Source organism: Columba livia, chromosome 21 (assembly GCF_036013475.1).
Source record: "Columba livia isolate bColLiv1 breed racing homer chromosome 21, bColLiv1.pat.W.v2, whole genome shotgun sequence".
Taxonomy (NCBI): domain Eukaryota; kingdom Metazoa; phylum Chordata; class Aves; order Columbiformes; family Columbidae; genus Columba; species Columba livia.
This window is the reverse complement of record NC_088622.1, coordinates 6,980,302-7,267,457: the sequence shown is the minus strand read 5'-3', so window position 1 is coordinate 7,267,457 and position 287,156 is coordinate 6,980,302. Positions and strand designations below refer to the sequence as shown.

Here is a 287,156-nt window from a genome sequence, read left to right as displayed (position 1 = left end):
ATTTGAGTTTATTGTACTTTTTTTCGATAAAATTATCTCATAATTGCAACATCCTTGTAAGACTGATTGGCGGAAGACACACTCAGAGAGGAGTTACGAATGGTTCACTGTCAAACTAGGGTGTTGTATCAAGTGTGATTCTGCAGGAGTCTGTGTGAGTCAGCACTATTCAATATTTCCACTTAACACCTTGTATTGAACAGATTTTGCTTACATTTGCAGATAAAACCAGACTGTGAAGGATGAGTTGTACAGGGAGACACTTTGGAGTGAGAGTGGTCTTTCTTGTCAGCCTGGAGATGCAGTCCTTTGGTTTTAATGAGTATGGTTGAACACGGGCAGGTGTGTGCCATTTAACTTCAGCAGGAGTACGAGGCTCCATATAACCACATGGGAACAAGTGGCCATGGAGCAGTTTTTAAAAATCTAGGGATTATGATGGATTAGAAATTTGATGTGAGGCATGAAATAAAAGAAGAAAAATAACAGGCAAATAACATAGCTGAGGGCTTTATAGGAAATAGCATTTCCTTGGCCAGAAGAAGGAGGACAGTTCAGGGACAGGAGGGCAGGCACGCCAGGCCGTCCAGTGCTGAAGCCATGTACCTAGGCAAGGCCAGATCCCCACCGCTGTGCAGGACAGGCTCATCACACAGAGATTATGGTGACGGACTAACTCTGTGCAAGGCCTTTCCAGATATTAAGACCAGCTGTTGGTGTAAGGAATCTTTCCAGGGGGGGTGTTGCAGAAGAAGGAGGGACGGCAACATGGTGCACCAATGTTTGAGGCAAGACACTTTCATTGCCTGCTAATGCTGAGGTAAATGTCTCCTTCTAGGCCAGGGGAGGCTGGTCATTAGAAATCACAGACACAGGTGGCTAGTTTTGAGTGTTGTATTAGGCATCTGGACACACACAAAAGACTGCTTTCGGACTTGGCATTTCCCTGCAATTATCTTAGAGTGGAAACCATCTCGTCTGGACTTCCCATGGCCCAGGCTACCCTGCCAGACACTGCTCTTATGAACATCAAGAGATGGGCGCCCCATGGTGGACATGGCCAGGCCTGAGGCGCAGTGCTGTGAGGAGAGCTGGGCGGGATGGGCTGTGTTAGTCAGGACGAGGAGGCTGAGGGGCATGAAGCTGTGGGAACAGCTTGAAGGCCGTTACACACAGGGCAGAGGCAAATGATTTTCAGTGTTGACAGACAACATAAAAGGACCAACAGCCACAAGGTGTGTTTGTCCTCGTTTTGTTAAAAACAAAACCAGTTCTCTATTAGTGAATGTTCCTTTCAGCTAAGTTCTTCTAAGTAACTGCACTTTTCTGAATTTGTCTGCATGTTTTTCAGACACTGTTTACTCCAGAGCTGGTAACAGTAGCAATGGTATGCAGAAAAGCCCCATGTTTAGACCTATTGTTATGGCAGCAAAGGTTACTGATAAATTTTGCATATCCCATAAGTTAGAGAGGCGTATTTGCAAGGAGAGGCAGACAGAACAGGTGACTAAAACTGACCTAAGTATTCCATCCCATCCACATCATACACCCTTTAAAAGTGGGAGATCATGAGGGTCTCACTGTCTTCAACCATGGCCAGCATCTAAGGAGGATCCTGCCTCTTGTGCCTGCGATCCTAGGCCTAGTTCCTGACCTCGCATACCTGAATCCAGTTCCAGTTTACTGCAGAATCCAGCCCAGGACTCCTGGATACCTGCCCTGCAGCCGCTGGAGCAATTGCGCTGCCCCAGGAAATTCAAGATTGGTTTTGTATATTTTGTATTACTTTATCTATTTATTAGTAGCATTAGTAAAGCATTTTTAACTTTTCCAACTTGCAAGGCTCTCTCCCTTTTCCTCATATTCCCTTTCCTTAGTGGGGAGAGTGGGGGTTAACAGAGAGCATCTGCCACGGTTTATTGTCACTCTGGAGTAAAAAGTGGCAGTGCTTTAAAAGCCTCAAGCTGGACATGGGGAGAAAAATGTTTCCTAAAGAGGATGGTGCAGCCTTGGTACAAGTCACCAGAGTCGTGGAGGATGTCTGTCCTTAGCGAGATTAATTTGGCTAGACAAAGCCATGGCTATCCTGATCTAGTATTGTGAATAGTCTTACTGTGAGGAGGAGGCTCCAGTGATCCTGTCACATGAGCCCTTTTGGGATTGTGTGATTTTGATCTTTGAGGTCACTGTATTTCCAGGGATCTGTCACAGAGCCACAGAATCACTGAGTTTGGAAGGCACCTTTGGAAATTGTCTGGTTCAACCTCCCCAATCGGGGCAGGGTCAACTAATGCAAGTTGGCCAGGACTGTGTCTGCTCAGGTTTTAAATATATACAAGGATACATTCAAAGAACCTCTCTGGGTAACCTGTGACAATATTTGACGAACTTCACAGTAAAAAATACTCTAATTGACACTTTCTGTATTTAAGTCTGTGCCTATTGCCTCTTTTCCTATCACTGGTACCACTGAGAAGAGTCTGACTCCATCTTCTGAACTCCTTCCCATCAGATATTTATGTACATTGGTGAGACATCCCCTGAATCTTCTGTGACTGAATTCAGATTCATAGCTGTACAAAACTGATACAGCTCAATAGATTTCATGGGAATCGACTCAATGAATATTCAGAGAATGTACCCAAATAGCTTAGAACAAAACCAAGATCCAGAATGAATCTTCAGACTCTGATTCACAGCAAAGAAAAGCAGCTTGTATCCTAGGGACCACTTTTTGACTGGGCCACAAAACTATAACTAACTTTGACACAGCAGCAGATGGTATTTCCCATAAGCCTGTAGTGACAGGAGTGAGATTTCTGCATTCCCATCTCTGTGACCTTTGCTGTACCCCATACCTTTAGTACATGCCGTCACTTCCAGGAGGAACACAGTGCTTGCAAGCTGCAGCTTTTGCTGGAGCTGTCTGTGCAAAATCCCAGACCTGCAGTGCTGCCCGGATTAACAGGGGCCACACTCCAAATCCAGCTCTCTGCATAGTGATTTGTGTCACCTTCCATCATGTAGCTGGGAAGCTGCCGTCACTCTGCTAATTCCCAGAAAAATCTGGGCTCACAAATTGTATGATGTAAATATAATCCCCAGAGAGGCTCATATTATCATCCCCTCCCACAAGTCCTCATCCTGTGAGTTGAAATTCCCCATAGCTCCCAGCCTGTGTGACCCTCTAAAGTGGAATAGCATTCTCTCAATTGTTTCAGACTTTGAACATTTATTTTCTGGTTTGGTGTGGGGTTTTTTATTTGTTTGGGGTTTTTTTTTGTTTTTGCTTTTTCCCAAAAGATGGAGCTGTGAGTCACAGCCACCATGATATGTTCCAGGTCCAGGTTCTGTAAAGCTCTTGATCAATGAAAGCTGAGCTGAAATTTTGATTTAATCTTTTGTGGGGTTACACAAGGCACATTGTCCCAGAGCAGAGGAGAACACCATTCAGGAGGAGTATTAATCCTAATTTTGATGTCAAGATAAATGTGGGGGACAGGTATCGTGTCGGTTCTTGACTATCTACCATGATATGCCCCAGATGATCAGAAGAGTGGTCTTTCCTTGGTGCAATGAAGGTGAACTGTGTAAGGAGCCATTGAAAGAGGAAGGCTGTTTTTGCAGCTGGGGATCTGAGGCCTGACTCCAGTGGGTGGGGACTTAGAGATATCCAGCTATCAGATCTTCAATGTAAAACTAAGTCTTTTTGCTCTAATCTCAGAATGCAAACTGATTCCTGTGGTTAAAAGTTAAGCTGGGGGGAAGGTTAGCCAGAGAGCCAAGAAACCATACCTTCAGTGGAAATAAATAAATAAGGGGAGGGAGGTGTTATAATTAGATTAGAGAGATAGGTAATCTAAGACAGGGCATCTTGGGAAGTGTTGGGTAGTCTGTAAATCCTGCAGTACCCAACCAAGAGGGAAGAGGGGAGGGAACTGCGGCCAGGATTCAGAGGGGATATAAGGAGCAGCTTTTCACCTTGTTTTGTGTGCCTACCTTTGGGTAGAACACCCAGTTTTGCAAAATCTCTAATAGAATATGCTTTGCTAAGAGATCCTGCCTGAGCCTATTATACTGGCAAGGTAATTGTTTCCTACAAACCATAGACCACTGGGGCTTTCATATCCTGACGAGCATCAGTTCAGAGCAAAGCTGGGCTAAGGTGGGTCACTGCACACATCGAAAAATGCATCAGGTATACCAGCATCACTGATACCTCCAAATCTTTGTCAAGTATTCTCACAAGTTCAGCGAATATAATCCCACAAATCCCTGTGCCAAACCTCACCAGCCTCTCTGCCAGACACAAAAGACACATGGCTAACTCAATTTTTCAGTTGGGAGAAATGAGAAATGTTGTATTAAAAAACTAGTGGGTAAAATGTTAAGGTAATGTAGGGTTCCACTACAAAAACAAGTAACAGTAGGCAAGGGAAGATATGTAAATGTCCATATATGTGTTTAAGCCACTTCTATGCAAAGCAGTTAGCCCACAGGTCTCCTCTAAACCACAACAGGCCACTCCCTGAGTTACCAGTCTTTGCTTGCAAAGTATAGCATCATACAAATCTTCCAAGGCTTTTCAGTTGGGATCAGTTTTACTGTCTATTCAAGTTGCCTGGGAAAAAGGAAATATCTCTGGAAATCTCCAGGCTCCTTGTGTCTGACACCAACATTTCTTCATTGATCCCTTGAGACATGCACCTTTGCTTCATCTCAAAGAAGCTTTTCTTCATGGCCTCCAGCCAGATTAACAGTTAAGAGTGTATGTTTTATACCCTTTTCATCCTCCCCTGACCTTGAGGTTTATGGCTGAAGTTTATGGAGTTGGGAATTTCTTTGACACAGACTCATGTTCTGACAAAGATTTCTAGACCTTACCTTTTCACACTAGTAAAGTCTCCTCAGCAGAGATGGAGTGATGCTGACTTGGATACCTCTGAAGATGTTGGTTGTGCAAGGATTTCTCCCTCTTTCCACAAGGATCATTTTCCTGAGGCAAAAAGATGAGCCTGAAATGGGAACCCAAATTCTCTAACTTCTTTTAAGGTCTAAGTGTCTCTTTTTCTCAGTGAATTTTCAGTTTTCGTATCGGGTGAAAAGCTCCTAAACCCACTAAGCAGTGCTTTCTATGTTGTTTTGGTTTCTATCACAGGTAGGGAGAGCACCATATTCTGCTGGTTCCCTGGCCAGAACACCAGATGAGGGAAGACCACAATAGAACAACTTCTTGCACACCTAAAGCATACAATGGGGCTGGATATGGGAGTGTGGGACACAACAGAGGGTCCATAGCCCACAGCATGTGTAGCCCAGCATGCCATAGTAAGGACTAAGTTCCACTTACTTGCCCATTTGTGCATAAAGACAGGAGGGATTGTGGCAGTTGCCCATCACCCCCAGATGAGATAGACCCTTCAATAGAACAGTTGTTGGCTCTTTAGCACCTTTTGTGCCCCACTGTGCCTGTGCCCACCTAGGATGGTGCTGGCAGTCACCTTCTCCCCCAACCTGGGAGGGCAGGAGGGGTGGGACCCTCAGTCGATTGACAGGATCCTTAACAAAGGAGGTGCCCAGAGAAGCTGAGGAGCTTCTGGACCATATTGTAATGCCCACAGCCAGATCTGACCAGGCTGTAAAAGGGGGTCCCCGAAGACCCTCTTGGAGTGGTCTTCTCAGAGCAGTGGGTCTCTGAACTGGAGCTCTCCCCTTAGACTGTGACACCGTCTAAGGAGACTTCCCGGAACTGAGAGCACCTCACCTCCTCCTGTGCTGAGTGGTTATTTACTGGATATATCCTTGAGTGAGCCCTCACCTAACCCAGGTGAGTGTGAGCCCTCGCCTAACCCAGGCAAGTGATTGTTTCTTCTGGGTACCCTTGAGTGAGAGGCCTCTGGCTTTGTTTCTTGTGAGTGAATGTGTGCACGTTGTCGATCCTCATTATTCTTATGTTGTGGTACCCCAATAATCTCCTCAACCGGTATACAAACCTGTATTTTATGTTTTCGGAGTGCTAAATGATTGTATAGACTCTGTTTCTAGCCAGTTTATTGACTACACTTTTCCAGCTAGAATAAAGTCTGTTTTGGAACTTATTGTCCACCTAAAATTGACTTTTGGGGTGCCTCCATGACAGGGATCAAGCCTGGAGATAACACCTCTTTTCTCATGTACCTGCAGCCTAAGCAGTAATTCCCGTAATGTGTTTACAAGGATGTCCGAAATTGTGATAGTGAGACCAGGAGAGAAATCAGAAGTGGAAATTTCTGGGAATTCCAGCCATTATGTGCTGCTGTATTATCTCTCTAGTGCGTGATGTAAGCAGCAGCAAACAGCTTATATCATATTCATTAAAAACAAACAAACAAAACCCACAAAACCCAAACACCTTAATAGGCAATTTACATTAATCTATTTGCATGAATTTACAAGTTTTTATATGAATTTACCTCCACATACAAAATATTTTTAAAAATATATTTACTACAGTGTCTTCCAGTGTAGGAAGAAACTTCATTTGTTCTCAGCTTTCAAACAAAATATAAGGGCCATTGCTTCCCAGTTGTTCAAATAAAATAAGCATTAGCAAAATACATCCTAACCAACAACAAAAAAAGAAAACTATATCTTTAAGCAATGACTGAAATCTCTTCCTGTTTTAGTAGATGTGACTTTGTTTCCGCAGTACCTGCTCATTTCAAATATTGCCAAAAAATCAGCACAGGTGGCACATGAATTCCTATTGTTACACATAGATAAGAAAGACTTTACTGTAAAACCTTCCATGGGATTTTTTTTGCATGTGAAATCCACAAAAATTGAACCTTGCCAGACATACAGTCAAAGAACTTTTCACAATAAAACAACCCCCCCCTAACTTGTTTGGGGTTCCACAGAGAGCACACACAGTTCTTCCGTTCTCCTACTCCTACTCTGCTTCACTTCTCTCTCACAGCACCTCCAACCTGACCATGAGGTGCTGTGGGCAGCGACCCACGCGGGCCAGCAGAATCCGGAGATGTGTTGTGTGAAAGGTGAACCGGCTTGTGGATACCTTCCTACGTGCTAAATTGAGTTATGGATCTTTAGAAAGACATGAGTCAAAACAGTAAAAAGAATTCTCTATGAAAAATAACTGACAGATGAAGGTGTACCTACTATGATTGTGGATGCAGTTCCAAAAGCAAGATGCCCTGAACTGGGTAATTAACCCACAACACTGCTGTATTTACAGTGACTAACAGCCACTTTGCCAGAAATCTGAACTGTAGGAATTACTTTGCCACTACTTCAAGTACAGGGAGTGATAAGAAATGTGTTCTGTTATTCAGGAATCCTGTATTTTGCCTGTTCATTTTTCAATTAAGAAATTTTAGGGAAATGTCTGCCTTTGCCAGAAATGTCAAAATTTATTCAATATCCAAAATGAATAATAGAAACAAAGCCTAGTAAATTGCTTCCAATACAATAAAAATAAATTGTTTATTATTAAACTCTTTTGTTTAGAATTCATCTAATAAATCCGACAATACTGCCATAAAGCCCAGTGCAGTTCCATCCTGGTTAATGCCGGACTGGCATTTCACATAAGCACATGAATTGCAAAGAGAAAAGAATGGGGAAGCAGACACCTGACAAAGCATAAACCTGTCTATTAGGGAAGAAACTGTTTTCCTGCAGTGTCAAGAGAAAACTCTCCTTTCTGCAGCAGCTTCGTGTTCCAGCCTGCACTGTTGACCTTGATTCCCAGTGTAAGACATGAGCATAGTGAGATCTCCATCAACACTGACTGAAATATGGAGCTCGATCTTCAGCCAAGAACAACTGGAAGGCCTCCAACCACTCACCCCAGATGTATCTGACATTTTTTTAAGTAAAGAGGCTGAACCCGACTTGCAGAAAGGAAAACACATGGGCAGTGTTTGTTCTAATTCCAGGAAGGTTTGTGAGATTGTGTCCTGAGAATTGCCAAAGTGCTGTGTACTAAAATGGGTATCAACCAGTAATTTTTCATATTGCTGTGAGATTACTAGAGTTGTTCAGATGTATTCCATGAGCCTCCACAGAAATAAATACGTAGTTTGAATCAACTCTCCAAAGCCAAAAAACAGATTAGTGGAAGAGCTGAGAAGAGAATCAAAGTCCTTATCTACCTGTACCACATCCACATTTGTCACAAAAGTTCAAGTTTCAATGTTTTAGAACTGCTCCTACTGTTTCTTTCAATTCTAAGTTGAGTTCATCTGACCTGACTACTGAGATGACATAAACTTCTGTGGATGATAAGCATCCCACTCTGAGCAGAGGAGAGTTCCCTCAGCTAGATCATGGTGACTGAGGCTTTGTCAATCCAAATCTGGAATAGTAGACCTCAAAGAGTAGAAATACTTCACCTGTCCAAGGGCTGCATAAACATTTGGGAAGAAATATTTTCCTAAAAGCCACCCTGAACCTTCCAAGGTAAATTTTGTGGCTATTGCCCCTTGTGGTACTATCTGATAACACTCAGTTTTCATCTGTCCTTTTCATAATTGTCCTCCAAGTAGCCATAACTGCTAGTAAATCAGTCCTTCAGCACTCTCTTCATCTGACTTACCCAGCTCAGATCCCACCATCTCTCCTTATCATTCCTGTGATCCAGGCATGGTAATTCTGGCCACCCTCCAGTGAATTCTCCAGCTTTTCAGCATCTCATGGTCTTCCTGAGCAGCTAGGAAGAAGCCAGGGAAGATACCTGGTAGAACAATGAATTAGAAAGGTCTTGGTCAGCTGCTGAGAAGTGATGGCCCTATTCACCTGAGAGACTTGACCCAAGTGCCCTTCAACTCTGAGCAGGAGGCTGAATCCATGGCCTACCTTGTGGCCTTGTTCTCTTTTCACACAAGAACCCAGCTGCTCTGCACTGGACATAATTAATGCTTACAGCCTTGCTTACAGGAATGAGTTTGCTATTTCTTTGAAAGAAAATATATAGGAGGTCTATGGTCCCTTTCAGAAACCATCTGATGTTCTTCAGTGAAGGCAAAGCAGCAGTGCTTGTGTTAAGCTGGCTGGACATTTTTACACAGCAGAAAGCTGGTCTGGATGAATAGAGAGCTGCAGCTGGAACTTAGGAATAAAAGGAGAATACATAATCTTTGGAAGAAGGGGCAGGCTACTCAAGATGAATTCTGTGAGGTTATGCAGAGAGAAAATTAGAAGGGCCAAAGCCCAACTAGAGCTGAGCCTAGCTACTGCTGTAAAAGGCAACACAAAATGTTTCTATAAGTTGATCAGCAACTAAAGGAGAGCTAAGGATCCTGTGGTGGATGTGGGGGAACACATAGCAACAGAAGATGAGGGAAAGACTGAGGTACTAAATGCCTTCTTTTGCCTCAGTCTTTAATAGTCAGACCAGTTGTGCTCCAGGTACCCAGCCCCCTGAGCCAGAAGACAGGGATGGGGAGCAGAATGAAGCCCCAATAATCCAAGAGGAAATGGTCGGTGACCTGCTACACCCTCAAGTCTATGGGGCCAGATGGGATACACCCAAGGGTGCTGAGGGAGCTGGCAGAGGTGATCACTAAGCCACTTCCCATTATCTACCAGCAATCCTGGCTAACTGGGGAGCTCCCAGATAACTGGAAGTTGGCTAATATGACACCCATCTACAAGAAGGACTGTAAGGAGGATCTGGGGAATTACAGACCTTTCAGTCTGACCTCAGTGCCAGGGAAGGTCATGGAGCAGATCATGCTGAGTGCCATCACATGGCACATACAAGACAGCCAAGTGATCATGCCCAGTCAGTATGGGTTTATGAACGGCAGGTCCTGCTTGAGCAACCTGATCTTCTATGACAAGGTGACACACCTAGTAGATGAGGGAAAGGATATGAATGTTGTGTACTTAGACTTCAGTAAAGCCTTTGACACTATCCCACAGCACTCTCCTGGAGAAGCTGCAGTTCATGGCATGGATGGGTCTTTGCTCTATAAAAAACTGGCTGGATGTCTGGGCCCAAAGAGTTTTGGTGAATGGATCCAAATCCATTTGTTGGCTGGTCACTAGTGGTGTCCCACAGGGCTCAGTATTGGGGCCAGTTCTGTGATGATCTGTGATTCAATGATGTGGATGAGGGCGTTGAGTGCACCTTCAGTAAGTTTGCAGATGACACTGAATTGGGTGGGAGTGTTGATCTGCTGGAGGGTAGGAAGGTAGAAGGATCTGAACCGGCTTGATCATTGGGCCAAGGTGAATTGTATGAGTTTTAACAAGGCCAAGTTCTGGGTTCTGCACTTGGGTCATAACAACCCCATGAACGCTACAGACTCAGGGAAGAGAGGCTGGAAAGCTGCCCAGAGGAAAAAGGATTTGGGGGTGTCGATTAACAGCCAGCTGAATATGAGCCAGGATGTACCCGGGTGGCCAAAAAGGCCACCAGAACCCTGGTGTGCATCAAGAATAGTGTTGTCAGCAGGACTAGAGAAGTGATCATTCCACTGTCCCCAGCACCGGTGAGGTCCCACTTTGAATATTGTGTTCAGTTTTAGGTCCCTCATCATTGAGGTACTATAGAGAGTACAGAGGAGACGACAAAGCTGCTGAGGGACTGGAGCACAAGACTTATGAAGAGCAGTTGAGAGAAGTGGGGCTGTTTAGCCTTGAGAACAGGAGCCTGAAGGGAGACCTTATCTCTGTCTACAACTACCTGAAAGGAGGTTGTAGCGTGGAGGGTGTTTGTCTCTTCTCCCAGGCAGCAAGTGATAGGACAAGAGGAAATGGCCTCAGGGTGCACCAGGCAAGGTTCAGATTGCATATTAGGAAAAAATTATTCCTGGAAAGGGTTGTGAAGCACTCTAACAGGCTGCCCAAGAACTGGTTGAGTAACCATCCCTGGAGGTGTTTAAAAGGTGCACAGGTGAGGTTCTTAGGGACATGGTTTAGTGACAGAGTTAGGTTATAGTTGGACTCAATCTTGAGTCTTTTCCAACTGGAATGGTTCTGTGATTTCTAGACATTTCAACGCTTTACAAGAGCCATACTGCTTCCACTAATATTCCTTTATTGATTGGAATGGGGCCTATTCTGATTCATTTGTTAGGATTTGTATTTTTTTAAAGCTGAATTGTCGATTGTGCACTGGCTTTTAATTTACTTATTAGTTTCCTGGGATCCTGAGTTGTGTAATTTGTTTGGAAAAGGTCTTTGTAAAAATAGATCTTACTGGGCACAACAGATTCCCTGATGTAACACTTCCGTGCTTATAGGCAAAGATTTCAAAATAATCAGTGAAGGCTAAACTGGAGCATTATGAAGTTATGAGTGTTTCCTCCTAGTAAGTGAAACGGGAAGCAATTTTTCAGGGAGAAGATGCAGACAACTGTGGATAGCAGAAAGGCAGGTCTTCTCTGTATGCATGAATTCTCTGTAGATATCAACCCTGCGTTGCTAGGTGGTGTAAGATCACCCTACTATTCTCTGGTGGGGCAACTTCACATCCCAGAGTCTTCAACTGCTGTGACAAAAGCAACGCTTTGTCTCTCTAGATGATCACAGAATCCCAGAATGTCATGGGTTGAAGGGCCCTGGAAAGCTCATCCAGTGCAATCCCCCCATGGAGCAGGAACACCCAGATGAGGTTACACAGGAAGGTGTCCAGGCGGGTTGGAATGTCTGCACAGAAGGAGACTCCACAACCCCCCTGGGCAGCCTGGGCCAGGCTCTGCCACCCTCACTGTGAAGAAGTTTCTTCTCATATTTAAGTGGAACCTCCTGTGTTCCACTTTGTACCCATTGCCCCTTTTCTTACCATTGCATGTCACCCAGAAGAGCCTGGCTTTATCCTCCTGACACTCACCGTTTACATATTTATAAACATTACTGAGGTCACCCCTCAGTCTCCTCCAAGATAAAGAGCCCCAGCTCCCTCAGCCTTTCCTCACACGGGAGATGCTCCACACTGCTTCTCTAACATCTGCTTTCACTGCTGTCTCTTTCTTCCGTATCTTTTCTTAGCTTTGTGTACAAATATTTGTCTGTCCTTATCCTTTCTACTTCCTTTAACAATCCCTTTTCCTCTATTGGTGCAAAACTCAGTGATACAATTTTAATTAGATGAAAAAAAAGCTGCTGCCAGTATGTTAATTTTAAGCATTGCTTTGACTGTTCAGAGTGGGTTCCAGAGGACATTCTTGCAGATGGTACATAGCGTAAAACCAACACATCAGCACGTAATGACTCTAGTTACATTAAAAAAAATTGTCTCATGTGTCTTGACATTGTGTGGAGAGGTAATTGGTGATTGTACCTATGACTATCTTGAGCATTTGATTTATGAACCAGGGAGCTCTGGGTGGTTTCCAGGATATGTAGTGTGAACTGGCTTACTGCCATACTGATCACGTTCCAGGCCATTGGAGTGACAGCTTGAATCCAAGCTGCATGTCGTCAGGAGCATGCTGTGATGCCCTAGCTACTGCTGAAGCCTGTGAATCTCCGCCACACGTGTTCAATCTCTTTCAACTTCAGTGGTGTCATGTGCACTTCATGAACATGCTCATGATCTGCTTAGCTTTGAACTCACATAGCAGATAAACTCTTGATTGCTGCCAGGAGCACCACAGCTTCAACTTCAAAGGATCACGCTCAAGAAATCCCCAAACATCTTTCAAGGACCTCACTCTTTATCTTAGAAGCAAGGGTGTCAGGACAGTAGCATGTTACCTGTGCTTCCTCCCTTCAAGCGTATGCAAGAAAGAGATGAGGATAATAGTTCTGTTACTGAAACCACTGATTCCTGAAAGAATTAAATTACTCTCCATATATTCATCAGCCAATGTGGGCTACAAAACTCTAGGAAGCCTGACATCCTGGGTGACATCCGAGAGACTATACACACACTTCTTTGTGGGTATCTCCTCCTTCTGGATGCATTGCCATAGAAAAAAGTGACCGTTACCCCAGTGAAGTTTGGCCCCTCTTGACTCATACAGATCAGTCAGGAGACCGCTAAGCATAGATACAGGAGTTTCTGTGGCATGAGACGACACTGGGATAGGGCCAGACTGTGGGCTGACATCTTCCAGATTCAATGAGGGAAAGGGAAACTGAAGGCTCTTTTTATTCCCTTAGCCCTTTATTTTCCTATGTTTGTACCTCTCCAAAGCCCCTTGATTCCTTCTTTTCCCCACCTCCCCTAAATATTCCATAATAAGTCTTGCACAATCCTCAAATGCTCTTCCCGTATGTCTTATAATGTGCCCCATGCCCCCAGCTAGTAATCCTCCTCAATCTGCAAGATGATCCAGAGACAGTGTGCCATTTTTTGTCCTGATTTGTCCCAACTTTCCTGGCATGCATCAGAGATCATATATACACATGGACAGTGTTAAATTATGTGACAAAAGGCTTTTCTGCACATTCACCAGGAAAGGGAACAGAAGTGCAATGGCAGGTGGGGGAACCAGAATAACACCCCTGAGAGAGTTTGTCTCTTACAATAAGGACAATGTCAGCAGACCTGCAGGGATGATGAGACTGAACCCAAAACAACTGCACTCGAACATGCTGGCATAGCAGAATCTGCATTGCACACTACCGCAGTGAAGAGTTTACCAGATATTGTAAGGAGGTGTCGCAGCTTAGGGACTCTTTCTTATGCATCTCATTTTTCATTCTGGAATTGGCCTACTGTTGTCAGCAAGAGATCGTTTCACCTACAGTTTAGGTGAATGCAGAGTGTAATGTATTTCAATTGCCTTTTTGGAAGCACACTGCTCCTAACTTTCAGGTTTCCTGTTTAAGTAACTGGTTTTGTTATATCTTCATCAATATATTCAATAATTATCTAAATGAAATTGGAAATTATGACTGGACATTTTTATTCCAAACAGCATCTCAGAATCACTTTACATTCAGCTCCTCCTTTTGCTCATTTCATCTTCCTGCTGCCTTCTCTCTTCTCATGTTTTTCCACAACATTTTATTAGCAGGATGCAATTGCATCAGGCCATCTAATCCATGGTGCTCAGGTGGAACAGAAATTAAAAGAAATGTGCTTGACCATTTCTAGCAGAAATATCAGTCCTTAGAGGAATAAATTGTGAGCTAAATGAAAGTAGACAGAGCAGCTTCCAGAAAGAATTGGCATTAAACCATGAGTCTGATAATTGGGTTCTGAAAAAGGAATGGCTACCAAGGGAGGCTTGGCATCTGCCTGAGAGCAATTATTACCAGACCACAAATGGGTAGGATGAAGGCATACCCCTCCCTGTTCCTCTCCTGCTTTACTGGTGTGGCACTATGCAATGCAGAACCTGTGATAAGGACAGCATGGGAATGAGGGAGAAGTGCAGAAATCAGGAGAGATGGACCACTCCAAGGACCACCAAGCTGAGAACTGAAGGAAAGGGGAGGATGTGAGATATCTCTGTGAGGGGCTGCATGACACTGGTCAGTCCAGACTTGCAACCTCCATCCAATTTCCTTCCGAAAGCCTAGAAAAACTGTTTGATGAGAGCAACAAGAAGGAAGACTGTCCTGATATGTAAGTCTTTCTCTCATATTGATCTTTGTGTTTTGATTTGGAATGAATGACCAGAGGTCTCCGTGGCCAAATGCTCTGCAGATAGGTGGCTTTAGGTATGCAGTGGGCTTCCAGTGGGATGAGAAAACGGGAGCTTGCAGGCTGTCAGGATGCAGGTCTGTGAGTTTCCCGAGTGACACTGGTCAATAATTAAACTCTTAATAGCAGGTTGAGCACACCAATTCAGTGTTGGCTGGTGACTGCATCATATTCTTAAACTATTGTTGCATTTTTGCAATTCCTGTTTATATGACTGACAAAGGGCTTTGAATTTTCCTGTCCAACTAGGAAAGTGAAATTTTGGGGGGGTCAGGGGGCATGAAAGGTCCTTTATATATATATATTTTAATCCTTTTTCAGTGTGGCTAATGCTAGAGACTGCAATATTACTGTGTTTCAGCCTGGCAATGCCAGCACCGTACAATAATTCTACCTTTACCATTAAAATTATGTCTGCTTGTTAGCTATGAGGGGATCGACTTGGTGTGCCAGAGTCCAGCAAGTTAAGAAAATAAAGTGCTTTCCAGGACAATGTGTGGATATTGAGCTTGGGGGACATGGTCCACTTTAGGCTTTGAGAAGAAAGGGATGGAAGGTGATTACTCTGTGTGCTGGAGTAACCAGAAGACACACTATCTTGAGAAGTGAGCACTGGGAATAAATGAGACAGCTGCAAAAGAGAATGGGAGAAAACTCATTCCTGTGTGCAGAGATGGCAGTTGTGAACAGAAGCTGAAGCAACTACACTGAGTCTGAAAAGAAGTGAGAAATCTGACAGAAAGCTGAGGGAAATGAGCAAACAGCTGTAAAGTTGAGTAAGTTGTTTAGTCCCATATCGGACATGTTGTGTGGTCACTGGGTGAGAAACCAAACCGCGTGAGCTAGGGACTTTCTGGTCTCTTTCTCTACAGATGATCCTTCAGGTTCTGTCTGGTAGAGATCTATTCGCCTGGCTACAGGGGTCCAACACTGACCAGGACAGGAAAAAATGTCATTCTTTGTGAACAGGGAACTGATCTGAGACAATTGCATTCAGGCTCCTTGGACTCATTGCTGTAATGAAATAAAGCCCACTTTGTTTCAAAGGAAAACCGTGCTATTGGCACCTCAGTGCAGAAATTAAGTTGCAGAGAGATGCTGATGGAGAGTCACCCAGGCAGAGAACAAGAGTTTTAGAACCTCTCCTGGCTTTAGCTGTAAGATACATAATTTGTACATGGGCCTCAGGACATGACACAGCATTTCAGCATAATCAGGCAGACAGACACATCATCTTACTCCCATTGAAACAGAAAAGCTCTGCAAAAATGCTGTTCAGTAAATAACTAGGCCACATTTCTCTGGTTCAGAAGAAGTATAAGTATGAAGAAATGAAACACATAGGGATAAACTGCAGTTTTCAAAATGTAGGTTGCAGCTTGAAGCTTGATATCATCCTCACTTGAGCTAATATTCCTGGTGGTGGAGTTCTAAAAGAGAAGAAGTTGTCTTAACTGATGTTGTCTTAGCATGAGATCACAGCAAACATCACCACGTTCTGCTTTGGGCTTACTAATCAGTGAAATTCAGGTCTTTGGGGCAATGTTGATGTAGCAAGTTGAGAACTTGACCTTACCTGGTAGGCATCTTATGAAAGTGTTGGCTTCTAACTGAAGAGTTGCTTGTGACAGCGAGGACTGGGTCCATCTCAACCAGCTGGAGGCTGGAGATTCATGGAGTGTAATTCATAAACTTATTATAGATATGTGCTTTAAGATGAGATGAATCAACTCTATTGCCTAGAATTATTAAATCTCACTGAGTAGAAAGGAGTTTAAATGGGCTAGCTCAGATGTAGCTGTTTGTATTTTGCCATATTGAGCTCATTCTTTGTGGTCCAGAGCCTTTAAACTTGGAGACTAAATACAGTTTTCAGGGACACTGCTACAACATTACATGGTTTCACCAGTTCTCCTTAGAGCAGAGTTTGGTCTCCTGAACCAATGAAAAAGTTTTGTTCTTGTCTCTTTTTGATGCTGTGAGTGGTAATGAAGCATATTCTACTTGTTTGGCAATCTGATGAGTAATTATAAAAACATTTCTAAGCACACTGATTTATAGACTGCTGTAGACATATCTAGTCACCTTTTAAAACACACATTTCTGTGAAGCAGGGGCAGATGGGTAGATTTTTACGTTTGCTCTACCTGTTGTTGGACCCAGTCTCTGACACAGATCAAGTGACATTGGGATATTTTTAAATTCAGCAACAAGCATTCACAAAATCCTAAAAATCACTCAGAATGCTAACTTAGATTCTCTATTAAATTGAAAGTTTATGAAGAACTGTTAAAGCTGGCATAGAACACCTGCTAACATGAGTCAGGTCACATCAGGTCACAGAAGCTGGTTCTCCTCTTAGGATACTGTTTGCCATGAAGTGATGGAAAGAAATTGGATATTTGTGTTTGTAGCATTGACTCAGCACTGTGACTCTGCTCTCTGTGGATGACTGGGGTCCTCCAAGACTCCATCTTCTCATGCCTGCCACATACAACCTCTCCCAAATCCTCTGTACAGATGTCCCAAGGTCTCCTTTCTCCTCTTCATACCAGGTAAAGGTGCTCTCCCGCCCACATGAAGGGGCAGTGTAGGAAGCTCTTGGTCGCCTTCCCAGTGTGACCCAAGGTTTGATGAGATGAGCTTTACTGCAGGTGTGTGTTCATCCTATGAACAGCGAAGAGCTGTACTGTGGTGTTACAGGAATGAACAAGAGCACCAAAACATGTCACTGTACAGATTTGAGGGTGACTCATTAGAAAAGGAAAGACTCATTATTGTCTGCATTACTAATAGAAAAGTAAAACATCTTAACCTCTCCATCAGACAGGAGACAGTATGGTGTTTCATCTTGACCTGTGAGTGACTTGGGATATAATTCCTAATTTTTCTTGAAAGCTTTTAAAAGTAACTGATGGGTAAACAGTCACCTCTTCTGTTCCAAAGGAAGAACGGACTCTACCTGGCACTCAGTTGCCCTGTCTTGCACTCTCACTCAAAAAGGCCAGGGTTACACGGCTCAAATATCTTCCAGTCAGACATAGCCTGGAGAGCACTGTTGTGTCAGGTGTGCCATGACAGTGTAGGCACATCTACTGATCAGCCATAGTGCAACGTACCTGCCTGCACACATACCTCTGGTCATGGTGACACATGACAGCAGTAAAAATTTGCATAGAATTTATTGCTGTTGCTATAGCCCAAATTAAATATTTGAACATATGAGGTTGTACAAGGTACAGAATGTAATCAGCTACAATGTCCAGAAGAAACCAACACAGCAGCAACCGTGATTGCCTGTAAGACAAGGTTTACATTGTTTCATATGTTTACCAGGGAACTGAAATTACCTGAAAAAAAAGACGGGGAACCACTATTTCTAGGCCTTCAGAGAAGGTCTCTCTACCCAAAACAGAAGCTGAAGAACACACAGAGTGAAAACAGTGAAAGACAACAAGAGAGAAGAGAGGCAGGGAGATGTATCTTCTCATCCTCTTTGAGACTTGCCCACTTTCTAGACTCTGCGTGGACAAGCAGCAGCAGGAGGTCACTCTGCAAGAGGATCCAACCTCATACCAGTTATGGTATGGGAGGACACGCACTTTGAAGGATCTATGTGCTAGTATGCCTGCCCTTTTGCACTTCCTTCATGATTCCCTTGCTGTACAGCCATTGCCATACTCTGCAGATAGGCTATTCATTTTAAAGTAAGAGTTGTCTTGCCCTAACCCTCTGCTTGCTTTGATTTTAGGCTCTATTTGGGGCTGCAGTCACAATACTCTCTTAAACTTGAAGGAGCGTTGCAAGAGCCAAGACTACTCAGTCAGTAGCACTTGCCCTGTCTTGCACTCGTGCCTGACACTGCCCCCACCACAATGAAATGACTATTAATGACATATCGTCTGTCCTGCCTGCCTTGGCATTGAGTGGGCACAAGAAGGGAGAAGAAAATGCACCAGTGGCGTTATGGATCACTTGCAGGTCTACCTGTCCTAAAGGCAGTGCTCCCAGGCTAATGCACTTTCCCTTGGCATCCTCCCTCACACCTGCATAAACACAGTGGGCACATATCCATACAGATACCCTGACCAAAACACACATAAAGATTCCCATGCATTCCTGTACTTAAAAGCCACCGTCACACACTTGCCTATATACTAAGACAGTCACAAACTGTCCAGCTGGAATATACCAGTATATGTTCATATGGCCCTGCTCGAGGAGTAAGCTTTGGTTTGTCTACTTAAGTGCTACAATATTCTTTGTGTGACCACTGCTTTTGCAGAAATCCATGGAACCAAGACATAACCACATTGCTGTTTGCACTTTTTACAGTTTTCTTGTTGTGATGCAGGAAAGAAATTGACCTTCACTTCCCAGGTATGGTAGGGCCTGATATCAGGTTGATGCCATTTTCTAGCACATAATACTTTTGGCAAATCCAGGTGAGGAATCTTGTTCATGGTAGGTTGGCTCCTGAAGAAACTCTCAGCCCTTTGATGATAACTGTCAATAACGAGAATGGTTATCAAACATAAAATGTAAATGTGGCAACTTAAGTGCTGGGGCTTTTTTATGGCATCCAAACACCATGCATCCAGCACATTCCCACCTCTTCTTTCCACAGGTATATCCAGTTGCTAGCTGGCCTTTCGCACACTGCCAGGGATCGCAAACCATTGAAGTAATTTTAGGAGAGGGATATGATATATTTTTTGGGCAAAAGAGTCATCTGCCACCATCTTTCCCTTTTAAATAAAGTCACAAAGACAGGAGAGTCTGGTAAGACACAGATTTGGAGCCACCTCCCAGAAGTGGAGAGAAGAGCAGAGAGGATATTTAGCTATAGAATATAGGTTTGCGAAGTACACGCACCACATTGTATGTGTTCAGCCCCGGTGCATCAAAGCCAGGAGACAAACCCTTGCGATCGAATGGGTAAAAGTTAAAGAGCTGACCATTTTGGGTCTCCAATGAGATGGAAGCAGAGCCCAGGTGAAGAACACATGGGAACTCCTTGTCAAAAACAACTTGGAAAACACGATCTTCCAGGTGGTTGAGCTTGATTGTCCGGTACTTTTCAGGAATCAGCTCTTCCACATGAGGCCCAAACTGCTGCATGACCAGCACACCACCAGGTCCAACTTTAATCTCATAAAAGGTCAGGTTGGAATAGGTATAGTAGCCAACATAAGGGCCTGGACTTGGAGCAGGAACCAAGCTTTTCTCTGCCTCTCTGAATGCTGTCTCCATGGCAGGAATGAGATACTCATATGTCTGAGTCACAATATCTCCACCCTGGGGCCTGGGCCCTGCCATCAGTACAATGAAGCTCAGGCGGAGCTTGGGGATAAGGGAAAAGGTAGCTGAATAACCGTCAAGGTCTCCGTCCTTCCTAATGACATCATATCCTGATTGCTCATTAATCTCCCAGGGTGTACCAGTCTTGTTAGCAAAGTATTCAGTGGAGCACTTAAACAGAGGGGTCAGCATCGTCTTCACTGTGTCAGGCTCTAGGAGACGACGGTGGTAGGTGCCTAAGAAGACCATTGCCAGCTTGGCAAGGTCGGCAGCTGTGGAGTACATCTGGCCGGAAGGCCTGTACCAGCCAAGGTCATAGAGAGGAGCCGGCTGCTGGCTGCCGTAGAAACCCACGGCCATCTGGGAGCGGATCGGTGGTGTGATGTCAAAGCCCGTGTCCTCCATGCCCAAGCGGTCTAGAATGTTCTCTGAGATCCAGCGCTGGTATTGCCCCTCAGCTGCGTGGTCGGCTAGCACGTGTGCCATCAGTGAGAAGGCCAAATTGCTGTAGTGGCATCTGAAAAGAAAGAGAAATACATCTGGATCACTCAGTGGTGCAGTGTGGGTGTGACTATGCAATAACAATGGTTAGGTCTCTCTTTTCTGGAATAAATTTGTCCTTTTATTAGATGACATGCTAAAGAGAGAGGAGAGATGAAGGAGGGACAGAAAATCTGTGTGTTGTTGCTTTGATTTGTTGTTAAGTCAAGAAGGATATATTTCTTGCAGGAACATAGGCAGAGCTATTTAACCACTATGTACAGAAAGAGAGCTGGAGATGGAAAACTAAAAAAACACCAAACTTTATGCAAAATCCTATATATTTGTATATCCTGACTTACTGTTTATAATTGTGCAACAAATAATATATCCATATACAAAGCAGCATCCAGCAATGTTTAGTCATTAAAGACACCTGAGTGCTTGAGTCTTTAATATCCATAAAGTGATCCAAGTTTTTACACTCGAGTGAAGTTTAACGACACAAATACCTGAATGGGCAACTTTTTTCAAAAACTTCAACCATTACCAGCTCATCCAGCTGGATAAAAGCATGATGAGTATATATATTTCTACCGCAACAATAAATACATTCTGGATCTAAAATTTTATACCTGAAAAGGAGTTGAAGTTCAACATACCCAGAAAAATATGTTAAAATTTTTATATCAATGAATGGGAAATTTCTTTAAGAAGAATGTTGTGAAGCATATCCAGAAACAGGGAGACAGAGTTAAAACTATCAACATGTCAAACAATAAGGGATTGAGATACTATCTTGTATGTCTGTATGTATCTTAATGATTAGCTTAACATAAATACCAAAGAAGGTGATGGTATTCAAGTCTTAAAATCCTTTAAGGAACATCTATGATAACCTACATGACATTGGATTGAACTAATACAAGGTTGCCATGATCAAACCATGGAGTTTTCTAAAAGTTTTTAAGCTTGCAGACTTCAAGTCATGGTGAATCCTCAGCAAACATAGGCAAATTATTTCAGAATGTAATTCTATTCCCTAAAAATTTTACAGACTTAGAAATTTTTTCCCAGTTAGTCTGAATCCTTTCTCTCACCAGCTATCCACAGCATTCAGTTCATAATTTTGAGTGTAATAGACATTTAACAGGCTATATAAATGGTAATGAACATTAACAGAACTTATAGACAATTTAGAGACAATGTCTACAGACACAGCATGATTTTAAACTAAATTTATGTGGTTTAAAGTGATAAAATTAACATACCTTTCCACTTCTGAAAGTCTCATTGGACCTAACTCTAGCAGTTTAATTTGCCTCATCTAGGCTTCTCACTCAGGTTCTGTACACATTATAAAATCACAGCATCACAGAATTATAGAATGTCCCAAGTTTGAAGGACCAACAAGGATCGTGGGTTCCAGCTCCTGTCCCTGCACAGGACACCCCGCAGGTCACAGCGTGTCTAAGGACATTGTCCAGTCTCTCCTTGAACACTGTCAGGTTGGGGCCATGACACCTCCTTGGGGAGCCTGTTCAGTGTCCAGCACCTCTGGGGAAGAACCCCAGGGTGTGGCACCTCGTCTGGTACATCTGCCCCGCTCACATGAGCGTGTCCGGGTCTGTGCCGAGCTGCCAGACACGGTGTGGGGGTGAAACTGGGCAGGTGCTGGCAGTGTCCTGATCGCCCCATGAGCTGGGACTGGGGTTGCTCCCAGACCAGATGCACCCAGTGTCCCCAGAGCGGTGGGTGACACGCTGAGCGTGGTCCTGGAGCTTCATCCTAGGGTGCTCTTGGAGTGTCTGCAGGAGTGAGGACGGACGAAGCATCTGCTGCCACCAGAGCTGTGCTCCTGATCTGTCACCTCACCTCTGGTGTTGGCTTCACCCAGGGGTGACACTGCAAGTGAGCTCTGAACCCTGCCCATGGGTTCACAGAACCCCAGAATGTCCCGAGTTTGAAGGACCCCCAGGATCATGGGTTCCATCTCCTGTCCCTGCACAGGACACCCCACAGGTCACCCCGTGTGTCTGAGGACATTGTCCAGTCTCTTCTGGAACACTGTCAGGTTGGGCCATGACACCTCCCTGGGGAGCCTGTTCAGTGTCCAGCACCTCTGGGTGAAGAACCTTTTCCTCATGTCCCACTGACCCTCCCTGGCACATCTCCTGCCGTTCCCTGGGCTCTGTCACTGTCACAGAGCAGAGCTCAGCCTGCCCCTCCTGCTCCTGCTGAGGAACCTGCAGCCCATGAGCTCTGTCCTCAGTCTGCTCTGCTCCAGCTGAACAAACCCAGGGACTTCAGCCGCTGCTCACACGGATTCCCCTCCAAACCCTGCACCAACTTTGCGTCCCTCCTCTGGACACTCTCCAGTAGCTTTATCTCCTTTTATCCCGTGTCCCCAGCCCTGCACACAGTGAATGCTGCAGGTGAGGCCAGAGCAGAGCGGGACAATCCCCTCCCTGCCCGGCTGGCCGTGCTGTGCTGGATGCACCAGGACACGGGTCCCTCTTGGCTCCAGGGACACTGGTGGCTCATGTTCAACTGGCCATCGACCAGAACCCCAGATCCCTCTCCATGGAGCTGCTCTCCATTAAAAAAACAAACAAAAAACAACAAAAAAAATCTACCCCCCAAAAAAACCCTCCAAAACAAACAAACAAAAAACTGCAACAACAACAAAACCACAAACAAACAACAAAACAAAATAAAAAACAACCAAACATACAAAACCAAAAAAAAACACAAAACCAAACCCTGGCACCTCCAACAGCCACTCTTTCTAGACTAAGACAGGATTGTGAGTAGATGGCTGAAGTTTTCTTTAGGAATGACTGTCTTTTACCCATTGGCCATGGAGACTGCAGATGGGGCTAGGATCAGTGAAGAACACAAACTCAGACCAAAAGGTTGTAAGTGAATATATCTGACCTAGTTCCTGGATCAGCAACCAAGACATCATCTTTCAGGAGAGCTAGAGCATCTTGTGTATTGCCCTTCCACAGCAGGCTGGTAGATCGCAGCCTCCTGGGCAGACCTGTTGCACGGAAAAGAGAAGTCAACAATTTGAAACAAATCATAGAATCATTTTGGTTGGAAAAGACCCTCAAGATCATTGAGTTCAACCGTTAAACTCACACTGTCACTAAACCATGTCCCTAAGAACATTATCTATAAATCCTTTAAACACCTCCAGAGATGGCGATTCAACCACTTCCCTGGGCAACCTGTTCTAATGTCTGACAACCCTTTCTGTGAAGAAATTGTTCCTAATATCCAATTTAAACCTCCCCTGGTGCAACTTGAGGCCATTTCCTCTTGTCCTAATACTTATTGTTTGGGAGAAGAAACCAACAGCAAAACAGTGAAGAATGAGCAAAAGGCAAGACTCAATGGCAAGATGGGAACAACAATGATGCACAGATGTGCTTTATACACGTCGCAGATGTGCTGCAAGGTTCTATTCACACTGGCCTGTAGGGTACAGTAGTCAAGCCATGGACCACTGAATCTGGGTGATGTATGTCCTAGCCCAGCACCAACTCTGGGTTGCCACATTTCAGTAAAAATACCTTGGTAAATGATTTTTAAAACCCCTGCATCCTCAAGTGTATTTTGGAAGAAAAAGGAATATCAAATGTTGGGAAAATCCCTGTCTGTATTTCCATGTGACTGTATTCCCTTGACTACAAAGGTGTGCAACTGTTACTCTAAAAAGGTTTTTGTTCTTTGCGTCTCACTACAGAGAGCTTGAACCTACCTGAACTATTCCAGACTTGGCCTAAAGTATTTTTAGCTTTTTTTTATTTTTTTTTTTCCAGCTTTAGCAAAATTTATTCTGAATGTGGAAATACTGAAGATCTTTTAGCTTTTTAAATCCACAACATTGAACATCGATTTCCTAAAAGCTTTTAGATGGGACTTTTAAAAATACCACAGTTTCCGTGCACAGAATCTATGGCTCACTAAGTCCAGAACTTGGATTACATCTGGTACGAAATCCTCATTGCAGTTTACAGCTGACTTTGATTTAGAGTTTAGGAGAAAATCAGGAAGGGTATCTGACAGAAAAATGACTTGCAATCATCTGCTCAGTGAGCATGTGCTTAACCATGGCAAAGCTGAATAAGTCTCTATTCTTTCATAGTAGCAACACGTTTTCTCAATTGGCCTGACCTGGGGATTTGAACTGGAACAAGAGCACTTTTTCTGCTTCTGGGCTGTAGTTATTTGTGCAGCTTAATGACCAGATAAGAGACGCACTGAGTATTTTCCAGTAGACAATGGGCTCCTTCATTTCCTACTTGCCACAATGACAGTAAAGAAATATTGCACCCCTGGGAGAGCTCACCAGCACCATGTCCGCAGTGCAGTGTATCTCTTGAGGTTCACTAGAAGTGATAAACCAGAGAATGTGTGAGCGCAACAGAAAATTCATAGTTGTTGATTTATACTTCGTGGGCTGCTAATTGACGTGACAAGCATGCTGTTAATAATTTACAATAGCATTTCTTATTGTGATTCATATACTTTTGAAAATCACAGTCTTAACAAGCTGGAACTTCCCTCTAGCAATGTACCCATCAAGTGTTGAGAAGAAAAATCTTTGGAGTTATTTTTGCAATATGTGATGTAGAAAAGCCCAGATAACAAGGATATATTATAGATCAGTTTGCACTGGAAGAATTGAAATGAAAACCACTTTACGATACATCACACAGTGGCTTTGATCTCAAAGCTGAGCAGAACCTATTCCTCTTCGGGTTTTGACAGACAGGAAATGTAACATGTGACCTCAACATTGATTTTATTTTAAGCTGGGATTTTGCAACTGTGCGTGTTCTTCTACTAAATTGTCAAGGTCCAAGGCGGCTGGTGTGCCCTGCTGGTGTGGTCTGGGAAATTTGGGCCACATTCTAAAAACAAACAAACAAAAAGACATAGGAACTTAAAAGGAACTAAAGGAGGGGCACAAATCTAGCATAGTGATGAAAGCAATGCAATGGCCACACAATACAAGCAATTATATTATGACACATTAGACTCTTGATATATGCTTCCTGCAAGTGTTTCTAGGGCAAACCTCACACCTCAGAAGGTGACAGGGCACTGCAGAAGGGCTGGGAGCTGCAGCCCCAGCACACGCTGCTCCTGCAAGGAGCATCCAGACCAGCTCCAGGTGCTCCTGAGAGTCAAGGGGACTAAGCACATTTGGTGCCCCTATGGACATCATCGGGCTGGCTGGAGCAAGGCCTGTGTCTGCAGGGAGGGGGGCTGGGCAGGGTTTGCACACGTCTTCCTTTCCATTTCCTTCCACCACTCTGGGTCATTTGTCTGTTTCTCGATTTCAGTTACATCGTTCCTCTTTGGGCAACTCTTATTTTGATACGGGGTTGCCTCAGGTGGTGCTGTACCTTGTCCTGAGGTACTGCAATTTGCCTACATGCTGTTTTGATCTTAGGTCCAAGTTTTAGAGCATTTATTCCAACCTGGAATAGTGCAGGTGCTCCAGTTTAATCAAAATGCCATGTAAGATATCAGCACAGTCTCTTTGGTCATTAAATTCTGGAATCTCTGAGTCAAGTATTACCAGCTTTATTTCTGAGAAAGGTTAAAGTTCTCCTGAGTCCTGTGAGCTCCTTTTAACTTAATGTAAGAGTTACCCAATTATGAAGGTAGCAGCAGATTAATAGTCTTCTGCCAGCAAGTACAAAGCTATTAATAGCTCAGGAATCCCAGATCAGGAACCACACTGACAGCTAATTTTATCTCAGTGATCAAGGTCTATCTGTTCAAAGCAAAGAGGTTTGGTGCCACTTTGACCCTCAACCCTACATCTCAGAAAAATGAGAGCATCCTAGGCTGGAAGACAAAAAACTGCTATGGAACCGGAGCCTGATTTCAGGTCATGCAACTGTATTGACAGAAATATATATTCACCTTGCACTGGAAAAACAATTGCCCTGCCCACAGTGCAGCTTTGCCCCCTTTCCTAGCAGGTGGCCTGGACAAGAGTTTCCTTTTAGCACTCAGTGAAGCTGCTGACAGCTTTGATCAAAGGGTCCTGCCTGTCCTCTGGAAAGTGCAAAGGTGTAGAGCCCATACTGGAAAAAGTCCTCAAGAGCAACATTTTTTAACCCTGACACATGACTGTGCTCCTTGTTTTCTCTTTCAACTGGCATAGTGATGGAGAGAGGGCAAGGTAGTAGTGTTGTCTCACCTGAGAGCTGGCTGGCCATTCTACGCAAGGTAACAGGTGATGGCTTAAGTGGCATTGAGCCTTTTTCCAAAAAAATGAGCCCATCTGCTGTGTATCTCTGTTCTGATTCCTTGAGCCTTCCCAGAGGGTTCTTTATAACAAAGTTCTGGGCATAACGTTCCAACGGGTCATCAAGAGATGTGACTTTTCCTTCCTCCCACATCTTATACAACATAATGGTGGGAAAGATCTTGGAGACACTAGCAATTCTGTAAAGGGACAAACGTTTAGAGAGATTAAGCATTAAGAAATCCATGAATCAAAAAGATCAATGGTCAGTACATGAGATCACCCAGCTGATCCAATGCCTGTAGCTTTATGTGCAACACTTTTGCTGATTCAGAAGTGAATCGCTAAAATGCAGGTAAGAAGCCCGAATTAATATCCTTAAGTCTGGCCTTTATGGACTGCAACACGACCTTCAGTAGTAGCTCCCTAATAGTGCAGTGGGCTACAGAACTTCTGTTTACTTAGTACGCATGACAATTTTTAAAAAATATTGCTTAGTAAATGCCATAACAAGTTGCAAGTAATTTATTGGAATTTTAAGGTTAAAATGCCACGAAGGTTTATGTTTCATATTCAGTGTTCATATTTGGGTGGCTTCAGAACAGAACCAAACTTACAAAAGGTCTTCTGGAACAGGACTCTGATTCTACTCTGTTTGTTTTCAGAAATGGAGTCATCATTAAGAGAGACGGCCAGGGACATTCATATGGTGCTGCTGGAGGTGAAGTTCTTGGACTAGTGCATGAGTGAAGGCATTTGCCAGGAACGTTTTCATTAATCAGGAACGAAAGTCAGAGGTTCAAAGACAACCAAACGTCATCGTAGTTCCAGCCATAAATTACACTGACTGGTGAAAAAGTTTCTTGGGGGCAGTCTCTGTGGTGCAATGGGCCAGCACATCCGGCTGTTAACAGGCAAGGTTGGTGGATCGAGCCCATCTAGGGACATGTTCCCCTTTCCCTTCCAATGGTGGGGGGGTTGGAACTAGATGACCATTAAGTCCCCCCCAACCCAAACAACTCTATGATTCTGTGATTCTGGAAGAAATAGCATGAGGTCATCTACACAGAGATTTAGTCACAATACAGAGGGGGAAAAAAGAGGTAATCACAGCTGCTAAAGCTTTCCAAAATTGTTTATGCTGAGGACAACACTTGACAGTCAGAGTGCAGTCCACATGTTTCAATATAGCACAACTGTAAGTCACTGAAAGGAGACTTATGTGTATCTTTAAAGGAAGTAAATACTTCCTTTGTATTTGTTCTTGTTTTTTTAACAAAAAAAAATCTTCGTCTAAAAAATAATGGCCAATATGGCTTTGACTTCACTGGGAGAATAAATAAGCATACAAGTCTACTTTATGTTCAGTAGATACCCTTCCCAAACTGCATTTTTTGCTACACTGAACTATTTTTTTCCAATCCTGTGACACTGTTTGCTCTCTGTTCACAAAATCTGTGCTAGCTCTCAGTCTTAGATTTGTGCCCTAGGCCTCCTCAAAGCATGGATACATTCCTATGTCAGGAGTAATATGTTTTCAGGTTCTCCAGGATGGTCGCCACTATTCTAATTTAAAATACTGTCAGATCGAGTTAAAAATTAAAAAAAAAAAAAAATATCCAAAGTTAGCAACTGAGTAAAGCACAAGTATATGTTAACTTAGGGACTAGCTGAAACACTGCCTAAGAAGTTTCGGTGAAACCCAGAAGAGGTTTCTGCAGTGGACCTGGACTGGTGGAATATGCAGTTTGTGACGTTGGCTCTATTTCCAGATATCAGACCTCTGTATGTGTATCTGCTCTGTTTCTAGGTCTCATGGCTGTGATACATCTGTCTCACCTGTAAATAGTGTACTCATTGGGCACCACTGAAGATGGGTCCGAACCATTCTTCTTCCCAAAGTTGCCTGTCCAAAGCACAGTGTCATTGTAGATGACAATGGCAGACATGGCAGGGAGACCAGAATTATGAATCTTTTGGCGCAGCATCATATCTACCTGGAGAATGAGAGGAAATTATGAATTTCCAAATAAAGAAGAGTCTTACAATGCATCTATTCTGCAACAGGCAGTAGAAGACCCAGACCACCAGCCCTCTTCACTTCCAAGCACTTGAAAGTGATTTTTTCAAATGTGTTTTGGCAAAACAAAATATTTTAACTGTACTCTTCCTTTGAATAGATTATGCTGAATTATCCAGTATCTTTCATTCAGTCTACATGTCCCCTGTGTAGAAGAATGTGGTGCTCATCCTTGTAATACTTTTGGTGCTTATATGGTTTAAAACAAATGCTAAAACTTAATAACTGTACATGTCTTCCTTTTTAAATTGTACTGTGCACATCTGTTATTTGCACTAGTCTTCTAGGTTCAAAGATGTATGAGAAAATGATCCAGACTTTTCAAATATCCCACGACACTTTTCACGCCATGGAACATGTTAGAGCTTGGGCTCCTGTTTAAACTGCAATCCAAGAAACAGCACTGACCAATTAGATGGCTGTGATTACTCTGTGATCCCTGTTGTGCCAGGGTTGTGTTGATCTAATCAGCCAGCTGTTCTCCACCCACCTCCTGCAAGCAGAATGCATTGATCCTGCTCTTTTATGACTTTTTCAAAGCTATTTTATCATCAAGCGTAAGTTATCTTTTGTATAGGAAGGTTGAGACATAAGAAATGGCCTTCCAGGGCAAGAATTTGAGACAAGGCCAAGCCAAGTCATGTTCTCAGGACCTCTTCATTGGATTGACTAGTGAGGTGCACTGACTGCCAGCAGTGAAAACATCCAAATTGTGCCAAGTCCTTCTGTAATGATTCTTTACCCTCCCCTCCCCATGCACCAGTGGCCCATCTATTATGGTTAGGTACATCAGCACCTCCAGAGAACAGAATGATCTCATGTCAGCAAGCATGGTCCACCTCAGAGTTTTGTCAGAGAGACTCTGGCATGCAGACCCGCCCGGACCTGCAGGTAGTTAACAGAAATACATGTTGCTCCTCTAGACTCAAGTGTCATTAAATCCAATAGTTCACCTTTGGATTTGGTCACTAACAAGACTCTTCTGAGGAAAATGTAGGTCTTTCTGATAAACAAAAGTATTCACCCTTAGAAGATAATTATTTCCTTAAGCCTCATGCATGAGTGAACGTCACTTTCCTGTTTCAGGCTGCTAGGAAAAGTCTGCCCTGTGTGCAGCGGCATCTGGTACTGCCCAGAGTACGAGTTCAGGGTCCCTGGCCTGGCGGAGGTTAGTAATTCGCCTTAGGTAGTGCAAGATCTTTAGTACGGGTTCAAGTGTCCACAGACTTTGGGAGAACCTAAGGGTGCCTGAAGATACACTTCTGAGGTGCTGGTGCATAAGCCCCCTTCAGATACCTATCTCTTCCTATGCATCTAGTGATCAGGTTCTCCATGCCTTATTCCATCTGCAAAACAGGAATAGTTTCACCAGCCTACTTCAAAGAGGTGCTTGGATACTTCAGTCCTGAGGAGCGCAAAGAAGGGAGGTTAGATGAGTCTCTGATGGACACTCAATGTTCTGCACATTCCTCAACCTCTCTGACTTGACTTAGTTGAATAATAAAATATCTCTCTACAGTAACCCCAGAGACAGCAGCAGAGACTTCATGAAATGGATGTGAAGTGATAGCAATTGAAATTCAGTGTAGATGAAGTGATATGCGTGCAGGAAAGCAACCCTAACTTCACTACACATACACACAGGTGGGCAGTGATCTGGTCATTAGCACTTAGGAACAAGACCTTGGGACTATGACGGATGCTCCTATGTAAACATTTGTGCAGTGTCCTATGGCAGAAAAAAAGGTAAAACAAATATGAGGGCTTACTAGAGAAGTAACATAAAAAAACCCAGAAAACACCATTTTATCACTGTGTAAATGGCTGATCCACTTGCACCTTAAAAATTATATACAGTACTGATTTCCTGCATCTCCATAAGAGCATGCCAGAGCTGGAAAAGATTCACAGAAGGGTAAAAGGAATGATCAGACTCGTGGGACAACTTCTATTATGAATAATTAAGCTACCCATGAGAAAGAGACAAATAAAAGGCCATATTAAGCGACAGGGGTCTACAAAATCAGAAGTGTCCTGTTACAGCATGGTCGTCTTTATGGTCCATATGGTCAGGGCATGCTGCAGTATTTCCTCATTGCAAACAGGCCCTCCCAGAATTTCAGACAGTGCTAACATTTCAGACACAGTATATCATACTCAAGAAAAGCAGAGCTCTCTCTCATTCAAATGCAAGACCTCTTCTTCTCCTCCTTCCCCTTCTCCTGCCTCTTCTCCTTCCCCTCCCTCTCCATTTCCTTCCTTGAAGTTATCTACAAGTAGCTTTCTAATTTTTAAATAGTGGCATGGGCAAAGCCAGCAAAGCAATAAAATAGGGAATTGGCAGTCACGGATGAATAGGAACGAGTTACACGAGTCACCTGCTTTCCAGGACATGAAGGTTGCCTAATAGTAGACAAGATGCCAAGAGCCATCATTTTGTGCTGATGTGTGCTCACCAAACCTTCTGATGGACAAGTAATAATGTTTCTTCATCAAAGCTTATGCTTTAGATAACTGCTTATTTATCTGTTGTGTATGTTCAGTGAAGAAGTTTTATATACCCATTTCTAGATTCACATGTTCTCCACCTCCCCAGTTCCCCACCTCTTTCCCCAGAGGTGCTGTGGGGCAAAATACACATTGTCCCCTTTACACCTTCAGAAAAGCAGTCATGAGCTCTGTCTCCCTCTGTTCCCTTCTCCTCACAGACCTTCTCCAACGCATCCTTCAGAATAGGGATTGGGTGGTCCAGCGGTACGGGTTCAGGATAGCGGGGGCACATCTGCACAGCTTCTGATCTCACTTCTTCCACAGACAGGCCTGGAAAACATTTCAAAGATGGTGCACATGACTTGAATAGACACACTAGAAAGCTTTAATGTTACCCAGCAGTCAGCACTAGCTTTCTTGCTTGTGTTGTCCAAAGCCGAAGGACACTTCTGCAGACACTAAGAGACAATCTTGAATTGTTTCTGTCTCATGTAAAATGGAACTTGAAGAGTTCACTGTGCTCTGTTATTGTTTAGTCCAACATGGTGTAGCACACGGGTTGGACAGGAGCTGCAATAGGCTTCAACTGACTCTGCAACCCAGAAGAGTAAGCAACTGGGACTAATGAAGACTCCATCAGGCTCCTGACAGTGGGCTCAGACGACATGAAAGTGCCCTGCCCTTTGTCTAGGGCAAAGTCTGAGTGTGGGTTCAGGAGGACGGAGTTGTCCCATGCATATTGTAACCTCAGAAAATGTTTGTAGAAGTGAATTTTGAGTGCCACATGAAATCTAACTCCATAGCAACAGTTGACAGGCTCATATCTAGTGTATTAGCTGTCTTCTGAATTAGCTGTATCCTCCATATCCCAGAGACATATCAGAAATTTCTGTAGCAAGCTAAAATATTTAAACTTGTTGAAAGATGGGAACTCTCTTACATGGAAGCACTATTTTCCTGGTTGTTTCCAAGCTGTTCTATAATCACAGAATTATGGAATGATTTGGGTTGGAAGGGACCTTAAATATCATCCAGTTCCAAACTCCTGCCATGGGCAGGGACACCTTCCACTAGACCAGTTTGCTCGAAGCCCCATCCAACCTGGCCTTGAACACTTCCAGGGACAGGGCAAACATACACACAGCTCATCTCTTCATGGACAGAGGTTTTCTGCTCTCTAAGCTGTAAACAAAATGCCTATCTATCTTTTCACTTACCAACTGAGCATGAAGTACTGGAGATACAGACAAGAAGACAAATAGCACTATGAAAACTTTGAGGTGAATGGGGATATATACACAACCCAGGTAACCTCTGATACTCTGTGATACAAAGGTAGGGTCTGAAACCTTTTCAGACATTGGTCTATGAAGTACCTCTGGAACCTTCACCATGGATTTTATGCCACCTTAATGCTACTTAAAGCTCTGATCCAGTTATACTGTATTCTTGCATGTACAATGCTTTAAGTCTGTTGGCTTTTGTATGATCAACATACAGGAATTCTAGTGTGAATCAGGGTCTTGAGTTGGTTCAAAGTTCTAAGATTAGGTGAATGGGAAAGGAAGCAAACCCATAAACTAAAGCATATGGTAAGTTGAAAACAAAAATCTGTTCTAAATTGTAGTGACTTTTACAACAGGACGCTAAAGAAAAAGATAATGTAAAATGAAATGTATCCTTGGTATATCAATTAACGTAGGTTAGTGTCAGAAGTAATGGAGGTTCTCTGCACACCAGCAGAGTTACATGGTACTCCATCAACACAACGTTCACCTCCTCTGTGTCACTGCTCCAGCTAGGAGAAGGTAAATATTTGTGCAGTTTGGGGAAATCCTCTGAGGAAAATCATTCACGTGAGCAGAAAGGCATTTACTGGTATCACAAATCTCTGTGTCAAACCGTGGTCTAGTTTTAAGATGACTACTCACTGGGCTCCACCTTGGGGAGGCTGTACTGCCACAGAAAGCAGCCCGTCATTGCAACAGACAACAGGAAGAAGAACATGGCCAACACGTGAATCCACTTCACCTCCATAACAGTGAGCTTGAGAAGGCTGCGGCTGCTGGATGCCGGCTGCAAGCAGAAAAAGAGATGGTCTCAGACAGAGAAAAACTGCCTCTCATTCGCAGCAGCGGGGTGAAAGAGGCACACTGCATTGGAGAAGCTGCTGCAGGGACATGGACTGATTCCAGTACTGTTGCAGCATCAGAGCTGGGCACACCGGGCCACATTGAAGTAATTGGAACCAGATACTACTACTTCTCTTCCAATGGGGTTTGCAAGACGTTACTCTCCCCACTTATTGGCCTTGTTGGTTCTTGCGATGAAAACCATCCACTTCTTTTACCTTTTACTCTCCCTGCAGAGGAACCTCTCTAGCCCAAGCTGGATTTTCTGTTACAACTCTCATCTCATCCCTTCTCAACCATCATGACTTATTCCTGGATAGTTTTTCAATCCCTTTTTTCCAGAGTCCAGCATCTGTTCATAGCATCCACCAGTCAGATCATCTGATCAGATCCAGCTTTTACAGATGAATTATTAAATTTTCCACCATGTACTGCCCTTGCCCTTCAATTTTGTGCCTGCAGTTCCCATTTTATCATGTACCATCTGCAAGCCTGGCATTTACAGATGCCATGTTTTGGAAAACTGGGTAATATTTTGGGTTTGTGCAGCTCTCACAACACTGGAGACCATCCAGGTGGTGATACTACCATATAAATATTGAAGAAAAACAAGGAAGAGATGACAAATGATGAGGTGCCTAAGAACGAGCAGTACTCTCTCACTGACTGTAGGAGGTCAATAGGGTGCTTTTGAAAGTTTGGCAATTAATGTTAGAAAACATATGGCCTACCATTTGCATCCAATACGGTCCACATTCCAAAGCTGTTTCAGGTTGTCTGGACCCACTTGCAGAACAGACAAACTAAAATATTCCTTTTAGGTTTCCACATGGCCCTTTTTTTTCTTTTCATTTTTTTTGACATACAGGACAGTTAATGCAAAAGATTCTGCAAGTCAACTGGGCCTTGTCACTCACAACAAGGGCATCTGCAGACCTGCTTCCAGACTTGCCCGTGGACCTGTGGCTCTGTGAGGACCTGGCTGGGGAATCTAGGCCCTGCTGAAAATCTAGGTTGTGATTCCACTCTCTGTACAGTAACAGAAATACGTCACAATTACTTCTGAAGGATTTTAGTCTGTTCAGACATTCCCACATACATTTCTAAAGGCAAATTACTTCAGGGTCTTCCATAACATAATTAAGACTTCAAGGGTGTTTTAAGACCACACAGGTGCCTGCAAATCCCCTCAGAGCGGAGCCTGCCATAGCACACATGCAGTCTGTACTCCAGCTGTCAGACAGAGTTACACGATTTCCTGAATAAGGAAACTACATTTTGACACCAAATCCAGCTTGGGTTGGATATGCACAACCACATATAGTGCGCTGGTAAGCAGGAGTTCATACCAGTACAAGGAGAAGCCTGTGTATTGATAACTCTTTAATCACCCTCATGCTGGCAGGCTTCAGTCTGTGCAGGATGTCACCTGGAGCTGCAATGAGACACTGTTTTCCTGCAGCAAGGAGTGCGAGAGGGCCCGCTTTGCCCTGGAGTAGTCATGGGGTCACTTTCATGGATTTAGTCCCATCATAATAATATGAGTCCCCTACCATCCTGCAGGTCCTCTGTTTTTCTGCATCCTTCCTTGCTTCACTGAGAAACCCTGATCCTTGGGTCCCTAAGTGCTGGATGAAAGGAAAGGATTTTCTGGCATATGCCTCATCTCGTGAACTCCAGACTCCCTGGACCACTGAGGACCCAAAGATACCAACACTGAACTCTCACCCTTTAGACAAAACTCACTTTTACCTCCTATGGATGATGAGTGCCCTGAATGTCTGTTTTGTTCTCTGACCCATAATCTAGTGGCAATGCAATGAAACCATAGCAATGTTATGAAACTAGAGACACGGATCTCTCTTTTATTGGTGGGACACCAAACATGCAAAAGTGTGAGGGATACTCATCATCCTGTGGAGGTGCTCTATTCGCTAAGCTGCCTTTCAGGAAAAATTTCACTCTTTCGCTATACCCGGGAGGCTGTCAGACAGACAGATAACTGCAAACAGAACCCTCACACTTCCCACTGCAGGACCCGTCTGGTCTCAGCTCTCCTTCAGCTGAGTTCTCCATCTCACGTACATTGCTCGATGACCGTCACTACTAACAGCACAAAAACAGCAAGCTACCAAGCTCTTAGACACATGCAAAGGAATACAAACACATGCAGGAACAAGTGCACACAGCTGCCCATGGGTAGGTGAACTCTATGCTACATTTTTCCCCCCTGAGCTTTGAAAAATTAGGATGAGGTGGGGAAAGAAATGGGTATTTCACATACACCACCTAGATAAACTGTCCTGCCCCACCATGGCCATCTAGGCAAACCAGCACAGGCCCTGCGAGCTGCTCAGAGACACAGCTCAACACCAGTTATTGAGACCCAGAAAGAGCCCCAGTCCCCTGCACATACCATCACCAGGAGTCTCAGTCCCAGAGGCTGTTGTCAGGCATCCCAACATGTGCGTGCTGTAACAGAATCACGGCGTCTGATCTCAGCCCCAGCAAGGGGGGAGCACAGTGCCTTGCCATGCTCCAAAATGCAGCTGCTTACTGTTGGCAGGTGCTGCTCAGTCACTCTGCATGAAGTGGATGTTTTTAGCACCCGGACAGTCCTGCTCTGGGTTTCCCTGTCCATTTGACCTATTCAGAGCCTCCAGAAATTGCTGCTGACCTCCCCTGCGCAAGGAGATTAAGTGACAGGGACAGAGTGGCATTTGCTCTCAGGAAAGTGCCTGAGAGATTGAATGTTAATTCTTCCTAATGCTCCTCTGCCATGTGTGTGAATCACAGCTGAAACCATGAGGGCTTCGCAATCTATTTATAGCAGCTTCATCTTCTCCTGACATCTGAACAGGAGGTGATTAACCCATGAGATGGACAGCCCCTGTGTGCCTCCAGCCGACACCCCTGGAGGGGTTTGGGAGGGGGCAGGCTGGGCTGTTTGCGGGAAGGGGCAGTGGAGGAGCTTAAGCCAGGAGCTCAGGCACTCTCTGGGCTTAATCCTGAACAGCCTCCTGGAGTTCCCCTGCAGCGAACAACAAGAGAGTAATTCCCAGCTAGCAGGCTCACTAGACAGAGATGGAGCTGTTATTTTCTCTCCCCTTGGCTGCTGGGGACTCTGAAGGATAGTGGAAGGTTGTGATTTGCATGAGGTGAGCCTTACCCGCAGCTGTAACCCATCCATGGCTGCTCAGGAGCCTCTTCTCATCCCCTGTGCTGCTGGTCTCCCCACTCCCCCCAAAAAAAAGGCTTATAAGAACCTGTGATGAAGAGAAAGAAAAAATTAGTGCAGGAAAAACAAATAATCAGAGCACACAGAGGGAAGCCCAGAGTAACAAATCCCAGCCAAGATAAGCAGAGCAGCAGGGAGGGCCTGGTTTTGGTTAGGGAGATAAACCACAGTAACCACATAAGTTCCCAGTAACCCCTTCCCTCTCTCTACCTTTGTTTCGGCAACACGTTGTGTTTACTGCAAGGGCTGGACCCGAGCTTGGGGACTCATTAGGGCCCATGGTCATCCTCACCCCACCTCCCAGCACAAGGAACCGGAGCTTCGAGAACCTCAGGGCTGACGCATTTCTATTGTGCTTGCTCTGCAGGGTCCTTCCAGCCCGATCCCTGGCTTCTCAGCCTTGCTCTCTCTATACAGCCAACACCACCCTTCTTAGTTTCGGGAATCACAGATATAGTCAAGAAACTGTACAACAGATTGGGAAGTGCCAAGGTAATGGCATGGTTGCCACCTCTCCCATAAAGCCTCCCTCCTGTCTTGCTACCTGGCAGTGGCAGTTCAACAAAACCTCCCTCCCCTCCAGTATCAGCTCTTACCAGCCTTGCTGCTACCTTTCGGCTTCCAGTGCCGATGAATTTGGGGCTGTCCTGGAGCTGCAGATGTTAAGAGCATCTGAAGCACTAATCCCAACAGTCAGCCTCTCTGAGCATAGATTAATCAGCCATGCCTCACCCCTCCTCAAGCAATACAGCATCTGTGCAGGGATGCAGCCGAAAGGGAATATTGCTGGTGATTTCACAGCCCAAACAATACAGCAGGGTGGAAAATGGGGTGGAAGGAAGGAATCCTTAACACACTGTGAGCTGGGAATATTAGTAATGAACTGTCATTATCATGTAAAGTACATTATAAATACTTTCCAAAGAGGAGGGCATGGTCATGCCCCCAGTTATGCACTAAATCCATGCAAGAAACAACCACAGGTGTCCTGCTGCACTGTTACCTTTGTCAGATGTTCACAGGTAAGGGTATTCTCTTCAATGCCGTCTCTTTATTTTGGTATCTACAGTAGTGGGTCAGACTCTGACAGTGCTCAAAATACTGAAGTGGAGCCTATGCACAACGTGCCTGTGCCCCAGAGTTGTGCCCAAATTTTGCTGAACACGGCTGCAGGTGACCTACTTACTAATGGGAGCAGATCAAGCTCCTCACAGTTTTGTTGATCCTCATTTCTGGGAACTCCTGTTTCTTCCGTCCCTGCTACCAGGCTCACCAGGCTTTCTCTACAGTCTGTGCGGTGATCCTCCCTCAAATCCGAAGAGTGGTAGGTAGCTCATGCTCTTTACATGTCACATATTGTCATCCCATTCCTTCTTCATTTTCACTCAATTTCTGCAGAGTTCATCAAAAAAAATAGATTTTTCAGTCTCCAACTTAGTGTGATTTGCAGCAATTCACTCAGTATCCTGTATTTCTTGACCTTCCCTCCGAAAGCTGTTGTCTCTGTGCTTCCCCTCCAAAAAGGACCTGTGTACCTATAACTATGATGGAGTCCCAGTCTTTTCTGGCCCAGCAGTGTTTCATAAGTTTCACTTTCATGTTTTTCAGTCCCTCCTTGCAAAGAAATCACCCTCCACTGGCTCAGAGAAGGGTCCCATCTCAGAGAAACCTCAAAAATGTGGCAGAAGTGAGGGTAAGAAGAGCTCATGTCCACTCTGTCCTGAGCAGGTTTCCAGGGCAGTTGCTCCCTCCTGGGCTGCTCTCACAGCATCTCTGTGACCCAAAGGGACACAACAAGGAAGGCGAAGAGCAACTGTCCTCCCTGCTGCCTAATCAAACATATAATGCACAGAAGTGGCTGCACACAAAAGATTTCATATTTTGTAACACTAGTTACAGCAAAGCAACACAGCCCCAGGCTGGGCAGGTCAATCCATGAAATAGCTTTGACCTGGCAGCATCCAGCAGGATAGGGAATGACCAAAACAGACACCTGTCTGAGGGTTTTTTAGGCTTCTCTACCCCCTCAGCTGCAGATCGATGCAAAGACCTGTGTGTCCCACGCCACCCCAGCAGACAGCCTGGCTCCATCCCTCTCCACTTCCAGCTCGTTAGGAGCCAGCCATGCAACACCACAATCACGCTGCACAGGGCAGGCTGTTCCTGGAGCAGTGAGACAGAGCACCCGGCAGCTCTCCTCAGATAGATTAGTTGGCCAGCCCTGCCCTGAAATGGGCTTTGGAACCAACCGGGCTAATGAAAGGACGTTGGAAAACAGCAACATGCGATATCAGCTCCACACAGAACCCCTTCCCACCTGCAGCATCCTGCTGGGCACCCATGCATTTCAGTCTTCCAGAATCTCATTCTTCTCCTCCTTGAGTTCCTCTCCTGTCTCCATTTCCCTGTCTGAACTGGGGGGTTACAGCTTGCCATACTCCACAGGCTATACACAGAAAGGGTTTGGCAGTGGGGGGTTGCAGACATGGGAAGAGGTTCGAGGCTGCCTTGTGCTGGTTCCACCCAGCTCCATAATGGACCCACCACAGGCCACGGCTGGAGATGCCCCTGTAAAAACCTGTTTAAGAAAGGGCAGAAAATGCCAGATGGAAGGAGGAGGAGGGAATGAAGTGAGATACAAGTGAAGAACAGCAAGGTCAGAGGAGGAGATGCTCCATGATGGTGCAGATATTCCCTGCAGCCCATGGGGAACTCACACCAGAGCAGATATTCCCTGCAACCTGTGCAAGGGACCACGCTGGCACAGATGTTCACGCAGCGACCCATGGGGGAACCACTCCAGGGCAGACGGATGTTCCTGCAGAAAACGCAGCTCACAAAGGACTCAGACAGGAGGAGATTTTCCAAAATGACTGCAGCCCGTGGAGATCCCGTGCTGGAGCACAGCAAAGGTGAAGACAAGGGAGCGGCACAGACAAACCGCTTTGTACCCACCTTGACCCTGTCTCCAGCCCCCTCTGCACCACTTTTTGAAAGGAGGTTGGGTAGGGGGGTCTGGAGTGAAGGAGTGAAATTGAGCCTGGGACAGGAAGGGAGGAAAGGTGTTGGTCTAATGCTCATCTTTTTGTTTCCTGCTACCCAAATTTGTAATTACATTGTATTTTCATGGGCACTAAATAAAGATATTCTATTTTTCCCCAAATTGTCTATGTTTTGCCTGCAACAGTAATTGGTGACTTCGCTGACTTTATCTCAACCCATGAGCTTTATTGCTCCTGTTTGTTTTTTTGTTTATTTCGTTTTGGTTTGGTTTTTTGTTTGTTTGTTTCTCTGTTTGTTTTTGGTTTTGTTTTTTTTTCTATTTTCTCCTGCTTTTCTGCTGAGGGGGGAGAATGAGTGGGCAGCTCAGCGGGGGTTTTGCTGTTAGCCAGGGCTCACTCATCACGTGTGTGAAGAAAAGCTCTCCTGTATGACCTTTTCCTAGTGCTGTTCTGCAAGATCTCCTCTTTGAAGTGTATTCCTGTCATTTTCCTACCACAGGCAGGAAAAAAAGATGCACTTAGAGGTCTTCAGGAAGGTCTCAGCTGCTTCCCAGGCCACTGCTTCTGAGCAAACCCCTGTACAGAGAATTTGTCAAGGTTTGGTTTTGCTGGGTAGCAGGAACTGCTGTGAATTATTGTGCTCTGGCTCCTGCACTGGGAGAAAACAAACAAACAAACAAACACCTTTGAGCTACAAAGTAAACAGGACTGGTGACTAAGCAGAGAATAATCATGTCTCTGTCAAGTATGGCAGTGAAATGCACACAGAAGTTGGGGCTTGAACAGACCCTATCCCACTGTGGGAATACCTTTTTCCTGCTCTATGTATCTGATAATTCAAAATCCACAGAAACTGTCTGGGTGAAATTTTACCCCAAATACTTGCACAATCTCAAATTAAACAGCCTGAGTGGATGAATGGCCCAGGTGTATGAATAGCTTAAAGGAAAAGAAGGAATTAGAAAATGAATGGAGGCAGGCTCTCAAACGAATGGTCCAGGCACTTTCTGCTGGGGAGGGCAGTGGGCATGTTTCAGGGATGTGGGTCCAGCTGCACTATCATCTCACTATTGGGCTGTCAGTCTTCTAGCAGGGACAAAGGGGAAGCTGCAGCAGGAAAAGCAATTGGCAGCTCTAATTGCCCCTCTCTCCATGCCAGCCTCTGAACCAGCATGGGGGTGAAGGGGGATTTTCCCCCTTCCACTGTCCCCCATTGCAAAGCTCAGCCAGGGACTTTGTTGTCCCCCTGGGTGTCCTTTGTGTCCTACTGGGCACCATTGTCAGCCTTTGTGTCCCATTACCAGCTGGTGCACTTTCTTGAAAGTTTTGCATAGTTGAAGTGAGATTTGAAAGTCAAAAGATGGAGCAGAGTGCCAGATGGGATCTGGCTGCACGCTCCTGTATCCAGGCATGCTAGCGGCAGTGCAGACCTGGATGATGATGGAGGGGGTGGCCAGCATTGACGTTTGTTGGCGTTACCCAAGTCAGGAATTCGCAAAGCAAGAGTCAGAAGTCTCAGAAGAAATATTCAGTATTGGAGACAGCTGGGACACGTCACAATCCTTGGACCCAGGGGTTTGTGAATTTACTGAAAAACTGTTCATCAACAGATTTATGATAAAATCAAACAAAAGCCTTTAGAAATGGGGAATGCTGCTCCATGCTACGGTATGGGACATACTGCTCTATGTTACAGGAGGATTTCTGTGCCCTGAGAGCATGAATGTTCTGGACCAGCCTCACCTTGAGCTTCCACCTACCTGCCCTGCCAATTGGCCCAAAGGGCTGCATTTAAGCTCAAGATGTGAGCCTTTAGTCCTTGCCTGAAGTATGTTGTAAGGCATAGCTCAGTGCAGTTGTGCCCATTCTCATGCTTGGCCATGGACTCCACTGGCCCTGACCCCGACCCCGATGTGTGGACTGACCTGATGTGTGGTCAGTATTGAGACCAGTGTTATTTAACTTCTTTGTTGGCAACATGTACAGTGGGATGGAGTACACCCTCAGAAAAATTTGCCAACAACAGCAAGCTGTGTGGTGTGGTGGAGACGCTGGAGGGAGTGGACACCCATCCAGAGGGACCTTGACAGGCTTGAGAAGTGAGCCTGTGAAGTTCAACAAGGCCGAGTGCAAGGTCCTGCACATGTGTCAGGGTAGTCCCAAGCACAAGTACAGTCTCGGCAGAGCACGGATTGACAGTAGCCTTACAGAGAAGGATTTGGGGGTGTTGGCTGATGAGAAGCTCAACATGACCCATCAATGTGCACTTGCAGCCCAGAAAGCCAATTGTATCCTGGGGTGCACCCAAAGCAGCGTGACCAGCAGGTCAAGGGAGGCAATTCTACCCCTCTACTCCACTCTGGTGAGACCTCACCCGCAGTGCTGCATCCAGCTCTGGGGCCCCAAACATAAGAAAAATATGAAACTGTTGGAGTAAGTCCAGAGGAGGCCATGAAGATGATCAGAGTGTTGGAGAAACTCTCATGTGAAGACAGACAGTTGGGGGTGTTCAGCCTGGTGAAGGCTCTGGGGAGACCTTATAGCCACCTTCAAGTACCTAAAGGGTTAGGGGACCTACAAGAAAGCCGAAGAGAGACTTTTTACAAGGGCATGTAGTAGATAGAACAAGGGGTGATGGCTTTAATCTGAAAGAGAGTAGATTCACGTTAGATATAAGGAAGAAATTCTTCACTATGGGTGGTAAGGCACTGGAACAGGCTTCCCAGAGAAGTTTTGGATGCCCCATCTCTGGAGTGTTTAAGACCAGGTTGGACAGGGCTTTGAGCAACCTGGTCTAGTGGAAGGTATCCCTGCCCAGGACAGGAGGATTGGAACTAGTTGATTTTTAAGGTCCCTTTCAACCCAAATCTTTCTATGATTCTATGAAATTGGGCCTGTCCCATCAACACCAACCCCCTTATGATCTTGACTGAACTTGGCCACAACATCTGGTGCTGCTCTGCTCACCTTGCTCAGATATGGTGGAGCTGGGTCCTGGCTGGTGAGGTCCCTGCCTCTTTGGCTGTGTTACTGCCTTTGGCTCCTGAATCCCCATCCATTAGGAAGCATACAATCTTCTTGCTCACTGACAACAATAAACTCCTTTCAATGCATTTGATTCATTTAGTGCATTTAAAGAAAATGCCTTATTTTTCTTTCTCAACTTGCCAACATGCCAATGCAAAAGTATCCTGCTCCTGGAACTGTACACAGACAGCAAATGTGCGTGTCCTAGATGTCACAACCTTATTGAACCTCTGTAGGTCGTTAACAAACGTGAGGTAGTCCAATCTTTCTGTGACTGAAAATCTACAGACTGCCTACTGTGTATTATGAGAGTTGTGATGGTTACCTCAATCTACAGGTCCTGGTGTCATGTGGTTAGTATCCACCATTTCAATGAAAACCTCTATTTCTAACCCTCTTGGTTACAACATGAAAATGCCATTCTAGTGGCTGTTTCTACAAAAGAAATGAAAAGCCAGAAACTGTCAGCCAAAATGCCATGCATTTCTTTTATGTTTTAGATCTGCTGATGATGAAATCAGTTTTTTAAACACTGGGAATTTCCCTCCACTTCCTGGAGCATAACTATGGCGGCCTGGTGCATCCTGTAGTCTTCTCTAAAGCGTCACTGAGCTACACTGCGTTTAGACTTTACAACTCCAGGGGTATTAAAAAGTTCAGCACTCCAAGCAGGGATCTTCAGCATGTCTGCTTCAGGGAGAATGTCATGCAACCAGAGGGACCACTGCTAGCATGGGATCTGCGGTGCAAAGCGTCTTCGCCCTGTTAACAGGACCCTGTGTGGGAGTGTGATGCCCAGAGGTGTTCAGTCTGTGCAGCAGTGCCTGGGCATCCCTCCCCGCTCTGCCACGGAGCAGCACAGCCCTGGTGTTTTGTGTTTCCTCTCTTCTTCCTGTGTCACGAAGCAAATGAAGACTTTCTCATCTCAGAAAGGGAATGTTGAATGCGAATTCCCATCAGTGCTCTCACAATACAAACAAACAGAAAGGAAGAAAAACAGTAAAACTGAAAGCATGCTGGTTGCCTTATTTCATCCAGCTGCCTTGGGACTCAGAGAAACTGCTTGTCCCTGAGAACTAGGCCCAATGACATGCCACCGTGCAAGAATCTTCACTATATACTGCAGATTTAGTTCAGTGGAGATGAACAGGAGGACCGTGGTATTTCTCTTGCTTCCGTTTTGCAGCCTGGTGAGACACCCTGTGCTGCGGAGGGATGCTGGGCTGCTGCACGGTGTGCAGCTCCTCCGTCCATTCAGCAGCCACATCCAGCTGGATTCGCTGCTGTCCCAGCTCCTTTCTGCTGCTGGGAAGACACAATGAAGAGACCAAAACACAGCACAAGTAGAAGAATCACGCTGTGAGGTAAGAATTCCTTCACACCCCGTGCCCCAGCTCTCACGTGTGCTCTCTCATGGCTTAAAGACACCTCTGTATGTTCTTGGCTCAGCAGGATGCTGGGCTTGACTTGGGCCACAGGCGGGGGTCTGAGCTCAGGGCAAAGAGCCCTGACCTGTGACAGGCCAGCAGAGCCCCTAAAGCTCTGAAAAAAACCCTCTTGTGCTGGGTCTGAAAGGGGCTTCCCTCAGTTCATGGAGCAACAGTGAAGCTGCCACCACCCCACATCTGTGCAGATCACAGCTGGATCCAGCTTTGGCTCCCTTTCTTCTTCCATATGTGTCTCAGAAGTCTGCAGGGAAGCTGGATTTGTACTGAGTCGTTTCAAAGCTCTCTCATTAACTGCTTGCCAGCAGCCAGTTCTCTGATAATGGGTATCGCCTGTGGAAATTGCAGCCCCATAGCAACAAGGAGTTTAATGGCTATTATTCCTAAATGAAGGACACAGCTTTAGTAATCCATCTCTTGCCTCTAGCAAAGTCTCTTAGAAATGATGATTTCCCTTTGCAGGTAAGACAGAAAAACACACACAATCGCCAGTATGTTAAAAAGACCTGGCCTGGAAGTGCAATTTTTAACATTTTTAAATACTGCCTTTTGAAAATCGAAAGGTTCTAGTCTTCCTTACAAGAAGGAAACCTGATTTCAAGGGTAGGACTCATTTCACCTGATTTCGAACAGAGGTTTTTGGGACCATGTTCCAGTTCTTGTCCACTTTTGAGTGGAAGAACTTTTTCTGTATGTCCCATTGTATGGCAACATGTGCCCATTGCTGCTGTACTTTCTCTGTACACCTGAATCTGGCTCTGTCCTTTCTTCAGGACCCTCTGTCCTTTCTTCCACTCCACTTCAGGCAGTGGAAGATGCTATTAAGTCCCCTCGGCCTCCTTTCCTTCTGTCAGACCAAACCCAGCTCTCAGCTCATGTGTCCTGTGGTCCAGCTCAAACCACCCCAGTGACCCTCCTCTGGACTCATTACGGTTCATCGGCAACTCTCTCATAGCAGGGTGTCTCAAAAGTGGACATGGTGCTCCAGATGCGCTCTCATGAGTGTCGAGTAAATGGGAAGATCACTTCCTTTGATGAGCCAGCTGTGCTTGTGTTAGAACAGCCCAGGATTAAGTTAGCCTTCAAATGACAGAAAGACACATTCAAAGCAAGGGCAGAGAAAGCTGGAAAGATCATATACAGCTATTCTGTACCATCCTTATCCAGGCAGGCAGTGGGGGGCAGGCAGTGTGCGTGACAGTGACAAAGATGCTTCGAGGCCTCCTGAGGGTTCTGGGCCTCATCAGGCACTCAGGCTATTTTTCTGTCTACAGTAAGTCCAAGCTGGCAACTTCCCCCTTCACAAGACAGGCACACAGACCATCCTCCCCTCCTGCAGGGATCTCTGGTGCAACTCTGCTCAACCTTGTCACCATGATCTCCATGCCACCCGTTCTCACAGATAAATTCCCTTCCCCATTGATTTCTACCCATGCAGCGCATCAGTAAACCCTGACACAGCCAGGAGTTTTTTTATCTTCCTCAGACATGGTTAGACTGAGCTTGGTGAGACAAATACCCTGACTGGCTCCAGCCAGGATGAGTTAAACTATAGGTCATCCCAGCTGTGGCCTCACCCTGCACATGCCCAGGACCACCCCATTAGTCTCCTTCACTGCCTCTCATGTGCCGCCTTCCCCCACTCTATCACCAGTGAGAAATCAGAACAATTTGGAGCTACAGAGAGGGCTGTTGAAATGGGAATATCAGCTTGCTCGGGTAAAGAGAAAAGGCTTAGAAAGGCTACGGGGTGGGAAAGAGTTGGAAGCCTGATCCAAAGGTGTGCATGGATAAGCAGCAACCCTGAAGAGGGCTGAGAGAAGAGGGCAGAGAAGATACTGGCCTGATGCAGTACCCAGGCTGCACTCTCTAACCAACCTTTTTCATCACCAGGGAAATCACAACACCCCAGGTTTATCCTTTCTCGCAAGTACAACCCCACCTGGTGAAAGCACTGTCATCCTGAAGGCTGAGACTGACACAGCAGGGACTTGCACCTGTGAGTCTTATGTGTCTGTGACACCCTGTGCGGGACTGGGTGCGTGTGTGGCTGTGGGAGCAGCTGACAGTGGAAGCAGCATCGTGCAACACTTGTCCTGGAGCTCTGGCAGACAGGACAGGGTGCACAGCAACGGGACCTGTCCCCTGTGGCCACCTGCTCTCACCGAGACTGATGGCACTGAAAGTTCTAAGAAAGACACAGCTTGGATACTTAGAAATAAGAAGTTTCTAAGAGTTGTTTCTCTCTGCAGGTGGCTTTTGGAGCTCTCAAGATTGCATCACCTGCCTTTTTCCTGTCCCAACTGGGCTGCAAGAGCTTTCCAAATTTTTTAATGAAAGCAGCATTCCTCCCACAGTCATTATTGGACTCCAAAAGCTGGGAAACACTGAATATTATGAGAGTCATAATAACCTTTTAATATCCTTGAATATCCTCTGTAGAGTGGACACAAGGCCTGAGCTCTGTGTTTCCCTGAAGAGCCACCTAACCCAGACAGGCAATTCCTGATAGGTACCAGCATGAATCCAGGGAGGAGTTTCATAGCAGCTGTGCATCCCTTCTCAGCAGAGGGGTATTCTGTGACATTTGGAGGTTGGTTAAGCTGGTATTCGAATGCCTTGAAGACTGACTTTCAAGCCAATTACATACCAGCACACAATTAACCACTACAGCCAATTTCCGTGGTCGTGCAAACCAAGTCACTGCAAGAGTTTATTCAAGACTTAAAATCACCGCTCGAAAAGCTGCAGATCCAGTGGCAGCTAATGCAGGGTAGCTCCTCCTTCCCCAGCCCAAAGCAGGGTGGAGGGACTTGGGCAAGCGCTGCGGAAGGATGCGCAGGGCTCCCCAAAGCCTGGCTGGGCTCTCTGTGCTGGACAGTGGCCTCCCCGGGCCTGGGCACAGCTGGTGGTGGCCGTGCTTGTGCAGACCCAGCATCCGGCAGGCACCCCGTCCTCTGACAAGCAGCACACCCTCTGCACAGAGCCTGACCAGGGGCAGAGCAGTGCTGCCAACAGCACCAGCTTGCCTGCTTGCACTGTTAATGCTCAGAAGAAGGTGTGGGCACCCCATCCCCAAAGAGGTGGCACTGGGATGCCTCACCTGCAGCCTGACCCTGGTTGCTGTGGGCTGAACCAGCAGCGACTCGCTCTGCCGTGTCTCTGGGTACTTTAAATAGGTCAGCAGCAGGTGACTGGATTAAATTACCCTTCATTTTTCAGTAAGGGAGCTGCAGACAGGGTCCTTCCCTGTGGCTAGCAGCAGGGTTTTTCACTGACAATGTAATGGTTTTAATCCAGCAGTTTTTATTAACTCCTCACATGCCATGTGCCCATGCCAGTTCAGCCTTGCCCTGAAGCACCAGCAACCAGGTCAGGAGGGTTTTGTCACTGCTTGTAAAGGTGCATGAGGACACGTCCCAGACATCATTTTGGGCCACAGCAATACAAAACCGTCACTGGGCAGCCAGTATAAAGCCTTTCTCAGTGCTCCCCTGGCCCACTGCAGAGACCAGCAGCTCATGTGGAGGTCTATAACACTGAAATACCAGTTTAGGCTAGAAATCAAAATCTCCCCATTTCTGGAGGTGAACAGAGGACAACACTGGTCTTCATGTGTCACTTCCAGTAGACTTTCATTGTAGCAGAGAGCCAGTGGAGTCAACAGCAATGGGCATGATGACCATCAGGGTATGGACACTGTGGGGTCAACAGGACATCAGGAAGACAGGGGTAGGGATTGACTGGTGGACAAGATTAGGTGTGATGGTGGGTGAACATGAGGACAGGGATGCCTTACCACGGAAAAAGAGCAGGATGAGATCTGAGAATGTGTCTAGAGCTACAGAAGGCTTGTTGTAGTCAAGTGCTCAATCAGCTGCATGGAGCAGAAAGACAGTTAATCATGATACTGTGAATCAAAGAGCACTGACATGTCTTTGTCCCCTAAGTTCTGATGTTAAATCTGCCTTCTTATTTTCCCAGTCTCCATCAGGCCTCTAGGAGAAGCAGGGTTGACATATCACCTGAGATAGCCCTGCACAGTGCTGTTGGAAACCATCTCCATTTGGCTGTGGTCACTTCTGCTCGTATAGGAGCTAATGCTCCAGTGGGAGCCTTTTTCCTTTTCTTTCCCAAGAGACCAGCTGACGATGACGGCTGAGAAGAATGGGGTCAACAAGGAAGATTCCATGTAGTTTCTTCCAGATATCCGCACCCAGTTGTTTTCACATGCCCTCATCGCCCAAAGCTGCTTTAGCAGGCAGCAGAGATCAAATCAGCAAACCCAAGGGAGCCCACGGCACTATTACCATGTTTTAAGGCAGACATTTACAGCAGACATATGAATTGTGCATTATGACTGGCCATGGGATGGTCTCAAACTTAAAAATCTGTCTTAGCTGGTCCCAAGAAAAATTAAAGAGGGGCCTGTGGTTCTGTATGTCCCACAGTGCCTACAGGAGGGTGGGAACTCTCCCTGAGGACAGCAGTAGTGACACCTTGACATCAGCTCTGGTTTTCACCTTTGGATTTGCCAGTCAAAAGCAATGTAAGTGAAATTCCCAAGCAGGGGCTCCAGTGTCTCATACCACGCACTGTTGAGCACTGTTGAGGCTGAAATTCATGCAGCTCTCATGCATTTCTCCATTTTAGCAGTGGACCGGTCTGCAAAAGTCTGAACATTGAATGCTAGGCCTTGACAAGTGCAGTCCATAAATGCTGAAAAACACATTCCCCCTCTGTAGTGAACATGTAGGACTTCCAGCAGTCAGCAACACAAGGGACCATGGTTTATCAGGTGTGGCAAAGAGGCAGGAGACAGTCTCATGTTGGCAGACCTGCCAAGGAGAGTTTGGCATCCAAAAAATTGCGTTCACCGTGTCAGAAGCCGTGCCAGGTGAGGTATGTGGAGACCCGAAGCGGGTATCCTTGGACATGCACGGCCACAGGAGGCTGAGGTGACTGAAAGGCGGCCAAAAAACACTGTCGGTGAAGACAAAGCCAAAGTAGTTGGCACATAATTGTGACTCTGGGGGAGAAGTGGTCTGTTCTGAACAGGTCAGAATAGGCCCATTTCGCCTGAAAACATTCAGAATGACAATGTCTGGGGCAGCAACTGGCAATTAGAAGGGTTAACTAACAATTTTGTCACCCTCCAGCACACAGTGCTGAATTATTGCTTTAACTGGGTTGAGGACCCTCTTTACTTCAGAGAGGTGTGGGAGCACCTTCAACCATGATAGTTTATTTGAGACTGGAAGATATAAAACTGGGGTTTCCCAGGAGTATCTTGGTCTTTGAGTGTGCACAGAGGCATGACCCTGTGCCCAGGGGATTTGCTCTGGACCCCACCTTGCACTCCCCGGGTACCACCACGGCCTGTTTTCACCGCAGGAGTTAGCTTCTGACTGCTCTGAGACACAACCCTCTGGCCTTGCTCAATTCCCTGGTCTCAGAAGAAGCATCTGCATTTCACTCTTTGTGGCTGAGAACAAAAAAGGTCCATAATGACTGTGCAGGGCTGGTGTAGCACAGCAGAGCTTGGACTGGAAACAGGAGCGGGCTGCCAGGGGCAGAGGAGGGACAGTGCTGGCAGCTCAGGTGTCCCCAGGGCCAGACCAGGCCATAAGAACAACTGTGCTGGGACAGTCCACCAGTTATTTCTGAAACTGGGGCACTCTCAGATCCCAGTAGTCAGGCCAGGGGACAGTGACAAAAAGGCTGTATCAGGGACAGTTCAGACAGTCTAGTCCTGCCACTTAAAAAGGGAGGTTTCCTCTCCTCTTGTTCCTCTTCTTGCCTCCCCGGTTCTTTCCTGACCCCAGTCCCTGCCCCCTCCATTGCAGTAGCTCAGTCTTTCTGTGAGGAGGTTCAACTCACAAACCTACTCTTGGATTGCCCAGGACCACTGAGGTGTCTGCTGAGCACCTCTGGAGGAGTGGAAGGTAAAGCAAGACCTCCCCCTTGTGCTGAGCTGTCACATCACCGCATCTTTTAAAACTGCATCCTTGGACAAATGTTGCTAATTTGAAATTATTAAAGGAATAGCCTTACAGAATCCAGAGAAGACAATTTCTTTTGCTTCAAGAGGTAGGACAAGCTTACTCGGGTCCTGTGACAGTACGGCAGAGACACTGTGCCCGTTCTCCCAAGCTATGGGTGGGTTTTCTGTGTTTTCTCATGGGCTGAGGGTATAACACAGTCCTTCAAGCTGTAAGGGACCTTAGGAAGTCATTTAGTCCAACCTACTACTAAATACAGGCTCAGCTCTGAGGTGACACTAGGTTACTTATGTTTTTTTCTTATAATGTCTTGGTAACCCCCCAAACCTTCTGTTTTTTTGACAACTGATTTTGTATCTATATAACACTTTTGAAGTTTCCTTATAAGATTAAATGCTGAAAGATATAACCAATGACTACTGTTTCCCATTGTCTTGGGTTTTAGGGCTATGACTTAAAATCTTACTAGCTTGCCCGGGTGATAACCTGTATGTGCAATTTAAACAATATAAATAGTGGCATCTCCTGGCTCTCAGCTGGGAAAAGACTGGACACCATTGTTTCATGTGCAGCCCACTGAACACTAGTGAAACTGAGGCACAGCGGAGGGCACCCTGCTTCCACCTTGGCGTGGATGCAGTTCATCAGCCCTGTGACACAGGGCTGTTTTTGACCAGTGCAGGAGGCTTTCCTCCTCCCTATTGCCAGGGGATGTGCATTGCACATGCACTTATTAAAAATGGGGAAAGCCTTTGTGCAGCAGCTCGGCTCCAGGATGGTCGAGCAGCACGACTGAGACCTTGAGATATCTCCCACAGAAACCTGTGTGTGGAATTACTACCACTTATGAAACAGTCTTTGAGCTAGCCCCTAGCCTTCAGAGTATCGTTCTTTATTAGTGAGATTATCCTGATTTATGACAAGTATGGTTCTTTCCATTTTGTTTATTGTTTACCTTGCCGTTAGGCATTTACTCTGCCCATGGCATATGGGAAGGAAACAAGCCATGAACTTAGGAAAGCTGGAGATGGGAAGGTTGTCAATGAAGGCGAGCTTGGAAAACATTTAGAGTTTAAGTAGTAAAAAGCTGCCATTCCTGTCAGCAGAGCTAGACCCTAGTCACTGTATGCCATACGGACTAGATTCACATCCATGGAAGTCCCTTCCTGCTCTGTGCTCCCCTTCCACAGCCATGGGGGTGTTTCCAGTACCAACCAGCTCCACACAACGCATTTTGCATGTTAACCTTGTGCTGCTGCTCTGGAACTCGTGCCTCACACTGGCATCCCATGCAGCTCTGACGGATGACCAGGACAGCAGTCTGGCTGCAGCTGTAGGCCGTGGCTGGGTGGATGTTTCTGCTCCACTGTGCACGCCATCCCAAAGACCGAGGAGACAGGTCTTTGTTCCACCCCATGAGCAGCCGCTTCTGCCCTGGGGGAAGGGCAGGTGATGCAGACTCTGTTGCGCAGGGGACATGGGTGGCACTTTCTGCAAGAGCAAACACACTTGACAAGGCAATTTAAGCCTTAGTGAGACTCCTAATAACTTCTTCTGCTTCACCTGTGTAACAGGGAAATAGTTAACTTAAAACTGACCACATTAAACTGTTTATCATTTGTATATGATTAAAATACTAACCACCAAGCAAACTGGATACAGAGGAAACAGGAGCCCAGTCATGGGCTCTATAAGTATAGCAAAGTGGCTTTAGCTCTTCTTCAGCCATACTGGCTGGTTCTTCACAGGTTTTCTGACAGCCCTGTACAAAGCTTAGAGCTGGAACTTACTACAGAGCCTGGCCTGGGATCATTGAATCATAGAATGGCTTGAGTTGGGAGGGAAATTTAAAGATCATCTAGTCCAATGTCCCTGCTGTGAACAGGAACATGTTTCACTAGATCCGGTTGTTCAAAGCCCTGTCCAGCCTGAAAACCTCCATGTTTTGGGCCAACTGCTCTAGTGTCTCATATGTCATTTCCAGATTCTGGTTTTACTCTCTTGGCAGGATCAATACAGTTAACTGAGATCTGTGTCTCAGATCAGAGAGATCTTCAGTCAGCAGGTTACAAAATGAACAAAGCAGAATAATCTCAGAAGGTGAACTGAGTTCCCTTAGATTAAGGATGGGGGATGAAGGGGGAGGGAGGGGAAGAATACCATCCAAGAAGCCACCAGAGGAAAAAAGTTAAAGGATCTAAAAGAAGGCTACGTAATTCTGAACAAAACCAGTACACAGGAAGGTGAGGTGAAAGAATGGCACCCTTTAAAATTAATTTGAAAATAGCTGATACATTAAGAACCCTCTGTCATATACCTGGACATATACCCAGTGGCGTTGGATATGAACTCTGCTTCCACTATGCTCCTCCTAGGCACATGTAGGGCATATGTAGATATTCAAGGCCAGGGCAAGAGCAGCAAGGCTTGTGGTTCTTGATTTAGACACTCACATGCATTTCCAAAGACAGTGCAGATTTGCAAGTCATTTGGTCCCAGCCATGTGTGCACCACCAGGAGAACCTGGCTGACACCTGGCTGATCCCTCCATATTCTGTGAAGTGGTGAGAAACAATGTCACAGAGGACTGTGATGCATGCTGGTGCTGCCCAATGCAGACATACACATAGACATGTCCATTGAAGCACAAAACCTCTGCAGAATCTGGGTTTATATCATTCGTTATTCCAGTCCTACTAAGATTTTGGTGTGATTAGGATTTTTGGGTCCGCTGGGATGTTTGAAAATGATTGTCTACTAACTTGTGGGAGAGGAACACTATTGTGCTAAAACTTTGAGACCTGAGAATTTTACCTCCAAAACAGACATTGCCATATGCTGAAAGTACAATTTCCCTGTGGAAATATTCCAATTCATAAATTCATAGGATAATTTGGGTTGGAAGGGACCTCAGAAGGTCTCTATTCCAACCTCCTGCTCAAACCAGGGTCAACTATGAGATCAGGTGGGGATTCTCGGCTCTCTTTCCAGACAGGACAGGTCTCAAAAACCTCCAAGGACAGAAACTGCCAAACCTCTCTGGAGAGCCCCTTTCAATGCTCGAGTGTACACACAAAAACAGATGCACATTATTCCTTTATCTGTGGACCTTTTAAATGTATGCCAATCTATTTAATAAGAAAATAGCACTAAAAATGTGCTTACTATTTCATAGACAACAATAAATACCAGTTTCTGCCCTGTGCTACTTCCAGTCCCTTCTGCTATCCTAACAGACAAAAATCTACAGGTGAGCATCACAAGAGGTGAGGACAGGAAGGTGAAAGAGATCAGGAGATGTTGAGATGGTTGCTCAGTTTTCAAAGCTGGCATTGATGCTGACAAGCAGATCTTCCTCAGATCTGTCCTCAGATCTGTCCTCAGATGAGTAGCTTTACACACTGTAGTACTTTGGTCTCCCGGAACAACTAATACAAAGATGTTTCAACAAATCAGAAAGCAGAAAGAAACAACAACAACAACAACAAACAAAACAAAAAAAAACAAACACAAAAGACAAATAAAAATCAAACAAAACCCCTACAACAAACAAACAAAACCCACCACAATAAACGGCTCTACTCCAGTACAAGAAAGGGAGAGAACTCAGTTCCAGTCTTTGGATGTCACATGCAGGGACCATTGGTCTCAGGAAATGAGGATGAAGCCCATTGTGACAAGTAAACGCTTCATTCTGAGAGAATATTTAAAAATAAGTGATCTGGAGAGAAATGCAAAGAATAAACAACTATTAACATTTTTTTATGTGGGTGTGAGGAATGATGTTGACAAATTGAACAATTTAATCCTCAAATACAGAGTCTAAAATACAGGAGAACCGTGAATGTGAGGGTACATACACAGACACTTCTGAACTGGTCTTGGAGAAGTCAAAATATAGAATGTTTCTGTTCACACAGTAGCAAAATCATTGGAAGAAGAAGGAGTTACAATGATCAGCAAATTCAGCTGCACATATCCCTCTCCTGACTTGTCCTCTGCCCTGTGCACCGGCTGTTCTTGTGCTGCCAGTGGACAAAGTGAGGATATGCTATTAATTCTGGAGTGAGGAAAGGGCAGCAGAAATGTAGCCCAGCCTGTCTGTGTAAACACAGTCTATCAGCTCCTGTCCTAGGGTTGTATATCCTTGCTATAATGTACTGCTACATTTATATTGTTGCTCGCTTTTAAACTACTACTTAGTCATATACAGTCACTAGGGCAGAGAGACATCGGGTAACTTGCCAAGAGACTGATTGTAAGTGCTGATTTTCATATAAATTCACATGAATTTGCATACATCTCCCTCTCAGTTTGTATTAATCCCATGTGATACATTTAAGAACAAGTCAAATATTATCTATTCTGAATGAGTGAAAATTTTCTACTTCTCTTACGCTTTCTCTTTTGCTGATACTGATTTTTCAGCTACTAGTTGGTTTACTTTCTTCCTTTTCCACCTCCCTTCCACTCCTACATACCGTAGTGATCAATTCTTTCTTTACACTGTATGAATATTTTTGTCAAAACTTATTCTCAGTTGTTCATAAAGCAGGTATTATCCCAAACCATCGCATTGACTACCAAATTTACACAGCACTGATTGTTCACAGAGTAGTTTCAATATGCTGTTTCATTTTTCATTTCATGTCCCATATTAAACAGGTCTCAAGTACATGTCTAACATTTGCTTGGTGAGAAGTTTCAGGTAAGAAGAATTCCACACAAGCAAATACTGAAGAAAAACATTCCTAATAGGGATTTACTGGGCAGATGAGAAATCTGTATGCAAGATCATAGGCTGAGAATGTCCCTTCTGCATGGACCAGTGTTAGTCCGGGAAAAACAGCTGTTTTGGGAAACAGCTTTGAGGTCACTGTGGGACATGATCGAGCAAGAGCTAGTGCTATGGTGACATCATTTCTTAATGTCCTACCTGAAATTTTCTTGTCTGTGTGGCCCTTGTTTTATTGTTTGTTGTCACTAAGAAGTGTTTGGCTTCATTCTCGTTGTAACTGCCCTTCAAGTATTTGTGGCTGTGATTACCAGCCCCTCAGCATCCTCTTTGTCTGACAACACAAACCAGCTCCCTCTACCTGTCCTTGGGTCCATGACACCCGACATCTCAGCCACCCTCTGCCAGACCAAAAGGGGGGTGGTCAGTAGGTCAGAGAGGTTCTCCCGCCCCTCTACTCTGCCCTGGGGAGACCACACCTGGAATATTGTGTCCAGTTGTGGCCCCTCAGTTCCAGCAGGACAGGGAACTGCTGGAGAGAGTCCAGCGCAGCCACCAAGATGCTGAAGGGAGTGGAGCATCTCCCGTGTGAGGAAAGGCTGAGGGAGCTGGGGCTCTGGAGCTGGACAAGAGGAGACTGAGGGGGGACTCATTCCTGGGGATCAATATGGAAAGGGGGAGTGTCAGGAGGATGGAGCCAGGCTCTTCTCGGTGATAACCAATGATAGGACAAAGGGTAATGGGTACAAACTGGAACACGAACACAGGAGGTTCCACTTAAAGATGAGAAGAAACTTGTTGGTGGTGAGGGTGGCAGAGCCTGGCCCAGGCTGCCCATGGGGGTTGTGGAGTCTCCTTCTCTGCAGACATTCCAACCCGCCTGGACACCTTCCTGTGTAACCTCATCTGGGTGTTCCTGCTCCATGGGGGGATTGCACTGGATGAGCTTTCCAGGTCCCTTCCAATCCCTGACATTCTGGGATTCTGTGGTTCTGTGACCTCCCGTGTTCTTTTTTTCATATGCTTCTTGTTCTGGGTGGAAGGAGGGGGCTTGGGAGATGACAGACACAGAGTATTCCAGATACCACAAAAGCAGCACTGACTGAAGTGCTGGTCACCGTCCTACTCCAGCCCAGCCTGTGGTTTCGCTCATTTGCCATGAGAGTGCACTGTTGACTCATTTTCAGTTGGTCCTCTCGGTCCTGCTCAGCAGGGCAGGTCGATCTCTGTCCAGCCCGCACTGGTGTCCGGGTTATCCGGCCCTGGCACAGACCTTGGCTCTCCCAGCTGCTGAGATGCATGGCGTTCCTTTTGGCCCAGACCTGAAGTTTGTGGAGGTGCCTCTGAACTGAAGTTCTGCCATTCACGTGCCAGCTACTTTATCATATTTAGTTTTGTCTACAAACTTGGTGAGGGCGCATCTGAATTATCTCCCAGAAAGTATATGAAGATATTGAACTATATCAGTCTGCTGCTTGACACCGGGATACTTTGTTACTCAAAGTCAATCATACTTCAGTCTGACTGTACGCACTGATTACTGCTCTTTGATATGGATGGTCCTTTACTGCAGCCTTTAACTCAATATTTCTTTCATTGTATTAGCTCAATGGTGTCCAGTCTTTCCTGAAACCAGTCTTCTATTCCATCACCTCCATGCTACTGCCAGTGCCTCCCACTCCACTTCCTCCATTTACCACCTCAGGTAACTCCTCACCTGTGGGGACACACCTCTTGTCCTGAGTCTGAATCTTCCCACCCTGGGATCACTGCCTCATTGTCTGTGTCTCCGGGATCACTGCCTGTTCCTGTTATTTATCACTGTTTGTCATGGCAGGAGGTGGCTTGATAAGCATCCCCCACAGCCTTCCCTCCTATGAGCCCCCAGGTACAGCCAGGTTTGGTGAGACGTGTGCTGCCCAGCCACGTTCCGGGGTGCGTAGCTGAGGTTTGGGAAGCCTGAGAACATTCCCATGTGGGTCTGTTTTCCCTGGCCAGGCATTATCCCAGTTACTTGCCATCTCAGCACAGGGTAGCATTTCTTACACGGTGCCTATACGCTGATTCACATGGTTCGGGGAAAACGCAGGAGCCTTTGCAGAGCTATCTGTGCATGGCCTATTTAGCTAATCATGGTAAAAATTGAGAGGTAAAAATCTACTTCAGTAGCCAGGAAGGTATTATTTATAGTCAATGGGACAGAGGAAAAGAGACGGTGATATTCTCAGACTTTCTTCTTTTTATAAGATTGTTGTCATGTTAAGAGATAATCTTCCCCTGCTTTTAAGGGGAATATATTTTCACAGGTGAAAATATGTTTATTTCTACATATACTCGCTATTAACTATGAAGCACATATCTAATTAAATACCTAAGTTGCATAATTGAACGCTTAAGAAAGAACTAAAGATTACTGCAGGCTTGGCAAATAAATAAATACCAACAGAAACAGATGTGGCCCCCTAAGACAAGATTTACTCTGATGCAGGGGACTTTGCCCAGGGAGTTCCGCAAATAGAGTCCTTTGGGGAGCTCAGACTCTACAAACAAGTTATTCCGTTGCCACAGAGGGAAGATGGATTTGGGATGATCCTGAAGGATGAAAAGCTGGAAGAGGACATGTTTAGCCAACCTCCATGAAGGACACTGAGCAAGTGTATTTTGTCTGTGATTAAAGAATGAGGAAGATATTATTGAATTTAAAATTCATTGCTCTCACCCTCTCTCTTATGGGGTATGATCCAAACAAGGGGAACAATGAGCTTTTACTGACAATGCTAGCAAAGCATATGTTACAGACAGGACATGATGTTCAGGAAGGCCAGCATCAGCCATCTGTGTGATGAAGAAATATCTTTGACTTTAGTTAAACCAATGAAAATGAGAAAGAAAAGCAGATAAATTTCTGTTAGCAGGTAAATACACCTATACTTAACTATGTAAGCTGTAACTAAACCCAATATTTAGCAGATGTTTACAGTTAGTTTTCCAAGCTATCTACCTTTTAACTAGCAGTTTCCTCAGCTAACAGTTTTTAAAGCTCTAAGAAGATAAAGTGTAAATGTGATCTCTAGCTAAGAATAAAACATTATTCATAGCCCTATTCACCCCTCAAAATCTGTTTCTTCTTGTTTGGAATCAGACTTTTCTCATTTAGGTCAGTTCACAGCCTTTTTACCTGCTTCACCTTCAGAATTGCTCAGGTTATTAGCAATACGGTGTCTTCCCTCGTGCATCTCACAGCACGTAACATACCAAGAAGGGTCAAACTCTCTTGAAAGTGTGCAGGGAACGTGTTTGACTGTCATTGCTGGTTATGGCATGTGAGACAGAGAACCCAGCATGTCCTCTTTAAAGGAAAATTGTGTTTGTTTGCCTACTTTAAACGCATCAGCAAACTGTCTTTGAAGGGTGTAATTTACTTAGTCTTTCAAAGGCCTTTGTGAAAGTTCCTCACTAAAGTCACAGAGAACCAAATGAAACTCAGTAGTATGACAAACTCCAGCCAGACAGGGGCTACAACCAGGGACTGGGACTCACATAGGAACCCACAACACAAGAACCTGCTCTTCAAATTCAATGTGTTCTTCCAGATGCCACCATCCATAGTATCCATATTGCCTTTGCCCACAGAAGAATCATATGAGCTGCCTTCAGGTAAGCACAGGCTGATTAAAAGGACATGCCTGACAACAGTAAATGAGAAAATTGATGCTTGCACAAAGGCCGATGGCTCAGGTGACTTGCCAGCAGACAGCCTGTGCTCTGGCAGCCGTGTACCACAATGTATGTGCCACTGCTCCTCCTGTTATTCCAACAAAGAGACCAGATCACAAGAGGCCCAAAACAAGGGAGCCCAGGCAACAGAATGCAATCTTGCTTAAGACTTGCAGAGGGTGAGGCAAGGAAAATGCTAAAGCAGAAGATCACATCACAATAAACACTGACTGCTCGGTCAAGACTGCTGTCCAGAAAACCCTTTTCCTCACCAGTTAAGAGCATCCAGGAAGGTATTGCAAGGACACAATAGCTGACACCCTTTGTCCACACAAGTGATCTTGTTGAGGCCACCTGGACAAACATGCACTCTGGTTTGTAAGTATGTGCGTGAGAATGCAGGTGGGCAGAATCAGCTTCCTTGGAAAGTCAAGTTAAATAAAATTCTTTTCCACTGCCTTACAATCTCTCATTGAGATTTGGTGCACTCAAAACATACAGTCAGTGCTGAGCTCCTTCCCAGGCTCTGCATTATCATGTAGGACAGAGCCTTTCTTTGGCATTCCTGTGAAAGTATGATGCTCCTTGGGGCTAATATGCATGGTTGAATTGAGATATTTTCTCCCCAAAGGGCTCTGTCCCTCTTCCCTGAACCACAGGTTGCTTGTTCCAGCTTGCATGAAAATCTCAAGAAAGGTTTATTTCTGCAGATGTTTTCTGTGAAAAGCCAAGAGGTGAACAGGCCCAGTGCCTCCCAAGGGATTAGAAAAAGGCCAGGCTGTCTATTCTGAGGACACCTGACAGCACAGGGTGAAGCACTAGGTCTGTGGGGAAAAAATAAAGCCTCTTGTTTCTGAACTCTCATTTGCCTTTCTCTGCCTGCAGACAGCAAGAATCTGATGGGAAAGATGAGAGTCAAGGACTTGGAGAGTGGGAGAGACAGAGGGCTTGGGCAGGGTTGGAGACACTGCCAAAAATCTGTTTCTCCAGGCAGCAGGAAGGGAGCAGTTTAGGCCTGAATAAGACATATTTTTCCATGATAAGTTGGCAGATTGTCAGGGGGCCAAATACCATAAGTCACAGACCCGGTGGTATTTAACTGCATTTTCCCAAGTGCCTGCAGTGCTCGCTTCCTCAGAGAGCCTGGCCTGCTCACCCCAAGTCAACGAACTCTACGGGTTTACAAGTGCCCTTACTACAAGCTGCACACACAGTGTCCATCGCTGGACAAGACCTGTTCTTGGGATTCCATGATTACTAACTGTGAGGAGTTCACATGACCACTCCATCTGCATCTTCGAGCAGAATGAATTTTGGACCCTTTCCTTTCCTTTCCTTTCCTTTCCTTTCCTTTCCTTTCCTTTCCTTTCCTTTCCTTTCCTTTCCTTTCCTTTCCTTTCCTTTCCTTTCCTTTCCTTTCCTTTCCTTTCCTTTCCTTTCCTCTTCCCTTCCCTTCCCTTCCCTTCCCTTCCCTTCCCTTCCCTTCCCTTCCCTTCCCTTCCCTTCCCTTCCCTTCCCTTCCCTTCCCTTCCCTTCCCTTCCCTTCCCTTCCCTTCCCTTCCCTTCCCTTCCCTTCCCTTCCCTTCCTTCCCTTCCCTTCCCTTCCCTTCCCTTCCCTTCCCTTCCCTTCCCTTCCCTTCCCTTCCCTTCCCTTCCCCTTCCCTTCCCTCCCCTTCCCTCCCCTTCCCTCCCCTTCCTTCCCTTCCCTTCCCTTCCCTTCCCTTCCCTTCCCTTCCCTTCCCTTCCCTTCCCTTCCCTTCCCTTCCCTTCCCTTCCCTTCCCTTCCCTTCCCTTCCCTTCCCTTCCCTTCCCTTCCCTTCCCTTCCCTTCCCTTCCCTTCCCTTCCCTTCCCTTCCCTCCCTCTCTCCCTCCCCATGGTAGCACTGGTTTACAGTGCAAGCCCAGAAGCCAGAACAAGGTACAGAGTGCCCTGTGAAAGAGAAGGAAGCTGCTGTCCAAAGCCCTAAACACACCCCTCATAGGGGACAGTGGTAATTAAAACAGCTGAGCCCCGTTATCCTTTCAGACCTTCCACCGCTAGTTGTGCAGAGAATGCAGAGCACTGAGGAACTGGAGGAGACAGTCAGAGACAATCATTTCAGTCCTGGCTGCGCCCCTGTGCAGTGAACGTCCCCTTGAATATCACCCCTCATGCTTCCGCACAAAGATACACCTTTTCTTATTGCTGGGTGATGTTGTCTTTGGCATACAGTGGTGGTTGACCATAGCTGGTCACTGGCTACTACCCCAGTTTACTGGGGAGCTAAGACTGATGTTTATCTTCATGCTGAGCTTCACCACTGATACAGGGAAGCACCAGCTGTACCCTGTCACATGGAGATCGGTGCTTTTGTCTTGGCCTGAGGGATCTGGGAGATGCATTTACAGGGCAGGTCAGAATACTCTGTTAAAGGCCACCTCAGCCTTTCCCACTGACATAGATGCTCTTTACTGTGAAATACTTAACTCTTGCCCAACACTGCAGACGAGATGATCCTGCAAGAGCCAGAGGAAGACAAATTAAAAAACAAGGTTGTAAATTAGTTTGTCTGAAGTTCCCATCACAAAATTCTTATCCTTCAATTCAGCAACAGTGAAGAAAAATAAAAACAACAAAATGAAACCAAAGAACAAGCAAAAAAAAAAACCCCAACCAAACCAAACCAAACCGAACCGAACCAAAACAAACCAAATAAAAACAAAGCAACCAACCAACCAAACCCACAAAACAAAACAAAATAACAAACAATTCCCTCCACAGTAAAAACTGACATGGTGAGCTGCTGCAGCAGGGAGAACAAATCCCTTTAGGGTGCAATGAGAATGGTCAACAGATCAAAATTCAGTGATCACCCAAGATGAGGAAACTCGTAACAATGACCTGCAATTCAGAACAGGGGTGCACTTTACCACCTTGCCATCTCTACTGCAAGAGCGGGCTTAGAAGCAGAGAACAGAAAAATCATTCCTGCCTACAGGAATAAAGAGCTCCGTGCTGAGAAAGGAGCTGCATTCATTCACACCATGGCTTACCCCAAACGCTCCACTTGGACCGGCTGATTGCTCAGGTACAGCCTCTCTGCTTCTTAGTCAGCCCAGGGAAGCTGTTTGGAAACATTTGAATGTATTCGCAATTACTTTTCAAGTAAGTCATTGAAGACCCTAGTTCAGCTCAAAACCTGTGTGAATTTTCACATCACCACCAATGACATCGGCGTGGCTGCACTGATGTACGTCCTCAGGGTCTCCACCATTTGGAACTCCTGACCACTTTCTGGTTCACTGTAGGGCTACACTGTCTTTCCCCAGGAACAGCTTTAGTCTGAGATACCCTTCCTCCTGTATAGACCCTTTTTAACCTTCGTTTAATCTCAAATACTCTTCCAGGCCTGACTCTGCTTCTTACACAAAGTCCATCTCACCCCAGTTGTATACCTGTCCTGTATGAACACTACAGAGCATATTCACCACAGAGCTTAGGAGTGCCTTACAGCTTAATAAAATCTGTCTCAGTCAAGGGAAGAAGATTTAGACAGGACTCAGCTCGAACAGGAGAGAAAACTCTTCTTCCAAAGCACCTAACAAACTCATCAAGCCATTTCCCATAGGAAACCAGTTCCAAATGCATGTTTGTGGGCTAAGACGAGGGTAGGCCAATTTGTTGGAAAAATTGCACACTGTGGATAGTAGGATGATGTAATTCTGGGTTTACTTCTTGTGACAGGCAAACTAAAGACCCAGGTTGCCTTAGATCATATAAAATTATTTGTTAAGGAAATAAAACTTCATCCTGGCTTACTGAGTCCTGAACAGCATGGAAAAGGGGAAGGATTTGGTGTCTGATGTCTCAGAGCTGTGAGGAGCTAACATATTTATAAGCACACTCTCTAAAAGGTGCTCAGTAAGGATGTGTAAGGTACCTCACAAATAATTCAACGTGTATACACAGCCTGGTTCTGCCCAACATGTCCCTTTCACCCAAAAAGCACTGAAGACATTCAGGATGGAGGCGGTGGGGGAAGCGGTGGTCTCAGAGGGAACATGACAGAGCTGAGAACCAGAAATTTTGCCAGCACTGGACTTCAGCCCATGTCCTTTGGTAGTCTGAAAACAGACAATCAAAATCAGTGCTTACTGAAGCACCAGTGCTTTCTGTGAGTGGAGAGGCAGCTGGACCCTCAGAGTACTCCATGATCCTTCCCATGGCACAGTATAAAGATTCTGAGACCAGTACTTCTCATAAATGATTTGCTGTTCTTTGGTGAAGCTCAGGACAGTACTGTATTTGCAACAGGTAATTTCTTTGGTTTTTCTTCTACAAGAAGTAAACAGAATAGATTCTGTCCTGGGGAGACCACACCTGGAATATTGTGTCCAGCTGTGGCCCCTCAGTTCCAGAAGGACAGGGAACTGCTGGAGAGAGTCCAGCGCAGCCACCAAGATGCTGAAGGGAGTGGAGCATCTCCCGTGTGAGGAAAGGCTGAGGGAGCTGGGGCTCTGGAGCTGGACAAGAGGAGACTGAGGGGGGACTCATTCCTGGGGATCAAGATGGAAAGGGGGAGTGTCAGGAGGATGGAGCCAGGCTCTTCTGGTGACAACCAGTGACAGGACAAGGGGCAATGGGTGCAAACTGGAACACAGGAGGTTCCACTGAAAGATGAGAAGAAACTTGTTCCTGGTGAGGGTGGCAGAGCCTGGCCCAGGCTGCCCAGGGAGGTTGTGGAGTCTCCTTCTCTGCAGACATTCCAACCCACCTGGACACCTTCCTGTGTAACCTCATCTGGGTGTTCCTGCTCCATGGGGGATTGCACTGGATGAGCTTTCCAGGTCCCTCCAACACCTGACACTCTGGGATTCTGGGATTCACTTTGTTCACTGATGAGTGGGGCTGGGACTCCAAATAAATAGTTAACAGTGCAATAAAGTGAACAAAAATGCAAGAAACCTGTGGAGAGTGAGTTTCAGGAAAATAATTCCTTTCAGTTGGTTCATTCAACTAATGCTTGATTTGATGAACTTGCCATTAACTTCTTAGTGTAAATCTGTGGCTGGTTGTGTTAACTCCTTGACTGGGACACACAATTCACCATGTGAGTTTAAGTCTCAGATCTGCCTCCGAAGTCGTGTGCAAGAAATAAAGTCAAACTTCACAGTACCTTGTTTCCAACCTTACTGTCCCTCTCATAATCAAACTGGAACTTAAAGTCAATGCTAGAGGCATTGACAATCAGGCACTTATCTCAATAAATTTCCTTTTTTGATTCCTGCTCCTGCTCTACCAGTGAAATCTTCTAAGCCTGCATTTCTCCAAAGTGCTTGCATGCATAGCCCCTGCTACACACTCTTCCTCTAGAGCTATACCTGCAGGCCTGGGGTCCTTTCAGCCCAAAATGACTGAATAAGTCTTTTTACTGGATGGATGTACCTTACAGCCTCGGCTGTCAGTGCTCCTGCTCGCAGTCACTGGCACGAGCCTCCGCACAATGTGACATTTTAGCAGCTGAGTCACTAACAATGGCAGGGTCAGAAATGGTCACTGTAATTAAGGTCTTTATTTTCCAACACGTTTCACTGTCAGGCATGCTCCTGAACTTTTGAACTTCTCTGTGATTGGGCTGGGATTCCTGAGGACGCCTTTATTCTACATTTTTATCTGCTGTCATTTCCACTTGTCCCCATCATCTTGGTGCTGCTAATGGATACCCAAACCCATAGCTCGCAGCTTTGGGTGGTGAGATGAAAGCTCCGACCCGGATATCACACACAGATTCCTGGAGCTGACTCTGATTGGATTGTTGTGCCTGTGACTTCATATTACTGAGGTTACCCTCATGATACATCATCAGTCTATCACACTGTACTTCATCCATCAGTTTGAATGCCCCATCACACATGTGGTATCCCTGTACACACCGGATGTTTCTAAACACTTTTTTTCACTGCCGGTGACAAGGATGTTGCACTTCTGACTGAGTGCTGGCACAGCTTGCCAAGAGAGCTTGCGAACTCTCCATCCTTGGTGACAGCCAAAAGTTACCTGCACATGGTCCTGGGCACCAGCTCTAGGTGATCCTGCTTTAGCAGGGAGGGTGCGTGTGGACCAAATGACCTCCAGAGGTCCCTTCCAGCCTCAAACAGCCTGTGATTCTATGATTTTTATGGTGGGTTCACTGAAGATTTGCCAGCCCAGCCCAGTGTACATATGTACTAGTTGAGACTCACACCGGTAAGCCTGAATTGCCCAGTGCAACAGCACAAGCTGCAGAAGTCGTCACCACAGGGTGCCTTTGATTTGATAGTTGTCATGGGTTCAAAAAGCAGCTAGATGGATTAATAAAAGCAAAAATATAATCAATATTTTTTTAAATATCCATAAGCTACAGATACTGAGAGAATACACTGAAGAAGTTTGAAAAATAGATTTGTGCTGTTCTTGCATCCACCCTAAGTTACCCACTACTGGTCTTGGTGGGAGTTGTGTGGCCAGCTGGAGTGTTCCTGAAGGTCAGTGTGGCTGGAAGCCAGACTGAAAGTTATCTATATATATAGTTCATATTAAAATTAAACTCCTAAGGAAAGGCTAGAAATAAGAGATTACCTTCCAAGTCAAGGCTCAAGTTCCAGCAGAGCTAGATGAAACCTGCAGGTTCTGTTGAGATTACCCAGCACTCCACTCCTTGCCAAGGGTCTCTTTTGGACACTTGTTTTTTGACCTGGTCTTATGCTTGGAGCACTGTTCAAGCAGGATGCTTTCAGTTCATATCATCCATGTTCTGGATCTTCTACTACCCACTCCCACTCTTTAAGCTCAGGTGCACAGAGCTGCATGCAACAAATAGACAAAAAACAGGAACTGAAGCCCTTATTGGAAAATAACCTCTGCTGATTCAAGGCTTAAAACAATGGTCAAGCCGTGCATTCCCTTCATCTCAGATCCAAAACGAGATGAAATCAAACAAATTTACATGATGGTTTAGAATAGAAAGAAATACAGCCAGGCAGTGGCCCAGAGGACATATCATCTGAATAGACAGTCAGACTGAGGCCCCATCCAAGTCTGCATGGCATCCTGGGGTTCGCCTATTTTGTTTCACGTAGAGTCCAGTGCAGATGACCTTTGGTCCAGCACTGAGGTGAAATCCAAAGGCCCATGTCCCAGAAATGGCTTCAGCTATCCCTGATCCATACCAGGAGAGGTGGTGGCCTTCCCCCTGTGTGGGAGTTGCTTGTGGAGGTTGCCACAGGTCGTGCATTCCTGCAGTTTTCCCTGTGCTTGCCTCCCTGTTCTCAGTCCACTGCATACTCCTGTTGCCCTCTATCCCTGCTCATTTCACAGCTTTGGCTGTGCCTGGAGACAGGCCAGGCTCAGGGCTCCATGGGACCACCTGAGTGAAAAGCAGTCTCAGCTGTGATGGTGGAGGTTGGAGGTGCCACTGGATCTACTGCTGGGCAGGGGCCATCAGCCTGGTTTTCAGAGCGAGGAGGTGCTTGTGCAGTCTGGGGGCCTGAGTCAGCAGTGGGAGGAAGGGGAGCAATGATGGGAGGTCATGAGTGGGGTGGGGTGAGGGACTGGGGTGTGCTGTGTGGGAATCGAGATGTGTCACTGTTCTCCAGCCACCCCTTACTTGGGGACCTCCCCTATCTCCACCCCTGTAAAGCACACCCTGCCATCCAAACTAATCCTCATAAGGCTCACAGATCCTTCCTCTGCCTGAATAAGCTTCCTTTAGGATTGTGATGAGATTACTCTGCGGCTGCCACAAGGCTATCAGTTAATTTCGTATTGGGTTTGTGGAGCCTGTCTTGTCTGTCTAGCTGGTACCTTCTCTCTAAGTGCTGGTTTCCTGCACCATTAGCCACTAGCAGAATATGTGGTTAGCTTAGTCTTCAAAGGTTCATAAATTAGGACTCAAGCCAAGAAAAATGCTTTCTCAAATGGTCTTTGAGACATTTTGTCACGAAACCCTGGCTGGAAGGATTACATTTACTTTCTGGAAATATTCTCACCTGACATGGAAGTGAAGCTGTCGCAAATTCCTGCTGTGATGTGTCAGAACAAAGAAGACTTCAGAGACTTTGCACATCTTCCCCAGCTCTGTGCCCAGAGCTTATTGGAATAGCATGACCTGATGTGTCATAGTCATAGAATCAAACTATCACAGAATCACAGAATTGCAGACTGGTTGAGGTTGGTAGGGACTTCTGGAGGGCATCTTGCTCATCCCTCTGTTCAAGTAGGGTCACCTAGGGCTGGTTGCCCAGTACCATGTCCAGACGACTTTTGAATATCTGCAAAGAGGGAGACTCCACAACCTCTCTGGACAACGTGAAGTAACCCCCTCATAGAAAAAGTGTTTCCTGATGTTCAGACAGAGATTCCTTGTTTCAGTTTTTGCCCATTTCCGCTTGTTCTGGCACTGCGCAGCACTGAGAAGAGCCTGTCTATGTCCTCTTTTCACCCTCCCTTTAAGTTTTTATATACACTGATAAAATCCCCTCTGAGAACCTTCTCTTCTCCAGGCTGAGCAGTCCCACCTCCCTCAGCCTTTCTTCACATGAGAGATGCTCTACTCCCTTTATTACTGTTGTGGCCCTTTATTGGATTCTCTCCATTATGTCCACATCTCTGTCGGGTCTGTCAGTGAGTAGAGAGGCTGAGCTGATGTGTGTTTCTGTCCTTTTGCTGCATGCAATGCAACCTGTGAGTCATGCATCTTGCTGTGTGCAATGAATCCCGCAGGGCTCTTCAGATGAAACAGGAGCATTCCCAGCTGCTCCATCATTAGTGGAGGCTGACTGCAGCCTTGCAGAGTTAAGCAGCTCCTCTCTGCCTCTCATGCACACCAGTAATCCCCTCCTGCTTCCCGACCAGAAACGTACGGTATGAAGAGGGGAGATGATTTCTGCAGCTCTCTGATGCTTGTACACTGTGGTGTGCAGAGCAGCAGCTGCCGTGCAGCAGCCTCTCCTCCCATCCATCCTCCCTGCTTGCTCCAGGCCTCTGGCTGGACTGAAACAGCTGGATTGCACACAGCCAGTGTCAGCAAAACCGTGTTTGGACCTGGCACCTTCATGTCATTTTGACAGAGACCGGGCATCGGTGAGATGAGTCCTGCTCTTCCCTTTCATCAAGACATCCACGGGTCAGGGCTGTTCCTCACCACTCAGGTTTTTCAAAGGCTCTACATCAAAGCCAACCCTTGGTTTCCTCTGCTTCTTTTATATACCCCACAATGGCCTTGTTAAATCACAGAAGCCTTTTCAGCTTGCTCTTTCTTTCCTTCCTTCCTTCCTTCCTTCCTTCCTTCCTTCTTTCCTTCCTTCCTTCCTTCCTTCTTTCCTTCCTTCCTTCCTTCCTTCCTTCCTTCCTTCCTTCCTTCCTTCCTTCCTTCCTTCTCTTTCTCTTTCTCTTTCTCTTTCTCTTTCTCTTTCTCTTTCTCTTTCTCTTTCTCTTTCTCTTTCTCTTTCTCTTTCTTTTTTTAATAATATTTTCATTTTGGGAGAAATAGATATGGGAAAGTAGTTGCTGGGGGAAGGAAATTTCTTCCATAAAATTTCTTTAGTGTCTTGCTTATTAAAGCAATGGAAATGAAGCACCAATAAAATACCAAGCAGGATAAAATGCTTTCCTTTCTTTTTGTTTTAATGCAGCTTTGGAGTGTGCCTTTGATTTCTTTGAATTTCTCTCTGTCCTGCTACTAGCCTGCAACTTCCATCTTCAGATCTGTAGCTGGGGAACTGGCCAGAATTTCTCCAGTCACCCATGGAATATCCCTTTCATTTTTTGTACCTCAAACTCCCAGCTGACAGGCTCAGAGAAAACCGCTAAAACCAAGAATTTCCATATCTGTGCCAGGTTCTCTTGAGCCCAGAGGGACATGATGCAGTTCCAAGAAGGCCAAACTATCCTACAGCTCACACTTTTAGTGCAAAATGTATGAGTAATTTAGCCCAAACCAGTCACATCAGGTTGTGTTAAGTCATCTGGGTGCCTGTCAATAAACCCTGTCAGCTCCCACCTGCCCACAGCAACCCAGCCCAGGACACCTTCTGCAGGCCACCACTGCTTCCAGACAGCTCTCTTCTGGATTTGCCCTCCTTTTCAATTGACATACCTCCTTTAAGTTTTCTTCCTCCTGACATGAAACTAGAAGGTTTTTCCAGACTGCTACTACCAGTGCACCTTATGCCACCTTATACCACCTTAAGTTTCCAGTCTAAACTTAGATGGCCTGCAAATTCATCCCTGTCTTTCATGAACCACCACTGTCTAATTGCTTAAAATACCTCTTACCCAGAGCAATATGAGTTCCCAAAAATATTAACAGATAGTGGTCCTATCTCCTCCAGATCATAATTTTGTTCTGGGTGAAGTATGTCTTCTAGTCTGTTCTTCTAAGGGTCAGTCCTTCTCCTGTGATAGCCCTCCTTGGGGATGTATGTTGGGTGGGACATGCGGCAGGTGTGCTGATGCGGCAGGTGTGCTGGTGCACCAGGTAGGTGTCCTCACAACACACACCAGTGCAGATCGAAAAGCCAGGTGTGGACACGCACCAGTGCTAACTCTTCCCTCTGTGCCCCAAATGTCCCCAGCATGGACAGGACTGTGTTAGCAAGAGCACAGCTGGGGGGATGGGGGTTGTGCGCTATTCCTCTCTGCTCAGGACTCTTGGGGCTCCATCTGGAAAACTGTGGGTGGTTTAGAAGCACTCTGGTACAAGGGAGATGCCTTCAGAGTCGAGTGGAAGGTCATTAAAATACCCAGGGATATTGACTGCATGGTGTATGAGAGAACTGGTTCTGTTCGGCCTGGCTGTAGAAGGATCTATAGCAAAGTCATGGTCAAAAATCTCTGGCCCTGGGTATTTTCCAAACTTGACTGGAAAAGGCCATGAGCAATCTGATTTGATGTTGAAATTAACCCTGGGGAGGGATCAGAAGGATAGGCTAGGGATGCCCAGGGGGCTTTTCCACCTTTCTGGGACTCCATGAAAGTAACAGCCAAGGTGCAGGGCAGACTGCACTCACTAGCCCATGCAGATGCGATCTTCACAGCAATTCTTCATAGCTGTTGCCACTATGGTCATCACCCAGAGCATGCGTGACTGGAGCTGCAACGCTATATTGCTTGAGGGCTTTCCAGTTCATTACCTGCACACTTCCCTGAACTGGTAGGAAATCCTTCCTATTACACACTGTAAGGGTTACACCTGTCTGTTTTGGCCAGTTCTCATACCTGTTCAGCCAAATGAAAGTGCCCCATGGTCACCCTCTAGAAGCATGATTCCCATATTTCCTACAAGATCTGTTGTTTGTATTCCTCTTATGAATAGGACCCACTTGATCCTGCCAAGGTTGCCAATGCTATGCCAGCAAGAACTGCCATATCACGCAGAGACCACTCCTATTTCTGCTTACACACCTTATCTCTGCCAGAGGCTCTTATTACCTGATAGAGGAGGCCATGTGGGGAAGAGCATCCATTTCTTCTTCTAGCTCCTATAGGCAAGCCTTTATAGAAATGTTGTCCTAGAGAAGGAGCAGATGGAGTGAAGAGCAAAAATTGGAAGGTGAAACAACAAGAATTTACTGTATTTCTATGCCACCTTAGCATTAGACAACTATCTGTCAGATCAGTTTTTGGGCCTGCACCCATGAAGACAGCTGCTGGGAGTTTATGGATGTGGAGTTATCAGGGCGGATGAGGTGAAGAGGATCCTCAGCAGAGTCTGTGTGAAGGGTCTGAGTTTAAAATCAGGAGTATCTCCAAAGCAGTGAGGCAGTGCTGGATGTAGAGTGATGAGAGCAGAACAGTGTCCAGAAGCTTGCAGGGGGTGGGGAGGGGGCTACTGACTTTCTGATCATCCTCCCAACACAAACTGCCTCCAGCATACTGGTGTTCTCATCTCAGGTACACAGCCTCTGAGTCTCCAAGTCCAGCCCCAGAGACTGGCCCAAATCCAGAATGGCTCTGTTTGCTCAAACATACCCTTGAGCAATCGCTCAAATCTTGTCTTGGACTGGGATCAAGTACTGTGACAGTACATCCTAACCTTACATCTTATCACAGGTTAAACCGGTTCAGGCAGGAAAGATTTCTTAGGATTAACAATATGCTTCCCTTCCCCATTCAACCGCTAGAAGTCATAGAAGCTGACTTCTCCTGATAATCTTTTGGTATCAGAGAAGATTAATGTTCTCAGATGTATACAAAGTATTTAAAAAGTAATAAGCCGCTAGAGAAGGGTTCAGCAGTAATTCCCCAGCCCACCCAGACCTTCCCTTCTCCAGGTGAGAAGCAAAGCACTGCTTCCTCAGTCCTACCTTTGGCTGTTGTGGTCCAGCCTTTCTTGCAATTTCAAGGTTGTCTTACCCTATGGGTGCAGCTCTCAGCATCCATTCAATAGTCAGCAAGGCATTTTCTTAGGCTTAGGCTGAGCCCTGCAAGTGCTGAGTGCTGAGGTCCAGCTCCAGGTTGCCACACACAGCATGGAGCAAGGACAGGCAGTGCCCCATCCAGAGCCTCAGAGACTGTGAGGTGCAGGGGATGGGGTTCACAGCAGCCACGTGAGTGTAGAGGTGCCACTGACATCCAGCAGTAAGCACAAACACGTGCCTGAAAGTCTTGCCTGCTTTTATGGTATCTCTCTGAAACTAGAGCTCACAGACATCAGACTCTTCTGCAGCTGGGGCTGTGGCTCAATAAGGTCTATCTGGAGGTGGGTACAGCATCAGTGTCATATAGAAAAGCCTGGTGGGTAGAACACGCTCCTCTGAAAAACCACCAACAAGACTGCTTGTGATCCCCAAATTGAGAGCTACCCTGGAGAGTGCTCCAGCTACGGAGAGGGTGCTTTGATGGGTGGTAGGGATGTGGCCAACCGCTCTGCTGTGACAGCAGCCACAGCATTACCAGGAATGCAAATGCCACAGGTACAAAAGTAGAAGCAGCAAGATGTGGCCAGACTGTATAACCTCGCCTTTAGGGATTTCATCCAGATACTAGGAGAAACTGAGGTTCCTTTGCTGCCCACCAGTTGTCAGGTGTCAAATAAACAATGAGCAGAGTTAGAGTCACAGGAACCAGAAGTCAACTAATCATGGGTCTGGCCAGCAGAACTCCCTTGTAACTGTTTTGCTGGCAGGTCAGAAAATTTGCAGTCCCACTATGCAGGATGAGCTACCACTGATACAGGAACACACTCCTGGGTAAAAGCCAGCATGGTTTGAAACCTTTCAGAAACGGAAAGAAGAGGCAATAGCAGTGGGCTGGCAGAAGGATGGGGGGGGAGGGGGCGCTGCCTGTGAGTGAAGCTCATGCATAATTCCCTTCTCCAAAGGTGGAAAACAGGCTTGAGCCTGGTCTCTCCCCTGCTGGTTAAGCAGAATCAGCCTCAGAGCAGAGATGCTCTCCTGCCCTGAGACATCGTCCTGGTGAGAACACTATCAAAAGCATGAGATTTTTTGCAGGTCTCAAATAGCATTTTCTGTCAAAAAGCTCTCCTTGATTATTTCCTTGCTAACTGAAAACCCTTGCAGAGGCCCAGACATCACAGGAGGAGAGGCAGAATGGTTGTGAGGACAGCGCAGGGCAGCCCCACCTCCTAGACCCTTAGCTTAAATTGTTCCTCTCCCAGCACCAGTCCTCTTTGCTAGCCAAAGCTACCACTGCGGCTCCGCGTGGGACAGAGCCTGTGTTCTCTATGGTGGCCATACCAAACACTTGCAAATTACCAAACATTCTCTGTGTTCCACCCCCATTCCCTCACCACATGCAGTTCCTTCTGCTGCCTCAGGCAGTGTGGACAACACTTGCAGTGTAGGCAGCACAGCGGTATTTTATGCTATTGTTCTTGTCTTAGTGACTCAGTTTCCCAATTTCTTGCATGCTGAAAAACAAATAGGATAAGATCCTTCTGCTTTAGAAGATGAAAAGAAGTGGTTGCTTCACACACAGGACTCAAAGTCCCCAAACAAACCAATATCAAAAATGGTTTTTCGTGTTGGTACTGTGTTTTAAACCAGGGAACATAAATTGTTATAGATTCTGTGCAGTTTGCATCCTTTCTGTGGAGGCCTCCCATCTAACCGAGTATCAAATTAAGAGTAAAAAGGAGATAAGATGAGATCTTTCCAAGCATGCTGGAGGAGAGACAACATTTCTAACAGCTCAAACACTTCCTCTGTCCAGAATATCACTGCCTTCCAGTTCGACTGTGTAAATCTCTGCACCTCACTCACTCTGTGACCGGCTTTTGAAACAGACCGCTGGAAATCTCCAGTTGCCTCATTAGGCAAATCAAAACTACCCATAGGTAGGAGTGCTGGAGAGACATCTGACATGCTGGGATAGAGCAGAAGAAACCACGGTGCTGTCATTAATAGCTATTGTGAAAGGCTGGGGAATAACTGGAAATAAGTTTATTCATGGTTGTCACTATATCTGCCTGACTAGACATCTCAACTGCTGTTAAACTTCATTTCTACCCTTATGGAGTCCTGTGGTGCTTCACTCTTGTGGGTGTAAGGAGCCGTGAACAGAACCTGTGTACGAAAATGCCGTTCCCAAAACCTGGCAGGAATGAGGGAACTGGGACAGTACAGACAACAGATCATCCAGTGGTGGAACAGAACGCAGGAGCAGAGGGAAAGACTGCCTAAGGTAAAGCCTCTTGGGAGAAATCTCTGGGGAGGAAGGCAAACCAGGAGGCTGAGCCACGAAACTTAATGACTTAATGGGGAAAAAAAAAAGGAATAATTAGACATGAAATAAGGAAAGCTCGAAGTTTTTGTAAGGAAAGCTACCCACAAGCAGCATAGGGTCAGAAATTCAGAGAAGTCCTGTTATGTAGGGTCAATATTTCACATATTCTCCTAATCACATCTGCCTGGCTCTTTCAGCAGGACCCCAGGCCAGAGCACTGAGAACTCAGCATTTCTCATTACAGAGGACACAGGCTGTTGCCCAGGTTTGGCTTTGCAGCTCGTTAGCCTGTAGGGAGAGAGGGAAGCGGAGGACAGACAGCAGTCAGGGAGGTGTGAGCCCCTCTCTTGGAGACGATATGATGTGCACACCCATGTGGGGAGGAATTACCTTGGCCCAATAAGTGCAAGGTGTTTTCACACTTAATGCGTTTCCCCAAGGTCTCCAGCAAAGGTGTCAAGGTGAATATCAAGCAGACCTGAGGAGCCCCAGGAACTGGGCTAAGGAGGCAGTTGCCATGGTAACAGAGTGGCTTATGGCAGATGATATTGAATGATATGTCACATTCATAAACTCACTGTGCTGAGGCCGCGTCTCGGAGGAGCCATTAAAGCAAAGCTCGGGTGCAGCTCGGGTGAGCAGGGCTGGGGCGCCCTGTGCCCGGTGTGTGCACAGACACCTGGTGCATAGGCACCTGTTTCCTGCTGTGGGCACAGTGTGTTTGGGGCATCCCTGCAGCCAGGAGGGACACACAGGGCTGGGCTGTTGCTGTCACTGGGTCTGGTTCCCTCTGGATGCACGTGACAGCTGGTGAGATAGAAAGAGCATGGCCTGATGTTTTGTGCTTTGGCAGGGGCGTGCAGTTCTCACATATGAACACAAGTGATGCCCTGAGCTGCAACCAGAGCTCTGTTATCAAATCACTCTGTGCCTGGGGCAGGTCACAGCAGCAGCAGCTCGCCTTTCCCGTTTGATGCATTCAAACCGGTACAAAAACTGTGATGAAGTCACCAAAGTGTAGTGATCTGACCTTAGGGAGAAGTGACTTCTTTCAGGTTGGGGCAGAGCCCTTATGCTCATTTTGTGAATGGTGCCCAAATGTCAGGGATCCACATGATGGAGGACATGAACGTCTAATAATTCCCATGGACTTTGTCCCTTCACCATGGGAGACTTTGTATGATGCGAGGTCCCATTGAAGGACCCTGCAGATGGTAAGGATCTAATCCATTGGACCTGGCCCCAGATGTCATGGACAAGTCTACATCCCAGGCCAGGCTCTGGCCATTGTGCTGGTTTGAAGATGATAGAAGTGTTGCACAGGGGGAGCTCATATAGGAATTATGAAGTCCTCTGTTCTTTTGGCTCTCATGATCCTTCTTCAAATACAGAGTAGGTTCAGGATTGGCCTTCGTTTCCAAAAGGGAATGCCTCCAGTCCCGTAGGACCTCACCTGCTTGCAGGATTCAACACTGTCCAGACTCAATCATTTCCCTCCCATACATTCAGTGGAAGCAAGTTTGAGCAAGATATATTATTTTTAAAATCTGTTTATTAATGACAAATCAAAGGCATTGCAATTTCCACCCTCTCTGTGTATCCAAGGCAAAAATAATGGAATTATTTTGCTCAGCACTATTTTCAGACCAGATTTGTTAAGTCCGTTAGCAGAGGGTTTCACTCTTGTTCATTCACTAGCTTAGTAGAGCCCCTGTTTACAGGGGTGGTGGAGCAAATCCCTCACCTGTCTGAAGGGACTTGACCCACACAGCTTTAGCACTGCAGACTACTCATGGTTTTGAATAGAGCTACCTCTCAAATTGAAGTTGTTCCCCTTAGAGCATTGTGACAATGTGAGAAGGGGTTCTTGTCTTCTATGTCACTTTATCTATACAGTGTTGTATGTCAGCATTGTGTGTAAATAAATGGAAAGATTGAGAGCAACGTTCTCCCTCACCCTGGCAGCAGATAGCCTTTGGTGGGATACAAGTCCAGAGCCTGAGGCAGAAGATGGATATGAACCCAAGCATCCCACAGTGTGCACCATTGCTGCCTGAGCAGGGCTTTGGATGGCTTCTCTTTCCTGGTTTTGAGGGATGGAGCCTATGTCCGAGTAGAAAGAACCAGCTGAGGGAGGAGGGAAGTTTGTTGCTGACTGTGATGGTGCTTATTCCTGGGCAGAGGTGGCAACAGAGCTCCGGAAGAGAAGAGAAAATTGCCTGAAATTTGGCATTCTCCATTGTTATTCCACGTGATATGGGGAGAGTCTTGGAAGTTCAAAAGGCAACAGATGGATCCAAACCACAATATTATATTTTAAATACATGTCATCTCAAGATTAACCTTTAGGATAAGCCTTACTAAAGATAGCTTGGCAGTGGCATTTTTTTCTGTTAGCGGAGGGTGACACCTTAGTGTACTTATTATGTTTACATTTCTCTTCTCCTGGAGGGGTCAGGTGTTGAGTACCCTGAAGCCCACACCCCAGTATTGTTCACAGCACTTGCTGGACACAGTCAGTGATCTGGGGTCACTCTGTACTTCAGCAGCAGTACAGCCCTTAACAAGTGAGTAGCCACATGCCAGAGACAGAGATCGTATGGCGCATATTCAAATTCCGGCTTCCCTAGGTCGAAGCTGGGATGTTGGTGCTTCTGGGCATGGTTCTGGACTAAGCAGATGTGTCTTGCTGTCACCCTACAGCACAAGACTGAGCCAAGACCATCCTATGTCTTTCCTTATCCAATAAATGTCAAATGTAAAGTCCCTAAGCAGTCAGAGAAGAACCCCAAGGCATAGTTTTTCCATCAGGTACCACACAGGAGACTCCCTACCTGCTTGTTCCACACACCTGTGGGTTTTATGCTCCTTTTCCAGTTTGAAAAATAGACACAGTGAGTCAGTGTGATAGGGGGATATACGTCTGTTCTCTCTTCCCTGAATAACTGCATCTATACCTACAGATCTCAGCTGGGATGTAGGACACAGCCCTTTGTTTCTTGGGCAAATGTTATGATCACAGGATACGACATAGCCATGTTTTATAAGAAGACGGAGGTCTATGTCTAAATGTAGGAATAAGTTTCTTGCTCCAAATCCCGATTTCACAAGTTGCCAAAGTGCTGCTCTTGGATTGACACATGAGCTCATGTGGAGAAACTCCACACAACCTGTGTCATTGATGTCTCCATTGTAGAATCATGGACATTCCTGTGCTCAGCTTCATCATTATCATGAACTTTAGTCTCTGATCCTGTTTTTTCATGTTCACTCTAGTGTATGCAGATGTCTCAGATTCAGCATTACAAATTCCATTCCTGTTACTCCTAATTTTTGGTAGTGCCACACAACATGAAGCTATAGTCCATCTTTAATTTAGGCAGAAGAACACTGTCTCAATGAGGGGAGAGTATGGAGTAAGAAGGAAACTGACCACTAATAACAGGGGAGAAGACACTCCTGCATTGATAGATGGTTCTAGTACTAGCAAATATAAATAATTATAGATTGGACTTGGGAAAATCTGTGAATTGGGCTCAACCCAATGAACTCAAGAGAAGCTTTATGTTTCCCCGTGCCCACAAAACAGCATCGAGAAAGCACACAAAGGAACTTCTTTTTGTTTTCCAGTCTGATCCCAAATCACTGTTTTGAAAGACATAATCTCTTTCAATAAGTGTCTGTACTGGGTATTTGTGACAAAGTTTTGGTAGCAAGGGGGAATGCAGGGATGGCCACTTTGGTGGACACAACAACAGCCCCACCATAGGCTAAAACTGAACCAATGAGATAAGTGTGTGGTGTCTCTGTGAAAACATATTTAACAAAGAGCAGAAAACATTGGGTGTAGAGGGCAGGGGAACAAAAAGTGTGAGGAACAACTGAAGGAACATCAGGATCAGAGGAGGAGGCGCCCCATGGCAGAACAGCAGCTCGCTGTGGAGGACCTGCCCTGGAGCACAGGAACGTCCCTGTCAGGACCTGCAACCTGTGGAGACCCACACTGCAGCAGAGGAAACAGTGAGGAGAAAGGAGAGCTGCATGTTTGACTGCAACCCCGTCCCTTGCTGCCTGCTTTGACAGTGAAGGGGTTGGGTGTAACCTTGGGTGGTAACCACAGGGGCAGGACAGGTGCTGGGAGTGAAGTTAACCCTTGGAAAGCAGGGAGGAAAGTTGTTTTCCATGTATGAATTAATATATTTCTTTTTCTTCCCAATACCTGAATCAGTAATGAAATATTGTTATTTACCACTAAATTAATCTCCCTGAGTCTGTTTTGCCCGCAATGATGTTTGGTAAGTGATCTCCTACCTCCTGTCTTTGCCTCTGCTCACAAGTTTTCTCGTTCCTGATCTTCCAAACCTGCTGAAGGAGGAGTGAGCAGCTGGTAGGGGTCTGGCCGATAGCTGGGACCAACCCCTTGGTGTCCACTCTTTGTCAGCAGATGTGTGAGTCTGCCTACATCAAAAACTTTTTGCCAGACTCCCTTTTCCAAATGTTATATACCACTTTCTGCCAGCATCTGCTTATCACTGCATTATTTCCAGTTCAAGTTGTGTTTCACACACAGCAGGTCTCAGCTGTAATGCCAGACTTGGCTTTAGATCTCTGGTCCTAGAGCTGAGCCACACATATGTCCAGCAGGAACTTCTACACGTTCTTCATTAGAAAATTAGACTTTAAAATGTCAGATAGGTTTAAATCTAACGTTATTTAGATTTTAGTGATACGTCATGCTGTAAATTTTTTACCACCCAGCTATTCATTCAAAATCGGTTCTCCGAGAACTGTATTACATACACACAATTGGCTTTACTAACAAAAAAGTTATTTCTTAGACAATATAGTGTTTATTAGCCTGTTTTTCCCAAATATACAACAAAACATACACACATACAAAGTTACTTCTTATATCATTATTTTCCAGTGAAGCAGTACCCATTTCATATCTGTGTCATTACTAGAATTTCGGTTTCTTATATTCTTGAAAAACTTCCTAACTCTATTGATTGCACCTGTAGATTTTTCTCTGCTGATCTTAATTGCCTTTATCAATTTTCTGTTCTCTTAAATGTCTCCTTTTCAGAGATTGTTGGGTGTTCTCGCTCTCTTATTTACAGCTTTTCATTTCTGAACAGTTCAGCCCTTCAGCTGGGAGGTCGGGAGTCGAGCAGCGGGAGCTACTGTTGCTGAAAAGAAAAGATGGGCCCTGAGGAAAGAGGAATGTGGGACAGACAGATGGGGCAAGACGAAGGGGGGTTGTTTGACTAGGATACCTTGAGGGTCTGGGAAGAGAAGAAATGGATGGGTGCCTAAGAGATGAGATTGCTCTTGGCAGCATCACAGCCTACAAACTGAAGAACTGCGACAAGCAGTTTAGAAATGTGGGCGATTGGTGGTCTCCCGTTGGTCTGCAGCTGTGCTCCGGAGATATTCTGGCCATGCAGGAATCTCAGCAGTTTATGGTGCAAGTGACATGTTGCCACTTCACTGATCAAGGCAACGCTGTCCAGCCGCGGGGCAGGAGGCAAGACACGGGGGAGACGCGGAGGGAGCGGAACAAGCTGCTCGGTCCTGGGTACGCACATGGAGTGATAAAACCAGTGCTGAACACAGAGAGAGACAACAGGAAGAAAGAAAACGTAAAAACGAGAAATATCCGAAGATTAAAGAACATAAAGCGAAGGACAAGTGTCGTGATGTGGTATAACAGGGTCTAGGAGAAAGCACAGGCCCAGCAATAGTCTCTTTTCCAGTCCTTGAAACTAATTCAAATAAAGAATAATTAATATTTCCAGCTGATGGAAGAATGAGGTAAGGGACTGCTGTACAAACCCCTTGTCCCCACTTCCTGGAGCACATCTCCTCCTTTCTCTGCCCAACAGAGCAATCTTCTTGGGAGCCCAGTGAAGAACATGAAAAGCCACAGCCCAATGCCACAGGAGCCACCAGCATAACATTATGCAAAATGTAGAAGACATCCTTGCAGTCCCTAGAGCTCCAATCCACCATGTTTCCCTAGTGGAAGTTATGTTTTATGCTCTATGACCACTGGCTGTCTTCTCCACTAACGTGCTGCATTCTCCTCCTGGTCCTGCTCCTCTCATCTACATAGCTCCCCTTCTTTGGCTGACCTGGCTGAGCTCTTTGGTGATGTTGCAACCATAATTTAATATAAAGACAATATGGCCCTTACCGTTTTCCAACCACTGACTGCTGCCATATGTCCCTCTGCAAATTTCCTTACGCAAGATTACGGGAGGAAGACGAGCATCTGTGCCTGACAGAGTGGTGGTGTCTGATGTAACAAAGCAGTCTGTTGTAGACAGGCACCCCTGTTATACAGTAAACTGAGCCTGAAACTGGAATGTGCAACCAAAAGCTGTAGGTTAGAAGTTGTTTTAGCTGAATACACTGGCCACTGTGCTGGGTCCTGCACAGCTCTACACACAGCAAGTTATGTAAATAGTACCTTAAGCTACTTTTTTTCATGTTTGCAGACTGTTTGTACATAGCTGTAAGTATGAAAGTATTTGAATGCAAAGGGAGAAGTATCATTTCATGTATGTAGGGTCTGGGTGCTTCACATATTACTCCAGTCTCCCTTCTCAAGTAGAGGAGGCACCATAAATTACAGAAGCCAATAAATGTACAGGATATTAAGCCTTCCAGATGAGAAAACTACACACAGAAACCACACCACGTCCGCTGACAGATGGGTGTGCAGTGGGTTTGGTCTGCCTAAGCCCTGTGCATTTTGAGAAGTATGGCTAGGAAGGGACATCGGCTAACGAAGGCTGCAGCTGCAGAGCGGGAGGGGAAGAAGAACAGGGTCAGTCACCCAGCCTACAGGAAGAATAATACAAAAAGTAATTACACTTTGCAAGCAGAACCCCCTTTTTTTTTAGGTTGGAGGATTGGGGGCTTTGTGGTGCTTCTTGGGGTTTTTTTGTCTGTTTGTTTGATTTTTGTTTGGTTGGTAGGTTTTGTTTTGTTTTCCAGAAAAGACCACAGCCTTGAAATAAATTGAAATAATTAAAACTGAAACTACGGAGCTGTTAGAGGAGTTAACTAACCAGGGCCAAAATGTATTTCTGCACAGGTTTTAAAGGAGCTCCTGAGGCTGTTTTTCCAGTGTCTTCAGCAGACTTTGCATCAGTCCTTATATCCATACTAACAGCAATTACCAAGGTGATTAGAAAGTTGCCCATTGATGTCAGGAACACTAGTCCCAGGGAAACAGTCTAATTAAGAATCAAATAATACAGCATTTAGATAAACGCGGTGTAGCATGATTGTGCCAAAACGTCACAACTTCAGAAGGGAAAAGTATGCCTTGTTAACCTGAAAACATTAACAAAATCAGAGAGCAAGGTGACCTAGCTGCGTGTAATTTACTTGGATTTTTGAAACACTTTTTATAAGGTTCCTCACAAAAGGCTGTTAAGGCGAATAAATAGGTATAGTATAAAGGAAAATGACTCATGGGATTAATAACTGATTTTATTGAAAGATACAATACAAAGAAATGTAATAGAAGTTTTTACACTAGAGTAGCAGAGGTAAGAAAAGGGGTTTCTCAGGCAGCCAGTGGGGTTTTTTTAATAGGATTTAATTAAATATTAAAACTATGTTAATTATGTTGTCAATGTAAAACATACATTTAAAATATAGTAAATACCAGACCTTCATCTGCCTCTTGTGAGAGGGCTCTGAACTGTCGATAATTTTCAGATTGATTTTCTTGGTCCTCTTCCAGAAATACCCAAAGAAAATGCTCTTAAAAACAAGCAAACAAACAAACAGACACCCAGATTTTATGTGAAAAAAATAAAATAACAAGGAGAAACTTTTTTTCCATTCTGACTTCCAGATCCAACAACCTGCTGGACTATCTCTGATTGGGAAAAGCCATGGCAGTCACTATTTCTTGATGTCTCCTTCTGTCTTCAAGAGCACATGCCCGCCATACTGCCCGTGGTCTCTTGTGGTTCAGGCCAGTACCAATGCTATAATATCACCTCCCTCCTTCTCACAGTTCCTGGAGGACTTCATGTCCAACCCCTCAGGAGGAAAGATGACTTGGAGAAGAAGTGCTCCTTGGAGTCTGACATCTCACACACTGGAACAGAAGCTTATGAAGAAGTTAGTCACTGCCAGAGCATCCAAGGTTGAAGTGCGAGCTAAGGTCAGACAACGATGAGGTGCTGATGATTTATATTGATTCTGAGGGTTTCACATGGGTATTGTGATGCATACATGGCCACCAGAGCCTGCAAAAATCTTCACGGCAGAGATTCAAGTGTAACCACTTTGGTCTTACTGCCCTCTCTTAGCAAACCACCAGCACTGAGTGTGTGACAGGAAGACCATGTGGTCCAGTTCTGGACCCAAAACCAGTCTGTGTGCACGTATACAAGGCATTGCTCCGTATACTCACCAGAGCACTAAGGAATTGTCCCAATAGGTTGGAGGAACAACTGCTGGAGGCAGGAAAGTGTCATTGGTGGTTCCACTGGTGCAATAGTGACCCAGACCCTCAGGGAGGCAGTGACATTTGAGATATTTTTACAAACTATCTATGGAAGGTTCACTGAGGTTGTGTAGCACCTGTATGCAGGTAGAAACAGTTAGTGATGGTTTTGGGGAACGATAAGAGAGTTAATACACAGGCAGGGCTTGAGAAGGCAGCATGGTGAGCTCTCTGAGGACTGTTGTTCCAGCTCCTGTAAGAACGGAGGTGCAGTTACAAGAGCCAGAGGAAAATGTCATCTGCTGTCTACACCTGCCCTTGGCCTCACTCTTGTCTCATGGCCTCTGCCCTTCCTCATGCACATCTTGCCAACTGAGCTCAGACATACCTAGTCCTCCTGCTTCATCTTCCTCTCCAAACTGCCAGCCTACTCATCATCGAGGCCTTTCTAGCCCACTGAAAATTAAAAAAAAATCTGGTCTGTATTATACTACATAAGGTTCCCATGAGAAAAGTAGTTGTCTTCTACCTCATGTACCTCTCCTCACAGTATCTGCTCCTCAAGCATACAGACAATTCTGGTGGAAGTAGTCCTCTTATTCTGTTGCCAGATGCTGTTGCCAGCTGGAGAGACCTGGCTGGCTGTCCGCTGCTAAAATGGTGAGGAAAGCAAAAATGGGATATATCTTCGGCAAGCTGAAGGTATCACATACCACAGGTTGGGCACTGGGGTAGTTGTTATGTACTTTGTGGCACAAGAGTTACCCAAAATGTCTAGGTATATTTGAGTAGCCGCTGATGTATATGTGTACCAGGAATCTGGTGGAAAAGATCCCACTGGGCAAGATTTATTTACATAAAATGGCCCAGGGTGACTAACCTGGGACAGTGTCAGGGACAGCAAGGGTTTCAAATCTTCCGAGTGGCCTCCATGAACCGTGCAGCTTGTTTTCCAGTCTTTTCAAATTTCAAGCAAAAGACAGCTCAGATTTTTTTAATTGAGTACCACTAATCTTGTGTTCAGTATGGCAAAGGTTCCTATGGGGAAACAGAGCACAATTACAAAGTTCACGTCATAAGAGGATGACTTAGCAACTTGACCACATTTCATGTAGCTCCATGATTTCATGCTTTAGAAAAGCTGAAAGACACACACACAAAATATCCTCAGTATTGCTATTTCATGCAGTTCACTTGAGTTCACTATGCAGAATATTGGGAAAAGAGGAAAGGAGACATTTGTAACTGCACTCTAGAGACTTGTGAAGAAAAGCAGGATTCACTGAGGAGCTTGTACACAAGTGTTTCCTTTTACCTTCACTAGAGATGGGGAGATGTTTAAGTACAGCAACTTTTATGGCAGATGATGAAAAACAAATGAAAGGTATAGCGAAACTTACTGAATTCTTGGAAAACAAAACAAAACAAACAAAAACCCAACCACCAACCAACAAAAATGTATATGAGAAATGCTTCAGTAAAAATGTTAAATGGCATAAATATGGAGGCCCCTGTCTTCTTCTTGAAGGTTATCAGCACTGGAATAACCATTACCCAGGTGTCACAGTTATTTCCTGAGATTGGAATAATGCAACACGGTCAATCTATTGCAGGTGATTTCATATAATAATATAAAAATTTAAGGTTGGAAAGACTCTCTGGAGATCTCTTTATCATCCCCATACTCAAGCAGGTCTGTCTTTAAAGACCCATCATACTGCTCAGGGACTTGTTCAGTCAAGTTTTGAACACCCCAGTGATGGAGGTCCCGTGGCCTCACTGAGCCACTGTGCTGCTGCCTGGCCAGAGCTGGCTTCCCATTTGGTCCTGGTAGGTGGATACAACAAGGGTTTGAGAAAACAGAAGCTGGTGTGACTGCACGAAGTGCCTCCTGTTCCTGCTCCTTTGCAATGGAGATTCTACTTTTCATGTCTGAAATGCCTTGGCAGCCTGGCACAGAGCTAGACTCGTACTAGATACATCACAACGTTAGGTTATAAAGAGGACAGACTAGGAACTTACTTAGATGCCCTCAGAAGAAGTAATGCAATTGCAGAACCAAAGATATTCCAAACTGAGCTTAAATTGAGAGGAAACCCGAAGAACAGAGTGATATGGAAGTGAATAATGAACGAATGAGTGTCTTACTTCATCACTGCATTAGCCACTGCTTTTCTCACATACAGTAAATGTTCTGCTCTCATGGGACGGACAAAAGAGACATACATGCTGTGTCTCACGATGCTTGGACAGCCGGTAACTGCACAGCATTATGGGGCTACGTCCTGTGAAAAGATGAAATGTCTCAGTACTTTCTGCACGGGGTGATGGATGCCTGCCATCTTGTTTTTAATCAAAAAACATGAAGGAGGGATTTTGCTAGATCACCATTGACAGTGAAGGAAGCCAGAGTTGACATATCAGACTGATTAAAAGGTTATTTTTCTCAGGGCACGGCTAATGATGCAGAGCTAGAGTAGTTTGACTATTATAATTATACTCACTATCGTTGTTGTTTGTTTGTAGGATGATAACGCCTCGGGGTCCCACCGGAGCCTGCAACCACGTTGTGCTGGATGCTGCACGGACACATATCAGAAGCAGTTTGGGAGGCAGTAATATAAACAGATGAGACAGAAAGTGGGAGGAGAAACAGAAGCACAGAGATAAGAAGAGCTTCCTGTAGATCATTCAGGGTATCAGCTGTGAGTTGAAGCCATCCAGCTCTCTGCTGCCCTGCCCACCCGGCTGGGGGAGTGAAGAACATCGCAGCTTTGAAAAAATGCTGTCTCTCCTTATTCTTTGGCCACAGCTCTGACATTTTAGGACTTAGAACTTTTTCCCTAGTTTTGACTAGAAAAGGTGAACATTTTTTATATCCATTCTACATCAAAATATCATTTTCTTTGCCGCATTTCTTGTTCTTTGGCACTATTCACAGTGACTTTAGCCTACACTGGGAGTAAAAATATAGCATACCATGAAACTGCAAAGATCGCAGAAGACTTCAGTCTTTTGTAGAAAGCTGGGGAAAACCATCCCCTGTTACAAGCAACAACAGTCAGAAAAGACAAAAAAAATCTCTAATATTGTATTATTTATAAAGCCAGACAATTGCAGTTTGGGACATGCAAGCTGCCTTTCAGAGAGGATGGATGATTCCCAGAAAGGTAAATGGGCAGGACGAGACCTCATCATTTCAGATGATGACCAGCTGTATGGACCAAGAAGATATTGGACTACCAGCATAAAAGACAATGCCAAGGAACTAACCCAATATCTGTTAAAAGTGACAGAGACCTGACACTCAGTGACAATGTGAGAAAGACCAAACCCTCAAGCAAACTTTGAATTGCACACGCATCACTGTAACAGACAGTTATGGCACTTGAAAAGGTGAAACGGAGGCATCGAAGTCCCATGAGAAACCTCAGGGACGCTGGAAGTCAGCGCAGATGGAACGAGGTGGTGCTTTGTGTCAGGAAGAAGCAGAGGGCAGAGAAGTTAAATGTTGTGGCAGGGGCAAAAGAATGTTTTTGGTGCAAACCCTTTCCATGAGAGATGGCTGCGGGAAGCCTCACCAGCCTCCTCTGTGCCCATAGCTCCATTGCGATCAGTCTCTGTACAGTTATGAAATGCATAAACATTAATGAGAATTATGGGAGACTTTAATGTCTCAAAAATTGATTGAAAGATAATTACTGCTTATATTGACTCAGATATTTTAGGTGATGAATGTATTTGCAAAAGTAAGTATAAGACCATTTTAGACCTAACTCCTGTATGGGTTTAAATGTAATAAAATTTGAATAAAGTGCGATCGTGAGCTGACTTTTCTCACTTTACATTTCAAAATGGACAAAAGTAGGTCTAGAATGAAAGTTTGGAAGCTTAGAAAGGCAAACTTTGAAATCTAAGAAAATGAATTATTGAGCCTGACTAAGCAGCTCTGGGATCTGTGTGCAGAGAAGGCATAGGTACTTAAAATTCAAAATTCAAAAGGGAGAGAAAGCAGTAAGGTGGCACATGTTTGAGAGGTTATAAACTGCAAAAAGAAAGTAAGAATGACTGAAAACCTACCTCACATAGGAAATTAAAATTAATAACAGTAAATGGTACCTAAGCCAGAGAAACCAAGGGGAACAAAGAGGAAATTAGGACAGTTGCATGCTTGAGGCAAAAATAGATCAAAAGTTACTTATGGCTAAATCTGAAAATCTTATTTTCTGAAGTTAGCAGCAGCAACAATATGATAACAAGGGCATTAACTTGCAGTGTAAAGAGGGTAGGGCACTAGGCATAACATCATCTGAGGAAAAACCACTATCTAGCCTGATTCAAGTGAAAAATGAAAAGCTGTTCTTGCTAGACCACTAACAGCATTGGTGGGTGGGATGACAAATCAAGAGGGATGATGTAAAACAATTATGCAAATAGGGGATAGTCCCCAGAACGGGGGCGGTAACAAATATAATACTTCTGTCCAGAAGAGAGTGAAGAATGATTCAGACAAGCGTAGGCCTGTTACTTTGACATCAAAATTTTGGAACAAGAATACATAGATCCAGGGAAGTAAGAGGAAATGTATATATTACAAAATCATTTACTAAAGCTAAGTAATTTCAGGAGAATTTAGCAGCATTTCTTAATAGGACCAGCGCTCCCTTGTACAAGACACATTACATGAACTAAATTGATCTCACTTTCCATGAGCTTCTAATAATATTAGCCATGGATTTGGGCTCTGGAGCTGCAAGTGAATAAAGGGAGTCTGCAGCTGTTTCCACTGAGGAGGTAATTACCAGAAAATGAGAGGTTACCCATGGTGGTGCTCAGAGAGAGCTCCGAAACCACCGCTGCAACAGAAGCGGAGACTCATGGAGAAACATAGGCTGGAAAGGACCTCCAGAGATCCAACCTCCTGCTCAGAGCAGAGCCAGTTTCAAAGGTCGGTTCAGTAAAGCCATGGTGGATGAAGACTAAAAGTAGGTATGAGCTTTGTGATTTGCAGGTGACACAAAACTGGGAAGTACTACCAAGCCTGAGAGAAGAGTTGGATAATGTTACTGTTTTAAATGGTTCAGATGAGGAGACATTTGATAACACAAAAGAGAGTCATGTCTACTCTGACTACTAGTTTTTTCCACTATGAATACAGCCCTGACACTCATTTGAGACATATTGCACAGTTCTGTGGTCTTAATACATTTAGCCCTAAATGTTCAAGTGACAGAAGAACTTTATTTCCTATGTAAATATCAAGGAGGAACAGGAAGTAATTTGGGATCTGTAATGACGGCCACAGGTGAATCAAGAGCACATTTGGTCTGGAAATTAGTAGAAACTTTCAATTTCAAAAGTAAAATGTGACGTGTATCAAGTCAGTATTCACCTAAAGACCCATGGCAAATTCATCACATCCCACACAAACAGAGGACAAGCTGTAACACTGTCAAACACGTTGGGGTCTGGAGTCATAGAGAAGTGCCTGACACTACCAGGACCTGCGGCTGGTCTGGCAGACAAGACTAGAATAATAACATCCCATTATTTGAGTACATGTGCCACAGTCTTCATTACTGCAGCCAAAACATCTTTTTAATTTCCTTGTTAGGGAACTTTTAGCATTAAATCTGAAATCACTGTGTATTGTGGAGTATAGATGGTTTGGTTGCCTCATCGATCTGTATCCTTGTGCTGGTTTGACTGAAAGTGAGTTAATTTTCTACATGCAGTTAGAAACCTTTATTTTTCATAGCTAATACTGTCATCGTTCAGATTTAGTTTGAGAACAAGAAGATAACACCCTGGGACAAATTAGTGTTTTTCTTCAAGTAGCTTTCCAGTGTCTTTGGGTTGGAACAAAGAGAATGTAAGAACTTGCTGTTATCTCATCTGCTGACGGGAGCCAAGGTCTTTCTGAGCTCTGGCTGCAGGCGTGAGTCAGCTGGGTAGTGGGGCATCCATGGGGCAGACCTTGACTGACACCCAGGCTGGCCAATGAGAATATTCCGTCATTATCATCATGCTTCATATTTAAGGAGAATCTGATTTTTCTGTCTTGGAAGACAGAGGCAAGTTCCAGTTCTGCTCTGTTTTGGTGGAATTCTGTTTGGGAGTTCTTTTAGTTTGGCCTTTTGCCATCCTGTCCCATCTGCATTGGAAGAAACATATCAGATGTGGAGCTGTCCAGAAAAACAGGATTTCTATCTTTTCTCAACAAAACTGTGCTTCTGAGACAACAAATTTCAGAGAGAATGGCAACAGTAAAGGTGATGTTGATGTCTGCTTCCCTGGCTCTGTGCACCATCATGAGCCCGGGCAGGACTGCACCACATCTTCACTGTAGATTTAGTGTAAGTATCAAGCCTCAAATCTTTAAAAAAACAACCAAACAAAATATACATAGGGCACAGCAACAACATTTTTTTCTAAAAAAATTTCATTTCATTAACAAATCTGTGAGCAGGGCTGATCTACTATGAAAGAATCCTGCTTATCTTTTGCTGTGCTGGTACTTGCTGTTGGGTAGGAACCCACGGGAGGTGAAGGAGACTCACAGCCAAGCCACAATAATCTCTGGGCACTGTCTGGAAAACATTCTCTGCTGAATTTCCTTTCCTCATCTTTTTCCCAGGCAATCACCCACACCAGCTTTCGAGTGAGGACTGAGTAATGTTCCACTGTTTAATCCCCACAACCAGTACATTCAGTATTTCTTTCATTGCACAACTAAAAGCAAATTTGTTTCTGCAGTTTGCACATGATAACAATATAACTGGAAGAACGGAGAGGAACAGATGGATGGCAAAATGAAAATAATCCAGCAAATGCAGCAAGAGCAGAGGCATGTCTTCTCAGCAAAACCATTCACAGCCACGAGCTCGCTTCTAACTAATAGAAATGTCTCTACCAAAGAGGCCTGTCCCAGTAGCTCATATCTGCTCAGTCCCAAATGCAGCGGTGTGAAATGGCAGCACTGTACCGTCACTGCAAATGGCATCGTGGAAAGCAATAAGAGAATAGTAACTAGTGGGTATCTTAGAGAACAGTTAACTCTGAGGATTTTTTCCACACTACGTACCCCAAAAAGATCATGGAGATGATACTCATATAACTAAATGCATAGTCTTTTTTGGTTTGGTTGTTTGAAAGAGGCAAACAGGCTTTAACAGGCTCATTAACACAGCTAAGGGCAGGAAAGAAGAAACAGCTGCTAATGTTGGAACAGACAACATATCGCATCTTGACCTTCTTCCCACCCTGGAAAAATCGCCACCCCGTCATGCCATGGTGTGAATCAGCACCTTCCTCTGGAGCTCTCCGGTTGAGATTCAGCAGTACTTGCAGAGCAGCAGCCAGTCCACACTGGACTAATTAATTTTTTCTGCCTGAGTAATTACAGTCCAGAGGTGACCATGAAAGCCAAGCAAATCAATTTGTGTTTTACTGGGATCTTCATCAGTCACGGAGCACTAGCCAAGAAGAAAAAAATGACCAGAGGCAGAGCTGGCCCCTGAACAACAAACAACAACGGTTGCTTCAAAACCGCTAAACTTCTGTGCTGGAGATAGAAAACATAGTTCATGTTTTGTTTTGTTTTGGTTTGGTTTTGTTTGGTTTGGTTTTTGTTTTGCTTTTTCTTTCCCCTGGCCAAAACAGTCACCTTCTTGACAATCTAAGCTTCTCCTCCACTGGCACTCACATCCCATGTAACTGACTCATGTTCTAGATAAAGACCCTTCAACACTCATTTTATAAATACGAACACAATTGTTTGGCCAATGTCTTGGCAAGTGTTGGGAGTGACCTTCCTGCTTTCCGAACAGAGGCAATCTGCCTCTCTGCTGAACCGGTGCTTGCTGACAACAGCTCAACCTGTTTTCCAGGAAAAACCTTTCCAAATGTGCCAGCAGACAACTGTCCCCATGTACCACCTGTTGATACAGTCATGAACTGTCTCTCTCAGCTTTAACAGAGAGCATCCCAGAGAAACATTTTCCCCTGAAATCCAAAGGCTTCTTCCTCCCCGATGTGATTTTTCCATGTAGTTCATGCAGTCCTAGATGTAGAAGTAATTGTTTTTCACTAGTTGTATCACAGAAAAGATCAAGTTTTTCCTACATGGCGAAGAACTGGGACACGTGGATCCCCAGAAGTGGGTGTGAGGATTTGTGGACAGGAGCTGTCTCACTTGGAAGGATGCAGGTGGGATGGATCTCACTGTAGAAGTGCCGTGGCATTGTGCCCAGCTAGAAGTTATTCTTCTGCCCAAGTCAAACAAGGTGGAGCAGTTCAATGGGGTACATGTGTCCCAGATCCACTAATAAGCATGCATTTAATCTGAGTTTTGGTGGCTAACTGTGGTAAGGGCAATTCTGATAGCACCATGTTTGAGCTTTCCTGAAGTCTGTCTCAGCACTTGTCACCTTCAGCTTCGGTAGGAAGAGTCACTGTAGAAGTTAGATGATCCAGTTCTTCTCCAAGACATGCAGCACCCGAAAACACAGAAGCAACAGAGAATAGAATCTTTTAGATTGGAACATAGAATCGTTTAGGTTGGAAAAGACCTTTAAGATCATAGGGTCTAACCATAAACCTAACACTGCTAAGTTCACCACTAAACCATGTCCTTAAGTGCCACATCTACACGTCTTTTAAATACCTTCAGAGACGGTGACTCAACCACTTCCCTGGGCAGCCTGTTCCCATGCCTGACGACCCTTTCATTGAAGATTTTCCTAATATCCAATCCAAACCTTTCCTGGTACAACTTGAGATCATTTTCTCTTGTCCTATCTCTTGTTAATTGGGAAAAGAGACCGACACCCACCTTGCTACAACCTCCTTTCAGGTAGTTGTAGAATGATATGGTCTCCCCCGAGCCTCTTTTTCTCCAGACTAAACGACCCCTCTTCCGTCAGCTGCTCCTCACAGGGCTTGTTTTCTAGACACTTCACCAGCTTCATTGCTCTTATTTGGATGCACTCAAAGACCTATATACCACCATTTATAACCTGGAATTCCTGGACACCAGCAGCTACAGACCGTCCACTGGACATTGTTGCAAAATTATTAATATTAGGGGGAGCCATGAAGACACCTGAGGAGCACAGAGTCTTTGACCAGTCACACGTGTGCCCATGGTTCAGTCTACAACCTGTGCCAGAAGCAGATGCACGGGAAGGACTGTGAGCAGGTGCAGGGAGCCACTCTGCTCTGCAGAAGATGTGGATTTACTTGGCTGCAGAGATGTTCTTTATCTTTCCAGGCAAGACTGTGAGCTGACAGAAAATGAGATGTAGCCCACACAACATTCCTGTTGCTGTGATGTTAGTGCCCCTGAATTATTGTTACTGTCACTGAATGAGGGTTTGTTTGCACATATATGACCTGGAACTTCTTGTAGAAGTTTAGAAATTCACACTGCATATTCATACACAGACAAGAAGAACTCTCACAGTAGGGAGAATGAGTTGGACTACTACAGGGAAGCTGTTGACTTCACAAAGATGTGGATGACATTGCAGACAGCTGAATAGAGATCACTATTTCTAGCTCAGTGACGAAGGCATATCTACCCTGGGTCTGGAGTGTACTGCTAGTATGTTAAAGAAGATCTTATTGGAAAAATGAGTCACGGGTTGCAGAGATAAAAAGGTTAGAGAAACAACCTGATCCAAGTATCTGAGTCGGATTGCATCTTGGTAGTTAGAAAGAGGAGTGGAAAAGAGAAGATGTGATGTAATAGTAACTAGAGCACAAATGTGACATTATTGAGTCTTCAGAGACAAAGAGATGCCCAACAGAATGGGAGTCAAACTGTTGGAAGTGAGTGGCAGGATGAGAAGATGCTTGGTCACGCCAGGTCTTACTATGCCTATCTATGAGCAATCAAGAGAAGTTTTCTATGATCAAATAAAAGTCTTTGTCTGTCATAGGAGCAGTGTGACTCCTCATCTGCAGTGCAAGGAAAGAAGCTGCCACAGAGTTGAACTGCTGATGTCTGAATGTGAATCACTTAATGAGAAATTTTTTTCTACTGGCTTTTCTCATATTGCAGAACACCAGTGAGAACTCAGGCTCCATCATCCTTGTAATTGTCTTCAAGTAGCTGGAACTACTATTAGATCCTCCTTTGAGTCCCTCTTGACCTGGTCAACCCAACTCTCTTCATGTTGCAACCTGTATCTGACCATCTTTGTCACCTGCTGGCCTCTCGTCTTTCTCCGTATGCCTCTTGAATTAGGAGATGGTGTCCCTGAAACTGGCCACAATATGTCACGTTTGTCCTCACCAGCACCAACCAGAGAGAAAACTGCTTTCCTCCTAATGTTGCCCAGGACAGGATTTTTCATATCTGCAATAAAAGAAAAGTCTTGGCAGACATTCAACCACACACCCACAATTTCTTCCAGCAGGACCTGTGACTTTTCAACAAGACTGAAAGCATCCCATCCTGTCAGATAAGGGCTCTGGACTGATTCAGGCTGACTCTGGGATGTTATGGTGCATGGATAGACCTGAACAAGCAGAGAAGGCTGGTTAAGTGCATCTCACTAAACCCTTCTCTTTAAAATATACATATGCGCCTATGAATGCATGCATGTCTGCACACGTGCACATGAGCATGTGTGCATGTGTCTGTGATGATGTGTGGATAAGTCTCGCTCCCAGACGGCTGCTACAGGGACAGGTGGTTGTCTCTGTAAGTTAGTTCAAGGCTTTGGGACTCTTCAGAAGGATGTGTTAGACATATATTCTGTTTGAACAGGAAGATGAGTGGCTTTGGAGCTGTGGGGCGCACAGCACAAGGAGATTGCAGCCAAGAGCTTCCCAGGATCCCCCTGTCATGTACACAATCCTGCTGCCAGCCATTTCAGTCAGGACTCATAAAAAGTCAGTGGTAGGGGTCTGAAAGCCAGGATGACCCAGGAGGAGAACAGGATGGAGTGAGAAGAGCACCACTGACCTCCACATTCCCTCATCCAGCAGGTGCTGCACAGTGGGGCAGTGCTCCTTTGACAGATACCATTGGTTGGAAACACATCCTGGACAAGAAATGATTCATGGAGAAAATTCTGTTCTCTGTTGAGAAGCCTATTGAGGTTTGTTTCTACCCCTGAGGTCCCATAATCATGCTAAGGAAAGGTTGTGTGATGATCAAGGTGGCCATCAGTAGTTCTCTGCTGACCTGATGTTCCAAGTCCATGGCCCATCATCCATAGAAGCCACTAACTATAAAAAGCTGTTCTTATTAACTACAGTGAAGCCAGTGTTTGGTTGCTGGTTCTTCACCGGTGGTGGTGGTGGTGGGTTTTTCCCCCGTGCTCAGAAGCTGGTTAGGTTTCCCTTGGCCACCCAAAATGATCACCCCTTTCTAGAATGGACTTTTCTTGCCAACACGTCTATTTTTAGACTTAATTGCCTTTCAAATTCCTCCAGATGAGCAAGCTTTGAAGAAATGTTACATTTGGAAAGGCCCGCGTCCCAAGTTCAGCAAGAACTTGTGGAGAGGAATGAAATTGTTGGGATTTTTTTGCTTCGCTCTTTCTCCATGTTTCCTTCCCATCATTTCCCCCTGCGGTCAAGGGAAAGACCTTGTTTTTTTGACTCTACCAGCCTCTGCAAAGCGGAGACTGAAGGGACCCTGAGGCGTTATTACCGCAATGAATGGCGCACCACGAGCTTTTTGTCCTTTGGTGTAAGCAGCTCGCAGCATGGCAAACCCACTCCGTCAGGTCACAGAGGTTAACAAAAACACAACAAATAATTTATCAACATGGTGATTTGAAAGCCAGTGTTGGTGAGAACTACCAAATTTGCATCCCAGAGTAATTATCTTTCACTATAACATAAAATCCTCCCAAAATTCTCCCGCCCCTCACGCAACAGCGTCAAGAAGATGATTTCTCTTGACGTGCTGAACTTTTGAACCCGATGAAAAAATCTCTTTTTTAGTTATACAAGAGAGTCATCGAAAGTTCATTGCCCTTTCTCACATTTGCACCACCAAAGGGACATAAGGAAAAACATCAAGTGTAATATCCGTCAATGTTAGTGAGGCATTCAGAATACATCACCGATGCATAAATAACCCAAATGAAACTCCAGTGGCAGGAGGAGGTTCTGGAAGAACGGAGATACACAACAATATTTAATTATAAATTGCATCAAAATGATTGTCTTTACTCATCAAAGGACTTCTTACAATCATTCTTTTGGTTCAGATGTGAGCCTGAAATCCTGGGTGCCCCCATCCAAAAGCTCTGGATTTTTCTTGGTTCACTGGCTACTTTTTCCTGCCAAAGCTCATAAAAATCCAGACACCAATTTACTTAACACGAGGGGTGTGAAATCCCCACTTAGGGAAGGTGAAGTTAATTGGAAAAGAAAAAAATCATAAATCCAGGCCACTGAGCAGTTTGAATTGACGAGCTCTCCCGTGACCTTGATTCGTTGTGTTTTTATTTTCCTGAAATGTTTTTCCCAACACAAGTTGGATGGAAAAATCTCTCAGCTGGACTCACCAAGCATTGGCTTCTCCTGTCCTCTAAGCAGAGCAGCAGATTGTACACTTTGCGTAAAGCAAACGCGGATAAAAAAACCCTTCTGGTAGGACTGGCAGAAGAATGGAGGCATTGCTGACATCCATCACAGGATGTCCATCAACCCAGGGCTGCCAGGCTTATGCAATTAAAATAATCTGTAGCACCTTCATTTATATAAGCAGAAATTTGGTCACGGATGATGCAAACATGTGCTATGAGAAGGTCAGGCTACACAGTCACAAAAGGGTCTGCTGGTTGGAGATACGGAGATACGGCCCATAGCGACACAGACACCTCAGCCTGGTGGAGACCCAGTTACTAGAAGAAAAGACAGTGGAGCTGAAGAAAGCGCAGGGGAATGTAGACCATGGGCTGGTCTTGCACGAAGGAGAAGATGATCTAGAGAGATTCAGGTCAAAAATGGACAGTGGGAAATGATAATTTGAGGAAAAATAACGGTTTCGTAGTCTGCAGTTCCTAGAAAGTCTCTTGGATTACTTTCTAATATACGCCCATTAATTAATGAGAGCTAGGAACTGTTGCATGAAACTAAAAGAAAGCCAAAGTTACTGCATCCCCACCTCTTTGTACCACTGCTTTGAATGTTTGGTGAGGGATCCCTTCTCTATTTACTCACTGCATCGTATTACCAACCAGTAGCTTCTACTCTTGCTGGTGAAGATGAACTTTTCCTCTTTGTACATCAACTTCGTTCACGTTACCTTTGCACAAATACAGGTGGAGAGGAAAGAGACTGTCACGGCTGGTGAAAGCGCCTGTTGGCACTATCGTGCGCCTTGTTGCCAGACCCAACTCTCAGTGTTGTCAAATTCTAACCAATGGCAAGGGAATAGAAAAGACGACATGACTGTGTATTCCACTCGTGGCGAGTCAACAAGAATTTCTATGGCATTCAATGGGACAGAGTCTGTAAAGGAACAGGGCACAGCCACCAGCACTGCAGGATTATCTGTGTGCTGGTCTGAGGATGTGATCGGAAATGATGTTGGGTCATTGAGAGATTCTCCCATTGTGTCAGTAACGGTAGATCAGGCAGCTATTACAATAATCTGCTGTGGGAGAAGGGCAAATAGCATGTTCATGACATTAGCCTGTGATACTCAGCTGACATTCAGGGTATCATAATAATTATAGCAAATGAAAAAGAGGGAATTATAAGAGGATGCAAATACTGGAAAAAGAAAACTTAGGCTCAGCATGGAAAACTGTACATTGAGAATGATTTGATAGATATTCAACAAGTAAGGTAACCAAATGGAGATGCTGTGCTTAAAGAGTCTGAGATAGGGATATATGGCACATGACACAGGAGAGGGCAAGGACAGAGATCACCAAGTAAATTTGATATTGGTGTGTGATATAAGGAGCAAGGGTGACAAAGGTACCTTAAATCATTATGCCTGATGGAAAGCGGCAAAAAAAAATGAGCAGGACATTTCCAAGAGAGGAAAACCAGCTCCTTTCTGAGTGATAGAGAATGACACCTTTTTGTGGCATTTTGAAAAACTGCAGAGATAAAGGCAGGGAAGAAATAAAGTTAGAGCAGTATCTCCTCCAGTTACTAAGCCAGCAGGAAAGGAGAAAATGTATACAAATAATTATTTCCTATCTTCAGGTATTTTAGACATTTTTTTATTGATAACCAAGTGAAAATGCAAATTTTCTTTCCATGTACCAGTGAAACAAACGAAAGAAGTTTACATATTTCGAGTGAAATATATTAATTACTGATTAACCTTCTCTTCCTCCCCCACCACACCCTCCCCCGCTGCCCAATAAATATTGGAAAAAGAGATTTCAACCGGTACAAAAGGTGTTTTCAATCCTAGTTCATCCTCCCATTTTCACTTCACTAGGCTGTGCTGTCCGTTTGTATTTATTGTCATGCTACAGCTCACCAAGACTTGCTGGTTGTCACCAGGGTTCTGAGCATGTTTTCTCTGTGATAATCCATCGCAATTTCCTACAAACATACCTGGATTTATTCTGTGTATATTAACATTGCTTTTTTTTCTAATCACAGTTTTATCCTTCGTCTTCCTCCAATAGGTGCTCACAACTGGTGGCTGTTGTGTGTACATTTACTGAGTGCTAATTGCCTGTGGAACTGAACAATTACATACAGACACACACATATACGTGTATTTGTTGCTAACAGCAGATTCGCATAGAAGGGAGAGTTCAGGAAGAATGGAAACAATCCTACCTTTGGTTCAGAATAATATCTGTAAACATTTACATTTGTGAAACAAAGAGAAGAAATGACACTTGGAGATTTCGTGGTGTCAAAGATGAAGCAAAAAGTGTCACTTACAGTTTCATTAAATTGCTCAGGGATTGTGTGTGGTTTGCTTTATTTAATGAAAACAACAGAACACAACAAAAATAATTATGTTTTGATTGAGCACACTGCCCTCTTTCCTTGGTTTTGTAAATTAACAATTGATTATTCAGCTTCCACTGTAAAACTACTGACATTTCATTTATTTACCGCTCTGCAATTCATTCAGAGCATTCACAGCTCCATAACTTGTCATTAATAATGTACTAACTAGCATAAATGTGACACTTTCATATATGTGGCCTGAGCTGATTAATTGAGACCCACAACATTTTGTGATCTATGTTATTTCATCTTGGCAGTTTATATATATTAGATTGACCTGAAATACAATTCTAATTGATTTCTATCAACAACTCCAAATAACTTCAGTTTGATTCTTTACTGTGCTTGTAATCAGCCTGGATCTTCCCTTACGTTGTGCTGCGTTTAGTACTTTGACGAATTTCTAAATCAACATCACGACAAAACACATTATTTATGTATTAAATGTTAAATAAAATGTGGCATCAAGAAAAAAGAGAGCAAAATTCAAAACCACAGTGCTGAAAGTCTTATTAAAACAGATATACATCAACAATGACAAAAATAAGTTTGATACCTCAGAAAATAATTAATTATCCAATACTCAGAACTGCAAAACATCTTGGGTATGAATTAAAAAAACATCCAAATTTAGTGCTAATTGTCAGTGAAACTTTGGTAGGAAGAGGGTTGATATGACACAATAATTATTCATTTGAGTCTCTCTACAGAAAGATAGGTATCTTCTGAAGTCCTATGGCAGAAGAAGTGGAAGTCTCAGAGGTTTAGGAAAAGCTCCGTTCTCAGGAGGGTGGTGAGGCACAGGCCACCAGGACACTGTGGAGTGTCCACCATTTGGGGTTTCCAAGCCTCGTCTAGACAAAGCCACGGTTGTCCCGATCTAGTGTGGGGACAACTCTGCTGTGAGTGGGAGGCTGGACCAGACACACCAGAGGTTCCTTCCACCAGCCCCACTGAGATCTCTAAATAAACAGGTGACTTGGAAGGTGAGGGGAGCAAAGATCCACCTCACTTGCTGGATGGCTTTCCACTGGAGGTTTCTTCTGTTTATCTGTCACCCCAGGTAGCCCAAGAACTTGTGCATGGAGACACATTTTTGGGCACAGTCTCATCACTGCTGCATGCACAGAAAGTGTGACTTCCAGGGTCCTTTTAGTTTTCCTCCAGAAACACACTCAGGCAACCTTGGGCTGCATCCTTGGTGGAAGACAGCTCCTTTGAGTCCAGCTCAGTCCTTTGTACCCATTCCTGTTCATGTGTTTCTCGTGATATTGTGATGACTTGTGACATACAGAATCTGCATCACAAATGTGGCTGGGAAGACCTGAAGAGCCAAAGGAGGAACAATGCAGACAACGGATAGAATGCATTTGGAAAAGTGCCTCGCAATGGGCTTGTATCTAATAATCACAGGAAATTAACCATTATGCAACAGTCTGATGACCAGGAAAAAAAAACAAGGCATGAAAGCACAATACCTGGGACACAACCAGTCTCAAAAGATCAGATTTTATACATTTATGACACTAGCACATTCCAAAACAGCAGAAATATGTTTGGTTCTTTTTATTTCAGGTTCTGGCCAGCACCAGATAAGGGAAAAACCTGTCAGAGTTGCACAGACAAACAGGAAATTGGATGGAAGGAGACATCAACGCTTCTGCGAATGAGCAAAGCTACAAAGACCTCGACTGCACTGTGCCAGGGGAAAAGCAAACCCACAGCTACACAAAGGTAAATTAAAATTTCATGCAGGCTTTAAGGCAACATAAAACACACACATACCAGAAAGGATATTCATCGGCCAAACAACGCAGGAACCATTGCTTTCAGTAGTAAATTAAAGGAATCCTGACATGAAATCAGAGAGAAATAATCCATACAAAACCACAGGAGTGAAGCGGGTAAGCAAATATAAAATATTCAGACAGTATGATAGATCTGCTAGCAAGAGAGAAATCCTCTCTGGTATCCCAGTACTGCAGGCATTCCCGCAGGTTCAGGGCCAGCAGTTTCAATGCGTGCTGAGCTTCAGACCCAGCCAGCCTCCTTCACTCTTTCTTTTCCACAGAGAAGACACGACCCTGAACGAGGCCGTGAAGACCTCGTTCTGAAACAAGCTGACACTGCAGACAACATCAGCCCCATCAGTCGTGGCGCGGGTGCAAGGAGGTCCTAGGAAGCCCACCGGGTACCACGTCTGTGATCTTTGCAGGGGCCCATGCCTCAGACTGTCACAACTATTAAGGCATGCTGAGGGTTCGTTTTTAGCATGGCAGGTGAAAGCAGACAGATCACCAGATCCTGATATCTGGGAAAGAGAAGCTTAGTTGTGAGTATGAGGAAACCATTCTGAAGTTGAAGGCTGCCCTTCAAGGTGGATTTGATTATGAAAGGCAGAACTGACTCCACAAGTGGGTCCTTTGCCATCATGCTTTGTACTTGGTGGAGAAGCCAAGGTCAAGCCTTTCACCTGACACAGGAGGGAATTTAAAGCTGTGCATCCTCTCACTCTGCGCTACCTGGTCTGGAGCATTTAGTGCATGGAGAGGTGGTGCTGCCCTGCTGCCCCAGAGCTGTGCAAAGGGAGGTGAGGCGAGTAGATGGGTTTTGAGCTGCACTGCAGCTCCTGTGCAAATAATGGAGATATCTGCATCTCCTAGGGCAGAAGTGTAGGTGCTTAAATGATTATGCGCCATTTCAGAGATCATATTGAGCCATTCGGAGCCTGATCTCACAAGTGGGTCCCAAGCAGATGGTATCTGCAGGGACAGCTGAGATGTGGAGATAGATCTCCTTGTAATGTCACTCTTTAGGTCTCTGTCACTTTTGGAAATTGCAACTCCACACACCCGTGACAGATTCTGATTACACAGCAGTTTCCCATCAGTGTTTTTCCACTGAAGCCCACTGAGTTGTGTGCGACCGGCACCAGTGTGATGGGAGCGGGATCTCAACCGCTCAGCAGTCTCTGTGTCTCCATGGAGTGTGGCAGAGAAGCTCTCAAGGAGGTTTTGGGCTGCTGTTTGCTTACCCGCTAGCATTCAAAGCAGCAAGCAGACCAGTTACTTGGGGAATGGGTGATGGAGGACAGAAATAGCATTGTGCTGTAGACTTCCCTTCCTGGGTCAGAGGGGAAAAGCTTATAGACTGGGAAGATGAAGTTTCCACATGAGACTTATCCATCTGAGACTCCTTCTTAATGGTTTGCTATGAAAGCAAGCAAGCAGGCTGGAAGCAGCCCAGTCAAGACCAGTTTCACATCTCGACAGCAGCACTATTCTTCTCCCCAGCACCCCCCTATAGTGCCAGAAATTTTGCCTGTTGCTATATGGAAGACGCATTGCTCCTCATTATTATCAGCTTAGAGTACAAATGTTCCACCTTCCAGCACATTCTGCAAAATGGCACCTCTGTCATCCTGGTCAAGTGGTTATGGGCTCAGGAGCTTCTCTCAATGGTTTGCAGGTGCTTTGTGCCTGCAGTGCAGATGGAACAACCAGGTAACCAGGGCCTCGCAGCGCTGGGCGTTACAAAGATGCTTCGGGAGGGTGGGTGACCTGATGCAGAAAGCAGTGCTGGGAGGAGAAATGGGGTCCTGAGGGGGGCTCTTGTTACAGTAACTGGTCATGGGAGAGCCAGGAGCAGACAGTCGGCCCAGAGTACAAACCTGGCACCAATAGTGCTGAAAATTTGGCTTACTTGGGAAGAATTTTGGGTGTGCCCAAAATTTTTGGGAGCTGATGTGGGCCCCATAATTTATTCATCAGGTTTCCAACAAAGCACGGGTCTTGCTCCAGATGGAGACAATGCTCTTTCTTGGTAAACTGGGGCCAGTGGGGCGGGAGGTGAGATTTCCAGACAGTCAATGCCTTCGCTGCCTCGCTGAGACCCTCCTCTCTGCCTGTTTGCACGTGGGCGGAGAGGCAGTGTCCAGGTGGGTGAGCACACACTTCCATATGGGTCAGAACTACTTGATCTCTCTCAGGGATCCCATTTTTTATGGTTTTCCTTCTCCTGGGGCTTGTGTCCCTTGCTGCTCATCAGTCCTGGGTTCTTGGGAAGAGTTGTCACTGCAGGAAACAAGGGGGTCTGCCCAAGCGCCTTCAGGGGCTTTCCAGGACCTCAAGAAAAAGGGACAACGTTATGCCCTATTTGCCTACTTCCAGATTTGTAGTGCCAGAAGGAATGATGCTGATTATCAGTCAAAGAAAAGCCCTGCTAGGTTCATTGGTTTCAATCTGACGCCTCCCACTGGAACTTCTCATTGACATTTCAGAACTCAGGTGCAGGGGATGGATTCGGCAGGTTCCGGCCTCGATCCAGAGATTCAGATGTACATCCAGCTCCTGCTTTCTAAACGTGGCTGTGCACACGTGTCATGTGAATGCAGAAATATTCACCTCAGTTACAAACAGGTAAAGCTGAGCTTCTCCTGACACATTGATGCATATACTTCTTTTTCCTTTGGAAAGGAAGTAGGAGGGTGACAGAACCAGACACCATAGATCTGTGATTATGAACTAAATTATTAATGTTCTTATTATGAGTCAAACTCTTTATTGCAGCTGAATGTTAGATTATGACAGCTAATGGGTCTATACAGTCTATTTGCTATATTATTTGTATCAATCATCTAAACTACACCTAGTTCTTTCAGTGTGCCTGACTTTAGGGTTGAAAGATTGCTGCAGAAAAGAATTTGTGAATAATAATTAAAATAAAAGCATTGAGTTAATTTCCATAGAACTTGATATTTTCACTGATTTGCAATGATCATTTACATATATGATTTTCCTTTTTTTACATGCAGGGTTGTCAAGGGAGCAGAATTCTCATGAAAACAGCAATGATTTACTTCCAGCATGGGCTTCAAGCTGGGAGGTGGTTGTTTAGACACCAAATTGCCTTGAGTGTCCTCCTCCTGCTTGCAATTGTTTGTCAATGCATTGAGCAACTGAAACGTTGTAGGACTAAGACATGCCCTCTTGCTCCACTAATAGTGAAGACCAAGCAAAACCACCACTGAAGTCATAATATTGAAGTTCTAATACTCAAACATGTACAGATATAAATTTGTAGCATCTTTTTAACTAAAGAACAAGTTCATGACAAACAAAATGTTCTCCTGGATAATTTACAAGTGGAGCAAATGGCTACATTTGTCAATTAATTATTCAGACTAAATGGTTTAAGCAGGGTAACAGTGATATCTGTTTATCTTGAATTCATTTCCCAGGCCTGGGTAATGTTTTCCTCTGTCTAAGACATCAATATCCCTTGTGTTCATCTACCATAATATTTATACCCAAACAGGATCACTGGGAAGGGCAGAAGTTGGACAAAGCACCTAGAAAAGAAAGCCACAAGCAAATGCTTCAAACTTTACAATTCACATTTATTTTGAAAAAATGTTTTGTTAAAAATACTCCTACAAAGGCATTGGAGCAGCGGGTTTCTGTTTCCTTTATAAATACATCTGATTTATTTCTTTATTTTTCTCAGTAACATTGAAAGACATCTGACAAAGCCAGGGGGAGCCCTGGTCTGAATGGAAGACACATCCCTGTGTAACAAGGACCTGCACACTATCTCCCCATTCACAATTAAAAAAATACAAATACTGTCATGAAAAGTGTTACATTGTCCACAGGGCCATGGCCAACATACTGGACGACCATGAGTAGGAAACCAGAATTGAGGACGCCCCTGGAGCCCAGCTAACGTCTCCTTGGAGTAGTGTTAGGATGACAAGATGTAGCATTGACTAGACGTACTTGTCTTTGGGCAGCTGGAGGATACACATCATTTCTCCATCCTAATACCATCAGCCCCTTCCAAAGCCATGACTGGGAGGTCAAAGCCCAGCAAAACCTCCCCACCTTACAAACCTTCCCTATGACCCATGACTCTTTCAGTGAATTTCTGACAGCTTCACACCTTGTCATGTTGGAGGAGACGTATGAGCAAACCACAGAAATGCAACACCCTGACAGCGAAATGGATTTTTTGCCACAGTTCTCAACCACCTTCTTCCCCGCTGCATCGCTGCCACCTCCCCATCTCACCTCTCAGACTCCAGCGCAAGGTTTTCTCCCCTCCAGAACCTTCTTGCTTTCTCTCTTGCTTTAGTCTCTGGGCTTTAGTCTCTGAGCTAGGAAAAGGTCTACCCTGCAAGGACTCTTCCAAATGTTCAGCTATGTTGGCTCTTCAGTTCCTCAGAAGTCCATTGATATATGGCTGCAGAGGGCAGTTTGACTATCTGTGCCCAGTTCCTCCTGAATGGAGGTCTTTTTGCTCCTAGTTTCAGCTCATCTGTGTCCTGAACCCCACCAGCTCTGAGACCAAAGCTTGGCTAAGTGAGTGGGCATCATGGTTTTACTTGAGACAGCGCTTTGAAACAGCAGGCTTATTTCTCCAGCAGGAACCGCTGCTGCTTGGCTCTGGCTTCAACCACTTGAACACTGCCAAACATCTTAAAACGGGGCCTCAAAGCACACCCTGGGTAGATTGACTTCACAGCCCATCCAAAAGAGACAGCATGGCAAGGAGTGACACAAGGATGGCAAAGCCTTTCCAAAGCAGACCTGGGAATAGAAAGTGTGTCCTCAGACTGATGGGTTCATAATTTACCTGTGGGTAAGAGGCAAGGTTGGACCCTTTTCCCTGAACTATTCCATGGGAACACTGACCAAGGATCCTGATAAACCTCCCCCAGTTTCATACAATTTTCTACTTCTTTATCCAAGAAGATCTGAGATGTGAGGTGCCTGATGTTTCAAGCAAGGAAAGGGAGGAAGACAGACAGGCAGAGGGAGGATTTTTTCATGGGAAGAAATGTAGCTAAAACCAGACAATCTGCAGAAACATGCTGAGCCAGCTCCAAGGAAGAGAATCCTTGGTGATGGCCCAAACCTCAACAAATCATCCAGCCCTCATATACTGGAGGCAATGAAACAACACAGAGAACAGACGGCAGATGATGGAGGGCAAGCAACAAAAAGAAAAGGGTGCAAGGGTCAAAGTCTGAAAAGTGGATAGAGAAGTCACTGGAGGGCATCCAACAGAAGCCCCCTGTGCTTGGATCCACAATGGAAGGACCAGATGCAAACCCCAGTCCCTGGTTTCTCCCCCATCAGCTCCAGCAGGATGGCACAGGGTGTGCTGTAATTTGTGGTTTTGGCTCAGGAAGGCCGTTATGAAGAGGACAGAAGCCATACCAGGACCTCAGCAGGAGCGTCTGGATGACCTAGGAGAAGGGCCACAGCCTGGCACCCTGGGCACGTGTGCACCAGTGACTGCTCTCCTTGCAGGAGGGGCTCATGTCAGGGCACCCACAAACTGCAGCTGTCTGAGAGCCCAAGTTCATGTTTAGTTTTTCCAACTTCCTCACCCACCAGGGAGTCCTTCCTTCCACCCCTGGATTTTCCCTGCCGAGATCTTCTCACTGTTTCATGGGGCAGGAGTGACCAGACTCGTACGCTCTGCACACAGCTCATTCTGGGAAGGGCGAGCTGGGATGCCTCCCTTCCTTCCTCTGTTGAACACATGGGAGAAAGCTCTGGAGCTTGGAGGCAAGATGCTCAGTGCTTCTGCTGACCTGAGGGACCTAACTACAACCTGACTGCGTGACCCTGAGCAAGTTCTCACTCCACAATACCACAGTATTCTGGGAACTCCTGTAATTTGAACTCAGCTGTTTAAACAAGAATTGCACCCTGAGTTCTTTGTGGCTGTCAGTCTGTATCTGTCTGTACCTCAATCTGGTGGGAAGCCTTGGCTCACCCCTAGGACATGTGTTTTACAGACTGTGAAGTGCTCAGGTACGTTGGGAACAGACACAGCGGTCACTAGAAGCTGGGCTGGCCAGCATGAAAGCCATAGCCCTACAGCTTGGTTTCCCCACACCAGGGCTTGGCTGTCCCACAATAAAAGCTGTGGTTCTCACCTGACCCCAGTGCTCCTGGGATCATTAACAAAGACCTATCAGAGACCATATAAAATCATCAGCTAGAAACACCCTGGTTGTCTCCCTTCCAGTCCCCACTGGAGATCAGAGCCCAGAGGGGGCCAAGCAAGAAGTACAACTGCACCAAACACTGTGTCCCTGCCCTGGTCTTCTACAGCTTACAAGGGTCTGCAGGGCTATACAACCAGGGACCGCTCTGCTCCAGAAAGGCCCTTCTCCCACGTCCCGGCCTGCTCTTCAGAGGGAAATAAATCACTGCCTGGGTCAGATAGCTTTTCACTTAGGCTATGAAGGCAGTCTAAGCAGCAGAAGGATTTTTTCACCTGGATTCAAGTTGTCTCCAGGTCAAAACCCCAAACTCGGCTTCAGAGCTGGGCCAGCACTCACAACCGAACCTTGCATTTAATACCTGTATCTTGTCCTGGAGCCTCAACGCTCAGTGTCTGCTCTGGGTGCCTCTGGGATTTCACCGCACGCACCCAGCCCTAAGTAACTCCTTTGCACCAACACCTCTTTGCCCATTTTAGAAGCTTTTTCCAGGCTCCTTTTGTGCATTTTAATCCTTGAGGCAGCTCTCATGGGTCCATTTGGATTCGTGGTCAGATACCCAAGCAACCAGCAGTGACTGCTCACGCAGGCTGAGGAACCTCCTCACGCAGAGTGGCAACAGTCAGAAACCAAACCGTCACAAAGGAAAGAAGGGAAGGGACCTCTCCTTGCCCCAGCAGCCCCCTCTGTGCATCGGGTTGTCTGAAATACAAAAGGTTTGAGGCAAGTATGCTTCCATAGGCAGCTTCCACACCCAGAGCATGGTGGATCATCAAGATAGCCTCAGTTTTTGTGCCATTGCTGCTGTTTGAGGCGCTGCTGACACAGCGCGGTGCTGAGCCCCAGGAACGCTACACGGGAAACTGGGAGGAGGATGCAAGTGCTTTGCTGACATGGGGAGCCCTCTGGCTCCACACAGAAATCCTTCACCAGAAAGAGTGAAGAGTGGAAAATCAATGATGCCGGATCTTTGGGCTTTTAAGAGATTTAAAATGTGCCAGTCACAAGAATGTGATGGTATAAAAAGAGGTGTTGTAGGAATGCTGTTATACACCCCATGCCCCCAGATGTCCATGACCCAGAAAAACTGGAAGAGGTATTTTTGTGTTGAGGAGATTATTCTTTCAAAAATTTGTCCAGTCATCTTTTGAATCCATCAAGTGCGTGGTATCAATGTCCTCCCAGCAATTAGTTCTGTCCTTCAATGATTGTGCTTTGTGCCAAAGAATATTCTGATTCATCTGTCTTAGTGCTTTTATTGTGAAAAATAGTGACTACTGCTTATTCACCTTGCTTTCCTGATTCGATGGCATGAAATGTTATATCATCATGGTTTAACTCTGCCAGACCAAGAATCAAAACGTTTATCTTTTTTACCTCCCAAAGACTTCTGGCTGTTCCTGAGGCCCGTATCTGTATACTCCTTAGTTTCTGTGTATCCTTTTTGAGTTGAGAACAAAGTATTGCTGGTATTTGAGAAGCCGCACATCAGAGGTTTGCTGGCTCTCAACAACATTCTCCTGTGAAAGCCACTGAGTGCCCATATTTATTACCAATCAGACACTTCACATTTGTTGTCCACCAGTAAAGGCCAAACAAGGGTGTGGATTTGCCACATCATCTGTCTCAGGCTGGTGCCCACAACGCTCAGCTGGGGTCTGGTGCTTCTGTCAACCTCCATCTCCCAGACTCGCGAACCAGCTCAGTCCCCACAAACCGGAGTCAGTGGGGTGGAAGTGGGAAGAAAGGCAGCTCAGGGGAAAAGGGACTGTCCGCTTAAACCTGAGGTTAGAACAATGTGCTTCCCCCTAGACTCCTTGAACTCCTTCCATTAGTTTTTGCTAACACAGCTACTGGCTATTAAAGACTTGACAAAGTTTAATCCTTTCCTCCTAAACTTAGTAGGAATCATCAAAGGATACAGAACGGCACCTGTGCAGGAGCTGACGACCGACCTTAGAGGTAGAAGAACAGTTGAGGCAACCGAAAAATTCCTGAAATTTACTGGAATGAAAGAAGTGGAAAAGAATCAACCAAACATCTCTTGTTCTTTTTTCATGAAGGCAAAATGTATTTCCTGAAAAAAAAGAGGCACGCGAGGTCAAGTCTTGTGCCGTGTTTGCAGGAATGGCAATAAGTGGCACTATGAGTATCCATCGGACTGTGGCTGCAGCGAGCGCGTCAGTGATCGATGGTGCTACAGAAGCGGGGCTGCTGCTGCACTCCTGCGAGCACAACAGAATCACAAAAAAAGGGGAAGAGAAACTGCCGAATCAATTGTAAGACAGCTGAGAATGTAGATTAAGAGAAAGATCTGCGGGGAGAGAGGACTTCTTGCTTACAGATCCAAATTTCTGCAAGTAACATTTGTAGGTGGAGTTGGCAGGAACAACAGAGGGAGAGTAATAAGGTAAATTCCAGGGAATATTGGCACAGTGCAGGGAGCATTCCAGGAGAACTATGGGATATTGCAACACATATGGAAGCAAACACAGACCAAAGTTGTGTGTGGTCTTTGGGAAGGGATCAATAGTTATAAGAAGCAAAGTCATCCTGGAGAAGACTAAAGACAAGGCCAAAATGTGACTGAACATAAAAAACCCACATATATTCTGCATAGTAGGACTCAAGCAGCTCTCAGCAATGACGAGATGAAACAAAACATACGGAAGATAATTTTTTGGTGGGAATTGGTTGTAAGACAGCCAGTGGCAGAACTGTGTGAGTTGTGAACATGGTGGAACCCACGCTATGAGCAGACAGGACCAGCGCTCAGGCCACAGAGCTGCAGGACAGAGTGTGGCTGTGTTGACTGCAAGCAGTTACAGCTCAGATCATGCAACAATGAGGACACGTCCTTTGGCTTAACCGATTGATATAAAGGAGTATTGGTCCTAGAGATGAAACGCCAGCTCACACAGAGATTGCAGTGTAAAAGGAGGAGAACACAGCAAAGAAGATGCCTTTATGGCATTGGATAATATTCAGCAGAATATAAAAATGAAGTTGGTACTATATTAGCGGTTCATATACCTTTTAAGGGGGAAAAACTGAATCCTATATGTGAAGAAGTTTTTGAAGATGGAAAAGACCTACATTAAATGAACCTCAAGACAGGTATACAGAAAGGAAGATGAAATACATTAAAAAATACTCTGCTAAAACAAACCAGACAAGAGTGATACTTCCAGACACTTTGGATTTAAACACCCGAGGCAGCCACAGTTTTATTACACTATCAGAGGATACAACTGTTAATGATGCAGTGGAGTTCAAGCCCTGACTCCAGGTTTTATACAAATCAGCCTGGAAAATGTAACAAGAAGTTTTCTCAACTGCTCAAACCCACCAAGAGGTTTTTCCCTACAGTCAGGTTTTTCCCATCGGCAGACTGCGTGACGATGACTGCGGGAGAACCTTTCCTCTAACACCAATTCAAAAAACAACTTCGAGGGGTGTGGGAAAAGCATTATTAGCACTGCCAGCACCTAATACTGATAAAACATCCTCCTTAGCTCATGATGCGCCAGACCAGGAGGCACCTGTGCACTGGATGGTGCTTGAGCAGCCAGTGGAGGGAGCAGAACCTGCTCAACAGACCCTTCCAGCAGATCTCCCAAGCCAGGGCTGCATGAAGATGGAGCACTGCTCCCTCCCCAGCCCCGCACCGGTACTATTTTATACACTTCCCTACACACGGTTCTCTTCTTGCTAACAGAGGTGTGTACTGGGTCAGTGATGCTAAGAAGATGACTCTGCTGTATAATGACTGGTAGGAGTTGTGGGATAAAACTCTACATTTTAATTATAATAGTAAATTAATACTGCATAACCTGTGAACCCTGTGACAGTCACCTTCACCTGGACCACATGGAAGCTCCAAGCGTGGATTACTGCCAATGAAAACTACTGCTTGGCACTGAGGATGCTGTGGAGGGGAGAAATCAGACTGCTGCTGAAACCCACGAATCTCCATTATGTTGATGGAAGGCAGTTCTGAGATTTTACTGGGGAGGGAGGAAGATAATTTGGGGAGGGGAGTGCAGGTCACAGTGCCCTGTTTCTGTGTCCCCACAGGTGCAAGAGCAAGTGATTCCTCAATGGCAAGTGATTCCTCAAGGGCAAGTGATTCCTCAATGGCAAGTGATTCCTCAAGGGCAAGTGATTCCTCAAGGACAAGTGATTCCTCCAGCCAGTGCTGTACCTCACAAGTTGTTTTCTTCCTTTTTTCTGGCACACCCCTGTGCTATTAAATCCAGATAAAGAGCTGGTGGCAATAGCTGAAAATGCCCCACTAAACCACTAAATATATCAGCATGGAGACTCTTTTAACTTTTTATTATCCACATATACTTTGCTTTCTCCACTCTGACCCATGATTGTCTGCACGATTTGAACTTCCCACTGTTTTCAGCCCAGCGTCGCGCTCAGCGCCGCTGCCCGCACCGGACGCGCTGACCCTCAGCAGATGGCAGCAGGGAACAGGAGAGGGCAGTCTGGAAGAGGCTTGGAAGATGGAGGGGAAATGCCAAAATTGCAACAAGCTGCCTGAAAATCTCATCGTCACGGTTTGTGTTAAGTATTCACACATGCACACATGCACATGCACAACAGTATTTCACAGTGTCAATGTTAGCAAGTGCCCTCTCCCCTTGTTACGTGTTCTCTCCATGAAGTTGATTTTTGCCATTAGACTCGTATGTCACAGCAGTACATTTGATATTCACAAAATAAATAAGTTAAAGTCACTTTAAGAACGTGACTCTGCCCTCCACTGGAGCAGCTCCAGAGGCATCTACAGCCCAAGTACTGTACAGGAACTCGGTTCCTCGTGCTCCCAGGAGAGCTTGAGGGATGCAGAAAATTGCAGTCATTTCTATTTAAGATAATTTCTATTTAAGGTCCGGTTCTCCGTTAGTCCTACATGGTCAAATACAGGCAGATGTCACAGTGACGCCTGGTACAAACAGATGGGAACGTGTTACTCTTAGTACCAACACCGTGTGATTTTTGGTCAGAAGAGAGACAAGGATGTGCTTTTTGTGTCCTGCAGACAGCAGCCACGGCTCTGGCGAGCGGTGGCACTGAGCTGGGGATGGTCCTGTCCTTCACAGTGCGCTGGGTCTGATAGGTAGATGTGTATAATGGTAGTTAGTCAGGAGATTCAGTGCAGTAAGACAAAATGTCTCCAAATGAAGAAGACCTGAAGTGCCCTTCCAAGCCCTGTCTAATAACGACTGGCCATTGCTCCTCCTTAGTGTCTGCTGGAATGCGAGGGATGGCAGAGAACAGTCAAGAATTGTCTGGGAAGGACAACTGAAGGGCATCACGTGCTCCTTCCACATGGCCGCCCCACAGGAATTTGCTGGTGAGTTTTCTAGACAGACAGTTCTCCCTGCAAAGCTCCCTGTGCATAAAGTGGCTGGTTGGCTGTGGCGAGACAACGTGGCACAGCACCATGGACTGCCACCAAACAGCTTCAGACGTCTTTGGGAAAGACCGGCAACTGTTCCTTGTTAAAATACAGCAGCTACAACGTGAGACGGAGACGCGCCGTGTGAGCAGCTCTCGCTGCTGCTCCGCGCCCCTGCAGGACGGGGTGCAGAGAAACTGCTTGTTTCTCCGTGTCCTCTGCAAGCACTTCGTGTGGTTTAGTTGACACCACCAATTTTTGCATGCTGCTCTTTTAAACTTGAGTCCATTTCCTGACCAGGAGCAGTGATTTAAATGTAAGGATATTAAAAGCATCCCTTGGCTATAGACACACAGGCTAAAACAGGCCGGATACAGGACAGGGAGCTGGTTATGTCCAGACACCACCTGCATACAACATGCCTATGGTCCTCTCACCCCTCTCTGTACACCACCTGAAAGAGACATGGAGCAATGGCACTGCTGTCAGAGCGGGCGGGCTGTGGACACTGAGCGCAGAATACGTCCCTGTGCACCCAGCACACACCTGCTGCTGATGTTCATGTGACTAGAGATGAGCTTTTGGATGCAAGAACACAAAATGCTACATACAAATGCAAATATAATCCTTCACTAGAGATTTCAGGTGAATCGGGGCTGGAGGGAACACTCCTCCAGGTGAGGCCCCCGCTGCTGGAGCTGTGCACCAAATATTGGGACACTGCAAGAGCTGAGCAGAGCAGTATCTCACTTGCTGCCACTCAGAAGTGCTTCATTGTTGGATCTGGTCTGGAAGCAGAAAACACTACATCTTTTATAAATGGCTCCATATTTACAAGCAGTCTAGGGAGATGATGTCTGGCCACAGAGGTCTAGACAGCTTGGGAGTTTCGTCCACAGCAGACACGCTTCCTTTTGGATTCAGCTCCTGGAAAAAACAGCAAAGCAGCTCCCACTGAACACGCCTTTAACACCTCATGCTGCTGAAAACCAGTGGAGAACTGTAGGAATGACATGGCAGTGGCAGACAAGGGGCTGTAAACACGAGTTACTCTGGCCATGGCTACGAGATGTGTGGAAATGCGCCACACATGGCCAGAGAGGGGTGGTCGTAGGCATGTTTGAACGGATATGAGGTGGAACTGAACAGGGAGAATAAGTCCAATTCTCACTTGTAGCCCCCCTGCACTTGGCTGTTGGCATTTACACATACCAAAGACCTGGTCAGTAACTGAAGTATTTATTTCCATTATTTGTAAATCCACTGATTGACCATTTGGCTCCAACCACAGAATTTTGCCTCTGGAACCTGAGCTACCAGATCAGAGCTTTTTGCCTTTGCTGTTGCAGGGTCTCCTCGCGGTGACCGAGACTGAAGCCATTTCAGAGCCCCCGGCACATCACCTAATGAAGGAAGTGGGTGCCCAAAGGCCCCAGAGCACATCTGCACAGTTTGGTGACCGTGGCGAACCATCCTCACCCTGGCAGCCCACCCGATCAGACTCCAAACACCACGAGCTCCTCTTGGAGGCCCGGGCTCAACCTGCCTCCCTGTGGTACGTGCACCAACCTGACACCTCCCTAAGCAGCCAGATGTTCCCAAAACGCTCCGACATCCAGCTGTGGAGTCATTGCTCCCTCCCACAACTCATCACCCTCCTGTCTTTCCCTCCTCAACACAAACCAACCCCCCCTCCCCAAACCCTCCGTGATGCCGCTTGCCCCTGCACCAGCGGCCCTGAATTGAGCGGGTGGTCATTTCATCTTGGCAAGCAACTGCAAACCCAACGGTCAGAAACATCTGCCAGGCCACAACAAACCGCAAAACAACAAACAAGCAAACGGGAGGAAATGTGCATATAAAAACATTTTTCTCCTGGCATATTGTCAATAAGCTGCAATTTTCCTTCCGCAGGGAAGGGTTTTAAGTTCTTGGATGATATGATGCTTGGAGATGTAATTTCTTTTTCATTAAAAAAAAAAAACCCAACCAACCAAAAATTTCCAACCCCAAACTCACAAACTGGTCTTAACAAAACAAGATAAAAGGACAAATCTCCCAACAATGACAACCAAAAAATAAAGGTACACGTCAGCATTTGTAATCAAAAACTACTACATACTGTACTTGGGAAGTCTTCCGGGAAAAGATCATTGGCATCTAGTGAGGACATCACTAAAAGTCTTGTGCATATGATATGTATGAGACAATGATGCCATTGGAGGGTAGATGGACGGACCCTTAGGAAACTGTCTCTCACAAAACTGTTCCATGACAAGAGAAAATAAGAGATGTAAAAAGGATTGGTTTTCCCCATCCCCACCCCCCAAAGCATTACAGATTCCTTCTCATTTGTTGGAAACAGCCTCTTCTAGTCTCAGTTTATTTGTATTTGTTTTTGTTTTTGTTTTGTTTTGTTTTTTTAAAAAAAGTCTTCATCTTTTGAAGAAGTCCATTGATTTCTGAGATGCACTTGGTTCCACAGCACCAAAGAGCTTCAGCTCTCTCTCCCCTTCGATTTGCTAACAGGGGTTTTCCGGAGGGGCTGCTGGCTGCAGCACGTTCCCAGAGCCACCACCCCGTGGGACAAGGAGAAGTGCTTCTCCTGACCTTTCTTTGCATTCATCTTCTTGAAAAAGTCTCGTTGCTCCAGAGGTGACCGGGCCCGGCTGCAGCAGCCTTGTGCAAGAGGAAACAGATGAAGCTGCTCTTTTCTCTCCCTTTGGAGACTCCCATTGGTCTTGGAGCCTTTTTCAAGAATGTAATTGCTTTATTATTATTTAAAAATATTTCATAGAGTTTTTTGTTTGTTTGTTTGTTTCAAAATAGCTGTCTTTTTTTGTTCCCTTTTTCCATTGCTTAAATGCTAGAAGCTCTTGGCAACGTCTCGTTTTGGATGACAAGGCGTTTCTTCCTGTTGCCGTGATCCTCAGAGCAGCTGCCTGTCTCTGGTCCATGCAGAACACTCAGGAACTGGAGCTCAGACATACAGGGGCAGAGGGGAGCAGGGCCTCAAGGAAGAGGAGCAGGAGGACACGTAGCTATCAAACCTCCACAGACTGAATTTGGTTCATCTGTGCTCTCATCACCTGGATACTGTTCAGAATTTTCTTCTGGTGTCCTGCTAAAGTGACCCCAACTCGCAGAATGTCCCTTTGGGAGGAAAAGAAACAAACATCACATGAATATCAGGAGGCATTTTCTCACAGCAGAACAAGCCCGTGTACGACCGTGCCGCTGGAGCACAGTGTGTAGGGAGCTAAGTCTCCACAGATTTATTCCATAAATGCAACAAATGCATGTAAACCTCTAGTCTTCCTCTTTGCCTCTTCCTGGCTTATCCTCCCCGTCTTTTGCTACCTGCAATGTCCCCAGAGCGCTGGAAGCCTCAATCGAGAGTGTGAAACCAAATACCACAGGCTCTGCTCACTGCTCGCATGGGGATTTGCTTTAGGTTTTCCAGCTTTGTATCACTGGGGGTTTTTTTCTATACATGTTTGGATCCTCTTTCTCATTTCGTGACACAGTAACCCATTTTTTTCACCCCTGGAGACCCAGGAACAGTGTGTGCTACAACCTCAGCAGTGTGAATCTCAGTGTAGATGATGGCTGTTCTTGCTACTTCTACTTTGATCTGATGATGCCATGAAGCGATAAACTTTCGCTAGTTATCCTCTTTGCTAAATTACAGCAATCTATTTTTCACACTGCTTCTATTTTGTATAGATATTAGGCACCTGGGAAAAGTAAAGGTCATGCCAAGAGCATGACTGTGACTCTGCATTGTTCCTATCTCTGATCACTCCAGCTGAGTTTGCTACTCGGCTCCCTCTTGGTGGATAAATCTCAGTCATGAATTCTTCTGATCAGGGAAGGGGTGGAATTCATGAGGATTTTCAGTTGACTTCTTCCTTAAGTGTCAGGAGCAGACTTACAAGAGGAAGCACGGCAAAACCCTCTTCTGTTTTAGAGTGAAAGTCAATGGGCAAAGGGTAAAAAAGAGATCGAAGGAAAGGTGGGAAAAAACCCTCTAGCATGACTGGCACATGAGTCAGTAGATTTGCTTTAGAGCTTGTCCCTTTGTTCACACAAAAGGAGCATGAAGAAGGAAAGGTGGTCATTGGGTATGCCATAGGCAACTGACTGGAGACCACCCTGAACAGCTTCACACCAATGTCCTCTGAGATCAGTGAGCCCAAGCCACAGCTTTGCTGCTGCCCAGACTCGTGCTCAGCAAAGCAACTGGAAATGCGCTAACACACCACGCAGCTCTGGCACCAGGACTGGGTCCCTCACAGTGGTTGCTTTTCTTGCTGAAGGGCTTTCATTCCGTCCTCTGCCACAGCCAGCTGTGCTGAGCCAGGGAACTTCCCTCTGGATGAGTTTGGCACTTGGTCTTTTGCTTTTGTTCTGATTAGGAACAAAGCCTGACGTCTTCACTCACGTCTGTAAACCAGATTAAGTCTGTGGCTCTGCAGAGCCCTGCGCTTCCTAAGCTTTCTGCCCTGGACATAGATCCTTTGGCAGCCCAGGTGTCCCAGCCTGCAGACAAACCAGTGAGAAACCCTTCAAGTAGGTCAGTGCTGAAAACACGTGGATTCGGTGAACTGAAGCAGTATTAATAAACATTTACACTTTGCTGGCTATGAGAATTTGAAGAAAACTGTCTCATGGCAGTTCAGCTCCACTTACATGATTATCTGCTTCTGCAAAGACCGGCAAACATTAGAAGGTGGTGTACCAATCCAGGCTGGGGATGGAGGGATGGAGAGCAGCCTTGTGGAGAAGGACTTGGGGGTTCTGGGGATGAGCGACTGGAAACAACCCGGACATGTGCGCTCACAGCCCAGAAGCCAATGGTGCCCTGGGCTGCATCCCCAACCCCATGGGCAGCAGGTTTGGGGGGATCCTGCCCCTCTGCCCCGCTCTGGTGAGACCCCCCTGCAGTGCTGGTCCAGCTCTGGGTCCTCAGCACAGACACACATGGAGCTGCTGGAGAGGGGCCAGAGGAGCCACAGGAATGACCCGAGGCTGGAACAGCTCTGGTGGGGACAGGTGAGAGAGTTGGGGGGTTCGGATGGAGAAGAGAAGCTGCAGGGAGACCTCAGTGCAGCCTTTCCAGACTTGAAAGGGCCCATAAGAAAGATGGGGACAGACTTTTGAGCAGGGCCTGTTGTGACAGGACAAGGGGCGATGGTTTGAAAGTAAAGGAGGGAGATTCAGGCTGGACATGAGGAAGAAATTGTTGTCCCTGAGGGTGGTGAGAGCCTGGCCCAGGTTGGCCAGAGAGGTGGTGGATGAACCGTCCCTGGAGACATCCCAGGCCAGGCTGGACGGGGCTCTGAGCAACCTGAGCTGCTGAAGATGTCCCTGTCATGGCAGGGGGGGCACTGGGGAGCTGGGAAGGGCCCTTCAACACAAACTGTTCTGTGACTTCCCAAGGAAAAAGAGCTTGGAGAGTCGTTCTCTCTATTATTATGGTCAAGCAGGTGAGAAATGTGAAAGGGAGGTTTGTCAAAACCGGTGTGGACATGAGCTGAGGACACCCTTGTGATTGTGATGAAGGCACCTGGAGAGGAACACGGGGCATATTGTGTGGGACCTGGTAATGGACAGGGAGCAGTGGTATTTAGGGACACTGAGCATGTCTGTGGAAAAACAGACTGCAGTCTGGACTGTTTGCTGTTATATATGACACAACCCCGGCAGGGCTGGGCTGCGGTGCGGGTGTGATGTCCCAGATTGGTCAAAGTTCTTCTTCCCTGTCCTTCAGATTTTATGGACACTCCTCCTGTTGTATGGACACAGCCCATAGTGTGCCACAACCATCCCCAGGGCCTTGGGGTTGCACCACAGATACAGTCAGTCAGAATTACCATGTGATTTTCCTGGCAGCAAATAAAAGCAAAATGCCAGAAAAGGTCAGTTTGGCTGTTTGCGTGAACGGATTCTGATTCATTGGTAGATTTAAAGTCTGGAATTAAGCACCAAATCCTGGTTACCAGGCACAGAGATGTAGCACTTACAGATGGCTTCAATGCTTGGTGCTTTCTTAGGCAGGGTTTCTAAAGCTAACTGCAACCAACCACAAGCCTTTCACCGAGGCATCAAAGCCCAGCCAGTCCCAACGGATTCAGAAAGCCCCCCCGAATGGATTTCAGCTGCTTGCTTTCTCTGAAGAACTTGCTGAGGTTTTGTCACTGAGGGCTGTTTGGAGCGGGTGCAGGACAATTCAGAACAAACTTGGAACATCTGGACTTTCAGAGGCCTTTCTCAGACACAAATTTGTTTGCTTGTCTCCATCACCAACAAGCCAGACATCCAAGGGACTGCAGGGTCTAAAAGCACTCTTGAGTGGATGGAGAATTGCCTGATGCTGGCCTGAAATCTCCTTTTGTTCCATGCTGGGGTTCTGGAGACCTGTATGGGGGTTTTGGTTTTCACAGTGGGGACACGCAGCATGATAGGGTGGAAACGAATTTTGCAGCTATGGACCGACAGACAGATGCACAGTCTGGAGACAAGACAGAGCCTGCAGAACTGAGAGCTCTGCAGAAACTGAACGGACCAAAAATGAGTCCACTAAGCAACACATTCTGTAAAAGTAAAACTACATCACGTGAAAATGAAAACTAATTCAATAACAACCAACTGTTGTTAAACTACCGAGACTTCTCCTTGTGCTTTGGGACTAGAAGCCTGGGAACTTACTCTACAGTCATCTGAGACACTACGTCAAAGGTGGTGAAGCCAGCACTGGCAAAGCTCTCCTTGTACTGGCTCATCTTGATGGCATCCAGCCATTCATCCACAGTGTTGAAGCTGGTGTAATCCGGGATTGTGCGGTCAAGAAGGGGGAGGTTCATCCTGCAACACAGAAATGGGCAATGAGCAGAACAGACAGCAGCACACACACATATTTCTGTACCCCCCATCAGCTAGAGGGACCCAGACCAGCATCATTCACAGTGCCTGCACTACACCATATTAAGAAGTACTACCCAGAAAGTGCTCTGTTCAACTGAGGGAATGACTGTGTAGAGCATCAGAGAAGTCCTTCTGGGTCAGTCTGTACAGGAGAGGTAGGACACATCAAAGGCGATAGGATGCAGCTCTAAAATCCTGGGTGCACAAGGGGAGAAAGTACATCCTCATAATGTGCTTCCCACAAGTTGGTGTATCCCCATCCAGTCCAGGGAAACATCATAATGCCAACTACCAAACAACGACATCCATCCAGCCAGTCGTGTACATGAAACCAAGATGCTGCTCTACCTGTGCACAGGACACTGCCCAACTCAGTGAGCTGTCCGCACACACCAGACCTAACCTGTTCAAGGAGAGAGATCAGAGTGACCTTTACATCTTTTATTGGTCTTCATATAAAGGACCAAAGCAGGCCAAGCTGCCTCTAAAACAGCTATCCTAGAGAGATGCCCACCAGGACACAAAGGACAGCAGATCTGCAAATAGATACCAAAGGACAAGAGGAAGACAGAGATACATACCCAGAGGAGAGAGGTGCCATGGCTTTCAGGCTGTTAGGATTTCGGATCATTTTATCTAAGGTGTTGACAATTTGCCCAAATTTGGGTCTGTGGTTTCGATCCTTCTGCCAACAGTCAAGCATTAGTTGGTGAAGGGCATTTGGACAATCCATAGGTGGTGGCAGCCGATAGTCCTGCTCAATAGCATTTATTACCTGCAAGAGGAGAAAAAGAGAACAATACGGCGGCAATGAAACCTATTTAACTCATAATGTTCCTGTTCTTGGATCCTGAGAGTGGCTGGCATGGCCAGCCATTCCACAAAGATGCTTCTGTGCCTGCACTTACTGCTGCCCATCATCTCAGCCGCCTACTCTTGCAGCAAAACACGACCCCGTAGCTTCCAGCCGTCTGCATGCATGTTGTCCTCAAAGGTGATGCTCAGGCGACACGCAGCCTCGCTGACTGCTTGTGATGAGCTGTGCCCATCAGTCTCCTAATCTGGGAAAAGAGACCATCCCTGCTACCTTGACAGGGACGTGTGAGCCTGCAGCTCCAGGCTTGAGAAACGCGAGTCAGAGAGAAGGGTTCGTGTTTTCAGACAGGCACACAGCACAGCCCAGCAGCTCACGGGGAGGAGAACATCCCATCCAGTGACGGGTCTGCTCCTGAGTTACAGGTGGGGGAACCTCCCTCTGTGCTTTCCTTCCTCCAGTTGTGCTTTCTACTCCTGCCAACAACCCAGCCCTTCCAGGTGACAGTGTCATGCCAGGGGACAGGCCTGGGTGTGCTAAGCCAGCAGTAAGAGCTGGATCTGCCCACAGTCCTGCGTACATGCAAACTGAAGCTCACAGTGGGGAGGACCAATACCTTGGTCAGAAGAGCCAGGCACAGGAGAACTTGGCTACAGCTTGCCCAAGTCCCGCTGCAGATCTGTGGGCCAACGCAGGAAGGCTTTGGCTGCTGACTTTGGTCTCTCCTTACTGCATCACATGACGTGGGAAAATGCCTGATCTTGGAGTGTTCCGTGGAAACAGCACATGCACAGGGCTAGAGGATCTTCTTCCAGGGGAACACAGTCTCCCTGTCACTCTGCACCTGTAGCCCTCCATCCTTTCCTGGGCAATCAAGGGGGATGGAACTGCACAGCTTCCTACAGAGACATATGTTCCTCTGACAGAGGCACTGACAGGCTTCTCCTTACACATCCTCTGGTCATATTCACAGCACGGGCACTGAGGGGTGAGCAGAAGAAGCCTTGGACACTAGAAACAGGCTTGTGCATGGCAACAAAAAACATGGCTGCGGATAAAAACCAGAACTGCAGTAAGAGAAATCAGGGGCAGCATTTGGAAATGACCAGCTCTCCACAGAGACGATAAAAAAGGGGAGGGAGGTTGATAGAACCCTCCCTCAGTGGTCCAGAGGAAGGACTCAATGTCTCTGGCTGCTCTCACCGTGTCCTGCATACTTCCAAGGACAGAAATCTGCCTGCTGGGCCACCCCAGGGCTGTATCACCCTCCTGGGGAAGGACTAGCCATACCCATACAGCAGCATGGTGAAGATATTGTTGAGTAGGAAGGTTGCATAAACAAAATCCACATTACTGCAGTTGGGACCGGGAGAACAGCAGGGAAAGTTGGTGGAAAGGTGACACTGGGGTGTGGTGGTGGTAGGAGGCTGCTGCTCCAAGGGAGGGCGGGTGGCAGATCCATGACAAGCAATCCGGGGTGTACGGTGGGCATGTGGCAGGGTTTACGATGGACTGTGGGAGAGAACAGATTGGGAGGGTGCTCCAGACACTGGTGCGCACGGGCAAGGTGCTGGGCAGGCTGATCCCAGACAGACAGGGCTGGCACTGCTGCTGCAGGGTGTCTGAGTCCTCCCTCCCCTCTGCCCCCCGGCTGGACATGACGGAGCCCACTGCGCCTGGGAAGGTCTGAGCTGGGGCATCGCTGCTGTGCTTTGTGCAGCTCTTGGTGCCCCTTCAGGGACTCTCCCAAGAGGAAACCTGTCCCCTCTCCCAGCCCACTGGATGGCAGATCTATCTGAGACAGAAGGGAGGGGAAGCACGGGGCGAGCAGGGCTGGGGACGATCATCACAAGCATCAAGAGCTCGTCTACAGCATGGATGAAACCGCTTCCCGACAAGCTGCCCGCTCGCTGCCAGCAGACACGTCCCGCGAGGGGGCACAGGCTGCAGGATCCGTCTCCTCTCCCCGCAGCCTCCCCAGGCTCTCACACCCCAGGGTCAGGAGGCTAATCTGCAGCGAATATTAATACCGTGTTCTCAATCACAGGGAAGATCAGCTGTAATTAAGTAGTGACAGCTCCCGGGGTGCAATGTCCTGCGGCAGAAGAGGGGGAAGAAGAGGCTGGGGACAGGCACCACGCAGCAGACGGGGCTGTGCCGTCCCTGCCAGATGAACTGGTGCTGCGGCAGCACAGGGGTTGCGGCAGGAGAAACCACTGAGGGAAGAGGTCTGGGAGAGGAGGACACGGGTGGGGGAAAGCAGAAGGCTGTGTGCACAGCGCGATGCCAAGGCAGGGACGAGGGCAGTGACACCTGCCTGCAGGAAATGCTTGAAACTGCAGGTGATAATGAAGCCTTAACAGGAAGGAAATTGTCTTTTCCAAGAAGGACATGCCCCTAACCTCTTCCCTTTTGGCTCAAACAATCGATGCAAAGTCTTTTCTGGTATGCTAGGGGCTGTGGCAAGGCCATGAACAGCCAAGGATGCTAAGATATCATCTGTCTGCTCCAGGCGTTGAGGACTCACTTGAACAAATTCCCCACCAGGCACTAGGGAAGAAATTGTCCTACTCTGGAAAAACCTGGCATGGCATGAATGAAGTTATATTGACTTGATAAAGGTCTGATTTTCCATTGGGGCAGGAGGAGTTGCAGGACTCACTTGGCTCTCACTCCCTGTAAGGCAGGGTGTTTTGTGGGCCCCACAGGATGATGGAGATGAAGGTGGCAGTCTGAGCACTTCCAACAGGCTGCTCAGGACAGCTCTGAAACAAGCTGGAAGCCAGGCAGATGCTCAACATGCAGGTTTGCAAGACCCATGCTTGCAGAAGGGTGGGAGGACAGGCCTTCTGCACACAAAGGGTGTACCCAGGACCTTGGTGTTAGATCCAGAGGGTTCACAAGGCAAAGACTGCATGAAGAAGGAGCCCCACACCAGAGGAGTCTTCTGGACACACAGGTGCAGGTGTAGCACTCTGCATGGTGCTCATTGCCGCTGGACAGATGGGCTTTGGTCACCCAGGTATCAGGTGAAGAGCAGCAAGGAGAATGGCACTGCTGTGCTGAAAGGAGACTGCAGCCACAGGTCATCCTCAGATGGAGGAAATGGCTCACAGAAACTGCCCGGGTCTCAGGGAACAAGGACTGAAAGTAACAGTTCCACGTGAATTAGAGACACAAAGTATTATATTTAAAATTAAGCATGTTCTGAAATACCTTGTGGTTTTGGTTTTTAGCTGTAAGTTGCTTGGCTTTTTATACACCACAGTCCAAGTTTGCCATGGGAGATTTAATGACCATCTAGTGGAAGATGTCCTTGACCATGGCAGAGGGTTGGACTAGATGGGCTTTAAAGGGCCCTTCCAACCCAAACCATCGTGTGACTCTGTAACAGACCTTCACTAAACCTGTGGTCTCCTGCAGATGAAGAGCTGCCGGCTGCTCCAGGAGCTCTTGGGTCAGTGGCAGCATTTCATTTCCCACCCACCTGCTCCCTCTCCACGTGGACATCTGTCTACCACCCCCGAGGGTGCTCACATTAACCCTGTCCTACTGCAGCGGGTGTTGGACAGTCCCCAACCTCTGCCACAGCAACAAAACGCGATCAGAACAAAAGCCAAAGTTATCCCCATTACTTCTTCCAAAGAGGTTGACCTTGGACACATCTCCCATGACAGAGAAGGCTCTGGACATGCCACAGGTTGGGTCTGGCTGTAGTCATGCTTTGGCCTTGCAATGCTCCCAATTTCGGTGTTTCTGCTCTTTTTTTCTTAACAACTCACATCTTGATTGGTCATATCCCAGTAAGGTCGCTCGCCATACGACATCACCTCCCACATGACTATTCCGTAACTCCACACGTCGCTGGCTGATGTGAATTTTCGGTACTGAATTGCCTCAGGTGCCGTCCACCGTATCGGGATCTTCCCACCCTGCAGGAAAACATAAAGGGGACGGTAACTGAAAGAGCAAGGGGAACTGACCAAGATGAGTGTCCGAAACATCTGCCTCCAATGCGCTGATAAAATCCAGCAGGAAAGGACCGCAGGAATATCCCTGTCGTTAGATCAGGGTGGCTGTGGTTTGTCTAGTCAAGTGTGGGAAGCCCTCGAGGATGATGATTCCCCCAGTCTGGTGACCTTTCCCAGGGCTGCACAACCCTCCTGGGGAAGATTTTCCTGTTATTCATCTCGAACCTCCCAAGCCATGATTTTTTCTGTTGCCTCTTGTTATATCATTGGTACCACTGCAAAGAGTTTGGCTCTGTCTTCTTTGTAACTGCCCTTCAAGTACCACAGGTCACTTGTAGATGTTCCCTCATCTCCTCATCATATTAACCAAGCCCAGCTCCTCCCACCTGCCTACTGCCATCACAGTCTTCAGCATGACAAAATGCCCATTGTGCTGGTAGGATCTTCTGTAGAAAAATTAATGGCTATGAACACAGAAAAATCCAAACTAATCCCCTCTGAATCTCCCTCCACCCTTTTGCTGTCACCTAGCTACCTCCAGAGCAGAATACAAGGAATTAGAACACCAGTCTCTTCAGCTTTCTACATCTCTAGGCTCTTTGAAGGCGATGATTTATCATCCTCTTGAGCAGAATGCATCATGTGTCAGTCAGTCTGTTTGTTGATACATATGTGATCCAGCAGTTTTGGATCCTGTCCATTTCTGGAGGCAGGAGGAGTGAACATGCTCTTTAGTATGGCATGCTTGGTCACTGGGGGAAATGGGAGGGACTGAGTGGGCACTGGGGTCTCCATGATCCAGCAGCTCTGGAGACATCAGGACTGTCCACTCCCACGGGAGTGATGCACCATGGGGCCACAGGGACACGTGGTTCTGCTCCAGCCCTTGCAGCCTCCTGAATTTCCACTGGGGTCTTTGGACTTGAGCTGTTCACAACTCAAGGGACCTTCTGAAGAGAAAATCTTCCCCTGTGCTGGAAAATAAGCAAAATTGTCTAGGTTTTGTGGCTGTGAGAAGATTAAGGAACATTATCTTGTTTTCATTATTCTAGCATGTACAGGGTCTGAGTCCCATTAAGTCCTGGGACACCTTTAGTAAGATGTGGTAGTTATTTAGTGACAAAACAATGTTCATTAATCTTCTCACTGCCACAAACCTCAGAAGAAATAGTTTGTTTTCCACAAGAGATGGAGGACCAAGCATTCTATACCAAACATGATGTTATCTCCATCAGGCACACTCTTCACAGAGCTCCTGACAAGCAGTGGATTTTAAAAATGACTAAGAAAGAAGTCCTAAAGTAGAAATCACAGACTGGATATACTTGGGGTTTCCTTGTGGGAATAATAATTATTAGTTAATTATAATAAAAAACTCTCATGCATCTCGGGATGTTTGAGGGTGATGCATTTTGAAGGGAAAGATAACATTACTTCTGGCACTCTGCTATTGTGGGTGCACATATTCTGTGGTTATAGATAATATATGTCCTGCTACTGTACCTGCAGATCAAGAAGAATAAATGAGAGATGACAGAGAGGAAAGCTACAGGCACAAGAACAGGAAACAGCAGTAAACACCAGAAGCTTCCATGTATTTAGCTTAACAAAGGGAAAGTTAATTGGATGTAAGGATCACGTTGTCAAAACCAAATGTTGCCAGTGTTTCTAAAAGTCATGGGACGACTGTGTATGATCGAATGGTTGTTGTCTGACGATACACGAGTTCAGATGAGAATAGAAGTGCACATTTTATGTGTTTGTTGGGTATTCACCTACTGTTACAGTTCACTAAAAGCTATGCGAGACACCTAATTGTGGCCACTTCGAAAGATCTGGGAAGGATTATTTCACAGAATCACAGAAAGGACTGGGTTGGAAAAGACCTCAGAGATCATCCAGTCCAACCCTTGGTCCAACTCCAGTCCATTGACTAGATCATGGCACTAAGTGCCATGGCCAATCTCAGTTTAAACAACTCCAGGGCCGGTGAGTCCAGCACCTCCCTGGGCAGCCATTCCAATCCTGACCACTCTCCCTGCAAAGAATTGCTTTCTAATCTCCAGCCTCAATTTCCCCTGGCAGAGTTGAAGCCCCTGGCCCCTTGTCCTATTGCTGATGCCTGGGAGAAGAGCCCAATCCCCACCTGGCTAGAACTGCCCTTCAGGTAGTTCTGGAGAGTGCTGAGCTCAGCTCTAAGCCTCCTCTTCTCCAGACTAAACAAGCCCAGCTCCCTCAGCCTCTCCCCATAGGGCTTGTGTTCAAGTCCCTTCCCCAGTGTTGTTGCTCTTCTCTGCACCCGCTCCAGCACTTCAATCTCTTTCCTGACCTGAGGGGCCCAGAACTGAACACAACACTCCAGGTGTGGCCTCCCCAATGCAGAGCACAGGGGAAGGATCACTGCCCTTGTCCTGCTGACCACGCCAGTTTGGATACAGGACAGGACACCATTGGCCTTCTTGGCCACCTGGGCACACTGTGTCTCATGTTGAGCTTCCTGTCCATTAGTACCCCCAGGTCTCTTTCTGCCTGTTCTTCCAACAGATCACGCCCCAGCTCTGTCAATACTTGCTTCCAAGAAGTCCTGTTATAGACATTGCAGGTAGGCGCTGATCCTGTAGCGTCACTGCAGAGCAATGCTGTACACCTTCACAAGCAATGGTATTTATGAGAACTCCTGGCTGCAATCTCACTGAACAACAAAGTCTTCAAATTATCCTTTGGTCCCAGTGCACATTCTGTAGCCTGAGAGAGGCCACGAATCCCCAGTGGCACTTGTGTCACTGCTAACCACAGTGTTCCTGAGAGGCTGTTAGGTGATCATGAAGCCATTTCTGGGAAAGTTTCTCTAATTCGGGAATACTCTCTGGATGTTTCGGATCTAGTCCTGCAAGGCTTCTCCCAGCACAGTCCCCACACTTCAGTCCGTTGTTCCTGGGCCTGTGACATGACATGAAAAGGATCACAGCCTCCCGGACAACTGGGCAGCACAATCGAACAAAAACCCCAGACTTAATGCTTTGGCAACCAATCTGTCAGGACAGCATCTCAGAGGACACATGCTGGATGGGAATAATACATCATCCCAACTCCGGCTTTATCAGGGGCATGTTTGGAAGAGGCTCAGTTATACACAGGAGTAACTATAGGGCCCATCAACAGTCACTGGACAAGACCTTGCAAGAGAAAATCTTCTGTGGTTCATTTCATTTGTCTTTCCCATCTGGCACTTTATTTCCACTGCTGACACTTTGACAAAGTGCTCCTCAGGTCAACAGGGAATGTCCCCATCTCCACGAGTCCTTCCTTCACCGCCCTCCCTCCCCCGCTCCAGAGAGCAGCTTTACCAGTGCACTGGTGTAGGTGGGATCAGAGGTGTCATCCTCCAAAAAGCGGGAGAGGCCGAAGTCGGACACTTTGCAGACCAGGTTGCTGTTCACCAGGATGTTGCGGGCAGCCAGGTCGCGGTGCACGTAGTTCATGTCGGCCAGGTATTTCATGCCCGCCGCAATGCCCCGCAACATGCCCACCAGCTGGATCACGGTGAACTGCCCGTCATTTTGCTTAGAGGAAGAGAGAGAAAGAGGCCACATCAGAGGAGCAAATTCACGGCCCACCATGGCCAGGCAAACAGCCAGTGGCCTCTTTCTGTGCTGCTATCAAGACACCGCTCTGCAATGAGTATGTGTGTTCCCTCCAAAGCAAGAGGGTGGGCAGTGGGGAGCTCACAGGGGCTGGAAGTCGCCTTCGCACACCCTATGGGCATTGCTGTGGTGGCTGCTGTCATCCGAGGGTGGCAGATCTTCCACACCTTGCACAGGAGGGTTCAGAAGGGACAATCTATTCATATTAAGCAGATTATGTCCCTTCAACATAGTGAATTAACCACTTCAAACTCAGACCTATAAATATTTAGACAGAGCAGCTTGAGGTGAAGTCCTGCTGTGCTAAAGCTACTTCAGACTGTCCCTCCACATCCACAGAAGCAGTTTGTAAATGCATCTGTGGGCATGTGGACAGGTAGGTGCAGCCTTTTGCTAGTATGAGTGGACACACATAACAGATGAGAGCCTTGGTGCCACTTCCATGTCTGTTGCTGACACACAGACCTCTGGACGGCACAGCAGCCGCCCCAGTGGCCAGGGACGGTGGGCAGTGAAGGGCCCTGTCACACGGGGTCAGACCGGGAGCCTGCCCCTCCAGGTCCAACTCTGGGTCAACACGACCTCTGGGGCTGCAGAGGGGCCAGAGGAGCCACAGGAATGACCCGAGGCTGGAACAGCTCTGCTGGGGACAGGCTGAGAGAGCTGGGGTGTTCAGCTGGAGAAGAGAAGCTCTGGGGAGACCTTAGTGTGGCCTTTCTGTGTTTAAAAGGGGCCAATAAGAAAGATGGGGACGGACTTTTGAGCAGGGGCTGTTGCGATAGGACAAGGGGTGATGGTTTTAAATGAAAGAAGGGAGATTCAGGCTGGACATGAGGAAGAAATTTTTTTGCAATGAAGGTGGTGAGAGCCTGGCCCAGGTACCCAGAGAGGTGGTGGATGAACCATCCCTGGAGACATCCCAGGCCAGGCTGGACGGGGCTCTGAGCAACCTGAGCTGGTGAAGATGTCCCTGCTCATGGCAGGGGGGACACTGGGGTAGCTGGGAAGGTCCCTTCAACACAAACTGTTCTATGATTTTATGCTCCTGGGATCTCATACCCGCAAGAAGGAGTCCAGTGAGCCATTCTCCATGAACTCGGTGATGATCATGACTGGTGAACTCTTGGTCACCACCCCCTCCAGGTGGATGACGTTGGGGTGGTCGAACTGTCCCATGATGCTGGCTTCACTCAAGAAGTCCCGTCTCTGCTTCTCCGTGTAACCAGACTTCAGGGTCTTGATGGCCACAAAGATCTCTCTTTTGCCAGGAAGTTTGAGATGCCCACTGCACACCTCACCGAACTCCCCTGCGAACAGAGGGAAACAGGTAGGGCTTGTCAGCCTCCCAGACCTCTGCCTTTCTCCCCCAGGGACCCTGCTCCGATGGGCTCCAGCCGTGCCCACCCTGCACACCCCTGAGCCAACCACCCACCGTTTGCTCTGTGCTTCCTCCCTCAACCCACGCCAAGGACTCCCCTTCAGGTGGACTCATCACTGGTGAGGAGCACTGGACAATATACGCACATGGGAAGTCTCTGCCTCCAGCACTGGATGGACTTGCTCCTCTAGCACTGGACCACCTTGCTCCTGATAGCCCAGGCTGGGCCTAAGTGTAAGACCTTACTGACACTAGTCTTCCCAGTATATGTAAGGCTAAATCCTCATCAAAGCCTGAGACCACAAAGGAGACTGTGCTGCTGAGGACCAGCCAGACATTCACAGTTCACCTACCTGCCCCGATCACTTGCTCAATTTTGACACAAGAGATATCGATTTCTTTTGCAAATTCCCTGACAGCCTCATTGGGATCTTCATAGGTGAATGGATCAATATAAATCTTCATCCCTGGAGTCACTGCATAAAGGTGAGGGAGACAGTCAGACAGACAGATGCAAATGGAATGACCCATGGCTGGCATCAAGGAAAAGAGAAACCTATTTGTGTGAGCGTCTTTTTTAGCTCAGCAAGTTGCATAATCAAGGACATGAAGCATATACAGCAAAGCAGTTTGAGAAAGAACATGCAGAGCCACATTTGCACAGGACTGTTGAAGCTGGATTCTAATGAAATTGTTGGGCAGCGGAGGACTGCGCTGTTAGCTGGGACTGCAAACTGTGACCACAGAGAGCCACACATGCTCTGCAGCTCGATTCAGCTTTAGCACATCCAGAGGAAAAGCAAGGGAAGCATTAGCTCTCGGGAGGCGGTGCACAGGCATACCAGTGCCACGCGATGCCCATCGTGCTCTAATGCTGCGAGAGGACCATTTGCAGAGACTGCAGCTCTGCCCCATGCTTGCTGCTTCCACCTCGGCGCAGTGTCCGTCAGAGGCACGGGAAAGGGGAGGAGGAGACCCGGGCTCAGCACACACGACAGGCGGTGCCGAGGGTCTGCCTTGGGACGTACACTGAGGCACGTGCTGCTCCTGGTTCTCTGCATGGATATCTACAGCTCTAGGTGCTTGGTACTACTGACACAGCCACCAAAACAGATTCACTCCTCCATGGTGGGTGTCTGTGACCCCGCAGGGACAGTGCAAGTGGGACAGACACTCCAGGCCCATGTTCTCCTGACAGGTAACCCTGTTGGAGGCTGGGTTCTCTCTTACTAGCCTCAGCACGACCAGGACAAGCTGTAAGGGACACTGGGGAAATTGCAAAAACCAACTCTTCCTTCTAGGCAGAGCAGAAGACACAACAACATGTTTACGTGGAAGGCAATGGCCACGGGAATGGTGAGGCTGGACTGCTGGTGCCACCTTGCATGCTACCTACACCGTGGGACAGCTCTTAGCTGCAGTCCTGCAGTTCTCCCCTCTCTACACTCATTTTGCTGTCCGCTGGCTCACCCCAAACTTGGTGTTTGGAGAGCAGAGCTCACAGCTCACTAAATAAGGAGCCCAACACAGAACCAGGGGCATGAGTCCCAGCTCCACATGTAGGATGCTGGCGGGGTTGAGGGAAGTTGCTGCAATGTTTCCATAGTTTACAGGCTCCCCACACCTTGGCGATTGTCTAACCATAACCTCTCCATAGCAGTCACTGCTGGGAGCCAAGCAGGGACTGTGTCTTGGACTGGTGTTTTGAGTGACAATGTGGCTAAAGGCACCACAGGCCCATTATCAGCTCATCTCTATCCGGTGGCATCGAGCCTGTTCCGACAGTTGTGAGGCACAGCTATTAATGCCATCCCAGCCTGAAGCTGTCATGTTACGCACCAGACCCCGGGAGAAAGTGTGAATGTATGTTTACACATGCAGCATGGACTGACAAACAACTGAGAGCTGCATTTCCATAATCTTTCTCAAACAGTGTCATTTTTCCTGGGAAGTTACAGCAACGCAGCCAGCACGCCGCCACGCTGGCACCGAGCTGCAGTCCGTGCCTTTGGGGAGATGTTTCCCAGGCAAATAGAAGAAATAGTGTATCCTGTGCTGAAACTACTGGTGTTTTCCATCTGAACAAGGCCCAGGTCTGTACAGCAACAAGGTATAAAAAGGACAGAAATCCTAAAGCTGCAAGTATAACGTGAGGTAAATAACAACTGAGATTTGAACGAAGCAGGATTATAGTGACAGGGCTCTGGTAAGGGAGTAGAAAGGTGTTGCAGAGGGCACACAGCCAGGGACTAATGAGGGGAAGGAGGATGAACCGAGGCAAGAGAGGGTGGCAACAAGGTCTGGAGCAGGAATGCTGGATGTGAGGGAGTGCCCTTCAGAGATGTTGGAAGAGAGAGGCTGCAAGAGAGGGCATGTTACGCATTGCATTATATACCCATAGATATAGATACACCTGACACCTATTATGATTCTGGGAGCACTGGGATGGGCTCAAGCAAAGGCACCAGGAGGTACGTGGCTCCTGCAGAGGACAGTGCTCTGCAGGACGTGCCCGGGTTGGGAGAGGGGTCTCTCTGCTGCCCACGAGCTGGGCAAAGCTCGGGAGCTGCCGCGGGAGGACAAGGTGCGGTGGCAGGGCCTGCATGGCAGAAGAGGATGAGGCTGCAGGGGCACACGGAGGGGCGTGTGTTGGACGTAGCGGGGGTTTGCAGAACACGCAGGGGTGTTTACTGCACAGCTGGCACCCATCAGCACACAGGTCCGCGGACCACGGGCTACACGCAGCAGGGCAGGGGTGCGGGTCACAGGGACTGGTGGGGAATCTAAACTGCACAGCGGTCCTGCCTACACATGCACCCAGCTGGGTGGCCTGAGCCCCCCCCACATGCCGCAAGGAATGAGTGAACAGGAACACAAACCGAAGAGAGAGCGGACCCCCAGGCCTGGCGGGGGCCCGCGGTACGTACTGTGGCCACTGGTATAGTGCTGCAGCTTGTCGGTGTACTCAGAGTCAGCACGCTCAAATCCCCGTCTTCTGGAAAGAAAGAGAGTCCTGAGCACCAGCACGGGTCCAGTGGGGACAAGGGATGTGCTGCAGGGGCATCTCTTTCCCCTTTACCTTCTCCTGCCACCTCCACCCCAATCGCCCTGTCCTTGCACAGCCCCAGCCCCGGGTGGTGCGCTCAGACTGACCCACCTGTTGCACACAATAACGATGACGACGACAGCGATGAGGAACACCAGCCCTGCCGCGGAGGAGCCGATGATGAGCGGCAGCTTCTCCTGGACACTGGTCTGGTACTCGGCTGGCATGCAAGGAAGAGGGAAGGGGTTACCGGGGTACAGGATGGGTCTACACCAACAAGTTCATCAAGGTCAGAGCATGGCCCTGAGCACCACCCTACACTCGTGTGGCTGCTGCTGTGGGGCGGGTTTTGTCCTGGACAGCTCGTGCTGTCTCAGGCATCAGCTCATGTGGCTGTGACGGGGATGTGCCCCTGCAGGAAGGCTGGATGTAGCTATCCCTTTTGAGTGGGAAAGCTCAGTCCCACGGATGCATGCTGTGCCTTGCTCCTTGGCCTTGGGGGCACAAAACTGGCTTGGCCTGTTTTATTTAGCAGCACAAATTTAGAAAATAAAGACCCAAGTCTGCATTTGTCATCAACAGCTGTGCACATGAAAATCATAAATACTGTTTCTTCTAAATCCAACTGAATGGCCGTGTCCCCATGCCAGAAAAGCCTGGGAGAAACTGGCCTACATTATGTGACTCCCTGTATGGACCACCAAGTGCTCACACCTCTCTGCAGGTCTTGCCAGGTTCAATAAATGCCTGTGACTTGTCAATGCAGCCTTGAAGAGGCTAAAAGCAAAGGGACCAGCACCACTGCCAGTGCATCTCCATCCTGTTCAAGTCTCTCTAGACCCCGTGTCACCTTTATGCAGAGGCAGCTGAAGACTCACCTTCAGTCATGGTCTGGAAATACATCTTGCCGCTATACCGGCCATACCCGGCCACGGTGCGTGCGCGCACCTGGAAGACGTAGATGGTGCCAGCTTTGAGGTTTTGCACTGCCACAGTATTGGTGGGACTCTTCACTGTTGTTGAATTTAACTCACTCAGATCCTGCCAAGAAAACACAAATCTGTCATCAGAACAATGAGTTCAGAATCAGGTGCTGCATTTTGAGAAGAAGGAAGCACAGTTCACCAGGATAGTGGGGGTGCAGAGACCACCATGGGGACACCTGAACAAACAGGCCATTCCTCCACGCCTGCCGCCCCACAGGGGGACACAGAAGCAGGGATGGGAGCAGGGAAGCCCCTGGGCGCCCCACCACCTCTCAGGAAAGGCTCTGATGAAGGTGTCAGCTAGAAACTTCAGGTCGCTTCTCCAAGCCTTGAGCTCAGTGGGGATGGGAACTGCTTCTCTCTTGTGTGCCGGCTTTCTCTCAGCACTGTCCCTCTTCCTCAGCCTCTCCTCCTGTGCCTGGATTGGCCTCAGCACCCTCTCCATCTGCTCTTCCCCATCTGGAGGTGAAGTTGACCTGAACACAGGTGTTTGGACCCCAGAAGTACTGCCACCACCCCCCTGCCCAGAGCCTGCTTCTCCAGGGGCCATGGCCAGGTTTTCCAAGCTGGGAAATCAAAGAGCATATTTAAAAGATATTTAAAAGACACAATGAGACTACTTCCAAATTTTTGTCTTGCCCCTTGTGCGCAGCTTTTCCTAGCTGAGGACTTGAGCATTCATATCATAATGGTATAGATGGTATTGCACTTGTGTAGGTGATGGATACATCACTGCCTTTGGCAATTATGCCCTTAGCTGAGCATCCAGAAGCACCGGTGGACGGGCCAGGATCTCCTTGTGCCAGGCACAAGAGTACAGCCACTGTCCCCACCAGGAACAGGCAGAAACAGGTCAACAGCAGAGGATGAAAGACTGTACTGGATGTGGTGCTTCCTGTGATCAGGGCAGGCTGGCCAGGTGACTGCAGCCATGGGGTCCTGAGCATCAGTGCAAAGCAGCAATGCATGAAAACAGCACAACACTTCTGGAAAACAGAGAAATCTTAGGAAAGCCAAGCTGAGTAAGAGCCCCCATTTTTATGGAGGACACAGGCACCAATTTTTAAATCAAATTTCTGCAGCTACATTGACAGCGCTTATCCCTTCTGGTAACACTTCTGCTCTGGCAGGTCAGGCTGCCTCGGTAGGATCACTGGTTGGAACAGATCAGCAGCTGACGGCTCAGAATCCGAGCGGGCAATTTTACAAGTGAGTCCCTGAGATCTGCTGGCTTCAATCACTGCAAAGGGCTCGGAAAACCCAAGAGCTCCCACCCACACGCAGACTCCCCAGTGAGGTGAGAGAACCTCATGAGAAGCAGGCAGGGATGGCAGAAAGAAGTCAGCCACACCATTTGTGCCATCCCATCAAGTGGGGCTGAGGGTGTGATCAAGGGACTGGCCTTTTGTCTCAGCGTGCAACGCCACTGCGGGGCCATGGAGAGATTTCTTCTCGTGCTAACACCAGATGAGAGTGAAACTCTCAATGAGAAGCAAAGTTTCCAACTTCTGCAGTGGGCTCCTGGAGGACAGGGGGTATCAAAGAGGCAATCAGGTAGGAGGTCCCTTCTGCTAACGAACCAAGGTTTCCCACGCGGTGATGCGGGTTGTGCACGACGTTGCTCTCTGTGCTGCTTTGGCTGCGTATAGGAGCCCATGGAGAGTCTGCACCCAGCTCTGCAAACCCCGCCTGGAGGCGTCTGTGTCCTCAGCTGCTGGGGCGACGGATGAATCAGAGGTTGTCTTGCCCTCGAATAAATGATGGAGCTCGCCTTTGGGGGCAGTTGGTCTCCTTTCTTTTCCACTGTCCACATCGTTAGCTATCTGGTGACTTTGCCTTCATGTTCATGCACTTCTGAGAACAGCGCTGGTGCCTTCGCACAGAGGATCCTCTGCACAGCCAGAAGCTGCGGTTCCAACAACATTACAAAGAACAGCCATTCACTACAGGTCTCCATACGGCTGACCGTGTTGAACCAGTGTTCTCCTGTTCCTGGGAGAGTCTGTTGCGTTCTCAATTGGTCACCATGCTGCAGCAGAACTGCAAGTCCATCAGCATTTGCAAGGCTGATTATACTCTATATGACCTGGGTTTGTGCAGACTATTGGCCTCACAGCTGAAAAGCAGCTGAAACACAACATTAATGGAGATAATTACTTCTCGCATTAAGCTCTTGATTGCATAGTGCTCCGGTGTGGATGGATGGTAAGAGTGGTCTGGCACGAATGTGTTTCTCCAAGGGTGCAGTCAAACCCGGAGGCTTCAAAATGCCGATGGCACGTCATTCTGCAGGTAACGCAGAGTGCTCTGCCAAATCCCGGGAGACCCCACTATTGACAGCATCCAGAACAGTCTTCTCTTCAAAAATCACAGAATCACAGGATGTCAGGGGCTGGAAGGGACCTGGAAAGCTCATCCAGTGCAATCCCCCCATGGAGCAGGAACACCCAGATGAGGTTACACAGGAAGGTGTCCAGGCGGGTTGGAATGTCTGCAGAGAAGGAGACTCCACAACCCCCCTGGGCAGCCTGGGCCAGGCTCTGCCACCCTCACCGGGAACAAGTTTCTTCTCATCTTTCAGTGGAACCTCCTGTGTTCCAGTTTGCACCCATTGCCCCTTGTCCTGTCACTGGTTGTCACCAGAAGAGCCTGGCTCCATCCTCCTGACACTCCCCCTTTCCATCTTGATCCCCAGGAATGAGTCCCCCCTCAGTCTCCTCTTGTCCAGCTCCAGAGCCCCAGCTCCCTCAGCCTTTCCTCACACGGGAGATGCTCCACTCCCTTCAGCATCTTGGTGGCTGCGCTGGACTCTCTCCAGCAGTTCCCTGTCCTGCTGGAACTGAGGGGCCACAACTGGACACAATATTCCAGGTGTGGTCTCCCCAGGGCAGAGCAGAGGGGCAGGAGAACCTCTCTGACCTACTGACCATCCCCTTCTAACCCACCCCAGGTACCATGGGCAGTTTTATCCATCTGGACCTGGCGCTGAAGGTGCCTGGGTATCACTGAGGTGTTTGGGAATTAGACTAATGACAATGAAAATCTCAAGTATAGGTACACAGATAAGAAAGATCAAGAAAAGATGAGCACACAGAAAACAGATTGTCCTGTTTGTCTGATCAGCAGCACTCCCTTGGACCTTTCCCGGGCAGACTAAGAGAGAAACAGGACAGAAAATGTTCACAGTTTTAGTGTTTAAGGGCTTGGATGAATCCTGCCAGGCCCTTGGATGGCACTAACAACACAATTGTTTTAAAATCATTTGTTTGACTGTTTGAGGGAAGCTCACCTCTTCTCCTGGAGGACTTCAAATTGAATGCAATGGCAGGGTTACAGGACAGTTCATACCGGGGAAATTGATTGTTCAGAAAGGCACGCTCGTGCTGCTGCTCTCTAATCCCAGACCGCAAGGAAAGAGCATTTACAGCTCTCCACCCTCCCTTATCAGACTTATTCTTGGCACATTGCTCAGCCATCGCCTCTCCAGCCATTCACTTCAGACACCTCTTTCCCCACTCTGTGCTTCTCCAGCAGGTCCAGGGCAGCCCCGGTGGTTTCAGTCCAAGTCCCTTTGCTGTTTCTCCCAGCTTGTTTTCTTGCAGGGGTTTGTGCTTTGTTGTTGTTGTTGCTGTTTTTCCTGCTGATTTTGGTTAGAGTTTGGAAATCCTAATTCAAAATAACACACTTCATATTTCCTCATAGTTTTGATTTTCAGTCCTTATCTGGTTCTCCTTCCCCTGAGCCAAATTGAAGCTGAAACCAAAGTGTTATCAAAAAATACTCTCTTGAAACATGGAGAGTCCATGAAACGCTTGAAAGATTTGCAAAAATTGTTTCTGAGAAGTAAAATGTCAACCGACTTAATTTGGCAGACAGCTCCTCTGTGTGTGCACAGCGGCAATCTGCTCTGGTTCCCGAAGCAAACAGAGCCACACGTACACAGCCAGGCCAGGGCCGGGTGCCAAACCGTCACACACATCCGAATTTCAGCCCCCGCGGGATCCAGTCTGATGGAGGGACGCTCAGGTGCGGTAACGGGGTCCTGGGCCGCTCTGGGGTGGATGGTGGGGCTCGCACGGGGAGCATGGCTTGTGGGGAGACCTCAGGAGCGTCTCCCCCCGGACAGGTCAAGTGTGCTGTGGTACAAGTGCCCAGACACCTCTCACCAGAAAACTGAGACCCGAACAGAAGCAGCGTGGCCCCTGAGCAGGGCCTGGGACCACAGGAAAGCTATCACAGGCAAGGTTTCCTCTTAATCTTCTTGATATCACAGTTTTCCCCCTCCAAGGGTTTGGGCAGCACGAAGGGAAGGGGCGCTGCAGCTCTCGCTCCATCCTGGGGACAGGTGGGAAACACCAGGCAGACACTTTGGTCCCAGGCCTGGGGACGCTGGTGTCCAACACTTCAGGTGGAGATGAGGAACGTCCCCCGAGCCTGCCTGGAGCAGAGTGTCCAGCTGTCCTTGCAGGAGCCCTGCTGGCACCCGTTCGGGGATGCTGGCCTCCTAGAGAAGCTCCTGGCACCACGAAGGCCACAGCCAGCTCTGGTCCCACCTCCACCACCCACTGCCACCAGTCACCTCCCATCAGCCCCACACACCCCGTGGCCTTTCCCAGCATCAACTGGAGATGAGTGTCAGGAGGATGGAGCCAGGCTCTTCTGGTGACAACCAGTGACAGAACAAGGGGCAATGGGTGCAAACTGGAACACAGGAGGTTCCACTGAAAGATGAGAAGAAACTTGTTCGGGGTGAGGGTGGCAGAGCCTGGCCCAGGCTGCCCAGGGGGGTTGTGGAGTCTCCTTCTCTGCAGACATTCCAACCCGCCTGGACACCTTCCTGTGTAACCTCATCTGGGTGTTCCCGCTCCATGGGGGGATTGCACTGGATGAGCTTTCGAGGTCCCTTCCAACCCCTGACGTTCTGGGATTTGGTGATTCTGTCAGTCACAGCCACAGAGTCACAGTGTCACAGAATCAAAGGGCCCCTGTGCTTCCTAAAACATTTACACGGGTGACCAAACTGGGTACAAGGGACGGGCTGAATATCTTCAGACTACAAAGTGGCATACCCTAAGCCCAATCATTTTGCATAACAAGGAGAACTAATTACTCTGTGCAGTGCCTGACACTGCAGTGGGTCTCCAGTTCCCACACTCCAGTATGAACTTGGCAACGTTGGACAAAAACTACCACACCCTTTCTAAATGAAGACAACATTAACTTCTTTAATGAGACAAACATTGCCAGGTGCCTCTTGGAGGTGAAAGAAGAGTGGAGAGGAGCATAGAGAGCAGACACGTCATTCGGTATTTACGTAACAATCTGCACTGATTTGCTCTAACTACATGTGAAAGAAAATAATCATGTTGCCTCTGTACAGGCATTTTTAATGGCACCTAATAATAGCAATGCTATAAATAATCTGTGAAATGGAAACAAAAATATACCTTTGTTTCAGGTACTGCAAATAGTTCTTTTCTGTTAATTCTAGGACGCTTATTCCAATTTTTTTATTTAATTTATGTCTTTATATAGAAAAGAATCAATTCAAAATGAAGAGCCAAAGCACTTTTTACACAAGATGTATATGGTGCTATTCTTACATTTGAACTGTTTTCATGCTAATAAAACATCATTTTCTACTAGGGAAAAAGAATTCCACTAGAAACAGCTTAACTAGCTCCAGAGGTATTTTGTGAGCATTCAGGAGCACACGGGACAGTTTGCAATGAAACGTCCTGGAAGAAAATCACCTCTGCACCGCCTGGCAGTGAAGGGAGAGCACACCTGGGATGTGCCGCACGCCCGTCTAACCGCAGTCCTGGCGGGAGCTGGGGAGAGAGCGGCATCTCCAGAGCTGAGCGTTGTGGGAGTGATCCCAGGGATGAAGTGAATGGCTTTCATCGCAAAACTCAGCACTGCAGTGGCTCAGACCAACAGGAGATTCAGCTCTGCCACGCAGGCAGAGAACCATACAGAGTCATTGCACTGCTGGAAATGCAGAGGCCAAAGCATATGAAGAGCTTGGCTAGGGCTGACTACCCATAGATCAGGCCCTGAGTGTGCAACTGGGACTTCGGAGTGAAGCCTGACACACACACAGGAGTCTGGAGAGAGACAAAGCCCTGGTCATGGGCCAGGCCCTGACTCCAGCTCCTGGCTATTCCACTTCTTTTTTAAGCTGTTTCCAAATCCTCCCATGTTTGCTTGCTGTGGGACCCAGTGATCCAGAGATCTAGAGTTGCCCAGAGAGGTGGTGGATGAACCACCCCTGGAGACATCCCAGCCCAGGCTGGACGGGGCTCTGAGCAACCGGAGCTGCTGAAGATGTCCCTGCCCACTGTATTGGACTAGATGGCCGTTATAGGTCCCTTCCAGTCCAAACCATTCTACGATTCTATGATCCCTTTCTGAGAATGACACACATCTTGGTTGGGGAAGAGATAAGACATCTCTTTCTTCTTCAACCAAAGCACCAGCAAAAAAATATACCAAGAAGTTCAAATACCAGGACCGAGAGCACCTTGGCACCAGAACGTGGGCCTGTTTGTGTTGTCCTCTCTGCCAGGCTAGTGACCTACCTGAGAGCTTGAGACAAGCATCGCCTGAGTGCAGGGTGACCATGAGCCAGCACTGGCCCTTGTGGCCAGGAAGGCCAATGGTACCTGGGGTGGGTTAGAAGGGGGTGGTCAGTAGGTCAGAGAGGTTCTCCTGCCCCTCTGCTCTGCCCTGGGGAGACCACACCTGGAATATTGTGTCCAGTTGTGGCCCCTCAGTTCCAGCAGGACAGGGAACTGCTGGAGAGAGTCCAGCGCAGCCACCAAGATGCTGAAGGGAGTGGAGCATCTCCCGTGTGAGGAAAGGCTGAGGGAGCTGGGGCTCTGGAGCTGGACAAGAGGAGACTGAGGGGGGACTCATTCCTGGGGATCAAGATGGAAAGGGGGAGTGTCAGGAGGATGGAACCAGGCTCTTCTGGTGACAACCAGTGACAGGACAAGGGGCAATGGGTGCAAACTGGAACACAGGAGGTTCCACTTAAATTTGAGAAGAAACTTGTTGGGGGTGAGGGCGGCAGAGCCTGGCCCAGGCTGCCCAGGGGGGTTGTGGAGTCCTCTTCTGTGCAGACATTCCAACCCGCCTGGACACCTTCCTGTGTAACCTCATCTGGGTGTTCCTGCTCCATGGGGGGATTGCACTGGATGAGCTTTCCAGGTCCCTTCAACCCCTGACATTCTGGGATTCTGGGATTCTGTGAGTGTGGCTTGGGCCACTTGTCCCCATGACCAGGGACACGCTGTGTCCTGAGCTCTGATGATGCTCACCCTGCGTGACTGGCCACAAACAGCAGACCCCCCTTTGGACAAAAATTCCTTTTATTTACAGCCTCCCCCAGAAAACAGACTCAGTGGGGAAGAAAGAAAGAGGGGGAGATCAAGAGAAAGTAAGAGGAGAATGAACTTCATGAGATCTTCTGTCTCTACTTCAAGGGTCCCCAGGGAAAGGACCCCTCTTGCTTTCCAGATCTGTCTTGCTGCCTACTCATCCATCTTGCCACGTATTCTGGGATAATTTCCAAGGGTCAAATAAAAGGCCGTGATTTATGTAATATAGGTCAGGACCTATTTAACAGCTTACAAAGAAGCTCCCCCCTCCCCATTTTCCCTCTGGCTCTTGGTGACAAGAAAATAGGTCACAGGCAGGCAGTGGGGGGGATTAATAATTTCTTCCAGCAGCTGCTGGGAAAAATATTTTCAGTTCCATTTAATCATGAAGCTTTTTAATTAGTTAGTTTGCAATTTTTAATGTATAGTTTATAAGCTCTTGTGTAAGGGGACAGATTCCTGGAAGAAGCAATCTCCTGCTCCCACTTGCCCCAGGTAGCAGGGACGAAGCTCACCAGCCAGGCAGAGCCCGGCAGGCCCTGGGACCAACACTGACGTGTTTTTCAGGTCCCTCAGCAGCCACCAGCTCCAGCCCCATGTGTGGACACCCTGGCACAGCCGTAGCTTGCAGTCCCTCTGCTGCCTGGGCAGGGAGGAGGTGGAAGGGGTAGGTTCCTCAGGGATGGAAGAGCCAGAGCTGTGGGACCCCATCACCTCGGCCTCTGACTCTGCAGTGCCACACATACCGTCCCTGGGAGGCTGGGACAGCTTCTGCCTGGTACAACACTGGGGTAAAGGGGTTCAGGCTGCTCCACACAGACACTGAACTCACCTTTGGTGTAAATGCACTGGCAGACAGCAGTACACAAGATCCCAAAGACTGGACACTCGGCTAGTGTGGTCCAGCCTGGGAATGGATGTTTTGTGACATCCCTTGACCACCCCCATTCCCCACTAATGCTCCAGCAGGGGAAAGGCAACCTGGCTACCCAGTTCTCCCTGCAATGGGAGACCTGCCACAAGTGCTGGAGAGGTGAAGGGAGGAGAAGCTCATCTGGAAAGACCAACAGATTGTCCACACTTGCAGTGTCTGCGCAGGTCACTGGAACCACTGTTGAACTCCAAATGGCATGGCCAGCCACAGCAGGAGAAGCAACCTATTGATCAACCAACTGCTGCAGCTGGTGTTATGCCCTTATGTGAAGTTTTGCACCACCTCCTCTCCCAAAACCCCACACCTGAACCCTGCCAAGGTCCCGCAGTACCTTCTCATAATATTGCAGCTCGTAATCCAGGATGACTCCGTTGGGCTGGTCGGGCTGAGACCATGAGAGGGTAATGCTGTCCACGGTGCGGCTGACCTGGTGCATGATGGACACGGCTGAAGGCGCTGGAAGAGAGAGCAAGAGAGAGGCCTGGGTCAGACACGGCACAGGCAGGACCACGTCGGGCTGGACACAGGCAGGGGCATTGCTGCTGTCTGGAGCTGCTGAATTCACCTCCAGCAGCGGCGGGGCTGCCCGGGGCTCAGGACATCCCGGCTGTTGTTGTGTGTAGAGGGCAGTTAGGGGAGAACAAAATATTTCCAGCACTCCTTAACAGTTTGTAATTAGAAACCATGTAGGGCAGTGTGTCAGGCAGGAGAACAGGTCATTCCCAGGCAAAACAATCCCCAGGTTGGAGCAGACACAGCGTTGTTCCCCTGGAAAAAGCGCTACCAGCCCAGCAATATGCAATCCTGCCTGCTTGCTACAGGGAAGTCGAGGGTTTTGTGCTTTGAGATTTGCATAGAGAAGCTTTCTAAGGCACAGGCAGACGCGGGAAGCAAGCGGCTCCTCTCCGCCTCAGTGTGCTGGGTCTGCAAGTTGCACATGCCAATCAAGGGAGGTGCATCCAGCAGCCTGAGCAGGCAGCACAAACCTGACCTGACATGCTGACAATGGTGAGTCGCCCGCCTCGTCAGAGCGCCCTGGAAATCACACACCCACGGACGCCGCTTGTCCCACTGCACACAATGGGCCTTCCCGCAGCTCCCCAGACGTCCCGGGCAGCTGCCCACCCTCCGCGGCCCTGCGCTGCCCACGCAGCTTGACGCATGGCCAGGTGGGAACGGCGCAGCCTCGGCTGGTGCCACGCCGTGGGAAAATTGGCCTCCAGGACCTGTGCTAACAAGCCCATGGGGCAGGGACCACAGCGCGCAGCTGCCACCTCCCTGCGGAACTCGGACCAGCTCTGATCCTGCTTGCTGCGGACCGGGGCAGGGGAGCAAGCAGGCCGGACTGCTGGCTCAGGCGCCGATGGCAGGGACGCCATGCAGGGATGCATGCAGAGATGCACTGTGGGTACCGGCCCTCAGCCCCCGCCTCGCTGGAGGGGCTGACACGCGGATGCCCTCGCTGCCTCTGTGACTGCTGAGCCGAGCACGTGTCCTTATCCCACCGTGTGTCCAGCCTCCCACGGCACCACCAACACGGCCTCCATGGACGGCGCTGAGGCCACCCCAGAGCTCACCCAGCACCAGCCCATTCTCAGAGCACTCAGGACAGCATCAGCCCTGGCACCCAGCACACACTTCCTTGCTCCGGCAGCGCCAGGGCACAGGGGAAGCCTCAGGGCTGGGAGAGGACTGGAAAGCGGCAGCGAGAGACCTTCTCCATCACTTGCACGCCAGGCCTGGTTACAAATGGATGCAGTGAGGCTTGCACTCAGAAGGGCTTTTACTAGGTCCAACCCTTTCAATATTTCATGGAAGAACAACTCATTTGACAGCTCTGAGAAACAGCTTGGAGGAGTGGCACACAAAGCCAAGCACGTCTTGCCCATCTCCAGCCTGGTTTGCATTGGCAACACCAGCAGCTGTGCCAGCTGGGGACTGCAGGCACCCGGACCAGCGCGGCTGCAGCGTGTTCTTGCACTTCCCCGTCATGAATTACAGCTGAGCAATTTCTCTCAAAGTACACAACAAAAGCCATTTTTCTGATCCACCATCTCTGCCTCTTCACTTCTCTGCTGCTCTTCTGGACTCAGAGCATTGCAGCTCCCAGATGTTCAATGCCTGTGTGCCCGGGGGAGGAGGTGCTGGGTATGGGTAAAGCAAGACCTGCCACCACACTGCTGCACCATTTCCCTTCATCTCCCTGCGCTTTCCCATCCTTGAAGGAAGGTGCAATGTGGAGAAGCCTCGGCAAAGTGTTGGTGACCTCTGGTTTTGTCCAGAACTTACTAAAATCGAACGAGTGCGGAGAACTTCCAGCACTGGAAGTGTTCAAGGTCAGGTTGGACTGGGCTTTGAGCAACCTGATCTAGTGGAAAATGTCCTTGAGGCAGGGGGACTGGATTAGGTGACCTTTAAAGGCCCCTTCTGACCCAAACCATTCTGTGATTCTAACAGATCCCGAGACTGAAGCCTCACTTCTGACCAAACACCAGTCCCTCCATCCACTCCTGGTTAGGCCAAGCCCCATCACCCACCATTCTGAAACTCTCTGTATCATCTCAGACCTCCACTTGCTCTGTCACGTACAGCACTGTGTCCCTCGCACCTTCATGTCCCAGTCCCACCACTTCAGGGGCCACATTTACAAACTCCTGGGATTAGTTTCTCATCCTGGTGTTAAGACAAGACACAGGTAACATTTCTGGAGCCTGTCAGCTCTTGCCAAAGCTTGCTGTTTCCTTGTCAACACAGGTTTCATAGGACATCTGCAGTCTCCAAGACAAACACTTCTCTCTCTGTGGAGAAAGGCCTTGGAAGGAAGATGTGCCCAGGCTACAGGTGTCCCTGCAGCAGGGGCTGGACTGAGTATGTGGCACATCTGAGCTGCACAGGCGCTGGGAACTGAGCCCACGCTCATACAGGCTGTTCCAGGACAGGGGCCGCATACACCCAGACCAGCCCCACCACAAAACCAGGATGTGGAAATGTCCCATGACTTAGACACAGGTTCAATAGCTGGTGTTGCAGCCGGAGAAGCTCCTTAGTGCCAGGTCCCTCTGGGCAGGACTGAGGTGCCCGGGATGCTCTTCTACGACTTCCATGCACCGCACACCAGCCTGGGAGTACGTGGCTTTACAAGGCACCTCCTGCTTCTCCAGGCCATGCTGAGGAAGCTACAAAATATAACAGCTAGAGCACTGTGTTTGTGAATCATTTGTGACCAGCCAGGGCCCAGCCAGCCGTGTACTCGGTGAATCTGCTCTCATCTGGCTCAGAAGAAAGAATCAAATCATGAGGTGGGGCTCATTTAATGAGACTTAATGAGCAAAATACGCTGTATGTTGGGGAGGAGGCAGATGAGATGAATGACTAGAGCAACTTCAGCACTTTTTCTACACCTGGGGCAAAGGAGTGTCTCTGGATAGACAGGAACATCCACCACGGCTTCTCCTCACTAACAGCTCTTGTTATCACAGACATCAGGGAAATGCACAATAATAAAATCACAGAAAGCTTTATGTCAGACGTGAACCCTGGAGGTTTCTAGTCCAACTGGCTTGCACAGTAATTTCAAAGTCAGATGACTTTGCTCAGGATTGCATACAGTTGAGATCTGAATATGCTCAGGGATGGGGAGCGCACAGGCTCTCGCAGCACCAGTCCCCAGCTGCCGTGCTCTTGTGGGGAAGAAGCTTTTCCTCACATCCCATTGGAACCTCCCTCATTGCACCTTGTGGCCATCACCGAATCACACAATCCCAGGCTGGTTGGGCTGCAGGAGCTCTGCAGATCCCCAGCCCAGCCCTGCCGGCGCAGGGTCACAGAGCAGATCACACAGGTGGGTCCAGGGGGTTTGAATGTCTCAGAGCAGGAGACTCCACACCCGCTCTGGGCAGCCTGGGCCAGGCTCTGGCACCTCCCAGCAAACAAGTTTCTGCTCATGTCCAGATGGAGCCTCCTGTGTTTCAGTCTGTGCCCGTTGCCCCTCACCCTGGCGTTGGGCACCACTGAACAGAGTCTGGTCCATCCTCTGACACCCACCCTGAGATATTGATCCATTGATCAGATCCCTCTCAGCTTCTCTTCTCCAGCTCAACAGCCCCAGCTCTCTCAGTGTCTCCTCATCACAAAGATGCTCCAGAGCCCTAAACTAACATCACTAAACCTAAACTCAACATCAGTATTGTCCGCTCGCTGTGCACCCCTGGGAAGAGTCTGGCTCTGTCTTCTCTTTAAACTCCCTTTCGAAGTGGCAGACTGTAGTTAGCTGCCACTCGGCCTCTCCGGGCTGGCCAAACCCAGCTCTCAGCTCCCCCATATGTCTTGTGCTCCGTCCCCCGCCCATCCCAGTGACCCTCCTGCTGGACCTGCTCCCGTTTGTTGATGTCTCTGTAGTCCTGGGGAGCCCCAGCGTGGGCACAGGACCCCAGATGTGGCCTCATGAGTGCTGAGCAGATGGGACAGTCACTCTCCTCAATCTTTTGCTTGTGCTCTTGCTAACAGAGCACAGCTGCACAACACGGTCCTTCTCACACGTCTTCACCACAGGCAAGGACAAAGGTTTGTGCAGAGAGAGGCTCCCGACTGTGAATAAGGCACGGACTGGGACTGGGTGTCTCAGTTTGAAGGCAGATTAGTGGAGTCAGCCAGCCAGAGTGACTTTCTGACGTCCAGTCAGAAGGAAAAGCTTCCAGATCACGACACAAATGCTCAGGTAGCTGGTGTCTGGCAAACACCTCCTTCACAGTCAGCTGAAAGCTCCTGAAGACCCACGAGTTTCTGTCTCTTCACCACTTCCAAGGCTGGAAGGTCCTGGTTCTCTACCCTGCCCCTAAGTCCCTGTGGGAGACCTTGTGCAAATCCGCATTATCCCTCTGTACTGCCATTTTCTACCTGGAAAATAAGGTTAGCTGTCCTGGCTTGTTTCCACTCCCTGCCTGTCTTATCTAATTTTACTGAGCACTTTCAGAGGCTGAGACTGTGCTCCAGGGCTTCGTCCTCCGGCGGTATTTAATGCATGTAATATAACAGCTAAAAAGGAAGGAGGGAGATGAAAACATATGAAGTGAACATAAAGAGCATCCGATCTGGGATAGTGCTACGTGGTGATACCCTCATCGCCAGGTGTGCTCCAGCTCCGACAGAAGCACCAAGCGCTTTGTGACCAGCCTGAACCACGATGCAAAAAGAGCTTTTCTGCCACGGGACATGGTGAAGTGACAAACGCTATGGAAAAGGCTGAGAGAAGCGTACACTTCCTGAGACGTGATGAACTCAGCCGGGCAAAGACAACTGAAGTCTCAAAATATCTAAGCTGACTTCCCTGAGCTGTTGTTTCTGAACACACTATACACAGGTTCCCTCCATTGGCTTTCTGAGTGTTTCAAAGCAAAGATTTAACAAACTGCAAAAAGGATCAAAAAGCAAAGAAAGGTCTTTGTTGTTCAGGCTGCTTTGTGCCAAGCCCTGTCCAGAACCAGCCGGAGTACAGCGGGGCTGCTGCCACCAAAGACCCAGCGGCAGCTTTTAACCTGGCCCTGTGGGATCAGTCATCTCGTTCCACGAACCGTGACTCCTCTTTGTTCCCTTGTGACAAAAGAAACAGAGCTTTAGGGACCATTTCCAGGTTGGAAAAGGGTCACCTGGAACATTTCCAGGTTGGAACTGGTCACTGAATTGGTGACAATTGCCCAGTGGTGCAAATTCCCCAGTGCCAGACCCTCCCTCAGCTCTTGGCTCGCCTGGTTGTCCCTCACCCATGGAAGCTGTTTGAGTTACTACGCACAGGGAAAAGAGATGCTGGAAAAGGGATGCTGGAAAAGGGGTGCTGGAAAAGGGGTGCTGGAGAAGGGACCTGCCCTGTGACGCAGAAAGAAGATGAGATTTGGAGCATCCCAGCTCTCAGAGCCACTTTCACTTTGAGTTATCACCCCCATGAACGTGTCAGCAGAGGCAGATTGATCCTGATGCTGTCTCCAGGTGCGTGTGTACAGCAACGATGCAAAATGAAACAGAACTTCACTTCCGCAGTGGAGGGAACATTACTTTTCATGACTGAAATCCCTAAGCCCCACTTCACTTTGTGGCAAAATGAATCAGTCCTTGAAAGGCACTTTTCTCCATCCTCTTCATCTGCGATGGCCTCAGATTCTTCGGATTCCTCCTAGTGGAGCCCCATGGCTTTTCCAAATTGCTGAGAAATAAAGCAAGCCAAAACCACCACTGGAGTGTAAAACAAGCTTAATGAAACTCCAGCGATGTAAAGAGGCAGATGACCTGTCCCCTGCTGCAGAGCAGGGAGGGACGGAGACGCTTCCATGGTCACCAACCACGGCCCCGCGGCGCTGATCACAGGCAGGCCCCGGTCTGGCTCGGGGCTCCGGCAGTTCGCCTGGTGCTCCAGGAGCTGAGCAGACTCTGCTGGCTGGGGCAGCTCTGCAGGGTAAATCTCTGGAGGTGTCGACAGCTCTTCTTGTCCGGCTTTTCTGCTGCCCACACAGGGTGCAGGAAGCTGCCTGAGCTTAACTACTGGGAACACGTGGGAAGGATGGAGATCAAGATGTAGCCCATCCTCAGGTCTTGCCAGAAGAGCCACATACCCGTAACCTCCCCGAAGGACACACAGGTGTCCGCTGAATTTTGCCAGAGCCTGTAATGACAGCAAAACCAGCAGGGTCCTCACAATCCATTCTGTGATTCCATGATTCTGTAATCCATGCTGGCTCAGTGCCACACGGTACACAAGTCCAGGCAAGAAGGTCTCAAATCCCACCGCACAGCATGTTCAGAGAACTTCATGGAGAGGCTGGGATCTCATATGCTGCTTCACTGACTGTCTCCCAGGAAAACTCAAACATCTACCAGGGCAAAAATGTAGTCACAATGGGTTTTGGCAAGAGAAGGACCAAAGCCATGAGGCTTTTCAGCCCATTGAGTATTTAACCTTCCCAAAAGCAGTGCCACACAGAGGACAACACTTCTTGTGTAGCCCGAAGTTGGTCTTGCCAGTGTCAAGGTGGGTCTGGCAGGCACCCTGAGTTAATGAATCAGGTAAAAGAGTCACAGGTAAGGAAGCCCATCCTATACTCTTCCGTCTGTGCTTTGTACTGGGGCCATGTTGTGGATTGAGTCTACTAGCGAGACAGACATAACCTAGGCCAGACATAACCATGGTGCTCCGGCCTGTCCCAGGTCAGCGTTCCTGGCCTAGGTAATCCACTGAGGTGCCTTATTCAGGTCCAGCTCAAGGGCCTGTCCTGGGGAAAGGGATGAACTGAGAGGCTCAGGTGCCTGCACACCGAGCACAGAGCGGAGCCGCAGGGCTGGCGGGAGACGCCGACTGAGGCGCCTTCTCCCACTCCACCCTTCAGTTCCCAATAGCACCAAACCCAGGGGTGCTGGTGAGATGGGACCCCGGCAGTCTGGTCCAGCCTATCTGCCACACGATGATCCCAACACCGGATCAGGGACAGCTGGAGTTTTGTTAGACAAATCTTTGCATCTCCATGGATGGTGCTTCCCTAATTATTGATCTCCCTGTATTAATACCCTTTGGTCTTTTTTTTTTTAATTATCTCCAGAAATAAAATGACAGTTTTGGGTCATAAAGCACAACCTTTCTCTGCCATATTACTGTAAATGAGCCGCACCATGTCCTGCCTCCCACTCACTCTAGCTGAGTCACATTCAGCATTTTAAAAAGTAAATCTTCTAAAGAAAGACAAAACAAAAGGCAAGAAGAGACCAAAACTGATTATAAAACCGAAGTCACCCAGCTAAGGATCCCTAACAGGCACACAGGCCAGCAGAGCCGCCGCATCGTTCAGAACGGCACCTGGAGCCCGCGCTGGTGCTTCGGCTCTGCCTCCCGACCTGCGGCTGCTGCGGACGGACCATGAGCTGGGAAGAGTCTCTGTGCCAACCCCGGACCACGAGCGGGCAGAGCCTCTTTGACTTAGACAGCAAGAGCTTCCACTTGGGAGCTGTCACCTTTCTCCCAGCACGGCTTTCTCAATATCCTAAGATGACCTCCATCCCAGCCCTTTTCAGTACACAGAGACCAAGAATAAGGACATGAGGGTGTATGAGGACTCACTTAACGAGGGAACAAGCAAGCATCTTCCTCCCAAACATCGAGCAACATCACCTGTCACCCTGTGACACAGTCTCATCCCTCATGTGTGCTGGTTCATCCCATCCCAAGGGACCCATTGGGGCTACAAGCATCCTATTCCTATCAGGCTTTGATAGCAGAGGCGGTTTTCTGTGTCAGGTCCTGACTCTTGGGCCACCACAACTGCTGCCCCCGGTGTTCAGCAGGTGTGACCCGCAGCTCCAAACCAGGGCAGCTACTCCCGAGGACGAGGCAGCAGCTTCTCATAGCTCAGCATGTGCTTCCAGATAACTAAGAAACGACGATTTGTTCAAGAAAGGGATCCTATTTTAACCTATTTGTGACTGTGAGTCTCTCTTTACAGGTTTACATCCTTGCTGGAAATCATCTCCAGGTTTCCCTCTGTGATTCGCTGTGATGCGCGGGCTGACACCTCTGTGGAAGAGGGACCAAGAGCTCCGTGCCCACCAGCTTCCAGGGCTACAGAAGCAGCTTCTGCTAAGAGAAACCAAAACCCCAGGAGGCACAGATCCACCGCGGCAGAGGCAGCGACACTGTCGCTCATCCCTCCGCAACAGGCTTTGGATTCACAGTATCACAGTATGTTTGGTATTGGAAGGGACCTCAAAAGATCATCTAGTCCAATCCCCCTGCTGGAGCAGGAACACCCAGATGAGGTTACACAGGAAGGTGTCCAGGCGGGTTGGAATGTCTGCACAGAAGGAGACTCCACAACCCCCTGGGCAGCCTGGGCCAGGCTCTGCCACCCTCACTGAGAAGAAGTTTTTTCTCAAATTTAAGCGGAACCTCTTGTGTTCCAGCTTGATCCCATTACCCCTTGTCCTACCATTGTTTGCCACCGAGAAGAGCCTGGCTCCAATTCTTTAACTAAAGATTCGCTTGATCTCAGGTGCAGACAAAGGTATGTCGGTAACACTGCTAAGCCTCAGGCTTGCTATAGCCAGTATTTTACTTCCATACCAAATAGTTACTTCTTTGTTTGCCTGCTGAAACTGATAAAAAAGATGAAGAGAAAGAAGGAAAGAGAAGAAGGAAAGAGATCTGTTTTCCAGGAGAAATAGGCACTTTCTAATTGCAGCAAAACCAGAGAGAAGGTCACACCAACCGCAAAACTCAGGGCAGCGTGATGAGACAGCACAAGAACACGGTGATTTTGCAGAAAAATGGGAAAAGCTGCTGGAACATTCAGGTCTGAACATCTGCACGAGACTGGCGATGGGCAGGGAGTTAAATATAGCTGGGACGCTTGTGGCTGACCCTGTGCATATGTTATAGACACACATCCAGTTTTCTTTGAGGACTGCGAATTACGACGGGCCCACCGTGCCTCCTGGGAGGTTTTCCTCATGGTTCCTTGCTCTTTTCTAAAACGCACATATTATTTTCAGATTGAAATGTATGGCTGTCATCTTCCCGCTGCTGGAACCTATCTGGTTTTGCTAGCTAAATTAAGGAGGAATCTAGAAACAGAGTTTTATCTTCATGAAAGAACGGAGAGATCATGACAATATTTTCTTTTCATCTTATTTCCTGCTATCTAAGCAGACCGAATTTCTCGAGTGCTTCACAGATCTATCAGCCCACATATCAATCTGATGACTCTCTCCTGAACCGTTTTCGATTTTGTGTTAACCTCCTTTTCAAACATAAACCTCGAAACTGATCGCAGTAGCCAGAAACCGCCTCTCTCAACCTCAGCGACAGCATCCAGCCCCTCGCTCGGGTCTGACATTCCTGCGAGCGTGTCCAACACGGCACCGCTCTGACTCAGCCCGGCCCTCAGACGCTGGCGCAGAGCTGCCGTTCCCTCTCCATCGGGCGCTTCACTGTTATTTGTAGCTATGCCCGCAGCCCGGGGACGGGAGAACGGCGCTCCCTTTGCTCCCTGCTGACACGGGTCGCACTGAACGCCGGGGGACCCCGTCGGCTTCTGCAGTTCCTACAACCCCCGTGTCCTGCTGGGAGCGGGGCGAGAGATCCTGGATGCATCCAAAATGAGTGTAAATGGTGAAACTGCTCTGTAAAGCTTAAGGCAATTCATTACGATCAAACTGACAAAAAGCAGTAGGGGGGCATCACACAATCACCAACTGTACTGGGTGAATAAGAAATAAAAAGGCTTATTTTCGTCCTTGGTTTGGTGTCTCTGAGTTGTACCGTTTAGAGCTGTTCTTAGGAAGCTCATGTGTTTCCCTCCCTAACCTATGTCCATGACACCAGGTCTTCTCAATCCAGCTGAACAAGACCAGGAATCCTCAGGACATGTGCTGGGGAACCCTCCTCTTTGACTTAGACAGCAAGAGCTTCCATTTGGGAGCTGTCACCTTTCTCCCAGCACGGCTTTCTCAATATCCTAGGATGACCTCCATCCCAGCCCTTTTCAGTACACAGAGACCAAGAATAAGGACACGAGGGTGTATGAGGACTCACTTGAGGGAACAAGCAAGCATCTTCCTCCCAAACATTGAGCAACATCACCTGTCACCCTGTGACACAGTCTCATCCCTCATGTGTGCTGGTTCATCCCATCCCAAGGGACCCATCGGGGCTACAAACATCCTATTCCTATCAGGCTTTGATAGCAGAGGCGGTTTTCTGTGTCAGGTCCTGACTCTTGGGCCACCACAACTGCTGCCCCCGGTGTTCAGCAGGTGTGACCCGCAGTGACGTGGTGCTGTGAAACACGGCTGCCCACCAGTGTCCCCAGCGCTTTGGAGCCTCAGTGCTGCCGGGAGGTCCCACCATGCAGGCTGGGGAGCTGAACTGCTGCTGTAAAGGGAAGGACGCTGGACAAGGCCCTGCCAGAAAAGCCCCCGGGGAGCAGCGCAGGCCCCTGGGCTCCCCGGGCAGCACCCTGGCCACTCTGGGGGGTTGGCAGGACTGTGTGGCTCCAGCCTCCCAGGGGACACAGGGATCTTTCCGCAGCTTCTCTTTCATGATCTGTACACCCATTTGAAACGCTGCCAGTTGAAATGTGCCCCCCATTTCGCCGCTAGACCCCCACCTCCTTCACCTGCCGGGCCCACAGGGCTCAGCCCGCCAGCGGGTCAGCGCTGTTGAAATCCCGGTACAATCAAAGCGTCTCCATTCCTCCGCTGGCTTAGCTGGAAGAGTCAGGTTACAGGCAGCAAAACCCCTATCTCTGATCACTTTAATACCACTAACCCATGTCATGTCAGACAGAGTCAACATTTGCTCTGGAAAACACTCACGACAGAGAGAGAGCAAAGCCAACCCGGCCCGTGGCCTCTCCCAGCAACACTTTGAAATTACCCAGGGGAAAAAACGAGGTGAACAGCTGGGAGTTCTCCAGCATCTCCTCAGAGCCCTCCTGACAGATCTTGGTCCCTGGAGTGTCAGGTTACTGAACGGGGGAACTGCTTTTATTATAGGAGGGTCAGCAGGGAATTCTGGTATTTTCAATTACCCGCAAGCAGGAGCGGCTGCGATCCAGGGTCAGGATTAACCGCCTGACCCCCGGCTGAAGACAGAGTGGCAGGGAAATGCACCATGATGCTGCAAGGCACCAGCTAGTCCAGAGGCCACGGGACAGGGCAGTGAATGCGAAGATGTGGGGGAGAAAGTTGCTGACAGGGAATCTGGCTGCGGATACTTGAATTTCTGCAACTGCTCTGCAAATGTGGCAGAAGGAGAGGCCTGGAGAACCCTGGGGTAAGCAGGCAAGCTTCTCCCCCAGGGGTTCAGCCTCGCTGGGAGACTCACGTAGCTACAACACGCGGGAACTGGGTGGGCAACGGGATCCCCCGTGGGACCAGAGCAGGGACATCCCTCATACGGGGCTCCCAGGAGGGCCCCGAGCTCCTTCAGGTGCTGCACAACCTCGCTGCAGCCGGACAGAGGGGTGAGGCCGCAGCAGCGAGGACGGTGCTGTGATCAGCCATGGAGCAAGGGCTTCCCTGACCGGGTACACAGGGTGTGGAGACATCGAGGCTGTGATCCAGGCTCCAGCAGCACCCAAAAACAGTGTTTGAAATGACAGGAGCACAGAGTGGGTCCATGCAAGGCTGCAGGCAGGTGAAATACGTACCTGGGGCTCAGGTGGCCCCTGTTTCTCAAGCATGGGCAGAGTGGAGAGCCAGAACAACTCCCTCTGCACCTGGAGGTCCTGTGCAGCATCTCACCCAAGGGACGCCTAATGCAAATCAGCTCTCCTTGCCCCAGGGCACCCCAGTCCCACACGGTCCCCAGGAGGTCACGGTCACTGCGCATTGGTTCAGCTGTCCCCTGTCCAGGTCCCATCGCTGACCTCAAGACCTCAGCTCTTCATACTCTACCAGGGTTAATCCTCAGCATCCAAATGCACCTAGGCATGTAACTGAAAATTGATTTATTTCATTAAAATCTTCTCCATTTTTTGCTTCTCCATGTAAAACTAACTCTTCCCTGCCATTTAAGCATGACCATGTTTCACAACCCCGTCCACAGGCACTCCTGGATTTGCATTTGGGATGCCCTCCTCCAACACGAGCACTGAGAGCACCACAGGGAAGCTCTTCCCCACCTGCCCTCGGTGGCAACCCTGCTGAGCCCGCTCATGGCCTGGAGACCTCCACAGGTTTGTGACTCTCCTGCTAAAAGGGTTCACGATTGCCTGGACTGTTAAAATGTTCATCTCTTCCCCATGTTCTCCCTGTGATGGCGTGTTCAGCAGCCACATGCTTTTGAGATCAATTACCTCCAGCAGACGCTGAAGAAAGCAACGCAGCATCGGCAGCGCTCAGGCAATTTAATAAACTTTCAAAGTACCAAAAGCCGCAGGTCTGGGATGTCCACCGGACTCACTAGAGCTCTAGAAAACCGGTATTTCACAGTTTGTGATGTTCTTTTTTCCGAGGTTCCTGGTGGGGTGGCCCCATCAGGCTGGTACCCACAATGTGTGTGTGAGTCGAGTGTCTGGAAAATTCCCCAGCAGACGCAGCCCCCAGCCCCTTGAGTTTGTAACTACAAGTGCTATAAAATCTTAAACACAGCAGTGCAGTCCAAACCTAGTCCTGGCTCTGGCCCCATAAGAATCAACGAAGGCTTTGGTTGTAGATTACAGCCTTTAAAGCAGTTCCTAATGTCACTAGCCCAGCGCTTTGGCACGGGCAGATGAAGGCTTTTGGCTGTCTCGACGTTGTTTGTTTGAGTTTGCAGCCCTCACCCCTATGCTGCCCCCCTGCCCACGGCGCGGGGACAAACGCTGTGCTGAGCACGGAGAGGAGGTGCTGCCGAGGACCCGCATCGCCCGCAGCGCCGCGTGTGCCAAGGTCACCCCACCTCCTGGCCGCTCTCCATGTGGAAACCTCATCTGCTCCAGATCAAGGCGATGGCATCGGCCAAAGGCTGGCAGGGAGCAGGAACACCAGCAGCAGCCAGCCCTCTGTCCCTCCAATCTGCCCTGCTCGGATTGTCAATAAAACGGTACTTTCCTAGAAAGCATCAGTTAATTACACCCAAAACTGTTCTAAGGAACATACTGATTTTGAAATGTCAAACACAGACAACTTAGACCAGAGAAATGACGCCTGCTGCAGAGCATCCCCTTGCACCCGCCGGGTCTTGCTGATTTGAGACTGAACTTGTTCCCTTGATTTCTTTCATGGCTTCGCTCTGTGTGGGTGGAAATTTTGGAAAGACCAGGGTTTTTTGTTGGAAAGAGCCCCTCCCGCCCAGCCCCCCGACGCCACAGCACACGGGCAGTGATGAAGATGGAGCGGGCTGCGGTGAGACAGGCGCAGTGAGGATCCGCCTGCCTGAGCCGAGTCACACATAGACTTGTTTGACACACAGAGGGGACGACTCAATCATGGGGATTCTGGGATGGACCAAGGGACAACCGGCCAGTGGCTGCATTAACCCAACTCACTACAACCATCTATTATGGACCACATAAACACACCACTGATCAGCATCATCCCGCAGCGTCTGCTCAGCTGATCAAACACTGTGACCCCCAAACTGGCGTCTCGTGTGTCTGCAGCCTTGTCTGCTGCCTCCAGCATCTCCACCTGCCCCAGCGCTGGCACTCGTGCGCAAGCGAAGCAATTAGCACCGTGGGCTGTGTTTGCCAAGCGCAGCAGTGAAGATAAATCACCCTCCTGCACATGCCAGTGAAGGTGAGTTCCCAAGCCACCCGCCAGCCCCCGGCACACGCGGCGGCGACGGCAGCACGTTATGGGGAGAGGGGGAGGCACTGGGTCACCAGAAGGGACTTTCCAACCCATCCATCACGGATGGGCTTTTGTTTTCTGCCTGAAGTCAACTCCAGATGCTTCGGAGCAGGTTTCTGAAGCTCCAGGCAGGTGTGGGAAAAATGATCCTCAAACTCACCAAGTAATTTATGCAACAGGGAGGCCTGGGAGCGAGCAGGTGGAGGAGCTGGTGGTGGCAGAGAGCAGCATCTGCTCGGAAAGCTCCAGCAGTGCAGCCCGTACCCTGCTCTGCCAACACCCCCAACGCCCCACGCGGCAGCGGGGAGAGAAATCCTGGAGAGCCGGCAGCTGGCAAAGATCCCACCATCTGGGAGCCCTGGCTGCAGACGGGCTCCCGCGGGCACAGGACCGGGGACTCGGGCACGGAAGGTCCTTCCCGGGCACTGACCGCCGGCTGCTGCAAGTGGGGGATGCGGCAGCAACAGGGTGGGCCACCAAGCAAGAGGAGCAGGGCAGCAAATGTCAAGCAGCATCAGGTTCTGGTGGCAATGGCCCCGTGTAAGAGGCAGCCAGGATGAAGGTGGGAGCTGGAGATGAAGGAAAGAGAAGAGGGGAGAGAAGATGGGCTGCAGAGCCAGGATGGTTATGGGGGTCCATGTGGAGGGGAAGGTCTGGCTGCTAATACTGGGTAAAACAGGTAGCCATGGGGATATCAAGGTTGCAGGAGGTTTGGGAGCCTGGAAGCAGGGCAAGCTGTCACAGAAACACATCCAGTAAAGTCCCCGAAAGAAGAAACTTGGGATTTATGGGACCTCAGGAACAGATCTAGAGGAGCTCTGCAGACATGCTCCCATTCGCTCTGTCACACAAGCAAACGGGCTTCTGCTCCAGCTCCTCCACATAGGAGATGGTTCCGCAGCTCAGAACATCTCTGATTTTCCATCTAAACCAATCACCAGCCACTCTGCACCATCTGCTCTTGTCCTTCTGCTTTCGTAGCTCTTCTTCCTTTCTGGTGTCCTTCCAGCCCGGCACGTAGTGAGACTTTACTACAGCTCTGCCGTAGCCCATTCTTCACAAGGTTCCATACTGAACTGTCTGCTGCCAGGTCCTGCTCAGCTGCCTCCAGCTCTCAATTACTGACGTTTTTGCTGTTGGGCCCCAAATGGCCTCACTCTTTCCATTGTTGAATTTCACCCTGATTCTGTTATTCCACCTCTCAGCATCTTCCTGGAGGTATCACGGTCCTCTGCTGTCCCAGCAACGTTTGTGCCAGTTTTCTGCACAAGAAATACTCTACCAGATTTGAAACACCAACAAGTATGAGATCACGTTCCATGATCTCGGTCAGCCACCTCAGTGCCGCCTGATGCTTCCCCATTCGGGTGGTACCATGTCCCATTTAGACAGCTCCTGGACAGGCTTCCAGCTTTACTAAATTAGATCTTTTACTGGTGTCTAGACAAGCAGAGTGTACTGCATTTCCTTAGAAAATCAGTGATCTCATTGGAAAAAAGGCAAAAACAAGCTACACAGACTCGTGTAGAAGGACTTGATGGGTCCTCTGTCTCTTGATGTCTCAAGTCAAGACTGGTTGCCATTCTGAAAGATGTTGTAGCCAAAGACAGGACTGAACGTGAAATGCAGGTTGATCTAAAGCATCTCTTGGCTTGAACCTCTGAATCTCAGTATAACAAAGAGCAATGGCCACAAGTCATCGTTTGGGAGGTTCAGGTTGGATGCTGGGAGTTCCTTCACCAGGGGCTGGTGCAGCTTGGGACACGGCACTGAGAACGTGGGGAGGTGTCTGCCTTTGGGGGTCACCAGCAATTGTCTCACCCAAAGCCTCGGCTGCCCTGCTGGCACAGGTGAGAGGTCAGACGAGAGATCCAAGATGCTGGGATGCCACTATCCATCTCCTGCCTTTCATTTTTACACTGGAAGACAAGAAACAGACTCATTCACAGCTTTTAAGGGCAGGGAAGCTCATTCCACCTCTTCAAGGTGATTTCTGCCTACACTGTCCCAGGCTGCTGTTCCACAGACAGGGAAATCTCAACTGAACAATTCCTGACTGCAGCTGCTCAGGACCAGGCTGGGAGCAGCACCGGAGAACAGGAGATGCCACGACTCCTGCTCGTGTCCAAGGGCGCAGGACCTGCTGCGCACCGCTCTGAAGGAGGAAGCCAGACAGATCTTCCGATATAAAACAAAACCAAGAAGACAAAAGCAAGAGTCCAATGGGCGCCAGGCCATCCAGTTCTCCTCTCCCGCCCTTGCCTGCAGCACAGCTGATGTGACCAGCAAACAGCAACCTGGACAAACGAGAAGTGCCAGTCCCTACCAACCACGTATCTTCGCCTTGTCACCACCCCGGCTCTGCTGCTCTCTCCTCACCCTTCCATGCTCCCTGTTGCATTTGGCAGTAAAGCTCATGGACCGTTTCTGCAAGGGATATCTTTTTTTGGTTGAAGGTAAAGGAAAATCCTCCCTTACGGTGCTTGCGCTTCCTAGGATCTGTCTCACCCGTGCATCGTTACTCATGGCTGAACTCCCCAAGCTTTGCATGAGGACAGGACTGGGCTGAGCTGTCCTTGGGTTCACAGGCACCTCTGGGTCTTGGCAGGACAGCGCTGTCCAAAAGACATTGCCTGTCTGGGGTGCGAGCTCCCGGGCTCTGATAGCATCCTGAAGCACAAATTCAGACCCCAATGATGTCTGGCGTGAACTGGTGCACAGGTGTGAGCCGCACATCGCCCCAGCCAAACGACCCATGTCGCAACTTGCCGTCATATGACACTGAGAATAATAATGCAAATAATTGTAACAAGTTGTCTGGATCCATAGGGAGGGAGTAAACTCCAATAAACTCCACCGCTGCAGATGCTGCTCCTGACCGTTTATCAGGAAAGTGCATCATTTTTTCCTGTCGCACACTAGTTGGTATTCACACTGTATTAGGTCCTTATTACTCTTTTTGGCTCTGTTTGCACCCACGAGCCTCTGACATTAGAGTTAATCCTCCCTTCTTATCCCATGTAGCACCAGAGTCGCTCACAAAAGGGACACATCCCCAAAAATCTGGATGTTCTCTTTCCCCCATCACTGGGAGGTCTTGGTTTTGTCTCTGGATACTCAGGAGCCCAGGGCTTCTTCCTCCCTTCTCAGCTTGCAGGCTGTAGCCACAGTCTGCTATCAAGAGGTGTCTTTCCCACGGGCTGTTGAAGTCCCCCCTGCCCAAGCAGCCCCCACCCGGGGCACGGAGCCTGCCCGCGGTGCGGATGGAGCCGCAGATCCTCCCAGCACCGAGTGTCCACCCTCCCCGATCCTCCACAAAGAATGGCCACAACTCAGCAAGCAGGGGCTGCGTGCTGTCACCAGAAAGAGGGCTGATGTCTGGGAAGGCTCTCAATTAGCCAAGTGTCATTATCGCAAGCGCTGGGCCATGCCCAGCTCCTTGACCCCTGGCTTCCTCCTGTGCCTCCCCTCTTGGATGCTGGCACGGCTCTCAGCCACCCTCTTGGCACAGATATTTTGTCCTGGCATGGCTGAGAAAAGGCTCTTGGTGGCACCCGATATCTGCATGATGGGCTGGTTTTCTTGTTTTCTTTGGCCACATCATAGTCCCTTAAGACAGGATGGGCTGTGTCACATGGAAATCCCTGAATCTCCTTCCTGGGAGAGCTGCTGAGCTTTGGGAAGGGGTGCCGCTCAGCTGCAGGTGGGAGAAGCACAGCATGGAGCTGGGGTGCAAGGAGAAGCCTGTTGGGAAGAGCAGAGAGAAAACACAACCTGGCCTCAAAGGGAACAGGCTGCCCAGGGAGGTTGTGGAGTCTCCTTCTCTGCAGACATTCCAACCCGCCTGGACACCTTCCTGTGTAACCTCATCTGGGTGTTCCTGCTCCATGGGGGGATTGCACTGGATGAGCTTTCCAGGGCCCTTCAACCCCTGACATTCGGTGATTCTGTGATTCTGTGACAGGAGATAGTTCCTAGGAAGGCAGTGGGGACCACACAGAGTTTGCTGGAAGGGTTAAAATTGAGTTGGCTGAAGACCAGTCAAGGAGCAAAGAGGTGATGGGAAGGGAATGATTATTCCAAGCTCTTTTTATGCCTATTCTGCTCTTTTTAATTCTGTTCTGATGGTCCTGGTCTTCACTAATTTCCTGTGCTTTGAAAAGGGAAGAATTGTTTCTCCTGTTCTAACAAAACTTGCCTTTCTGGAGGTTAAACACCTTTGGTCTTTTTAGGACACTCTGCAAGAGAAAGGTCCAGGACACCCCTGTGAGCACAGGCTGGCGCTGCCTGTCTCAGCTGCTCCTCCAGGCTGCTCAAAGCCCCGTGCAGCCCGACTCGAACACTCCACGGATGGGGCATCCACACCTCCTCTGTGCAGCCTGTGCCAGTGCCTCACCACCCATAGTGAAGGATTTCTTCCTTGTATCTAATTCCCCTCTTTCAGTTTAAAGCCATCACCCCTTGTCTAACACTTGTAAGAAGTCCTCTCCAGCTTTCTTGTAGGTCCCATTTAGGTACTGGAGGCTGCCATAAGGTCTCCCCGGAGCCTTCCCTTCTCCAGGCTGAACACCCCAGCTCCCTTGGCCTGTCCTCATGGGAGAGCTGTTCCAGGCATAGCAACACGATTTGGTGGTTGTAGCTTCTGTCAAACTGCCTTGATTTTTCCCCTGCACTCAGGATTCCAGCACAGTGCACAGAGGCACTGGGCTCAGCACCATCTGCAACAGATGAGATTAGTGTTAAACAAGACTGGAATTCAATGGGGACGCACGCTGTGTCCAGCACAATGCAGCAGTGCCTTAAAATTAGTAAATATCTAGGAGATTATATAAAAACATTGCTGGCAAACCATTCACAAAGTGTTCAAAATAGCAGTGTTGGGAATGACAGCTCTGTGGAGCAATGATCAATGGCTTGATGGCTGAGCCCATGGGAATGATTATAAGGTTGTGCTTGGGTCTGGCAACCAAAATACAGGTCTTGGTTGTAGAACGGGTGACTGCATCCAGGGAAGCAGCGTCTGAAGGGACCAAGACAGAAGCCAACAGGGAGGAAAGAGCTGCCCACACAGACGACTGTGATTGCACTTTACACTTGATGTGCAAAGGGAACAGTGAGACCAGCAAGAAAAGCAGTTTATCTGCTACTGGGTACAATATCTAGCTCAAAACATGATGATGAGGAATATAGAGGTGTCCACAAAGAGCTATGGGAAGATCCAAATTGTGGAAAGCCACTTCATAGCAAGAAAGTGTGATTCAGCTTTGTCTAATTAGCTCTTACTTTCCCTTGAGAGATGCTACCTGCCACCTGTGTCCACATGAAGAGAAATGTCCCATCACCACAAGACAACAGCAAAATAAGTTATGTTGATGTAAAGGCAAACGTTAGTGAAATCCAGACCTCACTGGAGAGTGGTACAACAGTAATGACCACAAGTCATTCTCTGGAAGAACAAGAAGGCGAATGGTGAATGGTGTCTCACCTTCTTTGATCTCAAATTTCCCTTTCAGGACAATGGTCACCATGCTGTCACCCCCCAGTGCCGCTCTCCCAGCCACACTCAGTACCTGCCCTCTGCATGCTCTGCAGGGGTTGTTTTCTTACTCTCTCACAGCAGCTTTCTCCTAGGGTGCTGAAGAATTTACGATACCAGCAGGTTTAAAATGCTGCTGGTGAGGTAGCATCTCAGCCCCGAAAGCACCAGGCAGAGGTGGTGCCCCATCCCCAACAGTGGGGTGAACCTGGGCCATCTTGGAGTTTCCTTTGGAGCTGGGAGGTCCCTGAAGGCCAGCAGAGTGGGAGCTTTGCAGATGGCCATCGTCCAGCTACGGCGGGAGCACAACCCCGCCGGGTATTCGGTCCCCAGCGGCTGCTGAACCCCGACAAAAGGCAGAGGGAGGCTGCAATCGCCATCCCCACGCTCATCCCTCCCTCCGCTCGCTCCCTACAACACCCTCCGTTCTCCTGTCCCAGCTCTGCCTTTGTGTCTGCAGCTTCTGTTACCAACTTCTAATGATCTACATCAAGGCTGCCAGGCGGTGGGAGTGCAAGCAGAAGAATTCAGAGCCTCTAATTACAGAGGAATTAGCAAGCAGACAGTTACTGTTTAGTGCTAATGAACAGATACATTAAGAGAGACATCGCACAGGCTGAGGAGTGTGAGGCCTGATTATAAAGGAGCGTCAAAGAAGGAAAACACAAGGAGGAGGATCCAGGGGACTGAAAAGGATTCACCTGCAACTCAGCTCCCTGGTTTTGCTGAGGTGGAAGTAGCCTCAGGCAGTACATTAAGGTAGCAATCACACCATGTAACTGCAAAGTGCAAAATCTGAACATTAAATAACTCGCCTATAGCGTGGGATGATGCTGGGGGTGTGCAAAGCCCCTTCCCAACCCCAAGCAGCATCGCACCTACCCCGTCTCCATCAGCCATCTCTGTAAGGGAACCTGCAACAGGTCACCATCCCAGCTCCTCTGTCCTCGTCACGTGTGAACGTGTTCCTGTGTGCAGTCAAAGCCAGGTCCGACGCTATGCTAAATCTGCCTTCGGGGCTGTGATACTGCATTGAGAACACCGAGACCCCGCGGCTCCTGAGCCAACTCCAGATCAGAGGTCAGTCTGCCAGTTCATGTGCAACCAAGACATTTCTGTAGGTTACCTCTGTCCCAGAGCTCTGCATGTCCAACCAAGTGATGCCCACATCAAACACCTCCTGCCCCTGCAGCCAGCACACAGCAGTCTCCAGGCAATTCAGTGGAAATGCAATCATGCACGACCGCTGAATTCAGTCTTGAAGGTCCGGGGCAGCCTGGGGCATGTCCACACTCCCCACACAGTTGCTGCAGTGCTCAGAGGGACCACAGGCACTCGCTCCCACATGTGTTTGTACCTTACTGGCGTGCTTCCACCGTGCAATGGGATTAAGCAAAGCCCCGCTCTGTGCTGCAGCTCCAGGTGGGCTGGGAGAGCAGCAGCTCCGCGGGACGCGCTGCAGGAGCAGCCCTGCCAGCCACCCCGACAGCCCCAGCAGAACCGCCCTGCGCAGGGGGAGCGCAGCAACCCCCCGGCCAGCACAGGGCTGGAGACCCCCAATGACACCCTGCCAGCTCTGCTGCTTGGTCTTCACCCAGGTGACCCTGCAGCAGCACAGGACCTGGAGCAGCTTTATGGTCATCCCATACATCCATCTCCCAGCCACTCTTCTGTGCAGCTTTCCTCTCCTTTCATGCCTGTCCTGGCTTTCTCTGCAGTCAGAGCAGAGATTGCAGTTTGTGTCAAAATGCTGGAGCTAATCTTCCCTGCTCAGGAACGAGGAGCGGGAGCTGCAGAAGGCTGCCAGCAGCTGCTGTCTGCAGCACAGCAAGGCTGCACGCAGCCGGGGCTCCCAGCACTGGAGAGGGATGCTGGGACACCAGGGGACAGGGACATGAGCTGTTCTGCTGCGGGGACAGGGCGGGCAGCTCTGCCTTCAGGCAAAGTCCAGCTTTTCACAGAGATAAGGGATATTTTTCACACCCAAGGCCTTGGATTCATCTTGTAAGTGCCAGGCCCATGCATTTTGGTCATCAGCAGCATTACAGAGCAAGCAACACCGTAGAATCATAGAACAGTTGGGGTTGCAGTGCCCTTCCCAGCTCCCCCAGTGCCCCCCCCGCCATGACAGGGACATCTTCAGCAGCTCCGGTTGCTCAGAGCCCCGTCCAGCCTGGCCTGGGATGTCTCCAGGGATGGTTCATCCACCACCTCTCTGGGTACCTGGGCCAGGCTCTCACCACCCTCAGGGCCGACAGTTCATTTCTCATGTCCATGCCACATCTCACCCCAGCTCTTCTCCACTTCCAAGCCCTGCTCACCCCGCAGGATTTCACCCAGCACCTCTTGCACAGGAGATCCCTGCCCACACCTCCCCTTGCGGGACAGGTCTGCCGGGAGACGTGGCTCCGCATCTTACCGGCCTGGTTGGTGGTGATGTTCACTGATGCGAACTGCGGGGAGAAGGGGCTCTGGTCGGTGACGCCGTTGACCGCCTGGATCTCGAAGGTGTACTGCGTGTGGGCCAGCAGGTCGCTGATGTAGATGCGCGGCTCCGTCAGGCCCAGCTGGCGCGGGGCGAACTGCACGTTGTCCCCGCAGCGCGTGCAGGCCCCGCGGCCGGAGCCGCAGCTCTTGCAGATGATGTTGTACACCAGGTCCTCCCGGCCCCCCGAGTCCCGCGGCGGGGTCCACTCCAGCATCAGAGAGGTCTCGTTCACGCTGGAGATGACGGACTGGGGTGCAGACGGGATGGCTGGAAAGGGAACAGACAGAAGGTGTAAGAGCCGGAGCCCTGCTCACGGCTGCGGGAGCAGCTGCACCCGCTCCGCACCCCTGTCCCCGCACTGAACCGGGCGCTTCTGCTGGCGTCAGGGATGCGTGGCCAAGCTGGACAGCCAAAGGCAAGAGCGGGAACAAAACCTGTCCTCTTAACCCTGGCTGATCTGATTACGTGGCAACCCTTGGCAAAATCCCCCTGTTACTTTTTGTAGCGTTTGTGATTCCTGGCCTTTGCACTAATCTCCTGTGTGTCAGCTCGCAGGTCTTATCATCCAGTTACAGCCCCGGAGTGAAGTCATCCCACTGCCTACAACAGCACAAAACCCCCTGAATTTCTGTCCCCTTTGCACATGCAATGTTTGCAAGACACACGCCTGCAACGCTCCTGGACGAGCTGCTCTGAGCCCCCTGGACTCCCCCAAACCCCCCCGAGGCAGATGCCTTTGTTACACATCGCTCGGTGCTGTGACTGGTGCGTCTCCGTCCCCTCCACATGCAACCGCCCCTCCCCAGTTGCCCAGAACCCACATACTGGTGCACGGCATGTCGACAGGATCGGCGTCTGCCCGGTAATATCCGTTCCGGCACACGCAGTTAGTGGCCCCTTCCGAAGTCGTCCGGCTGTTAATGGGGCAGTGGACGCATCCTTCATCCCCTTGGCTGGCCTTGAACGTCCCTGACGGGCAGCCTGGAAGAGAACCAGGAGCAGCGGTGAGTGGGGAGGACGGGCCGGCAGGGCCACCCCGAGCCCCGCAGCGCGGCCAGAAAACACCCTCGGGGCTTCGCAGGGTCCAAAGCCAAACCCTGACAATTGCAAGTAAACGACGTGGAGAAGGAGCAGCTGCTGGAGGCTCTGAGGCCGGCGCTGCCTGTGGGGATGGGGAGACACCTCCCCGCGAGTTCCCAACCACCGGCGAGAACAGGGGCCGCTCAGGGAGTCTTGCGGATACAAATGGGATTTTGAGCCGCTGTCACGCAAGGAGATGCAAGCAGCTGTGCCACATCAGACCAAAGGTCCACGGTCACCACCAGCCCAGCAGTGGCCACCCAAGGAGCAGGGCACGAGCCACACACACGCGTTGCCCACGGGACCGTCCCACCCCCCGACGAGTCACAGCTCAGGGACTTTCCAAGAGGCAGCTCTCTGCATGTGACACCCCTTGTGTGCTGCTTCTTCCACTACGTTATCCAGTTGTTTTTTCATGCCATGCAAATGTTTTGCCACCATTTTATCCTGCAGCACGGAGCCTCGTGGTGTAACTGTGTGCTGCACCAAGAAACTGCGGCATCCTGCTTCGGAGCTGGAGCTGCCGTTCCATTTGCTGCGATCTCACACTTGCATTGGCACTGAACATTCAGTTGCCATCCACCTTCTCTATGACCATTTCAGTACTTAAAAGGGCCCTATGAGAAAGAGGGAGACAGACCCTGCAGCAGGACAAGGGATGATGGTTTCAAACTAAAGGAGGGAGATTCAGGCTGGACATGAGGAAGGAATTGTTGACCCTGAGGGTGGTGAGAGCCTGGCCCAGGTACCCAGAGAGGTGGTGGCTGAACCATCCCTGGAGACATCCCAGGCCAGGCTGGACGGGGCTCTGAGCAACCTGAGCTGGTGAAGATGTCCCTGCTCATGGCAGGGGGGCACTGGGGAGCTGGGGAGGGCCCTTCAACACAAACCATCTGTGACTCTATAACTCTGTGGCCCCTGGGGCTGCACAAACCTCCATCATGCCCCAAGTAAGCTGCATAACAACATCCACTATTTTATTCTCTACTCTTTTCTCATAATTAGCAATGTCCAAATTGTTATTTAACCACCAACGCACCAACCAGACTACCTATTATAGCCACATGGTCTCTTTCCTCAGAGACACCAGCCAACTCACAGCCTCTGTGCACCCATGTGTGGAGATGGGGTTGTCTTCTCCTACTTGCATCACCTCATGTCTATTGAGTTCCAGTTGCCTTCTCACTCCGCAGTCACGGCATCTCATAACGTCCTTTTGCAACTCTCCACAGCCAGTACTTGTCTTCACCGCTCAGTATCACAAGCGAATCCTCACTCCTGTCCCGATGGCAGCGGCGTGCTGGGTTCTGCCCGCCCTGGGGCTCAGACCCTGGATCCTCACAGAAGATGCTCCACCAACAACAGCCGCTCACAACCGCGTGTTGAGCCAGGCAGGTGGGCGAGGGTGGTGAAGGCTGGGCCACAGTGTGAAATACAATATTAACAGATACGGCACAGGTGGCTAAAGATATCCGTGCAAAGCTTTAAACACCAGCAAGTCCCTTCCAAGGCGAGGGATCACCAGGGTCAGAGCACTCATCACCACGGCTCTCGGTGATCGCTCTTGGTTGAGCTGTTAAGTTCTTGTGCGGCACCAAGAACCCGAGGTGGCACGTGGCAGGAGCTCCCAAATGAGTTAAACAAACTTCTACTGCAGTTTGCTGCCAAGGCTTTCGGGAATGAGACAGATCAGAAAAGCAGCCTGGGAAAAACATACGCTCAGGGTTGCTGTAAGCAAGAGCTATTACTGTGATTATCTATCTTTTTCTTGGAATAAAAATCTAGGTTTTTCTTTCAGTTTGCATCTCCCTTCCTTCAAAATTATCTGGAGTTTCCAATAAGAAAAGCTCAACCGAAAAATACAATCAGCTTTCCTGCTTGCAAAGTCCCTCCTGACTCCCACAGTCAAAGATCTGTTGAAAAACAGGGTTCTCCTCATGCTCGGGGATCTTTGCACCTCCGCCGTCCCCGTCCCCACATGTTGACTCCATCGCCGACCCTATTCCCAGCGGTACAAACTCTATACCCCTCGGTACAAACCCCCGCGGAGGGTGTTAAGCTGTTGGGAGAGGTGCCGGCTGCGTGTTCTCCGTTACACAGCAGTGACGGTGGCTCTGCAGCTGGAACGGTAACGGGGTCCCCCTGCTAATACCCATTTTTGAAACACGATAAGACCAACACACAGAATTGCTCCAGTCTGACATCCAGGGTGAAATACGGGGTCATTTGATCAAAGATGTTTTCAGACACAGGCCTTTTTCACCTTCCCAAGGCTTATTTTAAAAATAACAACTTTCCTATAAGGTTTCTTCTGCATCAAGATAGAGATACATCAAAAAAATGCCTCTGCTGATGAGATATAGTGAGTGGCCCTGAGAGACAAAACCCATTCCCCAGGTTTGGCTGGCACAGGCTAACAGCTGCAATTAATACTCCTGCATGTGCTGCTCTGAGAGCCAGGCAAAAATCAGGGGCTTAACGATCGCTCACCAAAAACACCAAGCGGAGATGTTAAAACCCATTGCACACGCTGTCAAAACGCAGACAGAAGTTTTGGCAATGTTCTTCCTCCCCAGGAGGTCCCGCACACCAACACGGGATAAAATAATCCTGGAAAATCAGAACTTCTCCCAAGATAATTGTTCTGAAATCACGCTGAAAGATGGGAAAATCACTGAAATTCGATGCAAAGCCGGCCTTTGGTTTTTTTCTTCTCCTCGCAAGTAATGACAACCTCCAGAAGTAAAATAAACCAACATTGTGTTTGAAACTGTTCTGTTCCCTCCAGGTCTTCCTCTGGGTGAGAAAGCAGCTTTTAATTTGGAATCCATCCAATTTCTTGCTTCCAGAGTAAACAGCACATCAAAACTGAAATCTTCACAGAGGGTTGAAGCCCCTTCTGCTCGCACAGTGCGGATGGTCTCACCGCTTGCTGGAGGGCACAGGACACCCCAGCGCTGCCGCGGGGGGCGACAGCACCTTTGGGACACGCTGTGATGAGGGCAGAGCATCCTGAGAAGCTCCCCTTGGGAAGAGGGAACTGACGCAGTGGAATCGCAGAGATCAGTACTATATCAGAGCATCCTTCCTCCAGGAGGGCGGTTGCCCTGGCAGCAGCTCCGGCCCCATCGCTGCGGCAGGGGCGCTTTGTGGCTTCCCCCGTGGTGGGTTCCCGCATCTCCGGCACCAGTCGGACGATGCTAATAGGGGCTCACAAGAGACAGATGGACCCTTAATTACCTCGCCGCTGCACGCCGGCATGGATGGCTGCCTCGCTGGGTCCGGCTCGGAGATGGCAGCAGGTTTGCTAACAGCACTGGCTGTAGATCTCAAACAGACCCGGAACGTCTGAGCAGCACCGGGTGTCCTTGTTCGCCATCCACCCGTTCCCTGAGCACGGAAAGGCGGTTGTGCCCGGGAACACGCTGCTTTGGGAAGGGAACGGCACGGAGAAGGACCCACGGGGGGTCCTGCCCTCTGCTGCAGGAAGACCAGGCGGGGGATGTGGGGGCAAGAGCATCCCAGGCTCCAGCATCTGCTGCTGGAGGCGGCGCTGGCACCGGCTCCAGCCCCCCCACCCCGGGGTGCTGCCCGCCTGGGGCAGCTCGGGGGAGAAAGCATCCCATGTGTCGGCCTGAAGGAAAAGCCTTTGGCCAAACGTGCAGGAAAGGTCACAGAGAGGTTCCCTGTTTGCTGGCTCCACGTCCCACCGCCTCTCTCTAACCAACTTTTTAATTAATCCAGTATGATCTGCGTAGGCTCCAAACAGGCTCCTCCGCATCCAAAACTGTCCTGGCCCTCACAGCCCACCCCACGCCACTTCTGCAAACAGCTCATAGCAACCAGCTCTCTCTTGCCATAAAAGTTCCTAAAATGGCACCTTCGGTCTGTGCTAAGGGCTCTGAGGACGGGTCCTCCCCGGCTCCCCGTGCCTGCCTTTGTTTCTGCTGTCAGCAGGGCTCCTTCCACTCCAGCAAGGCGTTTTTAATGGCTGATGGAAAACAGGCAGCCCTGGCTCTGTCAGGGAGGATCTGCCAAGAGTCTTAAATCCCCGCCTTATCTTCCAGCTGCCTCTGTGCTCCCCGCAGGGCAGAGCAGGGGCAGGCAGGCTGGCTCTGCATCCCCGCATCCTCAGCATCCTGGTGCCGCGGTACCCAGAGCGGTTCACCTCGGCCGCATCCCGCTTCTTGCCCTGCCCCGTGATTTTGGGAGCCCCCCCGCCAGCTCTCCCCCCTCCCACCGGCATCCTCATCACCTCACAAACCCCACGCAAGCCTCTGGCGCCCTTGGCCACACACCACGGGACTGCCCCTGCGCCGACCCCACACTGAATGGGTGCCAGCGATTGGAAAAGAGGAAAAACAATGTCCTGGGCCATGCCAGGAGGAGCTCGGCCAGCACGTCACGGGAGGCTTTTTACCACTGCCAGGCACCAGGGACGCTGCCACAGCTTGTTTGGGGTTGTCCAGTTCAAGGGTGATGTGGAGGAACAGGAGAGTCAAGGGGGTCACCAAGATGGCCAGTCCTGGGGCATCCGAGGAGTGGGTTAACTGGGGCAACGGGGGATCTAACGGCAGCTGCAGCTATTTGGGGCCAGATGATGCAGAGCAGACAGAGCCGAACACTTCTCGGAGTGCCAGAGCGCGTAGTGACGGACAAGGACCACAAGTTCAGACTGGACTTTAGGAGAAGCTCCTTCTCCATAGGAGAAGCCCTGGGACAGGTCACACAGGGGTGGCAGATCTTCCTTGGGGTGGACTGCTCATGGGCTGTATCTGGGTACTTGTGATGTTGTCCTGTGCTGAAGGCTATTACACCCAGCCAGCTCTGAATTTACCCCTTTTCCCTTTCATCAAGCATGCCCTTCTTACAAGATGAGATGCATGTTGCAATGACATTGTCACTTTTTCCATATTCTGCCCATGCTGTCCCCTGTGCCCTGACTCTGTTTCAGCCGTGCATGCGAATGGCCCTCACCAGGTCCCTCAGACCAGCGAGGACACCCGGAGCTGCATGAGCTCACACACACATTCCCCTTGCCAGAGCTGTGCAGGCTCCTCAGGACCAGAACGGACAAAACACTTTGTGTCACCTGCACAAGTTGCCCATTCTCTGCTTGTTCATGTCCCCAGGCGCTCACACGATGGTGTTTGTCAGCTGAGCTGGCCAGCCCAAGGGAGCAACGCTGCCCATTGCCTGCGGATCTGCTTACGCTTCTGCCGTGGCCTCTCCAGCATGGTCACATTAGAGCTGGAGGCGGGAGGACCCAATCCTGCCCTGCAGGACTGTGGTGCAGGAGGCAGCTGGTAACAGCCGAGCCCCTTGGACTTGGCTTTGGAGTTGGCTGGGAGCTCTGAAAGAGAAAGATCTTGGACGTCTAGGTGCCAGCTCTCTGCACTCATCCTCCCCGGGGCTGCCCAGGTCCTCCGGTTTCCCTCCTGATAAATTTAATTAGCAGCCTACACTGTTACCTCATACTTGAGATAAGCAATTAATCCCATTGCCAGGTGCTGTCACTGCCAACACTGACAGCATTTGGAGAGCAGAGGATGGAAATAAAGAAGGGAAAACAGGGTTAAATGAGATTAACTGAAGGGGAACGCGGAGCTCAGCTGACTTCTGTGATGTGGATTAAAGACTTGTCAATGAAGGAAGAAGAAGTTGCAGTGCAAATGTTCCTGTTTAACCCCATCATTCTCCACAGGACAGAAACAGAAGTGGATGGCACAGGCCTGCAAAAGCCTCCTCCCATTGCTGGCAGCTTTAAATAGGCCCCCATGCTGTTGACTGGACCAGCAAGCTGCACCTCCCCAGCTCCCCAGCACAGGCACCGCTGCTCCGGCCGCACAGCTGGAGCTGCCGGGACCCAAACCCCACGTCCCCTACACTGGTGCTCCCCAGAGGTGCCCCCCAGGCCACCTCATCTGCCTTCCAGCTTCAGCCCAGGGCTCCTGCAGACACAGCACCGCGGAAGTGCCCCGGTAAGGACTGCCAGGCTGCTCCCTGCCCGTCTGCAGATCATGGCCGGTGGTGTCTTATCCTCACCATCACTCGGTCCATACCTTTCACTCGGTCCACAGGCAGGTGCAGAGGGGCAGCACCAGGTCAGCGTGGGACTGTGACAAAACCTTAGTACTGGGTGTGACCAAGATTTGGAGGGGACTGGGTGAGGCAGAGTGATGCCCTGTTTTGGGAGGTCCCCAAAAGAGCACACTGGAAGGTGCTGCAAGGGACAAATAGTCCCCATCCTTCTAGCCAGGCTGTCCTCAGCCCGGCTCCAACAAGCTCCAAAGACCAGGGGAACGGCACAGACCAGGGATTCAGTCTTTGGACACCACGGCACAAACCGATGCTGGTCATCATACAGTGACTCGGCAGCACAGCCTGGGCCAAAGCCAGACAGTTATAGTCACAGAATCCCAGAATGTCAGGGGTTGAAGGGCCCTGGAAAGCTCACCCAGTGCAATCCCCCCATGGAGCAGGAACACCCAGATGAGGTTACACAGGAAGGTGTCCAGGCGGGTTGGAATGTCTGCACAGAAGGAGACTCCACAACCCCCTGGGCAGCCTGGGCCAGGCTCTGACACCCTCACCGGGAACAAGTTTCTTCTCACATTTAAGTGGAACCTCCTGTGTTCCAGTTTGAACCCATTACCCCTTGTCCTGTCACTGGTTGTCACCCAGAAGAGCCTGGCTCCATCCTCCTGACACTCCCCCTTTCCATCTTGATCCCCAGGAATGAGTCCCCCCTCAGTCTCCTCTTGTCCAGCTCCAGAGCCCCAGCTCCCTCAGCCTTTCCTCACACGGGAGATGCTCCACTCCCTCCAGAATCTTGGTGGCTGCGCTGGACTCTCTCCAGCAGTTCCCTGTCCTGCTGGAACTGAGGGGCCACAGCTGGACACAATATTCCAGGTGTGGTCTCCCCAGGGCAGAGCAGAGGGGCAGGAGAACCTCTCTGACCTACTGACCACCCCCTTCTAACCCACCCCAGGTACCATTGGCTTCCTGGCCACAAGGGCCCAGTGCTGGCTCATGGTCACCCTGCTGTCCCCAGGACCCCCAGGTCCCTTTCCCCTACACTGCTCTCTAATAGGTCATTCCCCAACTTACACTGGAACCTGGGGTTGTTCCTGCCCAGATTCAAGACTCTGCACTTGCCCTTGTTCTATTTCATTAAATTTTTCCCTGCCCAACTCCTTCAGCCTGTCCAGGTCTCTGATGGCAGCACAGCTTCCATTGTCACCACTCCTCCCAGCTTGGTGTCACCAGCAACTTGCTGACAGTCACTCTATTCCCTCATCCAAGTCATTGATGAATATATTGGATAATACCAGTCCCAGCACTGCCCCCTGAGGCACTGCACTAGATCCAGGCCTCAACTGGACTCTGCCCCATTGACCACGACTCCCTGGCTTCTTCCCTTCAGCCAGTTCACAGTCACCTCACTACCTGATCATCCAGACCGCACTCCCTCAGTTCAGCTGTGAGGATGCTGTGGGATACTGTGTCAAATGCTTTACTGAAATCAAGATAGACCACATCACTGCTTTGCCATCATCTATCGTTCCCTGCTCTTCTGCAAGAGCATCCCCAGCCTGCTTGCTGGGACAGCCTTGGGCAGGCAGCACCTCACCCAGACCCTCCCCGCTCTCTGCAGTGCCCACACCAGCAGCAGGGCTGAGCCCCAGCCTGGGAGAGGCTTTGTGCTGGGGGCTTGCCGGCAAATCCCTCCTGCAGCTTCCACCGGGTTCGCAAGGTCACGTCCCCGCTAGCACTGCTCAGAAGTTCAAGCATCTGGTGAGACCGCGCACCTGTGGGCACACACCTGCGAGCCCCCCCGACCTGCTCTGGGCGGCACATCCATCACCGGGGACGGGACTCAGCTGTCAGGGAGAAACGCCTGGAATTCCTCACCTGCCCGGTCAGCCTGGATCAGCCTCCTCAACCTGCCATGGGGCTCTTAAAGAGAAACGGAAAGCTTTCCGTCCCTGCGTGAGCGTGGGGGTGCTCGCAGCATCCTCCGGTTACAGACAGCAAGTACCATGATCCAGCATTTCTGCTGGAGCTGTTCAGTGGACACCCCAAAGGAGAGGGCTTCCCTGCCCAAAGGAGATGTGGAACTGTGTGTTCACCACACTGCTGTAGACCACAGGCGACCAACTGCATGAACTTTAACAAGGGCAAGCTCTGGGTTTCGCACCTGGGACACGGCAAACCTTGTTGTACAGACAGACTGGGGGATGAGATGCTGGAGAGCAGCTCCATGGAGAGGGATCTGGGGTTCTGGTCGATGGCCAGTTGAGCATGAGCCACCAGTGTCCCTGGAGCCAAGAGGGACCCGTGTCCTGGTGCATCCAGCACAGCACGGCCAGCCGGGCAGGGAGGGGATTGTCCCGCTCTGCTCTGGCCTCACCTGCAGCATTCACTGTGTGCAGGGCTGGGGACACGGGATAAAAGGAGATAAAGCTACTGGAGAGTGTCCAGAGGAGGGACACAAAGTTGGTGCAGGGTTTGGAGGGGAATCCGTGTGAGCAGCGGCTGCAGTCCCTGGGTTTGCTCAGCTGGAGCAGAGCAGACTGAGGGCAGAGCTCATGGGCTGCAGGTTCCTCAGCAGGAGCAGGAGGGGCAGGGTGAGCTCTGCTCTGTGACAGTGACAGAGCCCAGGGAACGGCAGGAGATGTGCCAGGGAGGGTCAGTGGGACATGAGGAAAAGGTTCTTCCCCAGAGGCGCTGGACACTGAACAGGCTCCCCAGGGAGGTGTCACGGCCCCAACCTGACAGTGTTCAAGAAGAGACTGGACAACGTCCTCAGACACACGGGGTGACCTGTGGGGTGTCCTGTGCAGGGACAGGAGATGGAACCCATGATCCTGGGGGTCCTGCCAGCTCAGGACATTCTGGGGTTCTGTGAACCCATGGGCAGGGTTCAGAGCTCACTTGCAGTGTCACCCCTGGGTGAAGCCAACACCAGAGGTGAGGTGACAGATCAGGAGCACAGCTCTGGTGGCAGCAGATGCTTCGTCCCTCCTCGCTCCTGCAGACACTCCAAGAGCACCCTAGGATGAAGCTCCAGGACCACGCTCACCGTGTCACCCACCACTCTGGGGACACTGGGTGCATCTGGCCTGGGAGCAACCCCAGTCCCAGCTCACAGGGCGATCAGGACACTGCCAGCACCTGCCCAGTTTCACCCCCACACCGTGTCTGGCAGCTCGGCACAGACCCGGACACGCTCATGTGAGCGGGGCAGATGTACCAGACGAGGTGCCGCGCCACGGGGCTGTTGCTGTGCAGTTACACACCACCAGACACACCAAATGTCGTGTTCTCCTTGTTCGGCCTCTCGTTTTCTTCTGGTGCAGAGGATGGACTGATGTGTTTTCCACCCTCTGACTGTAAGACTGCAGGGGTAGGTTTTTTTTTGGTTTTGCTTTAGATTATTTACAATATCCTCATTTATTTTATTTTGCTATTTTTAAAACTGCTTTTCAGGAAGCAGCATGTCCTTTTGCAACAGGCGTACACACTGCAGCTCCACATACTGAAAGAGCAGTTGTCTAAACAGTAAGCCAGCTTTCTCCAAGTGGTCTCCAGAAGAATTTAGGACTTTCACATTTTGTTGCTTTGTTTGGTCTTTGTTTAAGTGTTTCCCAAAGCTTCTGCCTGGGAGAGCTGTGCTGTGTTCACCATTACGGGAACGACTCCCAACCCTTTAACGCAGGGAAAGAACAAAACCAAGCAAGTGGTGACATCAAAGTTGCACTGATGGAAAACCCCTAATCCTATAAACCCTTCCCGCCTTAATTGGTGTTAAAACAAAGATAATCTTATCTCAGCCCTATAAAAGAAGGGATAGGATGTACTCTCTAAAAGCCTCTCTAAAAGCCCTCATAAACTTGACAAACATTCCATGTTCCCAGCCCAAGGAGAATGGCTTTAATCCTAAAGGGAACATGAAATAAAAATGGCACTTTTCCTGGGCAAGACCCCTTTGAGTGGACGGTCTCCATGTCCCCGTGTGAATCCAGAGTCACTCCCCGGCCCCACAGGGCTGCTGGGGTTGGACACGCGTCCACCAAGACCAGAGACCCGGGGACCGAGCACCAGGGACCCCAGTGTCTGCACATCCCCAGGTACGAGCAGAGCCGGGATCAGGCCTGAGTGGCCTCGTTTCTCCACCTCCAGGGACTCCGAGAGCATCTGTGGCTGCTCAAGTGTTTTATCTGCGAACCGCTTGTCTTGACCCATCTCCCTCACCCCAGAGGTCGGAGGAGCAGGTTTCAGGGTCAGGGGTGTAGAGCCTGGGAGGGGGTCTCTGAAGGACACTCCAGGCTGACCCGGAGCCCTTGGCCAGAGTGCAGAAGTGCTGACAGCAGCGTTCCCAAATCACTCCGCCACCATTTCCCACAGTGTGAAGACCAGTGGCCCTCATCCCGTCCCCTCCCCCTACCATCCTTTCTCCTCTCCTCTCCTCTCCTCTCCTCTCCCTCTCCCTCTCCCTCTCCCTCTCCCTCTCCCTCTCCCTCTCCCTCTTGCTCTCCCTCTCCATCATTTCCATCTCCATCATCTCCATCTCCATCATCTCCATCTCCATCATCTCCATCTCCTCCTCCCTCTCCAGCAGACACTGCAAACCCCTCGGGCTGCAGCTCCCCAGGGAGCCTCTCCAGGGCACAAGCAGCTTTTCCAGGTAGAGGTGGCCAGGAAAATTTGGAGTGGGCATGTTTAATCACTACATTTTAACACCGCTTAGCACCCAGTTTAGACAACTTTAAAACATGCCAGCTGGTTAAGTGCCAGCAGCCGCTTTCCAGATGACAACATTGTTCTTTGTCAGCACTAGGTGCTGAGTGGAGCTGGCATAAGGGCTGATTAAAAATGGTTGTTTATGGTGGTTTAAATCACTGGGGGTGTAGCTGCACAGTAACTTTCCTTTCCAGCCCATGGAGAAGCTGCAGGCAGGCAGCACCGCATGGGACGGGAGGTCACAACTCTGCGCTGTCCACCTCCACCGACCAAAACGCCCTGAAGCTGGAACACACACTTGGGAAGGGCGAAACCCGAGGAGAGCCACCCTTCCTCCAACATGAGCTCCCAAGTGCTCTGGCACTTGTGAGACCTGTGTGGAGCACTGAGTCCAGTTTGGGGCTCTCCAGTGCAAGGAAGGGACTCCAGGGGATGTCACCGGGACAGCTGGGGTGGGCCAGGACAGTCTGAGGGGCAGATGTGAGCCTGCAGAAGAGAAGGAGAAGAAAAGATCTTATCGCTGCCTTCAGCAACCCAGCGAGGGGTGTAAGGAAGGTGGAGCCAGACCCTCAGAGGTAGAACAAGGCTCAAGATGGAACATGGGAAATGCCAGCTTGACACAAAGGGAATGCTTTTCATCACGAGGGAGGTCAAGTATTGGAAGGAGAGCTCAGGCAGGCGCAGGATCTACATCCTCTGGGACAGTCAATGCCTCTCCCAACGGACTGGCACATATTCGGGTCACCGAAGCTGCTCATCACCAACAGAGCTTCCACTCCTCAAGCTTTTGGGTGCCCAGCCTGCTCCCCACGTCATGGACAAGCACAGCAAACAGGGTTGCGCAAACATGCTGCTGGTCTAAAGGCAAAAAGAGCCACTCACACCAGGAGCACAAAGGTCAAGCACTTGTTTGTAGGAGCAGCCCAGGGAATAAAAAACAACTCATTTTTTTACTTTGTTAAAATTCACAGACTTTGTTAAAGGTCCCGTCCCCAGGCAGAGCCCCCGGTGCTGCCACCGCACAGCCTCGCGACCGCGGCGCAGCCTGCGACTCCCGCTCTGTCCATCTGTCCCTGCCACCTCCGATTCACTCACGTCCCAACAGGCACACTTCTGGCCCTCGGACGTCCCCGAGGACTCCCCAGCGACCTGAGCTGAAGCAGCTTCACCCAGCAACGAGCTGCCGTGGCAACACGGTGCGATGGACTCTGAACCAACAGGTTTTGAGTTGGCGAAGGGAACTGCAAGAAGGAACCAAAATCACTGTGGCTCCAGGCGGCTGATCTGCCGAAAAGCTCCTTTGGAACACCCTGCTCCTGAGGAAGATGCACAGACAGGCTCTGAGGTCCATCCCGCAGAGGTGATGTCGGCTTTAAACCAGGGTTGGAGAAGGAGTGTTGAGGGACCAAGGGTGACCACGACCCACGTGTTCTTCCTGGGAGCAGCCACAGCACCCGTGTCTGTCCCTGCACCCATCTGCACCGATGCGGTCTGTCAGTCTGCAGCATTATTTAGGAGCTGTCAGCTTGCTATCTCAGCACTGCTGATGAAATAAAACACACAAAGAATTGTAATTGGAAGCACTCGCAATAGGGATAAGGTATTTGAAGCAAGACAACCCGAGTGCTACAAGGTTTTGGAACCGCGGGGATGAAGCCACTTGAGCAGCCTCCTCCCCACCCCGCAGCCCCCGAGCTCTCGTGTGTGTGACCGCGGTGTTTGCAGCACACAACCGCACACAGCACAGACAGGCCGGGAGCGCGATGGCTTCTGCAGAAACACGGGCCATCACCGAGAGCCACCAGCCCCAGGGAGGCGAGCAGCAAGAAAGATAAAGGCTCCTCAGTTCCAGCAGGACAGGGAACTGCTGGAGAGAGTCCAGCGCAGCCACCAAGATGCTGGAGGGAGTGGAGCATCTCCCGTGTGAGGAAAGGCTGAGGGAGCTGGGGCTCTGGAGCTGGACAAGAGGAGACTGAGGGGTCACTCATTCCTGGGGATCAATATGGAAAGGGGGAGTGTCAGGAGGATGGAGCCAGGCTCTTCTGGTGACAACCAGTGACAGGACAAGGGGCAATGGGTGCAAACTGGAACACAGGAGGTTCCACTGAAAGAGGAGAAGAAACTTGTTTGGGGTGAGGGTGGCAGAGCCTGGCCCAGGCTGCCCAGGGGGTTGTGGAGTCTCCTTCTCTGCAGACATTCCAACCCGCCTGGACACCTTCCTGTGTAACCTCATCTGGGTGTTCCTGCTCCATGGGGGGATTGCACTGGATGAGCTTTCCAGGGCCCTTCCAATCCCTGCAATTCTATGATTCCATGAAGACACACTAAACCTCTCTAGAAGAGCTTGTTGTTCCCGTATTTGATGGAACTTTTGGAAAATGTGGATGACTCCGTGATACGGCCATTGCCACTGTGTTCAGCGCTGCCCAGGACCTGGTGTAGACATCCAGGGATCCATTTGTCATAGTTTAACCCCAGCTGGCAATACAGCCACGATAGCTGATCACTCACCCCCTCCCCCACAGTGGAGAGAATCAGAAGGGAAGGGAGAAACTTGGATTGAAACAAACAGTTCAATAAAATAACAAATGCTAATACACTACTAGTAAATATATCTATAAAATAGAAATAAAATATACTGAAGGCAATTCCTCGAGGATTCTGTTCAGTCCCAGGAAGCAGCACCCTGGTCCTGATCCCAAAGAGGGGGAAAAAAGGCAGAAAAGCCAAGAGGCCTCTGCAAAATGGTAAAAAGCTGAACTAAACACCCCACACCAAAATGTCCCCGGCTCAAGAGACAAAGGGCCCGAGAGCGAGCAAGAGTGAGAACGCCCCAAAGAGAGAGAGAATGGAAGATCCCTCCCACCTTAAATACACAGCATGATGCTAACGGGGCGGAATTGATCATTGATCAGTGTGGGTGTCAGTCCAGCTCTGTCCGTCCATCCCCTTCCTCGCTGCCTCACACCTGTGGGCAGAGCTCAGAGTGTCCTCGGCTCTCAGACGAGAGCAATTACAAACATTAACTCTGTGCTGGGTGTTATCTCTTGTTCTCAAAGTGAGTCCAAATAATGAGTGTGCTAGCTATGGAAAAGAAAGGTTTCTAACTGCAGGGAGAAAATTAACCCATTTTCAGTCAAACCAGCACACCATTCACAGCCTCACCCGAGTTCAACATGTCCCGTGGCATCACCGATCCAGGGGACACTAAGATCCTAACATGACTCTGCTACGGCTTCACCCCAGACCTGTCCAACCCTCCCAGTGACAGGAGCCAGGCGCCCGGAGGCTGGGCAGAGAGCACAAAGCCCGGGGAAGGGATCCACGGCTGCAATCAGCACACGTACTCCTGATAGAGAGCAGGAAATATGATGCGGGGCTGCACAATAAACTACAAATACAGAAAACTACCGAACCCCCCGACCCCTTCCTAACAGCAGGTCTGACCACCCCGCACTGAGGAAAAGCAGCGCGGCCGAGCCAAGATCACCATGTGCTGGGGATGAGCGTGTAAGGAGAATTAAAGTAGGGATTCTATATGTTATTTTCTAGGAAATCTTTTATAAACCCTCCCTATTTTTCACAACTGTAACAACTTCAGCAATTTGTGGCTGAATAAATACCCAGGGGCCATTTGCACTGTCGGCATTCCCTCTGCACTCAATGCCTCAACCTGGCGGCGGTGTTTGCGCAGCATCAAGGGTTGTGGGCGATCAACATCAGGAGGAGAAGGTTGATCCCGAGGTCCCCTGGCTCTCATTTCCCTGATAACTTTCTCTGAAAGGATGCTCTGCTGGGGGAAAAGCAGCAGCAGATAATGATCTGTCTACATCCATCCGGAGCAGCGCTGTACGGCCGGACCCGAGCGCCACTCGTGCACCGTCAGCACCGGGAAGAGGCGGTTTTCAACAGCTCGTAATTCCCCTTATTTGGGTGGGTCTTGCCTGCATCTATCAAAATGCACCTTCCACACCTGAAAGCTTTCTTCCAGCAGATTTCATGCTCCCACACACTCTCAGATTTCCGTGCTCCCACTGGAAAGCAGAGAGGCCTTGGAAAGGCATCACGAGCAACCTGAGAGGGAAAAAATGCGAGGTTGCTCCAGCACAAGGCTGGGAGTTCGCTGACGGGTTTCGGCTGCACAGAAACCAGTCGGTTCCTGCCTCTGTGCATTGATACGGAAATCTCAGTAAATCAGGGGTCTTCTCCAGCTTCCCGCATCGCCAGGGCTCCCCCACCGCGCTCAGTCCCGCTGCCAGCGCCGGGTACTGTGGGTGCCCAGAGGTGCCAGCGAAGCCACCAAGGGCAGGGAGTGCTAATAAAACGCTATGAATAATAACTAAGATACTGCCTCAAAAAAAAGTTGTCGTTGCCCCCAGGAAAACGCAATTCAGATTTTCCTGTAAAAATTAATTCTGGCCAAGAAATGACACTGAGGGAGTAAAAATGCTTCTTAAAGAGTCAGGAACTGGCAGCAGCCGCTTTAAATTAGTAAGCGCAAAATACAAGCAGTTGGTTGATAAGAGCAGCTAAATTGGGCAGTGGAAAAAACAGGGTCCGTAAGATTAACAACAACAGGATGGAAATGAAGAATGCAAGAAAAATGAAGCCATAGGAAAGGTATGTGTGTGCCCCAAAATACGGCAAATTTGTCCTTTGTGACACGGAAAGAGATATATAATGATTTAATGTATGCACGGAGAAGGATTGTTTCATAAGCAACACTTCCTGAAAATTTTCCATTCCCCCTGAAAGTAGGAAGAATATCAGCAATGGTCTCCCAGCGCCAGGCGGGATTAGATAACTCGTACCCAAGAGTTTAAGAGTCAGCCAAGGAAAACCGTGATGCGAGTGCTAGTGGGTATGAAATCAGCCGCAGTGAGACCACGTCAGGGGAGCAGACACACCGATAACACTGCGGCTGTGGTGTTAAAGGGTAAGAGATGCTTAGCTCTCTTGGCCAAGATGATGGCACCGCTGCCAGGGGTAAAGAGTGGAACAAGTGACACCAAATAAAGTCCCCTGATATATCTGCTATGTGTTGTGGGGTTTCCTTGGTTCACTGGTCACTTTGCAGCATGGGATCAGATACACGTGGCGAGGCTGAGCATCCTCCTCGTCCCGTTCTTCAAGAAGTGGTCCTTGGCACCACGTGCCACGTTGAAGAAAACAGGCTGAGAAGCAGCGAGGTTGCTGCAGAGAAAGGGCTGAGCGTGGCGACCTGGTGTGAAGCTGCAGCAAGATCAGTGAGATCCTCAGAGGAAGGAGGCAGCGAGCGCCCAGCACATTGACTCAGAGCTGGAGGTGACGTGAGAGCTGCGCACGGGCAGCGTTGTACAACCAATGATCTCCTGGCCCCTCAGCAGCTGTATAGAAATACAGATACATTTGGGCTTCTTAATCTACAGACTGCCCAGCACCACGCTCATTTGGCTGCGAGGAGTCCCAAAAGTCCCTCTCCAGGGACCTTCACTGCATCTGCCCGAGGTCAGATGGTTCCAGAGCCCACAGCACAGCGGTGGCTGACACGAGGATTTCCTCTGTCTGCGCAGGAGACGGGGAAAGCAACCACGCTGCTCTAGGTGGGAAGCAGCTGCATTGTTCAGAGCAGGGACCGCAGTCGGAGAAGGGTTTTCTTCAAAGCACGAGGCGCTTGGAGCAGTTCCAGCCGGGGCTGGAGCAGAACAGATGGCAGAGCCCCACTAATCCAGACAGGCAAGCCAAGCCCGGCACTGCGCAGCAACCTGGGACGCTGCCAAGCATGAACTCCCACTTTAAAGGCCCCACTTGCTCTGACAGATTACCACAGCCCCCCGAGAGGGTCCCGTGGGGAGACGCTCCTGTTTGAGAAGATTTGAGCCCTGCCTGATGAAGGAGGGGGGAGGGGAAAGCAGGGCCGGGCTGGAGCGCGGGGTGCACGTCCCAGCCCGCTCCTGTTGCAGTCCTGCCTAATGGGGCACAAAACCCAAACTTCCCACCCCGACACATCCACATCCCTCAGCCCTACAGGCCACACGCTGCAGCGTAGGGATGTTAGCAAGGAATTGCCTTATTATCAGGGCTGCGTGAGCAAAACTCAAACTGCCATGCACATCAACGTAAGGTCTGTCTTCTCCTCTCTCCTGCTCCTTTCCACTCTGGGATACAGAGCCTGGTTTTCCATGGAAAGGCAACACATGGGCAAGGTCCCGCAGACTGCCTGTGGGCAGCTTGCAAAGCAGAGCTCTGCTTGGCAGGACAAGGACTGGAGACCCTCCTGTGCAAACAGCAACTCTGCTGGGACTAAACACAAGCTCCCCACAGCATCTCTGTGTTGCTAAGGCTCTTCCTGCCTGGTGACTTCTCCTCCTCCTCTCTCTCTGGAGTACTTATCCCCGCTGCTTTTGTTCCTGTGATTTCATCTGCTCATATGGGAAAGCATCATTAAGAGTGTCCCCAGGTTGTTCTCTGCCCATCCTCCCCCATGGGATCTCAGCATCCCTCGTACCACCACAGCGGGACATGGACTCCGCTCTCCTCCCACGCTGGTCCCAGCTCGCAGGTCTCTGGCTGATCTAACACAGGGATATCTCCTGCGGGAAGGAGGTGCCAAAAAAGCGATGAGGAGGAAAGTGCTCAGTGGCTGCTCTGCACCGGGAGCTCCTGATACAGCAGTGCCTGAAGCCAAAGGAAGAGGCACCAACAGCATGAGGGCCAAGGGCTCTCCAAATCTATTGGCCAAGCAACGAGCAGTGACCAGCTTCCTGTGTCCTTGTCTCAAGGAGACCTCACACAAGGCAGTGCATCCCTGCACGGCTCCAGGCAATGAAGGACACAGCTGAGCAGGCACCAACATCACGGGCAACACCATGTTCTCCTGCACCAGAACAGGGAAGGGGTGGCAGCTCGCTGTGCCACCAACCACAGCTGATGCAGGCAAAGCAGCCGTGTGAAAGAGCATGGGGGCAGTTATGACGTGTCCCTCAGCTTGTCTGCAGCCGCCTGTCCAGCCAACACAGCCGGTGTTGGATGTGACAACACGCCTGGGAACCCGTAGAGCTGGGGCCATGCAGCAATGGTTACTCGTCCTGGAGAAAGCACAGTGGATGGTGCAGGGCAGCCTCGCTTCTCCCCCATGCCAGGATGCCCGGCTGGCCACCACCGCCCCACCAGTTCGCCCCAGTACAGACAGTGCCGTGGTACTGGAACCCAGATGCTCACAGGATGCTATCTCTGGTCTAGAGCTGAAAATTAAATTAAAACCATGACAGGGACAGTTAATTAAAGCAGATTAGTGTGAGACTAATTAGGGACGCTGACACTGCAACCATCAAGCCCTGCGATGTTAATTAGCTGTTCATTAATGTCAGCTCCCTGTTCAGTACAGAAATATGAAGTGCCTGTCTCCTGCCTTCATGCACAGCAGAGCACACAGCACCACTCGGCCGTCTCCTCCGAGGGCACACCCGGCCCCCCACCACCCCCGCGGAGACACCATCGCACCAACAGCAACACCATCCTCACCACCACCAACACTGAGACCTTCACCACACCCGGCGCAGAGACAAGGCCACCACTGGCAGCAAAATCCCATCACCACCCTGAACCACTACAGCCACCGACAACCAGAAGGTCCCCATTGCCACCCAGCAGTGCTACCATGCCATCATGAACAGCACCACACCCCAGCACCACCTGTGAACATCTGCCACGTCCCTCATTACTGGGCAGAACGCTCAGAAAGCTGAGTGTTGCCCAGGACCCACTCCCAGAACTCCCTAGAAGTAGCACCCGCTCTCTCCCACATCCATAACGTGCCGGGGGACACGCAGGACCATCCTTGTTTCCCTCTTGGCCATGAAAAGGTACCAGAATGGTGCTTCCCCAGCCTACCATCATGCCCATAGCTGGGACACCAAAAGGAAGGATGGAGAACTCTAGAGTGACAAAAGCGAAAGAAAGGAAACCCACCGAGCTCCTTGGTGTGACTTTCCATCACCACAAGAACATCTGTCCTGCCCAGTCTGGGAAAGGCAAGGAAAAGAAACAGCTGTTCCTCGGGAGGACAAGAGCACACACGGGTGTGCAGGGAGCACACAGTGACTGCAGGAGGCACACGGGCCGTGGAGAGACACGGGCTGCAGGGAGCATGAGTGAGCTGCAGGGAGCAAACACGGGGCTGCAGGGAGCAAACACGGGGCTGCAAGGACCACAGATGGGCTATAGGAGCTGATGGGGGCTGTAGGGAGCAGCAGCAGCTGTGTGGACCACACGTGGGCTGTAGGCATCACACAGTGCTCCAGTGAGCAACACAAGCTGTAGGGAACAGGCACAGCGGCTGTTGGGAGAAACTCATGGATGGTGGAAGCCAGCAGGAGGTTACACGGAGCACAAGCAGAGCCATGTGCAGCATGAACAAAGGTTGCAGAGAGCGCACACAGGCTGTGGGGAGCACACACAGGCTGTGCTGATAACATGCTGGCTGTTGGGAGCACACACAGGGCTGTAAGGAGGACGAACGAAAAGTATGGAGAAAAATGGGGTGTAGGGTGCTCACCCAGCCTGTAGGGAGAACACATGGTTGTAGGGAACACGTACCGGCTGTAGGGACTACACAGGGGGCTGCAGAATGAACACAAAGGGCTGTAGGGAGCACACACCAGGTGTACGAACCACACACATGGTGTAGGGAGGATACTTGCGGCTGTACAAACCACACACAAGGCTGTATGAGCAGACACTGGGTGTACGGAGCACACACAAGTTGTAGGGAACACACACACGGTGTAGGGAACACACACACACGTTGTAGGGAACACACGCACACGGTGTAGGGAACACAGGGTGTAGGGAACACACACACACAGGTTGTAGGAAACACACACAGGGTGCAGGCAACAGGCAGTGGCTGTAGGTGCACAGGGGTGGTTGTATGGAGCACTCACCAGCTGTATAACCCACACACAGAGCCACAGGGGCACACACAGGGCTGTGAGGAGCACGTATGGGCTGTATGGAGCACACACAAGGGTACAGGGTAAACAAACGGGCTGTAGGACAGATCTATGGGCTGTAGGGCTCCACACAGGCTGTAGGGAGCTCACTTAGGGGCTGTAGGGAGAACACACGGACTGCAGGGAGTAGACACAGGTTGCAGGGAGCATACACCAGCTACAGGAAGCACACGGGGCTGTCAGGCACATACACAGAGCTGGAGGGAGCACACACGGGTTGTACAGACCACATGTGGGGCTGCACACATGACTCCAGGGTGGGAGCACATGTAGGCTGTGGGGAGCACACAGGGGTGCGGGGAGAACACACCAGGCTGTAGCAGGACACACAGGGCCGAGGGAACACACACAAGCATGAGGAGCACACATCTGGCTGTAGGGAGCACACATATCACCAAACCCCAGAACGTCAGGGGTTGGAAGGGACCTGGAAAGCTCACCCAGTGCAATCCCCCCATGGAGCAGGAACACCCAGATGAGGTTACACAGGAAGGTGTCCAGGCGGGTTGGAATGTCTGCACAGAAGGAGACTCCACAACCCCCTGGGCAGCCTGGGCCAGGCTCTGCCACCCTCACCCCCAACAAGTTGCTTCTCATCTTTAAGCAGAACCCCCTGTGTTCCAGTTTGCACCCATTGCCCCTTGTCCTGTCACTGGTTGTCACCCACAAGAGCCTGGCTCCATCCTCCTGACACTCCCCCTTTCCATATTGATCCCCAGGAATGAGTCCCCCCTCAGTCTCCTCTTGTCCAGCTCCAGAGCCCCAGCTCCCTCAGCCTTTCCTCACACGGGAGATGCTCCACTCCCTTCAGCATCTTGGTGGCTGCGCTGGACCCTCTCCAGCAGTTCCCTGTCCTGCTGGAACTGAGGGGCCACAACTGGACACAAGATTCCAGGTGTGGTCTCCCCAGGGCAGAGCAGAGGGGCAGGAGAACCTCTCTGACCTACTGACCACCCCCTTCTAACCCACCCCAGGTACCATTGGCTTCCTGGCCACAAGGGCCCAGTGCTGGCTCATGGTCATCCTGCTGTCCCCAGGACCCCCAGGTCCCTTTCCCCTATGCTGCTCTCTAATAGGTCATTCCCCAACTTACACTGGAACCTGGGGTTGTTCCTGCCCACATTCAAGACTCTGCACTTGCCCTTGTTATATTTCATTAAATTTCTCCCTGCCCAGCTCTCCAGCCTGTCCAGGTCTCTGATGGCAGCACAGCTTCCAGTGTCACCACTCCTCCCAGCTTGGTGTCATCAGCAAACTTGCTGACAGTCACTCTATTCCCTCATCCAAATCACTGATGAATATATTGAATAATACCGGCCCCAGCACTGCCCCCTGAGGCACTGCACTAGGTCCAGGCCTCAACTGGACTCTGTCCCATTGACCACGACTCTCTGGCTTCTTCCCTTCAGCCAGTTCACAGTCACCTCACTACCTGATCATCCAGACCGCACTCCCTCAGTTCAGCTGTGAGGATGCTGTGGGAGACGGTGCCAAATGCTTTTGATGGACTGTATAGAGTCAAGACAAACTGTAGGGAGCACAGACGGGGTGCAGGGAGCCCTGCTATGGCTCTTAGGCTGATCCCATTCAGGACCATGGCTCGAGCTGCTGATCCCGTGCACGGTCCCCACCTGCACCCCCAGACAACACCAGCTCCAGCTCACACCTCACCTGCAAACACAGGACCCGCCTGCCCCACACATCCCAGCGAGGCCCTGGGGACCCAACAGTCCTGCTGAGCTGTCACCAGAGCAAACGCTCCTGCAGTGAGCATCTCCCAAACGCCTCACAGCTGCTAGGCTGAACCGGCCCAGAAAGCCCATGTATGCTCCTCAAACACGGCCACATTTCCCACCACACAAGCCCGCACTGGTCCCCTCCAGGGCCAAGATGCATTTTCACATCCCACCCTGTAAAACCAGCAAGGACGCTCACACCTTCTCCCCTAACCCTAATCCTGCTCCCGCACTGCAAAAGCCTCTTTGTATGATGCACTCAAATCCTTCAGCCCGCTCTGCAGATAAAAAGGTGTCTCGTGTCTGGTGCAAACTGGGGCTGGGTGGGAGTTCAGTGAGGACACCCTAATGGGAAGCAATCAGACTGCACTGCTTCTCCTCCCCCAGAGCATATTTAGAACTTTCAGAAGGAAACAAAACTTGTTTATCTTAATGCTAATCAATTTATAGCAATCAAAATAAAACCCATTAGGAGCCATTCCCCATTTGAGTTTCAAAGAGGCTTCTGACCCCAGGAGGCCCTGAGCTGATTGATTAGAAATTTCTGACACTAATGTGTGTCTTCGAAGGGTCCAGTGTGGCTTTAATTTCTCTCTCCTGAGACACTGATCGTGTGTTAACATCTGTCAGCCCCTTCCTGCACTTAGGGGAGGGGGAATTCATGAGCATACTGAGTTGCGTGGCACAGCTGGGGAGAAGGCAGCATTTGCTGGCTTAAACAGCTTCCAGAAACCCCTCGGGGCAAATCATTTGCATGATCCTTTTCTCCTTGGGCTAAAAAGCTGGAGGCACCAAGGAATAAAAAGCCCTGATGCAGAGCGGGGGCGGCAGGTGGAGCAGCCGCAGCTCTGAGCTGGGACTTTGACTTTTGCATCCCAACTTTGTCCCCGACTTGTCGTGTCCCTGGGCAAGCACTCTCCCCCCTTTACCCAGTGGAGCTCAAATGGCAAAACACATACAGGAGAGACTATTTCTAATTGCAGTTGGAGACATGCAGGGAGGAGCCTTTATCAAGATGGGCATGCTTGCTCCATCAGTGTTTTGTATCACGGTGAAGACTACAGCTGCCTCCAGTCGAGGACAGAGTTGGAGCACAGAAACCACCGTTCCTGGCGTGTGTACATGCACAGGAGCTGTGTGTACGTGCACAGGCGATGCCGTGCGATACACACCATCACCCTGGTGACCATGACCCGTTTGCTGGAGCTGGACAAACGCAGCCAGGCAAGAAAATGCACAATTGACCCAGTGATGAAGGGATTCTGACCATTTGCTGCAATATTTCTTTGTCTGATGCAAAAAAGCTGAGGGTGGCCATGTGTGTATGCAAACACATTTAGGCTAAGGGTGCACACAAGGTCACGGGCACCCGCGTGGGGCAGTCGCTGAGGGTACAGCACGGGAACAGCGTCATCCATCCGTGCAAAGAAAAGCAGTGGAGAAGGGGTGGGAGGAGGTAAATGTGTCTGTGCAAAGGGCACACAGCACAGACCCCCCAGCCTGCCCTCCCCACCGACACCCCTCTGCGGCACTCCCAAGCAGAACCCACTGCCTCTCACTTTCTGCAGATGAAAGCAACTAATCTAGTTAATGAAAGCAAATCAGCCCAAACGAGCTGCTCTCCCCCACAGCAGAGCAAAGCTCTCTGACCTGCCTGGTGCTGGAGCTCCCAGCGAGGATGCTGAGCTGCTGCTGCTACTGCAGCAACACGGTGTGCAAGGTGAGCAAGGTGAGCAAGGGCAACGAAGATGCTGGAGGGAGTGGAGCATCTCCCGTGTGAGGAAAGGCTGAGGGAGCTGGGGCTCTGGAGCTGGACAAGAGGACACTGAGGGGGGACTCATTCATGGGGATCAATATGGAAAGGGGGAGTGTCAGGAGGATGGAGCCAGGCTCTTCTGGTGACAACCAGTGACAGGACAAGGGGCAATGGGTGCAAACTGGAACACAGGAGGTTCCACTTAAAGATGAGAAGAAACTTGTTGGGGGTGAGGGTGGCAGAGCCTGGCCCAGGCTGCCCAGGGAGGTTGTGGAGTCTCCTTCTGTGCAGACATTCCAACCCGCCTGGACACCTTCCTGTGTAACCTCATCTGGGTGTTCCTGCTCCATGGGGGGATTGCACTGGATGAGCTTTCCAGGGCCCTTCCAACCCCTGACACTCTGGGATTCTGGGATTCTGTGCAAGGCGAGCAAAGTGTGCAAGGTGTGCAAGGATGCACCTGGGACTCGGTGGGAGCCTTTGGCCTCTGCCCCTAGCTCATCGGGGAGGCAATCAGCCAGATTCGTCACAAAGACCCTGGTGCAGGACACTGAACCTGCAGGACACGGAAAATCGTTCCGGGGGGACACGGCAGGGTCGGCTGGTGTCAGGTCCCGGGAGGGAGTGAGATGCAGCAGTGGGGCTCAGTGGGGGCAGCAAGGGGTGTCTCAGGGTGCTCCAGGGGATGCTGTGGGCACATCCAAGGGATGCTGCGCTGGACAGTTTCTGTCCTTCAGGCCCTTCTGCAGTCCGGGAGCCGGGGAAGACCAGCCCCTTTCTGCTGACACCAGAGGCAGGAACTGCTGCCTGCCAAGCTGCTGGACTCGGTCATTGTGCCGGTTTCTCGCCCCTTTGAATGGCTCCATCCTTCTCCACCAGTATCCCCAGCTGGGCAGTCCAGTGCCCACAGTGCCAGCACAGGATGGGGGCTCGGGACGGGGGATGTTGGCAATGCCTGCAGGACATCCCCTTGGTGGGTGCTGGCAGTGGGATCAGGGTCTGGCCGCCAAGGTGACGCTGCCACCACCCTCACCGGCACTGCTGGGTCTTCTCAGCCTCCTGGGCTGCCTGGTCCCTCACCAACCTCGCACAGATTTCAGGGCTCTGGACCTCGGGGTCCCACACTCTATCTCTGATCCCCGTGGCTGGTCCTCGGCTAAAGCCCAGTGCCCAGAAACGAACCATCTTGCTTTACACACTGCGAAGTGTGGGGAAGTCCCTCTTTTCTCATTAGCTTGCTCTAGTGGTTAATCACTTAGAAACACATGCCTAATTTTTTTAATTTGTCTAGCTTCAATTTAACCCTACCGCTTCTTGTTATCCCTTTCTTTGCCAGATTAAAAAGCCCTTTAGAGGCTGGTGTCTCCTCTGGGTAATCATCTCACCTCTTAATCTTCTTTTGAGAAGCTAAGCATATTGAGCTCTTCCAGTCCCTCGTGGAAGGGCATTTTCCACGGCTCTTGGGACCACGTGTGTGTTTCCCTGCAGCACCCTCCACGTTTATTTCTCACATCCCTCCTGAACCCTGGAGAGCGGGGCGGCCGTCATGGCCGGCAGAGCTGGGTGTCCCCATGCTGCTGTCCTCACCCTCTTGCTCAGGTCTGCTCATGTAGAGTCATTTTTGTGACCTCAGGTCCACAGGACAGCCAAATTTTGCATTTAACAGCTTTGTATGGGATGTGGCTCGGCGCAGCTTCCCAGACCTCCTCACTACCACTCATGCTTTCACAGGCTTTCCCAGCAGGGATTTTCAGTCCCCGCTCCATGCAGGTTTGGCTCTGAGCGGCGGGGTCTCCTGTCACCCCATGCCACACTTACCACCTGAGGAAAATAATTAGACCCCAAGCTGGTTTTAGCACTGAACCATGGCTTCTCCGCCCTTCTCCAGTGCAGATGTGGCGCTCGGGTCAAGCTGGATCCATGGTCCTAGCGCATGAATCTCATGGCATCCCAGCAGGTCTGGTGGGAAGAGACCTCTGGGGTGTCCAGGCCAGACTCCGGCTCACGGAAGTCCAGCCCAGCCCAAGGACTGAGCCCAGCCCTAAACCAGGGCAGCTGCGGCTGCATGCGGCCAAGCCTTGGAAATCCCTGAGGACAGCGACGCTCGACCTCTCTCAGGAACTGTCTCAGCTTCTCCAAAGCCCATCCTGAGCTTCTCAAGCTGCAGCTTGTGGCTTCTGTCCCTTCCTACACGATCTGGCAGCACTGATGGGGGCTTGGCTCCATCCCGTGGCTGCGCTTAGATCCCTTCTTGTGTTCTTCTTCACTGGGTTCCCACCACCTCACTGAAATCTCCTTGTGCCAAACGCAAGGGCTGGGTACCCAGTCAGAGCTGCATCCCTCCAGGATGCAATCCTGCCCGGACACTGGGGAAGAGTCTCCTGAGACAAGAGACAAAGTGGCTCTGCCAGACTAACAGTGCTTGAAGAAACCACACTGAGATCTGGAACAGAGCTCAACATGTCCACAAAAACCCCACGCAGACAGAAAACCCCAGCAATGTGACACATCCAGTGACATCCAGAGCTCTGGCCCACCAAGGGTGGGTGACCCATCACTGCGTAACACATGAATAACATCCCTGCGAACGAACATATTCCTGAAGATGCTGAGGATGCTGATCATCGATCATCGTGGTGCCGGAACAAGGAGCCACGCTGAGCACCCACCTGCAGGCTGGAGCGGGAGGTGACGAGTGACACAGTGAAGTCTCCTGACGTCCCCAAATTAGCCGGGTTTAGTGGAGCTAAAGCCACTCACAAAGAGTGACAGCAAGATCTCAGGGTGGTGAGTGACTGGGCAATAACACGGTAAATGAAATTCAGTGGTGACAAAAGGAAACTAATGCACTTGGGGGAAAAGAGCCCTAATTATACAAACACAATGATGGGCACTAAATTAGCTATTAACATGCAGGGAGGAGATCTCGGCAGCACTAGAGATAATTCTCTGAAAACATCGGTTCAAAGCTCATCCATCATCAAAAAAAATGAGAAAATGTAAGGAATTATTAAGAAAGAAACCCAATGCAAAACAGGAATGTTATTAAGCTACTGCATGGAGCCACGTTCTGAGCCGTGTTTGCACCCTTAGACCCTTAGACAAGGTCAGGAGGCAGATGATAGAAATGATTAGGGATACAGAGCAGCTTCCATATGGAGAGTCAATCAACTCAGGACCATCCATTTGAAAAGAGACCACTCAGGGAGGTATATAAAGCCATCAGGATTATAGGAGACACGAATGGGAATAGATTGCTTGCAATTTCTTACAGGACGTAAGGACATATTTTTTAATACGGTGCATAATTAAATTGCATAACTTACTGCCACAAGGCACTGTGGGCACTGAAAATATGAACAGCACACCAGAAAACAGGAGGAATCCGACTCCGTCCATCCCTCCTTTCTGCCACTGTCAGAACAGAACAGAACAGACATTCGCAAACCACGTTTCTTTTTCTGGAAAGGTCATTTTTACAATCACACACGCAGTCGTGCTCAACACGTGGGGAACCCTCAGACATCTCCTGGATGCGTTTCTGGGTCTGCCTGGACCCACTGGTCAGCACCCAAGAGCTGCAGCTCTTCCCCAGGGGACATCACCTGGAGGGTGCCCATTTCTTGCTCCGGCCCCAAAGACCCAGCCAAGGTGAGCCAAGGCAACAACACAGCAGCTGGAGCAGAAAGTGGAGGGGCCACCAAACGAAGGAACCCTGCTCTCCTGAGCTGTGTGTGAGCAGAGCGCCCTGGTCGATGGGCTGAGGACGGTCACTGATTCCCATGACAGCAGCAGGACCTGCAGCACAATGTCGCACTAGGGGCCGTGAACCATGTCCCCAGAGCCCCGGCCACCCATGATGTTGCACTAAGGACCACAGACCGTGTCCCCTGAGCCCCAGCATCCCACGATGCTGCACTAAGGACCACAGGCCATGTCCCCAGCATCCCATGATGTTGCACTAAGGACCATGAACCATGTCCCCAGAGCCCCAGCATCCCATGATGTTGCGCTAAGGACCACAGACCGTGTCCCCAGAGCCCCAGCATCCCGTGATGTTGCACTAAGGATGACAGACCGTGTCCCCGGAGCCCCAGCATCCCATGATGTCGCACTCAGGACTACGGACCATGTCCCCAGAGCCCCGGCATCCCACGATGTTGCACTAAGGACCACAAACCATGTCCTTAGCATCCCATGATATTGCACTAAGGACCATGGACCGTGTCCCCAGAGCCCCAGCATCCCGTGATGTTCCACTAAGGACCATGGACCGTGTCCCCAGCATCCCATGATGTCGCACTAAGGACCACAGACCGTGTCCCCAGAGCCCCAGCACCCACAGCCGCAGCACCAGGCTCTCTGTGTGTCCAGCCCGGCCCATCTGGCGCCCGTGCTAAATCCAAAGCACGGCACATTTAAACCTGTTCTAGGAGGCTGCTCCAACCCTTCTGCTGGCCTCCAGAAACCTTGTGTGGAATAAGAAACCACCCCAAACCAGATCAAAGATGTGCACAGAGAGGCTGCTGGAGGGGAAAGAGCTTCTGGGCTTCCCATTCGAGGGGTATGTTTCCCTTCATGCTCAGCCCAGGGAATTCCTCAGGGAATCAGAGCTGCAAAATGAATTTGAGAAGACAGAGCAGTGTCAGGCTGTTAGTAGCTCAAAAAGGATCTTGTCTCCCCTGAGCCCGCAGGCTGAGCACTTACCGTCCAGGCCCCCGCGGTGGATTTACCAGCCCAACGCCTCCAAGGCAGGCGGTGCCGGCCCCGCTCCTCCCCGAGGAGGCCATTAGCACCTGCAAACTGAGAGCCACGGCCTTGGCCACCGCAGCTGGGCTTGGACGCGGCGCTGCAGAGCGAGGCCGGCCGGGCGAGAGCCGGGCCCACGAGACGGCTCCACGTGCTGCCGCCGCGCCGGGGCTCGTATTTTTGGAAACAGCATCCCAAGAGGGCTGCAGTGGATGCCGCTTGTTCTCGCGCCAGCCCTGACTGTTTCGGAAAGTTTGGTTAGGCTCCATTTGGCTGCCTCTGAGTTATTCAAGCACAGAAAGGCGGGTTATTGGTTACAGGAGGTTTCGGATTCTTTTTCTGAGCATGGTTTGGTCAAGAAAGCACAGATTTGGCCCGCTTGGTTTGGCTCCCGCAGTGAGGCAAAGCTTAACAGTTTAAAAGCTTAACAATTTAAAACACAGTTTTTCTCCTTGCATTTGTATGTTTTGTGGGCCTTTTCCTTTAAATGCAAGAAATCCCAGTCACCTGTATACTGGGCTCTGAATGCATGAACAGGATATCCCATGATAACCCTGGAGAGGGGGCAAAAATTAACCACGTAATGCAACGGCCGGAGTTCCAAAAAGTCTCACTTAAGGCAGAAAATACTCCCTGTGTGTCCAACCCAAGCAGCTCCCGCTCTGTTGGGGACGGGGACGGGAGGGGCACAGGGGACCAGGGGACATCCAGTCATGAAAAACTGAGAGCAAAGTAGGTAGAGATGAGTCTCCTAAAGAAGAACAGTTATAGATGTATATTTTCTGTTATTTCTGATGTACAATAAAATAATTAAACAAACAAACCTACAGAACAGCGTTAAAAATTTCCAAACTTAACTGCTTTCTTCCTTCTGCTCCTTCAACTCCTTAAGGAAAAGAACCAAAACAATCAAATTCAAAGCTTGCCTCTTGCTTTCATAGCTGCTGGCCAAGCTGAAGCCTGTGCAGATTTTATAATAAATACACTTGCATTTATATAGTGGAAAAAAACTGATTTTTAACAACTGCTTGGTCACCTTGATGTGCCTTCACACGAGCGTGCAAAGTCACGGCTATGGCGCGGCAGAGCGCCATTTCAATGGGCACATGCAGAGCTCACAGCCCACGTCTGCGCCGTCCTGTCTCCGCAGCCAGGGCAAGAGCCGCCTCCTCCGCAGCCCAAACGCCTCCATTTCCATCCGCTCCGTTTCTCTTCACGCCTCCGGCAAACACCGCTCTCGGTGCGCTGGTTCAGCAGGCTGAGGGTTGCAGGAAAGGCCGGACACGAGCAGGCCGGGCGGCTCCCGGCTGCCCAGCAGAGCCAGCGCTGCACCCCACAGCACCCCGGGACGCCCCCTCCTCCCCAGCTGCTCACCAGCCATAATGCGGGTAATAAAGAAACCTCTGTGCGTCTCCAGGGAAGCGGGACGCGCAGAGGGGCACAAAGACTCCCGCAGCTGTGTGTTTGCAAACAACCCAGCTGAGCTGTGAAGAGGGGCTGAAAGCAGTAATTGTCTTTAATTAAAGGAGGTTGGAGGCATCTCAAGCTTTGACAAAAGACATTTCCAGTCTGCTAGCAGCTCCAGCACTCATCGCTGCTGCAGCCGCAACCCGGCCCGCAGGTTCGAAGGCGGCAAGTGACAGTGGGGACTCGGGGACGTCAGCCCAAGGGTGTGGATGCAGAGGGGCCAGGGCAATGCCACACACCCACCGGGCACGACGGGCACACCTGCACGTCAGGGAGGTCCCAGCATGTCAGCTGGGACCGCTGCGAGCCTCATAAATCACACCAGACCGGAGCCCGATGTGCCGGTGTCAGGACTCGGCAGCTGTCTGAAGCACCCCACCCTCCTGCTCGGCCTGGCTGCGCGTGGCCCTGCCCAGGGTGTCACCTCCACCCTGGCCGGTGTCTCGTTCCTGTGCCCGTTGGTCCTCATCACCCTCCCAAAGTGGTACCTGCAACCCCGTGCATCGCCAGGGAAGCCGCGATGCACATGGGTGATGCACACAGGGGTGATGGACACAGGGGTGATGCACACAGGGGTGATGGACACAGGGGTGATGGACACAGGGGTGATGCACACAGGAATGATGCACACATGGGTGATACACACAGCAGTGGTGCACATAGGCAGAGCCTACAGACCAAATGCCAAGAGCGCTATTCCTGCAGCTCCTTCTCGGCTAATTAATTGATCCTGCCTATTAGCAAGCTAGCTGGGCTGGTGTGGAGCTCTGTCATGATGGCACATCCTTGCACCTGGGCAGGAACAACCCCAGGTTCCAGTGTAAGTTGGGGAATGACCTGTTGGAGAGCAAGGTAGGGGAAAAGGACCTGGGGGTCCTGGGGACAGGAGGGTGACCATGAGCCAGCACTGGGCCCTTGTGGCCAGGAAGCCAATGGTACCTGGGGTGGGTTAGAAGGGGGTGGTCAGTAGGTCAGAGAGGTTCTCCTGCCCCTCTGCTCTGCCCTGGGGAGACCACACCTGGAATATTGTGTCCAGTTGTGGCCCCTCAGTTCCAGCAGGACAGGGAACTGCTGGAGAGAGTCCAGCGCAGCCACCAAGATGCTGGAGGGAGTGGAGCATCTCCCGTGTGAGGAAAGGCTGAGGGAGCTGGGGCTCTGGAGCTGGACAAGAGGACACTGAGGGGGGACTCATTCATGGGGATCAAGATGGAAAGGGGGAGTGTCAGGAGGATGGAGCCAGGCTCTTCTGGGTGAAAACCAGTGACAGGACAAGGGGCAATGGGTACAAACTGGAACACAGGAGGTTTCACTGAAAGACGAGAAGAAACTTGTTGGGGGTGAGGGTGGCAGAGCCTGGCCCAGGCTGCCCAGGGAGGTTGTGGAGTCTCCTTCTGTGCAGACATTCCAACCCGCCTGGACACCTTCCTGTGTAACCTCATCTGGGTGTTCCTGCTCCATGGGGGGATTGCACTGGGTGAGCTTTCCAGGGCCTTTCCAACCCGTGACATTCTGGGATTCTGTGAAGCTCATGTTGTGCTCCGCAGCCCCTCCCCCAGCAGGATCACACACTGTGCTGGACACCCCACGCGTGGCTGCTGCTCCCAGGAGCCCCCGCCAGGTCTGGCCCTCAATCCCCGCAAGGGAGCTCAGGTACCGACACGTCCTCCTCCCTCCTCTCCTCTGTGCTCATGGATGAAGGTCCCCAGGGAGGACACATTCCTCTCTTCCGCCACGTTTGCTTTTGGCTTTCCAGCACATCTGCGTGCAGGGAACCACGGCTCTGGTTTCCACAGAAACCCCATCTGGGGCAGGGGGGTGGAGAGGGTCCCCCCAAAACACAGCACCATGGTCAGGCTAGTGCGACAACGGCGCTGCCACCCCATCCCCAGCTTGGGAACCTCCTCCTGATTCTCACCAAAGTCTTTCTGAGCCCTTCCCATGGCAGCAGCCAAGGCAGCCCTGGTGCCAGGCAACCTGCTCTGCCGGGTTGACAGACAAACACCCTGTGCTCACCCCTCTCTGCTTCAGGCAGGACCGAGCAGCAAAACTGCACTTATGTCCAGCCTGAAGTCTTTGCTCAGCTTTGCACACTTTGCTTTTGCTGCTTTCCCACACAAAGCCCCTCTTCCCACACTCGGCTCAGTATCTGCCTTGCAGCTGGGAGCACCAGGAAGCCATCCCTCGCACACGGGCAGACCCCCGCCGTGCGCCCTGCGGAGCTGCAGAGCGCCAAACACACCCAAAACCATTAAAGATGTCGAGCGTGCACAGGCTGCGTGTGAAGTGCACGTGCACTGGGCTCGACACGTCCTAGAGGAACCCCCGTGCGCATCGGGCAGGTCCCCATGCGCATATTTTTGCCTGGGAAATCCTGGAAAGAGCAGCCGTGCTCTAATTCAAGAGCAACAAAAACAAACTGGGATTGCTTCCATCTGAGCCAGACAGCAAAAACCTTTCCAGAAGCAAAAAAAAAAGAGACCAGTTCTAATTATAGGGTATCCTGATGATACACACACTTAGATTTGTCACTCTGTTTGCAAATGAACCATACTCGTGGTGGCAACGCGACGAAGCGGTGGGCACAACAAAGTCCCTCTCCTGGCCTCCTAATCCTCTTTAGAAAGCAGAACAAGTAGTGTCGGTAGTAACAGGGTGAACCGGCACACACTGCAGCTTCCAGCACCACAGCCCTCTGCAGGTCCTAAGGCCAGGATTTGCTGCAGCTGGAAGGCTGAGCTTGAGAAAGCCTGGAGATTATTGTTCCTACAACGCCTACCCCATCTCCTATTGTTCAGTCGGTGCCACAGGTCCACTCCCAGGGTGTAAATTGAGAGTGAAACACCAGCATTACTGCTTGGATCAATGTCTGAGCTGATGCAGGTGATGGTAACGACATAACCACTGTACTTGTGAGGGCGACTGAAAACCGCAGCGCGGGCCCCGCTGGCCGTCCCGCGGGCTGCAGGGAGCAACGCAATGGTGGATTAAGGCAATTGTTAATCCATCGCTGGGGTGCACAGCAGGGAGAGGTGAACAAGATGCTTCTCTGGGTGTGAGTCATTCCCCGAATGTTTCTCTAATCCTGTTTTCCCCGCTTTTACTCTATTTTATTAGCTCAGGCTGTGCATATACACCAAAAGGCTCAGAATTATTTCTTCTCACCAAGTCGCAAGGAAAGGCCTGCAGTAGCGTCTCCACTGCGGTAAACCCTTCCAAGCTTCATGCCTTCAGCTCCGGGAATGCTCTGGGTGATGGTTGGCACCGGGAGCAGATCCCGCAGCCGCTGCCTGGGCAGCCGCGGCACCGCGTCCTCCTGGCACCTTGTCACAGCATCCGGCAACACAAACATGGACCTTGAGCCACCCAGGTGGGGTGGTTATCTGCTAAAATAATGTTCTTGATCATGGATTATTCAATATATTCATCAATGATTTGGATGAGGGAATAGAGTGACTGTCAGCAAGTTTGCTGATGACACCAAGCTGGGAGGAGTGGTGACACTGGAAGCTGTGCTGCCATCAGAGACCTGGACAGGCTGGAGAGTTGGGCAGGGAGAAATTTAATGAAATATAACAAGGGCAAGTGTAGAGTCTTGAATCTGGGCAGAAACAACCCCAGGTTCCAGTGTAAGTTGGGGAATGACCTATTAGAGAGCAGCGTAGGGGAAAGGGACCTGGGGGTGCTGGGGACAGCAGGGTGACCATGAGCCAGCACTGGGCCCTTGTGGCCAGGAAGCCAATGGGACCTGGGCTGGGTTAGAAGGGGGTGGTCAGTAGGTCAGAGAGGTTCTCCTGCCCCTCTGCTCTGCCCTGGGGAGACCACACCTGGAATATTGTGTCCAGTTGTGGCCCCTCAGTTCCAGCAGGACAGGGAACTGCTGCAGAGAGTCCAGCGCAGCCACCAAGATGCTGAAGGGAGTGGAGCATCTCCCGTGTGAGGAAAGGCTGAGGGAGCTGGGGCTCTGGAGCTGGACAAGAGGAGACTGAGGGGGACTCATTCCTGGGGATCAAGATGGAAAGGGGGAGTGTCAGGAGGATGGAGCCAGGCTCTTCTGGTGACAACCAGTGACAGGACAAGGGGCAATGGGTGCAAACTGGAACACAGGAGGTTCCACTTAAATTTGAGAAGAAACTTGTTCCTGGTGAGGGTGGCAGAGCCTGGCCCAGGCTGCCCAGGGGGGTTGTGGAGTCTCCTTCTCTGCAGACATTCCAACCCGCCTGGACACCTTCCTGTGTAACCTCATCTGGGTGTTCCTGCTCCATGGGGGGATTGCACTGCATGAGCTTTCCAGGTCCCTTCCAATCCCTAACGTTCTGTGATTCTGTGAAACCTTTGCAAAAAACCTATCTCCTGGTCTCATCTGGCCCACAGGGCTCTTGGTGCTTGAGAGCACGATGCTGTGCTCAAGCCCACCTGAGCCTGTGGGCTGGCCGACCCCTCCATGGTCCCACCAAGGTGCTGCTGGAGGTCATGGCCGTGCCTGGACCATGAGGGGACAGTTCCACTGCAGGTCCACAGGTTTGGTGGGCCATGGCTTGGAATAACTATGACTAATGGAGCAAATTCAAATGCATTTTGAGGGAGTATCTGGTCCTTCAGTGTCTGGGCACTGACGTTTTCAAGGATGACAAGCTCCTACTTGCAAAGTCTTTTTGCACATTCAGACTATTGTCCCGTTCGGAGCTCCTGGAGACCCTGTGCTCAAGAAGACAATTCTTAAGTCTGAAACCAAAACTAGCGATTTCCTTTCAAAACATTGTGATCCCAGGAGTACCACCGTTGTTACACCCGCAGCTGTGACAGGAGCAGAGTGAACAATAAACGGGCACGTGATGGAGCTTTATTCATCTCAAACTAACAAAATGCCCAAACCCTCAAGTTTAGTAAGAATGAAAGTGCAGCCTGAAGTGGAGCCCATAAAGCAGAGCAGCACGAATGCTTTGCTCCAAATGCAGTTTCTTCCAGCCTGGATGGCTTTTGAAAAGATCGTAGCAACTTCTTAAACAGCGGCAGGAACAGATAATATTTGTCAAACAGTGAACAGCACACTCCATTAAATGTACAATATCGGGTCTCGAGGAGGCTTTTGGAGACACGGGAAGGGCCTGTGCAGCATCGGGGGGCACGTTTGCTCTCAGACATCAACGGGTGGTTTCCACCTCACCGTTCCACCCTCCTCCTGCCCCTCGGAAGGGCTGTGCTGGGGACGGTTGCCAAATCCTCCTGCCCATGCAGGGACCAGAGGTGCCCCCATGCTGGGGACAGGTGGGACATGGGACATCACTGGGCATCTGACCCTTCACCAGGGACTTCTAAGGTGCTGATCTCTCTCTTGAGGCACTTCTGTGGAAAGCAACTGTTTTTCATGAGCTTTACTCTGCCTCTTGACCTCTTCTCCCTTTTCCTTACTCCTCCAGTCTCTTGTGCCAGCAACGGTTCTCCAAATGTCCCTGTTGCTGTAACCACAGAATCCCAGAGTGTCAGGGGTTGGAAGGGCCCTGGAAAGCTCATCCAGTGCAATCCCCAGATACTCCCTCAAAATGCATCTGAATTTGCTCCATTAGTCATAATTATTCCAAGCCATGGCCCACCAAACCTGTGGACCTGCAGTGGAACTGTGCCCTCATGGTCCAGGCACGGCCATGACCTCCAGCAGCACCTTGGTGGGACCATGGAGGGGTCGGCCAGCCCACAGGCTCAGGTGGGCTTGAGCACAGCATCGTGCTCTCAAGCACCAAGAGCCCTGTGGGCCAGATGAGACCAGGAGATAGGTTTTTTGCAAAGGTTTCACAGAATCACAGAACGTTAGGGATTGGAAGGGACCTGGAAAGCTCATGCAGTGCAATCCCCCCATGGAGCAGGAACACCCAGATGAGGTTACACAGGAAAGTGTCCAGGGGGTTGGAATGTCTGCACAGAAGGAGACTCCACAACCCCCTGGGCAGCCTGGGCCAGGCTCTGCCACCCTCACCCCAAACAAGTTTCTTCTCATCTTTAAGCAGAACCTCCTGTGTTCCAGTTTGCACCCACTGCCCCTTGTCCTGTCACTGGTTGTCACCAGAAGAGCCTGGCTCCATCCTCCTGACACTCCCCCTTTCCATCTTGATCCCCAGGAATGAGTCCCCCCTCAGTCTCCTCTTGTCCAGCTCCAGAGCCCCAGCTCCCTCAGCCTTTCCTCACACGGGAGATGCTCCACTCCCTTCAGCATCTTGGTGGCTGCGCTGGACTCTCTCCAGCAGTTCCCTGTCCTGCTGGAACTGAGGGGCCACAACTGGACACAAGATTCCAGGTGTGGTCTCCCCAGGGCAGAGCAGAGGGGCAGGAGAACCTCTCTGACCTACTGACCACCCCCTTCTAACCCACCCCAGGTACCATTGGCCTTCCTGGCCACAAGGGCCCAGTGCTGGCTCATGGTCACCCTGCTGTCCCCAGGACCCCCAGGTCCCTTTCCCCTATTTTCTGGCACAAGTTGCAAAGCCAGTGTCCCCAGTCCACCTCTGAGGGCTCCAGGAAGATGCCAGCACCCTGGCAGGTGCCATTTCAACGTGCCGAAGCGAAGACTTCTCTGTCCTTGCATGCCTTGGTACAGAGACCCGCAAAGGCCTCACAGGAGTCACCTACCCGCAGAACACATTCACATGGGTGTCCCTTTTGGGATGCATGAGGAGCAAAGCACTGAGTTGGTAGCTCCTGATCTCAGCAGGACTTATTTCTGTCTCCCTTTAACAGGGTGCTTTCCATAATGCTCTGACTTACAGCTTCTTGCTCATGCTGTACCTTGTTCCCAACCTCCAGCCTGCAAGATCTGCCATTCTGCAAATTACTGGCTTCCAACTACAAGCAGTTTCTCCACTCCTTGGACAGATGCTGGACTCCAGCAAAGGCATCTGAGCCAGACGGACATGGGGCTGCCGCTCGCTCCAAAGAAGACTCAGCTCACCAGTAGGAAGAAGTCAGGGACGCAGGTTCAGAGCCTTTTCTGCTTGTAAATTCATTTCCCGCGTGGCCCCAAACCATCTGCTGGCCATGTCCCATCGGCCAGGCCGTGCCCCTTATTTCACATCTCTGCTCTTTTTAATACGTATTAACATCTTGGGGCTTTTTCATCTGCTTTTCTTAGACACCAGTTCCCCAAATGCCAAGAAACGAAGGTGACAAAGGGCTGTCCCGGGCTCAGGAGGTGGGTCCCACAGCGCCTGCTGTTGTTCCGTGTCCCCCATCCCGCTCCTTCCTTACGGAGCTCGAGCTACACCGCCTGCCCACGCCAGGACCAGGTATTGCCAACGGGTGTTACACAACTCACGGTCTCCTTCAGAACATGAAAATGCTGTGTGTTTTGCTTGGCCAAACCTAATTTAACATTGTTTGAAGTCTGGTCTATGCAAACACAGCCATCGTGTGAGCTACGAAATACTTTGATTTCATTTCCTAACCTTTATGGGGACTTTTATGTATACTTTCCAGTGATATACTGTGCTTCTAAGGCATATGGGGAACAATAAAGAGTTTCCCTGGAGCTAATTAAGCTAATCATGGCTTCTAGATTAAATTTTCTGTAAGATTTTTACCTTGTATTGCTAAAATAAAACAACTGCGCTCTTACACAGATAGCATCTGATAGCAGACGAACTTTACATTGGTGTCTCTCTCCACAGGGAGAACGTCTGAGGGTATTTCCCAAAATTAAACATTCAAAATAATTGGTTTTGGCCTGACTTCCAGAAAAATCTCAAATCAAAAAAACATCCTCAAAAGCAGAATTTTCCCCAATTTTCCTCAAGTTACGTAGGATAAAGAACATTCTCCTCTTGCCCCATAAAGACTCAGCACTCAGCACAGAAAAACCTTCATTGCCCCCCAGATCTCCGAGCACCTGACGCAAAGGGAAAACTAATGGTAAGAAACATGTTCCCTTCATTTTATGGCAATAATGAGTTAAACCCCTGGCAGCCCAGGCCTGGATCTCAGCTATTCATTCCAGTTCCTATTAATGTTTACCACTTTTCGCTGAAAAAAAGGGGGAGGCCATGAAGGAGAGAGGAGAAGCAGAATAAACGAGTGATTGCTGCCAGAGCCGCTATTCCCCCTCACATGGGTGTAGCAAGAGCAGGAATGTGGTGTTTGATCCAAAATGATGTTTCATCTGTAAAAGAAGTCAGGGGGAGATTTTCTTATCGCTACAGACGTGGGCTCCATGCAAGCGCCTGTGTTAGAACGGGGGTCCCGTCCCTGTCCCCCAGGCACAGGGGACCTTCTGCATTGTGACCCTGGGGCCCTGTGACCACCCTCCTCCTCAAGTCTTCTCGCTGGTCCCAGCACGACGACACGCCTGGGGGTGAGGATGGGGAGCAGCCTGTCCCAAAGCGGCAAGGGGAGCAGAGCGGAGAGAAGAAAGGGCTTTGCCATAGCAAAACTCCACCGTGTCTCCCCGAGGAACCCCAGCTTGGCGTCATTTCCACCAGGGAACTCCCCGTGTGCTTGGCTGGACCTGAGCTCTCCAGCCCTTCCTCCAACCCCAGTGACCCATGACCTGCCCATACCAATAAATCAGCATATGCTGTTCCCGTCCAGTGGGCTGCAGCTTGCTGGGGTCCATCCTGCACCTCACAAGAGCACTGGGAGCACTCAACACTCTGCTGTCCAAAAACCACACTCATGTTCTGCAAAACCTCGTCTCCTCCCTTTCTCTATAGAGAAAACACTTCTGTGGAAGGTCTCAGCCCATCGCTTGTCTTGACAGCTAAATGAGGAAGCAGTTCTCATTTCCTTCGCCTGCCTTTTGGCCACAATGGTCCAGTCCCTCAAAAGCAGCATTTCCATTGTAAGAAGGACATTGAAATACTAGAGGGAGTGCTGAGGAGGAGACTGGGGCTGGAGCACAAGTGTGATGGAGCGGCTGAGGGACCTGGGGGGTTCAGCTGGAGAACAGGAGCTGAGGGGAGACCTTCTGATCTCTGAACTGCCTGAAAGGAGCTTGGAGCCAGGGGGGTCGGGCTCTGCTCCCCAGGAACAAGCGCCAGGAGCAGAGGAAACGGCCTCAAGTTGCGCCAAGGGAGGGTGAGGTTGGATGTGGGGAACAATTTCTTCCCCAAAGGGCTGTGGGGCATTGGAACAGGCTGCCCAGGGCAGTGCTGGAGTCACCAGCCCTGGAGGGCTGGACAGACGGACATGAGGTTCTCAGGACATGGGGCAGTGCCAGGGGTGGGTTATGGCCAGACCTGATGAGCTTGAGGGGCTTTTCCAATTGAAATGATTCTTTGATTCTATGATTCTATTCTGAGGCGAGCTGTCCATCTCCCTCTGTCAGCAGCAGACGTCTTGCCCTGTCCCTGGACCACCCGAGACCTTCCTGGTGAGGTCAGTATCTCTTCAAGCTTCAGACCGTCGCACAAACCCTCGCTCTGCAGGGCTCCCCCTGGTCCTGCTCCAGCCTCCAGAAGCCCAGACCCTACCCAGCAACGTGCAGAGGACAAACCGGCATCTCCTCTGGCTCCAGAGCGCACCAGGCAGGCTCGGAGCGGTTAATGCCGAGCAGCTGCGATCCCCACCACAGCCCTAATTGGATTCACACCGTGGAGGGGTCAGCGAGAAGCAGGATGGAGAAGAATTAAAGCAATGGAAAGAAAGACGCTGTATTCTTAATTCCCAGATGGAGAGGGAGGAGAGGGAGAAGCCCAAAGAGCAGCATCCACAATGACACGGAGCCGCGGCCGGCTGGGAGCATTCAAATTGTCAACAACCCTGTAGAAAAGGCAGACAAATTCCTGTTTTGTACTTGGGCAGGAGCCAGGTGATGTAATCATCTTATAGGATGATGGTGAAATACTTTCCATTCCAGCAGTAACTCAAGATGCTAAATAGCAGCTCCTAAAGTTAAACATTGTTAAATCAGTATGTCAGGATAGCATTTACCTAGGAGCTTTTAAAGAGAAGGCTGATGAGGCAGTGGACGGTTAACGTTCACTTTCCACACGCTGTGAAGTAGTAGGATGTTTCGGAGACGTAGGAAAAAGCTATTTGTTAAATGAGGCAGCCCTGGCTATTTTAGGACTGCCACTGCAACGTCAGGACCAGTCAAATAAGGATGTGCCAGCTACAGGATTCAGTCAGCCAAGGATTAAAGGAAGGTTGTAATAGTAGTGCCAACCTACATACATTTATGGAAAACAGCTTAAGGCAAATTTGCCTCGTATGGTTTTTGATGCAATTACAAGATTGGCTGGGAGAGGTAACCGCGCTAATGCAAGGCACCCAAACTTCTGCTGAATATTTCCCTCGGTAACACATGATATTTTGATTCAGGAATTAGAGGGTCGACAGACACCGTGGGACATACTCAATGCATTAAAACTTGGCGAGCTGATACCGCTCTGGTCTGAGATCTAAGCGGAGGATATGCAGAGAGCAGGTCTGTTTCTACTAGAGCCAACAAATTTGGTTCATGCCTCTGGGCTATTTAACATTTTTATCAATGACCCAGGAGAAAGCCCAAAGCGTTCCCAATAAAGTCAGCTGATGACATGGAAGTTGTAGTGTGGTTAATACTGGAGATGCCGGGTTCCTGATACACAGGATGCCTCACGAGCTGGGCACGAGCAAGGAATGTGCATTTGAGTACAAACACGTGTCAAATCCCACCTCTGGGGACAAGGAGCCACAGGGTCTGCTCCCAGTCCTGCAAAAGCACCCAGTGAAACACCAGTGCCAAAATGGTTAAAGCAAAGCGGGGGTGTGGGAAGAGGGAAATCTCAGTGTTCCCCCCAGCTGGTCACTGTACGTGGGCCAGTGGTTCTGCTCTGCAACGGAAAGGCTAAAGCAGTGCCAAGGGCCGGGAAGAGCCAAAAAGGTGGCCAAAAACCTCACCAGAGGAGCGGGGGCTGAGGATTACTTTGAAACGGGCACGGAGAAAACAGAAGGGATGGACAAAGCTCACCAAGGTCCACGTGCCAAGTCACAGCCAGTGGTGAGAAGGCAGGAGCGACCACTGGAAGTGTTGAACGGGCAACTCTCCACCTCCGGAAACATTTACACCACGACTGGCTGTATCTGCTCCCGCTCAATCGGGAATGCTTCCTGCAAGAACTTAATTACCTCTAGGGCCTTACAATTTACTGGCTGAGTCCAGCACTATCGGTTGAGGCCCAGGCCCGAAACAGGCAAGGAGCCAGAAATAGACTCTTATCTTCAAAACATCACGTACTTACGGGACGTGACTGTAAGACGGCTCTGACATGCCCTTCTCCAGCACATCAGAAAGCCGCACACCCCTCCAGGCCCTCAGCACAAGCTTTGAAACCCAAACTCAGCAGGGCAGGGACAGAGTCCAACCATGTCCTCGGTGACGCATGAACAGCTCCGGGTCCCCAACACATGTGTACGTGCACATCGCGGCCTCCGCACCCGTGTCCCCAGCACATGGTGGGGTGGTGGCAGATCTGCTGTGTTCGACCTCAAAATAACATGTAAGCACACGCAGAAAAGCCCATCATGGAGTCCACCTGTAGGACCCACTTCTGCAAGGCCACGGCCATACCCAGACCCCCCAGCCAGCCCTGTACAGTCCCAGACTGCATGTACCTAAGGTCCCTATCTATACCCCAGGTACAGCCCAGCATAGCAACAACCCCAGAGGTCACAGTTCTCCCTTTACAGCTGGACTTGGGCTGGGTCAGTGCTGGAGCTGACCTGGGACCATCCAGCTGGGCTGGAGGTGGAACCAGGTTGTGGTGTCGGTGGGCTGGATGGGACCAGCACCAGGCCGGGTGCTGGAGCTGGAGCTGGGTCAGGACCCCACATCCTCCCTCCTGGCTCAGGGAAGGAGCAGAGGAAGGCAATGCAGGCTCCCTCCCTGCCCCCCATCTTGGTGGGACACAATGTTGACCCCTCAGGCTGCCACAGGGGTGGTCCAGCTCCACCTCGAGCTGGAGAAGACAAGTGGCAGCCTGTACCTTCCACAGACCACCTAGATGACCCCGTTTTTCCTCTTCCCAGCACATCACCAGCTCCTCTCCTCCTCAGAAACACCTGTCACCCCAAGGGATGATGCCACATGTCCCTCACAACAAGATTGTGTCACCACAAGCTTCCGCAAGGCAAAACCATCCCTTGTCACCGTGACAAGACCAGGACTGTCCACACTGGAGTGCAGCGCAGAAGAGGCTGCCCGCTGTGACTGCAGTGACCAGACCCATGGGGAGATGTCCTCCGGAGATGGAGAGGAGCTGCAGATGGATGCAGGGAGGACCAGCAGCCAGTGTTTGCCATCCCTGCCGAGGCGGAGATCTTGCAGCAGTGTTCAGCCACCGGCCAGTGCAAACCGAGCGAGCAGGCAGCACAAAAGCTCTGCCTGCGCCGCTGCACAGGGAGCCAATGAATACGGGCAGCAGAGAGAGAAACGCGCTTCATGTGCTGCATGGGAGGGACGGGCGGGGGAGCGGGGGAGGCGGCAGACAAAGAACAGGGAGATGGAGAAAAAGATGCAGGCGGGGAGCAGGAGAAGGTGAAGCAGAGAAGGGGGAGGATGGGGCTGGGGGGCGGTGAGGGGAGACACGTGCAGGGAGCATCTCGGCAGCGCGGCGGAAAGAAGCCGGGAAGCGAGCGGAGCAGCGGGACGGGAGGAGCAGGCAGCCGGCCCCCACAGGGCCCTGCGGGATCGGCGAGCGAGGCCCAGCAAAATGAAAATCTCTTAACCACACAGAATTGTTAACTGCCCCCAAATCCTTTTGTGCTGGGGCTGCAAGCTTAGAAGAGCTTAAGCTGTTAGATGCATGAACTTCCTCCATAAATATCCCTTGTGTGCGCTGCCGTGAGCGGGCTTGCGCTGTATTAGCCAGATGAAAAACCCAACGGAGAAGTGAGTAACTCCTTCCAGTGCCTTGCGGCTGCACCGAGCAGCCGGCATGGCTCGGGATGCCCCCCTGCACCAGGAGCCCTTGGCGGGGCCACGTCCCCTGCAGTCCCCGCCACATCCCGTTCGGGCGACCGAGCTGTGTGCGAGCGCTTCACCCTGCAAGCCAGCTCGGATTTGCTTTTGTTTTGCTTCTGGAAAGAGGCCCAGATTCCCTCCCACCCCTCGAAACATGAGAAAACCTGCCGGCCACATGTACAAGTGAGTCCCCCAAACCTGATGGCTTGTACGCTGCCTCTGCACGGACCAGGGACAGGACACGACAGGAGGGGGCAGGGATGCAGGACAGTGTCCTCAGGTCATCTTGAGCTGAGCTACGGAGGGGACTCTTTTCTCTGCCCAGCCAAGCTGGGGTGACCAGCCTGTCCCCTGTGGGGCTCACTGGGGAAGTTGGGGGAGGATGGGGATGCTGTGGCTGTCCTGCCAACCCACGGCTGGCTCTGCTCCTGGTCCCCACTCTTCTTCTGGGGCTGCTGGGGGAGAACGCAGCTTGTGTCCCAACCCAGCACAGCCCTGGGGTCCCATCGAGCCTCCGTCGCCAGCCCAGTGTAGGAAGGGGAAGGGGAAGGGGAAGAGGAAGGGGAAGGGGAAGGGGAAGGGGAAGGGGAAGGAGAAGGGGAAGGGGAAGGGGAAGGGGAAGGGGAAGGGGAAGGGGAAGGGGAAGGGGAAGGGGAAGGGGAAGGGGAAGGGGAAGGGGAAGGGGAAGGGGAAGGGGAAGGGGAAGGGGAAGGGGAAGGGGAAGGGGAAGGGAAGGGGCTGGGGAAAAGAAGGCAGGCAGCCACGGAGCCAGCAGCCCCACAGAGACGGCGGCTGACGGACACCACATGATTAACGACAGTGGGGAGCGCAGGGCCGGGCACACATCAACACCGGCTGGAGAAACAGCTGCCGAGGTACCGGTCCTCCCCAAATCCTGCTGTTACGCAGACAAAGAGGAGACGCGGCCTCTCCCTCCTGCTCGCTCCCTCCAGCTCGGCCCCTCGCTCCTGCCGCTCCGTTTTCCCTCCCGGCCCCGCTGGTCGGGCTGCAGGAACCCTGAGACATGCAAAGGGCCCGTCCGTCCCTCGGCTGGGCTGGCAGTGGGAGCAGGGACCCCTGAGAAACCGCGGCTGCAGAGCAAAGCGCCACACAGGGCTGGGTCTGCTCGGGAAAAAAAAACAACAGGCTGAGATGGAAAAGCTGACATGAATCATTTTGGCTTTCTGGTGTTGCTACGAGTGCTCCTCTTGGGTGTCGTAAAACACCCGTCTTCCCTTCGAGGCGGGGATCAGCCCGGCTGCCTTTCCACCCCACGCTGCAGCAGCACCGCCATGCTGTCCCCGTCCCCAGCCCCGGCCCTGCTGCAGCGGGGGGACACTTGGTCACACCGAGCTCAGTGGGCAGAGCCGTTCAGTGGGTCACTGAGGAGCAGCTCAGAGCACAGGTATTAAATAACACACCCAGCACATCAGGAGGCTTCACATGTGAGCAGCCCAGCCAGCAGCAGGAGACACGGTGCCCTCTCCGCAGGGACTGTCCAACCTGCAGTCCCAACCCAGTGCAGCCAAAGACTGTTCATCCCCCTCTCTGGTGTGTCCAGCTCCTCACCCCAGCACCTTCCCCATCCTTGTTTGGTGCCCCCAGCCACCTCTGCCCACAGCAGAAGAGGAGACGCAGCAATGCCCCCGGACACGTCTAGAACTGATCTCAGCGAAGCCCCCGCTCTGCTCGGCGCGTGCCGATGGTATCAAACCTGTAATGGGATTTTGATGTTCAGGCAGGACAGTGGGGAGAAGAGCCCATGGTTTGCTCTGTACATGGTGGAGCCACAGATTCAACACGCAGCTCTCAGGACCTCATTTCTCTCCCAGTAACCCCACGGCTCCTTCCCCTCCCTCCGCAAGCCCAGGTTGACTTTCCTTCCCCTGTAACTTCGGCACAACTGAGGAGGAGCACGGAGAAGGGTCTGGGCACGGTGCTTTAAGGGCGGTGGCACAGAGGCGCTGTGTCCGTAGGACCACACTGGCTCCATGGAGCTCCTGGAGTCCTCTTAGAACATCTACAGGGCAGCAAACCTCTGGCTGCTGAGAGGGCTCCAGGGTCAGGCCTGGACCAGGCTGGGAAGGTGAGTCTGGCCCGGAACAGCCTGTGACCACATCCCACCCTGGGCTGCTTGCACCTCACCAGGAAAATGCTGCAGACAACTTGCTCCCTCCCACAGCACCACCTTGGGATGCCTGCACCCCTGCTCCTCTCACCCCACACGCATTTCTGTTCATGACAAGGCACAGGGCACAAACTGAAGTGAAAACAGCCCTAGTATTTTAGGAGGTGACTGAAGACACCACGGCTACAGACACGTGTCCCTCCAAGACCTGCAGAGCATGGAGGGCACCAGGACAAGCTGGCAGCACTGAACCCCATGGCTCTGAGGACGCAGAGGTAACACAGAGTCTCTGCAACGGATGGATGTGCCCAGGGCAGGAATGGAGGATCTGGGGAAGGAGTCAGCGTCCACACACACGCTGCTCTCCCCGGCTCCGTGTGCTGCTCTCCCACCCCTGCCCAAGGAGGCATCTCATGGAAATCCCAGCTGCACATCCCGACTGGCACCACCGGCACAGCCCACGGGCAGCAAGGCGAGCGCGCAGAGCGAGACTGACGGCGAGCGGTTACCTCTGCAGACGGTCCCGTTCTCCACTGACTCATAGCCCGCCCGGCACATGCAGCGGCCGATGGGCACCAGCCACTCGCCATCCCCGTTGCAGTACAGCTTGATGGGCACGTCCACCTCCTCCGCGTTGCTGATGCACGTTCCCCGGGCTGCCACCAGCGAGGTGCTCTCTGCTCCCGAGAGGGTTTCTTGGAAGACAGCCCCATTCTGGATCACGCGGGGACACTTGCGGTAGAAGACGCGGACAGCAATTAAGGACATGCAGCCTCCATAGTCCTGGAAGGCCAGGTAGAAACCATTCTTGGAGACAGGCCCAAAACTGCGCACCTCAGTGTTAATCTTCATCACTCGTCCACCCAGGTCCACCTGCGAGAAGCTCTCGTCAGCAGCAATCGTGTCCACCTTCATCCAAGGATTCTCCATCCAGTTAGGAAAAGTCTTGGTGGCCGAGTCAAAGTCTGACTCAAAATAGTAAAGGTTAAAAGTCTCCTTACAGGAGCCTGGGACATTCGGGATGCTGCTGCAGTCCCGGACAGAAAACTTCATCTCCACGTGGATGCGGTGCGCTCCTCGCCTCCGGATGTACTTGGTCCGGAGCCAGTTGTTTTGGCTGGATTCAAAGACGTTGCACACCTGGTAGGTGCGAATTGTGTTCATGTTCTCGTCGTACCCGCTCACCTCTTCCCACTGCAGACAGGACACACAAAGTTAAGGGGCTGCATCGAACCCGTGCTCCCCCCCATCTCAGATACTCCCAGCCCCATCGTGTGCCAAGCAGGCAGGCTCTGCCCACACCAGCCGCCCCACACTGTGCCCCACACCATGGCCACTCCATCACAGCAGCAGCCCCATGGGCGCCCAGCACCTCACACAGCTCCAGCACCTCCTACACCCCCCACACCCACACACCTCCACACTGCACACCGGACAGGCTCCGTGCCATGGGGATGAGGTGGCACGAGCCCTCGGCAGAGCTTGGGGCCATCTCGGCGCCAGCAGCACCGCGCTCCCTGCCCGATTTCTGCTAAAGCATCTCTGCAGGGTGGCCGGGCACAGGGGGCCATGACCCTCCCCTGCAGCAGCAATGACCTCAGCAGGGGCTCTCGCCCGTGGGCTGCACCGCGCTGCGGAGCCTCCAGCAAAGCAACAGGATGCTGTTAGCAGACCCTTCCCCACCGGTGCTGCTACGGTTATAGATGTGGCAGACAGGACCCTCTTTCTCAGGAGTGCTTAAAACAGCCATAAACCCTCCTGGCTGGAGGAACGGGGGGGAGATGCTGGGACCTGGGCCCCGCTGGTTCAGCCTTGGGCCCCTCATGCCAAGAAAGGCCTTGAGGTGCTGGAGCGAGTGGAGAGAAGGGAACGGAGCTGGTGAGGGGCTGGAGCACAAGTGTGATGGAGCGGCTGAGGGACCTGGGGGTTCAGTTGGAGAACAGGAGCTGAGGGGAGACCTTCTGATCTCTGAACTGCCTGAAAGGAGCTTGGAGCCAGGGGGGTCGGGCTCTGCTCCCCAGGAACAAGCGCCAGGAGCAGAGGAAACGGCCTCAAGTTGCGCCAGGGGAGGTTGAGGTTGGATGTGGGAACAATTTCTTCCCCAAAGGGCTGTGGGGCATTGGAACAGGCTGCCCAGGGCAGTGCTGGAGCCACCATCCCTGGAGGGTTGGACAGACGGACATGAGGTTCTCAGGACATGGGGCAGTGCTAGATTTAGGTTACGGTTGGACTTCATGATCAAAATGATTCTATGGTGACCCTTGTCCCTGCCCCTTCAAGAGCCAATATGCTTTGCGGTCCTTCCTGCAGGTGTGCACAGGTCCCTGTCCTGGCTGTCTCAAATTGGACCTGTGGGATGTCCTGTGAGCTCTGGCACAACAGTAACATCCTTCTCAAAGAAACAACTTAATGTGACATATTTCTCCATGGGAAGCTCAGCCCAGCTCCCCACAGCCGACCAACCTCTGACTGGGGGGAATCTCTGCAGAGCTCGGGGCTGTTGTGACACCTGGTCCTGTCCTGCTCCCTGCCCTTTCCCCGGGCTGACTTCTTCCAAATCCTTCAGGGCTTTTATTGTCTCCATCCTTTGTGGGACGGGGAGACTTCAGGGCAGGTGATAAACCAGGCAAGGGCAGAGCTGCAGCCTGTAACCGGCCACCACTCTCCTGCCGTGAGCACAGAAGGGAAAGGGTCTTATTGGGGAGGAGAACCTTCCACTTGGCTCACCAGAGCGTCCTCCCCAGCCCAGACCTTTCTGGAGGGCAGAGCATCCCCTGTGCTGTCCCCTCCCCACCCGCCGCACCTCGTGACGCCGGCAGCACAGACCGGGGTCCAGCCAGCGTGTCCATGGCCCCGGCCAGCTGGAACGGCTTCTCATGCACTTGTTCATAAACCTGCTCAAGCGGAAGCCGAGCTGTTTCCCATGGACCTGAACCTCTGAGCACAACCCTGCCCTGCAAGCGGGACTGTGAGACCCTGGGCAGGGCAGCAGCACCGCCAGCACATCCAGCCCAGACCCAGCACCAGCGCCAGGACCGAGCCCTGCACAGGCCTAGCACCCCCAGCCCCTCGGACTGCAAACGGCCTCACAAGGGCAGCCAGGACTGCGGAGGGAGGCTCACGAGAGGGAAGACAGATTGCTCCTCGCATATCAAGGCTAACAGCCCAACAGAAGGCTGTCAGGGAAGATTCCCAAACAGCTCCAACCGCTTCTGACTGGCAGTGGTTGCAAACCTGCTGCCATGGCAGGGGGAGAAGGAAAGCAGCCTTGCAAAACGCAGGGGAAGCATTTGTTTTATTTTCCAAAAATAAATGTGTTGTGGCAGTGGAAAATTGAAGGATCTCCCCGTTTTTTAGGGCACCAGTTGGGAGGGGAATGAAAGAATCAAGGACAAGGCACAGGGAAGCAATTCCTTCCCCTGCCCTGGCCCTGATGTGGCTCCCCCCTGCCTGGACCGCTCTGGACACCCACTCTGGAACAGCGCATCACCCACCAGGACCCACGGGTGCCCGGGACCTGCCCCACCCCCACCCACACCTGCACAGCCCCGGGGAGGGCTCAGGACCAGGCTGAAGAGCTCAGCCTAGCTGGGCAGGAGCAGCACGTCGTGGTACCTGGGGATGAACAGCAGGGCACAAGAAGACCTACAAGCAGCGTGGGAGCTCTATGGCAAGGGAAAAAGCAACTGGTTGGGCTCTCAGCTCATTAATAATCACCAAAGAGCAATAAATAAACAGGAGAAGCATCCAGCAGCTTGTTTTTTCCAGGTGATGCTGGCTGCACCCAGCCTTGCCAGCACCAAGCCACCCATGGGTGGGATGCTCTGCCCTGTCCTGCCCGTGGGCACGTGGCCACGCGGGGAGCAGCGGTGAAGGCACCGCGGCATCGGCACCCACGACACGCACAGCGCAGTGCCGTGTCCCCCCAGGGACCTGCCCAGAGGTGGGGATAGGAGGCGATTCCCACCAGCAACGTTGGGGCTGCACTGGAGTTTCCAGACAAGCATCTCCATCCCGCTGGGGGCCCTGGGAGCACCCCAGGGTCAGGCCCAGGACCCCCAGCACCCTCCCGCATGCCCGCAGTGCTCGGGGGGCTCCTGAGCCCCTTTTCTCAGCTGAGAGAAAAAGTCACCCCCGTGCACCAGCCCCTGCGCTTCCTCGATGCTTAATTAGAAGCCTCTCCCTTTCTCCTCGCTCTCTAATTAACATGCCGGGAGCTCAAAAGAAGAAGGCAGCACAATAATACGGGGAGACGGCTTCCAGCAGGCCCAGGCCTCATTACCGCGGGGCTGGGGAGCCGGGAGCAAGGCGTGCTTTACATATGGAAACACCGCAAACAAGAAAGGCTGGGCCAGGAGAGAAAAAGACTTGACCTGTGCTCCCGCCTATTGTGCGCCCGTCATCCCCCCTCGGCGGCCGGGCCGGTGCTGGCGGGGCCGCGGCTGCGGGCGGGCGCGGGGCTTTATCATGGTGATGGGGACGGTGCTGGCAGCGCCCGTGCCCCAGTGCGGCGGGCCTGCTCGGGAACCGGGTTTAATCTCCTCAACAGAGGCTTTTCTTGGCCATTTATGTTCTTCTGCCAAGTCGGCTCAGGGAGGGGACTTGCTGTCAGCGCCAAGGTGAGGTCTGGAGAAACATCTTCATCCAGGGTGATGGAGGGGACGATGGAGGGGAGGATGGAGCTGAGCTGCAACCTCTGCACAAGGCGATGGGGAGCATCTCCGGGCTTTGTCTGGGCTGGATTGGGCCACCCGAGCCCGGGGGAGCAGGCTGGGGATGTCGGGCACCACAGCCAGAGCCGGCGGGATGCTCTGAAGCACCTCAATGCCCACGCAGACCCCGTGGGCCATGGAGGTGGCTGGGGCAGCGGAGGGGAGGGTGGGGGGGTGCAGAGGTGCGCTGCCTTGTTTCAGCTCTTCTTTAAAGGAGCTTGTTCTAGGTGGTCTTGGGATGTGGCTCAGGGAACTCTTGGCACAAGAGAGACAGTCACTGCTGAGCCACCCAATGTCCCTCCATGAGATGCCAGGGATGCTGGACAGTCATTTCAGGGCTGTGGGTGCAGCCTCACAGGCCAAAGCCTCCACATCCTTTTCTGCTGCAAGTGACAGGCAATGGGATAACATGTGAAATACTGGGGACTAATGGTGGTGGCCTTGGCATTTCATTACTGCCTCTCCCTGATTGTTAACTGGCTGCAGGCCAGCTTTATGGAAGGTATGATTTTCCAAACATCATGTTGGCCTGATGCTGTGAGGTGAGAGTTACACCCAACCAGCATTCAGGTTTTTTTTTTGAAGCATAACCTCCTAGAAAACTACTGGAAACCTCAACTGCCATTCTCTTTTGTGCTCTTCCCATTAGACTTTCTCACATGGCCAAGGCACTTTGCTTCAGCAGGTGACTTGTTGAGCCATCCCACCTGCACTCACGTGCGGCAGGAGACCCCAGGTTGGGCTCTGGGTGAAGTGACCGGGTAACTCACCCCCGAGGGAGGATGCACCATCCAGCCCAGCTCTGCCGTTGCCGTTGTGGAGTCCATCAGCGTCTCTGCGGGAGGAAGGAGAAACAAGGAGTCAATGGCCACCGAGTCAACACCCCGAGGCTGGCAAAGGGGAAGGGGGTGGAGAGGAGCCAGAACCGGGACGGGGCCACCGAGCCCGCACTGCGCCGTGCCGCGGGCAGATCTCGGCCTCTCCTCCAGATCGGCTGCCCCATCCATTGCCCATTCCTCCTCTCCTGCAGTGCAGAGGGATGTGCTCTTCCACCTACCAGCCCAGATGGACTTTCCTCCTCAAAATCCAGGACCAGGTACCACAGTGCAGGGCAGCTCTGCTGCTGAGAAACCCTGAGAGGGTTTCTTCTGTCATCTCCCAGTTTCTTTTGCAAAAGCAGGGTATTTTTTAACAGCGTTTTGCACGGTAGGCAGAATCCTTGGTGATGCGGTAGCACACGGGAAGGAACAGCACTTTTGGGACTTAAAAGCACTAAAAAATTAAACCAACACTAAAGCAGGTTTTCCAGGCAATTTAGGTTGAAATAGGTCAGGCGATGCTACCGCTGACCAGCGCGGAGCAGAGAAAGTCTCCCTAAGCCACACGGGCAGCAAAGTCTCCTTGTCCTGTCTACAGCTCATCACGCTTCCAGCACTGAAGTTTTTTGCACCCCAAATAGCTATCGGTTGGCCTAACTACACTGATGCCATGAGAAGGGATGCTTGGGTTATGGTTCTGCAATACTTGGGTTAATGTTGGTAGGTGTTCCCCATGCAACACGGGAATGGGCCCGATGGCCCCATCAGAAACACACTGGACAGACACTTCCACGGGTGTAACTGTCCTTCCTCCAGGTCTGTGGTCGCACGCTCATTACAACACAGGGATTTTTCTGCACCGTGCTCAATGCTGATGTTTTAAGAAAATAGGACAATGTTCCAGTGTTTAGGAAACGGGGTTTAGAAATCGCACCCATAGGTTTCAGCACGCCAAGGCTGGGCTTGGGAAGAGCATGGCGGGAGCTTGTGGGACAGACGGCACAGGGCAGCGTGCAGCCCGTGGTCCTGCGGCTGAGACCAGGGTGATGCCCACAAAAGAAATTACATCCCTCTGCTCTGCAGGGAGAATGTGAACCTGCCCTGATGTCAGCACTGCACTCGGGATGCCAGCTGCTGGAAAGCATCCATCACCACACACGCGAGACACAAACACTAAATCAAGCTTGCAGCTTCACTTTCCCTGCCCTCCGAATGCCGTCCAGCTTTAGGGCTCCACAGCTCTCAAGGCAAATCACAGAATCACAGAAGCCCAGGCTGGTTGGGCTGCAGGAGCTCTGCAGATCCCCAGCCCAGCCCTGCCAGCGCAGGGTCACAGAGCAGATCACACAGGTGGGTCCAGGGGGTGTGAATGTCTCAGAGCAGGAGACTCCACACCCGCTCTGGGCAGCCTGGGCCAGGCTCTGGCACCTCCCAGCAAACAAGTTTCTGCTCATGTCCAGATGGAGCCTCGTGTGCTTCAGTCTGTGCCCGTTGCCCCTCACCCTGGCGTTGGGCACCACTGAACAGAGTCTGGTCCATCCTCTGACACCCACCCTGAGATATTGATCCATTGATCAGATCCCTCTCAGCTTCTCTTCTCCAGCTCAACAGCCCCAGCTCTCTCAGTGTCTCCTCATCACAAAGATGCTCCAGAGCCCTCAGCATCTCTGTAGCTCTCACTGGACTCTCTCCAGTAATTCCTTGTCCTTCTGAAACTGGGGAGCCCAGCACTGGCCCCAGTTGTGCAGATGGGGCCTCCCCAGGGCAGAGCAGAGGGGGAGGAACAACCTCCCTGACCTGCTGCCCACACTGTTCCTCACACACCCCAGGTCCCATTGGCCTCTTGGCCACACGGGCACATTGGTGACTCACGGTCAAAAGCAGCTTATGCACAAGATGCACCCCACCCTGTGCAGCCCAGGGAGAACATTCAACCCGCAGAACCCCAGTGCTGTCAAGATCCCCAGCCACCCTCCTATAACCCAACAAGCTGTACCAGTTCCCATGGCCACAAGGATGGAGAGTTAGTGGCTGTAACCGTGTCCCACTGCACCGCACCACCAAAAAAACAAGCACCCTGCCCCAAATCCCCAGAAAGCATCTCCCCCTTCTCCACTTCCACTGCACTGAACAAAACTAAAGGAGGAAAAGCTCGGCCTTGAGCAGGCCCGTCACCGAAGAGACGAGCCCGGCTGAGCACCGGCCGCGGTGCAGCACGTGGGCTCCCCGTCCCATCCGCAACCCGAAAAGCGCCTCGGCACAGCGCTCCCTGCACCTACCGCTGGCACTAAATCATTTTCAACCCGTGGGCTGTTCGATCCTCCTGGTTACAGCCAGCGGTTTCCAGTTCACAGGAAACCAGGATTTCAAACTTTGGTTCTATTCCAAGAGTAAAAAGCAAAAATAGTTCTGTTCAGATTTTCCCACTAGGAAGAGCTCTGGAAAACAGCTCGTCCAGAAAGTTGTCATTCGGATTTATGAAATTCCTTTTTTAACTGAATACTTGTTTACATAGTTCCATAATGGTGTTTATTTTATCAGAGTATCTGGCTTTTTCATTAAAACACCAGTGGCACTTTGATCTGGAAGGAAAACACCATTTTTCACGCAGTGCCAGCTAGAAGCTTGGAAGAAAGACTTAAAATTGTTACTTTATCTCAACTATCAATGACAGGGACGTGTTGTAAGGATATTAACAGCAGTGACTATCATGTAAAAGAAGACACACTATAAAACAGTACAAATAATTCCTCAAATAAAGATAATATTTTGAAGCATTTTGCAATTTTAGAAATCTTTTATTTAAGGGGAACTCGATGTGATGTCAATGATGTTCTGCAGAGCCCCACGGCCCGACCCTCGGCTGCAGAGCCGCCTGTCCCCTTGGAGATGAACACCCATCCCCTTGGAGATGAACACCCGTCCCCTTGGAGATGAACACCCGTCCCCTTGGAGATAAACACCCGTCCCCTTGGAGATGAACACCCGTCCCCTTGGAGATGAACACCCGTCCCCTTGGAGATGAACACCCATCCCCTTGGAGATGAACACCCGTCCCCTTGGAGATAAACACCCGTCCCCTTGGAGATGAACACCCGTCCCCTTGGAGATGAGCATCTGTCCCCTTGGAGATGAACACCCGTCCCCTTGGAGATGAACACCCGTCCCCTTGGAGATGAACAACCGTCCCCTTGGAGATGAACACCTGTCCCCTTGGAGATAAACACCTGTCCCCTTGGAGATGAGCATCTGTCCCCTTGGAGATGAACACTCATCCCCTTGGAGATGAATACCCATCCCTTTGGGGGTAAACACCTGTCCCCTTGGAGATGAACACCCATCCCTTTGGAGGTAAACACTCGTCCCCTTGGAGATGAACATCTGCCCCCTTGGAGATGAGCACCCATCCCAGCCGGCCCAGGGACACCTCGTTGTGACAGAAGACAAGGAGGAGTAGAAATTCAGAGGTTTTAAGCAGGTTTTTCAAAGGGTCAATTATCTTCTCATTAAAAAAGATCCTCCGTTAATTTAAGCCTAAATTTACGCTATTCGTCTGCCAGCCATTAGATTTCCTTTTACTTGTACAAAGACTCTGCTATCCAAAACCTCCTTCCCCTGTTGTGGTGCTTAAGGGTGGCAAATGAATCATCTCCAGGATAACTAAATTAGCTGAGCTTCTTTATTCTTCCAGCCTAAAACAGGTTCCTTTCTTTGAGGCTACTGTTTGTCAACCTGCTTTGTACCAGGTGGACCCCAAGACTGTGATCCCCATTGCCCACAGGTGTAGCATCCCAGTGCGCCCCTTTTTGAACACCTTTTCTACCAAATCGCTGCCCTGTCTGCAAGCCATCTGGAGATGGATTGGTACAACAGCACTTTGCGGTACTGCCTGAATTACAGAAAATTATGAATAACTGGTCCCCGTGAACCAGAGCGAACCTCATTGGTCGCAGTGACCGCAAAAGCGGGTGTGAAGCCAGGATGGATTTCAATGGTGGGGATGGGTTTGCTCCACCATACTGCAATGGTTGACTTCAAAACATCTTCTTGCTCAAATACCAGCCTGACATGGAGTTTTCGTGCCTGTCCACCCGGCCAGGATCAGCCCTCACCCCCCACCCGCGGCGAGGAGGCCACAGGGTCCTCCAGGGATGTTCCCTGTCTCACCCCTGAGAAGTTTCTTTCTTCCACACAAAGGAAGCACATGAATCCATTTCTCCACCAAACAAAATTAGGAGCGATGTCCAATGAACCAACAGATCCCTCATCTGCAGGGGCTTCTCTCTGCCACCCTCCCAGGCTCGGATCTGCTCACATCTCCACACGGGCAGACCATGGTGGGAGGACGGCCAAGCCCTGCTCTGACATCCCATCCTGAAAGTGCCAGCGCAGACCCGAACCAGGAAGGTTTAAGACAGCAAGACAAGGCCCCACCACCCGCCTCAGCCGTGCAAGAGAGGTTGAGGTTTCCCTGGGGTCCATTCCTCCTCCAGCTGATGGGTTTTTATTGCCACAAGGGGACTGCGGGAGCTCATCAGAGAGGAGTCTGCGAGATGATTGATCATGGTCTGCAAGGATCTACACCAGGAGAAAGCAGCAGCAAATGGAGCTCCTTAACCCGTGAGGGAAATTGCAGCTACAGCTTTGCCTGTGGGCTGAACCCAGTAAGACACATGGAAAACAAGATTCAATTTCACTAGGGGGTTGATGGCCCCTGAAGAGCCGTGGCCAACAGGTGCAGATCTGGCACCGTTTGCATCCTTCCCCACAGCAGGTGAGCCAGGAGCTGGAGCAGCACGTGCTGCAGGAGGTCTGCTTGGTTCCCTGTGCCCACTGAGTACGATAACCGCGGAGACACGCACGGACATCTCCGAGTGGATGGGTGACGCCAGGCACCACGACACCAGGGACAGAGTCTGCTACAGGAGCAAAGCCCACGCAGGGTGGGACAGGCCCTGGGGAATGGGAACCCCCATCTCCAGAGGCGGCTCCGCCACCCGCAGCCGCTCCACAGGGTTGTCCTCAGTGTGATCAGCTCCCCGCAACGTGTGCGCCCACGGTGACCTGCGGTCGGCTGCCATGGCCAGACCCCCAGCAGGTCTCCTGGTGCTACCTGTGGCTGCCCCGTGCTGACACCCTGCTCTGGGCACCCAATGGGACCAACCCCTGCGCTGGGGACAACAAACACAGACCTATTTCCAGATGGGCAACTCCAACCCCAACTGTTAGCGCCCTGCCAGCCACGGAAAGGAGAAGATGCCTCGCACCTTCACAAGCAGCAAACTTGGCAGCTTTGCTCACTGTCACAGCCAACATTTGCACGATACCATCCTGCCGATGTGGCGGTGCCAAGTAACGGGATGAGGGGTTGGTGCCTCAGCAGCCACAAAAAGACCCCCCTAACATCCAGGACAGAGCAACCCCCGGCAGTGACGGTGACGACACGGAGCAAGGCGCGTGGGAGCAGCAGCGGCGGGCGTCTGGCCCCTGGCCCATCGCTGGTGGCTGCCGATAGCTGCAGCTCAGTGAAATGCTCTCTCTGGAGCAGCGTTTTCTCAATATTGTTGTTTGTGTTCTTCCCTCCCGCGTGTTTATCTGCAGATTCACATGCTACCCACGGCATTATAAATAAATCTGCAGCTGCTTGAAGCCAGCAGACGCAACTCTGGCCCGCTTCCCACCAGAAACCGCGCTGCTCCCCGCGGGACCGTTAGGAGATAAGTGCCTGTCCTTTTCACTTTGAAGATGCTTTCAATAAGCAACTTTCTGGCAGTGCCGGGGCCCACTGCCGCACAGCTGCCTGTGCCGAGGGCGCGCCAGGGCTCCGGCTGGAGCACTTTGCACCTAGAGATGGATCATCACCACCAAACCACCACCTCCAGGTGCTCAACAGCTACACTAAGGTGCTGTGCAGGTGATGATCTGCCATGACAATGATCCTGCTCTTCTGCATGGTCTTCTCGCTGCTCCACATGTGGGATCACAGAATCCCAGAATGTCAGGGGTTGGAAGGGCCCTGGAAAGCTCATCCAGTGCAATCCCCCCATGGAGCAGGAACACCCAGATGAGGTTACACAGGAAGGTGTCCAGGCGGGTTGGAATGTCTGCAGAGAAGGAGACTCCACAACCCCCCTGGGCAGCCTGGGCCAGGCTCTGCCACCCTCACCCCCAACAAGTTTCTTCTCATATTTAAGTGGAACCTCCTGTGTTCCAGTTTGCACCCGTTGCCCCTTGTCCTGTCACTGGTTGTCACCAGAAGAGCCTGGCTCCATCCTCCTGACACTCCCCCTTTCCATCTTGATCCCCAGGAATGAGTCCCCCCTCAGTCTCCTCTTGTCCAGCTCCAGAGCCCCAGCTCCCTCAGCCTTTCCTCACACGGGAGATGCTCCACTCCCTTCAGCATCTTGGTGGCTGCGCTGGACTCTCTGCAGCAGTTCCCTGTCCTGCTGGAACTGAGGGGCCACAACTGGACACAATATTCCAGGTGTGGTCTCCCCAGGGCAGAGCAGAGGGGCAGGAGAACCTCTCTCACCTACTGACCACCCCCTTCTAACCCACCCCAGGTACCATTGGCTTCCTGGCCACAAGGGCCCAGTGCTGGCTCATGCTCATCCTGCTGTCCCCAGGACCCCCAGGTCCCTTTCCCCTACACTGCTCTCTAATAGGTCATTCCCCAACTTACACTGGAACCTGGGGTTGTTCCTGCCCAGATTCAAGACTCTACACTTGCTCTTGTTATATTTCATGGGATAGGTGTGAGGATCTCAGCTGCACCAACTTTTTCCGTCTGGCCAGGTCAGGACTGGGACTGGTGAACAGAGCTGGGAGGGGGGGACACGACTGGGATGTGGTGGAGTGACAGGGCTGGGGATGGAGCGTGACAGCACTGAGGGACAGTGGCAGCGAGGCAGGAGGGGCGAGGGGAGCTGTGTGCATTGAGACACACTTCTCTGTGTCCGGAGAATAACTTCCATGGAGTTTTGCCAATTTAGACCAATTTAGAGTATCTGGCCCTGAATTTCTCAGAAGTCCTGGCAAGTCCTTCACATTCACAGGCTCCAAACTCAACCAGATGAAGAAACAGCTGGACAAAAAAATAGCCCCACAGATAGCTGGAGCCTCCACCCTCATTTTTCCACCCACAACGTTTTCCCTTCTCCTTCCACTTCTCAGGCCAACTCCTCCCTCAGGGTAGGGAACTTGCCAGCATTTTAATCCTGGTATAATGTTATTAACACCAAGAGCAAACTTCTAGGTTGACCCAGGATTGCACCAGCTGGGGCCAGCACCGGACGTGCAAAGCAGGCAAGAAGTTGCCCAGACCACTCCGCCGGGCTGGAAACAAAGCCATCGCAAGGCAGACACAGAGACCGTGACTTGTCACCGTCCCCCAGCCATGCCCCCATGCCCACCTGATGCACCACACCAGGCCAGACCCGGCTGGAGGGACCCGGTGGGCGAGACGGGGACCCGGCCGGAGCCGCTGGGACCAGCTCCTCAGCGCAGGCACCAGAGCTCCCGAAACCGCCTTTCCAGGCTGGTTCCAGGCACAGGCACCGCACCCCCGAGCAGGGGGGCGGCTAATGAGAAACCCGCCTGTCCCCCGCCCCGAGGAGCCCTTGCTGCAGATCTATTTACCCTTCCAGAAGTTGAAAGGCCCCTCTCTGCCTCCTGTGCTTTACTGGAGCCTTATTATAATATTTTTGCCAGTGAGAGCTGAGAGGGGCTGAGCAAACCCAGTGGCCCTTCTCCACAGCCCCGAGTTTGCTTTGCCTGGCCCGTGGCCAGCGGAACAAACTGAAACCCAATCCCCCCCGGCCGACCCGCTGGCGCAGGAACAGCACACTGCATTGTGAGCTGGCGGCTACAGGATATTTTGGATACTTCACTCAGGGATCCACTTAAACTCCAAGAGGGAGAGTGATTGATAGGGAGCGAGAAGAGGCAGTTGACTGAGGTGGGAAGTGGACCAGCATCCCCCCCTGCACCCAGAGCCCGAAAGGCCACCCCAAGGGCACTGTCTCCTGCCAGCGGTCCCAGTGCTGTGGACCCAGCAGACAGGTACCTGATCAGTCAACCCCCTTTCCTGGGAAATTAGGTCCAGTCAGACTCAGAGACCTAAGAATAAGGGTGATGTCCAGCATCTCCAGCACCCAGAGCATCTCTGACCTGTCAGCCAGCCCCCCAGGCTCATAGTCCTGGGGGCCAGCAGGGCACGGAGCACCGAGACCTGACCCCAGGGATAAAACATGGCGCTGGGAAGGGAAAGATGTCACCACTTTTGGGGAGCTACGGAGCCTTTCTGGCCCCTCAGTTCACCAGGATGCCACTCAAGCCCACCTGCAAGCCCTGAGAACCAGGAGCCAGCCTCAGAGCACACGAGGGGACCGGAGGACGGTGCTGGGAGCTGGTGGGGCTCAGCAGTGCCCACTTAGATGCCTTCACCCGTCTACTGGGTGATGCTCAGCTGCTTGTGACACTTGGAGACAAGGCTGGTGTCACACAAGGGACGTGTCCCAGGTGTCCTGCCCTCAGCACAGCAGCTCAGCAGCCACTCTGGAAACTCCCCCCGCGTTTTTCCGCACCTGACCAGGGGGCTGCCATGAGCTGGGCTACACTGCCCCCATCCTCACCTGGATCCCTCCCTTCCCCTGATCCCCCACATCCCGTCTGTCCACACGCATCACTGGACCAGACCTGAGGGGACAAAGCCAGGGCTGAGGCTGCTGTGCAGAAAGGGGGGACACTGAGGCCCTGGGCTCCCAGCCCTTGACAGACTGGGCACTAAGGAAGGCAGGTCTGGGAGCAGAGCTGCACCTCGCTGCCGGGCACAGGGACGATGGGGACGACAGGGAAGCTGGGGACGAGCACCATCATGACCCAGAGCCAGTGCACCGGGAGGAGCTTCACAGCTCCGCTGCACAGCCCCTCTCCTCCCTCCTCCGAGCCTGCTGGCTGCCACAGGCAATGCCCTGCGTGGTGCTGGCTGCTCCGACGCTGGAAAGCTCAAAACCAAACGAAAAGCCCAATTCAGCAGCCCCAGGGTCCTGCAAGTCACCCAAGCATGTGTCCTGCTTCCTAAGCACCCAACTGACCACCAGCCCGCCCAGGCACCGTCACTGCCAGGGTCTAAGGACTGTCCCCCTCATTGCCTGGCGGGGAGGGGACAGCCCAGCTCTGGCTCTCAGCTGAGAGGGATTGGGGCTAGGAATTCAGATTTTGTGACCTTTCAGCCTGGGGCCTCCACTGAAGAAGCATGTTAGGCTGGACACGAGGGGGGACCACGCTCCATTGTGCTGCCACATCAGCCCCAGCCACCGCTGCAGATGTGTCCTCTGGCCCCAGAGGTCAGCGGAAACACGATAACCCCACCAGAGACCCCCGAAAGCTGCTCCAGCAGCAGCCGGGACCCAGGGTCCTTGCTGGCAGCATCTGTCCCAAAGGGAACCAGGACGTGTAGGTGGTCCGAGTTCAGCCGAGGGCAGGCTGCCGAGACAATGCAGATGCTAAATGCCAGCGAGCAGGGGCCCTCCCGCTGCTGCCGGGAATGCGGTAGCCACACAGAGAAGACACAGATGCAGACGTTTAACAGCCATTGCTACTGTCTGCGCTAATGACTCGGTCCCTGCAGTGGCGTCGGCCCCATTGTCTTTGAGATACCTTGCAGGAGGGAATTCCAGGGTTAAGCCAGTGTCCTCAGCTGCATCCCAGCCCCTCAGAGCAGGCTCAGCCAAGACTATATTCCCCACTGAGCCACCTCACAGGAGGACGTCCCTCCTGACAGCCACAGGGCTGCTCTGGGAGGCTGGAGGCCCCATGCCCACGAGCTCCTTCCTAAGATGCTCCAGCCCTGAAGGACCAGCAGCCTCCACCATGCACTGCCCCGGTCCAGCACAGCCACCGTATGGGGCTGACCCCGTGGCACAGACGGACACACAGCATCACCACTGGAGCCCAAACACGGAGCCACTACCATCGGAGTGCAGCAGCAGATGCCCCACACAGCTCCTAGTTGCAGCATCTGGGGGAAAATGTTGCTTTATAACATAATAACCTGCTCCCATCACTGTGCCCTGGGGCCAAAGGGTGCCAGATGGAATGCTCAGGGGGCAGGCTTGCACTGCTTAGTCCCCCTCGATACTGTAGACCCACTCCCCTGTATTCCAGACATAGCATTCTGTGTCCCCAGACCCACTTTTCTGTATCCCTGGGCACAGGGGCACGGCAACCTGAGGAGATTTGGGATGCAGCAGGAAGCCTGGAGGCTGCAGAGCACCACCGGGTCAGGGAGCACACGCTTGGCTCTCACACAACATCCATCCCTTTTCCCCACTAACCCCTGCCCATCATTCAATGTGATGAGCGTTAAGGTGACCAGGAGGGGTGACATAAGTCCAGGCATGGGCTTTGGGCCAGCTTTGCATGGCCCCTGGGGCCAGTGCCACCAGCCACCCCAGCTGGAGCGGGAACCAGCGCTGCAGTGCACTGAGCGCCCATCCCACCTCCCGGCACCGCTGGCACTAAATGAGCTTTTGTCACCCTGCGTGGTGGCACGGGCTGCAAGCAACTTGTTCCCAGCAGGCTCCAAAGCCCTGCTCAGCATCCCAATTGAGCTATCCTTAATGGGCTTCAATTTTAATTTGCTTTTATTGGAAAACACAGATGGTGACCCCCTCTTTCCCCCTGCCCGAACGTATACAGGCTAATAACATTTACAGGGGAAAGATATTATCTGCAAACACAGCCAAAGCTCCAGCGAAAGCCCCCCCACCACGCAGTGACGCGCAGCTGTGCCGCACAGCCCTGTGCCGGGGTCGTAAAGGCCACCCGGAGCCACCGGGGCCAGGGAGGGAGGCAAGACCAGGGTCCGGCAAAGTAGCAACAGAGACCAGGGCCAGCCCTGGTGCAGCCGGGCCAGCCTGGCAGATGAACCTGATCAACTTCTTCTGTCACTGGGTCTTTGCAAAGCAACGCGGGGAGATGCCTGGAATGGGGGGATGCCCAAAGCTGCTGCTCAGGACTGGGGGGCTGCACTGGGGTAACTCCCCCACGACTCAGCGCCTGCCTGCAGCATGATGGTTGCTCCGAGCATCCCTGGCTCCGGCCCCTGCAGCAGGCTGGTGTCGGCTCGGGCGGCTGCGGGAGCTGATGGCAGCGCAGGGACAGGCACCGCGGCACAGGGTACACCAGCCCCAGACAGCCGGGGCAGGGTGCCCAGCACACAGTGAGCATCGAGCAGCCCTCGACTTTCCATCTGCACCCGGACACCCAAACGCTGGTGCCTGCGGATGCTCCCGGACCCCCTTGCACAGCTCCCAGCACCGCGCGCGCAGAGGATGTGGCTGAGCGAGGATGCGTTCCCTGCGCCGCGTGTCTGGCTCCCTGCATCTACCTGACAGCCAAGTGTATCCTGCTTTTCACTGTTTGTACTGACAAGCTGTAAATTTGCTTCTGGTTGGCAGCTCTGAGCAGGAACGGCTCGGGAGGAACCGCAGGACCAGCTGCAGGCGTGTTTCTGCCAAGCCGCAGAGGGCTGCCCCGTGCCCGGGGCTGGTCGTGGCAGCCGGGGGGCCGGATCGGGATCCTCGCCATGGGAAGTGTCTCCCTGGGAGAGACACAGGAAATCCCAAAATCCCTACATGGAGATTAGCTTCCTTCTAGCAGCTCCCGAGGCCAGAGCATCCACTGCTGCCGTCCCTTTGGTATCTCTGGGGTTTTCGCTCTCATCCATGTGAAGATCGCAAACCCCGTGTTCCCTCCAGGCCCCCCCACTACAGATAAAGCCACGGCAGAGCCGGCAGCTGCGGGCAGTGGGTATTTTTAGCAAGCTGCAAACGTTTCCCTCCTTGGGAAAACCCCATCTTCAAAACCTCAGCATGGAGAAGGCTTCCTCCTTCACAGCCGGGTAATTCATTACACACTAATACAACCTCCCTGGGCAGCAGGCTGAATCAAGGGGATGCTCCTCTGGGGGATGCTGTGAGGCTCCTGCTCACCAGTGGTTCTGCCCAGGGAAGGGATGTGCTCCAGCCAGCCAGCCAGACACTCATCCAAGCACTCATCCATCCACCCATCTGTCTATCTGTCCATCCAGCCAGCCACCCATCTGTCCATCCATCCATCCATCCACCCATCTATCCATCCATCCACCCATCCATCCATCCATCCATCCATATGTCCATCCAGCCGTCCACCCACCCATCTATCCATTCATCCATCCGTCCATCTGTCCATCCATCCACCCATCCATCCACCCGTCCATCCATCCGTCCATCCATCCATCCACCCATCTATGCATCCATCCATCCACCCATCTATGCATCCATCCATTCATCCACCCATCCATCCATCCACCCATCCAACCATCCACCCATCCATCCATCCATCCATCCACGCATCCATCCATCCATCTATCCATCTGTCCATCCATCTATCCATCTGTCCATCCATCCATCCATCCATCTATCTATCCATCCATCCATTCATCCATCCATCTATCCATCTGTCCATCCATCCATCTACCCACCCACCCACCCCAGTGCTGCCCGTCAAGCAGGAGCCAGCCAGCTGCCCCCCATTGGGAAAGAGCACCCCTGCAGCAGGAAGGAGACGGGCTGTGGGACCACAAGGAGACACAAACCCCTTCAGGGCTGAATCGGGTGTGACTCCCATCTGCAGCACAGCAGAGCTGCCCCCACCTGCCAGGGCTGCACGAGGAGCTGGGGCAGCGGGGACATGACAGCAGTGGGGACACCCTCACTGGGACGTGTCTGCAGGCCTGCGCATCAGCCTGGAGAACGCGGCAGCAGCGCCTAAGCCGGATCTGTTACTCACAGGGCTGGCAGGGAACACACGCCAGGGTCCAGGCTACCACGGGGATGGGATCCTGGAGACCCCAGCGCTTGTGAGGACTCGTTTCCGTCACAAAACTAATAGAGCTGATGTGGGTAATCACAGAGCAAACCTCGTTGTGAGAGCTGAAGACAAGGGCAGCAGTAAGCCAAGGACGAGCCGATGCATGGGAAGGGACAACCATGACCTTGGTACATGAATACGGGAAGACGCTTTTGCACCCACCAAAAAGAAACATGCCCAGAGGTAGAAAAGGGGCAATTTCCAGAAGTTGAAAGGGATTATTAGCAAAAATTGATTAGGGGGACATGTAAACAAAAACAATGGAGAGTAATTACAGCTAGCTTTAAAAGGCTTTGCCAAAATCTCATAAATCTGCGATCATAAAAGGAGGCGTCTCTAGCTAAAAATTATCTTGGCTTAGCATAAAAGAGAAAAATCGCAGTAAAAGTAAACATATTGTATAAATTAAAACTGGGGGAAGTTGGCAGCAGTAAATTAGCAGTTATAAGATGCAGACAGTTGCGAAAGGATGTATCAATGAAAAATTGACTGCCAGCAAACAGTAAAAAAGAGAGAAAAGAGACATTTTTAAATACACCGAAAGCAAACACAGCCAGAGCTGTGGAAAGGCGAGTCCACGGGGCTGCTCAGCGTGAAGTCAGGCGGCAACGGCAAATGCACGGCGCAGAAACAAGGGCCAGGCCAACATAGATCAGCAGACGCGGCGGCTCCAGGCTGAGCCTTGGCTGCAGACGGGGACCAGCAGGGACCAGGGGACCAAGAGTCACGGACACCTGAGACGCCCCCTCGCCAGCAGCGTGCCCCGCCACGAGCATCCGCACCCCTTGCCCCAGCCAGGAGCGGGGGACGGGCAGTGTCGGGGCCACGAGTGGGAAACATCCCCAAGACAACCACTCGCTCCCAAGCAGCTCCTTCGTGTGGTCAGCAGAGCCCTGCAGGGACAGGACTCTGGACCAACAGCTCTCCTCTCCCCTTCCGACACCGTTTGCCGTGCACCGAGCAGGGATGGTGCAGTCCGAGGACAGGGAATGATTTTGTAGCATCCCACAAGGTTGGTGGAAAGGGGCTCAGGGTCTTGGACCAGCCCCATGCCCACCAGGAGACTGGGGCAGCCGGGGCTTTGCCCAGCGGAGCCTGGGAGAGCTCCAGGGATGGGGACGTGGCAGCGCCGGGCCCGCGGCAGAGCGCCGCAGAGGTGTCCGGCCTCTCCGCAACCCTGCCTGGGCCAGGAGGACGCCCAAGGCCCGTGGTGCAGGTGCTGCCTGCAGAGAGGCCACGGTGGCTCCACTGGTGCCGCTGCAGGATCCATCCTGGCCCCCTGGGCACGACCCGACCAGCAAACCCGAGAGCAGAAACAACCCAGTGGCTCTGCAAGAGCTGCGGCTGTTGCCCAGGCCCAGCCAACATCTTGGCAGGAGTCAAAGCAGAGAGAGGCCCCGGGCGTTGGCTGAGCAGCCAGGACACAGGACAGCACGGCAAGTGTCGGGCAGGGCAGATCCAGCGCCAAGAGCCCTCCAGGTGATAAAGCCAGGTGGTTCAGCCCCATGCTCCCCTCGCCACAATGTTACATCCTTGCTTTGTGCCTCAGTTGCATTAAGAGGTGTAGCAATGGGGACAGACCCTGAGCAAGCTTTGAGGATAAAAGCAGCAGAGGTATCAGCGTGGATGCTGGCCGGACATGGCGGGGTGTTCACGGCTCCTCTGTATCCCTGTGCGTGGCCGGTGCCACCCCAGCCAGCAGGGATGCTGCGCAGCTCCTGTGCGCTGCAGGACAGGCCAACACGGGCCATGGGGACTGTCCTGCTGGCGGCAGTCGAGGCGGGAAGGACAGGCCACTGCCACTGTGCTCCTGCAGCGGGAAGGACCCTGGCTCGCTGCCTTTTCCCACTGTGGATAAAAGTCTCCTGCCGCAATGGGCAGCTCCTCCAGAGCGTGTCTGTGCAAGGAGGAGGTATCACATCAACCCCACTGACTGGGAGGGAATCTGAGGCAGGGAGCACTGCCATGAGATGCTCCAAGGAGAGGCTGGAAGCACGAAGGACCCCTTGCCCATGGGTTTGGCTTGGCACTGAGCAGCACACCCCGACCCTCCCAGCACACGACACTGAAGTGACACCAGGGTGACCAGCACTACCTGTGCAGACACGCACTCAGCAGCAAACTCACCCACAGGCACCCATGGACCCTGCAGGGAAGACGTGTCCTCAGGACCCGCTGTGTCTGCACCCTGTCCCCATCACCCTAGTTTGCACAGCTGCAGGGTGGGGAGCACGGAAGGACCCACCCACGGCATCCCCGCTGCCTCCTCACGCTCACAACCACCCTGCCCAGAAGAGCACAGCCCTGCGTCCTCCGAGCACAAAAGGCAAACACCTGCAGCTTTGCAGGGTTCAGGGTTTGCCGTCTCACCCTCACAAAAGTACAATACCACACTCCCAAAAATGTAGCGTACAGGGTGACCAAGGCGTTACCTGACAGTCTCCTCAGCCTTGACACGGGAAATCAGGCGAAAAGTCTTGTGCAGGGAATGCACCATCCCCCAAATTCCCGACTCAGCATGAAACAGCCTTTATAAATCAATGCCTGCAGGAGGAAAACACGTGAGGGAGCAGCAAGTTCATCCTCCCCTTGCTGCTGCACTCCTGACGATCACTGAATCCCACCAATGTGGTGGGAAGCAACCCCTGGATGGTATGAATCCCATCTCCTGCTCAGGGGACCTACGGGATGTTATTGAGCACCCAGGGACGCACCCGGGAGCACTAGAAGAGGGCTCTGCTCTTCTCCCACTTCCCAGTGCTGTGCTCGGTCCTCGGTCATCACAGAACCTTCTCCTCGCACACCTGCAAAGCCCTTCCAGGAGGTGCAGCCCCCTGAGAACATCCAGGCACATCTTGCTGCCACCAGACAAGAGCCTGGGCCAGCGGCCGTGACGGCCGAGCCCTGGGAAACCCGCAGCACCCTGATTGCTGCTGGGGCCGCTGGAGCAATGAACTGTTGGCTCTGGGATGCACGGGGTGTTCGAGGTGGGCACAACCTCAGCAGGTCTGCGTGTAGCCTGGCGTGAGGGTGGCCACAGAAATGTCCTCCGGAGCAGAGCACAAGCCCACACACGCAGCTTCTTGCATGGCCAGCACGTCCCCTCCAGAGCGGCTGGGACCACAGCACAGCCCAGCAAGCCTGACGAGCCGCCGGTGCCACGGAGAGCACAGCGGCTGCGGTGCCGCCACAGCCCAGACGTGACCCTGTCACCAGGGGGGCTGTCACAAGCAGGGGGTGAGCACAGCCCAGGGCTCAGCAGCGGCACCGCTGCTCCAAACGGGGATGCGGAAGCAAAGCCAGCTGGTGTGACCCCAGCGGGTTCCCTGCCCCAGGAGAGGCGTCCAACACAGGGCAGTGCGGCTGAGGCAGTGAGAGCGTCACTGCCGCGGCTGATGGGCTGACACCACGAGCAGCCTCGCAGGGCACCAGGGATCTGCCCACCCCGCTGGAAACCCTCCCCTGCAACCGCTGCCGGTGGCTGCAGAGTCCCTCGTGCCATAACACACACCTGCCTGCTCACCAAGAACACCTGGGGCATGGATGCTGCTCTCCGAGCTGCTCACCCCAAATGCACAAGGCAAGTCTCCCCAAAAACCACATCCCGGTGGGCAGCAAAGGAGGGACCACCAGGTCCCAGCCCTGCCAGGAGCACGTCCATGCTCCATCGCACCCCAGCAGCCCACACAGTGGGAAACATCTCCTTGGAGTGAAAAATACCTCCTCGATTTGCAGGAGGCACCTCTCTGGCCCGCAGAGGATGCAGAGCTCCTCCGCATCTCCTGATTTATCCTGCCCGGGGAGCTGAGGCGCTGGGGCTGCCCCTCAGCACAGTCACCGGTGGGACACACAGGGCTACCGGCCCCAGGTACCCGCTCACACTGCCAGCGATTTATAGACGAATAAAAACCTGTTGGTTGAGTCTTTGCTTACTCAATCTTGGAGAAAATAATTAACTCTCGATGCAGTTCTGACTCACGGGATGTCGATTTAAAGAACTTGGTCAAAATGTCCCTAAGGCTGCCCTGCTCCAAGCACAGGCAAAAGCAAATGGTAATATTCCCCATATCCCCAGCTGCATACACACCCATTTGTACCTGTGCCATGATGTCCCCAGGTCGGGACTCATCCCCAGGCAGATCCCACCTGCTTGCAAAAGCAAAAGCTGGGAGAGTCGGCAAGGAGCAAACCCTGCACCGGGGAGCCCGGGACAAGAGCCACGGAGGGACGGGGGGACAGGGGGGGCATCCCTGTGGGACCGGCCATGCCAGACGGGGAGGTGACAGCTGCTGATCCCCAGCTGGTTTCCAGCCCAGAGGAGTGTGCACCAAGACAATGGGACCTTCAGTGCCTTTCACATCTGGTAGCTTTTTTCCTTCAGATGCTGCAGATTTGCCCGACACGATCGCTCACATGAAGAAGCCCTCAAAAGCAAAAATGCTGCATTGCAGAGGCACAGGTGACAGGAGGGGCACCCAAAAGGCTCGGCCACCACCAAACATGTGGCTCCTGTGTGGTGGGCTGGGGTGATGTGCTGGGAGCAGGCCCTGACCGTGTTCACCACAGGGATGGCGAAGGCTTCAAATGACCGCTCGGTGCCGGAGGGCAGCATTGGCTTTGGCTGCCCCCTAAAAAAAGGGGGTTTCTGCTCCCCACAGAGCAGGGGAACATCAGATCCTGGAAAACACTACAGTGAGTGCTCCAAGTGAACGCATGAGCAAAACTGACTCCCTTTTGTCCCTCCCCAGCCCGAGGGGACCCCCAGCCCTGCTGGTCACTGTCTGCAGCAGGGCTGGTTGTCACAGCCTCGGCAGCAGGTGTCCAACCGCAAGGACGGGCGAACAAAGGACAGTTCACGGCTCCATCGATCGGGAGGTCAGCTGGGTGAAGCACGAACATCTGGTGCGACACTGCCCAGCGCCGGCCAACGGGCTTCCCTGGTTTTATTTAGACAAGGCCAAGTCTTTCAGAAGGAAGCGTCTGTTATCGCTGTTAAGTTTCCCAGGACAGGAAGTCCCCACCAGCCCCGGCTGTGCCCATGGGGAGGGACCTCGAGCAGCACAGGTAAGCGCAGTCGTGGTGTGTGCAGCTGGGAGACACCTGCGTGATCAGCACCTTGTGTCCAGATGTTTTCGCATTTATAAGCATATCCCTTGAAACTGTAAGATATAATGAAATATAACAAGGGCAAGCGCAGAGTCTTGAATCTGGGCAGGAACAGCCCCAGGTTCCAGTGTAAGTTGGGGAATGACCTATTAGAGAGCAGCGTAGGGGAAAGGGACCTGGGGGTCCTGGGGACAGCAGGGTGACCATGAGCCAGCACTGGGCCCTTGTGGCCAGGAAGCCAATGGTACCTGGGGTGGGTTAGAAGGGGGTGGTCAGTAGGTCAGAGAGGTTCTCCTGCCCCTCTGCTCTGCCCTGGGGAGACCACACCTGGAATATTGTGTCCAGTTGTGGCCCCTCAGTTCCAGCAGGACAGGGAACTGCTGGAGAGAGTCCAGCGCAGCCACCAAGATGCTGAAGGGAGTGGAGCATCTCCCGTGTGAGGAAAGGCTGAGGGAGCTGGGGCTCTGGAGCTGGACAAGAGGAGACTGAGGGGGGACTCATTCCTGGGGATCAAGATGGAAAGGGGGGGTGTCAGGAGGATGGAGCCAGGCTCTTCTGGTGACAACCAGTGACAGGACAAGGGGCAATGGGTGCAAACTGGAACACAGGAGGTTCCACTGAAAGAGGAGAAGCAACTTGTTGGGGATGAGGGTGGCAGAGCCTGGCCCAGGCTGCCCAGGGGGGTTGTGGAGTCTCCTTCTGTGCAGACATTCCAACCCGCCTGGACACCTTCCTGTGTAACCTCATCTGGGTGTTCCTGCTCCATGGGGGGACTGCACTGGATGAGCTTTCCAGGGCCCTTCCAACCCCTGACATCCTGTGATGATCCAGGCGATGTTGGTTCTGTGGTATCCACGGAGAACTGGGGGAGAACAGCCGGCCCAGCCCCTGCAGCAGGAGCCGGGATTCAGGACGAGGCGCTGGCATCGCACTCGTTCTCCTAAACCAGCACAGCACCGGCCGCTCCTCCAGCGCAGCTCGTGCCACAGACGCTGCAGACACAGGGCTGCGAGCTGGAGGGAAGAGCCCTGGAGGTCACAACAGTTTATGAGAAATCACTCACCTTTGATCTACAGATTACGAGCAATAGCGAATCGACTACATCCCTGGGTGAGCTGCTGCACAGTTAATTAGACACGTTATTAAAAACATGCTCCTCTACCAGTCTGAATTAGTCCAGCTTCCAAGCCACAGAGTCCTGCCCTGCTAAATGAAACAGACCTTCAAGATTAACGAGCCCTCCTCCAGGCCAGCGCCAGCACACGAGGCAGAGGACACTCCTTCATCTGCTGGATAAAGCAAACGGCAGGCGGGTTTTCCATACGGTTTATTTGAGCAGCTGGTATATTGTTATTTTGATTTTCCTTCAGCTACGGACACCAGAAACAACCCCAGACCCACCATCACAAGGAAAGGATGAACTGGTATGTCCTGGCTCAGCAAGGAAGGACCTGATAAGCTCTTTCACTCCATGGAAATGCATTTCAAAGGTGTTTTCAGGGCCAGAGATTTCCCAGTTTGTGTCTCCCATCCCATAGCCATGGGCTACACTTTTTGCTCCCAAATATATCACAGCCCTACTCGGACACTTTCGTTCCCCTGATGCACCAAATACAAACATATAAAAACATAACTAACGCATCCCCTCCCATCTTTGTTACTCTCCCCACACTGGCACTTGCTGCAGACAGGGATCTCATTAGCAATGCTGCCCAAAAAGCGGTGATGACCCACTTAGAGTAGTTACCTATGACCACCAATATAAAGCCCCTTCAGCACACGCCTGTAAATCCATTTCTTGCTGAAACACCACGGGAATCCGCCCACACTCCTCAGGCTGCTGAACTGCACAGAAATGGCTTGAAACCCCTGCTCACCTCTACAAGAACTCTTGAGGAGACTCATCCATCCCCCACTTTGAAAGCACCATGTGCTTTTCTCCCCACTAAAGCACCCTGCAGCACTTATCTCCACAATCTCCCCATCTTTATGGTCAGCCTGAGCAAGAAGACATCTCCTCATGGTAGCTTTGCGTCCCATATCCTGCTGCTGCCCTGTTCCCCCAAACCCCACATCTTCACCCCACATGCCCCATCCCTGGAAGTGTTCAGGGCCAGGCTGGATGGGGCTTGGAGCGATGTGTCTAGTGGAAGGTGTCCCTGCCCATGGCAGAGGGGGGACTGGATGATCTTTAAGGTCCCTTTCAATGGAAACCATTCTAGGATTCCACGATTAACCCCACACCTTCACCAACAGAGCTGAGAAGGGGCAACTCTGCTTGAAGAGCATCGCAGTGAGTTGGGGATATTCCGTAGTATGTATTCTCTGTGGGGTTACATGTGGCTGTTTCACAGAATCCCAGAATGTCAGGGGTTGAAGGGCCCTGGAAAGCTCATCCAGTGCAATCCCCCCATGGAGCAGGAACACCCAGATGAGGTTACACAGGAAGGTGTCCAGGCGGGTTGGAATGTCTGCACAGAAGGAGACTCCACAACCTCCCTGGGCAGCCTGGGCCAGGCTCTGCCACCCTCACCAGGAACAAGTTTCTTCTCATCTTTAAGTGGAACCTCCTGTGTTCCAGTTTGTACCCATTGCCCCTTGTCCTGTCACTGGTTGTCACCAGAAGAGCCTGGCTCCATCCTCCTGACACTCCCCCTTTAGATATTGATCCCCATGAATGAGTCCCCCCTCAGTGTCCTCTTGTCCAGCTCCAGAGCCCCAGCTCCCTCAGCCTTTCCTCACACGGGAGATTTCACCCCACAAGAGCCACCCCAGCTCCCCACGAGCCTCGTGCGCACAACACCCACCAGCTGTGGGACCCAGCCCTCCCCAGCACCCCAACCCCCCAGCCGGAGAGCCCCCACCTCCCTCCCGGAGCCTGTTATTAGAAACACACCGTCACGTAAGGTTGCAAGTGGAACCCATTACACAGCATTTAATACGTATCATTGCTATTTCACAGCCAGCGATCTGATTTCAGAAGGAAATGGGGCCGGTGCATGGGGTGGAGCCGTGATGGAGGGAGCACTCCCAGGTTCGGGACACACCTGGTCCCACGTCTGCACATCTTTCTCAACCACAGCCTCTCCTGCTGCATCCTCCACTTCCGAATGCTGCTGGTGCGCAGGAGGCAGCTCTGCCGTCTGCAAATAATTCACCCCCACCTGACTCAGGTGCTTTTTGAAGCTGGGATGTGATTGCAAATTATTACTCCAAGGAAGCAGAAGCTCTGAAGCGCTCCAGCTTTAGTTCAGCAGCACTGCTGCCAGCGATTCTGTTCGTGCACAGCGGGAGAGTGGTGAACTGTGCCTTAGGAATAAATGAACACATGGATCAGCTCCTCTCCCACCTCCTCCTTGGTGCTACAGTCCCCAGACCTCCAGGCCTGGATCTCTGGGACAGAGGGGTCCATGGCCAAACGGGATCGTCACATGCGTAGCTTTGTGTCCCATATCCTGCTGCTGCCCTGTTCCCCCAAACCCCACATCTTCACTCCACATGCCCCATCCCTGGAAGTGTTCAGGGCCAGGCTGGATGGGGCTTGGAGCAATGTGTCCATGCGGCAATGATATTCACGTAGCACCAACGTTTGGGCAGAGTGAGAAGAGAACAAAACACAAAGACGTGGTTTAACGCCTGAACCTGGCCATTCCCAGAGAGATGCGATTTACTAAAGGCTGAAAGGAATGAAGGGAAAACAGCTTTCACCAGCTAAGCAGAAAGTATCTTATCCCACAGAACAAGAAGAGCAAGTGACCCCAGGGTGGGCATCTTGACCCTGGAGAGTCCTTTTCAAAATATAAATGGTGACTTGGGAGTTTCAAGTCACATACTAAAAGATTACTCAGAGTGTCGCTACCTCGGAAAGGCCGAACAGCCCCGTGGCAACAGCCCGAGAGACGCGGGACCCCCAGCACTGGGGCTGCCAGGACTCAACTGGGCAAACCCACAGACAACCTGACCCTGTACAACTGGTACAACTGGACCTTGGGGACAGGGACACCAGAGCTGGGCAGCTGCTCTGATTGAAGAGGGAGGTGCCTTGTTTTACTTATGGACTTGAACAATCTTGTTCTCCTAGAAGGTGAGGAGACACAGCAGGAGCACAAATCCCTTCCCCAGTACATCTCCCATGTAACAGTGCCAGCCGTTCTCTCATCCAGAGCCCCACTTGCACCCCAACTCTCCCTTCTGGCAAGCAGAGCTGCAACACGCAGCTCTGAATTTTGCCCACAGGGAGCCTGGCTGGAAACAGGCTGGGAAACACTGGTACATCACCCAGACCCACCTCCCCATCAGCCACCCAAGGAACCCGGAGCTGCCGCATCCCCTGACAGCACAACCCCTCTGCCTACTGCAAGATGCCCATCTGGTTTGTATTACAGCATATTGGTGAGGGGGGAAACAGCACTGATTTCTCTGTACTGTGTTATAGAGCAAAAGTCCCACGGAGGCACAAAGAAAGTGAGGCACGAGCGAGGCAGGGTGTCCCAGGTCTAAGACTCGGCTCATCCATTAAGAGTGAGTCTCTGTGCCTGAAAATTCAGATGCTCACCCACCCTCCAGTGGGTGCCCAAAGGATCTTCTTCCTTAACCAGCAGCAATATATCAAGTCAGCTGAACTTGCACAGCCCAAACACAACAGACACCTGTGAATGTTTAGCAGGAGCCACCTTCTGAGGTGCAAGCTGGTTTTGGCAGGGCTGCAGGTCCTTGTCCATCAGCAGAGCAGGCCACGTCACCTGCTCACAAAGGCTACTGTCATTGCACATCTTCTCGATTCCAGACAGTGCTCTTTCTTCAGTCCTAAAACATCCCATCCAGCTCACCTGACACTGTGCCCAGCCTGAGCCTGAGGCCGTCTTAGACTGCCCTCTCCATTTCAGCAAGTCTTGCCAGGGCTCCTGAGGAGGATGATGAAGAGACCAGGGAGAGGTGAGTGCAGGGTGACCAAGCTGCCACAGCAGACTCTGCTGTCACCTCCCCAAACCTTGTCTCCTCCAGCTCCCATCTTGTCTATAAAGGAGGAGTTCCAACCAAGCCACCACTGGCACATCAACCCACCAGAGCTGGGACTAGGACTAACCTACACTGCAAACTCATCACAGGGCAGTTAAGCTGAAGCGGATCACAGAATCATAGAATGATTGGGTTGGAGGGGATCTTAAAGATCATCTAGTTCCAGCCCCGCTACCATGGGCAGGGACACCTTCCCCCAGACCAGGCTGCTCAAAGCCCCGTCCAACCTGGTCTTGAACACCCCAGGGCTGGGGCACCCACAGCTGCCTGGGCAGCCTGTGCCAGGGCCTCAGCACCCTCACGGGGAGAATTCCTTCCTTATTTTTCAATGCTGAAGACAACACCACCGTTGGCACCGGTTCAGCTGAGCCACCATTGCACCAATACAAATCAGAAACACTCTGAGGATATGAAATGGCGCAAGGACACACGTGATGGAAAGCCAACACGAGATGGGCGACAACTCAGCTCGCACCACCAGAATTCTGCTTCTCGCCCTGCCTGGAAACACTGGTGCCTTGTACCTGTCAATATCTGTCATCATTATGCTACATCACCCCCTGCGATCGGTGAGAACAGGCTCGTTACATAATTTTAATGCACAAAGTGCATTAAAGACCCTGAGGTCTATAATTTCGGACTGCATAATGACAGAGACAGCATCCCTGGACGGGAAGCATGTGATGGCCCCAGGAGCAGGGACCACAGCCTGTGCTGGCCACAGGGACAGGCCAAACCTGAACTGGCCTTGCCCGTTGCTCCAAATGCATTAATTTCCCAAATCTCAGAGAATTTGCAACCACCGTCAACGAAGAAACACGAGTAAAAAGTACAAATGAAAACCAGCAGGGTTTTGGACTCGATCTTTGGAGATCCCTTCCAACCCAAACCATTCCATGATTCTACAGCTCAAAGAGAAGTTTAAACAACTTATTGCTTTAAAGGCCACAATTTGACCATCTAGGAAGACAACAACTTCAACCAAAACCAACCTCAGAGTAACAAAGCACTTGTGACAACTGCACATACAACGGCAACGCATGAGGAACGGAAGGAGAATAAGCAGGCAAACGGGTTTGTATTGCGACTGGCATGAAGTGAAGCAAGATAATAAGGGAAACCTATGGAAAAGCCATGTCTGGTGTGGCTGAAGACAGGAAAAAGTTATGGTGGTGTTATTCTTTCAAACATATAGAGAAAATGCGAAGTAAAACTGCTAAAATTCATAGCAACATATAAAAAAGCACAGACAATGTCCGGGGAAGATGCTGTTGTCTCTTAGCCCTGATTCACCACTTCAGCACGTCCAGGGGGATTAATTTTTTTTTCCCTACGTGCCATCAGAGCTTCACCCACTGTGGTTCTTGTACCAGTTTGTGAAGAACGGCCACGGTCAGCCCGTCTGTGTCTCCATTAGGAATGATTACAGAGTCATTACAGAACCACAGGATCCCAGAACATCAGGGGTTGGAGGGCCCTGGAAAGCTCATCCAGTGCAATCCCCCCATGGAGCAGGAACACCCAGATGAGGTTACACAGGAAGGTGTCCAGGCGGGTTGGAATGTCTGCACAGAAGGAGACTCCACAACCCCCTGGGCAGCCTGGGCCAGGCTCTGCCACCCTCAACCCCAACAAGTTGCTTCTCATCTTTCAGTGGAACCTCCTGTGTTCCAGTTTGCACCCATTGCCCCTTGTCCTGTCACTGGTTGTCGCCAGAAGAGCCTGGCTCCATCCTCCTGACACTCCCCCTTTCCATCTTGATCCCCAGGAATGAGTCCCCCCTCAGTCTCCTCTTGTCCAGCTCCAGAGCCCCAGCTCCCTCAGCCTTTCCTCACACGGGAGATGCTCCACTCCCTTCAGCATCTTGGTGGCTGCGCTGGACTCTCTCCAGCAGTTCCCTGTCCTGCTGGAACTGAGGGGCCACAACTGGACACAATATTCCAGGTGTGGTCTCCCCAGGGCAGAGCAGAGGGGCAGGAGAACCTCTCTGACCTACTGACCACCCCCTTCTAACCCACCCCAGGTACCATTGGCTTCCTGGCCACAAGGGCCCAGTGCTGGCTCATGCTCATCCTGCTGTAGGAGGGTGGGACATTATCTCCACAGCCCAGGACTGTGCTGTCTCCTCCGTCAGCAGCGCAGGATTCCTCAGCTCATACGTAACTAATGACCCAGGGACCCTCTGGCTGTAATTCTCTTAGAAGTCACACACACCATTCACAAACATCTAACAAATAACCAAGACTTTGGCTACAGCCAGCTCGGCTCTTTTCTACACAACAACAGCCTAGTGGAGGTGGGAGAAGCCACTACTGTCATTTATCTTCATTTCTAGGCTTTTCAGTTATGACACTTTCATAAACAAGCCCAAGGAACCATGGCCACATGAAACTCCCTGTACAACACCTCCACAATAGGTTGACAAATCCAATTCTGGGACTAGTCATTAACATCAAATTGGAAGAAAACCACAAGAAAGCTCCACAGCCTGGTTCCAGTGCTGGTCAATGTCTGCATGAATAACCGAGCAGTGCAGCAAACTCACGTCGCTCTTCCCAGCACCGTGTTTGCAGAGAGCAGCCCCAGCCTCTGCCCAGGGCAGGAGAGGTGACGCCAGAAGCACTTTTGGAGGCAAGAGGAGACTTCGACAAGATTTTTCCCACTTGCAACAGCACCTTGAGGAAAAGCCCCTTGAGGGTACTGATCCATGAGCCACCAGCCAGCGGAGTGCACGGGGCAGGGGACAACTTCTGAGTGAGACGGATCAGGGCTCATAACACTTCAGGGACCGGGATGGGGAGAGGGAGAGCTAAGGACATCAAACACATTTCACAGTGACAGACCCAACAGTCTTCAAGAGCCCGGAAGGGGACGCCTGGGAAAAGAAGAAAGCTGGTACGTCCTTGCAGAAGCATCTTGGCGCAGAGCGATCACGTTTAGAAGATGCACGAGGATTACAGCACAATGAAATGGTCGGCATTCAAGGTCTCGCTCAGCCTGAAATCACTTCTGGGAAAATAATGAAAACGCTGATGTAATTCAAATCATAAAGTATTAAAGAACAGGAGTATAATTAGCACCAGTCAACATACTTCTACAGGAAACAGGTCTTGTCAAACAAATCTGATTTCATTCTTCACTGAGATTACAAGTTGGATTCGGGAGAGTAACCGTGCAGAGGCAGGAGGATTTCTGACCCCGACACCGGGGGGTGAAACAACAGCCGGGGGAGCGGGGCCAGTGGTGCCAGCGCCAGTCGGGTGTGCAGCTCCTCACCACCCAGAACACACCGCGGGACCGAGGGCTGACCAGCAGCAGTTCCAGTTCCCAGCGCTGACCTCAGCAGGAACCTGCTCCAGCTTCACCTTTGTCTTGCAGTCAGTGCGATGGAGAGGAACGAAGGCAACTTAGAGAGCAGTGTAGGGGAAAGGGACCTGGGGGTGCTGGGGACAGCAGGGTGACCATGAGCCAGCACTGGGCCCTTGTGGCCAGGAAGCCAATGGTACCTGGGGTGGGTTAGAAGGGGGTGGTCAGTAGGTCAGAGAGGTTCTCCTGCCCCTCTGCTCTGCCCTGGGGAGACCACACCTGGAATCTTGTGTCCAGCTGTGGCCCCTCAGTTCCAGCAGGACAGGGAACTGCTGGAGAGAGTCCAGCGCAGCCACCAAGATGCTGAAGGGAGTGGAGCATCTCCCGTGTGAGGAAAGGCTGAGGGAGCTGGGGCTCTGGAGCTGGACAAGAGGAGACTGAGGGGGGACTCATTCATGGGGATCAAGATGGAAAGGGGGAGTGTCAGGAGGATGGAGCCAGGCTCTTCTGGTGACAACCAGTGACAGGACAAGGGGCAATGGGTGCAAACTGGAACACAAAAGGTTCCGCTTAAAGATGAGAAGAAACTTGTTGGGGGTGAGGGTGGCAGAGCCTGGCCCAGGCTGCCCAGGGAGGTTGTGGAGTCTCCTTCTCTGCAGACATTCCAACCCGCCTGGACACCTTCCTGTGTAACCTCATCTGGGTGTTCCTGCTCCATGGGGGGATTGCACTGGATGAGCTTTCCAGGGCCATTCCAACCCCTGACGTTCTGGGATTCTGTGATGCTGAAGTATCGAATGTTCGTCCAGGCTCACAGAGCATCCTCAGGTAAAGGATGTGGGATTCGCCTCCCTTGGTGTTCACCATATGAAAAAATAATGCTTCTACTTTAATGCAGTTGTTAATTTTCTACAGCTGATAATGACAGAGAGAAAAGGGCCTCCAAGGACAAGCCAGATGATCTAAAACAGCCATCCCAGGCAGGTGAACTGAATTGCCCTCTGCAGGATACTAAGGGAGAGGGTCTTTCTAACAGCTTACATTAGCAACCCTGCTTTGTCCTGCTGATTAAATTGACCAAATCATCCTCAAAAGAAAGTTGGGGGAGGGGGCACAATCTTTAAAATAATTTAAACTCTGTTGGGAATAACACTGGAAAGCCTGGTCTCCTCCAGCGATCGCCCCTGGAGCTGCTGTGGCTCAGACGTGAGCACCAGCCAGGAGGGGCTCCAGATGGTGCGGGTGACACGGTGGCACTGGTGGGGACATCCCCCCGCGCCTGGCGCTGGCACTGCAGCACGGATGCTGTCCCACCCAACAGACGAAACAACAGGCCAGGTTCAGTTCCCTCCCAAGCGGACGGGTGTCCCCGACAGGACTGTGGTCACAGCCAGGCACCCCGCGGGAGCCGGGAGGGTGAGGGCTAAGCCAGGGTTTGCAAGAAGTGCTGCCTTCGCTCTTCCTTCCCTTCCACTGCTGAGAGCAGGAGCATAACCACAGTTTTAAGGTTTCCAAGAGGGAGATGACTGTCCCAGGCAGGAACATCTACGAGGTGCCACAGATGAGCTGCCTGACGATACAACCGAGGTGTGCACAGCCCTGCCTCAAGGACTGTCCTGGCTTTGTTTTAAACCGTGACAAAGATGCAGCAGCCAGGACAGGGAACACTCTCAGCATCCCCTGCACCCATCCGTTCCCTGCCCTGCGGCTTCCCAAAGGCTGAGCATCAAAACTCCAAGCACCCCAACAAAGTCCCACAGACAGTATTGAACCAGGGGCTCTTCCACGGCAGACAACTCATGAAGGTGAAGGTGAAGGTGAAGGTGAAGGTGAAGGTGACTGTGAAGGTGAAGGTGAAGGTGAAGGTGAAGGTGAAGGTGAAGGTGAAGGTGAAGGTGAAGGCGGGAGCACACCCATGGCTACAAAGACACCACTTGGTGCCCAGTCTGAGCTTTAGGATTTTCAAGAGCTTTTGGGAACCCACTTGAGCTGCAGCAGAGACCAGGCAGGTCTGGGGTGTGCTGGGAGGTGGGAGGAGGAGATTCCCAGGTCCTTGCCACCCCCATGGTCATAGAACACCCCCCAACAGCCCAGCAAAGGGCAAATCCATGCGGAAAAAGCCCTCAGCAGTGGGGAGGGAGCAGCTGCTGTTGTCAGTGCCTTGTCAGGGCTGCCTCTTACCCCCCGCCAGATCCTCTGACATCCAACACCGCCGCTGCCAAGCCAGCCCCGCCGGGTTCCCCCACTAATGCAAGCAGAAAAGCCATCCTATGGGGGCTCCTTTACAGCGGTGCCTCCCCCCGAAAAAAAAGACTTAGTCAAAGCAAATGCCAGACCCATTAAGAGCAAAGGACCTCACAGCCAACAGAGGAATGTTTGGGCTTGATGGACTGTTTATAGAGTCTTTTATAGGAAGGATGGGTAACCTAATCCCAACTACAACATTTTTTATGCTGCTCTATGAGGGTTCAGCTGTGATTAAACTGTTGGCACAGTCCCATGGCACATAAAACCATGGAGACCAGCAAGTCTCATCCCCGCCGGAGCCCTGCGAATGCAAGCGGCAGAGCTATTCCAAGCATCGGAGGCCGGCGAGCCGCGCCGCAGGCCTTCCCCGCTCCTCCTCCAACCGCATCGCTATCTCGAGACTGAAATAAAGTGACTCGGCAGTCGCTGTGCTGATCTCCAGGGAATATTTACCCTTCTGCGGCCCAGAGGGGATACCCACCCCTCCAGGACCTGTTTTGGGTTCCAGAAGCTGGGTGCAGGGGACTCAACCACTCTTACAGAAAGGTGTTCTCAGCCTTCAATGTCCTTCTCAACAGAGTCGCAGGGCCACCATGGGGCCCGCCACCACCCTCCCAAGTCACTGGATAAATCCCACAGCAAAATTGTATACAGGGTTAAACCACTTGATTTGGAGCCAACTCCACTCAACTGAGAAGATCCAAACGGCGTGTCCCCGCTGCCTCTGCCGGGCTGTCACTCCACGGCTGGAGCAGAGACCACGGTCCCCGGGCAGCCCTGGGAGGGGACATCCCAACACGTCCCCTGGGTTCAGGCAGACCCAGGTGACCATCCCCACTGGGGACAAACCACCCCAGGGTGCTCCGGTTTGATTGAGAAGGAAATCGATTTGGAGGGAAAGAGACAGGACGAGCGGGGACCTCCAAGCCCAGGCGTGGCACAGGGTGACAGCAAACCCGCGCTGGGACAGGCCTGCGCAGCGAAGTCCCCCCCTCCAGACCCACAGCTGAGCTGGGAAGGGGAAAAGAGTGGGGGTCTGCGGCAGGAACCCCCTCAGCTGCAACGCGCCGACAGCGACTGTACGTGGGATGTGCATCCCCGGGGAGCGGGACTGCGCGACGTCAGACCGGCACGGTCTCCCTCGGCGCGGCTGGTGGGTGGGATCTCTTCAGGCAATTTGAACATGATGTTTGTTTCATTTTATTGTTATAGAATTGGAACAGAACCAAGGCTTTCCTCCTCTTTTTGTTTTTTTGGCTTCGTTGACTCATCCATCATTTTGTCTGGCCGCCCTCTTGAAACTCCCTGGCATGATGGGGCCACCACACACCCATTGCAGGTGGGCTCCTGTGTCTCACATCAGCCCGCAGCCCCACGAGGTGGCCGCTCAGAGTTAAAGCTCTGGAGCAGCCCAAGTACAAGAAGCTACCACTGATTTCCAGCCCTTCTTCTGCACCAGACAAAAGCCACAACCGCTTCAGACACCCTGCGCTGAGCATCCTCAGCCCCAACAGCCAGGAGGGGGACGTGTCCCTCAGTGCTCAGCCGGGCTCTTTATGTGGGACGGGCCTTAGCCCTGTGCGAGCCCACAGACCATTCTTGCTGCGGAAGGGCAGGAGACCCCACAGCGCTTTCGGGTGCCATCACCTGAGCCCCCACTCCCAGGGGGTTCTTCTCCTCCCAGCACACGCAGCACAGCCCCTGATGGACCCAGATGGCGCCTTGATGGAAACACCACAGGGTGGGCACCCTGCCACGGCTCCAGGAGCCGCGGCACCCACGGGACCCGCAGCAGGGGCCAAGCCCTTCCCCACCCTCTGGCCACCGAGCAGTTCCAGGCTGGTGGACGACACACCCAGGGCTGACCTCGCAATTCCCGTTCTTTTTCCCTTTTCCCTGTGCAGCCCACACACCAAGGACCTCCCAAACACACGGTAAAACACCAGGTCAGCTTTCCACGGGCTCAGCACTCACAAGCAGGAGTTCAGGTCATATTTAGGCTACCAAAATTACAGAGCAAGACTTCTCCTCCAGGGTGACCTGCTTTGCTTCCCCCAGGGCTGTGGGCGGCCCTGCCACTCCATCCGCACAACAGGGGATGTGGGGGCTCCAATGGTCCCTCCAGATGGTCCCCAAACATGCCACTCCCAAACTGACTGCAGCCCTGGGCAGTGTCCCCTACACATCCATTACTTTCCAGTCCAACATTCAAGCCCCTCATGCAGCCCCACCTTTTCTTATGCAGAGACATATGGAAACATGGTCCCAGCCCGGAGAGGCTGTGCTTCAGATGAGCAGGGGCCAAGGGACAGAATCACAGAATCATTTTGGTTGGAAGAGACCCTCAAGATCACTGAGCCCAACCATAACCTAAATCTAGCACTGCCCCATGTCCTGAGAACCTCATGTCCGTCTGTCCAACCCTCCAGGGATGGTGACTCCAGCACTGCCCTGGGCAGCCTGTTCCAATGCCCCACAGCCCTTTGGGGAAGAAATTGTTCCCACATCCAACCTCAACCTCCCCTGGCGCAACTTGAGGCCGTTTCCTCTGCTCCTGGCGCTTGTTCCTGGGGAGCAGAGCCCGACCCCCCTGGCTCCAAGCTCCTTTCAGGCAGTTCAGAGATCAGAAGGTCTCCCCTCAGCTCCTGTTCTCCAGCTGAACCCCCCAGGTCCCTCAGCCGCTCCATCACACTTGTGCTCCAGCCCCTCACCAGCTCCATTCCCATCTCTCAATTCGCTCCAGCACCTCAAGGCCTTTCTTGGTGTGAGGGGCCCAAAACCGCCCCCAGGATTCGAGGTGGATAACAGCAAATGCCAGGTCCGAGCGGGCTGGCTCATCTTGCGGCACATGCCGATGAGCCATGTCACACCAGGATGGGGACAGCCGCTGGCTCAGCCCCAGTGCTCGGCCCAGAGGGATGGACCTGGATGTGCTCCCCAGCAAAGCCTTGTGTCTGCATGTCCTGCCTGCCCCACGGCCCCCATAAACCAGTGCAGCCCAGGAGAGCTCCCCAGCCACTGCTCCGCCCCAGCAGCATCAGCATCCTCCCACGGAGACGCAAGCTTTAGCCAAACCCAGGAACAGAGACCAGACGACAAATGGGAGCAGCTGCCAGTAAAATCAGCGTTTCCAGAGGATCTGTGTTTATCAAAAGCTGTCGCTCTCCAGCCAGAACAGGTGTCAGTCACAGCAAAATCTCGTGGCAGCTATTCAATCTGAAGGAGCAAGAGTTTGATACCAGACCAAAAAACAGAAGCATTGTTAGCGACTTTTCTCCATCTCACATACAGCCTTGGGAAAAGAGTCAAAAGGAGGAGAAAACCAGGTGTTACCAGGTGCTGTCTCTGTGCAGCAGAAGCACATTGGTCCAGTGCAACCACCTCCCCATCACCAGGCGATGCTGAGAGAGGATCTGCCCCCCTGTGACAAAGCCACATCACCCAGCTGCCACGGGTGGGCTCAAAGCAGCAGCCACCTACCCCAGGCTGCTCCATCGCACACCGAGCTGGCCCCATCGCCGCCGCGCTGCCTCCTGCCCAGAGACTGACACCCAGCGTGACGCCGAGCAGACCCCGCGTGCTGCTCAACACCTCCCACCAGCCCGACACCAACCCCTGCTAATGCTGCCAACATCCTAATTAGCACCTTTCCTGTGCCTGCCCTACTCCCGGCTGCTCTGCATCTGTCCGAGGACCCTCTCCAAGGTTCCCCGAAGGTGGAGCAGATGAATGTGGACAAGTCCTGCAGGCGCTCAGCACCCGTCCCCTCCAGAGCAGCTGGCACAGGCTGCGCCTCCAGCCCACGCCAGCACCCCGCTGCTCTGCTATGTGTCTGCTGTCAAGGGATTTCCACACGGCATCATGCACACTACTGCGTTTATCCTTCCCAAGCCTCCAAAGCGGTGCCAACATGTGCCGAGGACAGGAGAAGCCCAGGAGGGTCCTTGTTGCATGGAGACTCTCATCCCTCTGCAAGGTGGGTAAAAGGAGCGGGGCTTTGTCCCAGTTTCACGTGGACAGAGCAGCTCCAGGCTCTGCCCAACCTGGCTGGAAACCGTCCCTGGTGGGGCTGCTTTCCCCTGCTCGCCTCAATCCACCCCCTCGCTGCCACAGCATCGCAGCCCATGCAGGCAAGAGCCAGCTCGGAGGGGCAGACATCTCCATCCCACCACCTGGCAATTAACACCCTGCCACCGGCCGTTCCCCATGGCCAGGCACCGGCCACTCTGCTCCCCAGGGAAAGAAAAAACCCACTGCCGGCTTACTGTCCCTCCTGGAGCTGTGACCGTCTCCCGGCCAGTGCCACGAGGAAGCTCTTGGTGTGCCAGGGTGTGCAGGGGAAGGCAGGGGCTGCATGTTCAGCCACCTGTGAGGTGGAGCTGGTGTGTCCCGCAGGAAGGACCCGCAGGGAACGCTCCCCCCAACACCGTGTGCCACCAGGACCCTCCGCAGCCCGGCCAGGACCCCCATGAGCAAAGCGCTCCAGCCAGCTTCTACCCATCCACGCTGCCCCTGGTTCACACGTTTCTCCTGCTCGCTTTGTCCGCCAATACCAGACAGGCTTAAAAGTAAAACAAGGCAAAGATTTATTAAGTGACACTCATCGTAAAGGTTTCCGAGTTGCAGTTGTGGAGCCTGGAAACAGGATTACAAGCAAAGCAAATCATGAAACACAACCATAACCTCTGCATGGCGAGACGTGACCCCTGGCGAGCTCCGGCCCATCTCACCCAGGCCATGTGGTGCACACGGGCCTCTCCAGAGCTTCTCCAGCCTCCACTCTGCTGCCCCCACCGCGGTTACCTGACCTTTCGGGATCCTGATCTTTCAACTGTGATCTACAGTGACCTTCTACCATATCCATGGCCCTATGCACCAAAACGCAAACCAGCTGCACGTGTGTTTGTCAGTCTGGAGTTCTTCTCGCTCTTACTCAAGATCATAAACAGCTTCTTCAGACACATCCTCAGAACAGGTGGCAGATACAGGATAAAGTGTCATCCCCAGGTGAGTCCCAACTCTACCCAACACAGCCCACACACAGCTCAAACACTGCTCATACAAAAAGCTCAGCTTGCATGAAAAAGATGCATCTCATGAGAGAAAGGCTTGAAGCCAAACTCACAGGGGCAGCACCTTGTCCACAGGTGCAGGAGCCTGCAGGTCCCTCCAGAAGCACCATCCCGTGCCTGGAGAGCATGGAGAGCAGTGCGTGCAGGTGAGATGGGTCCTGGTAGGACACACACATCAGTCTCTTGGGTAAAGCAACCACATACCTAGAAGCATCTGAACAGCCTGTTCCTGCCCAGTTTGGGCAGGCCACCTCATGTGAATCAACAGCATCACGGGAAGCTCAGCAAGGCAGACAGGGAGCAGGATCCCAAAAGCAGAATCTCCTCTGGAGACCAAAGTGCAGCCTTGTGTCCTGTTCCAAGACAGAGTGCTCCAGATGGTCCTCCCTCGCCCCAAGAGACTCTGGGATAGGAAGAACCTGCACTGACCACTATGATGCGTTGGATGCTTCCGATCCACAGCATCCCACAACCTGCTGTGGAGGACTGAGACACCTCCTCTCTCCTGCATCCCTCTGCTGAAGTTGTCCAGGCTCACAGAGGGTCTGGAAAGAGGCTCCAGTCCCTGTTTGACCCTCCTCGCCCACCCTGGCTCTCCCCTGCCCACAGCAGCAGAGCAGCGGCCAGCCGACAAGGGATCCTGTGAACCGTGGCCAGGACATGTACCCAGAGCTCACCACGCTCTGGCAGCATCCCCAGCACTCTGGGCACGTGTTTTGGGAGCTGGGGTGGCACTTTCACAGAATCACAGAATCACACAGAATCCCAGAATGTCAGGGGTTGGAGGGCCCTGGAAAGTTCATCCAGTGCAATCCCCCCATGGAGCAGGAACACCCAGATGAGGTTACACAGGAAGGTGTCCAGGCGGGTTGGAATGTCTGCACAGAAGGAGACTCCACAACCCCCTGGGCAGCCTGGGCCAGGCTCTGCCACCCTCACCCCAACAAGTTTCTTCTCATATTTAAGCCGAACCTCCTGTGTTCCAGTTTGCACCCATTGCCCCTTGTCCTGTCACTGGTTGTCACCAGAAGAGCCTGGCTCCATCCTCCTGACACTCCCTCTTTCCATATTGATCCCCAGGAATGAGTCCCCCCTCAGTCTCCTCTTGTCCAGCTCCAGAGCCCCAGCTCCCTCAGCCTTTCCTCACACGGGAGATGCTCCACTCCCTCCAGCATCTTGGTGGCTGCGCTGGACTCTCTCCAGCAGTTCCCTGTCCCGCTGGAACTGAGGGGCCACAACTGGACACAATATTCCAGGTGTGGTCTCCCCAGGGCAGAGCAGAGGGGCAGGAGAACCTCTCTGACCTACTGACCACCCCCTTCTAACCCACCCCAGGTACCATTGGCTTCCTGGCCACAAGGGCCCAGTGCTGGCTCATGGTCACCCTGCTGTCCCCAGGACCCCCAGGTCCCTTTCCCCTACACTGCTCTCTAATCCATGGAGCAGGGCTCCTCTCAGCCCACTGCCAAGCACATGGCCCCCAAATAGGCCCGTCCTGTCTGGGTACCAGCAGCAAGGTGTTTGGCAGGAGATAACCCTCGGCTGGGATACGGTTTGTCCTTGGGCTCAGAGCTGGGGTGGGAGCAGAGGGGAAAGGAGCCCTTTGCGGCCAGCCCCAGTGCCTCCCCCTCCTCTCCCACGCCGGGGGCTCGCAGCCGCGGGCTGCCCAGGAGCCCAGCCGCGGAGCCCATTGTTCCCTTTGTCTGGCCTTTTGAGCACGAGCCCGCGCGGCTCACGGCGTCCCCTCTGCCGCGGGGACGTTCACACGCTCGGCCGCTCCCGCCACCCCCCGACCTGCTCAGCCGGCGGGAGAGGGCCTGAGCACCCCCTAAACCAGCCCACACCCCCAGATGAACCCAGGGCTGGGGGCAGCTCCTCTCCCGGCTCCAGACACTCCCTCCCTCCCAAACATCGAGCAGGGCCAAGGCGAGAGCCAAGGGGGACTTTCCGGGGACCTGACCCTCCCCGGCCACCCTGCCAAAATCAAGGGCCTCGTAAGGCTGGAAGATGTTCCCACACGCGGAGGCTCCACCGTCACAGCCAAGGCCACGAGCACCCGTAGCGACATGAGCCCCGCGGCACTTTGCCTTGGAAGCTGCGGACAAAGCCGAGCTGGGGGTGATGGGATCCCCAGCGCGCATCCGGCATCGGAGCCTGGGGAGGACCCGCTCCCCTTGGGACAGACAAACAGCACAGCCGCCGGGACTGCTGGTTTCCCTCCACCTCCAGCAGCACGCGGGGGATGCTGGGGAGGACGTGCAGAAAGCACCTCACCTTCTGCACCCCATTCTGTACCCGGATGGGCAGGGATGGCTTCACCCTGCCCAGCGCACCCCCGCTCCACCCTCCTGGGTTAAACCTGCTGCTGGAGAACCCCCAGGCAACTGAAAAATTAAGAAATACAAAATACGGGATTGTCGGCCCTTCATCACCCTCTTCTTCACACCTCCTGTGGTCCCATGCACCTCTGTGCCCCCCCACGCTGCGTTTCCTGGAGCCCCCCACCCACGTACCTCTCCTGCACCAGCATCCTCACCCTCCTTTCCCAGCCTTTCCCTGTTCTGAGTTGATGCTTTCAAAGAGCCATCCACAATGACTTTAAGATCTCTTTCTTAAAATGCTAATAAGTAATTTAAAGACTGCCACTGTGCATGCATGGGTTTAGGGTAATTTTTTTCCAAGTGAATCCCTTTTCATTCATCACTGACTACATTTAATCTGCCACTTTATAGCCTGGTTATCCAGTGTCATGAGCTCCTTTTACAATATTTTAAAGACAACTGTTGTTTTTATCATCCTGAATAATTTGGTATAATCTGCAAACTTTCTCGCTTTCGGGTTCCCACCCCTTTCTAGAGTATTTATGAGCACGTCGCACAGCGCGAGCTCCATGCTGACCCCCGTCCAGTGGGAAAACTGACTCTTTGTTTCCCCCTCTTTAAGCAGATTTTAATCCATAGGAAAGCCCTTCCTCTAAAATTACTGCTCTGGAATCTCCTGGATCACCCAGGGAGCTCTTCTTAAAGATGCTCGGCCTGTTTGCTCTGGCCCAAATGTTCGTTTACCAATTTATTGTACAGTATAAGCTCTTCTGCCGTCACTTCGGGGCAGCTCCCCAGCCCTCCCGGGGGAGGAGAAGCTCCCCGGCAGGAGTCCCCTTGGACACAACCACCTGGGGACACCAAAGTCTTCCCCGTCCCCCCGAGTGCTCCATCCTGGCTGGTTTAACCTCCCAGTTCTTCTGTGCTGGGAGGGGCCTGAGGGGGTATTTCATTTCTTCTCACAAGTTAGTTTTCAAACTCCTCTCAGGCTGCCATATATGGTTTCGCGTTCACCACGCCACCCTTTCTGACTTTTTTTCTATTTTCCCCTTTTAGACACAACTTCCACATTTCGAAGAGCATCCTTTTACCTCCGCTGGCCTCCTTCAATTTGCCATTTAATCACTAGTGTTTTTTTCTTTTTTAAAACCCATACGTTAAACAGCTGTATGCATTTACCCTGAGCTTAAATATAATTTCCCACATCACGTGCAAGTATTTTGCTGGTTTCGCTGCTCCCTTCAGCAAGCTCCTTCCTTTTGAAACGATACTGTGTGGTACCTCGAAGTGCTGGCCATTTTATAGATGCGATGGTCTAAGAGAGGGAAGGTGGAAAGAACATCATTTATCAGACCACGTGACAAAGCTTCACTGACTTTCGGAGCTCACCGGCCCCTTCTCATGCCCACCAGGGACCGAACCCGGTCCCATGGAGCGCCCCACACCTCACACCACACATGATGCGGGGCTCTAAACCTCCAGATTCTCCTCTCCTGGGCTCTGACAAGAGCCGTGATTATTCGCAGTCGCTAAAACTATAATTTCTGCATAAGCCCCCTATGTGACATTTATGGAGGCATGGATCATCCACAATTACAGCTGCGTTTTCTGCCCTCGCGGCCTGTTTCACCTCCCTTAACGTTTGGCAGTTGGTCAGAGGGGCAGCACAGTCCCAACGCTGCTCCCCGCGCCCCCGAGCACAGAAACTCAGAGGAGTGGACGGCACGGCACGATCGTCACTTACCCCTTTGTCTCCATCTTGCTCTGCTATGGCGGTCAGCACAGCCCGCACAGCCAGCCCTGTGCCCGCACCCCAACAAGCTGCCACCCACCCAGCACATGCGCCAGACACCCGATATTGATATAGAGCGGGTATCGACACCTCCCTGCACAACCCCCTGCATCACCTCTCCTTCCTCACACCTTCCTACCTGCTGCTCCTGGTACCCCGAGGGGTCCCTGCGCCTCCAGCATCCCCAGCGACACCCCCCGCATCCCTGGGTACCAGCCAGGGCAGAGCCCCCTCCCGCGCCCCCTCCCGGGCGCAGCCTCTCCCTCCCGCCCGCGCCGCACGTCAGCGCTTTATCGCAGGAGGCCCCATCGCTACCCCCTTATCTAACGCTGAACTTTTGCCTCCCAGGATCTCCCCATCCCAACACGATCCCACGGGCAGCCGCGCTTCGCTCTGGCTTCTCTGCAGACCAGAAACCAGGTTGGGAGGGACTGTGAACCAGGGTGGGGGCTGGCAGGGGTCTTCCTCAGTAAAACAGGACCTTCTGGGAGATGGGAACCAACACCCGCCCCCAGACAGACCCACAGACAGGCACCCATCTCCACAGGGTTGGTCTGTTGGACGCGGGCACGTGTTGGGGCAGGAGCGGGGACTCAGACTCTGGTTCAGCACACAAAAGCACTTGGGGCTCGGGAGGAATCTCAGCATCCAGTATTTACAGTATTCACCCAGCTCCTCGGGCAGGTTCCGCAGCCCCGCGCTGCCCACCCCTCTTCACAGCCAGCTCAGGTATGTGTACACAAACCGCCGACGAGTGCCGGCAGATCCTTAGTCCGTCTGCAAAGGGGACGGCATCTCCAGCCTTGGGGACAGCCCCAAAACCTCCTGACAGCATCCCCAGGGCCCAGCCATGTCCCCTGTGCACCCCCAATCCTTCTGCAGGGTGTCCCCAGGAGCTGAGGGACACCAGCGGCCACGCTGGCACCAAGCCCTCGTCCCCTGCAGCCCTGTCCCCTCGGTGTCTCCCTCCAGCACCTCCTCCCTCAGCTTTTATCATCAGAGAAGCTGGAAACACAGCAGGAATTGGGAGTAACTGCTGCTCCTGCCCGGGAAAAGCAGAAGAGCAGAGCTGCGGTGGCAGCTACACAAATGTTTAAATTGGGCACCCATTTGGTCTGCAAAAGGAGTTTTCTCCCTCAGTCGCTGCCCTGGCAACGCAAAGGGCAGGTGGGTGCAAGGAATGCACCTTGTCAAAAATTAACCCAGGAAACAGGCGGGGAGGGGAGGCAGCGGCAGGAGACGCGGCACAGGGCCGACCCCAGACCACAGCCTCTGCCCCACGCCTCAGCCCCATTCGTCAAAATTCCGTCTCCAGCACGGATGCAGGACAGCGTTTGCAAATCTGGAGGGTCCACTCCTCAGCAGTTCCTGCCGTTTTCCATGGACCTGGCGCCACATCGAGCCCCTCGGGAGTGCGCTGGAGCCGTCAGGATGCTCCCGCAGCTCCCGTGGTCCTGGCACACCCCGGCACCAAGGCCAAAGTACCTGCCCTGGTGTGACCCAGAACCCCAAAGGGACAGGTAGAGTCTTCCTCCACCAAGGCCACAAAGCAGAGCAGCAACAGCGCCGGACTCAAGGAGGCACAGGCCGAGCCCTGCGTTCGCCGGCATCCCCACACCATACCCAGCCCTGGAGACACTCAGCAGTGGGTCACAACAGTGTGTATAAGAGAGGAGACCTCATATGCTAAAATACATTATAGCATATATAAAATACAATCTACTGTATATTATGTACATAAAAGAAATGCATAATGTATATTGTGTACATTTTAATACATTCTTAACTACGCAGCAACACACAGGTCCCGCGTCCAGCTTGCTCAGCGGATGAGCACGGGTGTCCATGCCCAGCACCTCAGTCCTGGGGTGCCCTGGGGATGCCCACCAGGGACAGGACACGGCCCTCCCGCCCCAGCGTCCCCTCCCGCCCAAGGCCGGGCCCAGGACCGCAGGATGCTCACCAGCCCCTCGCCGCGCAGCTCGCGCCAGGCGGCTCTCCCTCGCCCACCAGAGCCCGACGCAGCCTCCGCGCTCCCGGCGCCCTCGCGGATACTCGGGCCATCTCGTTTCTCCTTTCGCATTTTTGGCACACGGCTGGCTCTCCTCCAGCCCTTGGGAAACTTGCCAGCGCCGTAAGGTTTATGAAAAGTTAACTCCGACAGAAGGGAGAGCGCCTTTGGGTTCCTTCCCCCCTCACACGTGAGTTCGGTGGGCTGTTGATTTTGAAACACCTCCGTGCCCTTCCCAGCTCCCACAAAAATCCCTGGGAAGTATCGGTGCTCTGGAGAGACGTGCGGCACACGCCAGCAGGAACACAAAGAGGAGCCGTTAGCGATAGCGGCACCGCTACCAACCGGTGTGGGATCCAGACCCTTCCAGGACTCCTTTGTTCTTCACTTTTTGGTTTGTGGTTTGTTGTGGGGGCTTTTTTTTTAAATAAAAAACACACAAAAAACCTTTTCCTTTTACAAGCCTGAACTTTCTCAGCTGCAGATACGTTACCTTGCAACTGCCTTAACAACTGTACGCAATTCTTAACCTCTGCTTTATGTACATTGTCATCCACCTCCCTGTTTTCCATATTGATTTATGTTTTACGTTCTTTTCACATTTCCTTTTAACAGAGCCGGTTTTAAGCAAACAGCCTTTCCTCCCAAGCCCGAGACATGCATTCTGCTGGCCAGTGAGTAATCAACTTCCAATTTTCATGCACACTCCTGTTTATATTTCCTTCCCTATCGGCTTTGTTTCTAATTAAGGTTTGTTAAATGCAAGTGAATATATAGCATACAGAGAAATATAAAGCATGTAGATAAATAAACACCCCACACACAGGCGCACTGACTAAGGCTGCGCTTTCAACCACGGATCCCAAAGCACTTTGTCATGTTCATTAACAAAACCTCGCAGCTCCCTTGGGAAAGACGCTTGTATTATTTTACGCCTTGTAATTAGGAAAACTGAGGCACAGAGGAGACAAGTGAAATTACCGGCATTACAGAAAAGCTCTGTAGCAGAGCTGAAAACAGGACTCGGGAGGCAGGATCCCTGGGCAAATAACCAGAATGCGTTTTTCCCCTGAACGAGACTTTTTTGCCCTCATTTTGGCCCTGGGAATTTGCTGGTGACGGCTGCACAGGGGGCACCGCCGCCTCCGGGGTGCCCTGTGGCCGGGGGTGCGGGGGGGATCCAGACATTGTGTGCGTGGCCAGTGGCCACTGTTGGGTCAGTCCGCTGCACCAACAGGGCCCGGATCATCCAGGGATGGAGAGGACACCGCGTCCGAGCACCCAGAGAGCCCCGGGAAGGCAGCTCCCGAAGAGGAGCAGGAGCAGAGGCTCACCCGGAGCTGCGTCCCGCAGGGTTTTGCCTCTTCAGATCTCCAGAAGCTTTTGCACGGAGGGAAAGGCTGGGACATGGTCACCACACTCTGTGAGCCACCATCACAACCCACCGCACGCACACGCAAAGCAGGAGGCAACAGCGCGGGCGCGGGGCGGACCCCGACGAACCCAAATTGATATGTTCGGCCCCAAATGGAGACGGCCGCTGGAAGCACAGCACAGGGCCCCTGTCGAGCACCCCCCAGGAGCATCCTCATCCATGGAGGAGCACACCTTACAGCGATCGTCTCAGGTGGGGGAACCCCCTGGCGAGCTCTGGCCATCCCCCCGTCCCCGATACATTTCCCCATCCCCTGGATGAGCCCAGGCACTCACGCACCCAGGCCCTGCCACTCCTGCCATGGCGGCGGGAAGGTCACCTGTGTCTTCAAGCGAACACACTAGAGCGTCGGGAGCTGGTCACTGACCCTCGGCACTGCCCGGCAGCTCCTCTTGGCGTGCAGGACAGGCCGGGTGGGGTGCAGGTGTCACCCGGTGTCACCCTGTCCCTGCACAAGTTGCCCGGCTCCCTCCCCTGCCGCAGTCACCAGCATCGGCTCCACACGGGCCAGTCCGCTCGGGCCCTGCTGGCCAAGCACAAACCCCGTTGTAAGTGTCAACGCCGCTGGCTGATCAGGCCAGATGTCCCACATGGACTCGTATGCTCCCACAAACACGCTCATCACCCCAACCCCCCCCTAATTAAAAACATACTGGGCTTCTTTGAATAGCATAGCTGGCTAGCGCTCTCCACTGCAACGTAAATAGTCCTATTTATGCCAAGCTCCCATATTGTAAATATCACGATGTATAGCTGGCCAACCCATGAGTCATCTCCCAAAACTCCAACTTAATAAATGGTGCCTCATCCATGTTCCAGACAAATACCGTCCGTGCAGCTCCCACCATCCGGCGCCTCCACGCCCAGCGTGCCCAGCGAAGCCAGGGGACAGTGGAGCCACCTGGGCCCTTGCGGGCTCGGACACGGCCCTCCTGCGATGGGCAGACACCCATGGACCACGCCGCACCAGGATGAGCCAGTTTTCGGCCTGACACCTTATCCTCACCCCTGCCCAGCCCGGCTCTCCGGTGCTCCCCGGGGTGCCCGTGCAGCGGGCGGGCTGAAGGCACCTGGCACGGCTGAGATGGTCTGGGGAGCGGGAAGACGAGTCCCCCCTTGCCCAGACCCCAGCACCGGGCTACCGCCCCACGCACCCACCCCGCAGGAGCTCCCCACCTGCCGCCTGGCTCTGCTTTGTCTGAGCACCGGGGGAACTCGGCGGGGAGCCCAGCTCCTCCCGGAGCCGCCGGGAAAGCCACGCCGCCAACGGGGAGCCGGCCATGAGCACCAGGATGCCGGCAAGGCCTTGTCGAGGTGCGCCCCGAAGCCTCTCCCAGCCGCCAGCGGCGGGCACGGCGTGGCACAGCCCGGGCATCCCTCGGAGAGCGGCTCCGCCGTACCGAGCGGCACCGGGGGACCTGCTGCGGGGTGCGGGGTGCCGGGAGGGATGCCCACCTTGGCGAAGGGATGGCGGAGAGAAGGGCAACGCAGCGATCGAGAGGGTAGGAAGACGGGGCGAGGGGGACGGGACACACGAGGGGCCCCCGGCTCCGCAGCGGGCTCGGCGGCAACACCTCCAGCTGGGGCAGCACTTCCCCAAAACTTCGCCTCCCCTCCGGCGCTGCAGAGGGGGTGCGGCGGGCCGGGGGGAGGGGGACAAAGTGCCAACCACCCCCCCCAAAAAAAGGGGAAAAGCCCCGAAGGAGAGCTCGCCCTGCCCCAGAAGGGCCCCCGCCCCCCGCGGCCCCCCCTTACCTTCCACGGCGGCGAGCAGCGGCAGCAGGGCGAGGGGCAGGCAGCAGAGCCACAGCGGCCCCATGGTGCGCGCCGGGCCGGGCATCAGAGGCGGCGCGGCCGGCGCTCCATGGAGGCGGCGGGGAGCGGCGGAACGCAGAGCCGAGCCCCCTCGCTGGGGCCGCCGCCGGCGCGGGCACGGCCGCGGGCACGGAGCGCACCGCCGGCCCCGCCGCCGCGGCCGGGCCGAGCCACCGCCGCCGCCGCGCAGGGGAGCGCCCCGCGCCGCCCGCCCCGCCCCGGGGCTCTGCGCTGCCGGCGGGGGCGGCGGGCGGCGGGCGGCGGCGGCGGGCGGGCGGCGGCGGGGCGGGGGGCGGCGGGGGGCCGGCGGCGCGGCGGGGGGCGGCGGGCGGCCGGCGGGCGGCGGCTCCCCCCGCCCGCCGATGGTTTCTCCCGGAGCTGTCGATCATCCAGAGAAAGCCGTGATTTCAGCCCAAATCTTCCTCGCCGGGGTTGACTGCGCGCCGCAAAAACCGGGGAGGGGAGCGGAGGGGGGGTTCCCGGGGGGATGCCCCCGCCTCGGCCCTTCCCACCGCCCGCAGCCCCACTCCGGCCCGGCGGCCCCGGGGGCTCAGCGTCGCTCCACCCGGGGTGCTCCCGCCCGGCCCTCGGTCCCCGCCGCTGCCCACCGGGGCGGGCGTGGGGCGTCCCGGGGGGACGAAGGTGACAGAGGGCAGCGTGCGGGGCCCGGCGAGAGAAAGGGACGTGTCCAGCGGGACAAAAATAAAATTCAAATAAATAACAAAATAAATAAGGAGTTAACAAAATCTGTGGCTTTAAATAAATAAATAGATTAAAAAATAAATAAGGAGATGACAAAATCTGTGGCTTTAAATAAATAAATAAATATGAATGAAGAGTTGACAAAATCTGTGGCTTGTTGCTGGCAGATTGCGGGCAGCCCTGACTGCCCCACCATCCCAGAACCCTGGAGACAACCCAGGTGGGGCAGGAGTTCCCTCATTTCCCATGCAGCGCAGTTGTGAACTGGTCACAAGCTCAAGTTGTGAGTTGGTCACACCAGACGGGGTCAAGCAGGACTTTCCCAGAAAGTGCAAGCTGAGACTCGACCTCTCCATCACACCACTCAATGGACCCAATTTCCCCACTTGCCTGGGAGCCAAATCTGCCCTTTGGGTACCTCATGAGCCAAACCCTCTCCAGGCCATGTGTGATTGTCACCAGGACTGTTTGCCCCAAGAGGTCCTCTCTGCCACCACCCTGACATCTCCTTCTCATCCCTTTCAGCCTACCAGCGTCCATTTTGTACCCTCTGCTCATCTCCTGTAACCGTGACCCTATTTCTTACAGCCAGGAGGGGAGTCAGACGCATCCCACAGAATTCACTTGTGTCCTCGAAGATGTTCTCAGAGAAGGTCATGAGCTGCACACGGAGCATTATAGGAGCTGTGCAAGGTTCACAGGTCAAGAGGTGAAGAGACACAGGACTACCAGGATGGGTCCCTGCCCCCCAACTCACCAAAGTGTCTAAGACACTGAAATAAAACATCTTGGCTCACTGTGCTCTTCCTTGTTCCTCTCCTGCATCAGCATCTTGAACATCTCGGATTCCCTGACTTGGTCCATCACAAGTGACTCATTTCTTTCCAAGGACAGGTGTGTTTGGAGGAGGTCAATGCTCCCTGATCGTGTTGGCCATACACATGAACCAAATGAGCTTCCTCAAATCAGCATCGCCAACTGCAGGGTCTGCTCCCCTTTGGGAGCTCCTGTCGCTGTGGATGTTACTGGTCATACAGGCTGGCCCCACATTCATGGCAGCAGCCTCTGGAGAAACCTGTGGCCCAACTCCACAAGGTCCTGTCTTTGGCACTTCATTAGGGCTCACTCTTGCATGGAGAGTGCTCAGTTCATCACAGGAGGAGGCAGAATGGCCAGGGACAGCCAGCGGTCTGGCCGCTCCCTCCTCCAGATGTGTTCCTCCGCAGGGCAAGGAGCCAAAGCATCCCTGCAGCTGCCCAGCACCCAGCGCCCACCCAGGTTCTGCAATGGTCCCCGCACTCCCCACTGCTCCGGAGCACCCAGAGTGTCCCACCAGATATCAGAGAGCACTCACCATTTCCAAACGCCAAACGCCTCCGGATCCCAGGGCTCTTGTGTCCTGCCGTGCACTAGGCAGGTGCATCCCAGAGGATCCACCCACTTCTCCAAAGTGAGACCCTGGAGCCCAAGAACAAGCAGCAGCCCTGTTTGCCAGAGCCCACCCAGAGCCTCAGGATGTTCTTGCAGCTCTCAGGGCTGTGCTGCCAGGGGCAGTGGGAATTTTATCCCAAGCGAATTGCAGACCTTCTCTGTCCTTCAAACCCTTTGAGCACCCCCTTCGGCTATTGCTGCTGAGGGTGGGACCTTGGGCTACACAGACTTGTTGTCTGACTGCCGCAGTGACTTAGAAGATCTTATGTACACCTTGAAGTCCAGCTTATTGCCTGAAGATGCTCTTCGGATTCAGTCATGAACTGTGGGCACTGGTACCACCTCACACCTTCACCCTGCTCCCACGAAGGGCTTTCTATGACTGTCGCATCCCTTCAGCTTCCATGGAAAGGCCTGGCAAGGCCCCACAGCCACGCTCATGACCTTGCTGTTGTCATTGTGCAGGGGGTTTGACCAACCTCTACCCTCTGTCCTGCGGCCCACAAGCTTCTCTGGTCACCAAGTCAGCAGCTCCAAGCAGACCAGCAAGTGCCATGAAGGACCATACCACAAGAAGTGATTGCTGGACCTCTTCCAACATCCCTTTCTGCACCTTCCTCTCATTCTGCACCAGAATTAGTGGCCTCCATGGAGGGTGGTGGTGGATCAGGGAACACTGTCCATCCTCACTGCTGTCCTCAGCCAGCCACAAAGATGCGAGCTGCTGCTCTCCTTGCTGCCATCTGGTGACAAGTGACCACAGTACTATGTCACATGGACATGACCACCACCAGGCAGCTGGTCCTACCTTGGGAGCCAAGATGTACTGGTTATACTGGTAGCTGCTGCGCACATCTAGTCCTTGGACAGAATTGTTGTAGGACAATGGTTAAACCCTGCTGCAAAGAGCGCCAGACAAAGCCTTCCCTGGGAAAAGTAGTAGCACTGGGGTTACAAAGATGGAACAGCCACCAGTTCAGTTGCACCTATGTGTTTATATCAAAAGATCAATCCCAGGCAGACAGAGCCAAGAAAGATGACATCTAGGGGACATTAAAATGGGTTTGATGGTGACGCTTTTAATAGAGCATTTTCAGTTCGTGGTGCAGGAAGAACAGGTTTCATTTGCACATGAAGCCCTTGGCTGGTCACGCCTGGAGGAGGTGCCTTCCCCTCGCTCTCTGCGAGGTTACGGAGGTGCAGGGCGGCAGCCAGGAGGCAAGGCAGACACAACGGGAAGCAGCACGAACGAAGCAGCATCTGTGCAGCAGGGGATACGGAGCTGTCAGGGGCAGACTCAAGGTTCAGTGCAGCCATCCTGGGGCCGGGATGGAGAGGGAACATCACCCAGGAGCCCCAGCTACCACAGGGATGCAGGAGTGTCTTCTTCTTGGTGTCCCCTGGAGCTACTTGATCAAGCCCAATCCAAGGGACAGGGCAGTTAACTTTGGAAGGGAGGGCTTGTGAACGAGTCCCTCGGTGGCACCTAGAGCAGTAAATCTGCCTGTAAAGACCCGCCAGGAGTGGGCGGGCAGCTGATCAGGGGCCACGGAGAGATGCTCAGCAGGAAACCAGCACCCTTGCTCACGTTTCTGCATGTAAAAGAAAGATTTTCAGCTCCTGGCTGAAACCCTCAGGCTCTGTGCTTCCAGGGGCAGGTTGGGAGGAGGAAAACACAAGCATATTTTTACAGGAATCGGAGTCTCCCTGCAGCAGCAAATCCCGTAAAAGCAAAACCCAAGTGAAAAGCAGCTTCAGCTGTTCTGGCTCTGGCTCTGACGGGCTTGGCCCCAGGCCAGTGAGTTAATTCTGCCTATTAACTAATAGTATAGTATTGTCGGCAAAGATTCATTGCTAAACTTGTGTTTTTAAGATATCAGTTATCATTTAAACACTTAACTCTTGATCCCCGAACATGTACAGGCACCATGTAGCCCTGCAGCCATGCTGCAGATAACCAAAGCCACCGCTGGCTGGGGAGGCCGGGCAGCGTTTAACCCTTTTTCCCATCTTTGTCTGAATGATAAATTGTCTTGAGTAGCACTTTCCGAAGGAGAGCAAGCCCTCCTGCTCAGGGACCGCTTATTATCACGTACTAATGTTCCCCAGCTCAGCAGGAGTGGAGGATCTGTTCCCAGCAGTGGGTTTTTCCAGCCTCTGTGGAGGGTGTGTGAGCAGCACGAGACCCTGTGGATGTCTGTGACGGCAGCCTGTCACCGAGAGCGGCGTCCCCGTCCTCCCTCCTCCTTGTCACCCGAATGCTCTGCAGTCTGGTGGACAAGCAGGTCTGGTCACAGAATCACAGAATCCCAGAATGTCAGGGGTTGGAAGGGCCCTGTAAAGCTCATCCAGTGCAATCCCCCCATGGAGCAGGAACCCCCAGATGAGGTTACACAGGAAGGTGTCCAGGCGGGTTGGAATGTCTGCACAGAAGGAGACTCCACAACCCCCCTGGGCAGCCTGGGCCAGGCTCTGCCACCCTCACCCCAACAAGTTGCTTCTCATATTTCAGTGGAACCTCCTGTGTTCCAGTTTGCACCCATTGCCCCTTGTCCTGTCACTGGTTGTCACCAGAAGAGCCTGGCTCCATCCTCCTGACACTCCCCCTTTCCATCTTGATCCCCATGAATGAGTCCCCCCTCAGTCTCCTCTTGTCCAGCTCCAGAGCCCCAGCTCCCTCAGCCTTTCCTCACACGGGAGATGCTCCACTCCCTCCAGCATCTTGGTGGCTGCGCTGGACTCTCTCCAGCAGTTCCCTGTCCTGCTGGAACTGAGGGGCCACAGCTGGACACAATATTCCAGGTGTGGTCTCCCCAGGGCAGAGCAGAGGGGCAGGAGAACCTCTCTGACCTACTGACCACCCCCTTCTAACCCACCCCAGGTACCATTGGCTTCCTGGCCACAAGGGCCCAGTGCTGGCTCATGGTCACCCTGCTGTCCCCAGGACCCCCAGGTCCCTTTCCCCTACACTGCTCTCTAACAGGTCTTCCCCCAACTTACACTGGAACCTGGGGTTGTTCCTGCCCAGATTCAAGACTCTACACTTGCCTTTGTTATATTTCATTAAATTTCTCCCTGCCCAACTCTTCAGCCTGTCCAGGTCTCTGATGGCAGCACAGCTTCCAGTGTCAGCCACTCCTCCCAGCTTGGTGTCACCAGCAAACTTGCTGACAGTCACTCTATTCCCTCATCCAAATCATTGATAAATATATTGAATAGTGCTGGTCCCAGCACTGACCCCTGAGGCACTGCACTAGATCCAGACCCCCTTCAGGAGGATGGGTGGGAGCAGCAGGGACCGAGCCGTGGGTGCTTCCCAGGGCCTTGCCACCCCCAGGCCCTGATCTGGATCGTGAAGAGACGTTATTCAGGGGCATCGGTCCCCCACCCCACCCCGTGCTCCCAGTGTGTTCCAGCATCTTTACCCATCATTACTGGTCACCAGCCGCCTTCCAAGCAGTCTCTGGCTGCAAACCACTGCCGTCCCCACCCTGTGCAGGGTTAAATCAAGTTAAGGCTTTTACAACCCTTCACGCTTTGTTGGGGTACCTGGCCCTGGGTGGCTTGTGCTGAAATGTGACACTGGAGCGTCCTCGCTCAACCCGTTCAGCTTGTTGCAGGGTCCTGCCCGGGGGAGCTAACGGAGGACACAGCGGCTCCCTCTGCCCTTCGGCTCTTTCCTCCTGCATTTCTGAGCTCGCCTGTTGCTGAGTGAAAGATTCACGCGTTTTATGAACTCTGATGCTAGCTGGTACCCGAAGCAGGGATGCTACAGAGAGAAAAGGAGGAAAGTATGAGGATGGCCCAGGTCAGCCGAGCATCGTCTTGTGCTGGGAGACCCGGAATGCAGCAGAGCCCCAGAAAAGCTTCAGGAGAGGATTTCACTTCTTAGAGAGACACGGGTGGCTGTAGAGAGGGGTGAGGAGCGGCAGGTACCCGCTTTTCTGCTGCCATTGCAATGTCTGAAGACTTGGGTTTTAGAGCCTTCAGCTAAATTAGGAATCAAAAGTCAACTCGTAGATTGCATTAAAGATTTGAAGAGTATTGCACTCCTAAAATGAATGAAACTTTTGAATGGTCTCCATGGGAACAAATGAAAGAGAAGAGGCACTTTTGAAGCATTTAAAATAGATTTTGAACTGTAGAACCGGGCAGGAAATTCTGGGTGTTTTCTTCAAGAGCTGATTTGAGCCCAGCTTATGATGACAGTTGGAGAAGAACTCAGGCAGGTAAACCTTAGATCAGACAGGTAAACCTTAGATTAAATACTGCAGAAACCACCCAATCGTGGATGTATCTTAGCTGGTTGTCGAATAGAAGAAACTCTTGGAAAAGTAAAGTTTATAAAGGTATCTATGTCATCTGGGACTGCACACATGCCAGGTAACGAAAAAGTTGATATCATAAATAAGCAGGACCTTATGGAGACAGAAAGAAAAAGAATTACATAAACATAAGGCAAATTTAAATAAAAGCATATGAATAATAAGGAACTCCCGATTTACCACAACACAGAGAAACGCAACAAGCAAGAATATAAGTTATTACCCTGTGTTTTAAAAATTACATAAAGAAGCAAATAGGATTTAGATATACAGCAAAGAATAAGTGGAACGATCACCAGAATATTATGTTATGTATGTAAATCTAATACCGAAGACTTTACAACTGTACGGCACGACTGGCAGGAGGCAGTTTTAGCATTCCGGAAAATATGTTCATTTCAGTCCTTGATTATTTTATGGTTAGCCAGAAATAGCAATGTTAAAGAATATAATTGCCCGGTAGGTAACCTCTGATGAAAAACTGCCAGGCATTGCATACTGGCAGGGGCAATGACATAAAAAGATGCACAATTTAATTGCTGTAAAACAAAAGGATGTGTAACCCAAGCTGGTTTGGGTCAGTCCAGAAGTCTTGTGGAAAATAAAGTTGTTCAAAGGAAGGTGGAAAAGCTGAAAAGTCAGACTCAGGTCTCTGTTTAATATTATAAAATTATGGGGTGGCATCCTTGAAACTGAGAATGCTGGAATGGCATTTAATAGGAAACTGGGGAGAAAACGATCTGCTTTTTATCAATGCCAGTGTTAAAAATAGGAGTTTTGCAAATGCTTATGAACACCATGAAAAAAATGCAACGTTATGTGTTATCTTCAAGGCACTCAAGAACAAAATCCTCCGGTGCCCTGAGATGGTGTGGGTTTATGAGAAGGCAAATATAGGATCAAAGGCAACAGCATGTTGTGAAATTGCTCCTTTCTCCTAAGAGGTGATTACTACAAAAAGGAAGAGCTGCAGGAGGCAACCACATCTCCTTCCACAGCAGAAAAACCAGGTTGTCTGTGTCTTTCCAAAGAGAAACAAGCTAAGGGAGATGCAGTGGCATGGAGAAAGAGGAGGGGTGTGCAGAAAAACCCCTCCAAGGTCTGCAGATAAAAGGTCAGGAGTCAGCGGGAACGGTGCCGTGCTGTATGATAGACATTTCACATTTTCTCTTTGGGAACCTACTAAGGTTTTGGCTAAAACGTGACCGAGCTGGAGCAAGTCCTGCAAAAATGAGAGCACTGCTGGATGCTGGAAAATGCATGTATGAGCTTTTCCTTCTAATATTTACTTATTTACCTTATTTGTTTTTATTATTGAAGACTCATCAGAGTAATAAGTTCTAGCATCGAGTTTGTCAGGCATTGGAACAGGCTGCCCAGGGCAGTGCTGGAGTCACCATCCCTGGAGGGCTGGACAGGCGGACATGAGGTTCTCAGGACATGGGGCAGTACTGGGGTGGGTTATGGTTGGACTTGATGGTCTTGAGGGGCTTTTCCAACCAAAATGACTCTGTGATTCTACAAGTTACCCTCTTCTGCCCTGGGTGATGCCCATGCATGGAGAAGCACAGCATGCAGAGGCAGGAGAGCAGTGGGATGGGACAAGGCAGCGTGAACGATGTGCCAGCGGAGGTGGCGCTCGGCAGAGAGGGCTCGTCCTCAGAGAAGGAGAGGCAAAGGCTTGTGCTGAGAATGCGAGCAGCGGTGACAGTATCAGTTTGGGGCTGGGCAGAGGGACAGGAGCATCCCCATGGGTTGGAGGAGGGCTGGCCATGGTGCGGGAGCACAGATCTGGTCTGTGAGTGTCCGCAGGCAGGAGGTGGGTCTGGCAGGGAGCGGGGGAAACGCTGCCTACATAGCGAAGATGGACGGAGCGCGGCTGTCCCTGGAACAGCCTGTCCATCTGCTCTTTGGGCCGCTGCCCTGGCGGCACGAGGGATCTGCCAGCAAAAGAGCGCTCAGGTGACTCCTGTCCCCTTGACACGCTGCCATGGCACCCCCGGCACAAAGCAGAGCTGCCGGAGGGAATGTGGCACAGGTCCCTGCTGTGCACACCAGCACAGGGGGCTGCAGTGGTCAGAGTGTTCATGGTGTCATCCTTTCATCAGGCCCTTCAGTGTTGCTGGTGGAGGAGGCTCTTTGCTTTTTTCCTTGCAAGATTTGGTCCGTGCAGCTACTGGGATCCCTTCAGCCCGTTTGAATCAGTGTCCTGGCTGGTGTCCAAGAGACTTATTGAGTGCTCCTTCAGGGGATTCCCGTGAGCACACCTGGCTGCTGGCTCCTCCTGCACCCATGGGACGTGTCCGTGCTCCTGCCCAGCTGCAGCACGAGGGATAAGCCCCTCACCACCCTTTCCTGGAACCAGGAGGGGACTGGGTGTCCTGAGGAGTGCTGTGGTGGCCAACATGTCGCCAGCCTGTACAGGAGGTGCAGGAAGACACTGAGCATGACAGAGCTGCAGTCTGAGGCTGCTCGTACAAGGCAGAGGGTATGGAGTTAAAGATACCAGGACACCTCTGTCTTGGACAAGGTTAAAGACACTTGGGTACGTGATGTCTACTAGGGGAGAGTCCATGGGGCTTCTGCAAAGGGGAGTCCTGCTGCACAACCCCATTGGAGCCCATCAGAGCAGCCAAATGCACGTGGACCAGTGCAATCTGTTCATGTCATCTGCTGGGGTTTCCGAAGGCTTCCCATTAAGTTCCTTGCCAAAAGTTTTTTAAGGAAAGCAAGCAGGCAGGTGGTACGAGGGAAGTTCCGTGTCTCTTTACTTCTGCGGGAGATGGCAGCAACGAAGGAGTCAGCAGCTCTGTGAGCAGAGAGGGGTCACCAGCTGGTCCCGCAGGGCCTGGGCTGGGACCCCTCACCTCCGACAGACACAGAAGTGACAGGAATAGGGAGGAGCAGGGAGGTGGCATGGGGAGAACAACCACAACCTCACTTGCACAGCAACAACTGCACACTCTCTGTCTTTTCCCACAAACGAACCAAGGCCATCAAAGGCAACTTGTGTGAGGTTAAGGGCCAAGTTCAAAAAGCTTTGGGTTCGAGGCTGAAGGAGGTGACTCTTCACATGGACAGGGGATGAACTGTAGCGCTCCTTGGCAGAGGATGCTATGGATGCACAAAACTCACAGGAATTCAAGTGGAGGCTAGACAAGTTCTTGGAAGAGAGATCCAGGAATATGTATCACACAGGAAAACCCATGGTAATTAAAATAGCTGAGAAGTCTTCAATACAGATCTTTCTGGGCTTGTGCAGCCTCCCTCCTGTCTCCTTACTGCCGTTAAAACCCTTCCTGGGCCCACGGGAGCTGCTGTGGATATTGATGGGGAACAGCAGGTGGCTGTGAGGGGACCCTGGGTGCTCCATCCCCAGAGACACAGCAACCACAGAGACCTCCAGCCTTGGGGTAGAGGCGGGAATGTGCCAGGCTGGCTTTGTGCAGAATGCACTGCTCAGCAGGCTGCTAGAGAGGAAACAAGTCAGCCCCTGGTTTACCTGGGAGGACAGATACTTCTCAACTGTTTTTTAATTTGGAGTCAGCTTCCAGGACCGGCTGTTCAGATGTCTCAGAAATAAGTGCTGCTTTTGACTCGAGCAGGATTTTCCTTCTTTGCAGACCAGCAGAACTGTGCTCTCTAAGTAGATGTTCCAGCTAATGAGGTGTTAAGTGTAGAGAGAATCACAAGTACTTGAGGGCAGATCCAGCTGCTAATAAAACCCAAAGCCAACACTAGGATTGTCCTTAACTTCCAGGAACAACTTCAGACAAATAAACTGTCCTAGGGGCAGGATCAAGAAAAAATTGAGAAATACAACCACAAAAATATGGCTGTGTGTAATGATACAGCTGCATTAGGTGGCTATATACCTTCCTTTTCCTCAGGCCAATGGAGGAGTCTGATGACAACAAAGGGCAGACAGAAACAGTGGCTTTTATCTTGCAGAGCACAAGGAATCTCCTGGGAACAGCCTCCCGAGCCCCGAAACACCACAGCTTGCTGAAGAAATGGCCACGGAAGATGAAGTGGCTTATGTCAGGGAGGTTTAGCACAGGTATCTACTCCTCAGGAAGAAGAAACGCTGTTTGGGTTTGAGCTACATACCTTGCTTTGTCATCAACCAAGAGCCGCCAGCAGCGTCTGCAGCACTGCAGAGGAACAGCTTCAGGGCTGGCCTTGAAACCAAATTCATCATCTGCCCATGCCGTTTGCCTTTGGAGCAACCCCAAAGCCCAGCTGCACTCACTAGCACCGCACTCTGTCCCTCAGCAGCACAGGGACCGGACACCGTCCTGTGTCCTCGACGGCCACAGCGCTGCCTGTTTGTGCAGCCGGACAGGGGGTGCACAGCGAGGGGAATGCACACGCGACATGCTGGGCTTTGCAGTGGCCTGGTCTTCAGGACAGTTCCACGTCACAGAATCAAAAAATCACAAGAGTGTTTTCTGAAAGGGATGTCCTTAGTCTTACACCACAGGCTGGTCCATCAGATGGACACCAAGGTTGGGGAGAAAGGCCAAAAGGAGGCTGAAGAAGACCAGGTGAGGTAGAGCAGGGTGAATGTCCTACAAATGCAATGTCAGGACACAGCTGTCTCAGCATGGGACCAAGAATGCTGGATGGAGGATCAGAAACCTGTAGGAGAAACACAGTAGGTCCCCTCAAAACAACAACCTTAGGCAGATACCCTGCTGGCAGGACATCACTGAGGGATGCTGAGAGCAGCACAGTCCTCAGCGCAGATGGTCGGACACCATCAGCTCCAAGACTCGAGGGCTGTAGCAGTGTGAGGAAACCCGGGGTTGCAGGAAATCCCCTGGAGGGCCTCCAGGACTTGGCCAGATGCAGCCATGTCCATCCTGACCCTGTGCTGATGACAGACCTGCTGGACTGCAGCCCCCACATGGGTTCTCATCACCACCTCTAGGATACGCGATCTGATGAGCTGACCTTCTCTGGGACACAGATGCCGTGTTTGCAGCAGGACAGGGCACAGCTGTTCTTGTGGTGCCCGGGTCTATTGCTATCCCTGCTGCAGATGGATAAAGACATTTTCCCCCGACGGGGCAGCCCCCCAGGCAGCAGGGATGTGAGAGCTGGGGGGAAGGTTCCAGCAGCAGGACTCTCGCTGCCATCACGGCACAGGAGAGCACTTGGCATTGGTTGAGAGAGGTCACAAAACTGGCAGAAAGCCAGCATCTCCTGCAGCACTGGGTTTTATCTTGAACAATAACAGCGACAGCAGCCCCACTTAGCTGGAAAACACCTGCCTGGTGCCTGGGTCCTGCATCCTGAGGTGCCTGACTGGGCATCCTCCGGGAGTTGAGCTGTGTTATCTGCAAAGGGGGATTACGCTGTGAAAACTGCTCGTTGGGGATTGTATATTAACAGGATATGCTCGGCTGGTTGACAGGAAGCAATAAAGTAATTTGAAGGAGACTGGGAGAGAGTGTGTGAGTTCCTGCGTCTGTGTTAAATCACGGCGCTAGATAAGCAAACAGCGCAGCCCCAGCACGGGAGGAGGCTGCCAAGAGGGAGCTGGTCGGTGCCAGAAATCTCCAGGAGCTGCTGCGAGTCCGGCTTGAATGCAGCGTGGAAACCCGTGGGATTGAATTGCAATTCCCCATCCCTGCTCGGGGCTCCGGTCTTGCAGCGGGCAGGTTGGCAGGTCCTGTCACTTGTCACCGCAGCTCTGTGTGGGTGGAAAGAGCCAAGAGACCCTGGTGCTTGCTCGTAGGAGCCCGGCCCCCCAGCCCTCCCGGGGCTCCAGGGAGGAGCTGCTCCTCCCGGCAGATCCAGACCTGCAGGAGGAAGGGGGGGAGAACCAGGAGGAGAAATACATGCAACTGCAAGGAACGACGCTGCAAGAGCGACCCAGAGAGCAAGGGGGGCTGTCGGAAAACATCAGGCACTCGGCATTCAGCAACCATTGTGGATTTAAGCACCCTGTTCATGTCCTGCCCGGGGAATCAGTGCTGCCGTGGCCGTGTCAGCCAGTGCAGCACCCAGCTGGCCGCCCCTTGCTCAGCCTGGATTAAACACAGCAAAAAGTCAGCAATGTATTCGACTCTCATCAGGGCTTTGCTGGCCTCCAGGAGGGGACGTTCGCAGGCCTTCTGCTGTGATCTCTGATCCGTTTCATCAGGCATATACTTTCACACCCTGTTTGATTGCCTGGGGAGCTCGCTGCCACAGGATATGAGCTGCACAGGACCTACAAAAGTGTGTCTGCATTTGGTGGAGGTTGAAGCCGCTCAGAGTTCTCTCTTTAGAACAGCAGAAGTAAAAAGCCCCACATATTCTTCCTTCTACTATCAGCGAAAAAAACACAACACTGACTGTTGACGAGTGTTGAACCTTTTTTCCCACGTGTTAAGGGCTCCTACCAAGGCCGATGAGCAGGAAACTTCCCCCGGCAACGGATCATGGCAAAAACTGCGTCTCACTCCGGAGTGCCTAACGCTGCCCTTCTCAGGGAGGGTCTCCAGGTGCACAGAGCACCAGTCCGGGGTGCACTGGGCACTGCTGCATCTGACCGAGCTGTCCTCCAGGGGATGAGCACCAGCCGGTGCTCACAGCCCTGCAGCTCTGCTGTGAGGAGGCTGCCCTGGAAGGTGAAGACATGACACAGGTAGACACCTATGTGCATGGGAAAATAAGTCCCCACAGGACTCTTAATGAGTGCATTGGTTGCATTTGATGGGGCATTACAAGTCCTCCCTGCTGAGGAGGCAGTGGTGAAGGGAACAAGGGTGATAGATCACTGGAGGTCAGTCAGACACAGTGAGGTAGGGCCACCCATTTCTCTTCACCTTTTTCAACATTCCCTTCCTGACCAATGCTTGTTGACCTGGTCAGCAGCTTCACACGAACTTGGCCTGGGCAGTGGTCACAAGTGTTGGCGTTCGTGAGTCCCTGGGGTGACGCAGCCCCTGCCTGAGGACCTGGCTTCCTCCTTTTGAGCTTAAGTCTTGAGGGAACATACATTTTCTCTCACATTCATTGACCTCCAGCAGCTCTGGTCCCCAAAGGAGAGCTCCCCCCAAGAGCTGCTAGGCACCACGCAGACCTGCAGGTCAAGGTGGTCTGCCTAAGTGTTCTTAAGTTTAAGGCAAGTGCAGGCTCAGCAGGTGGGGTGGAGAAAGCCCCTGCTGTGCTGGCCATGGGATCAGGAGAAGTGGTTATAAATCCTGAGGGAAGCCCAGGGGCTGGATTGCAGCTGAGGGGCAGGAGGGTGAGCAGAGAGCTGTGGGGTGGCCAGTGCTGACCGTTCTTGAACCCTCATGAACCCTCTGACCGTCAAGGGCATTAGCACAGTACAACAGCTCGTTAGCATCAGAGCTGGGTGCTGTGGTGTGTGCACACAGAGGTTCTAAAGCCGCTCGCTGGCACCTGAACAGCAGCTGCGTGACACCAGAGCCCTGTCCTCCTCCATCCACCAACTGAGCTTCAGCAGAGTGACGGGTGTGCAGAAGACTCAGAGGGCACCAGAGGTGGTGGAGTCCTTCCCTCCCTCAACTCCCATTTCCCAGGACTCCTGGTTCAATGGACTTTTATCTATCAGGTCTCTCTCATTTTTGCTGAGAGCTGGAAAAGAGAAAACCCTTCCTTTCTCTGTCTGCAGCTCATAGTGACCTTGTTATGGTTGAACACATCAGTCACAGCATCCATCTCCAGCCAGCTCTTGGAGAGGAGATGCTCTGCTGTGGGACAGGCGAAGTTCTCTTCCACGGCCAGAAGACAAGCTCCTCTGGAGGAATGAAATGTCTGGGAACTTAGGTCAGCTGAGCCGAAGTGAAACAGCTTGTGTGTTTGTTGGCTTTAGGGACTTTTGGGTCACCTGTAGGGAGCAAGGGGGTCTGGGACTATACATGGGGATGTTCAGCCTCTGCTGGTCTTTTTGCCCTTTAGCTGGGGCAAGAGGAACTGCCTCGGCCTAAGTCAGCTCCTGTTTCTGAGGGCAGTGTCAGGGGAGCAAGACAACACGGGAGGTGGGTACCTATGGAGATCTAACCTCTCTCTTCAGATGAGAGGTGTTGTCATGCATTCAGATAGCATCCGAAGCTGTCTAAAGCAGGCTGACACTTCCTCCTGTGATGGGTCGTGGCATAGCGGAGCCCTCAGGCTTGACAGACTGCAAAGAGAGAGGTGGACACATTCCATAGGTCACGTTCAGTGCGTGGGGAGAAGGCAGTGCACACAAACTGAGGGTTCTGCTCTCTGACTTCACTCACTTCACTGGTCCCGTTGCACTGACACTGGTTCCCCAGTAGAGTCACCAGCCATGTTCTTGCACCCCTCCTTTCTCCCACGCACTTCACACAATTTGTGGAATAGCCAGGTGGGACAAACGCAGCTTGTTCTCCTGCCTGTGGAAGAACTGCTCCAGCTGGCTCTTCCAAACGCATCTAGGACAGCCACAGCTCGAAGTTATCTGATGGTCATGCTCAGCAGCTAAACTGAGCCTACCTGTGAGTCTTTCTCACAGATCTTTCCTTCCACAATTTGAGCGGAGCAGGCTGTGCTGGTGAACCAGCTGGCTAGCTGGACAGATACCTAGGTCATCCCCAGAGTCTGAGAAATGACACTACAAGCTCAGGTTGTGTTTTATGCAGACATTCACCTCGGCATCACTTAGCAGACTTGTGTGGGTGGCCTGTAGTGCCCTCCAGAGAGGCTGTTTATCCTTCACCTTCCTTATCTCCTTCAGTCTGTCGCTGTTTGTGTCTCACACGGTCTCACCCTGGAGAGCCACGCACAGACTGTCTGACCTTAGTCACCAGCCTGGCACCAGGAGTTACCCAACCTGCTCGTGAGTCATTCCTGGTTGCAGGAGGGAACAGCATCCTGCAGATAATGGATGTACCTGTTGCTATCCACCTCTGATCACAGGGGTTTGGAGCTGCACAGGTGGGAAGTAGCTGCCACCACTTAATCCCTGCATGTTTTCCTCATCCACATGCTCAAAAGCCTCAGGGACCCTGATGGGACTGCCCAAAGCAGCCACATCCCAACCTCAGCCCCACTCCTGCTCACATCTCTCTGCTCCGCTACCTCCTGAAGAGACCTGACGCAGCCCAGAGCACCCTGACCCTCTTTGCTTCCCCAGCGCTTTGTCCTCCTTCCCCGACATCCCCACCCAGCTGCAGGAAGGAGATGTTCTCCCAGCGCATGGCCCAACCACATCACAGCAGAGTTGGAAGGGCTCCTGGAGCGCTGGCTCCAGGCCACCAGAGAGGAAGGACCACTCCCTGGACGGGACTGGACCGGCGCCAGGCTAGAAAGAGACACAAGCTGCCTGAGCTGCAGTAATTGAATCCTCAGCCCATATGAGAGAGAACATCACGTCTTCCCCACTCTCTCCATGCTGCTGCAGCATGTGCAAGTCACTGGCATCACTAGACAAACACATCAGTCATCCCCAAAAAGGCAGAAAACTTAGGCTGGGCTTAGGTTGCTTGGGCTCTGTTCCTTGTTCTGTCCAAGCCCAGGCAGGGCTCCCAGCTCCTCGGGGTCAGCTTTCCAGAAGCACCCACATTGGCCTAACCTGTCTGATCTGCTCACCCGCATCGGAGCCCGTCAGAGTGTCTGCCCTGGGCCTGGCAAAGCACAAAGCAAATTCCTGGTGCAGACTGACCCATCTTAGACACCCTCTAAAGAAGAGGCCCAATGAGTGCAAACCTGTGGGAGACAGGATGTTTGCTATCCCACAGCACCTAGAAGTGAGTATTAATGTGTGTTATGTACTGACTCACCTTCATCGTCTGCTTCTACAAAGATGGTTTATGCAGACCAGACTAAAAGTGTCCCTGGCATTCCCCTGGCTTGGGAAGAAACTTCAGTCCCGGTAGTTTTGCTTGTTCTCTATAGGACTTGGAAGCCCCAGTGAAGTAAAGCGCTACCTTGACAGACATGGGGATTTCCTTCCCCTGCCTGGGTGGTGGCTCCAGGCTCTGGAAGCTGCTGCCCATGTCTGCTGTGGCCCCACACACTGTTCCTCTGGTCCTGACAAGCGCTGGCTTCGAAGAAACATCAGGCAGCTGTTTGTGCTCTGATGGTGCAATGGCTGACAGGATCGCGTCCTTCTGATCCCATCTGCAGGAAAGGTGCCATTACTCTGGCGCTGAGGGCTGGTGATGCTGGATGCCCGTAACCCTGCCCAGAGCCTGCGAGGCTCCCCAGTCCCGCGGGGGCTGTGCAGCGGGGCTGTGATGCTCCAGCTCGGCTCGCTGGGGCCAAGCACCACCGCAAGCACATCGGCTTCCCGGGGGGCCAGGTCACCTCCAGCATCCTGCATTCCCACCAGTTCCCAGCCTGTCCCCACCAGCTGATGCACCATTAAACCCATGGAGGATGTTCCTCTCTGCCCAGGATCCAGCATCACTCTTATGCCTGGAGGCAACAGACTCTTGCCCTGCCCATCTCACTCTCCCAGGAAGGCTCCCTCTGCTCCCGTCTCATCCCTGGGGGCCAAGGGGGGACAGCACTCACACAGCCCCCACCAAAAATGCCTCCCCTTCCCCTGTAAGCAGGACCCCCTCCCCGCAGTGTCAGCAGAGCTGCATTTACCGCCGGGCTCTGCACCGACGTGGCTCGGCCTTTCTTCCTTTTCATCCCTTTCTCACTCCCTGAATGCGCTTTGCTTGCTTTGGCAGCCAGGGCAGGGAGAGCCCCTCTCCCCCCTCGCTCCCGGGGATCCCCCCAGCAGATGGGGCCGGGATGTGAATGTGCACACAGTGAAGCTCCTAAGAGGATTTGCTGGTGCCCCTTTCATTGCGAGCCTTTGTGTGCTGCTCTGCTGCTGTGGGACGCCCCCGAGTTCTCCCCCGGCTTCTCTCCCTTCCACTCCAGAAGAAAAGAAAATGCCTATAAAGGCCTTGTTTGTCCGACTTGTTTGAGGGGACCATATTGCTGTAGGTGCTGCGGGTCCTGGCGTGACAGCGTCGCCCCTTTGAGAACGGGTGACGTGCGGCTCCCTCCTGGGAGGGTCTGAGCGGGCGGCTTAGCCAGGCGCTGGGAAAAAAAGGTTTCAGTTGCATTTCAATGTCCATTGAACCCTGAATCCCTGGCGATGGTTTCTCCAGGGGCTCTGCAGACGCACAAAGCCACCGAGGTGGAGGTTGGGAAGATGCTGCGTGTCCAGTGGTGGGAGGAGGACCTGACAGACCCCAGAATCCCAGCGGGGAGAACCGAACAGGGCCGGCAATGTTGCTTTTCCTATGACATCTAGCGGCAAAGCCAGGGAAGGAGGAAAATGTCGGCTGCGTTTTCCTGGCTGGAGCACGGCTGTCTCCTGCTGCGGCATTTTGCCCTTTGTACAGCAGCAGGCAGTCCCCGGTTAAGAGGGAAGAAAAACAAGCTGCACAATAGCCCCAGCAGCCCAGAGGTGTCAAACAGTCCACCCCGAAACGTGCGCTTGCCCCTGTGCCTTCTGTATTTTCAGGGCATAAAGCAGGGCCCCGAAGCACACGCCTGGGCTGGGAATGGAAGCAGGCACAGACATACCTATCACCCTCCTCATTCCGGTCTGTGCTCCAACACGTCCCCTTGTTTGCTTGCCAGCTGCTCAGAGGCAGTTATATGACACGTCAGGTGTGCGAAAATTCCCAGCCGAGTGCGGTGCACACACCGTGTCTCACAGAGCAGCGGAACGTTTGCAGCAGCCAGAGGCGAAGTGGCCGAGCCCCACGGATCGTGTCTCCAGGATGCTTGGTGGACAAGGACGGCGTCCTGCCGGAGCTCAGGTGGCCTCTGTGCTTGCATGGTCCTGGCAGGGGTGCCGGGCTGGCTGAGACTGAATAACAGCCTGGGCTGCTCACTGTTTAACCAAACTGTGTTAAGGTGCTGGCAGGAGCTTCAGTACCTTACCAAGCCCTGGAAAATCCACTCCTGAGAACACATACTGAAGAGGTTCATCATTAATGTCTCCACTACAGGGTTTCAGTGCAATTTCTAACTACTTACTACACACCAGAGCATCCACGTTGCTGGACTATGAGTTGCCAATAGCTGCTGGACTTTGTCCCAGGCCAAAAGAGACCACCAAGAGAGGATTTAGCTCTATTGCACAGCCCATCTCCCGCAGCGGATCACCTTGACTTGGCAAACAGGACATGCAGGAAGGATGCGCCTGCAGATGCATCAGGGCGTGAGGACTTCAGGGCCACAGCAACAGTGCAACAAAGACACCAGGGGTAAGGATGGAGGACTTGGTGTCCTGCACAGAGGCAGAGCAGCTGTAACCTCCACTGATCTCACACACTGTGACAAGTAGTTGTGCCACACCGCGAGCACAGCCGTGAGGCTGAACCCAGCTTGTTGTGATGGAGGTTCATCTTCCATGGCTGAAAATTGCAAAAGGAAACCTGGGCAGGTGCTGCCTGTCTCCTGCAACATTCACTTCAGTCTCTCTGAGCTCTTCTAGACACATGCGGTGTTGCGGCAAAACCAGGGTCAAGGGAAACCAGAAGAAATGCAAATTGGGGAAATAAAGGTTGCTTGACAGCACTCACATTTTAGTGCTGGGAGGGGAAAAAAGAGCAAAACCCAGACCAACACAAGTTGCCTTTAAAAATTAAATACATTGAATCCAGAATCACAAAAAACAAAATACGTTAATAATAAATGGTGCTGCTTCTGTCCGCATGGGCTCAGGGTGCTCAGACGTTCTGGTAGAGGTCCTTGGGGTCATGAATACACAGTATTCAGACACATCTGATATTTCTGCAATACATTTTATGAGGGGAAATAGAATACAGGGGGAAAGACTGAAAATGGTGACAACCACACAAAACCCTGATGGGAGCCACAGGACGACGAAGCAGCCTGCCTGAAGGAGGAGGACAAGACTCCTGAACAACCCCAGTCCGTCTTTCCACCTCACTGATGCTAGGAGGTCCCTCCTGAGGTCCCAGCCTGGCAAACGACAGGAGTATCTGTGTGCATTGCCCTTTGGGGCAGTCGTTGGGGTGTGAAGGCAGAAGGGTGCTACACCATTTCACAGACCCCCTGGCATCTGTTTTTCCTTTAAAAAGGCTTTTTCCCCACCTCTTTCGGACACAGGCCCTCCTCTGAATCAAATCAAAATAGATATTAAGTGCTGTGTAGCAAAACACTCTTTGGCCTACAGCTTTAGCTCCTAGGACTTGCTTTTCCACAAGCCTGAGAGACAAGCTTGATGGAGGTGGAGACCAAAGGACTGAAGAACTTCCAGGACTCATCCTCAGCCTGGGGGCAGTGTTGGAGCAGTTGTGGTGGATCCACAAGAATGATAGAAAGAGAGGAGACCACCTTCTCCTGGCCACTCAGCCTGGCCCAGGAGACCCCCTGGGACAGGCCAGTTGATCCTTTCTCCAAGGAGCAGTCCCTGGGCAGGACCAGCACCCAGGGTGTGCAGGAGGCACCCAGCACTGCACCCAGAACGGTCCCTGCATCCCAAGGGACTGTGCTCCACTGCCGGCAGCTGGTGGCACCGGCAGGACCAGCCTGGTGCTCGGCAGAGCTCAGGCGTCACCACAGGAGCAGAGTCTGGTTTTTGGTGGATGCTGAGGGCTTCCGATGGCTGGTCACCAGTGCTGCATGCTGCAGGGGGGTCTCCAAGAACCAAAACTGCAGAAAACCCTCGTGTTCCCAGGGCGTGACTCCCCACACCCCCCTCATGGCCATCGCCAGGGTGCAGGGCTGGACCCATGACACAGGGTGGCCTCCACAGCAGAGGACACTGGGCTGCTTGCTCCAGGATGTGCAGGGCTGTCCGGCTCCTCTGGACGTGCTGCTGCTGACCCGCCTGTTCCCGTCTCCTTGGCGACTGCACATGCCAGCATCCCCAGACAAAAGCTCTCCTGGCACATAATGGGAACAGAAGGGAGCACTGGGCAGCGGCATTCAGCCCTTGGGGGGCTGTTTTCTGAGCCCTCACCCTATGGCTCCAACCCCTGCTCTTCCCAAGTCAGCCAGCATTGCAGACTCACAGATAATCCCTGTTCAAAAACCAGATGGGTATTTCAGGTATGTGTCCACGCATGCTGCTCGCGTTTCCCCGGGGACCCTTCTGCGCTTTGCAGCCCTCGCGAGGCTGCACATGGCAGCGTCTCGCTGCGCTGGGGGCTCCTGCCTGTCTTGTTTGCTTTCTCTTTATTTTTCCTCTGCATGTAAATGTAAGATCTAGGGCAGCGGGAGGCTGTCGAGAGCAATCCTGGGCTCTTCCCTCCCAGTCCTGACTGCCCAGCCTGCTCACGCATTGCTCTCAGGCTGAAAGTGTGTTGTGCTTTGCATGGTGTTTGTGTGGTTTGCTTGTGGTGCCTATGCCTGCTACGTGCCCCGCGTATTAATTCTCGTGAGCCCCTGACTTGCATCATGAGAGGCACATGGCTACATATGTGACAAGGACGGGGCTTGGGGCTTGTCTCAGAGCCTCACGTAGGCTGAGATCACGGCTCAACTTCCTGGCGAGTGCTGCAAAATGAGGGCTGAAACCCCCACGCCTCTCCAGCGAGGCTGGTATGACAGCCTCTGTAACACAGCAGGGTCTGTTCTGTGGGGAAACTGAGGCACTCGGGGGGGTCACTGGTTTGTCCCCAATCACTCCCAGGAACCAGTAGTGGAAGAAAAGAAAATCTGCCTTTCCTTATTCTTGCAAAACACAGAAAACCTCTGGAGAGGAGAGCTGGGCTGTGTGGGGCTCTACCAGAACGGTGTGGTCACATCTCTAGCACTGGTTTTAGGGTTTCACTGACAGCCTGGTCCTGAATCATGGCAGAGACCCCCATCAGCACAGCTCTCCGGGACCCGGGGAGGCAAACCCGAGCTCATTGAGGTGTGTACCCCAAGGGGTTAAGGACTTGCCCTGGGACAGGCAGGACCCAGCCGTGCTCCCGTCAGGCTCCTCTGCATCACCCAGGGCTGGGCAGGAGGGTGGGAGGCAGCAGAAAGGAAGGACCTGAGCCTGACGCGGAGGTGAGCTGAGCCTGGAGCTGAGCGCTGACCGGGCTCCCCATCCCTGCGCATTCCTGTGGAAACCTCGCACCCACCATCCCGCCTCGCACCCACCATCCCACGTTGCACCCACCATCCCGCCTCGCACCCACCATCCTGCCTTGTACCCACCATCCCAACTTGCACCCGCACCGACTGTGAGTCACTGGTGGCCACACGGGTCCAAATGGCCTCCCACGGGGGCACAGCGACTCTCTGTCACCCAGGGCCACGGACTGGGGCTGTAAAGGCTGCAATGGGGTGAGGGGGTGAGCTGTTTCCACCACCCTGCCCGCACACCCCCCACACTGCAGGGCTGGGGATGCCTGAGCATCCTCTCCCATGGCAGCATCCCTGCATCCTCGGTGCAGCCCCAGGGCTGAGGGGTGCCCCGCCACGGGGTGCTGCAGCATCAGGATCGCACCACCCCACAACCCGGCACTGCTTGTCCTTCTCCTCCTGCACTCCCTTCCCAGCACCAGTCCCCTGAATGCTCCATTTGAAGCTAATTCCGGCTGAAATCTGGTTTGCTTTCCAACGTTGCTGCTTTAAATTGGAGAGATTGACCTTGTAGCAGGAGGTGACATGCAGATGCACATCAGCAGCCCGTCAGAGCGGGCGGCGGGGGCTGGGGGGTTGCCGAGCCGCCTCAGGGACAGGCCAACTATTTTATGAGTAATTTAATATCTGGAACACAGACTTTTCATTCCCAGAGATCTGCTGGGGAAAGAAAGACCCTTTCTGCAGCCCCGCAAAGGCTGTTCCTCATAAGGAGGCAGAGCAGGAAAAAAAGGTCTGGGACTTAACCCCTTGGTGGCCAGTCTGGAGCTAAGCTGCCGCTGCTCCCTGTCCCTGCGGAGGGGCCAGGAAGAGCAGGAATTCCTTGTGCAGCTCCAAGTGGGAGACAAGCCAGTCTGTGTTGCTCCAGGCTAAAGATGTTATTGCACCTTCCCATTCGAATTCAAATCCAAGCCTGAGCCAGAATGGGGGAAACAAAGTTATCATCAGAAACCCTGAGGTTAGATTTGAAAGAGGAGCTGTTGTCTGAACGCCCTTCCCTGTCTCAGATGGTTCCTGCTTTATCAAACTCCCAATGAGTCCCACTGAGGTTGCAACCAGTCCCATCCTCCAGCAGAACCAGTGCACCCAGGGGATGTGTGTGTGGAGCTCCCGCCCTGCTGACAATGAAGTGACCAGGTCGAGAGAGGTTCTCCTGCCCCTCTGCTCTGCCCTGGGGAGACCACACCTGGAATATTGTGTCCAGCTGTGGCCCCTCAGTTCCAGCAGGACAGGGAACTGCTGGAGAGAGTCCAGCGCAGCCACCAAGATGCTGGAGGGAGTGGAGCATCTCCCGTGTGAGGAAAGGCTGAGGGAGCTGGGGCTCTGGAGCTGGACAAGAGGAGACTGAGGGGGGACTCATTCCTGGGGATCAAGATGGAAAGGGGGAGTGTCAGGAGGATGGAGCCAGGCTCTTCTGGGTGACAACCAGTGACAGGACAAGGGGCAATGGGTGCAAACTGGAACACAGGAGGTTCCACTGAAAGATGAGAAGAAACTTGTTGGGGGTGAGGGTGGCAGAGCCTGGCCCAGGCTGCCCAGGGGGGTTGTGGAGTCTCCTTTTGTGCAGACATTCCAACCCGCCTGGACACCTTCCTGTGTAACCTCATCTGGGTGTTCCTGCTCCATGGGGGGATTGCACTGGGTGAGCTTTCCAGGTCCCTTCAACCCATGACATTCTGTGAGTCTGTGAGTCTATGCGTGTCTTCAGCCTCTGCCCAGCCTGAGTTGGTCCTGCTGTGTCCCATTGGTGTCCACAACCGTCCCAGCAAACGCTATCTGGTGCGCTGCCCAGTCACACTTCTGCCAGAGCGCACTGGTGGCACGGCACCACACCGAACCACTGAGGCTTCCCATGGGCCTAGGAGCAGCATCGTGAGCTACGTGGGACATCAGATGCCAGACAGGGCTTGCACGGGGCCTCCAGAAGACTCTCCAGCAGACCCTGCTGGGCAGCACGACTGTGGCTGTGTGGTGTTGCCGGGAAGGACCGTGTCCAGGCGGTGGTTTGGTGAGGGCTCTTTCCCCGACAGTGGGTGCTGCGGACTGATGGGGCACGGCGCATATGGATCAACACCTTTGAAAGTGCCACCGTGGTTCCCAGTGATGTTAGACCAGATCATGGGACTGATGTCCCTGGCTCAATCTTGCTGACAAACAGCATGACTGTGCTTTGATCTTCCCAGTTCAGCTTCACTGTCTGTGAACACCGATAGGCACTTAGTGTGCTCCATGGCAGCAGAACTTGCCAGAGTCCTGCTTATACCTGGATTGGAACTTTGATAAAGAGGAAACCCCCGAAACTCCAGTGAGATGATGCAGGAGAAGCCTCCATGTGATATTCTTGCTGGTCCCTGTAGCTCTGTGTCCCTCTGTCCCACTAAGCTCACAAGTCTGTGCGACCTCCAGCACCAGAGACACGAGCAGCTCGCAGCCACTTACTGCAGCTTGACAAAACAATCAGACCCCTAAAACTCCTGCTCTGGAGTCACCTCAAATCCCTACCCACCTCAACTTCTACCAGAGCATCTGCTGAGCATCTGGTGGCCTCTGTCTGGCCACATCCCAGAGCTCAGTGGAGGCCCGGCTCCACCGACAAGGATCACAGCACCACCTGGCGAAGCTCCACGGCTTAACTTTGTCTCGACCACGAGGAGCAACTGCTGCTCCAGTTTCACCTGGGTGCCATTACAATCAAAGGAAAATCAAGAGGAACAGAAGAGGAGCAGAACGTGCGTGTCAGGGCAGGTCTGCAGAGAGCACGCAGAGCACAGTGAGAGTGCACAGAGCACGGCGAGAGTGCACGGAGCAGGGTGAGAGTGCACGGAGCATAGTGAGAGTGCACAGAGCACAGTGAGAGTGCACAGAGCACGGCGAGAGTGCACGGAGCAGGGTGAGAGTGCACGGAGCATAGTGAGAGTGCACAGAGCACAGTGAGAGTGCACAGAGCACGGCGAGAGTGCACAGAGCAGGGTGAGAGCGCATGGAGCATAGTGAGAGTGCACGGAGCATGGTGAGAGTGCACAGAGCACAGTGAGAGTGCACGGAGCAGGGTGAGAGTGCACAGAGCAGGGTGAGAGTGCAGGGAACACGGTGAGAGTGGAACACGGTGAGAGTGCAGGGAGCACAGTGAGAGTGCACGGAGCAGGGCAAGAGTTCACGGAGCAGGGTGAGAGTGCACAGAGCACAGTGAGAGTGCACATGTGCACAGTGCAAACATATGCAAAACACTGCGTCTGTGCAGGAAACAGGGTGAGTGTGCTGTGTGCACAGTGCAAGTGTGCACAGAGCAGCAAGTACATGCTCAGAGCAGGGTGAGTGTGCACGATGTGAGCGTGCACAGACTGGTGTGAGCGAACACAGGGACGGCACAGCAGAGCATGCACGGAGCTCTGGGACAGCTCACCTCTGTCACCTCCCAGGTTTTGTTCAAACCTGCAAATATATTCAACGGGTGCAGACGTGGCCAGGCTAAAATTTAGTGTGTGAGAGATGCTCATGGGTAAGATGTAAAGAATTATAATTAAAGATGCAAATTGGTCCTTTCCCTGAGAAACAGTGAATGTGGATCTTCCCCTGTCTGGCGTCCTCGCCATCAGTCAGCACCTGACCTGGCAACAGGTTTCTTTTCAACTCTCCTGTTAATTGTTCTGTTGTTCCAAGATTGCTTTATTTTACATGGGATAATTAATTACGTACCACCGTGCAGGGCGGGGAGGTTTGAGAGTAGGGCTGGAGCAGTCCCGCTGTTCTCCGGGACCATCGGGCAGGAAAAGCATGTCTGGCAGCACAGCACGGAGCTACCCGGACGGGTTTTCATCTTCCTTGCCATGACCCTGAGCACCACTGGGGATCTCACAGAGGGTTCACCCACGGGGCAGCCGTCCAGCCTCTGGCTGTGGCTGTTCCCGTGGGACAGGGCACCTGCAGTTCGGCATTGTGGGTCCTCCCTTTGCCCTGGGGTGCAGGTCTGGGGCTTCAGGGCTTCCCGCAGAGTCAGGAACTCCCCACCCTCCCTGGGTGGCTCTGGAAGAACTGAGCGGGGATGCTGCATGGACCACCACCCGCCACAGCGACCATGGCCGTCTGCCCCACTTCTCTCACTCATTTGGGATATCGAGGCGTGTGCTTCTCTGTGGCCAAAGAAGTGGCAGCTCTGGGGGGAGCAGAGAGCTGCTGTCCCCCAGACCTAGTGCCTGAGGTGACATTACTGGGTGCTGACCAAGCCCCGCGGGAGGGAGCATTGCCCCATGCACCTCTGTTTTCCAGCTGCATATGCACAGTGAGCAGCACTTTAGAGACTTTAGGCACTTCAGGTACCTGCGCTGCCTTCTGACCCTCTCCAGGTACAGCCAAGGCACCAGAAACCCTTTGGCTTGTGCTGGTCTTAGGTCAGACATCAGTTTTAAAAATAAAACCAACTCCACTCCAGAGAGGTCCTGACAAAGACCTTTTCAAAAGTCCAAAATTATTATATCAATTACTCTGAAAGGCAGAAAACTTCAACTTGCTGTCCACCAGCATCCAGATCCCTTCCTGCAAAGCTTCCTCCTGCTCCCTGCCTGTCCTATTCCACGGGGTTATCCCACGTCTGTTAAATGTCAGTTGGTTCCTGCCAGGTCATTTCTCCAGCCTGTCAAGGCTCTGTGAATGGCAGCCCTGTCCTCCAGTGCATCGACTGCCCCTCGCTTTGCTGTCTCCTGCAGAGGGTTTAGGAGACTTAGCTGATGCTCAGCCCCTGTTTCGGGGGTCAAACACCTACTCTTTTCCTCCACCTGCCCCGCTGACCTGATTTTATTTGGGGTGCTGCGTCCCCAGCTGCAAATGGTGTGAGCGTTGCAGCTGCATTTTAGAAGCAGCCCAGCACTCGTGCACTGGCAGAGCTTTGGTGTGCGACACTGAACATCTCTGCTCTGACCACTTTGTGATCAGGGTGATCACTGTGTGATCGGAGGTCTGGGCACACGGGGTGGCTGCACTTCAGGGATCAGGAGCCACAGATTTTGCGGGAGGGAAGGATCAAGCGGAGAGGTGGCGAGGACAGAGCGTGAAGACAGGGCTGCAAAAGGCGGCACTAATCCTGCCCGGTGCCTCCTCCCGGATTTACGTGTAGGGCAGAGCTGAGCGTCAGAGCTCTGCCCCCCAGCCGGTGGGACGGGGAAGGGCTGGGCCGGTCTCCGGTGCCCTCTGCCGGCACATCGCTCCGGAGCCTCAGCGGCCGCACCGGCCCCGGCCCGGGGCACCGTCCTGCGTTGGGGCAGCGGGAGCCGCGTACCCTGACCCCCCAGCAGGCCCTGAGAGCAAAGGAGCGAAGCTTCATAAAATCCACTACATCCCACTCCCCCCCAGACCCTTCGTCATCATCCCCTTCCACCAGCCTCTTTCAAACCTCAGACCCCTTCAAGAAACTCCCCTGTTCTGTGCCTTGTGTACATCCCCATGGGCTTCACACCTCACAGCTCTGGGTACCACCTGCTGTGGCTGGGCTGGGGGCTGTAGGCAAACCCCCACTCAGGTACGATTCTGGAGTATCACTTGCCCCAGGGACAGGGACACCCCTGGGGTCCTCATCTGGAGGGCCATGGGTCCTTGGCTCTCCAGGGGGGCCTGGGTGCACTGTAGGACTTGTAGGTGTGGATTCTCTGCTAGGGTTATGGGGCTGCTCCAGACCCTTCCCAGTTGGACCAGGGGGTAACCATGTGCCCCACACCTCTTTCATCATGGCATCAGGCTCTGGCTTCCCCACATACACGTGGGTCACCTTGTCACAAGCTTTGACAAGCTTCTGTGGCTATCATTGTCACCACCACTCTCCCCCCAAAAAGGCGTATAGAGAGTTTGGTGTCCCCAGGTCCTACCAGCCTCAGGACTCTCCAGTTCAGCACCATCTCCGGCACCAGTAGACGGTGATCCCAATTTTCCTGCTACATCATGTGTCCCCATAAAGACCAGGCTTCCTCTCCATGTTTTCCTAACCCTGGGCTGACATTTTCTCTGAGTGGTTCTGGAAGCAGATACTCAGTGTGGGCTGCAGCAGGAGCTGCATGAATCGTCTGGATCTGATCAGCAATAATAAGATACTCATGAGCCCAGGATGTATCCAGAGGTTCAGGAGGCAGTGCCCCGGGTGTCTGAGCATCATATGGGGAGAAGGAGAAAAATCCTATGTAGGAAGGATCAGTTGCACAAGAACCTGTCATTTAATGTACAAGACCAGCAGCAACAGGCTTAGGGCACTGAATCTGGAGCAGAGTGATCTCCTGGGGAGTCCTCGGCCATGCAGGGCCAGCCAGCAGAAGGGAGGGCAGAGGGACACTGCTGGTGGACTAAGCCCCGGGGAAGATCAGGAAGCCAGAGAAGATGCTGTCAGAGCCTTCGATCCCCATGAGGGAGTTCTTCTCTGTCGGCTCCAACCAGACAGACTCATTCACTGCCATCTTGAGGACCACGCCACCGGTGGTGACCTGGTAGCTGCTCTGCACGTAGTCACAGAAGGTCACCACCTTCTCGGCCCTGGTTCTACTCTGGCCCTTTTTCACACTGAGGCACAGGTTGGCCCTGGAGGTGACATGGTAGGTGAAGTAGTAGATGCCCGGGACCTGGCAGATGAAGCGGCCATACCGGTTCTCATAGTGGCCCTTCTCATTGGTGATGATGCGATCAAAGCGGACCGGCTGGTCCCGGCGTGGGTAGGAGCTGATGGTCCTGGCAGCCGAGAAGGCGGACTTGAAAGTGGACTCGTAGTCACCAGAGTCCCCTGGAGGGCCAGGGGGTCCCATGACACCTGGTGGCCCCCTGAAACCTGGGGGGCCCCTGGGGCCAATCTTCCCAGGGTACCCTGGAACTCCTGGGTCTCCGTTCTCCCCTATGTCTTCTTCATGCTCCACCTGACCAGGGGGACCTAGTAAAAAGGAGGAAGAATAATTGTGGTCGCAGCCATGCACCACGTGTCTGCAGATGGGGCACTGGGAAGGAAACCACCAACATCTATGCCGGGGTGTAGGTTGGCAGAGACGCCCACACATTCGGCAGGTGTGACACCCCTTGCCATCATGCACCTTCTGTCCCCAGGTTCCTTGGGATTCTCCAGTCTGTCCAGCCTCTCCTGTTTCCGAGCGTCACCCCCACCTGATAACACCCCAAAGGGACGGGTGGAAAATGGATTGCTTTCCCAAGACCATGCGTCTGGTCCTGCACACGGGCTGGGGCAACCCTGGGTGTCAATCCAGGCTGGGGATGGAGGGATGTGGAGCAGCCCTGTGGGGAAGGACTTGGGAGTGCTGGGGGATGAAAGATTGTCCATGAGCCACCATGTGCACTAGTAACCCAGAAGCCAATGGTGCCCTGGGCTGTGTCACCAGCCCCGTGGGCAGCAGGTTTGGGGGGGATTCTGCCCCTCTGCTCCACTCTGGTGAGAACCCCTGCAGTGCTGGTCCAGCTCTGGGTCCTCAGCACAGGACACACATGGAGCTGCTGGAGAGGGGCCAGAGGAGCCACAGTAATGACCCGAGGCTGGAACAACTCTGGTGGGGACAGGTGAGAGAGTTGGGCTATTCAGCTGGAGAAGAGAAGCTCCGGGGAGACCTTAGTGTGGCCTTTCTGTGCTTAAAAGAAAATTGGGGACAGACTTTTGAGTAGGATCTGTTGCAATAGTACAAGATGTAATTGTTTTAAACTAAAGGAGAGGAGATTCAGGTCACATCAGGAAGAAATTGTTGCCCTGAGGGTGGTGAGAGCCTGGTCCAGGTTCCCAGACAGGTGGTGGATGAACCATCCCTGGAGACATCCCAGGCCAGGCTGGACGGGGCTCTGAGCAACCTGAGCTGGTGAAGATGTCCCTGCTCATGGCAGGGGGGGAACTGGGGGAGCTGGGAAGGTCCCTTCAACCCAAACTGGTCAATGATTCTATCATGTTCCTGCTCTTGGTATTCACAAGACAATGTTTTCCCCACCTGAAGCATCCTCCTTACCTCGCTCACCCTTTAGGCCATTGTCCCCATCTCTGCCATTCTTGCCCGGCTGTCCTGGTATCCCTGGGATGCCTGGGATGTAGCCGTAGGTCTCGCAGAGTTTGGCGCTGGCAAGCTGCCCTCCAGCCAGGCAGATCAGCACCACCCACAAGGTCTGCATCTGTTGGAGCATAGAAGGATGTCGAGGGGCTTGGCTTGGTCAGTTGGAGGGATGGGGAAGGCACTGTGCTGTTCTAGAAGATGAGGATTAAATGCACTTCTGGGTAATACCACGAGGGAGGGAAAACATCTTGCTGCAGAGCCAAATCTGTCCACCTGATGGCCTTGGAGGCACCAGCCCCTTTGTGCATGGAAGGGCTTGTCGGTCTCTTCCCACTCTTAATTTACCAGTTTACAAGTGCCCAGAGCTTCAGCCACCTGAACATGTAGGGACAAGTTATCCTGTCCCCAAGGTCTGGTGTCCAGCCTGGCCACGCTGCCACAGACACGTGCTGGAAGTCCCTGCTGTCCTGAGTCCCCACTGCTCCCTCAGAGGAGAAGTCCTCCGTCCCATCTTAGGACCACAACTGTAGGGTAAAATCCTTATGCAGGCCAGAGAGTTCCATCATCTGCTTTCCACCAGCATACGCAAGAAACAGCTTTAGTCCTTGCAGATAGCAAAGAAGTCTCCAAACCCACTCTCCTAACTCCTGCAGGTTCCCACTGTGGACCGCCACATGCCTGCTTCATCCCAGAAGCATTTCTGTATCTAACCAGCCATACTGGGATGGTGGTCTGGGCTTCCAGTCCCTGGGGTCCCATCTTCCTTCTGCCCTCCCTGCATCCCACAGCTCAGCTCCTTCCCTCAGCTCCTGGTGCAGGTGCATGCAGGGTACACACTGGGAATTTGGGGACTGTATCAGGACATCAAGTCACCCCAATCACACTCTCTGGACTAAGGTGGACTCTCCCAGTGCTGAAACTCTCTTGTCAGCAGGAAAAGAGGCCAGTAAGTTGGATCCTCCAGCCACAACAGCTCCATTTCAGATGTGGAAGCACAAGGACCAACCTGCAGTTTCCCAGCCCAGGCCCAGGCAGATGACAAAGCATCTCGAGCAAGAGAGCATCTCCAGGACACCCTTCAGACTAATACTGATCAGCCCCTGGGGTCCTACCAGGGATCTCCAGCACCCCCAGCCCAGCAGCACCCTTCCTCTTCTGACACAGCAAAGTGCTGTTGATGCAGGGGGTGACCAGCACCCTGGTGCTGCCGTGTTCCCCGCGTGCTCCTGCCTGCAGGGGAGAGCTGGGGCTCAGCCTTGTTTTACCTTACCTTAAACACCTCGTTGCACGAACCCGGAGATGGAGCAGGACACACCAGTGTCGTGCCGTGAAATGACCACGACGGGAAGCAGATGTTTGCTGCTAGGGCTGTTGTGAAAGGATCCGGGCCACATCCCTTTTTTATCTTAAGCTCCTGCTCTTTCTTCAGCAGCACTTTCATATCCCTCACAAATGCTGTCAGCTCAGCAAGATATTCTGTCCCCAAATGACAATTTGAGGCCCCTCAGACACACAGCTCTGGTGCCAGGGAGCAGGGGGGTATCTGCTCTGCCCTGCAGGGTCCCTGGGCCTTGCTTTGGTGTGCTTGCTTTGGGGAACACTGCCATGAGTTCTAGTCGAGTTTGGGGTAACCCCTCAGGACTGCAGAAATGTGTATGCCCTTAGCTAACACCCTTTAGGCTGCTCTGTACATACCCAGCTCTGCCAGGAGGCACCAGCAGGCCCAGAGGATGCTACAGGGTCTCAGCATCCATCACCTTAAGTCTGTCCCCCAAGCTCTCCAAAATGTTGTGGATGGGAAGTGTGAAGCTCATAAAGTTCAACAAGGCCAAATGCAAGGTCCTGCACCTGGTTCGGGGCAGCCCCCAGTACCAGCACAGGCTGGGGATGAAGGAATGGAGAGCAGCCCTGTGAAGAAGGACTTGGGGATGCTGGAGGCTGAAAGACTGGACACAACCCAGCCATGTGCATTTGGACCCCAGAAGCCAA

At 51.3% G+C, this 287,156-nt stretch overlaps 3 protein-coding genes and 1 long non-coding RNA gene across 8 annotated transcripts; 1 reads left to right on the top strand and 3 right to left on the bottom strand.

The window, feature by feature from the left end:
* Positions 1-17,771: 17,771 nt before the first annotated feature.
* On the bottom strand, positions 17,772-36,633 carry LACTBL1 (lactamase beta like 1). Of its 2 annotated transcripts, none has more exons than XM_005512402.4 (7): positions 36,535-36,633; positions 33,165-33,309; positions 31,454-31,563; positions 28,503-28,660; positions 26,616-26,863; positions 23,327-23,432; positions 17,772-20,426 (listed from the first exon to the last, which is right to left on the bottom strand). In XM_005512402.4, the coding sequence occupies exons 1-7, from the start codon at positions 36,553-36,555 to the stop codon at positions 19,448-19,450; spliced, it is 1,767 nt and encodes a 588-aa protein (XP_005512459.3). In that variant the 5' UTR covers positions 36,556-36,633; the 3' UTR covers positions 17,772-19,447. The 2 variants fall into 2 exon arrangements, with proteins under 2 accessions (XP_005512459.3, XP_064894272.1); XM_065038200.1 differs by lacking the exon at positions 36,535-36,633 and adding an exon at positions 35,782-36,152.
* Positions 36,634-111,319: 74,686 nt separating this feature from the next.
* Positions 111,320-255,829, bottom strand: EPHB2 (EPH receptor B2). Of its 4 annotated transcripts, none has more exons than XM_065038196.1 (16): positions 255,602-255,829; positions 212,575-212,639; positions 207,602-208,286; positions 162,338-162,493; positions 161,444-161,779; positions 139,510-139,634; positions 130,755-130,917; positions 129,988-130,096; positions 129,710-129,825; positions 127,184-127,306; positions 126,512-126,759; positions 125,156-125,371; positions 121,620-121,769; positions 117,605-117,798; positions 116,808-116,963; positions 111,320-113,249 (listed from the first exon to the last, which is right to left on the bottom strand). In XM_065038196.1, the coding sequence occupies exons 1-16, from the start codon at positions 255,684-255,686 to the stop codon at positions 113,141-113,143; spliced, it is 3,036 nt and encodes a 1,011-aa protein (XP_064894268.1). In that variant the 5' UTR covers positions 255,687-255,829; the 3' UTR covers positions 111,320-113,140. The 4 variants fall into 4 exon arrangements, with proteins under 4 accessions (XP_064894268.1, XP_064894270.1, XP_064894269.1 ...); XM_065038198.1 differs by having other exon boundaries at positions 129,758-129,825; XM_065038197.1 differs by having other exon boundaries at positions 129,710-129,822.
* LOC135575981 (uncharacterized) lies at positions 211,549-215,402 on the top strand. Its single transcript, XR_010467510.1, has 2 exons — positions 211,549-211,711; positions 212,454-215,402. It is a non-coding gene; the product is annotated as an uncharacterized LOC135575981 (long non-coding RNA).
* A 27,503-nt stretch (positions 255,830-283,332) lies between the features above and the next one.
* LOC106145645 (complement C1q subcomponent subunit B) lies at positions 283,333-286,623 on the bottom strand. The gene is made up of 3 exons (XM_013370394.3): positions 286,438-286,623; positions 285,126-285,285; positions 283,333-284,056 (listed from the first exon to the last, which is right to left on the bottom strand). The coding sequence occupies exons 1-3, from the start codon at positions 286,606-286,608 to the stop codon at positions 283,482-283,484; spliced, it is 906 nt and encodes a 301-aa protein (XP_013225848.3). The 5' UTR covers positions 286,609-286,623; the 3' UTR covers positions 283,333-283,481.
* Positions 286,624-287,156: the final 533 nt, after the last annotated feature.

Excerpts from the sequence above, each read along its gene's own strand:
- LACTBL1 (XM_005512402.4), bottom strand. The coding sequence starts at position 36,555 with ATGGATGGGTTACAGCTGCGG. Across the intron at positions 28,661-31,453 it reads TGAAGGATGCGTTGGAGAAG|GTAGATATGATGCTGCGCCA; the intron begins GTCTGTGAGGAG and ends CTCATTCTCCAG. Across the intron at positions 20,427-23,326 it reads GTTGCTGATCCAGGAACTAG|ATGCCACTACAGCAATTTGG; the intron begins GTCAGATATATT and ends CTTTCTTTTCAG.
- LOC106145645 (XM_013370394.3), bottom strand. The coding sequence starts at position 286,608 with ATGAAAGTGCTGCTGAAGAAAGAGCAGGAGCTTAAGATAAAAAAGGGA. Across the intron at positions 285,286-286,437 it reads CGTGCAACGAGGTGTTTAAG|ATGCAGACCTTGTGGGTGGT; the intron begins GTAAGGTAAAAC and ends ATGCTCCAACAG. Across the intron at positions 284,057-285,125 it reads TGGCCTAAAGGGTGAGCGAG|GTCCCCCTGGTCAGGTGGAG; the intron begins GTAAGGAGGATG and ends CCTTTTTACTAG.
- EPHB2 (XM_065038196.1), bottom strand. The coding sequence starts at position 255,686 with ATGCCCGGCCCGGCGCGCACCATGGGGCCGCTGTGGCTCTGCTGCCTG. Across the intron at positions 208,287-212,574 it reads TGGTGCATCCTCCCTCGGGG|TGGGAAGAGGTGAGCGGGTA; the intron begins GTGAGTTACCCG and ends TCCTGTCTGCAG. Across the intron at positions 139,635-161,443 it reads CATCACCACCAACCAGGCCG|CGCCTTCAGCCGTGTCCATC; the intron begins GTAAGATGCGGA and ends TCTCTCTTCCAG.